The 243,793-nt window shown below is 34.4% G+C and overlaps 18 protein-coding genes, 2 long non-coding RNA genes and 3 pseudogenes across 29 annotated transcripts in view; 14 read left to right on the forward strand and 9 right to left on the reverse strand.

Moving 5' to 3' along the window:
- LOC123704612 overlaps positions 1-385 on the forward strand; it is a 3,930-nt gene extending 3,545 nt beyond the window's left edge. For all 3 annotated transcript variants that reach the window (XR_006753149.1, XR_006753148.1, XR_006753150.1), the window contains exon 4: positions 1-385. This exon is cut by the window's left edge. This is a non-coding gene — a long non-coding RNA (uncharacterized LOC123704612).
- A 12,037-nt stretch (positions 386-12,422) lies between these two features.
- On the reverse strand, positions 12,423-13,238 carry LOC123704608 (annotated as a pseudogene).
- Positions 13,239-16,115: 2,877 nt separating this feature from the next.
- Positions 16,116-26,408, reverse strand: LOC123704546. The gene is made up of 11 exons (XM_045652925.1): positions 26,197-26,408; positions 26,022-26,122; positions 25,875-25,940; positions 25,724-25,789; positions 25,577-25,642; positions 25,428-25,493; positions 25,314-25,346; positions 24,985-25,062; positions 23,187-24,904; positions 22,212-22,333; positions 16,116-16,389 (listed from the first exon to the last, which is right to left on the reverse strand). The coding sequence occupies exons 1-11, from the start codon at positions 26,385-26,387 to the stop codon at positions 16,116-16,118; spliced, it is 2,781 nt and encodes a 926-aa protein (XP_045508881.1). The 5' UTR covers positions 26,388-26,408.
- Positions 26,409-29,523: 3,115 nt separating this feature from the next.
- LOC123704547 lies at positions 29,524-31,728 on the reverse strand. The gene is made up of 2 exons (XM_045652926.1): positions 31,693-31,728; positions 29,524-31,470 (listed from the first exon to the last, which is right to left on the reverse strand). The coding sequence occupies exons 1-2, from the start codon at positions 31,726-31,728 to the stop codon at positions 29,524-29,526; spliced, it is 1,983 nt and encodes a 660-aa protein (XP_045508882.1).
- A 6,675-nt stretch (positions 31,729-38,403) lies between these two features.
- LOC123704549 lies at positions 38,404-39,897 on the reverse strand. Its single transcript, XM_045652927.1, has one exon. The coding sequence runs from the start codon at positions 39,895-39,897 to the stop codon at positions 39,295-39,297; it is 603 nt and encodes a 200-aa protein (XP_045508883.1). The 3' UTR covers positions 38,404-39,294.
- A 3,923-nt stretch (positions 39,898-43,820) lies between these two features.
- LOC123704613 lies at positions 43,821-46,562 on the reverse strand. Its single transcript, XR_006753151.1, has 3 exons — positions 45,066-46,562; positions 44,681-44,838; positions 43,821-43,990 (listed from the first exon to the last, which is right to left on the reverse strand). It is a non-coding gene; the product is annotated as an uncharacterized LOC123704613 (long non-coding RNA).
- Positions 46,563-46,769: 207 nt separating this feature from the next.
- Positions 46,770-51,889, forward strand: LOC123704607 (annotated as a pseudogene).
- A 474-nt stretch (positions 51,890-52,363) lies between these two features.
- Positions 52,364-53,353, forward strand: LOC123704610. The gene has a single exon (XM_045653007.1). The coding sequence runs from the start codon at positions 52,592-52,594 to the stop codon at positions 52,919-52,921; it is 330 nt and encodes a 109-aa protein (XP_045508963.1). The 5' UTR covers positions 52,364-52,591; the 3' UTR covers positions 52,922-53,353.
- Positions 53,354-57,474: 4,121 nt separating this feature from the next.
- Positions 57,475-62,581, forward strand: LOC123704611 (annotated as a pseudogene).
- A 10,424-nt stretch (positions 62,582-73,005) lies between these two features.
- On the forward strand, positions 73,006-76,775 carry LOC123704550 (piggyBac transposable element-derived protein 4-like). The gene is made up of 3 exons (XM_045652929.1): positions 73,006-73,387; positions 73,678-75,060; positions 75,778-76,775. The coding sequence occupies exons 1-3, from the start codon at positions 73,085-73,087 to the stop codon at positions 76,150-76,152; spliced, it is 2,061 nt and encodes a 686-aa protein (XP_045508885.1). The 5' UTR covers positions 73,006-73,084; the 3' UTR covers positions 76,153-76,775.
- Positions 73,392-75,532, forward strand: LOC123704645 (piggyBac transposable element-derived protein 4-like). Its single transcript, XM_045653050.1, has one exon. The coding sequence runs from the start codon at positions 73,693-73,695 to the stop codon at positions 75,439-75,441; it is 1,749 nt and encodes a 582-aa protein (XP_045509006.1). The 5' UTR covers positions 73,392-73,692; the 3' UTR covers positions 75,442-75,532.
- Positions 76,776-76,861: 86 nt separating the features above from the next.
- LOC123704551 lies at positions 76,862-77,506 on the forward strand. Its single transcript, XM_045652930.1, has one exon. The coding sequence runs from the start codon at positions 76,862-76,864 to the stop codon at positions 77,504-77,506; it is 645 nt and encodes a 214-aa protein (XP_045508886.1).
- Positions 77,507-101,900: 24,394 nt separating this feature from the next.
- On the forward strand, positions 101,901-107,152 carry LOC123704620 (arylalkylamine N-acetyltransferase 1-like). Its single transcript, XM_045653017.1, has 5 exons — positions 101,901-102,002; positions 104,862-104,970; positions 105,588-105,768; positions 106,396-106,598; positions 106,929-107,152. The coding sequence occupies exons 2-5, from the start codon at positions 104,909-104,911 to the stop codon at positions 107,125-107,127; spliced, it is 645 nt and encodes a 214-aa protein (XP_045508973.1). The 5' UTR covers positions 101,901-102,002; positions 104,862-104,908; the 3' UTR covers positions 107,128-107,152.
- Positions 107,153-111,102: 3,950 nt separating this feature from the next.
- Positions 111,103-115,753, forward strand: LOC123704664 (arylalkylamine N-acetyltransferase 1-like). 2 transcript variants are annotated; one of them, XM_045653076.1, is made up of 5 exons: positions 111,103-111,310; positions 112,708-112,829; positions 113,886-114,066; positions 114,877-115,079; positions 115,541-115,753. In XM_045653076.1, the coding sequence occupies exons 2-5, from the start codon at positions 112,768-112,770 to the stop codon at positions 115,737-115,739; spliced, it is 645 nt and encodes a 214-aa protein (XP_045509032.1). In that variant the 5' UTR covers positions 111,103-111,310; positions 112,708-112,767; the 3' UTR covers positions 115,740-115,753. The 2 variants fall into 2 exon arrangements, with proteins under 2 accessions (XP_045509032.1, XP_045509033.1); XM_045653077.1 differs by lacking the exon at positions 111,103-111,310 and having other exon boundaries at positions 112,620-112,829.
- Positions 115,754-120,033: 4,280 nt separating this feature from the next.
- Positions 120,034-133,203, reverse strand: LOC123704716 (zinc finger protein 91-like). 2 transcript variants are annotated; one of them, XM_045653156.1, is made up of 12 exons: positions 132,989-133,203; positions 132,118-132,240; positions 130,837-131,298; positions 129,904-130,070; positions 128,428-128,499; positions 127,414-127,545; positions 126,663-126,740; positions 125,713-125,877; positions 124,092-124,202; positions 123,424-123,535; positions 121,915-122,013; positions 120,034-120,493 (listed from the first exon to the last, which is right to left on the reverse strand). In XM_045653156.1, exons 1-12 carry the CDS (start codon positions 133,100-133,102, stop codon positions 120,353-120,355), a joined length of 1,776 nt encoding a protein of 591 aa, XP_045509112.1. In that variant the 5' UTR covers positions 133,103-133,203; the 3' UTR covers positions 120,034-120,352. The 2 variants fall into 2 exon arrangements, with proteins under 2 accessions (XP_045509112.1, XP_045509113.1); XM_045653157.1 differs by lacking the exon at positions 130,837-131,298.
- Positions 133,204-135,703: 2,500 nt separating this feature from the next.
- On the forward strand, positions 135,704-153,288 carry LOC123704675 (zinc finger protein 62-like). Its single transcript, XM_045653090.1, has 9 exons — positions 135,704-135,947; positions 136,535-137,077; positions 137,399-137,487; positions 138,027-138,149; positions 140,830-140,940; positions 147,072-147,278; positions 148,079-148,190; positions 148,962-149,066; positions 153,124-153,288. The coding sequence occupies exons 1-9, from the start codon at positions 135,834-135,836 to the stop codon at positions 153,265-153,267; spliced, it is 1,548 nt and encodes a 515-aa protein (XP_045509046.1). The 5' UTR covers positions 135,704-135,833; the 3' UTR covers positions 153,268-153,288.
- A 583-nt stretch (positions 153,289-153,871) lies between these two features.
- Positions 153,872-155,092, reverse strand: LOC123704676. Its single transcript, XM_045653091.1, has 2 exons — positions 154,986-155,092; positions 153,872-154,765 (listed from the first exon to the last, which is right to left on the reverse strand). The coding sequence occupies exons 1-2, from the start codon at positions 155,044-155,046 to the stop codon at positions 153,927-153,929; spliced, it is 900 nt and encodes a 299-aa protein (XP_045509047.1). The 5' UTR covers positions 155,047-155,092; the 3' UTR covers positions 153,872-153,926.
- Positions 155,093-158,818: 3,726 nt separating this feature from the next.
- On the forward strand, positions 158,819-161,874 carry LOC123704677. The gene has a single exon (XM_045653093.1). It carries the CDS (start codon positions 158,958-158,960, stop codon positions 159,690-159,692), a length of 735 nt encoding a protein of 244 aa, XP_045509049.1. The 5' UTR covers positions 158,819-158,957; the 3' UTR covers positions 159,693-161,874.
- A 1,443-nt stretch (positions 161,875-163,317) lies between these two features.
- Positions 163,318-177,936, reverse strand: LOC123704674 (zinc finger protein 91-like). Its single transcript, XM_045653089.1, has 9 exons — positions 177,440-177,936; positions 176,729-176,854; positions 175,648-176,100; positions 174,721-174,923; positions 167,142-167,249; positions 166,546-166,767; positions 165,585-165,696; positions 164,425-164,529; positions 163,318-163,478 (listed from the first exon to the last, which is right to left on the reverse strand). The coding sequence occupies exons 1-9, from the start codon at positions 177,566-177,568 to the stop codon at positions 163,320-163,322; spliced, it is 1,617 nt and encodes a 538-aa protein (XP_045509045.1). The 5' UTR covers positions 177,569-177,936; the 3' UTR covers positions 163,318-163,319.
- A 1,714-nt stretch (positions 177,937-179,650) lies between these two features.
- Positions 179,651-192,174, forward strand: LOC123704672 (zinc finger protein 615-like). Of its 2 annotated transcripts, XM_045653087.1 has the most exons (9): positions 179,651-179,916; positions 180,404-180,526; positions 180,835-181,428; positions 181,987-182,186; positions 182,913-183,020; positions 184,605-184,802; positions 186,264-186,375; positions 188,162-188,266; positions 192,025-192,174. In XM_045653087.1, the coding sequence occupies exons 1-9, from the start codon at positions 179,794-179,796 to the stop codon at positions 192,157-192,159; spliced, it is 1,698 nt and encodes a 565-aa protein (XP_045509043.1). In that variant the 5' UTR covers positions 179,651-179,793; the 3' UTR covers positions 192,160-192,174. The 2 variants fall into 2 exon arrangements, with proteins under 2 accessions (XP_045509043.1, XP_045509044.1); XM_045653088.1 differs by lacking the exon at positions 182,913-183,020.
- Positions 192,175-192,923: 749 nt separating this feature from the next.
- On the forward strand, positions 192,924-202,113 carry LOC123704671 (oocyte zinc finger protein XlCOF6-like). 3 transcript variants are annotated; one of them, XM_045653084.1, is made up of 9 exons: positions 192,924-193,177; positions 193,678-193,800; positions 194,173-194,781; positions 195,873-196,072; positions 197,128-197,235; positions 198,709-198,906; positions 199,326-199,437; positions 200,471-200,575; positions 201,964-202,113. In XM_045653084.1, exons 1-9 carry the CDS (start codon positions 193,052-193,054, stop codon positions 202,096-202,098), a joined length of 1,716 nt encoding a protein of 571 aa, XP_045509040.1. In that variant the 5' UTR covers positions 192,924-193,051; the 3' UTR covers positions 202,099-202,113. The 3 variants fall into 3 exon arrangements, with proteins under 3 accessions (XP_045509040.1, XP_045509041.1, XP_045509042.1); XM_045653085.1 differs by having other exon boundaries at positions 200,484-200,575; XM_045653086.1 differs by lacking the exon at positions 198,709-198,906.
- A 685-nt stretch (positions 202,114-202,798) lies between these two features.
- LOC123704594 lies at positions 202,799-231,081 on the forward strand. 2 transcript variants are annotated; one of them, XM_045652985.1, is made up of 7 exons: positions 202,799-202,817; positions 220,516-220,731; positions 221,348-221,533; positions 224,947-225,448; positions 227,632-227,777; positions 229,184-229,327; positions 230,970-231,081. In XM_045652985.1, exons 2-7 carry the CDS (start codon positions 220,536-220,538, stop codon positions 231,062-231,064), a joined length of 1,269 nt encoding a protein of 422 aa, XP_045508941.1. In that variant the 5' UTR covers positions 202,799-202,817; positions 220,516-220,535; the 3' UTR covers positions 231,065-231,081. The 2 variants fall into 2 exon arrangements, with proteins under 2 accessions (XP_045508941.1, XP_045508940.1); XM_045652984.1 differs by lacking the exon at positions 202,799-202,817 and having other exon boundaries at positions 220,402-220,731.
- Positions 231,082-238,689: 7,608 nt separating this feature from the next.
- Positions 238,690-243,545, reverse strand: LOC123704595 (PBAN-type neuropeptides-like). Of its 2 annotated transcripts, XM_045652986.1 has the most exons (7): positions 243,331-243,545; positions 242,259-242,353; positions 240,672-240,754; positions 240,315-240,435; positions 240,120-240,122; positions 239,611-239,717; positions 238,690-238,845 (listed from the first exon to the last, which is right to left on the reverse strand). In XM_045652986.1, exons 1-7 carry the CDS (start codon positions 243,412-243,414, stop codon positions 238,790-238,792), a joined length of 549 nt encoding a protein of 182 aa, XP_045508942.1. In that variant the 5' UTR covers positions 243,415-243,545; the 3' UTR covers positions 238,690-238,789. The 2 variants fall into 2 exon arrangements, with proteins under 2 accessions (XP_045508942.1, XP_045508943.1); XM_045652987.1 differs by lacking the exon at positions 240,120-240,122.
- Positions 243,546-243,793: the final 248 nt, after the last annotated feature.

Raw genomic sequence — 243,793 nt, forward strand, 5'->3', positions numbered from 1 at the left:
GTGGTACCAGCGTATCATAACCGACAGTTACCAGGACCTATTGTTGTTCATGGAAGCAAAGGCATCGGAAGGACTTCTATATTTTGAGCAATAGATACTCGTCTATATCAACTAGTAGCTAGTAGCTACGACGACCATATCAGTACGATCAGTAGTGCTGAGAATTAGACACCAGAGGTGTTCTAGCCATGCAAATCTCAACCAGTACACTTTTATATACACGGTCTTGCACTACTTTCTGAATGCCATTCGATCAAACTATGCATTATTTGTGAAATTTCGTTCTCATTTTACAACCAAAGATATGCTTTTGTTAAATCATCCAACGGTAATTAATCTATTTAAGCAAATTTAGTCAATAAAAAAAAATTCTAGTCATTACCAATATGTTGTTTATTTTTAACCTACCTCCCATAAATTAGGTATGTTTTTATCATGTGATGAACTCTGAACCTCTGATATTGGAAAGCAAAGGTCTTCGATAACACCGTTTACGTGTCAGTACTTGCGTACATACTATTGATCACGTAATCTAAACAACTTTATTAATAACAATTATCTGGGGGCACGGTAGTGCCGTTCGTTACTACAAGAACTATTGTATAACACAAAGTAATGAACAGTAAATTAATTTTTCACCTTACGCCGATGTGAATGTAGCGAAATGGCCAAGGCACATATTTTGACTAAGGTGTAGAGTTTGTGAAGTTAGGCCTTGTAGAGTTAGGGCGTGTAGTGTTAGAAGCTTGGCTCTACATGAGATCTGATAACTTTTTGACAGTGCTTGTCATATGGGCTCGTCTTGGCAACATTTTACATGAAAATGTTTTTGGTGGGATTATAATAATCATGAATGACCACAAAACTAATATGCGCTGGACCGCTAAAGTTGCTGCAATTGAGTTAATGACGCAAAATAATCCTGTTATATCCTGAATAATAAGTAAGTAATAGTTCTTTTGAAAATTATTAAAAAAAAAGTTAAACATTGAATAGATCGCTTTATTAAACATAAGATATCGTGCGTGGTTTTGACAAAATTTTGACATATTCCGTGAATGTAACTAATTGTTCTGAGATCGAGTATAAACCTACAGTAAAAACTTCTACGCGAAGCTGTCAACAACTTAGGTGCTCTAAAGTGACCTTAAACAAATGATTTAGAAAAGAAAAAAATGTATGCTTACAAATAAAATGAAACATAGATGTTCAAAGCTAAGTAACAATAACAATAGTAATTTACGTTTTTTAGACAATAATACCTATCTCTCCTAAGTTTTAAAACATTAGAATACAAATCAACTTTGTCTGTTTTTTCAAGTTGTGAGATTGATATATCAATGGCGCAAAATACCATTGATAGCGGTATAATTATATAATCCGAATGAAGTCAGCTTTCAGCGGTAAGCTATTCGCCATAGGTCTTCTTGCCAGTTATTGTATGAAAAGTGGTTTACATACAACGAACCTCCATCGTTATGGGTGACGATTAGCTTCGTAAGTTCAAAATTTGGATGATCCAGATGGATTATCGACGTCGTAATCTTCAATTTTCCGCATTGAATCGGCGATCCTTCTTCTGGGTGCCAGTAAGGAAACGTATAAGTCTTCTCGTTAGTCTTCGGCAAATCGAGCATAACGATGATTTCGGATTGATGCTCCCATACCATCCTCCAGAAGTTAGAAATTGCCTTCCATGAGAAAGGTGTCTTCGTGGTGATATATGCATCTTAACAATCGAAACCATCTATGTAACTTGCGTTGATGTACGTTTGTGAGCCTTCTTCTTTTTGGAGAATGACGCGACTGTGGTCGTAAAACAATCCTTCATTTTCATATTGACAGGCACCAAAGTATCCAGCAGCTGTTGAAGCGCCAAACGTTCCTTCTTCTTTCTCTTTCATCAAGTTTTCGTGTTCTTGGATAATTTATCTAGACGCATTTCTATTTTCAATGAACTTAATTAACCCCTTACCAGTTAAGGCTTTTGATTTGCCACTACCCATTTTGATATAAAACCAACTGTAGAGCTATGAACGGTTTGGATAGATTTGGGGACGTTTTTTTTTCTATTTTTATTTTTATTTTTACATACATAGATTCCTAACAGCTTGTTCCTTACAGTTTTGCAGTTGACTAAAGGATCGCTTTACAGGATTCGGTACTTATAGGATAGATCTTTTTCCTGTTATTAAACATCGCTGACCGCAATTTACGTTAGTTGGATATTTGTTCCAATTCTAAATATATTTTTGATAATTTACCCGTAGATAGTTCCCATGTGATTATTTCAGCATAACTTCACTGGAAAACTACATGTTGTTAAGATTCAACTAAATTACTTACCGTCATATACTTTATCGAAAAGAATTTGATAAACAACTTCGTTCCCACCTTACAAGCAGATATATGCTTTTTTTTTAAAGTTCTTTACTTATTACCCTTAACGATATTATGCTACATGACAGAAATAATACACCAGGGGTCGACCTAAGAGATACTTTGTTGCTAGGGTCAAGATAATGAAAATACGTTTTTTTATATTAACTTGTTTTTATTAATTTAAAATTACAAAGTTTGCTCGAATTTGCCGCCTCCACACCTAATGCATGCACGACACCTTTTTCTTATTTCCGAGGTTAAAAGTTAAAAGCCGAATGCCGTGTTTATTCGTTCCACTAAAATTTCTTTTCTGCACCTCTGTTGCATACACTAACTGTTAGCACGTCCCCTTACGTAGAAATCCAGGGGTGTCAAATCTGGGGACCGTGCTGGCCATGGAATGGGGCCAGCTCTACCAATCCACGAGTTTGGAAATGCATTATCTTAATGCTCTCGTACCGTTCGTTGGTAATGTGCCGGACAGCCATCATTTTGAAAAACAATTGGCACATCTTCTAAAACTGGTAGTACCAGTTCAGGTAAATCATTTTAAAGAAATTCTAAATAATTGTATCCATTGAGACGATCTGGCAAAAAAGATACGCCGACAAGATTTCGCCCAATAACACCAGCCCAAACATTTATGCTGAATTTTCGCTGAAAGGAAGTCTGCCTTTTTTTGTGCGGATTTTGGCCCCTTTTCTCCCAGTGATGCAAATTGTGCAGATTTGCTAAGCCTTCATGGCTAAAATTTTACTCGTCAGTCCACAAAATTCTTTTCAAAAAATCGCCATCTTCAACATTTGTGTGCAATAAAATTCGGCAGAACTCTAACCGTCTTGCATTGTCACCCTCTTCGAGACCTGGAACAATGAATGAAATCCTTGAGTTTGTGGTAATAACTTCATAAACGCGATATTTCTTTCTTTTAATTGAGCTCACGCAAAGAACTTCTTCAGTTGTCCGAGAAACATAGCAAGAAAGGAATTCAACGAAACAATAACAACAATAAAAAATAATAAGAGAGTAAAAGTCAACACATTAGGATTTTAAATCAAGTAAAATTTTTTAATGTCACATTTTAAATAAATAAAAACTCAGTCAGAAGTGGACCTGTGTAAGGATAAACTTTCAAATGTAAAAACACTAGGTATCACATATAATACACAGTTAGATACATTTAATATCACTAGTCCCCAATATGAACTGTTCAACTCCTACACAAAGCGACAGGTTTTGAGCTTCATAAGTCAGTCAGTTCATTGTATGATCCATTAGGGCTTGTAGTGCCTGTAGTTGTTCTTGCAATCATTCTCATCCTTTGGCATGTTGTGTGGGCCAGAATCTATATTATAATACTGTCTCTTATATTCAACAATTGTTTTTCTTGTTCTTGGTTTCTCATTTGATACACTACGAACATATATTGGAATGTGGTTCATTACACCAGTTATTATATCATTTAAGTCAAGTCTTGGATTGTTTGTGTTAAATTTAACAACTTTTCTCATTTCTTTGTACGTTATCTGACTCTCCCATAGTGTTGAATATGCATGATAAACTTTAGCAGTCTCTTAAATTTGGCTCTACTTCCCAACGATACCACACACATGATACTCCACATGTACACAAACCATTACAAGATACAGTAGACATCTTACAACCATAACCATGTGGCAATGTACTATTCTTAGCTAGTTTGTCCAACTTATAACCTGCTCCACACTCTTCTCCATACCAGCATGATCCAGCCCCATAGCAATTCCAAGTCATTGAATTTCGTCATGGTAGGACCGCTGTTGGGTGTAGTATCCGTGCTCCATGTTAACACCCATTTTCCACAATTGAGTCACAGACTTTCTTAACTAGAGCACCTATGCGCACGTTGAGCACGCCCAAGATTACGTCAACCACGCTAATGATGATGACAGCCACCAGCAAAAATACGATTAGAAAATGACGAGTGTTACTACAATTTTCACAGCCCTGAAGGGGCCTCCAAAGAGGAGTTGTTCATGGGTAAGTTAAACTCAAGTGTTGTAAGTCAAAATTGGTAAGATCGAAATAAAACAAATAAAATGTGTCTATAATAACGCGCCAAAGAAAGGGTATGAGTCCGTACACATGTGAAATTAGTAATGTTGTACGTTGAGGTATCATATAAATGTGAATATCGCTCATCATGGTGTATCCTATCTACTTTTATAGTTAGCTTGTTATTTTCATGATCATGGAAACATGCACTTTGCCCATCAGATAATAGAAGAGAGTAAGTTGATAAATCATAACATCTATTGTTATAACAAACTCTACCATTGCTTTTAAGGTATAGCATCTGCTCACATGCATATGTAGGGTTAGGTGACATTGCTGCTAAAATAGCTGTGCCAACCACAATATTCTTTGCTGGACTGTATTTTTATTTATGTTCCCTCATTTCATAAGTTTGTTGTGTACTCTTTTTTGACACTTCAAGAAGCCTATCTATTTCTCTTGCTTCAGTTGAATATACAATCTCTGAGTAAATAGCTTCTTCTTGTTCAGAATGTCCTGTTAATAACAATCTTCTATGCATTACCTCAGTCATTATAACCTTGTTTTTAACTTCAATCATGTTACCAGTTATTTTATCGTATCTCTTAATTTCCATTTCTCTCTTTCTTTCGGACCACATTATAAACCACATAAGTATTTCCATAAACATCTTCCTCAAATATTAACGAAATACTGTCAGGGCTAATATTGAAAACACCATCATCAGAATTATAGCAATTATAACCCCAATAACTATTGGAACTGTATTATTTTTACATTTTGTTATTACTGATTGTACACACAGAATGTGCTACATTGTCTACCAATCCACATCGCCATTGTATCAATCCAAAGTATGGTGTAATTGTTGAAATGCTGGTACTAGGGTTGCCAACTTTTATTAGAAGAAATAGAGTATATCTGATTTCAAAGGAGGTAAATAAAGAGTACGGACTTACAAAAAAGAGTATCATTTATTTAATATTTTTAAAAATGTATTTTTTTGTACTTTTTGCAGTACCTAACAATTTTTTATTATTTTTAAATGAATTATATGAATCCAAACATTCCAAATCTAAATTTATATATATCAAGAGCTCATTTTGAATTAATTTTAATGAAGCTCGGTTTCTCTCTTCCTCCCACTTCACATTCATGACCGAAAAGACTCTTTCAGTAAATGCTGAAGTGGCGGGAACAGAGAGTATATAGCTAATCATTTTTTTTAAACAAACGTCGTCGTTTCGTCAGGACATTTTTTTTTAATAAATTGCCATTTACCAGCCTGGTACTGTCGCTTATTGTTGGACTTTCAGTGTTATTCCCATCAACGTTAAAAGTGCAATTATTATCCCCAACAACCTAAACAATCCCGTTGTTAACTGAAACTGATAATCTTTCAGCACTAACCAAGACCGCCATCACGGCAGTAACTAGGTAGAAAAGCATTTTGACTGTCACTTGTGTGTTATGTCCCTGCTTGCTGCTTCAATTAAAAATAGAGTTTAAAAGGTTTTCTGAAAATTTAATAAAAATGAGCAATATACAGGTGAATAGAAATACTTTAATTATATTCTGGATTTTTTTAGATCATTACTAGTCTTATATGCTACTAGCTTTCCACCCGCGGCATCGCCCGCGCATTCAAAGAAAAACCCGCATAGTTCCCGTTCCCGTGGGATTTCCGGGATAAATCCTATCCTATGTCCTTTCTCGGGTATCAAAATATCTCTATACCAGATTTCATGCAAATTGGTTCAGTAGTTAAGGCGTGATTGAGTACCAGACAGACAGACAGACAGAGTTACTTTCGCATTTATAATATTAGTATGGATACCTAACCTAGCTAATTTGATTAATGCAACACTTGCAACTGAACACAGTGCCATTTTATTAAGGGATCCTATAAACGTTCCCCAGAATGCTTTATCTGATAGTGTCGATTCAAGAGCTTCCATATAGTCCGAGATCCGTATATACATCGACCTTCATCTATCGGGCAACCACATGAGTATATTTTTTCATCAATGATTATTTGTATTAAAAGGTATTGCAAGTGGGTTGCCTAAAGAAATTCGGTCAAGGATATTTTTAATTAAAAATTTAATAATTAACTATTTTTTATAATTTACATTTACTTGTTAACTCATAAAATATGATGCCAATGGAAAGTACGTAGATTGAGGAACATGTAAACGTGAGGTTGCTTATCATTATAATATGGTCATAAGGGTTAGGTTGCCAGGTATGAACAGGTAACTCAACTTAGTAATTTACAACTATCTGGCAACCAATAAAAAATCTATATAATAATAAAGTTAATTTTATTGCGAACACAATGGTATAAGGTTGCCTACAAAAAACCAGTCATGAAACACGGTTGCCGGGCTTTAAAGTTGCGTAAAATCGTATCTACCGAGGCGTGTGACAAAGACGTTCAGTGTGTACTGTTCTGTGTGGTAGAGTGAAACAGAACTAAAAACGAAATAGAAACGAAAAAAATAGATAGTTAAAAGTATATTCATATAAAATATTAATATTCTACATCAGATTCATCTAAAGAAATATTTTCTGATTCTGATAATTCATCGTCATCTTCTACTTCATTTTCTTCTTCATCATTCATTTCTATTATATCTTCTACACTTAATGGTGTTTGATCTCCAATAAATCCAATAGGCTTTAAATTATCTTCGAGAATCCAACCACAATTTTTAGGATTAAGTTTTATGCAATCAGATTCTGTTGCATTGAGCCACATTGAATTTATATAAATTGTTCGTAATATCTGTTGCTTTAATGAGATCCAGCAAGGTGGAATTGTGTTTGAATCAAACGATTTAATTATTTTCAAAAAATTTTCACTATCTTCTTTTGCTGCATATGTTTTCATAAAAATATGAAACCTGGCTTCATTAACACTAGTGCAGTGCTTGATTCCATACATAGCAGAAGTAAACTCTTGTACTATGTCCATTTTTTCATTTATTAAAATGTCGGCTTCATCTTTTAAGGACATAAAAGTGCTTTGGTAGCTTTCATTTTGCGAAAACAATTTATATGGCTTTACCTTTCCTTTATTATAAAAAGCTGATGTGTAATCACACCCAGTATATGCATGAAAAGCTGGCAGACTTTTGCATAATTTGGGACCCAGCTTCAATGCCAAATCTTTCGTTTTTTTGTTGCTGACTTTTCTAGAAAAATTACTGAATGTGACATTTTGTGTATATTGCCAAGTACAATAATTAAAACGTCTGTATCAGAGGCTTTTATTAAGATTCTGGATCCTGATGCTACTTTGTGGGCGTGAAAAATTATTCGTGTGTCAGCCTCTTCATGTTTACACAGATAATCAATTTCTACCGTTTTAACAATTTTATCCTGGTGTACTTCGTAAGAATAGCATAGATCTTGTACGGTAATGAATATTTTTTTATTCCTGATTATTTCCACTAAGTGATTGTTTTCCCAATAATTTGCCAAAAAATGTACCAAAGCATCCTTAAATCTGTAATTTTTTAGGCTTTGCAAAAAATCATTTGGTCTTTTTTGTTGCGGACCTGAAATATTATAAGGTATGTCGAATTCTTGTCGACCTTTACGTTCAGCATCTTTTATTGATGGTGATAAATAACGATCAAATATGAGATGTATTTCTTTTGCATTCGTTGAGCACAATTTGATTAGAATAGATTCGGCAATTTTTGCAAAAGTCTGTGGAATGGATGATCCTATTTGGTGTAAAAAATAAAAACCATCTATTATCTCTACGTCGATGTTAGTTGGCTCTACCATTTAAGTTTGCGATTGCGATAATAGTGTTCTTAGAATAATAAGTTTTCAATAATGATAATGATCCCGTGAAAAATATGTAGTTAAAATCTACTATTATTGTATGATTTGTAGATTTTATACATATTAGGCACTAGCTGCTCCACGCGGTTTCACCCCCGTGGCCCCACCCCTGTTGGTCGTAGCGTGATGATATATAGCTTATAACTTTCCTCGATAAATGGGCTATCCAACACCGAAAAAAATTTTTCAAATCGGAACAGTAGTTCCCGAGATTAGCGTGTTCAAACAAACAAACTCTTCAGCTTTATAATATTAGTATAGATTTATCAGATTCAGTTTCTAATGTCATAATAAACGGCTCTGGACTGCAACTAAGGAACTGTTTTGTCCAAGAACAGTTGGTTTCAAACTCCAGAAGTCCTTCAGCTTTGATATCATAAGCTAATATAGCCTGTGGTTTGTCATCACAACTAGTACATGCTATAGCTACAAGGAAAGTTTGCAATAACGTGGTGGTACTTGCAATGAATCAATCTCTACAGAACCAATAACAAGATTTGCTGATGCTGATATAGGTATATCCTCTTAATGATATAATTTCCATTTTTATAGACTTGTCCATTAGGGATCTGGTTATATACGTTTGTTGTTAATCTATCTGTATCAATTTACTGTATGTTGGTCCAGTAGCGAGGACTAATCTTTTAGCCAAATCCCCTCTTTTTTGTGCATTCCGTACAGTTAATGAAGTACACAATAAAATAGATGTGTTCTCTTGTACTTTGAGTGATTTTTCGAAGGTGCTCTTATATATTTTATGTTATCGGGAATGTTAATTGTATTAAGATTATAATTGTTAAGTAGTACTTATTTTTAATTTTAATGATGTTGATGTTTGATAGATGAGATTTGTTTTTGTTAATTTATAAAAAAACACTGTCGAATTAGGTTAGAATCGTAATGATAGTAAGTTCTATGTGATGTAAATAAATAAATAAAATCTGTAGCAGGTTCATCATAAGAACAGTTCCCTTTGCAAGAAATTATATCACACTGGAGTATGCTTGTGTAGGCTGTGAATGTTTTCTTGTCTAGTGACATTTGGTATTCTTCTATTGTATTTTTGATAGGAAAATTAGTCATACTAGAATAAACTTCATATGCTTTACCTTCAGCTATAAAAATAGAATTTCTCAAATGCATGGTTTCCATTATAAATGACTAGATTTCCGCCCGTGGCTTCGCCCGCGTTTGCAAAGGAAAACCCGCATAGTTCCCGTTCCCGTGGGATTTCCGGGATAAAAACTATCCTATGTGTTAATCCAAGTTACCCTCAATATGTGTGCTAAATTTCATTGTAATCGGTTCAGTAGTTTTTACGTGAAAGAGTAACAAACATCCATACATCCATACAAAATTTCGCCTTTATAATATATATAAATGATGTAAGCACTATTGGCATATCTTTCAGACCTTCAATGTCATAGCCATTTAAGTTATAACTTGGATTGTTTATATTTAATAAATATACTAGTTTGCCATATTTCACTTGTCTTGTGATATAATTTGTAGCATTTATTGTATATTGGTTCCATAACCCATTTATACCATGTACATGACGTTTGATGCCAGCAGAATGAATCACACCCAACTGTGTCAGATTTACATCCATATCCATGTGGTAATATTTATTATATTAATTACTAGCTTTCCACCCACGGCTTCGCCCGCGCAGTCAAAGAAAAACCCGCATAGTTCCCGTTCCCGTGGGATTTCCGGGATAAAACTTATCGTATGTCCTTTCTCGGGTATCAAAATATCTCTATACCAAATTTCATGCAAATTGGTTCAGTAAGGCGTGATTGAGTAACAGACAGACAGACAGAGTTACTTTCGCATTTATAATATTAGTATGGATTATATTCTCATGTGTAAAAGATGTATATTTATATCCACCAACCTTCTTGCACTCCCATGCTGTCTCAGTATTTACTTTAAAGCTACTAGTTCAGGATACATCGCCCATTTTTGCAAGTGACTACTATCAAGCTAATTTTCCGTTTGTAGCTTTATTTTGATGAGACGCCCAATAATTTCGTGTACGAAAGTCTCGATTGTGGTAGCTAATAGAGATAACAAGGATAAAAAATTTTGATTTTATGGTTCTCAAATATTTATTACTAACTGAATGAATTTTTTTTTGTTCAATCTCAAGATAATTACCTAAATTATTCGAAAAAATATTTGTCCTACAAAATCTATGGTTTGTTCAAAGAGTCCCCCTTTCCAAAGTGTATCGATAACGAGGTCATCATAAATGATTACTAACAAGCTGATTTTTTTGTTTTCACTTAGTTAATGTTTATATAATTCAACAGACATATTGTCCTACAAATTGCGTAATAAATATTTGAGAACCATCAAATCAAAAATTTTTATTCTTGTTATCTCTGTTAGCTACCACAATCGAGAGTTTCGTACACGAAATTATTCGGTGTCTCATCAAAATAAAACTACAAACGGAAAATCAGCTTGATAGTAGTCACTTGCAAAAATGGGCGATGTATCCTGAACTATACAGGCATAATATGCTGACTGATACCTGCTGACAGCTTTAGAATTAAAAAAAAAAGCCTTTTATTTCTTGCAAAAAGTTACATACAGAAATTTTAAATGTTAACCTTATTTTAACAAAATATATAAAAAAACTTTAAATCTATTACAATTTTACATTGTTAAGTCTAAGTACTAAGTCTTGCAAGAACCCCTCGTTTGTGAGGGTGAAGGCCTCCTTTAGAATTACTGATCCTTAATTCAATCTTATTACCTTCAACTGTATTAAACTCAGCCCCCGGAATCACAGACACAATAGAAAATCTATTGTGTCGTGGACCGATCGGGCCGCTCGGGGCTCAATGGGTAAAAGCAGATTACAGATCCAGTAGTTATTGGTATTGAATACATGTTGACATGTGTAGTGTGTACAATGTACATTGAGTATTGTCGCATATCTTTCCATTAGAAGATAAGAATAATGTCTTATCACAGCCATAAGTTGGGGCTGATGCCTGCAATGCTAACCCAATAACCATGGCTTTTGTGGCCTTCTCACCAAGCTTGAAGTGAGGGTAAGTACCTTCATTTCCATGTCTCTACTAAATTTGCTTGCTTCATAACCTTTGTGACATATTTCTTCATATATTGGGTCATCTCCTGTTTTCTCCTTTCTAAGTTTTAAAATTTTAAAATTTGAAGTCCTTTTTTAGATGGCACAGGTCTTCTGCGTGTAGGCGGAAGGTTGCAAAATGCAAACATACCATATCGGCAAAGGCATCCCATTATATTGCCAAAAAGGTCATCAATCACACAATTGATTATATTCATCATTTAATGCATGCCAGTCAAAAGTTAATGCTTGCTAGTTTGAATCAAAGATACTACATTGTCAATGCTATTAGAGAGATCAAACGTGTGATTTACAAATGTATAACATGTTTTAAGCTTAAGGCAAAGGCTTCAAGGTGATGGGCTCGCTACCAGCTGATAGGTTTTAGACCTTTTGAAAAGTTAAATATAACAAATACAGTTCATTAAAAGTTTTTGTGTGGGCTTTTATTTCACCAAAACCAGCGCCTGCTAACAATAACTTAACACAATTTATTATTAAGTGTATAGTGTGTGTAAATTGTGTGTATATGTGTAAAGTGTGTAATAATAAATGAAATTTTTATCAATTTATGTTTGTTTTAATCTAATATTCTAATATATATTATAAAGGCGAAAGTTTGTATGGATGTTTGTTACTCTTTCACGTAAAAACTACTGAACCGATTACAATGAAATTTAGCACACATATAGAGGGTAACTTGGATTAACACATAGGATAGTTTTTATCCCGGAAATCCCACGGGAACGGGAACTATGCGGGTTTTCCTATGCAAACGCGGGCGAAGCCGCGGGCGGAAATCTAGTAAATAATAAATATATAAAATAAAAAGCCTTTTATTTCCTTAATAAAATATGTTTTACATTTCAAGTGTTGTAAAATATTCTAAGTAAAACAGCTAATAATAATTGTTTTATTAAATATCAGAACAGTAAAGAAATAATTTAAGTTGGGTTGTTGAGTCAACGGGAGAAATAATTTCGATTCTGATAGCGCAATTTAAATATTTATAATTTTTTTGGAAAAAAAAAACTTTGGTTTTTAATATCACAAGTGTTTATTATGATAAAATTAGACAAAGTTGCTTAATATTAACCTACTAAAATAATTATTAATTAAATCTTGTCGCACCTGAATGTCATTTATAGGATGAGAGTAAGGGATGTTTTGCACCTCAAATGATATATTTTGGTTAGGTATATCTACCTCAGGCTCAACATCCTGTAAATTTCTTTATCTGCAGATGTTATGCAGTACAGCGGTGGCAATTTTAACTGATTGGGTAGTTTCTAGGGAAAGTCGTATTTTCAAAGAGAGGACAGGTTTCTTTTCCATACCCCAAAACACCTTTCTATAGTATTCCTAGATCTAATATGAGCAGAATTGTACCGTTCCTCACTTTCTGTTTGTGGGTTCTGTAAGGCTGTTAGGAGATATGTCTTACAAGGATATGCTGAGTTCCCAATCAGCCACCGATTTCCATAAGTGCCATTTTCACATTAGGCTCGTAGCTCAGAATTGTTAAAAATTGTGGCATCATGTGCAGATCCTGGCCAACGGGCCACAACATTCATAAGCCTCAATTGTGAATCACACACCCTGAACATTGAGTGAAAACACTGACTTCTTGTTCCTGAATTCTTCACCTATATTTGAATTAGGTGATTGGATCAAGATATGTCCATCTATCCTACCATCAATAGCACCCAATATACGTGGAAATCCTGCAATGTTATAGAAATCTTGTTGAGTGTTATCGTGAATGAACATATAGTTCTCCTTCCTTTTTCTATTATGTTTTCACATCTTTAGTTGGTTGCCTGGAAGAAATCACTTATAAGTGATAAGGCCGCCATCTGTGCTGTCTTCTTTTAGTATAAGATTTCTTTTTGTAATTTTTGTTGGCAGTACAATAAAGTATTTAAATAAATAAATAGTTTAGGTACAGCCTTGCAATTGCTGCTGAAACATCCTTCACAATTCCTTCTGCCGTGGATTTTGAAACATATTGTCATATTTGTTAAAAACAGATCATCTTTTTTCATAGCATAAAATTCACTACCCTTAAAAGTAGAGGTAAGTACGCTATTGTCAAATGTGAACTGAGCCATTTTTTGATTGGTGCTTCGAACACAACAGTCCTCTTCGAACACCTCCAGATACAGGAACCATCTTTATTTTCTCGGTCTTTATTATATTTGTGTCCTGCACGAAGTAGTATCGAACTTCCTCGCTGAGATGTAATGATGTCGTGTCCAGTTACATTTCTGGACGAACCTGCCTGTGGTCCACTTCCTAAAAATATTGTTTTTAATGACAAACATTTTCTAAAAAGCTAAATCACAAAAAAATATAAATTATCTATATAAAAAATGGAAAATCAACGTATATTTTTTACTATGGAATACTGTGTAAAATTGCCACGTGGTATTTATTTTAAAGTGCAATCGCACTATAAGAAAGTAAACGACAATCAAGTTAAAGTGAACAAAACAATTAAGTAAAGCCATATGTTAATTCAAAAAAGTAAAATAGTAAGAACAACGAGTTAATCTAAGGTTTAACTAATCAAGATGCCTGATAAAAGTAACAGAACACTTTGAGAGTATTACCCGAAAAGTTTAATTGTTATAAACTTACCCCCACAGTACATCAAAATCACTAAAAACTAACACATTTTCACACCAAATGGCATTCTTATAGACTTAATAAAAACATTTATACTCTGTAAGTATGTTTACTCCGTAAGTGCACTGTAAACGTCAGCTTAGCTTACGTAACACTAACGTCACTAAAATAATAACTAGGGTGCTTACTCCTGATGAACTTCGAACGGCTAAACGATGTACCCGTCCCTGTCACACACACACATCACTTCCGCCATGTTAGACGTGACAGGTACATCGTTTGTAACTAAGTGCATAAGGAGTAGGCACTCAGTTTGCAAAATGAATTAGAAAGAGATAGCGCTATGACAGCTATACTGTTGTGCGCATGCGCGTTAGACGAGATAGTATGTGTCATTGGATGCGTTCCTCAGGCCTTCTCATTTCGGCCCTCTAAATCGTAATCTAAGTCAGTACTTCACAGAATCAGCTAACGCGGTCAATAAATAATTATTAATAGTTTTTGTTTTCAATCTCTTTTTATTTGACTGTACACATAGACGCGCGAGTTGACGACAAAAAAAGTAGGTAAAATCGAAAAGTGCCAACTCGCGCGCGCTCGCGAGATTCGCGCTCGCCAGTTGACGATTAAGTCGATTTTTTTGGCTTTCGAGGAGTTCTAGGACTTATAATAGCCTGGGTTAAGTCCGTTTCACTGTCTTGATAGTTCGGATTTAAACGTTTGGCAATCCGCTTGGACCTTCGTGGCTCTATTTTTACAGTTTTTTATAACAGGTTTATATTAGAAATAAATGATTACACAGTTCACTACTACTAAAAAACGCGTCCGAGTTATCCACATTAGGGATAATCGCAGAAGCGTTTTTCATTTTTCCAGTCTGATACTGTGATGGAGTTGATGACCAAATTCCAGACATATTCAATGGGGTTGAGGCCACAATAGGGTGGTAAACGTACAATTTCATGGCCATGTCGTATCATTAAATCATCGACAATGTATTGCTTGGGCGGCTTTGCCTTTTTTATAATATGGTAGAGTTCTCTTTTTCTCATCTTTTTCATCAAATGAAAAAAAGTTGTAGTCACGCAGCCACGAGTCTTACTTAAAAAATAATAAAATATAATTACATAGCTAAAAATACAAAATGTCCTAAATTAAAATTAGATTAAGAGTAGAATATAAAATAAATTAATTTGGTCTCGAATCACGAGTTTCCAGAAGTGATATCAATAGTGATATTCTTAAATTCAGTTGTTGCGTAGAGTCACGTAGGTCCGCCTCTACGCGGCTGCGGACTTCTTCGACCCGAACGCGCTCTACTTCAACTTGCACTCACTCTCTATAGAGTTGGACACGCTGTGCTTCAATTTTTAGCCGTTCACTATCCAGCTCATATAGCCGCGCATCCCTATCCCTTTCGAAACGCAATCTCTTCTCCTCTATTGCCACAAACTCACTGGTGGCTCGGTCAAAAGATGTTTGGCGTATTCGCTGTCTGAGACTGCGAAGATGAGGTGTAGAAGGGCCGGCAGATACCGGCGATCTTTCTGTGAACGAAATGATTTCTCGTAGTTATGTAGATTTAACAACAAAATAGTGTGAAGTTTTACAATAGACTGCGCCGTATATAAACTAACGAGTTCTACAATTTGCTGACGACATCGCAACAATTTAAAGTTTTTTTTTTTTTTTTCATTTTAATAAAATGTTATAATTCAATTTTCAAATAAAAAATTAAACAAATACACACTTACCAGACATATTCATTTCAGCGCCCACTTTTTGCAAAGCGTTATTTTTCATATGTGTATTGCTGTAATGCCTTGATATGATATTGTACAGGCAGAATGCTTGATGCTTTAGTGCCCTTACGCACTAGCGGTTAACCGCGGGGGCGGCTAACCGCGCGGTTAGCCGTTTTCCCATTTTAATATGCAACCGCTTTTATGATTAGTGCGTACAATCATAAGCGGTTGCATATTAAAATGGGAAAGCGGCTAACCGCGCGGTTAGCCGCCCCCGCGGTTAACCGCTAGTGCGTAAGGGCACTTAGTATTTTTGAGAACTTATTTCCAAGAAAAAATGCGTTAAAAAAATAATCTTATTTCTACTCATTGTTTATAATTGTTGATTTTGAAACACCTCTTTCACCTCTGTTGTCGTATATAGCTTTTTCAGTCATTACAAATCCTAAAATATCAAATTCGTCGTTCGGAGGCATTGCCTTTTTCTTCTCTTTGCAATTTTCCATCTCCTTTTCCAATTCTTGTTGCAGGGTTAGCTCACTTGTTGTAGCGAGACTTGATAGGGGACGATCATCTCCATCGACAGATAAAACAGCCGTACGACACTCACTCTCAGTTTGCGGGACAGCGATAGTGCTGGTTTGGTTATTTTTATATTTGAGACGTTTTAACAAGTCCACAATTTAAGAATTTAACACTGAATAAAAAAAGTGATGTATTATGTGATTGTGATGGTTGATATGGTGATGGCTGGTGATGCTGTGGTCGTGCTGTGGATTGAGGTCTAGATAAAATTAGAGAATAGGCTTATGCTGTGGTCGTGTCTAACGAGCACAATATCGCTGCTGTAAGTGGTTCTGGTTTAAATATTACAGAACCAGGGCTGAATTCAAAAGTTTTTAAATACATAGATAATTAGATAGTTAACAAAACAAATATTGTACTACTCAAGAAAGAAATTGCAATTTATGGGTTTGTTGATGTAGCTGAAACGAGGAAGATGTTTTGTGACCACGCTCTGGTCTAAGTTCTTTATGATTAGAAGTGAGTGGTCATCATGGAGTCAAACTGTGGCATTCTACTTTTGCGAAGGGACTTTCATAAGCTGCACTGCAAAATATATTGAAAGAACTTGTGAAAGTCACACAGACTGGATTAATACTATTGGGCAAACTAGTCCCAAGTATGAAATTCCCCAATATGTAGTTTTAATTATCTTGTGGTCAATTTAACATTTTGTTTTTATTTTCAAGAATGTTAGGGATGGGACATAGTCGATTAATTATTTCGTTGAATTTATTTTTTATTTCAATATTTTTGGGACTGATACTCTTTGTCTTTCTCACGCTGTTCTCTTTATTTCAGAAATTACGATTTCTCTCAACATGGCACCTAAAAAAAGTATTGTTTGGCAATATTACGAAAAAAATGACGAGAAAACAGCCAGATGCAAGCTAGGTCAAAAAAATGTTAAAACGGCTGGCAATACCTCCAATGCAACTGGAAGTTTTCCAAAATAAAAAATACTGCTACTGCTGTTACAAAAGATTCAGATTTGTCACACCCTATCCCTAGTTCCTCCCTATCCCTAGTTAGTAGTATTTAATTGCATACTGTTTAAATTTACTAACACATTTAATATTTCAAACTCAAACTCAAACTCAAACATTCATTTATTCAATTAGACTACTATTTAGTAGCACTTTCGAATCGTCATTACATAATTATTATAACATTTACCACCGATTCGGAAAGCAGTGATCTATGGAGAAGAACCGGCAAGAAACTCCATAGTTGCTCTTTTAAAATCATGTCGATATTACATAATATGTAACTTATATCTAAATACATAATATATCATAATATACCAAAGAACTGTCCTGTGGTTTTTACGCGACAACCTTCCATGGGTTTTTATTTAAAAATAGAATTGTAATAGAAATAAGAATAATGTAAATACTAACCATACTAACAAAAATAAATTATGTAATTAGATATAAGGAAAGGAATAAATAAAGGTTTTTATTATTATTATTATATTACTAGCTTCCGCCCGCGACTCCGTCCGCGCGGAAAATTTAAGATTTATTTTTTTCTACGTATTTTTCCGGGATAAAAAGTATCCTATTTTATGCCCAGGATAATAAGGTATAATTATACCAAGTTTCATCGAAATCGAACCGTTACTTTTCGTGATGCCTGAACATACAGACAGACAAAAATTTTTTTAATCACATATTTGAGTTTGGTATCGATCCAGTAACACCCCTGCTATTTATTTTTTCAATATTTTCAATGTACAGAATTGACCCTTCTACAGATTTATTATATGTATAGATTATCCCTAGTTCTTCAAAACAAGATAATATCACGATGTTGAAATCTACCGTTAACGAAAATCAACTGTTGCTTTCAACTTCAACGGCGTCGCCAATGGATACTAGGCAGATAAGTACTAAAAATTCTCAAACTGATCAAAAGATTGATTTTAATAAGGAATTGCCTTTTAAACGCCAGAGTTCAATCGAAAGTAGTTTTGGAGAAATATAAGCATATACTTATACTGGTGACAAAACTAAAAGAATTAATAATGCAATAATGTTCATGATCTGTGAAGACAATCAGCCTTTTTCATTAGTTGAAAATGAAGGTTTCAAGAATCTTTTAAAAGTTACGGCACCTCACTACAAGATTTCTAGAAGATCCACTGTGACACGCTGGTTAGATGAAAAGTATGATACAGATCAACAGTTGCATGCCACAGAAGCATTACCTAAATTAATGGCACAACATGTCGACTCCGAAAAAAATAAGAAATAAGTGAGTGTAGCTGCGTAAGTGTTAAGTACTAGAACTGCTGCCATGTTAAAAAATACCAACGTACCCTTTAGTACAATGAAATTATTTACGAACAAAGACGAAAATGTTGATGTTGGTATACAAATTCACTGGATTGAGATTTGAAGGGGAAGTACGTTGAACACAATTAAAATGTTCTTACACTTGATATTAAGCAGAAATCAATACAAAATAAAAATTTATCAGATTTATTATTTCCATTAAGGGCCGATTTTTCAATGCCCAGATAAACAGTCTAATAACTACCCCTCGAATAGATTTATTCAATTGCTTATCTAACTCATAACGGCTCGCCTATTTTTCAATCGTGATTTATTTGATGAATACTATCTGACCAAATATTTCCATATTGGCAGCTCTGCTCTTGGAGTGGCGAAACAAACATATTAAATTAGTCAGGTTAGAGCGGGATAGAGTCAACTTGCAATATGTCAACAACCGTCATTATGACTCACGTCAGGAGTGCATTTTAAGTTTATCTTGTGTTCTATGATTGTTGATTATTGTTTTGATTCGAGTAAAGAGTTTTGATTAAATTTGTGTTAAAATTTATATATTTTACGATGGAAACGACATAAAGGCAGCGTCCGGCAAATTTTCAATGGCATGATCGTTATTTATTATTTATTATCGAGGTAGGTACTATCAAAAACATCAATTTCAATATGATTTTAATTGATAATTATTTTATAGAAAGAGGCTTTATTGTAAAAATTCTACGCTCTATGTTATTACATACGAAAATATCCCAAATTTGACGCGTCAGTTGTCAACTCAAACGTCTAATCGTCGAATAGCACGCTATCTGGCCGTTGGAGCAGCAGATAGATTTATTCCTCAAATAACGTAGTTATTCGATAGATAAGTCCTATTCGTCTATTGAAAAATTGAATATTTTGTTAACTGAAGAATAAAGTCTATCTAGCTGTTTATCTGGGCATTGAAAAATCGGCCCTAAATTTTATAACAAATATAAGTATATTACAGTATAATACAGTAAATATCACGTGAAGCTTAAACTCATGAATGAGGTAAGCAAGGCAGCCTTAAACTTTTAAACATTAATATCAATTATTTTGAATTATAAATACTTTCAATTTCAATTTAATTTAACACCAATCGGTGCACAATGTCTTAAGCTAACACAAATAGATTCGACGGTTTCCCAACACGTGAACACGCAACATATAGTTGCCCATGAGAAAAACATGGATTTTCCAAATCTAAACCACAAATGGACATTGTTTGACCTTGAGATTTATTTATAGACATGGCGAAAGCTACACGAATTGGAAACTGTAGCCTTTTGAAGGGTATGGTATAGACATGTTAAGAGACAAAAAGTTAAGTTTTATGAGTGATGCGAGTGATGTTTGTAACTGATGCGTAATGTGTGATGTTGCATTACGTGTAAAAGTTTTACCTACCCATGTCTAAGTATGGTAGAATCTGATGGTATCATCGGAATACGTGGCAGTGGCACTTTTCCTTTAAACTTCCCAGCCAAAATGGTTGCTTCAAGAATGTTTCCGGTGATCTTTTTGATGACTAAACGCGTACCGTTACATAATTGAGGTGGATCCAAATTACGGAGGAGAATAATAGGGAAACCAATCATGGACACAAACTGTAATTTTTGAAATATATAATACTAGCTTTCCGCCTGCGGCCTCGCCCGCGTTTTCAAAGAAAAACCCGCATAGTTCCCGTTCCCGTGGGATTTCCTGGATAAAACCTAGCCTATGTTACTCGTGGATAATCATTACAATCAAAAAAACAAACAAACAAAGTTTTCCTCTTTATAATATTAGTATAGATAGTATAGATAGACGAGCTTATCCGAATTCAGTTCAAAAACACATCAAGAAATAAGTGCTTAGACATCACAACTATCATCTAATACCGATGTTCCCGGTTGAAACAGGTCAAACAATGTGGTTGTGACGGAAAATCCGTGGCCATTTTTTAGTTTTATTTTTAACAATGTTCCTACTCATGTTTTGAACATTTATTTTATAGCATCCTTGACACCATCTTCGTATTGTACGAACTTTGCCTTCTTTAGTCATTAGTTCGTGTTAAACTACTGGACCGATCTGATTGAAATTTGGTACACAGGTAGAATGGACCCCGAGGATACATTTTATCATGCCGCGGGGCGCAGCTATATAATTTCTTGTTACAGTTTCCAAGCACAAGCAACACAAGCTACTGTAGCACACCAAAGGAATCTAGAACATTAGCGGAAATAATTTCTAGTGTCAAATTAGATCACCGCTACGAGAACACCCCAAAATCTTCCAAAAATAAATTGGAAAGGGTCAAAAGAGCCTTGAAAATGTCACAAGCTCTAATTAAAGTATTGTCTCAAAATGTGAAACGTATGAAAATTACCGTGTGTTTTTTAAGATCTGTAATTGCTGATTTAAAAAAAAGGAAACTGGTATATAATGATTGTGTATATATATGTTAAATCAGTACGATGATTTTAAACCGCAACCTTTTAAAAGAATGACCAAAAATGTAAAACGTGCTAAGTATGCTCCAGATTTAAGATCATTTGCCATTACTTCACATTTTTATCCGCCAGGCATAATCATATGTGACTTATAAATTTAATTTGGCTTTGCCACATGATCGTGTGAAACGCTCATGGTTACATTGATGCCAATCCAGGTTTCTCTATCGAAAGTTTCAATGCTTTTCGACTTAAAAGTGAACTGGCAAAACAAAAAGGGGAACAACTTATATGTGCATTAATAATTGACGAAATGAGCTTAAAAAATTTACACTCGCAGCCTTGACCTAGTGACTCGTGTCAACGTCGATTTGGGCATAGATTCTGTGAGTAACGATTTACCCGAATGTAAAGATGCGTTGGTATTTATGGTCGTGCCTTTCGGTTACTTGACGTATCTGTGAATCTTCACATAGAAATATATATCATATCTTAAATAATTATTTCTGCAATCCCATAAATAAATAACAGAAAGTTCATGTTATTTTTGACCCATGTCATATTATGTTAAAAAATATGTCATATGTCTTTTCTTTTCCAAACGTTTTCAAAATTTTATGTTCCCATTCTTATATAACAAATTTAGTAAACTTATTAACTTCCGGCAGTACACGTTACCCAATATTAAATATAAACTGTTAAGCATTCTAGTGTCCAAAGACTATAAGCAAACAGAACAGATTCTAAGAATACTATAACTGTACAATTGTTTAAATAAGCTAAGTATCATGTCCGAAGTTGCATTGTATTAAACGTGTTGGACCCTTTGTGAAACTCCATTTTCATCGTACAATCGTTGTATGGCCCCGCGAGACAGGCTGTGCCTAGTGCGGGGTCCGCTGTCGAAATCTGTACTTATTTTAATAACCTTCCTTTTGGCAAATAAATATTATTATTATTATTTTTTTTTAAATATAAGAAATTGTTTGAGTGATTTAAAAGATTTAAAAGATGACTGATTATTTGATTAAATGAGTATATGTGGAGAATTTAGCAAAATGGCAAGAAAATGAAGGCCTAAGATTAGGAAACAAATGCACATTTGTACATTGATTATAAAAAAATGACAATGAAAGTTTACCTTGCGTCTCTAACTTTTAGTAGTAGTGTAGCAGACGCGATTGAGTTTTGCGATAGTATTTTCAATCTCCCAGAGTTTAGTTCCGCAGCTACAGTCCGATTCTGTTGTGTATGTGTGCGTGGCTGCGTCCGCGCATGTGTTGAATCAATAAAATTAAGCAGTGCGAATCGCGTCTTCGAGTGTTTCTCTTGTTCCCTTCTACGTATCTAACAGATTCATAAGAGCCGAAATGTACGGAATCCTTGGAGTCGAGGTTTTAAAAGTCATTGAAAATGAAAACAGGTGGAGGACAAAAGTTCTTGAAGAAATCAGGTCAAATCAAACTAATGGATAATACTTTGGCAATAAAATTCCGCCGGAAGACTGTTTTTTTAGGTTTTTAAAATGCAGTAACTTCCGCTACAAATATATTTGATACTAGCTTTCCACCTGTATCTTCGCCCGCGCAGTCAAAGACAAACTCGCTTAGTTCCCGTTCCCGCTGAATTTCCGGGATAAAACCTATCCGATTTCCCGGGGTAAAAAATAGCCTATGTCCTTTCTCGGGTATCAAAATATCTCTGTTACACATAAAATTACAATTAAATTAAATTAAGATTCATATATTAGTGTCACGATCATTTAAATATTCTTTATTAACACTTTAATAATTTTTAGCTTGTAGCAGTCTATACAGTCTATAGAAAAATTCAATGTCAATTCTTTAAATTTTTTTGTGGCAAGTGTTTATAAATAGTAATGGCCATGCAATACGCATTATTTCTGTATAGTGCAAGGCGGATCAGTGAGCGCAATCTTTCTTTATGTCGTGTACTATATACTGTATAAATGTAACTGCATTTATAATCTACCATAGATTTAATAGGCCAACGACGATATACTACATATTTGTTTTGTCATATTTTTCAAAGAAGATCATATACTTGTTTTAACAAATAAACATATTTCCAAAATATATAGACTACGCACACTCACATCGGCGTGAACGGGAAAGTGGTCACTTTCCACAGTCGGCCGATGTCGGAGGTTTGCCACCACGTTTTGTTGTGTTTCAGTCGTAGTCGAGCCTGTGGTCCTTGTCCTTGTTATATGTCGTGTCTCTGTCGTCAGGTCAATCTGTCTGTATGTCTTCAGTAAAGACTCCGCCAGCACTGTACGGAACTGACGATGAGAGATTTTATGTTTGCTGCTGTATATAACAAAACAGTTAAATACAGCAGCATTCAAAAATCGTCGAAACAACTTTTTGTACCATACGCGGTTCCTGACTCTTTCAAGGGGCTGAGCAGATAAATACTGATCTTTACGATCAATACCACCCATGTTCTTGTTGTAATCAAGAACCACGCTTGGTTTAAAAGCAGTTCGATTGTACTTCGTCCGAGTTCCGATTTCCAGCTTATGGTACGTCGAGATCATCGAAACTAAATTCGAATCTCGCCATACCATAAGCGACAAATCGTTGCAGTAACTGGCGACGACTTCACCTTGCCTCAAGTCAGTCTTTGTCATGGTCCGTAAAGAACTGGGAATAAATTCCCGGTTCAGTCGTTGAGTCCCGTAACAGTCAGTTCGTCGCAGCTTTAGGCATCGCGCTAACAATGGACAATTGTAGAAATTGTCCATTATTAGCGTGTGACCTCGATGAAGCAGAGGCTCCATCAGGTCAAAAACTATTTTGGCCGTCGCATTGGTCGGTGTAAAGTCAGTCATGTTACTTGTCTCTTCTGTCTGTTCGTTCTGGCTTGATTGTTCTGTCTGGTCAGTGTCATCGTCGTCATTATTGTCAGTCATCGTCGTTGTCATCGTCGTTGTCGGTTTGTTCTTTCCAGCGTATACTATAAACCGCCAAAGATAACCAGTTGATGACTCGCATAGCTCATAGGTTTTGATGCCTACTTGCGCCGCCTTGGTGTTGATTTTCTGAGCAAAGCTCAGTCTACCATGCCACTTCAGCAACGACTCATCAATGGCTATCTCTTGCCGTGGATAGTACAAGCTGGAAAACTTGTCGTTAAAATAGTCAGTCACTGGTTGGATTTTACATAATTTAGATCTTGACGGTGCGTCTGTCAGTTTGTCGTTGTCTACGAAATGTAGATTAACCTTTAAGAGGTTATACCTGTTGTAACTCATAATTCTGGAAAAATAAGGCATCGTACCGAAACCATTAAAAGAGAAATATGATTCTTCTCTGGGAAGGGGGAATAGCCCCTGAAGAATCATTAGAGCCAAGAATGAAATAATTTCTGGTCGGTTTGTGGGAGACCACCGATTTTGACGACTACTTGCAGAATGTGTGCCTCTACTTATCCTCTGACAAGCATACCTATTTGTTTCTTCGCAAAGAAGGTCGATGAAGTCGACGTCGAACATCCTCCCAAATACGTCAATTGGAGTCATGTCTGTCACGTCAAAAGTCGGGCCAGGACTCCCAGAAAATTCCTCGCGCCGACCTTTAAACGTAGTCACGTCCTTGTTCCAGTTAAACTGGAAACAGTCGTCAGGTAAATAGTTTTGGCAAGCTCTGTCGTTCGCTGAATCCTCAGCAAGTAAAAATGCCTCTTGCTGAGGCGTCAGGTCTGCCAGGTTACCAGTCTCAATTAGTCTGTCAGTCGTCGGAATTCGAAGTATGTCTTCGTCAGAGTCAGAGTCGTCAAAGTCACTATCGTTAACAAAAGACGTGATGGCATCTTGAAAAAAGAAATATGCAACTTAATGTCCAATAATTAAGGTTAATAAGACTTCGGTATAGTTTGTGCTTTATTCTTACCATCCGTTAAACTGTGTCGCGTGCGTGTACGCGTGGGCGTAGTATTCGCGACAACAGTTTCATATCCAACACTAGGTACTGAAAATATAATATATAAATATAATAATAATAATCTAAATATATACTATACATAAAATATACATGAAATAATAATTAAAAAAAGGGAGTATTTCAGCGAGAAGCATCAGAGTCTGTCACTTCGTCGTTGAAATACTCCCTTTTTTTTTGCGGAGTACGGCATACAATCGCCCAATTCGCTTCGGTTGACAGATGGAAACCCGAATCGTACGAATTGGGCGACAGCCGTACCGTATCCGCGTCTGCCGTACCGTCGGACTGTACGCTATCCACTGGACTGCCAACTGTAAAAAAAAAAGTTTAATGTTAATAAGATAAATTAAATATATTAAATATAATAAATTAATAATTAATAAGATATTTACCATACATGTCTTCAGCCGGCACCAGTAGTGTTGGTGGCGTGGGCTGCCGTGATGTTGACGGCATAGCTGTAAAACAATAGTTTTATGTTACAATCACACACACACACACACATATATACATATATATTAATAATTAATAAGATATTTACCATATATGTCTTCAGCCGGCACCAGTAGTGGCGGTGGCGTGGGCTGCCGTGATGTAGACGGCATAGCTGTAAAACAATAGTTTTATGTTACAATCACACACACACACACATATATACATATATATTAATAATGAATAAGATATTTACCATACTCGTGCTCACCTGGCACCAGTAGTGCCGGCGGCGCGGGCTGCCGTGATGTTGACGGCATAGCTGTAAAACAATAGTTTTATGTTACAATCACACACACACACACACACATATATACATATATATTAATAATTAATAAGATAATTACCATATATGTCTTCAGCCGGCACCAGTAGTGGCGGTGGCGTGGGCTGCCGTGATGTAGACGGCATAGCTGTAAAACAATAGTTTTATGTTACAATCACACACACACACACATATATACATATATATTAATAATTAATAAGATATTTACCATACTCGTGCTCACCTGGCACCAGTAGTGCCGGCGGCGCGGGCTGGCTCGCCGCCGCTGATGCCGCCATTTGTGGTGGCTCCCGTTCAGGAGAAGGATTTCTATAAAGCAAAATTCAGTAATTACATGTTTTGACACATTCAAATAAAGGTAAAATACAAAAAAAGGTATTTACAAAGTGCGGCGCTTGCGCGGAGGCGCATCCGGAAGGAGCACCCGCTGCAGCTCCTTCACCCGCTTCCGCGCAAGTAGTTCCTTCTTGTCAGCCGCCGACAAGTTCGCAATGTGTCTCGCAGACACTTGTCGGGCGGCCCTGACAGAAAGTAGTTCTTCTCTGCAAAAAAAGGACATCTCATCTTCATACATAACAGAAAATTTCAATTTTTTCAATAATTTTATCTTTTAAGCCTGCTAAATGTGGATTATCTTTTAACTCTAAGTGTATAATTATGTAAACTTCTTCTAAAAATTTACACAACGCCTCCGACGGATACGTACAAGATCTACCAGTAAAATCTCTAACTAAAATGTAATCATTATTTGTCGGAGGCGTTATGCTTACAATTTGTCGCCTACATGTAATACATGAGGTTTTCATTTTAGCAATGCATTTTTTTACAAGGTACCCCCCAACATATCGTTTGGCTTCTATGTTAAGTATGTTGGGGGTTCCTGGAGTAACATCATTGCTAAATATATTCAACAAAGAATCCACATTCAACAGCTCTTGTGGGTCTCTGTTTATTGGTTTTTGCTCTTTTCTGTGAATATTTATAATATATTTAAGAGATTTCATTATTTTGTTGTCATCTTTCTCACAGTTGGCGCCTACGGAATGTGGTGACGTTAAATTGTTCACTAACAGCGTTTTGTAGGCTCCTATAAAATTCAAACAAGTTGGAGATGTATTACGGACTCCATTGCTTCTAATATTGCAAAAAAAGTTTTCCAAGGGATCCTGATTTAAATTTCTTGTCAACAGACTGCTTATTTTATATGTATCTTTTAAAAAGTTGAATAATTCAATCATTACATAAATATTATTAATAAATTTTTTTATCGACGGCACCTGCACATATCTTTCTATGCCGTCTCGGATATTAATAAATTCCATAGATTTTAATATTGGTAATGATTCATTCCATAGTTTCATATGTGGCGAGTTTGTCTTCAGGGCAGATCGTAGTGGTTTTTTTGTATCTTAATAATTAGAACTGTTAAATGAATCGAACAATTTGTCAACCAGAAGAAGCAGGTCTGCTGTACCATGGCATTCTTCGGGAAGTATTTTAGTATTTAACCTTCAATATAGGTACCAGTATGTAAAATATTGCTGAACCAAAAACGAAACATGTGCGTGCAAATAGGTTCTACAATGTTAACATACCTTCAGTCTTACATCCGAAAAAGCATTTAATTGCGGTTTTTCTCGGCATTGTATCAAGAAAACGTATATCCAATTTTCAAAGTCCAAATTATCGCCAAGTCTTTTCCTTCGTAGAGGTATCTAAGTCCAAAGTTATCGCCAGGGTCAATCGTCGAAAACATCAATCACAAATCCAGGTCCAAGTCCAAAAGCAGGAATCAAAATTTACGTAGTACACACAAGGAAGGCAAACGAAATTTGAAATAAACCGAAAATCACCACACTTGACACTTCGTCAAATGACAATGACAGATGTAAGATTATTATTATTAAATGAACTTAAGTGAAAAAAATAATATTTATTCTTTATTTTGGCGATAAATTAGAATATTTTCTTCGATTTCTTTGTTAGACATACATTTTCTTGACAAAATAAAAAATTATTAGATTCATGTTATAATACAGCGTCATCTATTAGGATCAAATTGCAACAAGCTTTGAGAACGGTGTTCCGGTATCACAAGATGTCGACACTTTCCATACATTTTTTTTTCTTACACTTTGATTAGAAAGTTTCATGGCCCTGGTTAAAAGGACATAAGGTAAGTTTGGTAATTTTTTTTTGTTTGGGTTGGCATCTTGTCATTCAATGACCGTGTTTATTTTTATTTATTTATTAGAAATACCAACGTTTGTTTACATTGTTTCATTAATTATTAATTACAGAGTTATTGTATTCTTCTAAAATCTAAATGTAACAAACAATTATAGGTATTCACGACATGCAAAATATAAATTACACAAACTGACAATTTAATTGTAAACTCTACAGCGAGAAGAGATAAAACAACATTAAATTATAAAGAGAACAAAGGCAAATGTATATAATAAAAACAATAAATAGTTGTGTCTCATTACTAACACATAACTATAATAAATTGCTATTTTAGTGTTAGAACATTAAAAAAAAAATTAGAAAAATTATATTAAGCTTACATACAAACAATTTACGAACAGTTCAGAGAGATGTATTAAATATCGATGATATCACCATATTTATTTAACATCTTGCACAGTCTGTTCTTCCATTGATGTTAAATCGTTCTGAATACACTTACGTCGCCAGGCTGCATTATGTGCGTCGTGTTAGGTGGAAGTGCGAAAAGAATTATGCCATTATCATCGCAAATCAAATCTTTAGTTAAATGTGACTTATGCACATCTACTAAAAGAAGAACAGGCTTTTCGACATTTTTCTCGTTCAACGTCACTCGTGAACTCCGTTTGCGATGTATTCAAAAAAACGTCGCTTTTCATCCACCCACACTCAGTAATTCCAATAAACCAATTTGATGGTGCACTTTCTATAATTTCTTTCGGTGGTTTTCGAGAATATGGAAATTTGGTTATGTTCATCATAAAGTAACTTATACATACCCGAAATAGAGTTGTCACTCAGCTTTCTACAATAGCGACATCTATCAAGGAGAGTAGGAACCTGTTACCATCTACAGTGAAACCTGGTTAAGTGAGACATCAAGGGACCTGCAATGTCGTTTCACTTATAGAGGTATTCCACTTACCCAGTGTCTCAGATATATTACAGGTATAAATAAATATCTGTCTCATTTACAGAGGGTTCCATTAATAGAGCTGAGAATACGGATATTAACTTCAGTTTCTCACGTAATGATAACGATTGTAGCTTTCGTTTTGACATTTTTCAAATAAACATCTGTATGATAGTAAAGTGAAACTAAAACTGAAGGTAATTGAAGCTCAAAATTTGTACCTACGTACTTATAATTACGTGTGAAAGGAGAATGGGCATTTTACTATGGAAGTTGGGCCTGAACACTTGAGTTGGACCAATACACATGAGATATTGTTTTTATAATAGATCATAACACATACATAACGGGAAAAATATATATAAAAAAATAATCAACCGGGTTTTTGCACAGTCACCTCAACTTTTATTTCTTTGTGTATAATATTTTTTGCAATTAATAACTGTTATAAGACGAGTGAAGGAATATTAAATAAGTTGTTTATATTCATATCTGTATTACAATAAAGGAGATTAATATTAATGAAACACAGATTTACTTTTAAGCATGTGTATATATTTTTAGTTTAATCTATATCTACAATAATGGAATCTAAATATTGGGCTGGGGGGTTGAATCCTTCGTGTCTTGCAAAGCTCATGTACCAAACTACGGACAAAATGTGCGCACAGCTTCCCAGCGTACGACTTCCGGTTAAACAGGTACAATAATACTGTATGATAGAGTTGATGCCGGTTTGATCTCTGTCAATTAGTATGTAGCCACGATACTCGCGCGCCCTCACATGTCGCGATTGAACATTAATTCTAATCAAAAATACGTTTGTTTCAGAGATATTAAATTCTGCCAAGTCATTTAATTGCTCGTCTCGATAAACTTCAATTATGTAAATGCCATTCCGTAAATGTTCACTACAGTAGGACCTCGCTAGTTTCAACTGGTATGTGCCCAGTGCGAACAGGATTATTTCTTCCTCAGTCAAATGTGGAAAGTCCTCTATTTGATTATCTTCTATTCGTACAAAAGAAATCCTTTGTCGGTTAAGACGCTTTTGCTCCACATACTCCTTCAAAATGTTCGGTGAATGTACCCTTCCCTGCATGCGGTTTATTATCGCAGGAGCGCGTTCACTGTCACAGATGACAGGATGAAAATGGTTAATTAACGCTCCGCACACTCTGAAATCATCAAACATGTGCAATAGCGCTCTGTTAAAATAATCCTGTCGAAGAAGTTTATAATCGCGCTTAAAACGCCCGTTGACAACTTCAATCACCCAACGACAAATTGTTATTTGTCGAGATTTGTTGGCTTGGGTGGTTGTTAATTCTGTGGCACGTCTATCTTTTGTAGGAGGTATATGGCCTTCATAGTTATACATTCCCAGATTATGTATGGCGTCTCGAAATCCTCTGTCTAAAATAAACACATCGTGCTGGTTAAGGAAAACATGCAGCGGGTTTTCTTCGTTTTCCAAAATAGAATTTAATATGGTCGCATCACTGGTTGTTGCCGCATATGGACCCAAAATATCAATTATGTAACCGTCACTAGTGGTTATTATGAACGGCTTCAATAAGTTGGAAAACTTATGCAAGCTGTAACTCAATCTTTGAAATAAGAAGTTGGAACTTTTTTGAATGAAAATATATGTTCCATCGCAAATCACAATTAACTTCGTGTTTTCATTATTTCCGAAGAGGTATTTAGGTATTGAGAGATTTCTTCGTAGTGCGTCTTCTCTAGTGATATGATCAATACCTAAATGCTGAGGAACATACTCTTCATTCAAACATTGTCTTGCAATCTTCAGCTTCCTCTCTAGCGTACGTCGAGACATTTTAAAAAGGTTTGCAAGCCTTTCATTACTCTCACCAGTCCGTAGCTTCGCGAGGTAAAGACCGAGTATGGTCCTAGCGTCGCTGTATGCACGAAGCGACGGTGTTTGCAGTAATATGGATTCTAACTCACTTCCATTGAGTCCTACCCAAAAATGAAGACTGTCGTCATTAAGACCGACCATAGTCTCGAAATCATATTGCGTGTTAGATGTGATTCCTGTAGTCAAAATGTTACACACGTCTGTGAAATGTTCTGCTGTAAAATAATGAGAAATTGTGCAGTGGTTCTCCAATTCATCCCACATATTACTCTGTAAATGTTCCCTGCATACTCGTGCATGTTGAGGAATGTACAACTGATATGTAGTTAACATATACAGCTTGATTGTTTTTGGTATACGCCGGCGATCATCATTCCCACAAGCACCAAATATGCAGTGACTTGATGTGTTTGGTGCTCTTTTATACGCAGCTACATACAGTTCGCGATTATTGGAACCCTGTGCATCATTTTGTGGAAGTGGAACCGCTATTGCAGCTGGTAGTGGATCTGGATCTGGTAGTGGATCTGGATTTGGTACAGGTGGTAGAACTTCTAATTCATGTTGCACATAGTGGTCAACTCTTTGCCAACAACGATGACAGAGAGATTGTGTGCTGTTGAATGATACCTGTAAATAAATAAGACAATGTAAATTCAAATATTGTATTACCTGTTATCACACTTTCTAAGTTACTGAACTCATATGGGTATACTAAGCGCTTAACCCATGCCACACAGCACATCGCTTAAAATGTTAACGTTTTTAGGTAACGCCCTTAATGAATCACACAGTTAAAGACACATGATTTAAATAATTGGTATTAATAAAAGTCAACAGTATGGAACTCACCTTTTTTTTTTTTTTTAGTGGAGAATGCTCCTGCATACCTACGGCCTTCGGGGAAAAGGCCGTAGGTTATGTCGGACTCCCACTGCCTACCGGCGGAACCATAGGCAGTGGACTTACCGACTAAACTCCACTGTGTTCCGTCTCGCCGCGCATTAGCCGGGGCCGCGGGTACTCTTAGAAATCGTCCACGAGTATGGAACTCACCTGTCTTATTGCATTTTCCTGTATATAGGTGTGAAGTATAAACATAGATAATAAATAGTTTTCATTTCATATATTATCTGTTGTCACTTTGATTCTTTGACACTTGTACGATTGCATTATTATTCATTGTTCGTTGTTCAATAAAACCGCTCATCATATTTTCTCGGACCTTTTATTTAACAATCACTACGTTGCATGGTGTCAGAAGCGGTTGTAAAGTATGTAATAAGAAAATATATGAGAAAGCTGTGAAATGACGACATCCGACGCAGTGGCTGGAATAAAGCCGCCAGCTAACCTACAATTAATTGACGCCGACAAGTCAACGTGTTGGACAAGGTGGGTGCAACAATTTGACTGGTATGCCACAGCAATACAATTAGACAAAAAACCAGCCGCAATCCAGGCAGCAACTTTTATGGCGGTCATAGGCCCAGACGCCATCGAAATATTTAACAGTTTTAACCTTGTCGACGCGGAAAAAAATGATATTGAAATCATTAAAAATAAATTCAAAGAATATTTCGCGCCGAAAAAGAACATATCTTTTGAACGATATGTATTCTTTAAGATCGAACAAAACGAGGACGAAGTATTTAATGAATTTTTAATCAAAATAAAAACTCAAGCAAGTAAATGCGAATTTAACAACTTACTGGATGAAATGATAAAGGATAAAATCGTTTTTGGAATTAGATCAAATCAGGTTAGAGAAAAATTACTAACGGAAGAAAATTTAGACTTGACAAAAGCAATAACGATCTGCAAAACTAGTGAACAAGCATCTAAACAATTAGATGAATTTGATAGTAAAAATAAAGTTTTTGCTGTGAAAAATAAAAGATCTAACGAAAACAAGACTTTTGACTGCCGAAGATGTGGTACTAACCATAAAAGTAGAGAGTGCCCAGCTTTTAACAAATCTTGTACCAAATGTTCCAAACAGGGTCATTTTGCTAATATGTGTCGCACAAAAATGAAACATAATAATTACAAACAGAAAAATAGAGTAAACGCAGTAGAAGAAAGCTCTCAATCCGAAGATGAAGTGTATATATCCGCTATAAGGTCTGGAGAAAAGAAAAACTGGACAGAAAAATTACAAGTTGGCAATTTAAGGATTACAGTCAAACTAGACACAGGAGCAGAGTGCAATGTGTTACCAAGACACTTGATGAACAAAACAAAGGCAATTTTGAAACCAAGCCGAACAAAAAATTTAATAAGCTACACAGAAGACAAGATGGCATTTCTAGGTGAAACAGAGCTACTATGTAAATTAAAGAATGAAGAAACAAAAATAATATTCAAAGTAGTTGAAGAAAAAGTTTCTCCAATCCTAGGACTTGAGACCTGTGAAAAATTAGGACTTGTCGCAAGAGTCAAAACATTGAAGGTGAGCCAATATACTGATAATATATTTGAAGGATTAGGCTGTTATAAAGATTATGTGTATGATATTGACCTAATTGAGAACCCAAAGCTTGAGATTAAACCGTCAAGAAGAGTACCCCATGCTATAAGAGCCGAAGTTAAGCAAGAACTTGACAGGATGGTAAAGTTAGATGTCATAAAACCAGAAACGGAGCCAACTCCTGCTGTGAGTCCTATGGTAGTTGTCAGACAAAAGGACAAAATAAGAATCTGTATAGATCCATCAGATGTCAATAAAAATATCCTCAGACGTCATTTTCCACTCACGACTATAGAAGAAATTTCAGCTGATATTCAAGGTTCTAAATTCTTTGCATTATTAGACTGCACAAAGGGGTTCTGGCAAATTAGACTATCAGAAAGAACACAAAAAATATTAACATTCGCTACCCCATGGGGAAGATATTCTTTCAAGAGACTTCCGTTTGGAGTTTCATCAGCACCAGAAATATTCCAAGAAATATTAACAAATCTACTCAGTAATATAAAAAATGTGAGAGTATCGATCGATGATATTTTTATACATGCAAAAACTAAAGAAGAACTACGCAAAACTGTTGACAAAGTCATTGAAATATTAAAGAAATCTGGCTTCAAACTTAACAAAGACAAGTGCATCTTTGAAGCAACCAAGATAAAATTTCTGGGACACATTATTTCAGCTAAAGGTTTAGAAGCAGACCCAGGCAAAGTAGAAGCTATTCAGGCAATGAAAAAACCTACAAATAAAACCGAGTTACAGAGACTGTTAGGAATGATTACATATCTCAATAAATTTATCCCTAACATGTCGGATTTGACAAATCCACTTAGAGACCTGTTACACAAGAATACAAGCTTTACATGGGAAATTCATCATGAAAAAGCTCTTGATAAAATAAAACAAGTGCTTCAAAATCCCCCAGTATTGAGACTATATGATGTCAACAAACCTGTAACATTGTCTGTAGATGCAAGCTCAAAAAATCTCGGAGCTGCACTTCTCCAAGAAGGACAACCAGTAGCCTATGGAGCAAGAGCATTGACCAAATCTGAACAGAATTATCCACAGATAGAAAAAGAAGCGCTCGCCATACTGTTTGGATGTAAGAAATTTCATGAATATGTTTATGGTAAACAACTGACAGTAGAATCCGACCATAAACCACTAGAGACAATATTTAAGAAAAACATACAATCAGCCCCCGCAAGACTTCAACGAATAATGTTTAACTTAGCACCATACTCACCCAAGGTATTATTCAAAAAGGGAACTGAAATTCCATTAGCAGACTTCCTTAGTCGAGACTGTGATGCGTCTAACTTGAGATATGATCCAGAAGAAAACTTAAAAATCGCAGTTATACTACCTATGTCTCTAGATGCTAAAGAAGAATTAATTAAGGCTACTAAAGAAGATCAACATTTACAGTTACTAATGAAGACTATAAAGCAAGGATTTCCTGAAACCATGAAAGAACTACCTACAGAACTACAACACTATTTTAACTTTAAAGAAGAATTGAGCTATCTGAAAGGAATTATATTCAAAGGTGATAAGATTGTTGTTCCGGCATCACAAATCCCTAAAATGTTAAAAAATATTCATCAAGGACATCTTGGTATACACAGCTGTTTGAGAAGAGCTCGACAATTTCTTTATTGGAAAGGACAATATAATGATATCATAAAGCTAGTTAAAGGGTGCACCGTCTGCGAACAAACACAAAGAGATAACATTAAAGACACAGTCTTAGTTAAAAAGCTTCCTACACTTCCATGGCAAATAATTGCTTCAGATTTATTTGAATTAAAAGGAAAAACTTACCTTGTTATATGTGACAGCTACTCTGGATATATTGATTTTCAAGAGCTAAAAAGCCAGTCGTCATATGAAGTGATTGAACAACTTAAAAGATGGTTTTCTACCCATGGTATACCAGAAGAGTTACAAACTGACAATGGAACACAATATATGTCTAGAGAATTTAAGACCTTTCAAAAAGAATGGAGATTTAACCATGTCACATCTAGTCCACATCACCATCAAGGTAATGGACTTGCTGAAAGAGCAGTTCAAACAGCAAAAAACATACTAAAAAAATGCAGCATTGACAAGTCAGACGTGCAGCTTGCGTTACTGAACTGGAGAAATACACCTAGAAATGACCTATTAGGCTCACCTAACCAACGACTTTTCAGCAGAATTACAAGATCACCAATACCTGTAAGTGACAAATATTTAAAACCAAAAATCATACAAGGAGTCACAACTGAACTACAGACATTAAGAGAGAAACAGGCCAATTACAGTAATAAACATACTACAAGACCAGTAAATTTGGAAATTAATGATAAAATCAGACACAAGGTAGCTCACCAACACTGGGAAGGGGCGAGAGTAATAGAGAAGCCCAAAAATCTACCAAGATCTGTTATTATACAAACAGATAAAGGACAAATTTTACGAAGAAACTTAAGTCATTTGCACAAGACACAAGCTGATATTCCCAGCAACAGAATAGCTGTACCTGAAACTAAATACACAGAAGAACCAGTAGTACAACAGATGCCAGCTCAAACTCAATCACCGGGTGTTCCTGCAACAACCCCAACAACTACACATCCATCAGAGATGCGAGAGATGCTTAGCTCTAATAATACACAGAGTTCTAATATGGTGACACAACCAGCGACTGCACCACAAGTCTCAAGATATGGTAGACCTATAAAACCTATTAATAAACTCAATCTCTAATATTGTTAAAAAACAATAAGTACTGTAGTACTATTTCATGTATCTTAATCATTAACATTAAGTATCAGTTAATTATAACTTGTTTACTATAATTTTATAAGAACTTGTTCAGTAATCATTTACATTAACATTGTTAATTAGAACTGAATGCTTTGCCATGTATCTTGTTATATAATCATATGATAGATATAATTTTTTAATTACTGGATAAGTAAAAATAAAGAAATTTAATACTTTAAATAAAAATGTTCATTCATAGTGTATACATATATTAAAAAAAAAAAAAAAAAAAAAAAAAGTTTGGTTTGTTATGGTTGTTTAGTTTGTTTACAAAGAAAGGGAGATGTGAAGTATAAACATAGATAATAAATAGTTTTCATTTCATATATTATCTGTTGTCACTTTGATTCTTTGACACTTGTACGATTGCATTATTATTCATTGTTCGTTGTTCAATAAAACCGCTCATCATATTTTCTCGGACCTTTTATTTAACAATCACTACGTTGCAATAGGAAACATGCGCGGGATGCGTTTGTAACAGACTGGTTGACAAAATATGATTTTGTCTACGTCTATAAACAGAACGTGGGCAAAAACAGCACAAACGTTCTCGTTCCATTTTCGAGAGCAGAATCAAAGTCCGTAAAGATAGCCGAAGTCAGTTCATGTAGGAATATCACCTTCTAATAACCGAAATACACTAATATTATGTTTTGTAACCGGTACCTATACGGTGTTTATTATAATTCTTAATATAATTCTTTTAATATCAGTCACTCCAGTGACATTTAGATTTATATTTACTTCACTCGAATTAAAAACTCCGTTATTGTGCGCAAAATAATAGACAAATAAATAAAACTTTTTGCCTTGACTGTACAAGAACCCGGTTGATTTATTTTTTTATTTTATTTTTTTCGTAAGGTATGTGTAATGATCTATCACAAAAACAATATTTCGTGTGTATTGGTCTTAGCCCAAGTTTCAGGCCCAATTTGACGCGTCCTCCTTTGTGGGTAGAATAAGAACGAGTAAACAAACAATGTTATCTCAGTTACAGAGGTTTATGCATATAAGATTTAGTCGCTGTCTCAGTTATAGAGGTAACTATGATGATAAATCGAAAAAACAAATCCCAGATATAGAGGTTTACCTCGTCCCACTAACAGAGGTAATTCAGTGCCAAAGTGTTGGGATCTCAGCATGAGTTCCAGTTATGGAGGTTTCTCACTTATCCAGGTCCCACTTAACCAAGTTTCACTGTATATAGATAGCATGTTATAGCTATGCATAGCTATAACATGCTACCTACAGCATAGCCGGGTTTGACGCACTTGGTGCACTTCTCAAATGCTTCGCGACTGGTACACGTCTCAAATGGTGCACTTTTTAAGATTAGCTATGCATAGCTATAACATGCTACCTACAGCATAGCCGGGTTTGAAGCACTTGGTGCACTTCTCAAATGCTTCGCGACTGGTACACGTCTCAAATGGTGCACTTTTTAAGATTAGCTATGCATAGCTATAACATGCTACCTACAGCATAGCCGGGTTTGACGCACTTGGTGCACTTCTCAAATGCTTCGCGACTGGTACACGTCTCAAATGGTGCACTTTTTAAGATTAGTTGAGATTTGGAAAAATTGTGTAAAAATGAAAGAGTTTTTAGTTTTGGATATTTAATTTTTATAATTATGTCAACCCAATAATTATTAATTAAACTATAGGAATGTATTTTATATACAAAAATACTAGTAAACTAACTGTAAAATAAAGAATCTTGTAATTTCAGGTTGTGTATAAAATAATTAATATCTTTCTTTTATTAACATATTCGAACGCTAAACTCTGAACAATATCCTCGACCTCATATTTATTGTTTGAAGAAAGAATTTTATTCGTGTCTCAACACCTACAAATAAAAAACATATAAGTTGTAAGAATCTTTTCGATTAAATCTTTTTTGTGTTTTTTACATGTTATATACCTAATTAAAACTTGCATCCCGTGCAAAATCAACTGGATATAATTTCATATATTATTACAAGCTGAATTTGTTTTTAAAATTGTAGTAACAACATCTTGTATTTCAGAAAAATATTGAATTAAATTTGTAGCAGGATACGTCAGGTAGCTGCCTCATTTTTATTATACTCTCTTATGTAACTATTTTCCTTTTCATTTTGTTTATATAAATCATTTTTACAAACAGTTTTAAAAACTATTTTAGTACATTTTCTTGAGAAGCCAGAATTCGCGGGTCCTTTTTTTTAATTTCAAAATTAATTACAAAATTTTCGTCATACAAATGATCAAAATCAACTTCTGTAGAGTTACTTCTCAATTAGTAATTAATGGCACTATACTGACGTTTCCGTCTTTAGTGCCAAATTTCATCGATTTTAAAACACATTTTGACTTATTCCAAGTATCTTGGTGCTTGGATGTCGGGGTCACTGCTTGTAGAAGAACCTTTCCACTTTTCTTTGCTGAATTTTTGAAATTTCCATTTAGGAAGTCAAAAAGATTATCAAAGAACAGGAGAAGGTCTGCTGTGTCTTTGTAATCTTCAGGCAACAATCCTTGTTCTGAAAACAAATACATTAATATAATCTTCAAGGTGCACTTCATTATAAACAGCCTACCATATCTTTTCGTTTTCAGTAGCGTATATAATGTAAAATATCGCCTTTAGGACCAAAAAGTTGAATTTGCAAAATATTGTCTTTTCTTTTGTCCAATGTCTGATCATCCTCAATGCAGTCCCAGTTCTTCGTGTCGAAGATATGTTTGGACCGCAAAACGCTATGTGACGTAATTATAACGGCCTGTTAATTTCTGAATTAATGCCGTGTTTGACGACATACTGATTCTAGAAAATTGCATTAAGTTCAAATAAAAAATTAGAGTTGTCATCATCGTTTCAACCAAAGATTCTGCTTAGTGATGTGAACCGATTACAAATTTCAACACCGGTATATACCGATTAATTATTTAAAAAAACCGGTTTTTTTAAGGTTTTTTCAGATTTTCATTTAAAAAATGCCAAAAGCCATGGAGAGCTTTAAAGAAACTGAAAAATAACCAAGAAGTGCTGACTGCTGAAGTACCCTCGCTTTGGAAGTGGCAAGTTGATTTTCAATTTTTCGAGCATAAATGAAAAAGCGTGTTAGTTTTTTAAACATATTTTAATTTTCACCTTTTAGTTTTACAAAGTGCAAATCACAAAGTGTCACACAAATCGTGGTTCTGATTTAAAAAACAAATTTGGTCCACAGCATCTGCTTGTAGCCTGCTCCTTCGAGAAGACAATACATATCCTGATTTGGAGAACATCCTCTCCGAAGGTACCGATGTCGCTGGTATGGCCAAATACTTTAGCGCTATTGTATTTAACGGCGCTAAGTGTTTGTTGCTGGACCAAAAAGCTCCCGCACTTTTAGCTGCTTTTGTGATCTCGGCTTCTTCGCTTTGAGGATCTGTCTCCATATACATACGTAATATATTAACAGCAGAAGCAGTTGAATTTATAAAGGGTCTTCTTTGTTTTATAAAGTCCAGCAGTCCAGGTTTTTTCTGTGGTGTTACATCTTCACTCGAAGTTGTACTTGCTTGCTCCAAAGTTGATGGCACACAGCTGTCGGAATCTTTTATGTTTTGAGACAATTCTCTTCTGACTAACTCTTTCGCCGACAGCATGTTTTCCGGTTGACGAAAACCAGTTCTTAACGCTGGATGTAAATATGTAGATATTTGAGATACACTTCTTGTCTCATATGCCAGGAGTCTGCTACTTATGTTTCGCCTCACTGATGAGTGAAACATCTTGCCTACACTCGGCGTCACAAAAATCGCACCTCTATAAGAATTTCCTTCGAAGTCATTTTAACCCTATTAATCAATGGTAGACATATGACTATAAGGTATCATTGGAAAGGCAATTTATTTAAATTTAAGAATAAATCAATAGATTTGGTTTTTAGTTTATCAGGGAATAAAAAAAACCAAGCTAATACAAATGATTAAAAAGTTAAAATTTATTTTATCAGCAAAAATTACAACAAAGTCCTTATAAACAACTTAAAACCTAGTGTTACCCCCCCTAGCCCTGATGACTGCCTTCATGCGTTCTGTCATGGACCTAATTAATGTGAAAACAGTCTCTTGAGGAATGTTCTCCCATTCTGCAACGACGGCATCTTGGAGGTCTTGGAGAGTGGTAGGGGCAGGATCACGTGCCCGTAGGTACTCGCCGTTTCAATTCATCCCAAAGGTGCTCAATAGGGTTCAGGTCTGGACTTCGCGCCGGCCAGCGCATAACAGGGATCCCAACTTCTTGCAGGTAGTCTCTTACAATTAAAGCGGTGTGACAGCGGGCGTTATCGTGCATTAACGTGAACCCACTGCCAACAAAACCCGCATAAGGGACAACCTGCTCCTCTAAGATCTCTGTTATGTACCGAGGAGCAGTCAGCGACCCTTGCCCGCGAGCACTTGCAGTCCGAGAAACACACACAAGGTTCGTTTTGCCGTCGATTGACATGCCGCCCCAGAACATGCACGAACCACCCCTGTATTCCACTGTCTCTTGAATACAGGCTTGTGCGAATCGTTCCCCTTGCCTCCTGTACACTCTTCGACGTCTGTCGTTGCAGAAAAGACAAACTCTCGTATCATCCGAGAAGAGCACAGCCCTCCATTGGTCTATTGTCCAATCCACATGGTCACGGGCAAATTGCAACCGGTCTCTCCTATGCTGTGCAGTCAATTTTGGCCCTGTAGCAGCCCTGTGAGCTGCAATTTTCTTCTCCCGCATTCTTCTTCTAATCGTGGAGACGCTTACAGACGTTCTGCGAGCTGATCGCAGTTGTTGTTGCAGCTCAACAGCATTGGAGAACCGATTACGTAAAGACGTCGAAACAATGAAGCGATCGTCTCTTTCGGATGTGCACCGTTGTCTTCCAGATCCACGTCTTCGGATATAGCCACCAGTCTCTTGGAAGCGTTAGAACACTCGTCGAACGGAAAAACGACTCAAGTTCAGTTGTCGAGCAACATCACATTGGCGCATCCCTGATTGCAGTAGTGCAATGACTTGAGCGGCTTCATCTGCAGTGGTATCCATCTTCTGGGGTATTTTTCTTACTGTAGCTGTTCACGTGTGTTCACTTCAAAGGTTGAATAGCAAATGACACACATTTAACCCGGGTAGCCCGTTTTATACCCTTGTAAAGAGGTGCAATTAGTGACCGTTGTAATGCGTATTTTGACAACATTTTTTTTAACGTTACGTGCTAATGAGATCTGCTGTGTTTAGGAATTCTATCTGTTGTTAATTTAAAGGTCGTTAAACATACTTTCAATAGATACCAATATTGATTGGGTTTAATGTATTCGTTGCTGGCGGGACATGCTTGAAACTTATTTTCGAAGAGGTGCGATTTTTGTGACGCCGAGTTTATATCTGTTTTCAGGGAAATTTCAATAGTGTTCAATTTTTCAAATAGTCCACATATTATCGGAATGACTAGTGAACTAGTCGGATACTGATCAACACTAACGAGTTTTGTAGCTTCCTCAAATATTTCCAAAATATTGATAACTTCTCTAGCTGCTTCTTCTTCGGAAGCAGTTAAGAATTCTGGTGCCTGATCCAATTTCCTACACACTAGTGCGAGAACGTCACTTAACTGTAGTATTCTCTTCAGCATGTAGAATGTGCTGTTCCACCGTGTAGATACTTCTTGTATCAACTTCAAAGGAGTTGAATCGGGGTTTCTTTCCTTCTGGGCTAATTTAAGCGCTCGCCACCCTACTGATGATTTCTTGAAAAATTTTACGACGGCCTTACATTTTTTAGCTATGTCATTCACCTGAGAAAGCTCCATAGAATCATCCAAAGTTAAATTAAGCGTATGGGCAAAACACGGCATGTGCCGTATTTCCAGCAAATTGCACATCTTTACCATGTTAGTACCATTATCAGTAACAATAGCAGAAATTTTTCCTAAAATCTTCCATTCTGTTAGTAAATTAGTCATAATTTCAGCTAGATTTTCACCTGTGTGTGAAGTTGGAACATCACATGTAGTTAATACATAGCTTTTTAAAATGCTTTGGTCAAAAAAATGTATTGTTACAGTCAGGAAACTATCCATGTTTTGATTAGACCACATGTCAGCTGTTAATGCAACATATTTGACATTTTCAAGAATGTTAGTTAGGTATAACTTTGCATTTTGGTAAAGTTCAGGCATTAGGTCATACCTGATCTTCTGTCTACTTGGTAGTTTATAGCCCGGATTCAATGCTTCAACCAGCTTCCTAAAACCCTTGTCTTCAACAATAGAATACGGCTGAAAGTCCGTGGCGATCATCATAGTTAAATATTTACCTATCAATTTTCTTTTTGTTACTTGCTGCGGTCATTTTCAGAGTAGTCTGAAATATGGGGCGCGGAGTCTCCGTCACCTGACTGATCACCCACTTCACCTCGATCCACCTCCACTGTAGCCTGAGGAGGACTTCTCTTAATATGTGCCAACATATTCGAGGTTCCTCCTTCAATCTTCTCAAAATGATTTCTGGTAATAGATTTACCTTTTACTTTAGGCATAATTATTTTCGCAAATAAACTTGTTATGTCAACTCCAAAGAATTCGCAAGAAAAAGTTTCTACAGACGGAAAAACTGTGTAGTGAAGTTAGACACGTATTAAAACGGGATATCGGGTGATTCCCCTACCATAGACAACATTTTTGACGGAACAGATCCAAATTTGGATACATATTGACGACTCGGAATACTCGGATACATGTTTTGAAATTGTAATCGGTTTTTGAATGAGAACCGGTGATTATCGGTTTTCACAAAAACCGGTTCTTTTTAGGTTTTTATGAAACCGGTTCACATCACTAATCTGCTTCTTAACTAGACTCCCAAGGTTCTAAATTTCCACTGGTAGTATAAAATATAAATTATATTTAAATAAACTTTTTAGCAGAGTAGTAAATAAAACAATTAAAGTCAAAATAATCAATATTTATTGTTTAAAATAATTACCACTGAACAATCAGTGCTGTTTTAAAATAGCTGGCTTATGGCTAGCAGAATAGTAGATAAAACACTTAATTAAAGTTAAAATAATCAATATTTATTCTTAAAAATAATAACCACTGAATAATCTGACTACCCATCGTTGAGGCCGGATTGGTCAATTTTTAAAGCGCGCCAATTTGTCTCTGCCCCTTTGATCATTTTTTCATTAAAATTATAAATTGATGTATTAAATTGGTAACGAATACTATTAATTTAATATCTGAACGAAATAAAATGTTACTACTATTGGTAACAAAATATCAAATAAAAAGGAGTCGCAGTCAGGGATCGATAATCGATTTATTTGGTGACAGATCTACCATTCTGAGCACAGAGCTATTATTTAAGTAACAAAACTGTTATTATAAGAACGACGTTTATATTCATGTAATGCAATATAATTTTATTGGTCATCGATCTCTTATTTTACACATATATTAACATTAATTTGATAATTCATACCTGGGAACAATTTTTGTTTATCTGAGAACGAAAATATTTCGTTTATCTATTTATTAGGTGATACAACGTGATGACAAATATAAATTTTGGTGATAGAAAATATAGTTCCCGTTTTATATTAATGTTATCAAGAGAAGTAAAGGAGCAATTGATTTGTCAATGAATAAATAACAAGGACTAAATAAAGATTTTGGATTTATAAATGTTTTTTATTGCACTTAAATGAAAGTATGATATGGTTTCCTATTGAAAAAAATATATTCATGTTGCGCTGGCGCTTCATGGCTTCTTGAATACTATCAATGCATCCATGTGGTTGCTCTGGGTAATCTTATCCCTAGTGAAATGATTGTAGAATCTGGAAATAAATAATGGTTTAATTTCTCAAAATGAAATGAGATCCTTAACAACTGATATAGTATAATATGGGTAGTGCATTTCAGTGTGGATTTACATTTATTATAATATAATAACATGATAAAATATATTGAATCAAGAAGAAATAAACAATGTTTTACAGATTTACATTAAGTATTAGATAAAATAGATGTTTAGAGTTGCATTTTATGAAGAATGTGTACTAAAGTCATATACAGACGTAATTTCAAATGTACTCTTTTATGCAGTCGTGCCTTCGGAATAATGTTGCAACAAGCTTGCGTTAAGGGTGTCGCGGTATGAAAAGACATAGTAATATAAACTTGTTATAGAGGTGCCGTTTACCCCCCAGGGCCTGGTATATTTTAACCGACTTCAAAAAAAGGAGGTTATCAATTCGGCCGGTATGTTTTTTTTTTATGTATGTACACCGATTACTCCGAGGTTTCTGAACCGATTTACGTGATTCTTTTTTTGTTCGATGCGGGATGGTGTCGAATTGGTCCCATAAAAATTTTATTCGGATAGGCCCAGTAGTTTTTATTTTATGAGCATTTTTGTCTGTAGGTATTTGTAAATGTTGCAAGTGCAAGTTTGAAGTCGGTTGTTTTTAACGCAGTTATCACTTGTCAACTAAGAATGATTAATAATTTAAATATTAAAAGCTTACCTCATCATTATTTGACTGGGAAGAATTCGTCTCCATATTATCAAATAACCTCTGTCGTCGGCGTGGTTTTTTCGTCCAAGAATGAGGTGTTCGTAGTACCATAGTGATGGCGTATGCACCTCATCGTTTCCAGCGCCACTAGTCTTGTTAGCTGCCACCTAGAATTTGTAAAATATCCAAATTTATTGTTTATTGAAACCCATAGTTGTTTTATTTCTTCAGTAAAGTACTGTGAGTAGAAGCCGGTCTAGGGAATGGGCGAAATCCATTAGCAATCATGTCATTATTCATAATGAAACGCAAAAAAAATCACATTTAATACATATGAAACACATTATTTATTTATATATATATATAACAAGTTATTTGACTTGAATTTGCTTACCTTTTTACGCTCCTTCTTATAGGATGTACGCTTATAGACCAATTTTATGCATCTGAGTAACCAAATCGCTGACTGGAAACTGGTTTTGACTACCGGAACTATGGACTTCGGCAATCTGTTCTCCCTTCATGTTCTCCAATATTTTATCTGTCATGTTCGCGAGATTGTCCAGCGTCTGATCTTGACTCACGGTTAAAACAGCTCATACTGCAGATGGTAACCTTGAGATAGGAACATGGCTTAAATATCTAAATATATTATCGTATTCTTATTGTAGTGTTTGTTTCAAGCCTTGAAGAGTTTTTTTAAGTAAACATTTTTTCTCCTTTATAGCTCAACAGTTTCGTCCGTTGGCTTGTCACCGGATGGAGAGTGGACTGAGGAAACTCGGAGTAATCGGTGTACATACATAAAAAAAACATACCGGCCGAATTGATAACCTCCTCCTTTTTTGAAGTCGGTTAAAAAAAAAGCAGAGTATTATCGCAAAATACACTTTATTTAAAGCTAGCTACTTAGAACAATATTTTTAATACTACATATCACATTTGAAATTATATGAATTACAATTAAATAAAATAAGATCTAGACTAAGACTTATCAGCAACTAACTTAGCATTCACTAAAACCGTCAGATAGCAGATAGACATAGTTTTCAGGCGAAGACAAACAGTTATGCCTTTGCTTACGCAGATTACGTACTACTGAAGAAAGGCTAATCGTTGCTCTCTCGTCGTATTGAGACAAACAGATATCAATAACGCAAAAAGCCCCAGTACGATTTAAACCGGCGCTGCCGTGAACCACCATAGGAGGAACGTTTCCAATCTTGCTATCAAAATCGGCCATTAATTGAGCCTCTTTGACCGAAAGAACGAAGTCCAGAAACTTTGAAGGATCTCGAGGATGGCTGTTGCTAGGCCAGTCGGTGTAGGCGAAGTGCTTAACGTCTAGCGCCGTCCGTTACTCGTAGACTGGTCACCACGTGGTAAAGGAAGTATTTGAATTTCAGAGTTTTGATGATGAACTTGCCATGGACAGCTTTTCCTCGCTTTTTGGGATTCCAGTACGGGTAACAAACCTCGCGCCCGTTTTCTACTATTCTAGTCAGCATGACGATCACCCGGACTTGATGAGTGAACACCATCTTCCAGAAATCTTGAGCTGTCTCTTGGAGTGGTGCCTGGGTGCACAGGAACCTTCCCTTAACGTTATAACCGTCGACATGGCTGGCGTTTACGAAGTCGCTTTCGCCGTCTTCTGTAGTGAGGATTACCCTATTGTGGTCGAAGTTCAGTGTGTCCTGGTCTCTGCATCTTAACCAGTTGTCAAAATAGGATGCTTCGTTGCAAGAGTAGGAAACATTGTCTTCCAGTATTTGACGGTGTTCTTGTTTCAGTATACGAGCGAGGTTAGATTCTTCAATAAGTTGTTCGCAGTTTTTGGCAAAGGAATTTTTTTTTGTGAATTTTGCGCCCATTTTTAAAAGTTAGGTTTTCTGTATAGTCCCAACTGTGGTTAGGCACTAAATGTAAATTTTCTGATTTATCGGGAGATATTTATAGGTTTGTAATGAAAAATTAATGATCCTTTTTTCCTACATATAAATCGTCGATAACTGAATCGGTATGACGCAGGACATTTGAGAGAAGGACGTAATTGATAAAGCTTCAGTAGTAATTTTTAGCATTGGCAACCCAATGACGTAAATTAATTAACTCTATATTTATATTATTCCACTACTAATGAGGCAACGGTTATCATGAAGTTTATTTTTTGCATCCTGTTGTTGACAATGTCGAGCTTGAAGTTATGGTGAACGACCTGTCTTCCATCTTCCAAGTTCCAGCCGCAGTTAAGACAATGTAAGTACCACCTTCCATATTTCTTAGCTCCTTTAAGATTAGTTTATAAATTACGATATTTACTCTTCAGTAAGCGCCATACTTTGCCTGAATACTAATAGGTCTCCACGAGTACTAGGCGTAGGTGTATAGAGCTATATAAGACGGATTGTTGTCTGAAAGAAATTTATTGAGCTTAGGCGAACAGCTTAGGACTGAACAAAGGTGTAAAAGCCTACTGAGACAGCCTTGAGACATTGGATGGGAAAATATTGCCGTAAATGTACATTAATAAGTTAGAATCGGATATTGATTGTATCGCAATCGAAGGTTAGTCTTGGTGTTTGAATAATAACAAAGCTTCAGTCTTTATAGATTATTTTGTCCGTAAGGGTGTGCTATATTGGCAGTGAAGAGTGGTTTTAATGGATTTTTCTAGAAAACTCACCTGGACACGACAAGCTTCATCGTGTTTGTGAGTACCCCGAATTCTTTCACTCAATAAGCACGAGGTGTTTTAGATAACTAAAGATGAACTAAAAGTGAAGATACTATAATATTTTATGTTAAGATACTCTAATATAAAACGTTATAGTATCTTAAGGTATCCGGTATCAGCGTTCTGACCACCATTTTTCTTTTTGTCATTGCGTACTAAGACCCCTGTAGAACCGCCATCCTGTTACAAATGACCCGAAATTTTGTGGGTCAAATTGAGGCCGAAATTTGGAGGAGTGAGTCAATAAGACAATTTCAGTTTAAAATTTAAATTATAATTTTTTGTACTTTCAACTAAAATCTCTCTAATCCCAATGAAGAAGTATGAACATAAAACTATCATCAATTACCTTAAATTATTGCCTCCCAATAGGGGGGTGTCCTATCAATAGTTTTAATCTAAAAAGTCAAATCTATAAAATATAAAATAATAATAATTAATAATAAAATTGAATATAAAATAGTAATAATTATAAAATTGTTTCAACTAGTAAAATATAGTAAAAAAGGGTGCTCAGTTGTGAGTGCAATATTAATAAATTGTTGAGTAGGTATGGCGTAAGTGGTAAAATCATATTTTTATGAAAAGCACATCATACAAATAACCTATTTTAGTTAATTAGTGCAATTTTATATAGTTTCAAGCATTTGCGTCATTCATTCTCATAAATAACCATAATCATTCATTTTCTTGTTAAACAGTCCAATTTGGGACTTTATCGCTCGTTATGATCATACTTTATAGGTGTTAAACACTAACTAATTAATAGAGACCATTCCTATTGGCATTGATTACGTGACTAAAGCACTAATCTCGCCTCGTGGACCTATCTGCATATTTGGGCCTCAATTAATTCTGCGATAAACACACTGATAAAGCCGACCATTTTATACTGGGTCAATGTTTTACTATGTTTTACTCATTTGATATAACATTGTGAGATATCGTTTTGCGGTGGAACGACAGTTGACCACACTGTTGATAAGCGACTATTAATAATTATGTTTTAGCGGTATCACATACATGAATTATTTGACCGTAGTTTCCTGTTGATAACAAATTAACTAATGTAGTCCCATTTTCCGTAACAACGACAACTGCTGATAACATTCGAATGGGTAACTGGTAAAACCTCATTAAGATTCCAATGTGCTTCATTATAATGTTGGAAGATGTTAATCATCTATTGTTGCTTACCGAATCAGATTATTTGAATCGAGAAAATATATAATTTATTAAGGTTAATTCAATACTGAAAAATATTATTTGCTAGTTAGCAAAAATGAACCTTATTGTAAAGTCTATGTGGTTTCAAATTGCCTGCTAACTCGGTATGACTAGAAATTTATGCATACCTTTTTGCTACATCAGGATGCATTCCTCGGAAGACCGTTTAGAGTTAGCGGCTAAAGTCCTGAAGCTCCAAGAGAGAGTCCACAATCTTAGGTGCATGAAATTAAAAACGGACGATGTAAGATAGCCAAACAAAAATATGAAGATAAGAAGTATTATCTGCTTATTATATGCTCGAGGGATTGCTTAGTGTATAGTTTGGTGAAAATAGCTCTCTTATAGTGGAGTCAATCTAGACAGCAAGTATCAATATTGTCCTGTGTTGATCTATCACGTCTACATGTTTATAGCATTGGCCTATGCTGGTAAGCGACAGTGTATGGTACTTTCAGAATAAAGGGTGTACAGTAGACTATGGTAAAACTTGTTTAAAAAAAAGTTAAAAATTATCTCAATTACCGACAAATGATTAAGCCGTGCCATTCGTTCCACGATTACCATGAATTTAACGGTAATTAAAAAAAATTCTTTCAGTGTACAATACAACAGAAAGTTACGTCTCAATATCTGTTATAAGGAAATAGAACAGAAAAATAACATTGTTTTACTTTCGATAACCTGTAGTTCACTATATCCGCTCAAAAGTTATCACTCAAATTCGTTTATAATAACTAATCATTGTTTCTACATGAAACGAGTCATTATTATTGAGTTCCCGGGAATAAAAACAAAACTGAAGATAATTAGTAGTATTTCATTAGTTACTCTTGACATATTAATGTGAACGGACGACTTATTTATGTCGAAAAAAATGCTTCTTAACATAATACCTACTCCAAAGTTTGTTCCAATAAGTATCAAGGAATTTGAAAGACGCGCACAAGAATCTGAATTCTTGGAAGCCATCCAAATAGAGCATTATCAGATCTTATCAAGGCCGCATTTTGGGTCCTTTGAACATTTTTCCAAGCAAGAAAATTTCAGCAAAAACCGCTACGATGACATCATCTGCTGGGACAAAACCCGTGTGAAAATAACTCCCAAAAAAGAAGATACCGACTACATCCACGCCAACTATGTGGATTCTTTTGAGATTCCGAAGAAGTACGTGGCGACACAAGGGCCGCTTGAAAAAACTGTTAACCCGTTTTGGCAACTAATTTGGGAGCAGAATTCTCGCATTATTGTGATGCTGACAAAACTTAAAAATGCTGGGAAAGAAAGTTGTGCTCGGTATTGGTACCCTTACGACGATAAACATCAAATTTTTCAAGCTGGTGAGCTTTCGATCAGGACTGTGAGTGAAACAAATGATTCGGGATACGTCCAACTTTTGATGTTTCTAATTGCATTACCAAAGAAAGTAGACTGATCAAGCATTACATGTACGTGGACTGGCCAGACAATGGAGTACCTTCCACCTGCGAATCATTTATGAACCCGTACTGTGATATAGACGAGGAACGAGAGAGGCTTATAGCGAAAATGGAGGATGAACCGGCGTTTGGACCTATAGTTGTTCATTGCAGTGCTGGAGTTGAGAGGACTGGGGTTTTCTGCGCTGTAGACTCGTGTCTCAAGCAATTACTGAAAACTAAGACAATATCAGTTCCAGAAACTGTACTGAAAATACGCCAACAAAGATATTCAAGTGTTTCGGTCGCGGAACAATATATTTTCTATACAGAATACTACACGAATTAACAAAGATATTTGAGATATGTTCTACTGCAAGAAATTCAATGCGCGAGGGTTAATTGACAGTTTATGTGTTAGTTAAGGAATTAATTAGTTATAAGTTGTATTGTATAATATTTAAGAATTTTATGTTAATAAACAGTTTAAAGCTTTGTAAAACCAACAACTTTGTTTACTTTCCAAACAAATTTTTCTTCATTTAACTTCTTCAGTTTTGCTAAATAATTAGTTTAACTAAGTAGTTAAGGTAATGACTAGATTGGGGAAGAATTGATACTGAACATGGAAAGCCGAGTATTGGCTATTCACATCGAACAGTTATAGCCATAAATTGAAGCTTAATAATATAGGAGATTTGTTAGTATTGCCTAATTATGTGCGTAATACTTTTTAATGGTATGAAAGAGAGTTAGTTAAAAAATAAACGTTAGTTTGAAAACAACCACTCTTATGAATAGATACTTCACTTAGCTTCTAGTTGTAAGCGCTTTTTACAAGTTAATGTGAAAGTCTTCTTCTCAACAGAAAACAATCTTCGAAAATGGCGCCCTGCTTCCTAAGCAATAATATCAACGACTTCCTGCGGTTCATGGACGAACCGAATTCACAAGCTCGCATCATAGAGGAATATAACACAATAGTCTCGATGCAGGAAGAAGAAAGACGCCATAGACTAAACAAGAAGTTGGAGATCAACGGCTGCTTCTCAAACCTGAAGTTTCCTCGTCAATGTCCTCGGTCCAAAAATCTGGTGATTCCTGGGGCAAGTTTCGTCGACGGATATGAAACTAAGCGGAAGTTTATTTGTGCCAAAAATCCAGAAAAGAAAGACTGTGAAATGTTCTGGCAAACGGTGTGGGATAACAAAGTGATAATTATTGTAATGACGTGCAAGCTAACTGATAAGAGCTATCAATATTGGTCTCCCAAAAAAGGCTGTGTTTTAGTAGGTGAAAAGTTTCAGATATTAAACTAGGTCGATTATGATCAATTCACACTATACTTTGACTTTGTTATCTCTGACCGCATCTGAACAAAAACCAAATCAGAAGCGCATGATTTTTCACTATCAATACACCGCTTGGCCAAGAGACAAGTTTCCTCATCAGCCAGATGCATTCATAGAATTTTATCACTTTGTCAACGACATGTATGTTAAGTTAAGAAGCAGAGTGACTAAAAAGAAAATTCCCCCTATCCTGGTCCATTGTCTTGACGGTGTAGGGAGCTCTCCAGTATTTTGTGCGTTTGATATCTGTATAACGCAATTCAATAGAACAGAAATGCTGTCACTGCCAAATGTAATTAATAAGATGCAAGAACAAAAGCATGGGTCAATTAACCGCTCAGATCTATGCACTGTGTTATCAATTAGTTAAGGTCTATCTATCAATTAATCAAGACAATAAAAGTAAACCGTATTCGTGAAATATAATATACTAGCTTTCCGCCCGCGGCTTCGCCCGCGTTTTCAAAGAAAAACCCGCATAGTTCCCGTTCCCGAGGGATTTCCGGGATAAAACCTATCCTATCTCTCAAGTTGGATCGAACTGCACATGGTGTGCGAATTTTATTATAATCGGTTAAGTGGTTTAGGAGTCCATTGAGGACAAACATTGTGACACGAGATTTATATATATTACGAGATAAGTTCTTTTCTTTCAAAAATGCCATTTGATATTGAACTTAGAAATAAGATAGAGTGTAGTTAGATTTTTTGTATTTTTTAACGACTTGAAATGATAATTGTAAGTAGAATGTAAGTAGGATTGTAACTAAATTTTAAATACTTACAAATAATTGAAATGAAAGTGTAAGCGAATCAACAGCGTTTTTTTTTACTTTACTTGAACATATCGATTATTTTTTCTAGAAAAATTTTAGTAGTAAAGCTAGTCAGAAGTATATTTTACATAATATATATAATATATATAATATAATATAATATAATAATAAACAAAAAGTTTAATTCATTACCCACAACCATTAATATGCAGGAGTTTAAGGTTTAGATTCAACGAATAAAAGATTTAACTCCATCGCAACGTTATTTACATATCTAACGATAGCCAGACGGAAATGACGTAGATGTCAGACTCGTGTTAATCATTCAAGGGCTCTTTAAAAGCTGATTTAGCCATAGAAAAAAGTTTAGTTCGAAACCCATTGCCATCGATAACAGACGCTTCGCAATGAAGTCCTTAGCAACAGAATCCTGTATCCCAAGGATGAAAGCCGACGAGTTCCTACGTTTCATGGATGACTCAAAATCAAAAGCGCGCATCGAAGAAGAGTATCAATCAAAACTCATGACGGAAGGAGAAGAAATGAAATCTACTTTGAAGCAGAGCGAAGAGGTGCAGATAACAGGCTGTCTGTCTTACCTGCAGTTTCTCTACTATGGTACGCAGCCCAAGAAAAATCAAGCGATCCCGAGAGCGAGCATCGTTGATGGGTATGATACGAAACATAAGTTTCTTTGTACGAAAAATCCAGCGGAAGAAGACTTCGAAACGTTCTGACAAACTGTGTGGAGTAACTACGTAGAGATAATCGTGATGATAGGCAAGCTTACTGAGAGCTACCAATGTTGGTCCCCTACTGAGCGTCGATCTGTAGTGAGCGGGAAGTTCAACATTACGACTCGAAAAGTTACAGTCTATTTCATTTATTACTGCAACTGTGCTAAGTCTGACTTCGCTGACACTCAAGCCAAAACAGAAGCGCTTGGTTTTTCACTATCAGTATACCGATTGGCCGAAAGGTAGCTTACCTCAGCCAGGATACTTTTTGGATTTTTATTTTATCGTTGACGTCATGTATCTTAAGCTAAAGAACACAATGCCTCTTAAGAAATCTGCCCCTATACTCGTTCATTGCTTTGATGGTTTAGGAGGCTCGCAAGTATTTTGCGCAATCGATATCTGCACTACGAAGTAAGATTTATCAAAATAGTCTGTGTCACATGTCGTTGAAAGAGTGAGAGATCAAAGGCCCGGGTCTATTAACTCCCCAGACCTTTATGCTTTATATTATGAAATAATGAAGGGTTCTGTTTGAAGGGTTTAATCGAATTATGTGTTGTCTTATAAATAAGGTTTATTATTATTTTAAGTGTGCATTTCTTTTAAGAAGTATCTTTGTAAATTTCTCGAAATAAAATGATGCGCTAAACATTTTCTTTTCTAATTAATTAGACTTATTAGAGAGTAATTAGGAGATGTTTACTAACACTTTTGAGACTGAATGTATCAATTGCTGCATGTTATGTAACATAACACAGAGTACTTTTTTATATATGAGAAATAGACGTCCAACTCGACGACCAAATTGAGTAAGTCAAGTAGCGCCCTCTGGACGCAGGTTCTACACATAGCGATGGTCACTGGGTCTAGGTTGCTTTTTGTTTCTTTATTTTATTTAATTATTATAGAATGTTTTTTCAATAAATAAAACACTGATAACCTTTAGTAAAATTTATTTTTTTCTTTTGAAGCATTTCATATATAATTTTTTCGCTTTCAACTTATATGAATCTGTATCATCATCACACTCTCTCCTATTTATCAATATTTTATTTATTTCTTTACAGTAATGAATGAAATGAAAAATACTTTATTGCACAATTAATACAGAATTATAAACTAAGAGCCATACAAGTAATAACATGTACAGAGGGCGGTCTTATCGCTGTAAGCGATTTCTGCCAGACAACCCGAAAATTTAGAAGGATTACATTTAAGGTGGTGGTGCATTACAAACTTAAAATTCAGATTTTAACTAAAATAAATAAATATAAAATATAATTATGACCTAATTATAATAAATATACATAAATAATAAATATATAAATACATTATAATATATACCTAATTATATATTATATATAAATATATACATAAATACATACATACATGTGAAACTATATTAATTATGGGCAAGGAATAAATTGAATTAAATAAAATAGATAGTTACAGTAATTATAAATGAAGAATCTGCAGGATATGTTAATTAAAAAATCTATTAATTTTTCTTTGTGTAATTTGATGAAGTCAAATTGGATGTGCATAAATATGACTGTTTTAATTAGCTCTTTCAAATATTTTTTTTCTAAACAAATTTTAATAATTGCGTAATTTATATCCTGCAGATTCGAGACACAATTTAGGAGAGAGTCACTGGGACTGCAAAGCCATTTTTTATTTGCATATTCTCTATATTTTAGATACTCATGTTCCTGATTGGACATCAAGTTTTTTTACATTCACTACAACCCTTGATGACTCTCTTCTTAGCGGTTTTAATAAAATATCCGCTAACATATTGTAGCCCCCCGACTATTCGGGGGTCACTTTTGTCTTCAAGGGGTGTAAATTCTATATCAGGAATTTCACTGAGCTCGCAATTTAATTGTTCTTTGCAGCCCCCGTTTGTGATGAGTACTTCATGCAAAGCGTGGCAATTATCAACCTCACAATTTGCCCCAGGGGCATGGACACTAGATAAGCTGTTTATTAATAAGCTGCTAAATGCTGCTTCAAACCCATCTGGAGTAGGGTTTACGTTGCGGCATCCTTGGCTCCTTATTGATCCGAATAAGTTATCTATTGGATCCTGATTCAGATGCCGCAACCAAACCGATGTTACTCCGTACTTCGCAGCAATTTTTTTTTAGAAGCAGTTCAATACCTTCTAGTGTCCATACCCAGTTATTTAATGTGGGAACATACTCGACACTTGAGGATTTCGCGTTTACGAATTTCATATTTTTTTTAAATATTTTGGCCTCTGTCCAGGTTTTGTGATGTACAGAGTTAGGCGTCGCAGGTCCCAGAAGAGGTTTGCTATGCTTCTTCCTTTTTCCATAGCTTCCGTTCAGCGAGTCGAAAAGTTTATCAAAAAACAAGATGACGTCCGCGGTACTTTGCGCATCTTCGGAGATTATTCCTTTTTCTGCAAAAAAGGAATAAATTATTAATATTATTCCTCACACATTCTCTCAACGTAATCTAGTCCCAAAGTAAGTATTGCCTGCTTGTAATTTGGGTACTAGATAACTATACTCCATGGTTAGGTAGTTAATTAACCTTTTGACCGCCAGAGCAAAAACGCATCGCCGTGCCCTCCACGCCAAGCCACAAATTCAATGAGATAACCTTGAAAATAGTAGGGAGTCCAAAATGTTATCGATAAACATAATAATTCACGTCTGAATATTTGAATAAACAGCTTATAACACAAAAATAATATTTATTTAACCTCATCTCCTACTGTAAAAACTTAAGACCACATTTATAGCAACTATCAACAAAAAAAATCAACCTTTTGAGATACAAAAATACATATAAAATTGCAGCAAGTTACAGCACTATTCTCTATCAGTTACGCCCCATTGGCATGTATACATGCCAATGGCGCGGGCAACCATCCTTTTTTTTATAATCTCTCGCTTCTGATTAGGGATGTGTAGCTGTATATTATTATAACTTATCGAGTTTATTTATTAAGTTTATATGAACTATAGGTATTACTGTGGAGTGTTTATTTGTAAATATCAAAACAACTATTACCTTTAAATAAAGGGAATTGCATTAAAACTACATATTTATTTTCCAATCATTTAGTTTAATACTTGAGTTATTACAAATACTAATTATATGTAGGTACTATAGTTTGGGTTCGTTAGTTAATGGGTTTATTGGAATTATACACTATTACTGATAAAAGAACATTTATTAATATTAAAAAAACACAAAATACTACAAGGATCAGATCAAAACCGTTACAATCTCGCCAGCGTCCAGCCATGTCTCTGCGCTTTTAAAATTATTCATTGTAACGGTTTTGATCTGATCCTTGTAGTATTTTGTGTTTTTTTAATATTAATAAATGTTCTTTTATCAGTAATAGTGTATAATTCCAATAAACCCATTAACTAACGAACCCAAACTATAGTACCTATTTAGGTCGATTACCATATTTTGATATGACATAGCGACAATTTGTATCATAAGAATATTCTAATAAAGGCACTGATTAGACTTATTAGGTAATAAATTTTGAAAACTGCTAAATAGGTAAGTACCTACAGATTTTTAGAGATATTTATACATTTTGGACCTAAGCGAATTTTTATCATTACATGGACAATAAATATTATGCTAGAACGCATACATTGTGTTTGTGACGATAAAATAAAAAATAAATGAAGTTACTTGAATATTACACTACATCACTAGTAGGCACGTATACATGTCATTGGCGCGAGAGAACGTGCTTTTTTAGCCATTAATTAAGTTATTTTTTGTCATCAAATATTTGAATAACTACTTGGCAATTTTGTTTACTGTGTACAATTATGTAATAACTGGGGATTCAGTTCATAAACTGTATAAATAAAACACGTAAAAGTAAAGGTTTAATATGTTTATTTTGTATTTATCTATGATCTGTTTCTTGGCATGTATAGGTGTCGTTGGCGCTCAGGGCACGATTGCGCATGACATCTATAGATGTCATTGGCGTTCAAAAGGTTAAAGGTAAACAATCTTGGTAGGACTTTTTACACAAATACGTATTAAACAAATAAACTACTGATTAAAATAATGGTTCAATTGAATAAGTAACTGTTATTATTTTTATTTACATAGATTTTAGCTGTTAAATAAAAAGTCATATCAAGATTGTTTATCTTTAGTTAGCTACTCAACCAAATGGAGTATAATAAACATATTTATATACCTTGAAAACATAATGTATTAAAGACCATTTACCTGCTAGGTAGCCCATATTTGATGCTACAGTTTGGCTGAACAGCTGCGTAGCAAGACCACCTCATAACACCAAATAGACCGATAAATCGCAAATGCGCAGCTTAACCGTCAGCGTTCTTTTTACTTGACGCGACTTATATCTGGCTAGCGATAATATCTAGTAACTGGCTAGTATAATATCCAGTAACTGTCTAGTAACTGGCCAGTTTCTCTAGACATCAAATAAAACATGACGACACTTGTACATTTTGAGGCTATTTAACATTAAAATATATGGATAAGTTTGTTACAATTAAAAATAATAATAATATAATGAAACAGCGTAAATAATTAAGAAAATTGTGTATTTCAATATAAAAATAATGGATGAAATTAAACAAGTCGACATAATAGCCAAATTGTGGTTGTGAGCAATTAAAACAAATATTCCAGACTCTCATTTATATAGATGAATTATTAAAAATTTTACGAGAAGTTCTTCCAGATTCGCGAATTCGTGCAAAAACACTTTAAATTAACCGTTATTTTTATTATTTTATATTATTAATGTTTTTAGTTTTATATTTAAAAATATCATAAAATAAATTAATAACTTATTTCATAGTTCTTAATACTTTTATAAGGGAAACTTTTATATAAGTGGAATGTTTAATTAATAAATAAAATTTATAATTATTCCGTCTATTAATTATTACTTATTTTATTATTAACATTATTTTGAACTGTAACAAACTTATCCATATTTAATGTTAAATAGCCTCAAAATGTACAAGTGTCGCCATGTTTTATTTGATGTCTAGTAAAACTGGCGAGTAACTAGACAGTTACTTGATATTATACTAGCCAGTTCCTAACTTAAGTCTAATTAAGCTAGCCAGTTACTGGCCAGATACTTGATTGCATTTCTACTAGGGTGGTTGAAACATTATAAGTGTCAATATTAGAAAAACATTTTTTTAATAGTATCCTTATTTATTAGTTGTCAAGAGGGGAATATAATATTAATAATATTATAATATTAAACATGTTTTTTGAGGAAAACCGATCAGCAAATAATCGCCCACAGGCAACAAGTCCCAGTCAAATGATAAGCTGTTATCAATTGTGGTTTCATTTAAAAACAAACTTCACATACGTAAGAATGACATCAGTACATGTTGATGATAATAAATCGTATAAAAATCGACCCATTGTAGCGCAAAGCGTATTCCAGTTTCAGGAGCCCCACGAAGATGTTCGGGAAAATAGTAGTTATTGCTGTGCAGTGTGCTCGTTACGCCCGTCAAAACCAAAAGTAAGTACTTATTGTCTTTAAAAAAAAATTCGAAACTTTTATTTTAATTTTTTTCTATTATTACATTTGCCAACGGAAATATATTCTTCTTTCTTCATTTTTTTCTTTAAAAGTTAATAATATAACTCATTATGAAATAATATATCTATATTTCAATATTTTCAATAATATACAGGGTGTCCCACTGTTGGTATACTAAGTACGAAGGGACTTGTAGTTTTGCATAACCTGATCACGTAAAAAATACTTAAACAAAAAAATTACGTAAAAAATTTTTTGCTAAATTTTTCCTGAAAATCCATGTTTTCTTCTCTATCTTCGCGCAGCCGGCATATACCGCTTCTCTAATGTGAGCATTTTGTGTATGAAAACATAATCTTAAACGATAGCTCACGTGCTGGTGGCAAAGTTGGGCGGGATGATTGTTATGGGTGTACACAGAGTTTTAAGAATTCATCTATTTGAAAAAAAACTGCGTCTGGAATTTTATAAGTATTTTTTACGCACTCAGCGTATGCAAAACTATAACCTCCTTTGAGCTTAGTATACCAACAGTGGGACACCCTGTAGAATAAGTTTGTACGGCAAAATAAATGCCGTGCAAATTTTTTTATTTTTCTTGCATTAGTAATCGAAAATATATTTTTCTTCCTTTATTGTTTCTCTGAAAGTCAGCAATATAGCTCATTTTAATATCATGCTATTTGTTTTAGCGCTTGAAGCTGTAGGGGATGAACCGACACCGCTGAGTGATGGTAAATTGTTTTTTTTTATTAGTGATCTAAAAAAGTTTAGAAAATCCAAAATTGTACGCCTCATAATCTCATTTTCCATAATAAAATTTATCAGAATGAAATATTTTTTGTAAGGCGAGAGTAGAGCACCTTATGCACTTCGCTTATGAGGCGTGCAATATATTTCTTTTTTCATTTTTTTTTTCTTAAACTAAACAAACGACACATTCTGAATTTGAAATATTTTTTCAGAGGAATTTGCTGAGATAAAAGCTTGGCTAGATCGGGCTTTTGGTAAATTGCATTTTATTTCTTTTCGTTGTATTAGCAATCAAAAATAAGTTTTTTTTTTCTTCGTTTTATTCAGAAATATAACTAAAATTTGAAATTTTTGCCTTTTTTTAGGGGATGCGATGAATGCTAACTACAGAAGCTCAACTGAACGTCCAATTGATCAACGTACAATTAATCAGTATCTCAACTGCCCTGACCTGCAAAAATATTCACTGAGTTCAGATGTCATTCAACTAAATGATACCATCGTTGTGAACTCTGACAACCCGTGTATCATTAACGCGCCGACAATTATTCTAAAAAACAATAAATTTCTGGGTGACAAACATGCTTTTAACATAACTGGAAAGAAAATAGTAATGGATAGTAACGTATTCAAGGGACCAGAACAAAATCATTACATAGTTGGAGATAACGTACTTTTATCTAATAATACGTATCAAGGCCATTTCCAAATCCATGAAGCAGCGGGATATGAAGTCACTGCATTCAACAATGTATATGATGGTAGATACAGAGTCAATCAATATACAGGAACTAGTATACTGGTTTTTGCTAACGAATCTAAAGGAAGTCTGTTTGATGTCGTACTTGCGGACAATCCCCCGAAATTTATGCATCGTTTGTATCCTAAAAAATAATATTTTGATGTCTGTGAAACATTAAATTAGCGAAAAACGCTCATCAATTAATCCTTCGAATTTTTTAATGACATTAGCATTTGGAGGACGATTAATTTTTGATCCAAACTTCACATCTTGTATAAATCCGGTAAGGTTTATAGGCCAAGAGACCAATGTTTGTGGACTCATTTTATAAAAACAGTATTTTGTTTGTTTTTTGATATGATTAAAGGCTCCAGTTTCAGAATTTGACAGATCGTTAAGCCCGGCATTCACTACACGCACCGCGAGCCGAGCCCCGAGCCGTACCAATCCGTGGACAAATCCGTCATCGCCCACACACTACACGAGCGCCGAGTTGCAGTCCAGTCGACTGTGAACTTTGGTAAGCCTTGCACGTATCTATCCTACCACGAAAAAAAAGCTCTCTGGCTCTAGTAGTCGGTGCAATACTCTTACGCGGAAAAAAAAGTGCGTGTGGACAAAGGAATGGCTGAAACAACGAAGAAAAAAAGAACGAACGAACTAGAACTGCACATTTGTTTAAATTTTTTCAATTTAAATACATAATATATTTTTATATATGACCGATACGAGTAATTTTATATTTGATTTTACTAATAAACCATTCTTAACGTAATAAACATTTTCTGATTTAAAGAACTGAACCTTTTTCCTTTTTAAATACTTACTAGAGACGTTACTCTAAAAATCGAAATCTGTTATCTAGATTCCACCATAAATAAATAAATGCGTTGTAATTTATTAATTATTTTAATCCATACTAATATAATAAATGCGAAAGTAACTCTGTCTGTCTGTTTGTTACTCAATCACGCCTTAGCTACTGAAGCAATTTGGATGAAATTTGGTGTAGAGATATTTTATTCCCAGAAAGAACATAGGCTACTTTTTAGCCCGGGAAATAGGATAGGTTTTATCCCGACAAATTCGCGCGCGCACACACACGTACGGATTTGTCCGGCGCGGCTCGGCGCGGCGCTCGCCGTCTGGAGACGCGAGAGCCGCGCACAACTACACATACACACGCAGATTTGTCCGCGGTCTTGTCGCCAGCTACAAATCCAGCGGATGGGTGCGCCTGTGAATGGTACCCATTAGGGTACAAACGATGCATAAAGTTCGGGTCATTTTGCTCAAGTACGACATCAAACGGACTTCCTTTAGATTCGTTATCAAAAACCAGTATACTAGTTCCTGCATATTGATTGACTCTGTATCTACCATCATATACATTGTTGAATGCAGTGACTTCATATCCCGCTGCTTCATGGATTTGGAAATGGCCTTGATACGTATTATTAGATAAAAGTACGCTATCTCCAACTATGTAATGATTTTGTTCTGGTCCCTTGAATACATTACTATACATTACTATTTTCTTTCCAGTTATGTTAAAAGCATGTTTGTCACCCAGAAATTTATTGTTTTTTAGAATAATTGTCGGCGCGTTAATGATACACGGGTTGTCCGAGTTCACAACGATGGTATCATTTAGTTGGATGACATCTGAACTCAATGAATATTTTTGCAGGTCAGGGCAGTTGAGATACTGATTAATTGTACGTTGATCAATTGGACGTTCAGTTGAGCTTCTGTAGTTAGCATTCATCGCATCCCCTAAAAAAAGGCAAAAATTTCAAATATTGGTTATATTTCTGAATAAAACGAAAAAAAAAACTTATTTTTGATTGCTAATACAACGAAAAGAATCTGTATCTACACAGAGTCAATCAATATGCAGGAACTAGTATACTGTTTATTGATAACGAATCTAAAGGAAGTCTGTTTGATGTCGTACTTGAGGAAAATGACCCGAACTGTATGCATCGTTTGTATCCTAACGATCAGTCAAATTCTGAAACTGGAGCCTTTAATCATATCAAAAAACAAACAAAATACTCTTTAGGCAAAATGAGTCCACAAACATTGGTCTCTTGGCCTATAAACCTTACCGGATTTATACAAGATGTGAAGTTTGGATCAAAAATTAATCGTCCTCCAAATGCTAATATCATTTAAAAATTTGAAGGATTAATTGATGAGCGTTTTTCGCTAATTTAATGTTTCACAGACAACAAAATATTATTTGTTAAGTCAATCAGTATCAATTTCATTTATCGATAAATACAACGTCTACCTCTATAGCTATCCGTACAATGGCTCACCCAAGGTTGGATTTGACCCCTGGCAGTTTTTTCAAAAATGGCCAGAGCTCGATTCCGAGCCGCCTGCATCTTGATCAGGTTTTCTGTGGTTTTCCTGTTCACTGTGCTCCGGAGCGGGGCACAGGCGAATGCCGATACAGTAAAAATATTGAATGGCCGCAGACTCTATTCATTTCTTTAGATTAGTTCGTAGATTTAGGATTAATGTGAAGATAATGTATGTATAATATAATGTTAATGTAATGTAATAAATAAATATTTTTACGTAAAATAAAGATTTTTTATTAAACAACATTTCCCTGATTAAAAAAATGAATCAGAGATCATTGGTAATAACATAATTTGAATTCTTTTCAATACTTCTGACTATTTTAAACTAATTACACAAACAATAAGAAGGGCACAGGGAAAAAAGGAGCTCATCGACAATTGTACGTTTTTTGAATGAACTATACCATTTACTTCGTTATTCTATGGCCAATCAGAGCACGTTATCGAAACCCGATAAAAGGCGCTGATTTTGCTTAAAAATCATTAAAATAAAAATCTACTTTAGGATAAAACGCGCTCATTGCATGCCATACCGAGTAAAAAGATGCCCATTGTCTATGAAACCACGCTAGAACGGGCTGATCGCAGCGATTGACAGAGAACGCGCTCATAGTCGGCCATCTTTATTATTTTGTCATACAAGTGACAGCTGTCAGATAAGCTTCCTTGGAAAAATTTTACGACTACGTTGTCAGTTGTGTTTTTAAAAGTTTTTGCATATTTTTCTTAAAATGGACAAAAATAGTAGTGATTGTGATGAAAATTATGTTTATAAGACTACAAAAAAGAGAAAGTCACACGGTCGGATGTCTGAAGTGTTGAAAAAGTTAAAATTATCGAGTCATGAAGCCGGTCCAGCCTGTGGTTGCAGATTGGGATGTTTCGACAGGATTCCTATGGAAGCAAGAACCCAAATTCTCCAGAATTTTAATTTACTATCATCACATGATGCCCAAAATAGCTATTAAAGTGGATTGATCTCTGTTCTGCCGGTTACTAGACGTTCCAAGAAAGAAGGAATATTACATTATGATGCTGTATACAAGTACAGGGTACTTGCTATGATTGATTCGGAAATAAAATAAATAATTATATGCAAGAAGGCTTTTATGTCAATACATGGAATATCAAGAAAAAAAATTGAATATTTAGTAGCAAGTTTAAAGAAAACTGGATGTGCTCCGGTTGATAAGAGAGGAAAACATAATAGTCATGTAAAACTTAATGATAATGTCAAAAGTTTAATTAGAGGGCATATTAATTCGTTTAAAGGTAGCATATCGATTTATAGTACCTAATTCCTATGTTATATATGTATATTATATTGTATATAAAATACGCTTTATAATAGGTACCTTTTGAAGGAAACCATTAACCAAAGCTTTAAAATAAATAAAAAACTTACCGACTTTTTGCTAAATCATAATTTCTTATGTTTTTATTACTAATTACTACTTAAATTAGTTAATTATTATGTTTTTAAAACTTTTATTTATTTGATTATTGATTTAATTGTTATTTAAAAACTAGTTTAAATTTAGGTTTTACAATATTATGTAGGTATATAAAACTGCAAAAAAATGTTAACTATTGCTTTTGTTTACAGTTTATATAGATACGACGTTATCGACATGTCCGTCGAGATAGAGATATTGGAAGGAAATGGGAGTCTGGATCAGCAAAAAGAAAAAGAAAAACTGAACGAACTGCAGCCAACCAGGTTTTAAGTTTAAATATGATGAAGTTCCTCAACCAAACTGCATCTGGTAGTACAGAATCTTCTAAATCGATAGCTTCGACTTCTACGCAACAAACGTCCGAGATATCGTTGGAAAATGCTTCAGATGCACCGAATACCGAGAGCGAACGTCAGTTAGACGTTGAGATCATTTTTTAGACAATCAAAATTTGACGCTGAAACTCTTGTGACGTCATAAAGCAATCAAAAAGAACAGATTGACATAGATTCTTCAATTCGCAGCGACGACGCCAGCGCCATACTTCAGGAAGTACTTGATAATTCGGATCCCGGATTGTGGACATTTCCCGTAACGGATTCACAGCGTCGTGACATAGTTCGAAGCGGTCCCACACAGCAATAAAATAGCGGTGATGAATATTATCCCAAAGGTGATGATCACACTTTTCTAGTTTCTAATTCTCGAGAAAATAATGGTGAAACTCAACGTCGCTGGTTAGTTTATTCCAATTCCAAAAATAAAGTGTACTGATTTCCATGCAGACTATTTAGCAATTCACAAACTCAGGTGGTAAAAGGAGGGTGTTGGGACTGGAAATATTTTACTAGCGATCCGTCCAAACAAATTGGAACGTTTGGAAGCTTTGTTCCGACCAAAGCGCCGAGACAAATGTCAAAACGCCAAGGAATAGAATACGCTATCGATAGAAATTGACATAAGCGTACGATGTTTTGCCTAAGGATTCGGTCACCCTACCAACGACAATGACGACCACGAACAAAATTTTCAACCAGTCGCAATTAAATAAAATTGTGCAAAACATAATTAAAATGACATTTAAGAATTTCCTGTCGTATTGGTGTTTGGAAACATTTTTTTTGAGATCAATGAATAAACAAACAGGTTTTTCATAGAAACGGAGGCTCCTAGAAAAAAATGTATTTAACATTTTTTATAGATAATTAGATGATCTACAATTTTGGTTCAGGTGATTGTATGATAAACTTATCGTCTCAGCGAAAATCGCAAAAAAAACCCTATTTTTTTATTAATTGACCTCGAAATTTTTTATTTTTATGACGAGAGATTTAAATATTGATTTTGAACAAATTTCGGCAAGATTGGAATTTTGGTCGTGGTCGTCTTCGTCGTTGGTAGTGTGACCGAACCATTACCAAAATGTCATGAGCTTATGTCAATAATTAGCGTTAGCAGTTTCTATTCCATGGCGTTATGTACGTTTGTCTAAAGGCCCAAATCGGCTCATTCGCATTCGCAACGCCGCCGCTGTAGGACGTCAACACGAACGCCGAGGGAGTTACGGTCACGGAACGTGACATATGATAATGAAGTTACGTGAACTTTATAAAGACTTTACCTGTTTGTGGGACTTAAGTGACAAAGATTATGCCAATAGAAATGCCAGAAATCAAGCGTATTTGATTATGCTAGAAGTTTAAAAAAAAGACATTGCTTTAAAAACGTTTGTGCCGACACGTACTTACTATAAATGTGTGAGAATGATGACATCGCAAGATGTGAGCGTGCGTTGTATTATAATTTATATTTCATTTAATAAAACCAGTTGATAACGTCCGAGTGTTTCACTTGTCTCCTTGTTCCTTTAATCACATTCACAGTAAACATACATACACGCCACATAACGTCAATCGTTAACGAAATTTAAATCGTTAATCCTCAAAGTCTGTAATGAGTGATTAAAATATGTTCTTATTATCTTCTTATTAAATGTATTTTATGTATACAATTTGAATGTATTGTATTTATTTATTTTAATATAATCTTTATTGCATACAAAGAAATACAAATTTCACACACACAGACAGGACATTTGATGCAAAGGGCGGCTTTATTGCTTCAAGCAATTTCTTCCAAGCTTTCCTTTAATTGAAATGAATTTAAATGGACTAAAATATTTAAGCACTTTGACATTAAAAATATTGTTATATTAAAATTATTATTATATAAAAAATTAGTTTAAAATTTTATATTATTGACGCAGCAGAAAAATAAGTTGGTCTATATGCGTACATCCTATAAGAAGGAGCGAAAAAAGGCAAGCACATTCAAATCAAATAACCTGTTATATAAATAAGTAATGTGTTTCATATTATTATGTATTTAACTTGATTTTTTTTTGCGTTTCATTATGAATGACATGATTGCTAATGGATTTCGCCCATTCCCTAGACCGGCTTCTATACACAGTACTTTAGTGAAGAAATAAAACAACTATGGGTTTCAGTAAACAATAAATTTGGATATTTTACAAATTCTAGGTGGAAGCTAACAAGACTAGTGGCGCTGGAAACGATGAGGTGCATACGCCATCACTATGGTACTACGAACGTCGAACACTTCTCGTTCTTGGACAAAAAACCACGCCGACTGTGTTATATGATGTGATGAGTAAAAACTCTAATAAGTTTTTTACTTTTGCGGAATACGCGCGTAAATCTTTGCTACGTCTTAATATTGTTAAAGGTTTATCCGATGAGCTGAAAACCGCCATTGTTATTCGAGGCATTAGTGATCTATAAATAAAAGCCGCGGCCACGAATGCTAAATTACCCTCAAAAGATTTGATTGAATTTTTATCTGTATATGTAAAACCTAGATACGATTCCCGTCAATTCAACGTTTCTAGGCTTGATAATAACAAAAATATTTGCCGCACCTGTGGAAAATCAGGGCATAAAAAATGGCATTGTCCTAAAAAGCTTAGAGCTGACCCTACAACTTCTACTCAGGTTGACAGTTTCGCGAAGCCATCTCCAATTACAATTGCGTCAAGCAATAACCAGGTCGGTTAAATATTGCACATTTTGTAGGCGTAACGTACACTTGTTAGATTCATGTTTTCAAAAACAGCGTTCTGACGTTAATGGTAAAAAAATCAATGAAGTAAATTTTTGCTTAGACTCGATCCCAAACAAAGTAACGTAATATCAGCGGTTGTTCAAAAAGTACCAGTTGACGTTTTGATCGATAGCGGGTCAGATATTTAATTTCAGAATCAGTACTGAGATGTTTTAATTTTAATAGAACGCCGACTTATCGTTTAATACGTGGAATTGGAAGCCAAAAAATTGAGTCGGCTTCCCTAGTCACGACAGTTATAGAATTTCCTGAAGTCTCATTGGAAATAGATTTATTTGTGCTTCCTTCTGAGTGCATAAATGCACCCATTTTGATTGGCACCGATGTGTTGAATCAAAAGGGATCATACATTAGAACTAATGGAGAACAGCGGCTTGTGAGGTCCGGTAGTGTGTCGACTGTGCAGCATGTGCTCACGGTGGACGATGGGATTGTCAGGACCCCATTAATTGGTTTAGATAGGGATAAATTACTTGCGATAATGAACCCTTTAAAGTCACTTCTTATATAAACTCAGTATATATAAAACAAACTCAGTATAGTAAAGTGATTCGATAATAAACAAGTAACTTTAGTTATCTCTTACGTAGATGCGCACACATTAGTAAAAAATTAAAAGGTTCAGTAAAGAGTCTAAAACTCGAGTAGATGTCACCTGTAAACAAGTAGTAAAGCACTACAGCCGCGGAGTCGACTTAGCGGATATGTTGATAGCACTCTATCGCACTGGCATCAAATCCCACCGTTGGTATATGAACATCTTTTCCCAACTTTTCAATATACGCATAAATAACGGGTTGTTATTACGTCGTACACACAACAAAATGGGGAATGTCGTGAGGAAGACCATTTGAAAGAATTTAGGTATGAAGTTTTTATGGGACTGTTAAAGAGAAATAGAGAAGTTGCTGTAAGAAATGTAGAATCGGTATCGGAGAAAAATATAATAAAGAAACCGGTAGCCGAGAGGCCTAGTGACCAAATACGATATGACAAATTTGATCACTGGCCACAGCTGACCGGTTATCAGCGGTGTAAATACTGTAAAACTGTTCAAGCCTTTACTATGTGCACAAAATGCAAAGTACATTTGTGCTATGTTAAAAATAGAAACTGTTTTTTGGCTTTTCATACGAAACAAAAAAGCACAATGTCTAGTATAGTATACAATATTGTCAAAAATAGTCAGTTTGAACTAGGAGTAGCATTGTATAGTATTCTATACATATGATTTTTCCAAAAATACAATATTATAATTTTTTTTATTGTCATAGCTATGTCTTTTTTATAAGTAAATAAACAAATTAAACTCATATTTTTTGTTTTTATTCACATCCTATACCTTGCGACTTTAAGGGTTTATTTACTTATTTTGTTTTTATTTACGACTTTTTTTTACCAGGGGGGAAACCAAGGAGAGTTCGAGTTGTGACAAGGACGATTTCTTCCAACCTATTAAGCGGGGGATACACATGCCCGTAGCTTGCACACAAGCATACCAGCTCCTTGCAAGTGCCAGCTACAGTCATGTGTATTCACTAACTGGCATGCCTGTAACTGGAAGCTAGTTAGTTGCAAGTAGCTAGAACAAAATTTGATTTTCTGCATGCCCGTTGAGGGAGGGGACGCGGGGGGCTGCTAACCTGGCACGTGTGAACAGACGCGACAGCTACGGGCATGCCAGTAGCCGACTCGTTGTGGCCGTAGGCGCACGTTTTTTGTTTTGATTTCAATGGTCAAGTTTTTCTTCTGTTGGTTTTTGTATTCAACATGGCACGATGGGGAGATGAGAGAATACAGTTCATTCATCTGTACAGATAATACGAATGTCTTTGGAAGCCGACTAGCTTTACAAAAACAAAATAGCACGTACCAATGCCTACAGGAAAATACAAGAAGAATTAAATCTCACTGAAAAAGAAATAAAGTATAAAATTCAAAACGATCCGGAGCTGGATCCATGGACATTTACAAACCCAGTTTGATTTGGTTTAAGGAAATGAATTTTATAAATGAAACTTTCGAATATAGAAACTCAATCCAAACAGCTGATGTAGGTACCCACCCTTTCTTTTCATTGTGTATGAAGTCCCATGTCCCCGTAGTGGGGTAAGGGGCAGATGCATTATGCATACATCTGTTTCACTGATCGATTTTTCTTTAGGGACAAGTAGGTGGACAGCCTTCTGTGACCTACCAGACCGAGACATTTTTTTTTCTTCGTCTCCACCGGGAATCGAACCCAGGACCCCTCGGTTATACGCTCACGCGTCAACCACTGTACCAAGGAGGCGGTCTGTTCTGTCTTTTCATTACTATTAGATAACTATTAGAAATCACCTTTACTGGGTAGTTTGTGTACTATTTAAGTCATGGGGCATTGATGGTAATCTTTGTCATTTATGTTATTGAAATTAACACTCAAATTTAATCAAACTATAGACATACATACATGAGAGCATTTTGAGGTAGGGGTGCACGATATATATCGATATTTCGTAAAATATCGATATATGTACGCGATATATCGATGCAACCCGATATTATCGAATCATCTAGTATCGGTACGTACAATCGATATATTTCATTCGATATATTAATTATCGGGAGAAATTAAAAGCACATTCTATTTCTGTTTTTTTTTTTATAAAATGGTTAAATACCTATCTGTAATCAAGTTGTTCGCAATATTAGAACGCAAAGACACGAAATTCTTCTACTCTCTGTGAGGGCAGCACTTGTAGTATATTTATTAAATTACTACCTACTTAGTTTATGATCTGTGGCTTCGTATTATATCTATATTTAATTAATCTGTGCTTTGCGATTACTCGCTTCGTTCTCAGTACAAATTATCCTATAAGTAAAAGTTGTCTGTTTTGTTTAATACAGTTTACAAAATTGAAATATTTAACAATGGTGGCTAGCTTTGTTCCATCTGAGTGACTTTTCAAAAACCGCACAGGTTTAAACTCAGCAGAGAAGCAGACTGCAAGCCAAAAGAGTAAATAAAATTTTATTTTTGCAAGATCTAGAGAAAAAGTATTAGGATTTATAAATAAATAAAGTTGATTTGTTTCTGCACTCTGTTTTACTCATATTAACCTGAACCCTCAATATTATAGACTAGTTAAATACAAATCGCTTACGATATATCGAAAATATCGATATATTATGTTAGGTAGGGTTATGTACTTGCACATGCGGAAGATTGCGATAGTGTCCCCGCATCCCGTCTAAAGCAGCGCGTTGGTACACGGTGGGGTTTTAGTCGATAGGAATCCGACATAACCCACGGCTCCTTCCCCGGGAGCCGTGGGTAATGGGTATCTTAAGTAAGATTTCCCCACTTTAAAAAAAAAGGGTTATGTACTTATGTTGTTAATTTGGTATACGACAGGTGAAGACCGACATCAAAAAAGGAGGTATGTATGTAAAATTTTTAGAATTACAAAATATTCACATTTGTTAGGTAGTCTATTGGTGCTTCTAAAAAATGTTTAAAGTTTATTAAAGTGTATGAATGTAGCTCTGGTAGAAGCACGAAGTAAATGGAAATTATTCCACCGACAAGTGCCATGCACTTAAATTTGAGGATCATAGATAACAGTTTTATTCACCAAATTAGCATACAAAGTATTACTTATATACTTATACTTATATGAGGATATAGATATATGTCGTTTTTTATGTACGTTTAGCCACAAATATCTTAGAAACTACATTTTATGGGTATTTTATGGTACATGTATGAGTGTAAAAAAAAAGTACACACAAGTTTTATTAAACAAAAGTACTTTTACAATTACATTTATTCATTTAAAATATTAATTAAACGGTCTTTTCAAAACTATTAGCTAAAATATGGCACAAAATTTATCCCGAAATTATACATTAATAAACGTTTTAAGAGGGCAGGAATTATTTCTTTCAATCGCAATACGATTCCTGTTGTAAAGTATGATCCCAGATCTTATAGCAGATGGCTTAAAAGCAAATCTGAAAACGAAAGTATTGCTTCTCATCATGTAATTATGACGACTTAAACTATCCAGAGCCTTAATAACTTATGTGTTGATGCTATCAATTTGTATATATATCAAACTGATATACCACACATGTCTATACCAAATGACACGCAATCTGATAATACAACAAATAACTGCTCACTTATACATAGTGATTATATACCGGAAAGCTATCCTACTCCTTGGTACAGTGGTTAACGCGTGAGCGTAGAACTAGTCCCTAAAGAATATCGATCAGTGAAACAGATGTATAATACATCTGCCCCTTACCCCACTAGGGGACATGGAACTTCACATCAAGAAGAAGAAACTGTTAAATTAACAGTTTCTTCTTCTTATCTTAAAGTAGTAAATGTTTTTCATTAAAGTAAATTTTTTTTCATATCGAGTTGCGAAGTGCAATTATTCGTTTGTTTTGTTTTGATTTTTGTAAGTGAATCAATAAATAGTTTTAATTATGAAACTTGTGAAGTATGTTTGGAGAAATTGAAAGCTGGTGTGTTTTCGAAATTATCGTTCAACGAAAAACGAAATTTGATTGAAAAAGGCAGTCCTACACCGGAATTAAATTTGGTGCATTTACAAAGTAATAGAACATCTCTACAATAATAAGTTCCAGAAATACTACGATTAGCTAAATTAATAGTTACAGTTCCTGCAAGCAGTGCCTCGACCGAAAGGTCTTTCTCATCATTAAAACGTATACATACACTTATTTAAGAAATACCCAAGGTCAGGATCGCCTCACTAATTTATCGATGATTTCTATAGAAAAAGACCTTCTCACTGAAATGAAATGCCTTCCCAATTTCTATGATTCCATATTACAAACATTTTTACAGAAAGATAGACGAGTAGATTTAATATATAAATACTTCTGTCGAATTTAGAACCTTCGTCATTCTAATCTCTAATGTCGGCTAAATAAATAAATTTTCATGTAAAATAATTGTTCATGGTTTTTCTTTGTAAAAATTAAATAAGTTCTGCTGTTAATGCAATATTTTCTTTATCGGCCGAGTAAGCTATTCTAGACGTCGACAGCCTCTGAAGCGCAGTGGCTGAAAGCTGTTTGCGTTGCGGGTTCAATTCCCATGTTTTCTTTGCAATCTCTGTGGGATTAATTGTCTTTTCTTTATTTGATTTTTCCTGCATTATTTAATAGTATTTAGTGTTAAGCAACTAAAATCATGATTTGAGAAAATCTAAGTTAGGTTATAAAAAAAAAACTGCGATAGAGGTGAATTCATTTCCTATTTTTTTAAAACTGTCGGGTCTTTGGTCTAGTGTGTGTTTGTCTCTCTGTGAATGAACGGTGAACCGATATTGGTTACACAGCAGGTTTTATTATTGTGAATTGAACCATTACAAAATTTTTGCCTACCCTGTTGAAAAACTCTGTGCACGCCCCTGCTGTTAATAAAGAGCCCGAAGTGTTACAATTTACAAAAATATAAAAAAAATATGTCCAACAAAACATATTTATTAAACCTGGTACTTCAAATGTCCATTCTTTGACCAGACTTTCCAAAAACGATAATGAAAGCACTTTTGTTGCTTTAAATAGTTGATCCACCTTAAATTTTTTCGTTCATTTTCATTTCCAAATTACTGTAATACAAGATTTCCGCCCGCGGCTTCGCCCACGTTTGCAAAGGAAAACCCGCATAGTTCCCGTTCCCGTGGGATTTCCGGGATAAAAACTATCCTATGTGTTAATCCAAGTTACCCTCTATATGTGTGCTAAATTTCATTGTAATCGGTTCAGTAGTTTTTACGTGAAAGAGTAACAAACATCCATACAAACTTTCGCCTTTATAATATATATTAGATCTATGCTGAATATCAATAATTACATTTTACATTTATTGTAGGTTATTTTGTCTTGGCGTAGTGATTGTATTTTTATAAAAACAGTCTCTGGTTACGGTTGTGACATATGTAAAATCTGTTGTTTTTGTTCGAGATGCCCAGAAATCGCGTCAGAAAAACTCTTAGAATTGCTAACCGACTATGACAAAATCGCTTTTTTGAAGCTGGTATTAGAGGGGGTGTATCTCAGTGTAGCAATCGTTTTGCTAGAGCAAATAATAAATTCATGGAGGATTATGATAGTGAAAAATCTAATACATTTCTAACATATTTTGATGCGAATAATTTATATGGTTGGGCAATGTCTCAATCTTTTCCTGTTGGTGGTTTCGAATGGATAGATTATAATACAGATTATAATGTGTCAGATAACTCTGATTTCGGTTATGTTTTAGAAGTTGAATTGGAATATCGTGATGAACTTCATAATTTGCATTCTGACTTTCCGTTATATCCTGAAAACATATGTGTGGGTAATACTAAAGAAACTAAAATGGTTCCTAATTTAACCTTCGGCATACAAGGTGGGGTATTTTAACCCCAACACTTTTAAATTGCGTTGATTTTTTATTAAAATGCAACCAAATAACTTAATTTTCTCAGTAGCTGAAGTTTAAATATTGCCGCGTCGAATCACAGCGTTGAATCAGTACTGCGCTCGCCAGCGTCGTGTGAGTACGTGTGCAAAGTGGTTCCCGGGCGTTTTTTACCCCACGTTGTATGGGACGTTGTCAAAAAAGTTTGTACCTACTTCTGTGTTTTTTTGTTAATTACTGCTACAATTAGTGTTTTATTTATACTTTTTTATTTTTATTGTAGGTACAGATAGTCAATATGAATAATTATCTGCAGGATGATCGTATTGCGGCGGCCTTATTGGAAGAAAATGAAACTTCGTCAGACGACGAAAACTTTGTGCCATATAGTGACGACGAATCAGATCACATCAGCGTGGCTTCTGAAGTTCCAAGTGATACGGACGTGGAAGAAGCCGAAATCAACATTGAACCATATTCAGATGACACGGCATCAACACCTCAACCATTTTATCTTGGAAAAGATGGAAGAACAAAGTGGTATAAATTGCCCCCGCGAACCAATGTTCGGACAAGGGCCGAAAATCTAATTACGCATTTGCCAGGGTGTAAAGATGCAGCACGACATAAAAAAACCCACTTAGAATGCTTCGAGACCTTTTTCACTGATGAAATTGTTGACATGGTTTTGAAATATACAAACCAGAAGATTTCTTTGAGAATGGAAAACTCTACATCGAATCCATCATACGGGGAAACTAACAAAGCTGAGTTGAAAGCCGTGTTTGGGTTGTTGTTTTTGGCAGGTTTGTTTAGATCTGGCCGGCAAAGTCTTATAGACCTATGGAGTAATGACGGCACAGGAATTGAAGTATTTAGAAATACTATGACGAGACAAAGATTTTCATTTTTGATAAATAACTTGAGATTTGATGATTTATCAACTCGTACAGCAAGAGTTACTTTCGATCGTTTGGCGCCAATTCGAGATGTTTTTGATATATTTGTCAAAAACTGTCAGACTGCGTATACACCGTATGAATACTTGACCATAGATGAAGAACTTGTGGCATTTAGAGGAAGATGTGCCTTTCGTCAGTACATTCCATCGAAACCAGCCAAGTATGGGTTGAAAATTTACGCTCTAGTGGATGCTAAAACATTTTACACAATGAATTTAGAAATATACTGTGGAAAACAGCCTGACAACAGTCCGTATACAATGAGTAATAAACCTTTTGATGTTGTTGATCGTTTGGTAAGATGCGTGTCCGGATCTGGAAGGAACATCACTATGGATAACTTTTTTATGAGTTATGAAACTGCTGAAAATTTGCTCAAAAACCACAAATTGACTGCCGTTGGAACACTAAGGTCAAACAAGACATGCCTTCCACTGCAGTTCAAGGCTCGACGTGAAGAAAAATCATCTGTGTTTGGTTTTCAAAAAGACATAACTATTGTATCTTACATACCAAAGCCGCGAAAATGTGTACACATGATGTCCTCATTACATCATGATGATGAGGTGGATCCAGAAAGTGGAGACCAAAGAAAGCCATCTATTATAACGTTTTACAACTCGACAAAGAGCGGAGTTGATGTTGTCGATAAACTTGCGAGAACCTACGATGTATCCCGCAACTGTAAACGCTGGCCTCTTACCGTATTTTTTTCAATGTTGAACCATGCTGGCATAAATGGTTTTATTGTGCATATGTTAAATAACAGCGTTGAAAGGAACAAAACTAATCTAAGGAAGAACTTCATCAAACAATTGGGACTTTCTTTGCTCGAAGACCACATTAGGAAAAGAAAAGACAATCCACATATACCACGAGATATAAGAAGACGCGTGCATGAAATGTTGAATGAAGAAGTTCCAGGACCACCACAAAAGCAACCAAGAAGGTCTCAGCGATGTTCTTTCTGTCCAAGACACAAAGATAGGAAGACTCTGAACGGATGTTTCAAATGTAACGCCGCCATATGTAAGGAACATGCGAATTTGATGTGTCAAAATTGTACTAATTTAGATAACGAATGATCTCGCTCAAATAGTCATAAAGAGCCAATTGTGATTTTTTTTATAAAGCCAAATATGTCTAATTTTATAAAAGAAATAAAATAATTAAGTTAAAAAAGAAGAAATATTTTTGTTGATTTTTTATTTAGACTTAATAACATTTTGTTGAATTCACGGAAACTTACGTGATTTTTAAGTTTTTTTTTATAATAAATGTTTAATTTGATACTTTTTGTATTTTATTCATTAGCTTATTAATGTACGTAACAGAAAAACCCATTCAAACTTATTGCACATGATGCACACACAAAGTAGAGACAATCTCTAGTGGGGTTAGTTTAACCCCACGTTGTATAGGTGAGGAGTTTTTTTCACCTTGTATGCCGAAGGTTAAATAATAAAATTAAATACATCGTTCACTACAGGAATTTAAAACAATGCATTGAAATGGGAATTAAATTAATTAAAGTACATAGAATTTTAAAAACAGAGTTCTTGGTTAAAGAAATAGACTTAAATACTAGTTTGAGAACGTTAGCTACATCAAACTTTGAAAAAGACTTTTTTAAATTAATGAACAATTCTGTCTTCGGTAAGACTATGGAAAATATTGAAAAAAGAGTAAACGTTAAACTACTAACTCACTGGGATAATCGTGATAAAGTTTTAGGTGCTCAGGATTGGATTGCAAAACCAGAATTCCATAGTTTATCAATATTTTCAGAACATTAAGTCGCCATACAATTACGGAAAACAAAATTTATGATAATTTTGTATTTTAGATATATCTAAGAGTCTTAGACTAAGACCCTTATGTATGAATTTCATTATAACTACATGATTAAAAAGTTTCATAATAAAATTAAGTATATTGTACACCGATACCAATAGTTTGATATATTAAATTTTTACAGACAATTTTTATGAGGATATAAAACCAGATCTACTTCACTATTTCGATACATCAGATTACCCGGAAAATAATAATTACGGATATCCAAAAATAAATAAAATACAAGTTAGGTTTTTATAAATATGAGAATAATGGTAAAGTACTGAAGGAATTTGTAGGGTTGCGATCAAAAATGTATGCCTTAGAAATAGAAGATTAATTTTAGCAAAGGCAAAAGGGGTTAACAAAAGTGTTACCAAAAAAAATGAATACGGAAAATTACAAATCGTGTTTGTTTAATAAAAATGTATTATATTGTAGTATGCTTTGATTTAAGTCAATCAAACACACTATTTTTACACAAAAAATAAATAAAACATCTTTATCATATAATGATACCAAACGATGTATTATGAACAACAACATTGATGCATTGGCTTGGGGACATTATGAATTACGCTAAGTGTAATATTTTTTACTTTTATTTCTTTGTGTATAATATACAAAATATGTTCTGATTGTAAAATCTATTACGACTATCATCATGAGATGGATACAGATAACTTTGTAAAATGGCTGAAAGAAAAGTTAATACCTAACTTACCGCCGAACGGTATAGTTGTCATTGACAATGCGCCTTACCACTCAAGGCAATCAATAAAGGCACCCACAAGCGCGTCTCTAAAAGCTGATATGCAAAACTGGTTGCGTGATAATAACATTCCTTTCGACGAAAAGATGACGAAAAAGGAATTGTATCCTATTATCTTAAGGACAAAGCCGCCAAAAAAATATGTTGTCGATGAACTGATGCAAGAGCATGGTCAAGAAATAGTACGTCTGCCACCCTATCACTGTGATTTAAATCCTATAGAATACATTTGGAATCTAGTGAAACAAAGGGTGGCAGACAAAAATGTTAATCAATCAGAGAAAGAAATAGAAAAACTGACAAGAGATGCACTTAGTTCTATTACACCTTCCGACTGGAAAAAGGAAGTAAAACACATTGAACGACTTCAGCGAGAGTATTGGGAAAAAGACCATCTCGAAGAAAATAATGTACGAGAAATTATTATATCCCTAGGGGAAGAAAGTTCGGACAGTGACATAAGTGATGGGGATAGCGACAATGAAGAAGAAGATTCAATGACTGGCATAGAACCAATCGTATATTCTGACGATGATTTATAATATTTCTGTCAGATAAATAAATACTTTTTGTACTTAAACAACATTCTTTCATTTATTGTCATCATTCTATAATCATCATCACAACACAACACAACACAAGTTATAAAAAAAAATGTAATTTATAATTATTAAAATAATATTGTGATGCTTATTTTGCACACTGTACCAGAACGCCGTTGCAACGTGACGTCATCGACGCCAGGTCCAGAGATAATGTAACCGAGTAGTATATGCAGTAACGCACACGACGCGCTAAAAGTCCGGCGCACAAAAAATCCGTGTAATTCGGGCAGACCGCGACGCGCCGCGCCTGCGCCTGCGCCGTTCCGCACAAAGTGTGCGAAAAAAATTGAACGTTTGCTTCAACGCGCGCTAACGCAGACGGCGCACACTTTAATCGGCAATGTGCATTTGCTAAGGGTGGACGTAACGCACGCGATCTATTATCGTGGCGCCAGAGGTCGATGTAACTATGTTAATTCAAGAAATAGTAAACAGACCAGCAATTTATGATACTTCTAAGGCAGAATATCATGATAGACGTTTAAATAGAAAAATGTGGGAAGAAGTGTGCTGTAATGTTTATTGTTTATTCCGCTCCTGTTTGGACATGTATGATGTCTGAAGAAAAAAACAAAATACGGTAAGGTTAAGTTTTTATTAGACTTTTTAGTAGTAATTGGAGATAAAACTTGCAAAACTATATAAAAACGATTAGATGAAAAACATAGAGGTTATTTGTTTATTTTGCATGCGTGGCTGCGTCCGCGCCTGTGTTGAATCAATAAAAATAAAGTCATTTCTAGTTTAATTTGAGGGGTGGGCGCAGGTATCTGTAGCACAGTTTATACTACCACAGATACCGGAGTTCCTCCTATTTTTATTGTATATTTTTTCAAATTAGTTTATGATCTATATTATGTGTAAATTGTTTATGAAATGTGAATGTAAATGTGAATAATGAACGAATCAATATATCAAAATCGCTTTGATTATTATGTATAACATGTATACCTTGTTATTTTGAACAAAATAATTAATTGATACATAATTAATAATTAATTTATTTACTCATGTGACTTTATACTGCCAGGGTACACTTCCCAGAGAAGTGGTTAAGTAATTAGTAAAATACTTTCTCGTTTCTATTCCATTATCTGTCCCTCTCACACCAATATTAGATGTACACACATATGCAATTCGCTGATCAAAGCTTTTTGTAGCTGCTTGCTTTTTATAGCTCTCCTCGCGGGAGGAGTTGCAAACGTGCAAATAGACTCCAGAAGTATAGACGATCACGTCAACACAATGGTCATCGTAATGATAGTATTGGCTGTGATTGTTACGTCCATAGTTTTATTGGGCCAGCGTGGTTTTTGCCATCGACGGATCAGGAGTTGGCTACGTCGCGAGGTGAATAAGGCCAACCAAGGACGAGCGTCCGCGACGCTTGGGAAAGCGACCCAGCCTGCGCCGCCCACTGCGGGATACGCGAAAAATAAATAAATATAGTTGTAAGGATAAGTTTGTGTAGTGACTAGTGAGTAAGTGACCCTATTGTAATCTACCTACGTATTGTAGGTATTCCGATCAATTTAAGACTAAGCTGTTTAGATGTAAGATCTTAAGTCATTCCTTAGTACAGTAATCCAAAATTAATAATGCGCATGCAGATCTTCGCTAATTATCGTATTTCCAGAAACACCCGAATCACCCCGAATCATTGAATCGTAAGTGCCCTAAACAATGCACTTGCATCTTGCACCTTGTTCGAAAGAAATAGGATTCAATTCAGAGTCATACACAATCGAAAACAATTCGAGCGGTAGTTGACGGTAGCCTGTCAGTTAAAAAATTCAAAAATCCGTCAGTCGTCTTTATTTATTGGTGGTGACCAAGAAGCTTATATCTAATACACTGGAGATTGCACTATGACCATTAACTTGTAACAAGAAAATATGACCTAGAATGACGTCAGTCATGTTTTTTGTCTCTTTCTGTTGAGTGACCACGCTGGTTTGTAAATTCAGGATTTTTCAAAATAGAAAAAACTAAAAATCATGGTCTATAAATAATAACGACATTGGTATATTTTTAACAGTATTTATATTATAATATTATGGTCATACTTTACAGGTACATACAATTTTAATTGGTATAGAATGATAGTTTTAAATAACTTTTGGCTACAAAGCTTGGATATGAACCGATATATAGCATTAACATCCTTTGTAAACAGAGGAAAGTTGTGTTTTGCATCAGATGCTGTTTACCAAATTGTTAGCTACTCAGATCTTCTTTTTAAACGCGTTGCTTCGACGGGTCAATTTCAAGCCAAAATCATCAAAGAAAAACTGTTTATAGCGGCCTTGCACAAATTTCAGCTAACTTTACAAAGTTTATTTTTCAAAAGGTATTTTTTTCTGGGTCGTAATCCTCAGTAATCTTGATGGGCACATATATTTCTTTTTATTTTACTTTTTGGAAAGCTGAAATACGTAAAACAAAACATATAAGGTAAGTTAAAAAAGTATAAATTTCAATGAAAAACGAACAATCTTATAACTACATGTGAGTGCAATACCGATGTCGTGTGTTGTTTCATTACTAGTAACAATCTTTAAAATGGTGTTCTAAATTTTCATCATAATATTGTTATTACAATATATTCTCCTCGCTATCCATAAAAACTCGTCATCATGGTTACCTTACTTGTTAAATTTGTTTATTGAAAACTTGTTGAAAAATGATAAAGTATTGGGGAAATAACAAATTTAACATGACTGCTTACTAAAATGATGCTAAATTAGACAATTTTTTGCCATTGAAATGATTCTAAACAGGTAAATGCAGGAGTATTGAGGAATATTGTAAATAACGTAAAAATACACTTGCCTGTGAAATTCTATGCCAGAATTTGGTGTCCAAACACTTCTGCAATTTTGCACAATACAATGCATTCTTTATATTCGGAAAATATTCATTAAATAAGCAACAATATTAACTTAAATATTCGAAGCGACGCAATTTTTTTGACACACATGCCATATTGACAAAGTGAGAGTTGCTACAATTTTATTATGGTGACTACCCATAATCAGGGAGTATCGCTTTTTAATAATTGGTTCAGATACTTATTTTATTTAGCATAAATAATAATTGTCTCATCCAACAATGCTTCTGAATGACGTTTTTGGCAATTTATCAACAAACTCATGTACAAAAACTAACCTTTTGCACAGAATATTACAGCATACAGAAATTCACTTCCCTCGCGGCTCTCGTCAGGCACGTACGTCTTTTTAGTTGGTGCAAGCTATAACATAATTTATAATCTTAACTTCGTGATCAAAATATATCTGTGAATTGAAATAGTTATTGTGCTAAATATTATTAAATAATAAGAATAATTCAAATCGTAAGAACCAAGACAATAGTGTTAAAATAAGTGAACAAAAGTGAAATAAAGAAATCTGCAAGTCATTTCAACTGTCGCTAAGTCGTAAGTTCAATGACCTTGAAGTTAATCACATAATTAATAAGTGTAGATTACGGTCTTAAATTTCGCAAAGAATCGCAGCGAACGCTTGGCAGTGCATTGAACTATACTGACCGCCACTTAACAACCTGAGTGTCTGAGGTTCAAATCCAACTGGTCACCTGACTATTTTTTTATTTTTTTTGTTCTTTCCCGACCACAATTTAAGATGCAACGTACTCCACCGCAATATAATGCCTCTTGCCTCTCTGAAACAGAAGTTTTAAAGGCACAAGTCCCAGATAAAAGGAAGAACCTTACAAAGAGACAAAAGAGAAGAAGAGGATCACAAGAAGAAGACTTCTGTAAGGAAACTGATGTTCATTTTAGAGATGAGATACTCGCAAAGATTGAAACTTGGAAAGTAGACCAGGAAGCAATATTAAACAAATTAAGCGATGATATAAACGAAGTCAAATTACAAAATGCATCTATCCAAAAAGCAAATGCTGAAATAAAAAATTCTTATGGCGAAATAGAAAAATCACTAAATTTTATTTCCCAAAGATATGAAGAATTGAATAATGTTGTATCTGCTCTGCAAAAGGAAAAAAGAGAGACAATGGACTATGTTGGATCCCTAGAAGAACAAATTGAAGATTTGCACAAAAATCAACGCTCAACCATGTTGGAATTTCGTAACATACCCTCAAATCTAATCAAATCGCAATCAGACTGTATTGATATTGTTAATAAATCCTGCGACGCCATACAAGTACCTATAAAACCATCTGATATCAAAAATATAATACGAATTTCTGGAAAACTAAATAAAGATTCAAGTACCATTTTAGTAGACTTTCCATCAACCATTGTCAAGAACAAAATCCTAGAAAAATTGAAGAACTTTAACAAAAATAAAACTTCTCACAACAAATTTAATTCGAGTCATATTGGTCTGGCCTGTTCAACTACTCCCATTTATATAGCAGAAAGTCTAACACCAAAAACTAGGAAGCTTTTCTTTCTTACGCGAACTTTTGCAAATGAATATAACTATAAATATTGTTGGACATCCAACGGAAGAGTATTTCTAAGGAAAGAAGACAACGCTAAACAATCTCTTATTAAAAATGAGCATCAACTGCTTTCACTTAAAAATTCATTGTGACTAGATTTTAATTTTAGTTTTCGAATTAGTTTTACTAACCTCTACACATCAATTTATACACTTTTACCACTACATCTAAGAAATATAAACTACAGTACACGCACAGATCTTTCCACTGTTATTAATGAAAAATATATTCTAAAAATAAAACAATGTCGTTCTTGTCTACACCATAACGTATGGGTCATGTTTCTAAATGATTTGTTTTTCTCTAATATTATTAACATTCGATAAGCTCAACTCTAGTTTAATTGAAGATCTTGATTCTTCATGCGCTATAAGTTGTGAATCTTGCAATTTATTGGAATTTGTGAGTCATAAAAGAACACAAATAAGGGATAATCATTTCTTAATCCTCACTGTCAATATAAGAAGCGTACATAAAAACTTCGATTCGTTAGTAGTTTTTATCGAGAGCTTGGGAATTGATATAGATATAGTCATTCTCACAGAATGCTGGATTAACAAGGATAGCTTAATACCTCCCATAGACAATTACCGTTCAACTCATACACTTAATAGTTATAATCAAAATGATGGTGTTATTGCTTATATTAAAAAAAATATAGAATTTACAAGCGAAGAACCATTACTGGATGACGGCAACTGCCTTATCTTAAAAGTATCCGATAACACCTCAATTGTGTGCTCATATAGACCACCATCTTTTTCGAACCCTAGCAATTACACTAAGTCGGTTTGTAATCTTTTATCCTCAATTAAATCTGATAATGTTATATTCACTGGTGACATTAACATAGACATTTTACCATCGAACTTATCTAACCATGCATATGAATACCTGAACGTAATGTGTTATCAAGGATTCCGACAAGCTGTCGACAAACCCACTAGATTGCTTACATGTATTGACCATTTTATGGTCAAAACAAACAAATCTTGCCAAACGTATGTATTTGAAGCATTAACGGACCACTCCCCTATATTACTAGTATTAAACAAAAACCAGTTAAATAAACATAAACCAGACGCTTACAAAACAATATACAACAAACAAATTATATCAAATATTATCAGTGAAATAGATTGGCAACATTTTTATAAAATTACAGATCCGAATATTGCAGCTAATTATCTAACACTTACACTAAGTAGAGCTATCGAAAGAAGTCAATGTATAAAAAGAATACCCAATCGTAAACGCCCGTTGAAGCCATGGATTACACGAGGATTAATTAAAAGTATAAGAATAAGAAACAGACTACACGCTAAAACTAAAAAATCACCATGCGATGAAGAAATCTTAAAAAAATATAGAAATTACAGAAACCTATGTAACAAACTAATTAAGACAGCAAAGAATACCTATTATAAACACAAACTTGAACAGCAGACTGGTAATATGAAAGAAACTTGGAACATTATTAAAGAAGCATGCCATATTTCCAAAATTAACAACAATTGTACAAACTTACTAAGTATAAACCCTTGCCCTACAAAATCTCTTAATGATGTTAATCAATACTTTGTTTCAGTTGGATCAGCTCTAGCCAATGAAACTCTAAAGAAACTCAATCACTCAGAAGTCGAACTAGCTACCCTAGCTAGAGACAAGGATAGTCCAACTAATTCATTTGCCTTTACACCCACTGATAAATATGAGGTAAACACTATCATCACTGGTCTCAAAAATACCAATGCTTCGGGACATGACAATATTCCTACACCTATAATTCAGACCTTCAAAGATATTCTTTCAGAACCTATAGCCCACTTGTGTAATTTAAGCCTCTCAAGCGGCAAATTTCCTAACGTATTCAAGAAAGCCATAGTTTGCCCAATATATAAAACCGGGGACAAAACTCTTCCTTCAAACTATAGACCAATATCATTGCTTTGTACCCTATCCAAGATACTAGAAAAATGCGTCAATAAAAGACTCATGAGATACCTGGAGTCATTTAAATTACTTCACTCAAATCAATTTGGCTTCAGAAGCGCCAAGTCTACTGAAGACGCAACATTACGGGTAACATCAATGATCACCTCGTATCTTGACTCGAATAAGAAATGTATTGGGGTCTTTCTTGATTTACAGAAAGCCTTTGACACTGTCTCCATACCTATTCTGCTAAGTAGGCTAGAAAATGTAGGTGTAAGAGGCATTGCCAAAGAGTGGTTCCAAAGCTATCTTAGCGATAGAACCCAAAGTGTAAGAGTTGACAACAATTTTAGTGCAGAGTATCAATGTACGTATGGAGTACCCCAGGGCAGTACGTTAGGACCTACTCTGTTCTTGATTTATGTCAACGACTTATGTAAACTCAATATTGGATGTGGACAAGTTACTATGTTTGCAGATGATACTGTGATACTCTTTAATGCAAACACCTGGTCTAAAGCCATTGATAAAACTGAAAATGGACTTCGATGTATAAGCAAATGGTTAGAAAACAGCCTATTGACTTTAAATACGGGCAAAACTAAATACATTTGCTTTAGCAAAACCTCTTCTACGGAGCCAAAAGGGAACATCAATGTCAAATTACATATCTTTCCATGTAACCGGTACAACAAAACTAGCGTATGCTCTTGCCCAATACTGAATAGGACCGACAAGATGAAATACCTGGGTATCTGGGTCGATGAGAGACTAAACTGGAAAGAACAAATTATTAGCACATCGAGCAGGCTCAGACAACTTATAGTTATTTTTAAAACCCTAAGAGACATTGCAAACCAAGAGTTAATTATTCGAACATACAAAGCACTGGCTGAATGTGTGATCTCATACTGTATTGTTAACTGGGGTGGAGCTGCTAAAACTTACATGATACATGTAGAACGCGCGCTTAGAGCTCTACTCAAAGTCTCGCTCAAATTACCGTTCCAATTTCCAACCTCGATGCTATTCAAGAGGGCTAATCTCTTAAGTGTTCGTAAGATTTTTGTACTTCAATTAATTAAACGGTTTCACCGCCTAGAGGTACCGAAAAATAATAATCCCTTGAATACTAAAAGAAACTATCGTGTACCTGTACCTTACACTAAGACTCGCTTTGCACAAAGGCAGTCTTATTACCTAGCACCCATCCTCTATAATCGTTTCAGTTTATATATTAAAAATGCTTTTGCTCTCACTAATTATAAAATGATACAAAAGCTAAAAGAATGGCTTTTACCACTCGATTATTCTGAAATGGAGCACCTGTTAATGCCCACATATACAAAACAAACACCAAATATATCAAGAAAAAAAAATAATTTTCTTAAATTTTATTGACTTTTAATAATTAATTTAATATGTGATTTTTTTTTTACTGTCTCTATAAACTTTATTTTATTTGTTAAAAACGACATTGGAATGTATTGAAAATATAATAAGCCTCATAATGAACTCTCACATTATTCACACATACATAGTTACGCACATACAAACACACACACACACACACACACACACACACACACCCACACCCTACCTACACTACGTCTTTAAAATACATTTTTTTCTTTAATCTTTAATTCTATAAAATACTAACTAGTCAAATAATTATTTTGATTGTATTAATTGTTTTAATTGTATTAATTATTTTAATTGTCTTAATTATTCTATTTTTGCTAAATATTATGGAACTAAATTGTTTTTTAATATTATTATAATTTATTATTATTTTTTCATCTGTCAACATTAAGTAAAAATTTTCTTTTGTAACTAATTAATATTGAACTATTCTGATGTAATGTATCGGGAAGGCACAGACTCCTGAAACACAGCGAAAGCTATATTGGGAGTCTGGGGTCTATATTCTGATGTAAGGAAGCTTGTTCAATAAATGATTTTTATTTATTATTTATTTATACATAGTAGCCTTGGGAAAACTTCGTTTTAACAGTGGCAATACCAAGTTAGGTGTGAAAGTGATAAAAAACATGAACTGGGCAATATTTTCTTGTTTCACGTCAATGTTCATACCGAAATCTCCAGTGTATTAGATATAAGCTTCTTGGTGGTGACCGCACGTATTATCTCTGTATGGAATTATATAGAGTTGCTGTTACACACCCTTCTTAGTTTTGTTTCAAAGTTGAATTTTCCGATAAAATGATTATTTACACAGGAAGCAGATAGCAGTGGGGAAAGTGAAAATTAATAAGAGCATAATGAAAGTTCTGATCATTCTACGCTATCAGAAAAAGAGATGATCCCTGATTTTGTAAATCCTTTGGACTGAAATTTTAATGATTAGATTTCTACAATTTAAATGTAAACCCGTGTTAGAAAATATTTTTTTTAAATATAAACTTTGTCTTATTTTAACCTTCCATACATCCATCAGTATGCCGGCTTCAGTTAAAGACACTTTAATAATTCTAAGTATAGAATTTTCCAAGTAAATCAATACAACAAAATATATGTATTCGCAATCGTGTAGCTTAACCTCGCTATTAACTTACATTAAATTATCGAAATAAATTTCGTTACTTTTCTCTTTTACCATAAAATCGCAATAAAACTCATAATTCTAATAAACTATGCATGAAGAAAATAGGTTTAACCACTCTATATAACATATCGTCTTCGGAGGCTGGGGGAATATGACAGTTGCCGAACAGTGACGAATTTTTCTATGCGCATTATTAGTTTGGGAGTACTGTAAAGACAGTTAACGGTTCATTACCGTCCCTTAATAACAATTAATGTTAAGTACAGCAAAACCTTTACTTAACCTTTTAATGGTTGATTTTGACATTTGCGTTTGAGGTTATATTTTTATTTTAATAGGTAAAAAATACACATAATTAAAAGTTTTTTCAATGGTAAAGATGTCTGATCTCATAGACTTTATTGACTTTGGGGGAAGTGGGGCCGAGGTGGTATTTACGTGATAATTCTGATCCCTTTACAAAATACTCTGTTCAGGAATTCCATGCACGTTATAGATTCACACCAGATTCTGTAAAAAGTGTTATATTGCCTTTGCTGGCACCCGACCTAAGGAAACCAACGAAAAGAGGACTATCATTTGCTCCGGAATTAATGTTGCTGCTGACATTACGCTACTTTGCTACAGGTTTGTATTTTGTAGGTAGTTATACACCCAAAATCCGATGAATCGATATTTTAACAGTTTACGTAAATACTAATACGTGCAACAATGTGTTTACTTTGTTGCGATTGTTATGAATTGTAAGGGAATGATTACGGAGAATCGCCCACTTAACCGTCGCGACGACATCCTTAATCATTTCCAAGATTCAAGAAGACGAGATCTTCATACCATGGTATTATTTTAGTTGAAGATTCGACAGTTATACTCTAACCATCTCATTGTACATACGCTAATTAAATATTTATAAATTAAAATAAATCTTTTTTTAAAAGGACATCACGCGGTCGCTAGAACTTGACTGGCGCAGCCGGTATGATTTTCGCGTGGAAATTCTTATTGAGTAATCCTTATATTACTGTTTTCGCTTAAAATTCAAAAATCAGTTTTATTTAGTAAACTAGGTCAAGCCATCGAAATTGATACGAGATCAACCCCAGAAGTTGTAAGAGCACTGATAAAATACTTTTCATTATACGGTATACCATCAAAAATAAGCGCAGATCCTGGCGCCGAATTTAACAACACTTTATTAAAAGAATTATTAGCATTCTATTTAAAGATTAAAATACATATAGGGACACCGCATAACCCTAATTCGATGGGAATAGTAGAACGTTTTCATTCAACTATCATAGAAATATATAGAATCGCGAAATATGAGCGAAAGATTACCGACGCCGCATCAGTAATGACGTATGCGATAATGTCATACAACCATACTACACATAGCGCAACGGGATTAACGCCATTCGAGGTAGTTTTTGGTCATACAGAGTCGAATGACGCGTTTCACGTAGATTTTAATAAACAGTATACTCAACAGTTAGTTAAAGATCATGTTAGAAAAACAAGATACCTTTATAAGTATTTAACAAATAAAATAATTAATCAAAAGTAGCAAACCATCGATAAACGAGGTGGTGAAAAAGAAATCGACGTTGATTTAGGCGACACGATATTTTAAAAATACACGTCGTAGTAAAGATAAACCCCGCTGTCAAAAAGCTCAGGTAGCAGGACCAGTTCATAGGAACGTGGTACCTACCTATCGTTACTCAAAAATGAAAGACTACAGTATTTTCTAGGGTTTGATTTTACGCTTTTCATTTCAGCTTCGAATATGTTCGCTCAAGCGCAAACTGACAGCTTTCCCGCGCTCCTAAGAAAAAAGACTGCATCCTTGCTAAAAAGACTTCGTGGCAGCAGCAACAGCATTCTGAAAGTGTTGTGCGACAAGTTAGATTCGCCAATATTGGAACATTTCCGTAAAATTCTAATTTATCATTAATAGTATTGTGTTTTTTTAATTTTTTATTTTCGTGATTAATGTGAATGTATAAAATATTTTATCTAATGAAAATTAATATAATTCATAATTAAGTTGACATATTGACTAGAATAAAAATTTATGTATTGTTACTAACATAGTTATAAGAATATTGTTACTAACAAGTGGACCAATTATGTTACAATAAATAAATGAATTATTATTATTATTTACGCGAATAAATTTAGAATTTACAGTCTCCCCGTGACCACGCTCGCTGTAAAGTGTTCGAAACGTCGGGAAAATAATATAATGAATAAATCGCGTTTAAAATCCGTTAAAAAGTCTTTAATTTCTGAAAGAAAAAAAGGTTTTTTCTTTTTAAAAAAAGACATCACGCGGTCGCTAGAACTTGACTAGGTTCCTACATGTTTACTGAATTAAACTGCAAAATGAATCTTAAATTTTTTTGTGCAGATAATAATGAGTTTTTTAGATACCTACGTGTATGTATGTGGTTGCCCTTTTTTACAGAAATTAGATGGGGATGTCATGAATATTTGCCAACAGTCAGTTTCAAGGATTATTGCACAAGTCTCTATATTAATAGAAAACAAAATGAAAGATTTTGTTAAATTTCTTAGATTAACTGGCACCCACATATCAACTCTGTTTGTGATAGACTCCGAGCTATTCTAGCTAATATACAAATTATTAAAAATAAAATGCCTTTCAAAATTTTGCTAATGCTATATAACGCCCTAGTTAATAATGTTATAAGCTACGGTATAAGTAGCTACGCCCGAACCTAAAGCTATTTGAAAAACATTGAATCACTACAACTAAGAATATTAAAACAAATAGTATCGCATAAGATAAAAAAAATTATGTAAAAATAGTAATGAAAATCTCTTTCACCATTGTAAACTTTTGCGGGTAGAATCCTTGTTCCATTACACTATATTAAAAGAACAATTCTTTGACTTTGACCTGCAGAAAAAACTTGATAACGTAATCATTACCCTCGAATGTACACTGTGTTTAAGTTATGGAGAACCAAACTAATAATTTATCCATGGAGGGTCCAGGTACCTCCGCTCAACGAAAGAAAAGTGGGAGAGGCGCAAAGCAAATGCAGCAATTACAGTTTAGAAAAACCATGAATGCGCGTCAAGCGAAAGAAGGCCGTTGAGATGTACCTAGTTAATAAATTTAGCTATAAGTACTAACTATAATAATATCAAGTATAATACACGTGTAACCTAGTTTTGTATCTATTAAATAAGGCATGTTTTATTTCAAATATACAGTATTCATTCAGCAGTCCTAGAGTTTCAATCCTCTCCCGAGGCACCACCTTACATGGCGACCCTGCCTAAAGTTGGTGCACGCGCGCGTGTATTTTGACACCGGCCGCCGCGTCGCCGATTTACATATATGGTAAACTATGTGTTCTCGGCCCGAGTAAGTTAAATTATTAAAAATGAGTTTCGTAAAATCTTTTGGAGGCAACGCAAGTGATGAGATGCAGAATCTCCGCACCGTCGATCGGAACGTTGGTGAAGATCTACAGGATTATAAAAAAAAAGAAAAAAAAACCGCACCAATTGCATCCTTATCGTTATCAGCCAGAACAAGGATTAATTCCGCAGGACTTATCTTCAAGATATCAATTTGCAAACGTTTTAATGGAGCGTGCATTAAACAATCCTCTCTTTCTAAAGAGGATACTTTGGACAGACGAATCGATGTTTACGAGAGATGGTGTGTTCAATTATCACAATTCCCACGTGTGGTCTGAGCAGAACCCGAAAGCGATCAGAGTTGAGTCATCTCAACATAGGTTTCACTTAAATGTGTGGGCAGGGGTAATAGGAAACTGTTGAGTTGGCCCTCACTTCCTTGAAGGCATGCTTCACGGCGAAAGATATTTGAACTTTTTACAAAATCATTTACTGGGCTACCTGAATGAAGTGCCATTGTTGTACTTACAAGGCATGTTTTTTTATGCACGACGGAGCTCCGCCACATGCCACTCTTTCCGTGCGCGAGTATTTAAATACTCACTTCCCGAGGCGATGGATTGGGAGATATGGACATATCCAGTGGCCCTCAAGATGACATGACAATAATGGACTTTTTTGTGTGGGGAACAATGAAAAACTACGTTTACAGTGTCGAAATTCAAAATGTGGAACAATTACGCGAGAGAATACTTGAAGCGGCTAGTGAAGTTAGGGCTATGTTGGCGGGTACAACCGATTTAGAAAGGGAAGTAAGGAGACGCTTATTTTACTGTATAAGGGAAAACGGTGACCACTTTGAGCAATTTTTAAAATAAATTAACTTGCTTTTAAATTAACTGTCAGTTTTATTTCCATATTACTTTGTTGTACTGAAAAATAAAGATGTATTCCCCACATGATTCTTGCTTTTAGAAACAAGATTCAAAGTGTTGTTGAATAGAATAAGAATAAGAATAAAATACATTTATTAGAATCACCACCACCACCACATAAAAAAACAATAACAAAAGCACTCTTAAAGACTATAGAAAATAACAGGGATAAAAAAGAGAAAAAAAAAAAAATTAAGAGCTAAAAAACCTGTTGTAAATATTTGTGTGGCGACTGGTGACCTAAAGGGTGAGGCCACTCAGCATATGCTACGCCGCACCACGGTCGGCATAGCGCTGGTTTTCAGGGCCCAACCAGACAACAGACGCGTAAGTCTAAAGTGTCCCGAATAATAAAATATAGTTAAATAACATAAAATAAAATGAAATAAAATAAAACAAACTAGAAAAATTTGAATTAATAAGTAAGTGTTTGTATTTATATAATATTGAAATTTACAAATTAATGAAATAAACAGCAATACCTATATTACATAAATAAATAATGATAAATTATATTACATATATATTGAATGCATATTATATACAACGCAACTAAGGCTTCCCGACGAATTCGCTAATGAGGTGTGTTTTATACTTATATTTAAAAGAGTGTTTGGAAATCGACTCACGTAGCGGCGGCGGAAGGTTATTCCAACACTTAGTTGCGTTGTATACAAAACTGCCTCTAAAAGCGGTTGTGTGGTATCTTGGCATAACCAACATGTATGTGGATGCTCTTGTGAAGTGCGAGCGATTTCTCTCACCAACCCATCTAAGCTTACTGTGCAGGTATTTTGGTATTTGAGACGTCACCACCTCAAAAAGCATCACAGCAAAGTGAAGGCGCCTGCGTCGTTCCATGTTGAGCATTTTTGCTTCGATTAGATACGGCGTAACATGATCTCTTGCAGGTATGTCCCAACAGAACCGAGCACACGCGTTCTGAACCCGCTGTATTGCATTCCTGGTCCTTGCAAGCAACATTGCACCGTACATGGTATCTCCGAAATTAAATTTCGAGAGAATTAGTGCCTCACAGAGCCTTATACGTAAGGGTGTGGTGATGTAGTGTCTGATGCGATAAAGTAGCTTTAACCTGTAGAAGCAATTCGATATAGTAGCTTGGAAGTGTTTTTCAAACCTGAGATGCTCATCGAAAACGATCCCGAGATTTCGAGCTTCGACGACCCGCTCTACAGCTTGACCTTCAATGTTTAATATCGGATTGAATTCAATGACTTTTCCGACCGACCTCGGTGTTCCCAAAACCATGAATTTGGTCTTTGCTGGATTAAGAACAAGTGAATTTTTCTCCGACCATTCCGACCAGGTCTGAGTTCAGTTCAGCAATAGCATCAGGAGTTCGGGACGGATGGAATGAGATATACAACTGTATATCATCCGCGTAAAGATGGTATCGGCTATATATTATCTCCTTGGTGATATCGGCAGTATATAATATAAAGAGAAGTGGACCCAAGAGCCCTGTGGGACTCCTCTGGTAACGTGTCCTTGATTAGAATATACGACCGATCCATCCTCTTTGCGAACTGCTACCGTCTGAGTGCGATTGCTGAGATAGCTATTGAACCAGCTAACCGTTTCCTTGCCAAACCCATAAAACGACATCTTAGAAAGAAGTAATGGAATGTTAATCGTGTCAAACACGAGAAATTTCAGAAAAGACTCCGTTGCAGATAAAGCACTTTGATTATAACACAGCTGAAGAACCTAAGCCTGATGTAAGTAATACTACAATACTTTTAACACAATACTTCTAGTGTTACAAGTGTTTAAGGGCGGTGGTGACCAGTGACCACTAACATCAGATGGCCAACTTGCCCCTTTGCTTGCTCTAACATAAAAAAAGTAGAAAATAATATCTAATTGTATGTCCAGCATGCAGCATGACTATGTTAAGTTTTGTTTATTTTATTGAAATATGAACTTCCAAATAATAATTATTATTATTCTGTTTCTGAGTACATACAAGAACTTCAGAAGGAAGCTGTATTAATTAATAAAACACCTCTGTGGTCATCATAAATATTTGTATGCCAGTTGGTTGGCGAATTGTGCGGACGTAATTATCATCTATTGTAAGACCTTCGTAACCACAATTCTGGCAAATAAATTTTTCATTTCTTTTCACGAAGGCGGCCACAGATATAAAGTACTAAGGAGCGTACTGAAGTCATAGCAGTAGTTTTACAAAGTATTCAAGGAAAAAGATAAGAGAAAGGAAACTGTTGATGAGCTCAAGGAACAGTTATTGAGGGAGGAGTTAGAATTCAAAAGGAAATTGTATAATTTACAATTACAAGCAGCTGCGAAAGAAGTAGAAATTAAAACTGCAGTTTTAGATCAAATAAAAGTAATTCTAATAATGTTATGTGTCTTAAGCTTTTTTTTCCTAGGAAAGCGGTGCCATCATGTAGCGGCCGTAATACAGCTAAGGAAACTGTTCAAGCCCTCGCAGTTATTGAAGGAGTTAGAATTTAAAAGGAAATTGTATAATTTACAATTACAAGCAGCTGCGAAAGAAGTAGAAATTGAAACTGCAGTTTTAGATCAAATGAAAGGTAAATAAATGAAAGTAACAAAATATCGAGATGACAGTGGATATATGAATTTGACCATATATCATGAAGCTTTTGGAAGATCCAAGAACACCAGAGGAGATACTGTACAATGAATCTCAAATTAGAAGCAGAAATCTCATAGGACGCCTGTTTGGAGTATGGAAACGTCACTTCCCTGTACTTGCTATGGGCATGCAGATTCAATTAAAAATTGTTTACCAGTTATTGTTGCCACAGGAGTCTTGCACAATATATTAATAAATGCAAAGGAAGGTTTACCGTTAGATGACCGATTTAGTTCTTTGCCACCTAAACCAATAACAAAATGCAGTGTAACCCGCCGATAATAAAATTATCACTAATATAAATCTAATTAAAAGTTGATAAAAACTTCTGAGTCCGAAGGAAAGTGGAGAAATCTCATATTAGAAGAGCAAATAAAACAGGAAAAAATAAAGACAAAGATATTATTTTTCTTCCCATTTCTTAATGTTGTTCTGATGCTAGTTGGAAAGCATTTTTGAAATAAATAAATAAATAAATAAAATAAATAATCGTTTCCGACTTTCTGTCGCCCAATAGTTTGGTCGGTTTCTTTATCAGTATGGAGAAGTATTCACGTGCACACATTATAACGTGCACACAGTATCGGCATAAACAATTTCAGTTGTGGTATGGACTATGAGCACACTGAAAACTGTCTTAGATCATTACACAGGGAATCCTAGTGTGGACATTAGTAGTTATTAGGACATTGACAACTGAGGTTTCCCAAAGAAAGACACGTACGTACGGACGTATACCCTCACCTCACCTAAGTGCACCTTAAATTAAGTTGTGCTCAAAGACCACTTAGTTTAAAAGTCGTATACAGGAACGCTTCTCAACGCTATTTGTCAAACTGATTTGAGACAAATCAGTTACAAATCAAGACAAATTTATTAAAACTTGGATTCCTCGTGTATAAAAGTGTTAAAATGTCTGTATCGTCATTGTCTTCGCTTTCGGATCACGAAAGACCAACCGTAAGCCGTCGAAATGAAGAAAAGTTGAACGCTTTTGAAAAGTACCACGACATGGAGTTCGTTTCACGGTTTGGCCTCTCGAAAGAAACAGTATTATATTTGGACTCTGTTTTCGGTAGTACCATTAAGCCGTTGACAAAAAGAAACCGTGCCATACAGCCAGTGGATCAAATTCTTATAGCTTTCCGTTATTATGCAACAGGCAGCTATCAACGCGTAATAGGTGATATTTTTGAGGTTGAAAAACCAAAGGTGCATAGAATAGTGCATAGAGACCAAAACCGCCAGCTTGAAGTCAAGGTTTATAAATATGCCAACACAGGAATAATTTCCAGTTGTGGCCAATGAGTTCTTCGCAATAGCAGAATTTCCAAGAGTTGTGGGAGCTGTTGACTGCACTCATATCATTACCATTAACAGTACTATACGTAGTAAAGTTGTCTTTATTGTCACATAATACAACTATAATTTATTTTCAGGAGGAGCCCAATCTTAAATTTATCACAACAGAAAAGGCTATTTTTCTTAAAACGTGCAAATGGTGTGCGATGCAAGACTGCGCATTAGGAATGTTATTGCTTGATGGTCAGGTTCTGTACATGACAGTACTATATTTAATGATTCACCACTGTGTGCCCAATTAGAGCGTGGGGACTTTGGGACAGGTATTATTCTTGGGGACAGTGGTTATCCATGTCGTCCTTATTTACTTACCCCATTATTAAATACAAGGACAGCTGCTGAAGAAGCTTACAATCGGTCCCAAATTTGCCTGTTATTTGAATCGCTATTCGACGTTTTAATTGTAAGCTACAATATAAAAATTCAAATTGAACAAGCAATCAAATAAAAATCACAATAACGATATTTTAAAAATAAAAAACCAAATGTTGAAATGCGGTTAGGAAATTTAAAAATTTAATTACAAAATGTGTAAATTCCATACAAATAGACATTGACTTAAAATCAATCACTGATATGTTTTATGCAAGGGCACAAAAAGAACACCATTCAACCAGTCCTTTGTAAGTGAATATTAAAGAATAGAAAAAATCCCGCCTCGTGAACTATTCTTTCTATTCTTTCAAAACGTCATGAAATATAACCTGCTGGCAAAATGTCTATAAATGTACTAAATTCCCACAGGAGTACCCGATCCCAGAAGACCTACCGCCTACGGCGCAACCGCTGCCGTCAATCAGCCCAGCCCCCCTAGCCAAGTGGCTTTCTGTTAGCGTAGCGTTCAATAGAATAGACTACGAATGTATGAGATTGACGTAACCACTTGGCTAGGGGGGCAGGGGCATGCACAGAGTTTTTAGACAGGGTAGACAGAAATATTGTAATGATATTAAGTCATAATAACGAATACCTAATGCGATGTTTATATTTTCACACTGCTGTACTCATATATGAGATTACAATATGTAGTAGGTACCTATTCACCAAAATATTGGAAAATATATTACGATTTAGACACATATCTATTAAATAATTTTATATTCTGTGGAGAGGGTCTTCGCTGTTCTGAAAAGAAGATTTCCTTGCCTTCAAAAAGGCATGGGCCTAAAAATACAAAATATCCCACCGGTCATTGTAGCATGTACAGTGCTTCATAATATTGCCTTATCACGATCGGTTGAACTTTTGAAAAATGTAGCACAATAACAAAATAAAAATAAAAGTCGTCATAGTAGCATGTGCGGGTGCAGTGCTTCATAATATTGCCTTATCACGATCGGTGGAACTTTTGAAAAATGTAGCACAATAACAAAATAAATAATAAATAAATAAATAATTAAATGTCTCATTAATTGACCTCAAACAAAAAATATATTCTGCTGCCCAATTACAAATTAATGGGCATATACAAGAGGCAGATTACTTAATGAAGTTGAGCAATGAAAATATGGATCGCTTGACAAAGTTTTTAAAGAAATACAACCGTCTTTAGAAGAATAGCATGATAACAAAACGCATATCTTACAAAGTTGTGTTCTCCAAACTTTAACACTTACTTCAATCTGCACATTGACACTTCCCATCCCATAATTACTTCAATCACTCTAGCAACCATTAGAGTGCCCAACAAACTCAATATTTCGTAAACCAGAGACAATCTGCCTTCCCCTCCCCTTCCTCCTACTCCTGTGCCCATGGATCAGCTATCTAATGACCTGAAGCGTGTCTTTCACCGCCTAAACCAAATGTGCTCCGAAATACGCGAACTGTGCGAAACAACAAGCGCACAGGCTCCACCACAACGTGGGAAAGTTAGTTAAAAAGCCACAAATCATCTGATTAAAAGGTAGGTCAATAATAGTAAGGGACTCTTGGCAAAGGAGCCGAAGCCCACAAGTCCCTTGTTTTGCGTTAGGGGAGTACAGTCCTGTCCTGTAACAACGAGAAAATAATTGACCTCATAAAAAGACAAAATAAACACCTACTAGTTTTATATTCCAAATACATAATATTTGAATCACAATGAAAATAAATACAATACAAATTTTGCACTTTCCAATGTTTTGCAGTACAATCTGTTAAAAAGCTATGCTGATAGTTCAGAAAACAAAACACAAGCATTAAAGAATTGTTCAAAATGTTAAAATAAAACAAGACAACCGTAAAAAAAGACACATCGTTTCGACTGTCAGTACATGCCTCTGCCCAAAATACCTGATCAAAGTACCTACTATTCCCGTCAACTGTAGTTTTATAATTTCACTATAGTATGTGTTGGAAAATAAAGAATAGTCGAAGGTAACTCTAAATCAGCATTAACAAAGCTAACCAACTTTATGTTACCTCATCCCTCATCCTGGAGACCTCTTTTGTATTACCACAATTCTAACAAATAAATGATATGAATTTGAGAACTTAACTGCTAACTGCTAAGCAGTAATGCCTATAATAATATATAACATAGGAGTTCTTTAGGATACCATCCATATTCACATTCAAGCGCTCCATCATGGAGACATGTGCCAACTTGTTGGTTATTGTTACTTCCTATCATAAACAGAATTCTATTGTATGGCCCGCTTTATTTATTCATCTTTGACTTACAGTACAAAACATACCAAAACAAACAAAGATAACAAATATGTATTACAAAGTTTGACTTAAAAATAAGGTACAATTATAGACAAACAATACAATACTAACATTAAATAGGTCCACTTCAGATTTAGTACGTGAGAATTTATTTAACAAATTGAGTATTTTAATGCAAGGTGAAGAAAATTATTCTAGGTTAAGTTTGTATTTTCAACCCTCACACGTGACCCTTGAGACTCTGCAGCCAATAATAGGGGCAAATGTGCGCCCTGGAACACACATAATGTCAGATTATAACCGGAGTTATTTGGGTGTGGAGCGAAGGTTGGGCATGGGTGGCCACTACAGAGTAAACCACAGTGTCGAATTTGTCAACGGCACTGTGGATATACCAGTAAATCCAGTGCTTGGTCAGCAAGTACCTGATATTCTTGACGACCCGACCATGGTGCGGGTAAAGGTGCATACAAATACAATAGAGGGCCCGTGGCTTGAAATAAAACGTCCACACTCAAGGGACAGGGGAAAGCAAGAGGCAGCAGGACGAAGACATTCCAGCATCGGCATATGCATGCATAACACAAAATATGTATTATAAAAATAATAATAATTGATAATTTAATTGATGGATTATTTGTTAAAATGTCTTTCTTCTTTGCTCTTGACTTTATAATCCTGTAAACAAGTTAAATGAATACAACCAAACACAAAAACGAACATTCCTTAACAAAAATCCTAACCATAAAAATATTGTATTGTATTCCTCTTTATTTCTTTTCAATAAAGTGTCTTGTGTATCAAGATATTTCCTGCTATCTATCTTTCATTGAACAAAATACTACACAAACCTTAATTGAATAGAAAATAACACAACAAACAACACACATGGAAAACATCGTCGGAAACAACAAAACAATTCAAAAGAATGAAATTTATGCTGATACATACATAACTGAAAAGTATGTCTGTCAGCTTTTCCCAAATGCAAGCGATATACGAAAAGAATTGTTCACCTTCATATATTACATAAACCGTGTTTAGATACTCAAAGAAATACTTCATGCAGAAATATTTCTTCCTTCAGCACGATCTAAACTGACTGTTGAATTCGACAAAAATTTAACTCATGGCGGATTGTAAGACGTAGACATATTTTTTAAAGAATTCCCAACCGACATAACTAGTACGTATTTATAACACATTTCCATAAATGTAACAAATATGCCTGATGAACAAAATACTACAAAAAAACGAAATTACCACGAAATTACTGATTGATTTCAATTATTCAATACCCAAAGAGTAGTAATTTAGGTCAATACCCATACAGACAGAAGAACCATAGGGCATAGACTATAGAGTAATATACATAGAGACTAGAGTGTATTTATTTTATTCTGTTATTTTATTCCTAAGAGCAATTAACCTATAGAGTACTTGTATCGAGCGTATACAATTTACATATATTTGTTTCTCTCTATCTAAAGAAAACGTCGTATGAAAGAATGAGACAGCTATAGACAACAAGCTACGTTTCAACATAGTCATGGCACCATTTTTACTATAGGTACGTATTTAGATAGATAGAAGGTGATAGTGATGGGATGTGCTTCAATCGATAGAATCGTGAATGTATTTTGCATTTACGGTTTCGTGAAATAATAAATAATAAAAAAACAAAACTTATAATTAATTTCAGTTGAATACATTATTTGTTTAATCCTACGTATATAATAAATGCGAAATTATGTGAGAAGGGATGTTACTCTTTCACTGCGGAACCGATTACAATGAAATTTTGTACATACACACATAGGTTAGGTTTTATCCCGGAAATCCCACGTGAACGGGAACTGTGCAGGATTTTCTTTAAAAACGCGGGCGGAAAGTTAGTACATTATAAAAGAAATTTTAAAACTTGAAATGTAATTTAAAATAAAGAAGGAAATGATGATAAAGTTAAAGGAGTGAGGAGAAAGGCACAGTCAGCATGAAGGAATCATGCAGCATTTTAACAAGTTAATAAAAGGACAGTCTTAATGAAAACATTTTCCTAACATCCTACTAATAAATCGAAAGTTTGTGAGGATGGATGTTTGTTACTCTTTCACGCGAATACTACTAAACCGATTAAAATGAAATTTGGAAAAATTACTTTTGATCCCGTAAATCCAACAGGAATGGGAACTATGCGGGTTTTTCTTTGAAAACGCATGTATATTAAGTATGTATTTCAATAGTAGTTTCTCATCTATGAGAACTGTCATTTAATCAACCGTTTAATTTTCACATAGTTACACATTTAAAGTAGGTAACTTATGTGTAAAAAATTTCAAAATAAAAATTCACTCTCTTTAATCAAATGTATTTATTATCTACAGGAACAAAAAAAAACGTAAGCGTAAGATTGCACAATTCTTCTAGAGTATCCATCTTGATAACAAGTAGGCTCGAAATGCAGTGAACACAATATTGCAAATTGTGGCGGCGTCCAATCAACTCATGTCTCACGTTTTATACCCATTTTTTATTTAGCTCTGGAAATCTAAAACAAAATGAATTTATTAATAATCTGAAAGAGAAATTAATAAACAACAAACGAAAACTAAAACACATAGTGCAAATAAAACAACCACGTGGTATGTTTTATTTTCCTGCGGTAAAAAAATTACATCTATTATTTGCAACAACAACTACATATAAATCTGATTTATGAAACAAAATAAATAAATCAACGTTAATATGAAATAGATTTTTTGTCATAAATCGATAATATACGCTAGATGTGTTACAACACTACGGTGGTAAACAAAATGCCAAACGTGATATTATTGTGACGTTTTTTAAAAATTATTTCATTATTTTATATTCCACAACCCCATAAAGTGGGTAAATGTTACAGTTACAACATAAAATTACAAAAAAGCGCTTGATAAAACCTTCAAATAGGTTTAAAACATAAATATTTATCAATTTGCTGAAAATCACTTACCGATGGAAAGATATTTTTACATTGTTTTTATCCAAAACTCCCATTCGACTAGTGATAGCCGGTTGCTAAACATACAATAGTTATTTTAGCACACTGACAAATAAAAAGAAACACTGTACACTTTATATTTTCTAAATATTTCGTTAAAAACACTTGACGCACTGAGCCCACCAGCTGGTTGGAAAACAAACTGACTGCCGGCGCGCTACGTTTGAAGACAGTGCAGATACTCTATCGCTATCTCAATCTGACTTATGCTGTTATTGACTAAGAGTAAGTAGATTAGAAAATATGTATTTTGTTCTGTCTTAATATAAGAACTCTATAGGTTAATTGCTCTTAGTTTTATTCATGCGAGAAGAACTCTGAAGTCTGAGGACAAGTGACATGGAGTAACCACAGAGCAAGTAATGAGTAACTTAAAGTTGAAACCCGACAACAAACTTTGCAAAAATCAAATCATGATTCATGGTTCCTCAAATCCATCAAATCACGAATGAATCATGAATTTATGAGAGTTGAATGTTCACAGATTATAAAACTATATTTTATACAGATTATATAATATATCAGAGTACAAAACAGTGATTGAAAATTTCTACAAATACACATATCCACAGCACATATCAAATCTATTTACATTCTACACCTGTGTTGCGTTTGACAAAATCTAGATTGATGACGAGTTTCACCAAGTTTCACACTTCACAGACGGTTTTAACTAATATGTTGCATTTTTCATCTCTGTTAAATAATCCGAGGAAGATGTAAAGAAAAAATACATTCTACTTACCTACGAGTTTCTACTGTGAAAATGACTAGAATATAAAGGTACAAGTCCGAGACGGGCCGCAGACCGCAAACTGCAACAGCAAACTGCAAGCGACAGCACTTGTTTCTATGAACATCTATGAAATTGATTCCAAGCGCGGCAACACTGCTGCCTGCAGACGCAACGCGCAGCGTGCGGCCGCGGCGCGCAGCGACCGCTGACTGCAGTATGCAAATGCCAATTATTGCCATGGCAACTATTTGTTTATTTATATTTTAATTGGTGAATTCTTATGACTTTTGCGTTCTGTGCATTGTGCAGCCACGGCATGCAGCCGCAGTTGGAATAGCGACCGCAGGCAGCATTGCGGTAACCGCAGCCGGTAGCCACAGTGTCGCCTGCGGTTGCGGTCTGCGGCCCGTCTCGGACTTGTACCTTTATTTAGTTTGATGTAAACGTGAAATTTTACAAATAAATTTGCACCAGCAACAGGTGCTTAATCTATCAATTTTTATTTGACATTATATCAAATGTTAGTTGTCACTTGTCCCTTGACATGACATTGACAGTTATGAGTTGATTAACCCATAAATAGTAATGTATGGAGGTCTAGTCTAGACTTATTTTATTTATTTATTACCAATTTCTTTTACTTTCTATCCCGTGTGTTGTATCTTTGGTAAGATCTACCACGTCGCAGTAATTTAGCTTCATGAAATACGTTCATTGTTATTCACACTTGTGCACACAACCAATGACCTATTATACTAGTAGACGCGGCATACGCCAACATCATTGCACTAAAAAACAGCGTAATTAATACATACCTACTTACTAACGCATTATCACCAATACAGTTGTTCTCTCTTTCACTCTCACGCACGAGACATAATACATGTCTCACTCATGTACTTCGTAATAACAACCGATTAAAATACAAAAAGAACGTCCAGCCACGACGCTGAATGGTGCGTGACTAAGTGAAACTCGGGCACTTACCTGAGTTTTTTCTTGCCAAAATAGAGAGCGGGTAACGTATCTAGCTTTTTTATATATCATAGCACACAACGCTTTTTTTTGTGCATCTTAATTTATCTCAAGGCTTTGCATGAGCTTTTCTTTGTATTTGAGCGTTTTATAAAGATAATTTTTACTAAAATATTATATATATATTATTTATTAAACGAGTGAAAGAAGCTGGAGAGTATCTTTAAACGTGCCAATCTTAAAAACTATTCGACCGATTTCTTAAATTCTTTCACAGTTGGATATATCATAATATGTAGGTACTTGATACCTGAGGGCTAATAGGCTATATAATATATACCACGTGCGTAGCCAGGGCATATCACTAGTAATAAATAACTTTATAACTTACATAGGTGACTGTTTTTGACAAATAGCGATGGGTGCTACTTGTTTTCATAACACTTAAAACACTTTCTCTTTTTTTCATCTTAAATTTTATTTATTGTATTATCTTAAATTTTACTGATTTCAATAAGGATGCTAACCGACGCCCTTAGTCAATAACCTTAATAACCGTCAATAAGGATATTGACTGGTTCAGGGTTTTGACTGTAACATATATACAGAAAACTGTTTCTTATTTAAGTTTTATAGGTAGTAAACTAAGAATGAAACAAGTGCCACCAACAGAAGTGATTACAATATACAACTGAATTTCTTAAAAATGGATAAGCTGCAGTCTGCTTAAGGTAATAATAATTGAAAAAAGTTTTTGTAATAGCTGCCCTTTATTGTATTCTTATAATAAATTCATTATAAATTTATCAAATATGAATGTTACTTCATCAATATCAAAAGAGCACAAGTACAAGCACAATCATTTTTAAAATCTTAATAAAAATCAATAATGTAACGTAATTTACATGTATATCCGCCGCAAGAAACGCTGCGTACAACCATAAAATTTCTTGTATGGACGCTGCGTACGAACACCCCTAATTGAGAACCTCGAAAACGCTGCGTTTAATCGCCGCGCCGCGCGAAAACGCTGCGCCTAATCGCCGCGTCACCACATGCTGAGTTTACCAACCGTTTAGTATTGTAAAAAAGTCTTATAATAAATTTCTTTGAATTAAAAAATGCATATTTTTTTTATTTGTTATAACTACCTTCCTATTTTCAAAAGCTTACTTCAATTCACATGCCGTTGGTTGAATTCAATTTTATTTGTTTTTACATTATTTTACTTAAATTACAATGTGATGAATAAAGCTTACTGCCAACAGTGCGATGAATTATGTCTGCCAAATAATCTATACTAATATTATAAAGCTGAAGAGTTTATTTGTATGTTTGAACGCGCTAATCTCAGGAACTACTGTTGCGATTTCCAAAAATCTTTAGGTGTTAGTTAGCCTATTTATAGAAGGTCCAGCTACTTGTATATGTATCATCACGCTAAGATCAAAGGAGCAGAGCAATGCTGGTAAAACTGCGGGAAAAACATAATGTTAGTTTTTTTTTATATTACTGCAAAGAGGCAATCTGTTAGAAAACAATTAGTATATTGTTTGGAACTCCGTCCGGGAAGAATCATATTGTTAGTAATGCAATAACTTCATTGGACATATCTATTATGAAACATGTGGTTCTTTTTAATCATGACTAGGCAAGCATTTGACCATCGGTTCGCTTGATGGATGGCGACAAGAGTGGTCTAGGATGGAGCGTGCTGACCTAATAAATGTCTATTCACTTTACGTTTGAACAAGTCTATATTATAGTTTTCGGGAAAAATGCTGGAAGCCTACATATTTAGTACTAGCTGTTCCCCGCGGTTTCACCCGCATTGCTCCGCTCTTGTTGATCTAAGCGTGATGATATATAGCATAAATAATACTGTATATATGTAAGAAATATATAGCCTATAGCCTTCCTCGATAAATTGGCTATCTAACACCGAAAGAATTTTTTAAATCAGACCAGTAGTTCCCGTGATTAGCGCCTTCAAACAAACAAATAAACACTTCAGCTTTTTAATATTAGTATAGATTTATCTTTAGTAAAGATGCACTAACATTGCACGAATTATGAAGCTACTAACTAATATTGTTTTTCACGTAATCGCTCTAAGAGCTTCAATTTATAACAGAACAGTTTCGAATGTTAAAGTATACTGTTAGTTTATAATATATAACCATAATATCTATACATACTTATTATAACAATTTTTATCTATATACTAATATAATAAAGCTGAAGAGTTTGTTTGTTTGAACGCGCTAATCTCAGGAACTACTGGTCGATTAGAAAAATTCTTTCAGTGTTAAATAGCCCATTTATCGAGGAAGGCTTATATATGTAGGTATATCATTACGCTAAGACCAACAGGAGCGGAGCTACGCGCCGTATGCGGGTGAAACCGCGAAGCGCAGCTAGTTATTACCTTACCTACATAAGTACCTGGAGAATTGTTTTCCGTAGTGACGCTACTTAAATAAGTTTTAATCTAAAAATAAATATGTAAGTAGTTAAAAGAAAAAATTATTGATGTTATTTTTTGTTCCAGAGTTTTAGTTGAAAATTAAAATATTTATTTCAACTAGATAATTAATTATGTATTCTGTTAGTCGGATACAGGAAAGAGATGTTGAAGATGTCATGGAATTCATGAAAAGGTATTTATTTTATTGAGTTTAATAATTGTTTTTAACACGCTTAAGCTTCACCTGTATGTTTGTATGTAAAAGACATCTTAAGACTCGATTTTGACTTTAAACGGACAGATTTAATTCAAACTTTGTAGGTACACTTATCAAGGATTCGCTGACAATGCAAAAATTTCATGAGTCTAAGTATGTTTTTAAAAGTAAAACTTCTGTGCGTTGAGAGTAAAATTTCAAGGTCACATCATGGCAATACCGGCACGCACCCGGCACGTAATGGAGTAATGGCGTCGATTTTGAAATCTTTGAATCTTGCCATTCAAGTTTCACTTCTGACACTGTGTGCTCGGCACGCATGCTCTTTTTGCCTAATATTTATGTACTTTTTAGGTTACTTATTAGATATAAGTTTTTGTTTGGCAATAAAGCTTGTTTTCTTTCTTTCTTATTTTAAACTATGTATATATCTATTAATAATATATCGCTTGGTTGCCTCGCAGAGATCACTGCTTAGTGATAAGGCCGCCAATTGAACTACAACTATCTAGTACCACATATTTTCTTTTTATTGTTTCTTGTTATTTAGTTTTATTACAATAAAGTGTAAAAAATAAATAATATCTTCACAGAACATTCTTCATAGATGAGCCGCTATACAAAGGGGTTGGCTACTGCAACTCTGAACATGACGACACTCCGGATCTTGATGCCTTCTGTAGAGAAGCCTTACCAGGGATATCTTTCATGGCCAAAGATAATGATGACAATATTGTAGCTACTCTCATATGTGGTATAAGTCCTATTGTTAATGTTAGTACCATAGAAATCTAAATAACAAGACACAGTTAGTACCTACTTTCTTGTAGATTTTACTCGAGTATTTTCAATGTAGAAATTCAAGAATAAATCGCTTTAAAAACCGTGAAAAATGTATTACTAACACAACAGTATTTTTCTACTATAATATTATAAAGCTGAAGAGTTTGTTTGTTTGTTTGATTGTTTGTTTGTTTGTTTGTTTGAACGCGCTAATCTCGGGAACTACTGGTCCGATTTGAAAAATTCTTTCGGTGTTAGATAGCTCATTTATCGAGGAAGGCTATAGGCTATAGCCTATATACCATCACGCTACGACCAACAGGAGAGGAGCCACGGGGGTGAAACCGTGCGGAGCGGCTAGTCTAATATAATATAATATTATAAAGCTGAAGAGTTTGTTTGTTTGTTTGAACGCGCTAATCTCGGGAACTACTGGTCTGATTTGAAAAATTCTTTCGGTGTTAGATAGCCCATTTATCGAGGAACGCTATAGGCTATTAATTATCATTTCGTTAAGACCAACAGGAGCGGAGTCATGCGGGTGAAACCGCGAAGCGCGTATTTTCACAGACATCAAAATATTAAGTATAATGTTTTTTATATGTGTGCATTTTTCAGCCAACAGACTTCCTGAGTGCCTTAAAAAATTGTAAATGTCCCAATTATAAAAAAGTAATACAAATGATGATTTTACGCGAAGTTATTATGGAAATATGGAATATATATCCAGATGAAAAACAAGTTTTTGAAATCAAGATGGCGTCCACTGATTCGAAATGGCGGAACAAAGGGATCATGAATAAACTCATGAAAGAAGCAGAGTAAGATAATATTATGATATTTAATAGTCTTGAATAGCTCTTTACTTTTTTATCCGGGTACAATGCGAGCGAAGCTGCGGGATTAAAATAGTCAATATAGAAAAAACATGAAATACATCTATCTACCTGTATGATATCAGATAGTCTGCAGGAAATAAGTTAGGTATATAATTTTAATTTATAGTACCTACTGAACCTTTCACTTATAACTAAGTAGGCGGTCACAGCCTTAAATTGGGATTCGCTTGAAAGAAAAATTATTAATTATTTAAAATGATAATCAAGAAATTAATTATTATTTTGAAACGATCGTAAAAATGTATTTTACAGGAACGCAGCAAAAGAACTAAACATTAGAGTGTTGAGGATTGAAACTTCGAGCGCGTATTCAGCCAAATCAGCTGAGAGACACGGCTTCAAATGTGTGTTCAGTCGCGTATATACAGACTTCATGTTGGATGGAAAACCGCTTATTGTGGCAGAACCACCGCATTTGGAAGATAGAGTATATGTTAAAGAATTGTACTGATGTGTTAATATATGTTTATTGTAATGTTGTTGTTTTTTTTAAGCACAGATAATAAATAGTTACTACGTGAGCAATATGCTGGTTGGTTACATATCTATACTAATATTATAAAACTGAAGAGTTTGTTTGTTTGAAAGCGCTAATCTCAGGAAATTAAGAAAGAATTTTTCAAATCGGATGATTTGAAAATTCTTTCGGTGTTAGATAGCCCATTTATCGAGTAAGGCTTATAGGCTATACAGGGTGTAATCGTTAAGTGTGCACAAGCGATTATTCCGTAACTATTGCAGATATCTAAAACTTTAAACTGAAATCGAAAGTACCTAACCTAATGAGTAAAATGGCCATAATAAATTTTAAAAAATAAAACGAGGCATTTCCCAGGCATTTTCCGGGCATTTTCCAGGCATTTCCCGGGAATTTTCCAGACATTTTCCGGGGATATTCCAGACATTTTCCGGGCATTTTCCGGGCATTTCCCAGACATTTTCCTGAATTTCCCAGGCATTTAACTGGCATTTTCCGGACTCAAACTTAAACATTTATTATTTATCATATTCAATTAGACTTCTTATAAAAGCACTTTTCAATCGTCATAACAATCAAATTAGATTAAATAAATCCATACTAATATTATAAATGCGAAAGTAACTCTGTCTGTCTGTCTGTCTGTTACTCAATCACGCCTAAACTACTGAACCAATTTGCATGAAATTTGGTATGGAGATATTTTGATACCCGAGAAAGGACATAGGCTACCTTTTATTGCGAAATAAGTACCACGGGCGAAGCCGGGGCGGACCACTAGTGAAAAATAAAAAATTTTATTTGATTTTAATTGAACATTGTGGTGCACTTGTTGTTGAGTAAATGTTCTCTCATCTCTGTTGCTCCCTGTCTCTGTTCTCAGTTGCAGCAATGTTTTCGCTAGAGCTGTATAACGCCCATATTACGCCTTTTGAGGCAAATAGCAATGCACTGTTTATTTTTTAACTAACACACGGGAACATAATTTAACTTAGTTAAAAAATAAACAGTACTTAAAAAATAAAAAATAAACAGCTATTTGCCTTAAAAGGCGATATACAGCTCTAGCGAAAACATTGCTTGTTTTTGCTATAAAAGCTGTATATCGGACGTAATCAAAAAATAATCAAAAGGAACAAATGGCGAACACGAGCTTACTTTAGATTGTATAAATATTTTTTTAATAAGTTAGGTAGGCATTTGACCACAGTCCCACCCGGCGGTAACGCGGTCTATGGTGGTAAATCATGTGTAGGTACCTAGCAAGGTACCTAGACAATGCATGTTTGCCCTGTTTAATATCTAACTACATCCATACTAATATTATAAATGCGAAAGTAACTCTGTCTGTCTGTCTGTCTGTTACTCAATCACGCCTTAACTACTGAACCAATTTGCATAAAATTTGGTATAGAGATATTTTGATACCCGAGAAAGGACATAGGATAGGTTTTATCCCGGAAATCCCACGGGAACGGGAAGTATGCGGGTTTTTCTTTGACTGCGCGGGCGATGCCGCGGGTGGAAAGCTAGTTAATAATAATTATGAAGTCAAACTTATACAGGGTTGTTACTTATAATGTTAGCTATCTTGTCCTTCGAGGTTGCTGGTGTTTTACAAGTAACCCTGTATAAACGTTGAGAGTAAAATTTCAAGGTCGCATCATAGCAATACCGTCACGTCATGGAGTAGGGCGACGATTTTGGTATCTTTAAATCTTGTCAAAGTTTCAATTCTGAGTTCTGACACGTGTGCTCAGTACACACCATGTACACACGCTCTTTTCCCGTCCGATTAGGGCCCTTCTGGCCTCCTCCACTCAAGCGACAGCTCAAGCCGAGGTTCGTGGTCCCCGTGGCGGGGGGACGCCCTTGTGCATGTCGCTACCAGGGTGAACCTTCAGTTCACCCCCGCGTCCGCGTTAAAATGTAGTAGCCCTTCTGGCTAACATTGAGAAACACCATACAAAAAAAAAAAAAAAAACACGCTCTTTTTTTATAATAATACTAGCTTTTTACCCGCGGTTTCGCCCGCTTTGTCTAAAACCTAATTACTCTATCTATTAACACGTTCACTGCGGCACCTAAAATGCCAAACTTACCGTTGTTGCGGCATGTCTTCTATACTTCACATCGGCAAGTTCACCACTGTGCGTCATGAGCCATTTTTATCACATCGCACCTTCTGACTTTGAAGATTAATAATTTCATGAAATTTCAAGATATTTCAAAAAAAATTTTTTCAGATAATAGTATAGTAGTATAGTCTTGTATATACCGCATAAATAGCTTTTAGTTTGACCCAATAGTTTAAAAGATATGAGGGAAAATGTAAACCCCTGATTTTGTGAAAAATTATTTGCCATCCCGCACTGCGTTGATACGGCATGTTTACAGTAATAGCGATGGGAAACACTGTAAAATAAAACATCGATATCGATATAAATCAATTTTGGATATTTCAGTTTGTTTGTTAACAGATAACAAGATCGTCGATACAAAAAAAAAACACATATAAACAAGGTACTATCAGGAAATTGTTCAGTAACTTTTGTTTTAATTTGTTCAGTAACTTTTGTTTTAATGTTTTATATTATTTTCACAACTATCATCACATTTTTGTATTTACGAAATAAAAGAAAGTAAAAAAACTAAAGCCTCTGAGGTATCATTGTCATTTAAAAATTTGATAACGACGCGTGCGGTCCTGGTACATCACTATGCGAGACTGACACGCGGCGCGCTCGCAGTACAGTGCGGCATGAGGTGCTTGTCCATGGCAAAATATTTGACATGGCGCACACAAAGGAAACGGTTTCTTTTCTATGCGAGGGTCCAATATTTTGCCATACGATTTTTAAACGAAATTGAGTCCTACTTCAAACTGTGATCACAAAAATATATTTGTCTCTTTTCTAGTCATTGATTAACATATAAAAAACCTCGCCGCACCACGGTGAAAACTGCGATTTTGGGCGCCGCACTGTGGTGTAGTCGCTGATGGCCCGATACTGGTGTTAAAAAACCGCATTTCAATACATAATATGAACATAGGGACAGAGAAAGCGACTTTGTTTCATACTATGTAGTGACGATAGCCAGTTGATAATAATATGATACCGATAGTTGAACGGGCGTGTTTAAAGTCGAATTTGATAACGAAAACATAATAAATCGTATATTTATATAATAAGGTACATAATTATTAATTTGTTATCATAAATCGTGAATAGGCAGCAACTCAAACATTTATTTATTCAACTAAATAATTCGTATCTTTACCAGTTCGAAAACCAGTTTTTATGCAGATTAATCGGCATAAAAGTGTAGGTATTGCTGTCTTAAAATCATATACCTAGTTACATAATACATACCTACATAAACATTTTTTTTTTCATTTAAAAATAATTATTAATATTCTGTGTACTTACTTATTTATATTCCGTATATTGATGAACTAGCTTACCGCCCGCGGCTTCGCCCGCTTTGTCTAAAACCTAAGAAATTATATACCTACTAAAAACTTCCTCTTGAATCACTCTATCTATTAAAGAAAGCGCATCAAAATCCGTTGCGTAGTTTTAAAAATTTAAGCATACAATGATACAAAGGGACATAGGGACAGAGAAAGCGACTTTGTTTTATACTTTTCGCTCTCTAAACTACTATATTTTTAACATTTAAATGTTGTGTTACTAAACTCTTTAACACTTAATGACGAAGATAGTATCCTCTTACCTATTTGATTAGTAACACGAATATTATTCATTTTAAAATAAAGTCTAATTAGGTACCAACGTTTCGAACACTTCACAGCGAGCGCCGCGTGGTCACGGATGGCAAAGATATTATTTTTATAATTATTTATTTCACTAGAAATTACTATATAAGACGCTAACTACTGGACTGATGTAAAAAAAATTCACTGTTAGATATTTTGGTGATCACTGAATGCTATGTTACCAAAATAATTGAGCTAAAAAATAAAAATAATTTAATAAACTAAAAATGCGCTTTGATAAGATAAAAGTCGTGAATTATATTGTATTGTCACCGATCCTTGATAAGTGTACAAAGTTTGAATTAAATCCGTCTGTTTAAAGTGGGTAAAAATTGTATCTAAAGAAGTTGGATACATACAAACATATACGTACAGGTAAGTCTTATAAAAAACGAAGTAAAAACCATTGAGATATACATATGGAGACGACACCGCCTACATCACTTATGTTCCGCTCGACATACGCCATACCTAACTGCACGCTCATTTTTTGTTTTAAAGTGACGCATTAAATATGCCTTCATGTGTGTTACGATATTGCACAAATAATACAAATAATACGGAAAAGTGCAAAGGAATAACTTTCATCGGTAAGTAGTTACCTAACTAACTAGATAGAGCAAAAAAATGGCGCACAGATTTTGTTCGTGGTGTCACCTCCATACGTAGTAACATTATCTCAATGGTAAAAACGCGTTAAAATAGTTAACATCGCGTTGTGGTCAGAATAAGAACGTGAAATTCGTGTTGTGGCTCTAATAAAAACGGTTTATGTTCTTTTCTTATAATTATATTTCCTACTGGCTACTAGTTGTTCGCCCCAGCTTCCTACGAATCGTATGTTTTTTGTTTAGCATAGCTTCTATCGCGGGCCTTGAGCGCGGGGACCGAATCGAGAAATTCCGTAACGAAAAATCCTCACGCTCCCCACTCCGACGGGCGGAGGTGTGGCTTGAAGGCATAGCATGCAATAGCTTTACCGCGGCAGTCCCCGAGTGCCACACGTCGTTTTTTTCTTATTTATTTCCTACTGGCTACCATAGAGGAAGGATGTATAACTGCTGGCTACTAGTTGTTCGCCCCGGCTTCCTACGAGTCGTATTTTGTTTATCCATATTTAATCATCTATTTAAAATTTCTTGGATGTTAAACAACATACAAAAATATTAATTAACCGAATTTTTCGATCCAACTTCCACTTACCAACATTCATTTATTTAACAGACTAATATTATAAATACGAAATTTTGTTAGTGTTCGTTACTCTTTTACGCAAATTTGGTATGGTACCTAGGTAGCTGAAGACCCAGAATAACACATAGGCGGTAGGCCACTTTTTAACCGACTTCAAAAAAAAGGAGGAGGTTATCAATTCGGCCGGTATATTTTTTTTTTTTTTTATGTATGTACACCGATTACTCCGAGGTTTCTGAACCGATTTACGTGATTCTTTTTTTGTTCGATGCGGGATGGTGTCGAATTGGTCCCATAAAAATTTTATTCAGATAAGCCCAGTAGTTTTTATTTTATGAGCATTTTTGTTTGTAGGTATTTGTAAATTTTGCAAGTGCAAGTTTGAAGTCGGTTGTTTTTAACGCAGTTATCACTTGTTATCAGGAAATCACACAGGGACGGGAACTATGCGGGTTTTTCTTTGAAAACGCGGGCGAAGCTGCGGACGTAAAGCTATACAAGCTAGTATTTATATAGATGTAACTATAGCCTATAAATATGAATTCTATTTATTAATAGTTACTTTCCTTATATTACAGGATTACATGCCGGAATCAGGTGCTTTTATAAGTCTCTAAAAACATAATACAATAATAATAATGTATTCTGTGAGTCGTATTACTGAAAGCGACGTTGAAGATGTCATGAAGTTTATGAAGAGGTATTTTTTCGTAAGTTGTAGAAAATAAATAAACAACAAGTGATAACTGCGTTAAAAACAACCGACTTCAAACTTGCACTTGCAACATTTACAAATACAGACAAAAATGCTCATAAAATAAAAACTACTTACTGGGCCTATCCGAATAAAATTTTTATGGGACCAATGCGACACCATCCCGCATCGAACAAGAAAAGAATCACGTAAATCGGTTCAGAAACCTCGGAGTAATCGATGTACGTAGGTACATAAAAAAAAACATACCGGTCGAATTGATAACCTCCTCCTTTTTTTTGAAGTCGGTTAAAAAATTATAACTTACTGCATGATAATTATAGTTAAAACAAGCTACAAGCCGCGGATTCTCCCACGCGCGTAAATAAGTTTTTTCTTTTATAATAATCTTATTCCTGTGGGAATATCGGTATAACAAATGAAACACCCGTCAAAATCGGTCCAGTCGTTAATGGGAATAGCCGGAAGAAACAGACAGATAGACAAAAATTGTAAAAATTACTAGGTATTTTGGTATATTTACAGTTTATATCCAGTGCACATCACACAGTAAAAATCGGTTATTTTAATATTAAACAATAAAGGGTGTCCCACTATTGCTATACTAAGCGCGAAGGGAATTGTAATTTTTCCTATACTGATCACGTAAAAAATACTTAGGTAAACAACAAAATTACCTACATCAAAAAATTTTTCCTGAAAATCCATGTTTTCTTCTCTAGCTTCGCGCAGCCGGCATGTACCGCTTTGCTAATGTGATTTTGTCTATGAAAACATAATCTTAAACGATAGGTCACGTGCTGGTAGCAAAGTTGGGCGGGTTGCTTGTTATGGGTGTACAGTGTACACATAGAGTTTTAAGAATTCACCTATTTGAAAAAAAACTGCGTCTGGAATTTTATAACTATTTTTACGTACTCAGCGTATGCAATACTATAACCTCCTTTGAGCTTAGCATGCCAACAGTGGGACACCCTGTATAATTATCTGAATTCAGTTTGAAACAGCTTTAGCTATAAATTACGTTCAATTTCCTTCCAGAACGTTCTTCAACACGGAACCCTTATGTACCACAGTTGGATACTGTCAGTCCGAAAATGAAGAAACCCCAGACATGGACGACTTTATGCAATATAGTTTACCGGGGGATTCGTTTCAGGCGAAAGATGAAGACGGTCGTATAGTAGCAGCGCTTATATGTGGACCAGTGCCTCTTGTAAATGTGAGTTTGTTTAGATGATAATAGAAATGATAAATTATTATTTATTTAGTAACAGTGAATCTTAGCAGTGAATAAGGCCCGGCGCTATGTGACGAAGCGCAGCGCAGCGCACTTTTCATTGTCAAACTATTAACGACATTGTCTTCATTAAAATAACGTTTAAAAAAGCGAAGCTCGATGCTCCCCGAAATAAATTATTGTTATTTGATTTGCAATTTTATTTGAATGAAAAGAATATCGAAAATAGTTTGACAATGAAAATTGAGCTGCGCTGCGTTTCGCCATATCTGCGCCGGGCGTAATAGAATAATTTTATCAGATAAAATATACAAGAACGTGAGCGTAAGTAGCCAACATTTTCATGGTCATGTTCATTTTCATTTTTGAAGGTAACTTACCTTCTTCGATCGAACTACTACCTTCGCTCGATCACTGACGAATCATTAAAATCTAAATTTAAGTTTTCCTTCTGTATAATTTTAATCTTATTGTACCTAATATTAATGTATCAACTTATGTGTCCTTCATTATGTATAATACTTTTCTATGTTTACTCTTTCTTCTTTCCTTGTCTCTTTAATTCTTGCTCACTATATCTATATATACATAGAGTTGCTTGGAAGAAATCGCTCACGAGCGATAAAGCCGCTCTTTGTACATCTATATTATAAGCTATCTTAACTATGTAACAAAATTTACTACTGTGTATGACGTATGTACAATAAAGAGTATTTCATTCATTCATTCATTCTTATAAACTCCCCACTTAACAACTACCTACTAACTAATTTTCAAACTAAATATTCTTAGCCGGGAGTCAATCTACACGAGCTGAAGAACTGCAGAAGTCCAAAATATAAGAAATTCATCCAAATGATGTTTTTACGAGAGATGTTATTGGAGATTTGGAATATTTACCCAAATGACGACAGAGTTTTTGAAATCAAGTTAGCATGCACCGATCCAAAATGGTGTAAAAAAGGAATAATGAATGAACTTATGAAAGAAGCAGAGTAAGATACTTTTATCTTACTAATATTATCTATAAATGAGAAAGTTTGTGAGTACGTACCTATGTATGTTTGTTACCCTTTCACGCAAAAACTGCTGAACCGATTTCATGAAATTTGGCACACATAGCGGGTAACTTGTATTAACACAGGATAGTTTTTATCCCGTTAATTCCACAGGAACGCGAACTATCCGGCTTTGCTTTGAAAACGTGGTCGAAGCCGGGGGCGGAAAGCTAGTATTAAATCATTTCATGAGTTGAAGCATGTTTTTTTACTTTCTTTATTTATTTTTAAGCTATTGCATAGCTTCTATCGCGGGCCTTGAGCGCGGGGACCGAATCAAGAAATTCCGTAACGAAAAAACCTTACGCTCCCCACGGGGACGGGCGGAGGTGTGGCTTGAAGGCATAGCATGCAATAGCTTTACCGCCCCAGTGACACACGTCTTTTTTTTATTTCAGGAACGCAGCCAAGGAGTTAAATATAAGATTATTACGTATAGATACGACAAGCGCTTACTCAGCAAAATCAGCTGAAAGTATGGGTTTCAAATGTGTTTTTAGTAGGTTATACAAAGATATATTATTAGATGGAAAACCGTTGATAGTACCTGAACCACCGCATTTGGAAGATAAAGTGTTTGTGAAGGAATTGTATTGAATTTTGATTAATATAGTTGGATAAATATTAATAAATTGTGTTTTATTTTTGGTGTCTAAGATTACAGCTTTTTAGTAATACAAGTGATAACTGCGTTAAAAACAACCGACAGCCGACTTCAAACTTGCACTTGTAACATTTACAAATACAGATAAAAATGCTCGTAATATAAAAACTACTGGGCCTATCCGAATAAAATTTTTATGGGACCAATTCGACACCATCCCGCATCGAACAAAAAATGAATCACGTAAATCGGTTCAGAAACCTCGGAGTAATCGGTGTACATGTTACAGTCAAAACCCTGAACCAGTCAATAACGTTATTGACCGGTAAAATCAGTTAATAAGGATATTGACTAAGGGCGTCGGTTAATATCCTTATTAACTGATTTTATCTGATTAAACCAGTTAATAACGTTATTGACTAAGGGCATCGGTCAATATCCTTATTAACTGATTTTAAGTCGAGAAATCTAGTCAATATAGGTTTTAACCGACGTGCCCATTCAAAACTCATAAAAAGTTAAGGACGTTAGTGAAATAATACTAGAAAATCATTTAAAAAGGTTCATAAAACTTTTTAAAGTGCAATATTTAAGAGTTTTATGTTTTATTAATTAATTCGGGGAATTGTTTGTAAACTGCAACCGCGCGAGAATACGTGCCCCAAAATATTTTTGAAGATGGCAATTGTGTTTTAATGAAAACTAGGTTTCCGCCCGCAGCTTCGCCCGCGCAGTCAAAGTAAAACCGCATAGTTCCCGTTCCCGTGGGATTTCCGGGATTGCGTTAGTTTCTGATTTGATGGAGTGACCTGCAGGTGTACTTCGAAGACTGCTACTGGAACTAATAGACGAGTAGAGCTAGGTGTGCCGAGTTTGGGCTCGTTTTGTTAGTTATGTCGAGACCTTACCTCCTTACTTGATGGAGTGACTTGCAGCTGTACTTCGAAGACTGCTACTGGAACTATTATACGAGTAGAGCTAGGTGTGCCGAGTTTGGGCTCGTTTTGTTAGTTATGTTGAGACCTTACCTCCGAACTTGATGGAGTGACCTGCAGGTGTACTTCGAAGACTGCTACTGGAACTAATAGACGAGTAGAGCTAGGTGTGCCGAGTTTGGGCTCGTTTTGTTAGTTGCGTTGAGACCTTACCTCCGGACTTGATGGAGTGACCTGCAGGTGTACTTCGAAGACTGCTACTAGAACTAACAGACAAGCAGAGCTAGATTTACCGAGTTCGGGCACGTTTTGTTAGTTATGTTGAAACCTTACCTCCGGACTTGATGGAGTGACCAGCAGGTACTAACAAAACGAGCCTAAACTCGGCACACCTAGCTCTACTCGTATAATAGTTCCAGTAGCAGTCTTCGAAATACACCTGCAGGTCACTCCATCAAGTCCGGAGGTAAGGTCTCAACATAACTAACAAAACGAGCCTAAACTCGGCACACCTAGCTCTACTCGTATAAAAGTTCAAGTAGCAGTCTTCGAAGTACACCTGCAGGTCATTCCATCAATTCCGGAGGTAAGGTCTCAACGTAACTAACAAAACGAGCCCAAACTCGGCACACATAGCTCTACTCGTCTATTGGTTCCAGTAGCAGTCTTCGAAGTACACCTGCAGGTCACTCCATCAAGTCCGGAGGTAAGGTCTCAACGTAACTAACAAAACGAGCCCAAACTCGGCACACCTAGCTCTACTCGTCTATTAGATCCAGTAGCAGTCTTCGAAGTACACCTGCGGTAACTCCATCAAATCAGAAACTAACGCAATCGCGGAAATCCCGCGGGAACGGGAACTATGCGGTTTTTCTTTGACTGCGTGGGCGAAGCTGCGGGCGGAAATCTAGTTGTTATTAAAACACAATTGCCATCTTCAAAAATATTTTGGGGCACGTATTCTCGCGCGGTTGCAGTTTACAAACAATTCCCCGAATTAATTAATAAAACATAAAACTCTTAAATATTGCACTTTAAAAAGTTTTATGAACCTTTTTAAACGATTTTCTAGTATAATTTCACTAACGTCCTTAACTTTTTATGAGTTTTGACTGGGCACGTGCGTCGGTTAAAACCTATATTGACTAGATGTCTCGACTTAACCCTAGAGTAGTCGCGCCTTCTCGTGAAACGCGAGTGATCGCGTAGGGAGCATTTTGCCGCCCGTACTTAATACGTTTTTTTTTTTGTTAATATGAATCATATGCATTTGTAATTATGTTTTAAAGATAAAATAAAACACCAACTATAAGAACAAGAATCATTTATTAAACTTTTTTAATTAGAAATTAGAAAACAATGCTTTGGAAAATCTTAGATAATTATTTTAGTATTTTTGGAACTTCCTCATTATTATTTAAATAAAAAATATAAAAATAGAACTTAAGATCTAAATCATTCGTTTTCCTTATTAACAGCATGTATTTCATCAAAACAATGTTGGCACATATATATAATATATATATGCAATGCTCATTGCACAGTAATTTTGCACATCTATTGCACCCTTTTTTTGTCTTTCTATTTTTCTTCGATGGACAAACTGCGCATATTCCTTCTTGAACTGAGGGTATATTTTGATGTTCCGGTGGCACAAATCGAGCGATTTGGTTCCTCAGATCCTTCTGTAAAGTAATCACGCCGGATCGTCTAACGATATGTGGTCTAATCATAGCCATGGCAATTTCTATCGCAAAAATCAAATCAAATCGCACAAAAACACAAGGCCCAATAATTAATTAAAACAAATTAAAATTAATATCATACCATATTACCATTAAAATAATACTATACGCAATGAAAACAAATAATATTTCAACATTAGTAAAAACTAAGATCCACAAACTTTACTTACGTGAGTAGTCGCGCGATGAGCAATTTGCCGCCAAACGCGACACAACCCCAATAACCTTTGTCTCCTGCGGTCATCCTCGCACTGATTTAATTCTTATTTCTAAAACAAGAAGGCGAGGGACGGGGGGGCAGCTACACGGACACTTGACCTTGACAATTGCATAGTGTACAAAATAAGACGAAAATTGTGCCGCGGGCGGCAAAATGCTCATAGCGCGAGCACTCTAGGGTTAAAATCAGTTAATAAGGATATTGACCGATGCCCTTAGTCAATAACGTTATTAACTGGTTTAATCAGATAAAATCAGTTAATAAGGATATTAACCGACGCCCTTAGTCAATATCCTTATTAACTGATTTTACCGGTCAATAACGTTATTGACTGGTTCAGGGTTTTGACTGTAACATACATACATAAAAAAAACATATTGGCCGAATTGATAACCTCCTCCTTTTTTTTAAGTCGGTTAATAAAGTATATAATTTCCAAGTAAATCGTATTTTCAAATTTTACACGATTGAATTTCCTTTTATTAATCAGTTTAAACCTCTGTCACCCAGGAATAATGTAGAATTCTATCGGAGAAGAAAGGTTTAAAATCGATTATTTATTGAGTTTCTTCATAAGAAATGTATATTTGTTAGTACCTACATTAACTTATATTTCACTAGCTTTTTGCCCGCGACTCCACCCGCTTTGTCTAAAACCGAATAAATTATATACATACTAAATATCTAAATACTAATACCTTCCTCTTTAATCACTCTCTTTTAAACAAAATGCATAAAAATCCGTTGCGTAGTTTTAAAGATTTAAGCATACATAGGAAAAAAAACTTATGTAGTAATAATATGAAATTTATTTCATATATATCTTAATATATATAAATCTCGTGTCACAATGTTTGTCCTCAATGGACTCCTAAACCACTTAACCGATTATAATAAAATTCGCACACCATGTGCAGTTCGATCCAACTTGAGAGATAGGATAGTTTAAATCTCAAATCGTTTTAGAGAAAGCGGGCGAAGCTGCGGGCGGTAAGCTAGTATGTTATAAAAAGATAGATATTTTTATAATGAAGTCCCCAGATTCGTTTTAAAATATTTATAAGATGTTTAAACAAACATTCTAAAGATGGCGTGGGCTATCTATAGGTACTTCAAACCGAAAGAGAAGAGTTACTATTGCTGACAAGACTAATATTATAAAGCTGAAGAGTTTGTTTGTTTGTTTGCACGCGCTAATCTCGGTGTCTACTGGTCCGATATGAAAAATTCTTTCGGTGCTAGATAACCCATTATCGAGGAAGGCTATTTAAAATCCTCACGCTAAGACCAACAGGAGCGGAGCACTGCGGATAAAACCGCGGAACGCAGCTAGTGTATTAATAAAGCTCTTTAAGATATAAAATAAAAAGTAAATAAAAGTCGTAAAAAGTTATTATTATATATATTTATTTACAAGGATCATCAAACCATTTTTGCATTCCATTTATTACTTTAAAAAAGCCTTTAGTATATATTTGTATAGAAATCAATTTTACACACTTCACAAAACACAATTTACTTTAAATATAACAAATAAATATTTTGAGTTTTTTTTCCCTTTCTCTCACAATTTCCTTAAAATTAACTCTTTTTATAATCGACGCATATATCTACCGTTTTTCATTAAGTTTGTTTCCCTTTCTGTTACAATTTCTTTTTTATTAGTTTCTGTATCTCTTCATAACTCTTTTTCCTCTTATCTCTTCTCACAAACTCTTCTTATGCAACCGTCTCACATGTCTCGAGAGACAGGAATGCCAGGCGAACCGGGCGCCGCAACTAGTGCATTTATAAGCTGCTATCGAAGAATGAGCCGCTCTTATGTGTACACGCAGTTTTGAATGATTCTGCAAATAAAAAATATAATAAAAGGTTAATCCATACTAATATTATAAATGCGAAAGTAACTCTGTCTGTCTGTCTGTTACTCAATCACGCCTTAACTACTGAACCAATTTGCATGAAATTTGGTATAGGTATTTTGATGCCCGAGAAAGGACATAGCATAGGTTTTATCCCGGAAATCCCACGGGAACGGGAATAATGCGGGTTTTTCTTTGACTGCGCGGGCGAAGCCGCGGGTGGAAAGCTAGTAAGTATATAAATGAAAGAAGTGAATTGTTTCTTTTTTTATTTTTTACAAAAAAGCGTGTGCGCTGAGCACACGTGTCAGAAGTGAAACATCTTTGGCAAGATTCAAATATACCAAAATTGTCGCCTTCCTCCATGACGTGACGGTATTGCTATGGCGCAACCTTGAAATTTTACTCTCAACGCGCTTAAAGAAGTTTCACATATTTATTATCTATACATACTAATATTATACACTGAAGAGTTTATTTGTTTGAACGCGCTAATCTCAGGAACTACTGGTCCGATTTGAAAAATTCTTTCAGTGCTAGAAAGTCCATTTATCGAGGAAGGCTATATAGGCTATGTATCATCACGCTAAGACCAACAGGAGCAGAGCAATGCGGTTAAAACCGCGGGGCACAGCTAGTCTATCTACACTTATATGTATTATAAAGAGGAAAACTTTCTTTCTTCTTTCTTTCTTTCAAAAACTTTGTTTGTTTGATTGTAATGAATAGGCTCATAAACTACTGAACCGATTTTGATGAAATTTGGTACAGACAATCTTTAGACCCTGAGAAAGAACATAGGCTACTTTAATGCGAAATATAACCACGGGCGAAGCCGGGGCGGACCGCTAGTTTACGGCAGACTGAAAATCAGCGCTGTTCGGGTGTTAGCCCACAGCATGGCTGAGTCTGTTCCGATTGCCTAATATGTGTTTCTTTTTAAGTTAAGATAGTCAAGTTTTTTTTTTCAAATTCAATTTTTTTTCAAATTCAAATTAATTTTAAATTTTAATAATTTTGTTGGCAATAAAGTTTTTTTTCTTTCTTTCTTTCTTTCTTACTATCTATACATATAATAAATCTGTAGAAGGGTCAATTCTGTACATTGAAAATATTGAAAAAATAAATAGCAGGGGGTGTTACTGGATCGATACCAAGCCCAAATATGTGATTAAAAAAATTTTTGTCTGTCTGTCTGTCTGTCTGTCTGTATGTTCAGGCATCACGTGAAAACTAACGGTTCGATTTCGATGAAACTTGGTATAATTATACCTTATTATCCTGGGCATAAAATAGGATACTTTTTATCCCGGAAAAATACGTAGAAAAAAAAATAAATCGTAATTTTTCTTAATTTTTCCGCGCGGACGGAGTCGCGGGCGGAAGCTAGTATATTATATACTTACAGGAAAGTGTTTGCCGCAGTGATCGCACAAATGTTCACTTTTATCCTTCTGGTGTACGACTTGCTTGTGTAAATAGAGAGAAGTGCGAGTCTTGAACGCCTGTAATATATTCATAATTAAACTATATTATTGAAGTGAAACTTCTTTATCGGGGTTGGAAAAAAATTTAGTGTAACATTTTTTCGTTACGCGCCATCTTTTTCTTATCCCTACCACGCGTGATTCGACGTATTTCTGTAAAGTTTCATATAGTAAATTATTGTTAGACAAATAAGGTCATAAAGAAGTTTCACTTCTTACGTGTGTACACTAGTACACGCACACATTTTTTTTTTATTATTTGATGTCGATATTCATTGGAAAGAAGGAAACAATATAAATCAAATAAACAAATATTTCAGGACAATTTTCACACACGGCACGATCTGATCCCATACTAAGCATTCGCTTGTGTTATGGAAACCAGATGGCTGATAAACATACATATATAATTTTAAATAAATACTTATATAGATAATTAACACCCAGACACAGAGCAAACATATATGATCATCACACAAATATTTGCCCCGGATGGGGATCGAACCCACGACCCGTGGCTTGGAAGGCAGGACCACTACTAACTAAGCCAACCGGACAGTTAGAGCCATTATTCCTTAATTTTTACTTATTAGCTTTCTGCCCGCGGCGTCGCCCGAGTTTTCAAAGAAAAACCCGCATAGTTCCCGTTCGCGTGGGATTTAAGGGATAAAACCTATCCTATGTGTTAATCCAAGTTACCCTCTATATTTCATTGTAATCTGTTCAGTAGTATTTGCGTGAAAGAGTAACAAACACACACATTTACACCCTCACAAACTTTCGCATTTATAATATTAGTAGGAAGTAAATACGTATATATTAATTCGATAATGCTTAATTGTAAGTCGTGGTGTGATATGATTTGTGCATTTCTCGTTTAAACATTGGCAAACTATAGAAAATATCTAGAAACTTTCATCTGCTACCTTTTGACACTCGTTACAAGTATGCACATAGTTCTAACATAATAGTAATTTATGTCAATAAGTATCATACTATGTCATCTCACGCCATCTTACATCATCTCACACAATCTCATACCATTACACGCCATCGTACATCATCTCACACTATCTCACACATCTCACCCCATCTTACATCATCTCACACTATCTCACACCATCTCACGCCATCTTACATCATCTCGCACTATCTCATACCATCTCACGCCATCTCACGCCATCTTACATCATCTCACACTATCTCACGCCATCTTACATCATCTCACACAATCTCATATCATTACACGCCATCGTACATCATCTCACACTATCTCACGCCATCTTACATCATCTCACACTATCTCACACCATCTCACGCCATCTTACATCATCTCACACTATCTCACACCATCTCACGCCATCTTACATCATCTCACACTATCTCATACCATTACACGCCATCTCACACCATCTCATCTTATCTCACCTTTTTACATTCGTTACAAGTATGCACGTAGTTCTTCAAATGTTCCCAATCGACGTGATCTTTTAAACGCGTTTTATCCGCGAACCGTTTGCCGCAGTCGCTGCACATGTATCTGTAAATATATTATTATTATTAGTAAGAAAATGATTAGATTTTCATATAGATAAGAACAAATCACTACATAGTATAAAACAAAAAGTCGCTTTCTCTGTCCCTATGTCCCTTTGTATGCTTAAATCTTTAAAACTACGCTACGGATTTGGATGCGATTTTTTTTTAAATAGATAGAGGAAAGTTTAAGTATATAATTTATTAGGTTAAAGACAAAGCGGGCGACGCCGAGGGCGGAAAGCTAATAAGTAAAAATTAAGGAATGATGGCTCTGACTGACCGATTGGCTTGGTTGGTAGTGGCCCTGCCTTCCAAGCCAGAGGTCGTGGGTTTGATTCCCACCCGGGGCAAATATTTGTGTGATGAACATAGATGTTTGCTCTGTGTCTGGGTGTTAATTATCTATATAAGTATTTATTTAAAATTATATATATGTATGTTTATCAGCCATCTGGTTTCCATAACACAAGCGAAAGCTTGGACCAGATCGTGCCGTGTGTGAAAATTGTCCCGAAATATTTATTTATTTATTTATTTATTTAATTTAAGTTACTCACTTGAAGTCATCTTCTGTTACGTGTTTCTTACTTATTTTCATATGTTGCTGATAAGTTGCGATAGATGAGAAATTTCTATTACACGGTACACATTTTAATTCTCCCGATGCTCTGTAAGAAAATAAGTGCTATTAGAATCTAGCTGTTTCCCGCAGCTTCGCTTGCATAGAAAAGATAAATTTTCATGGTGTAAGTTTTCATCCCCTATTTTACCCCTTTAGTGGATGAATTCTCTAAAATCCTTTCTTAGGGGACGCCTACGTTATGACATCTACCTGCATGCCAAATTTCAGCCCGATACGTCCAGTGGTTTGGGCTGTGCGTTGATAGATCACTATATCAGTCACCTTTGAGTTTTATATATATAGAAGATATAGATATATAGACTAGCTTGACCCGCGGCTTCGTCCGCGTTTTTTAAAGAAAAGCATATTTTCTATTCTTTATAAATTTATATTTATAAAGCATTTGGATGCCATAAAACAAAAAATATCAATTTCAGCATAGTTCCCGTTCTTTTGTTATTTCCGGGTTAAAACCTATCCTATGTCACACCCCGGACACTCCATACAAAATTATAGTTTTGACAGTCACACTGTAGAGACTGCAAATGTGTGTGTAAACTCTTTATGGTTGGCACATTTGTGACTAGCGTAAAAAAAAATTCGCGTTTTTCTGATGAAATACATCCGTAAACAGCACAATATCTAACCATTTTCTACGAAAAACGATAATCACAAATCCAAAATAATAAAATTGCTTTAAGTCAATTTGATTAATGTTGTCAATCTTCGTTGCGTTTCGTCTAAAGACGTCGTTGGTATCGTCCTTGCGGGGAAATGGGTACCATAACATGTCTGATCGTGCGGGGTGAGGTAAGTGTTTAATTTTGGCGGGAGGCGGAGAGTGTCCGTTCTGTAGCGTTTAGCTACTATTATGTATTCTGTGCCTATGTGTTAATCCAAGTTACTTTCTATATGTGTGCTAAATTTCATTATAATCGGTTCAGTAGTATTTGCATGAAAGAGTAACAAACATACATACTAACAAGCTTTCATATGAAGTATGATAATTGATATTATAAGTAAAAATATGCTAGCTAGGTTAAATTCACAACATTCGAAATTTATCAAAATCGATTCAACAATTCAATTTTGAAAGAAAATGTACATTTTATGAAGACCAAAAGCAAAATTTTGGCAAAATAATTAAAGCTTTATTCCACAAATCTATCGCTTAACAAAAATCGCATCCAATTAAATCCATCCGCTTCTCACCACGTTTTATTTGTTATAACTTGCCAATGTAAACTCCTAACAATAAAATCCCTTTTCCGAATTTTGCCACAAATCTAGTACTTGACAAAAATCGTATCAAAATCCACCCAGCCCTTCCACATCTAGCTGTATCTCTAATAACGTAAATATATCTATCGCTAGACAAAAATCTATCACTGGTCAAAATTCCCATCAAAACCGGTCCATCCGTTCCTCACCTCGCCTCCATAATTTTCATGCAATCGATTACTTCACTAATTTTTCCAAATTTTTTCACAAATTACTTCACTAATTATTATTTACTTGACAAGAATTGCATCAAAATGCATCCAACCGTTCCTCACCTCGCCTTGTGACTGTTGACATGCCGCAACAGATTCCCGCGCCACTGAAACCGCCGTTCGCACTGCGCACACGCATACATTTGACGCGATGTGTTCACAACACTCTCTATTTGTTTTATGTAGCCATCTTTTTCTTCCACGGGCATTGTAGAATTATTAATTTTGCTGAAAAACGAGAAAAAAATTCTTTTTTTACTATTCCTAAATTTTTTCCTAACATAACTTATTCCTAATCTACTAATCTAACAATCTACATCCTGTCCTACAACACATCCTAACCTTGCTATGTATTATCCTATTCCTAAACCATCCTATGATATCCTAACCTTTCCTACTACTATTAACAATGAAAAGAGCATCATAACTAATCCTAAACTACATCTATGCCAACCGTATCCTACAGCACATCAACTATTCGACGTATTATCCTATTCCATTCTATCAAATATCTTCCTTTCCTACTACTATTAACAATGAAAGGCGCATCATAACTGAAAATGGGGAAAAAATCCTAAAAATCTTCTTATCATAAATTATTGATTAATCATTTCCTAATTTATGTCATCTTTAATTTTAAAAACGCATCCTAACCTTGCTAAGAATTATCCTAATACTAAACCATCCTCTACTAATTCAATATAATTCGGTCAATTGATGACCGGTTGGCTCGGTTGGTAGTGGCCCTGCCTTCCAAGCCAGAGGTCGTGGGTTCGATTCCTACCCGGGGCAAACATTTGTGTGATGAACATAGATGTTTGCTCGGTGTCTGGGTGTTAATTATCTATTTATGTATTTATTTAAAATTATATATGTATGTTTATCAGCCATCTGGTTTCCATAACACAAGCGAAAGCTTAGTATGGGACCAGACCGTGCCGTGTGTGAAAATTGTCCCGATATATTTATTTATTTATTTTATTAAATAATATATTTTCTACACAAAACATTACCGTAGTTTAAGTTGTATTTGATGTTTAGAGCTAGCGCGCACGTGTTTCTTCAAATTTGACGTTGTCGCAAAGTAGATTCTGAAAGAAAAAAATATTCTATAACTTAATTATTTAATATATATAAATCTCGTGTCACAATGTTTGTCCTCAATGGACTCCTAAACCACTTAACCGATTATAATAAAATTCGCACACCATGTGCAGTTCGATCCAACTTGAGAGATAGGATAGTTTAAATCTCAAATCGTTTTAGAGAAAGCGGGCGAAGCCGCAGGCGGTAAGCTAGTAAATTTATATTTATAAAGCATTTCAATGCCATAAAACCAAAAATATCAAATTCAATAATAAAATTAATTAGTCAAAGAAAAACCTTGAAAAACACATTTAAACACAAACTTTCGCAATTATAACATTAGTACTTAATCGTAATTTATTTCCCATACATTTTGTATTCGAATCAAATATTCGAAATGACATCCTCGTTTTGGAATACCGCGCAAGTTGTGCGCACTGATACATTATTTAATATTATTTCACATATCTACCTAATTATAATTAACTAGCGGTCCGCCCCGGCTTCGCCCGTGGTACATATTTCGCAATAAATGGTAACCTATGCCCTTTCTCGGGTATCAAAATATCTCCATACCAAATTTCATGCAAATTGGTTCAGTAGTTAAGGCGTGATTGAGTAACAGACAGACAGACAGAGTTACTTTCGCATTTAAAATATTAGTATGGATATATTTACTTGCAAGGCTCGCAATATGGTTTCCTCTTCTGTCCACTCTCTATACGATGTCTTTCTAAATGTTTCCGAAGAGACGCTCTCCATCTGAATTCCTTGGAACACACATCGCATGTGAATATTTCTGATTTTGTACTGAAAATTTTAAAAACAACTATTAAATGTTAAAAAATTAACAATTTATTGTATACTAGCTGTGCTCCGCGGTTTTACCCGCATCGTTCCGCTCCTGTTGGTCTTAGTGTGATCATATATAGCTTATAGCCTTCCTCGATGAATGGATAATTTTTCAAATCGGACTAGTAGTTCCTGAGATTAGCGCGTTCAAACAAACTCTTCAGCTTTATAATATTATAACTTAATAACTATAGATAACAATTTGTTGTATATTCGTATAATATTAGGACAGTTCTTTGGCATATTACGATAATATACAGTTACATATTTTGTAAAATTAAATTGTAATACTGAAATGATTTAAAAGAGCAACTATGGAGTTTCTTGCCAATTCTTCTCCGTAGATACTGCTTTCCGAATCGGTGGTAAATGTTAAAAATATGTAATGACGTTTCAAAAGTGCTTCTCGAAGAAATCTAGTTGAATAAATAAATGTTTGACTTTGAGTTTAGGAGAAAAATGTAAAAATATGGGTGTACTGTACAGAGAAATAGAAAAAGAACAAAAAATAAATCTAACCTAAAGATTATAATTATTTACTACTTAAATGAACTTTTTTGAAAGAAAGACAGGAATAAAAATATTTCATTCCACAATATGGTACACATATTTTAAACTATAAGAAAACGAGCGTGTGCGCCGAGCACACGTGTCAGAAGTGAAACATCTTTGACAAGATTCAAAGATACCAAAATCGTCACCATACACAATTACTCCATTTACTCTCAACGCGCCTAAAGTTTCAGATTTTGGTATATTTGTAATCTTGCTTAAGAAGTTTCACTTCTGACACGTGTGCTCGGCACTTACGCTGTTTTTATGCTATGTAGTGATATTTACCTGACTTCAGAAACACTCTCTGTTTGTACAATCAAGTTATTTTCATCATTATCATGTGAATACTGTTCAATTCTGAAAAAAATATAAAAATTTATATTATTTACAAAAAGTTATATACAACTAGCTTTCTATCCGCAGCTTCGCCCGCGCAGTCAAAGAAAAACCCGCATAGTTCCCGTTCTAGCCCGCGGCTTCGCCCGCTTTCTCTAAAACGATTTGAGATTTAAACTATCCTATCCCTCAAGTTGGATCGAACTGCACATGGTGAGCGAATTTTATTATAATCGGAGAGACACGAGATTTATATATACAGTGTAAACTCTATATAACGACACTCGATTTAACGACAAACTCTCTAAAGCGTCAAAATCAATTGCCTTTGGTTGGTTTAGCTTATCTACCATACAATGATACACTCTACATAGCATCACACTCACTCTCAATAACGACAACAATTAAGTAATAAACTCGACGTCATTTATACCGAACTTTCTAAGAAATTCGTTTTTTTGTTTACAAATTGGGATTGCTTGCACGTGTAGACTGTTTTTGACCGATACGTTATCATATTCTTAGTTGCTCACAAACTTTCAAACTGTAAACATGGCTAGTAAAAGAAAATCATTGTCTATTGACGACTACTGACAACAGACTATACACAATAGCGTTCAAGTAACATTCTTTTTTATGTACATAACTACTAACACTAGTCTGATTAATTACACTGTATTAAGATACTAGCTTTCCACCCGCAGCTTCGCCCGCGCAGTCAAAGAAAAACCCGCATAGTTCCCGTTCTCGTGTGATTTCCGGGATAAAACCTATCCTATTTCCCAGGGCAAAAAGTAGCCTATGTCCTTTCTATATGGACCGATCGGGCCGGCATTGCCATGTCGCGACGCATGTTGAAATTTTACTCTCAACGCGCCTAAAGAAGTTTCACTTCAACAAACATATTATTACATAATTTTCAATACTATTTCATTATAAATAAGAATGAACGTACGAATGAATGAATAAAGAATCTTGACTGACCGGTTGGCTTGGTTTGTAGTGACCCTGCCTTCCAACTTCCAAGCCAGGGGTTGTGGGTTCGATTCCCACCCGGGGCAAATGTTTGTGTGATATTTGCTCTGTGTCTGGGTGTTAATTATCTATATAAGTATTTATTTAAAATTATATATGTATGTTTATCAGCCATCTGGTTTCCATAACATAAGCGAAAGCTTAGTATGGGATCAGATCGTGCCGTGTGTGAAAATTGTCCCGAAATACTTATTTATTACTAGCGGTCCGCCCCGGCTTCGCCCGTGGTACATATTAACGTTTTCTCTACATAAGAACCATCCTCGTACTTCAAGGAATATAATAAAAAAAGAATTATCGAAATCGGTTCAGCCGTTCTCGAGTTATGGAATTACAACGAAAAGTGGCATTGATTTTTATACTTATTTATTATTTATCTTCAAAACTCACCCCACACAATGCATCATATTATAATGTTTGACCACATCTCTCTTGTACACAAAACGTTTGTCACAAGCGCTACATTGGAACCTCAGTCTGTGCCTCTTGTTGTGATATTTGAACGATATCGTCGAATTGAATGCACATTTACATATTGTGCATTGGTATTTTGATTTCTGTAAAAGAAAATGCACATAGTATTATTTATAATAATCTTCTATCTATACTTACTTATATTATAAAGCTGAAGAGTTTGTTTGTTTGAACGCGCTACTCTCGGAAATCTTTCCGTGTTAGATAGTCGATTTATCGAGGAAGGTTATAGGCTATATATCATCACGCTACGACCAACCTGAGTGGAGCCACGGGGGTGAAAACGCGCGGAGCAGCTATTATTATAATAAAAATGTGTTTCTAAGCGCAAAACTCGAAAACAGCTGAACCGATTTCATTAATTATTTTTTTATAATACTCCTTGAAGTAGTTACGAGGATGGAGAGAAAATGTAAACATGAACCACGAGCGAAGCCGGGTGGGATCGTTAGTGATTACTAAAGTTAGAAAAACAAAAAAATGCTTTCCGCTCGCGACTTCGCCCCCGTTCTTAAAGAAAAGCCCGCATAGTTCCCGTTTCTGTGTGAAATCCCTATCCTATGTGTTAATCCAAGTTACCCTCTAAGAGTGCAAAATTTCATTGTAATCGATTCAGTACTATTTGCGTGAAAGAGTAACAAACATACATACATACATCCATCCTCACACTGGGATTTTTATCCCATAAATCCCTATCCTATGTGTTAATCCAAGTTACCCTCTAAGAGTGCAAAATTTCATTGTAATCGATTCTGTACTATTTGCGTGAAAGAGTAACAAACATACATACATACATCCATCCTCACAAACTTTCGCATTTTAATATTAGCAGGATAAAAGATCTCTTACCGTTTCATGTTTACCACTAGTATGTTCGTCTAAATCGTCTCTATTTGTGAATGTTATTACACATAGATCACATTTAAACATTGCATTTACATATTCCTCACTCGCTCTAATATATTGCCGCTCTTCTGCCATCTCTTTCTTACTCAACCTTACCTCCTTATAGATGTCACTTTCTTTAGAATCGTTACAATCTATAGGAGTTTCTGTTTCAGCTTCATTTGTGGAATCATTGTCGTTATATTCTGTGTCATTAATGTTAATGTCTCTAATGTTAATGTCTTTAATGTTAATGTCTCTAATGTTAATGTCTTCAATGTTATTAATGTCAGTAATGTCTGTAACATCATCATTAATTTCATCTTTTATTGTATCTATTATTTCATAGTGTGTATCTGTTTTAGGTTCATTGGAGATTGATATAGAAAATACTGCTTTTGATTGTAATGTTGTTTGTGATAGACTCTGGAAAATATTAAAAAAAACTTATTTAAATATACAGTATGACATGGCAAATGTTCTCTTAAGATCTATGTCACTTGAAGATAAGAAGATACGCAAGTTTTAAATTTTTTTATCGGAGTATTCTAAATACGACACAAATTGTATTTTACGCCCATATTTTCGCAAATTGATGTGCGTTAAAACAATGTGCCTTTTGTCGTATTTTAAACAAGCGTAAAATTAAAACTTTTCTGTGATTGGTTCATTGTTTATATAACAAATGGATATCTGTTACTTTTTTAAATGTCCGCTAGATGTGGCAAATTGATAAATAAACGAAAATAATTACATAATATAAAACAAAGTCACTTTCTGTCCCTATGTCATACAAAGGTATGCTTAAATCTTTAAAACTACGCAACGGATTTTGATGCGGTTTTTTTAATAGATAGAGTGAACTCTCGTTTAGAAACCTACAAAAGTTAATAAATTTCTAGGGAAAATTATCAACTAGCACATTTAGGGTGCTTTTCTAACAATAATGTGTGAGGATGTGTAGTGAGGACTGTGTTTTGCTGTGTTGTGCAACCAACTAGCTTTGCACTAGCTAGTTATATCTATGCTAATACATATTATAAAGCTAAGAGTTTGTTTGTCTGTTTGAACACGCTATACTCAGGTACTGCTGGTCCGATTTGAAAAAATCTTTTGGTCTTAGATAGCCCATTTATTGAGGAAGGCTATAGACTATACAATTATACATCATCACGCTAAGAACAACAGGAGCGGAGTTACGCGGGTAACACCGTGGAGCGAAGCTAGTAAGAAATAAAAGTTTACCTTCTTGACACATTCATTCAAAATCTTCTGTGCGCTAAATACAACTTTCTGTTTGAACTTTTTAATTTTAACCAATATCGCTACACATTCGAAGCAAAGCTGTATCAACTTCATTTTTGTATCCTGAAATTTAAAATTATAATATTTCAATAAGTTAATTAACTGTACATAAAACGACGTGTGGCACTCGGGGACTGCCGCGGTAAAGCTATTGCATGCTATGCCTTCAAGCCACTCCTCCGCCCGTCGGAACGGGGAGCGAGAGGTTTTTTCGTTACGGAATTTCTCGATTCGGTCCCCGCGCTCAAGGCCCGCGATAGAAGCTATGCAATAGCTTAATAAATCAATTAGCAATGGTGGCTCAGTGTTGAGACCTAAGACTTCAAATTGATAATTGCGGGGTTTGAGACTAAGAGGGCGTACAGGAAATAAATTCTTTTTTCAATTTATCTGCGGATGTTATAACATCACCCCTGCTCAAACGGTGAAGGAAAATATAGTGAGGAAAACAACATGTCTAAGAATCAAAAGTTCGACGACATGCGACATCCGCCAGACCACACTTGGCCAGCATGGTGGATTATTGTCTGACCCCTTAAGGGAGGTCCGTGTCACAGCAGTGGGAACGTATATGGGCTGGTGATGATGATGATGATGATGAATAAATAATACAGAAAAACCAATAAAGCTGTTTTATATTAAAAATTAACAGAATTGTCTGTCTGGTTGTTTGTACATACACAGTAAAAATTATGTAAATTTTTTTTTAAGCAATTTTAGTCCATTTTTAAAATACACATACTATTACATATTTTTTAAGTTATATGTACACGATTTATTTGTTATATTCTAAAATTAATAGCCCAATTACCTGATTCTTCAAAATATCTAAAAAACATTCCTTCAAAGTAGCGTCGTTAATAATCGATATTTTTCGTTCCGAATTCAAGCATCCATAGCATATATCATTGTACAAGGGATCCATATTGGAGTTAAATATTAAATACACAAGATCAAATATCTAATTATTATTTGAATTAAACAATTTGTTTTTGCAGTTTTGCACTGCGAATGCTGCGATTATAAATAAACAAAATCAATGACGTTTATACACAATTGACAGTCGACAGATTATAAAAGCTCCAACGCCACAGAGATAAAAATTATACCACTAGAGCGCATTGCGGCATAATGCTTCGTTGAGTGTTCCAACTACAGCAACGCTTCGCACAATCGAGCACTTAAAAGTAATGCGCGTGAATTGATGCGTGCAATCGATTTATCTTTAATTGTTGGAAAAAAATTTAAAGCTTTCGTTTCCTTGTAGTTTTTTCGAAATAATCAAAGTTAATTCAAGTTGTGTTAAAAAAAATTGGTTGCCTGTAAAGTCGGTATAAGGGCGAAAGTTTTACGTGACAACGACTTTGAGTGGTAAAAAAACCATGCCCGAGTGGAAGGGACGCGTGCCTCTCACTCGCTCTCATTGTGATCGCATAACGTGAGTGGAGCGCAAGGCGGAGCGTAACGCAGTTTCTTGAAGTTCTTGGCGCAACCTGGTGCGTTTCACGTTCCAATTAAGCATCAGCATAATTCGGCATTGTGCGCCACTGAGTCGCATTATGCTCTGTAATTGGTAAACAGCCTATGATGCTTGTTTGTAACTTAAAATTTATATTTTATTCTGTGATTTCAATAAACAAAATGATGACAGAACCAAGAAGCATAAATCTAATATACACTGGAGATTGCACTATGATCATTAACTTGTTACAAGAAAATATGACCTTGAATGACGCCTGTATGTTTTTTATCCCTTTCACACCTTACTTGGCAAGTTGGCAAGTTACTAATTGAAATTTCCAGTGTATTAGATATAAGCTTCTTGGACAGAACAATACCTATGTTACTCTTTGCCTGCTCATTACATATTTAACTGTGCTAGTAAAATATAAAATATTTTACACTACATCTTAAAAAGCCGGGTTATGACAATGATATTTTATGTATAGATACGTTATATACTCACAATATATCCAAAAAAAATGCTTCATATGCAGTGTCAGGCACACACAAATACAAGTTTCATTTTACTTAATTTATTACATTGACAGACTGTATAAGAGAGATGGCTATAATAAAATGATATAAACAAAAAAGACAAAGATAGTTTGTCACTTCCGCGCAGGTGTAAGCAAAAGTCATAAGAATTCACCAATTAAATATAAATAAACAAATAGTTGCCATGGCAATTGGCATAGACTAACGACACAGAAGGTTCAATGTTATAGATGTTTCGTTTCCTGCGCACGTAAACAAATGTGACAATTTCATTTAAGTACTATTTAATTATTATTATGAAGTTGTATTAAAATGAAAAAAACTTTTTTGGAGATATAACTGTATTAAGCATTTATTACTAGCTGTGGTGTTCGTTTTCGGTCATCATCATTTCACCCGATAAACACCCACTGCTGAGCATAGTCCTCCTTATAGAACTCCATACGGACTGATCTTACGATATTCGTTTCAAGGCAGTTCCCGGAACCCGTACAAGGTCATCACTCCAACTTGTAGGATATAATAATAGTGGTGCCTAGATGAAAAAAAGTATGAAATAAAAGAAAGGATGAAGTATAAGCCTTTTTTATCTAAAACACAAATAAAATTTATGTTCAATAGCTATTTACAGAAAAGCAAATAGCATTTTTCGTCAGTAGCGATAATCTTTTCTTTAATGTATACGTATATTCAACATCATTTTTGCAAACAAACATTTTTGCCATCACGATTTCATTGTATATAATAAATAGATATATTTGTTAATTACATGCACTGTGTGGATTTAAATATAAAAATAATCAAGTATTTACCCAAATCGAAATTAATAAAATAACCGTTCTATTTTCAATAATCGTATCTACATGATAATCTTTGAACACAGTGTGCGCTAGCTTTGTCACACTAGTGATTGAAGCAATGTTTTATCCCTTTCATTATTTCAATACAAGTGTCAAGCAAGTGTCATTCATTAATAATTGCAAATTGTTATTTTTGCTCTAAAATTATAATATTTTAATACATTTACCTGTGATATGATATTCCTCTATCTTTCTTTATTTTACTTCGTAATTTGTGCACTTTCTGAACACACAAGAAGGCATTATTGATAATTTTAACGTTTATATCAGCATGTACGTTCGCTATCACAAGTCACAATCTGACTGATTCCACTGGTCCCAATTAGGACCAATTCACGGTTTACGTTTTGGTGCGTTGGTAACGTATCTACCTCTTGTTTCTATATATAATATCATTGGGTTATGAGAATAGCCGGCTATCACAAAGAGAAAGAACTGTATTGCATAATGTTTTTTTTAATATACAAATTTATGAGAATTGGTTTAAAAAAATATAATCATATTATTAATATTCTAATACATAAATAAAATTATAGCATGAGATTTTTTTTTAAATTCTTTATATTTTAATCTGACAGTTGATATTTTTTTATTTAAAAACGGCAACACCACACTCCACAGTTTTGGTTTTGACTTTTGTTTTTTTACTTGTTAGTTGTCAACAAATGACTTGATGTTGATACTTGATAGTTGTGAAACAAATTATTGTACAGTTTTGATTTACTGTTTCATAAAATTATCATTATAGAAGTATTGTTTTAATGAAACTAATTCTGTCATTGAATCGAGCAAGTTAAAATGGAATCACCTTTACAAAAAGTTTGTATTTGTTGCCACGAAGAAAGAGAAAATCTTAAAAGCCTTTTGAACTGCAATTTTACGTATATTTTGAACTGTCTTGTTAATAATGGGGTAAGTATCATCATTATTTATATATTTTTTTATTCAATATCTTCAGGAATAATCAAAATTGCTTAGTTTCTAGTAATTTATAAAGAATTTTATGTTATAGTGTGTTCTATAGGAATTGGCATCTTGTTATAAGATGGCCGATTACATTTCCTTTTTTTCTTGTTATATGCCAGTATCAAATACGAAATTAAATAAACATCTTCTAAATTAAGTTGCAATTTGTCTTTTAATAATTATTCAATTGTTTTGTCACCTTGAAAAGACTGAATAAATAATTAAATTTATTTTATGATTTATGAACACAATACAACAAAAATAATCATAATCATTTTAAATAAAAATAAATACAGTAAAAAAATGAACATCTTTAAAGAAAGACAGTATTAGCATAAAATAAAGAAAGTTATATTATGCAATGGATATTGCAATTTAATAATTATACGGTCTTATCACTCGATAGTCATCGCTTCCTGTCAATTCTCGTTATTTTTATAATTTAGTTAATTGAACATGTTGCCGATTAAATGATTGTAATACATAAATTTTTGTTTTTTTAATATGTACTTATTTATTTTTCTTTATTTCAGTTGGCATTTGAAAATTATAATATTTGCGATGTGTGTCACATAACGCTGAAAAAAATAAACAAATTCAAAAACTATGTTGAGGAAAACAACAAATTACTGAACGAAAAACTTGCAAATAATCATATAAAATTCACAAATCTACATAAATGTCAAACATCAAATATCGAATTAATATGGACGACCATAGACGGAAAACTAGAGCACGAAATAAAAGAAGCATTTGATGATTTAAATATCGAAGTTAAAGTCGAGAATGACAATGACAGCGATTTGAAAATGGAACCGTTTGAAGTACCGACCATAGACAACGAGAATTTGAAAGCGTTGCCAGTTATTAAAAAGAAACCTCTCACGCAGTTTCAAGCGAATTATGAGGGGAAAATTAATATTCTTACGATATCTATGGAAGACTTAATAAATGAAAGAATGGAGGAAGCAAAGAATAAGAAATATTTACAATTGCCATATAAATGTACTGATTGTATAGTGGCGTTTGAATTTGAAGATACTTTCAAGGAACATAGGGATAAGAAACATAATGTGGTAAGGCAGTTTATCATCTTTATATCTACTAGCTGTGCCGCGTAGTTTAGCCGCATTGCTCTGCTCCTGTTGGTCTTACCATGATTATATATTATAGCCTAATATTATAGAGCTGAAGAGTTTGTTTGTTTGTTTCAACGCGCTAATCTCAGGAACTACTGGTCCGATTTGAAAAATTCTTTCCGTGTTAGATAGCCCATTTATCAAGGAAGCTATAGGCTATATATCATCACGCTAAGACCAACAGGAGCAGAGCAACGCGGTTGAAACCGCGGGGCACAGCTAGTATCTTATAAAGAAAATGTTTGCCGTTTCTTTCAGACTGAACGCAGTATCGTATGTACGATCTGCAAGTCAGCATTTAGCAGCCAAATGTCTTATAATGATCACTGGAAACGGCATATGACAAGGTGAATATTAACATTTTTTTTGGTACAGCTGTGTCTATGGTTTCTTTATACTCTTTGAGTAGTCTTGTAAGTACATCGTATTAAAATACTAGCTGCGCTTCACTGTTTCTCCCGCTTCTCTTTGTATTATCGTTATGATATTATAGCCTATAGCCTTCCTCGATAAATGGGCTTTCTAAAACCGAAAGAATTTTTCAAATCGGACCAGTAGTTCCTGAGATTAGTGCATTCAAACAAACAAATAATTTATCATTTATTTTCACAAATAATTTTACAAATTAAATTGACCCCAGGCTCCTTATATAAAATATATATAAAAATGAAACCCGTTTTACTTGGTCACGGAATCACGCGTGATCGTGTGGACCGATTTCGATAATTATTTTTTTTATAATATTCCTTGAAGTACGAGGATGGTTCTTATGGAAAGAAAACATAAACATGTAGTACCACGGGCGAAGCCGTGGCGGAATGCTAGTAAAATATAATAATAAAATTGTTTGTTTGTGTTACTAATTATTATATTTCTTATATTGTAGATACGAATGCGCTGTGTGTGGCAAACGCAATAAGAATATTCCCCCAATTCTGGGGCATTATAACGAGGTACATGTCAACATTCCCATTGAGTATTCGTGTAAATTATGCGACTATAGAACTAAGTGAGTGTTGCCCTATGTATTACTTTTTAACACGCTCTTTTTATCTTCACCTGTATGTGTGTATGTAACCGACTACTTTTTCTCGATTTTGCCCTTAAACGGACAGATTTAGTGCAAACTTTGAAGATAATGCCTTTTTATATTTAAAAATAATTCGATCTTCTGTTGTTTATGATTTTGTTATATACGACATCTGGTTTTCCACTAGTATTGCCATGTGTCAAAGAAAATTTTCAAGCATCCGTGTATTGCCAGTGTTAATAATAAAGTTTCTTCAGCCGGTTCTTCTATGTAAAAACTGCTTTCCGAATCAGTGGTAAATGGTAAAACTCTTAGAGTATATTATATTACAATAGTATAGAGCGAGTGTATTGCACAAATTGCTTAGTGCGCATCATAGGCAGATGAGCTATAGATACTATATAGATGTGTGTGTGACAAATAGGGATGGGTAGGTATCAATTACGTGTTGAACTATCGATAAGTTATGTAAATAAATATGTACCATAAGTAAATTTTATGTTCAATAAGTTATTAAAGGAAAAATATATGAATAAAGTATAAATATGTAATTTTAAAAATGTTTACCAACTGAATAAAGTTTGTTTATTCCATTTGAATATTAAATAAGAAATTTTCTTGTATTAATTATAAGTACTGTAAAAAAATATGTTTAATTGGAATATCAGTAAAACGTGAGTACTTTTTAAATAATAAAGTTAATAAAATAAAAGATTGGGTTTAGTGCTATTTCTTTAATAATAAATCAAACAATAATAATAATGTTTTAAAAATGGTAAAAAATATTAAGGAATAATTAATAATTTAAAATGATAATATCATCAATAATATTAATAATTTTTTCATTTAATTTTATCCATTCTACTATCAAAATCTTCAAAATCAATTTAGCGGTTCAGAAAATTTATCGTAACATTACATACTTTACATTTACACTATAATATATTCGCATTCATAATATTAGAAAGTGTATCATACAAAACACACCACAAATTCATTTATAATACATTTTTAAAAGAGTTTTAATTTTAAAGTTAAATAAATAATTTGTTAAAATAATATAGTTCTTCTAGTAAACTTTACCTCTATATCGAGTACAGCGTTGGTCAGGTCACATCACTATGATCACGTGGCGGCAGTGAGGCACGCGAGCGACCCTGCGCGTGTCTGCCTCCCACCTCCCCTTCACCCCCGCGATGCTAGATTTATTTTCATAAAAATAAGTATAAAAATCAACTTATTGATGAAATGTGATAGTGGATTTCAATTTTGTGTATTTTCTAGTATCGTTTTTGCAAGATAGAACTGCACATTTCACCATGTTTATTCGTAAATATGAAAAAAAATCCAGAGCAACGCACTTCGTGAGCACTCAACCACGACTGCGCGCGCTCGCGGCGGGAACGTCGTGTTGTTCCCACCTGTGCCTACTGTTCCCACTTGGTTGTTCGCACTCTATAGATAGTATATACAGTGGTGGACGTTTAATTAGAAACACAATGAAGTAGTCATCAAGTTTATTTAACATTTGTGTATTAACGTATTAGAGATAAAGCACTATTTCGTATGTAATAGAACACCCGTTTATCTAGTTTTATAATAAATTGCATAATTTTAATCAAACGTTAGCTTAAATTAATAAAATTAAACAACTTTAAGTGCAGTCTGATTTCCGAGTATTTTCAGTCTGGACAACAAATTAGAAACAGCATGGTTCGAGTGTTCTAAAGTCAAAACCTATTAAAATGTCGTTAATATTTTTATTAACACTCTAAATGATTTGCAATTTTCCTGTAACTCCAGCTTTTGTTAAAATGTAAACTTAAGAGTATTTTTCTTGTTGATGGGTCACAAATCTAACATTTACCCATTTTTATTGTAAAGTTAATTAATTTTCAGAAACTTTTAAATAGAATGTTTAAAAAACGGTGCAAATATTTGTGTAAGAAAAAAATATTGGCGGCATTGCAACAGGTTTTGTCTTTGGAACACTCGAACCATGCTGTTTCTAATTTGTTGTCCAGACTGAAAATACTCGGAAATTAGACTTCACTTAAAGTTGTTTAATTTTTTTAATTTAAGCTAACGTTTGATTAAAATTAAGCAATTTCTTATAAAGCTAGATAAACGGGTGTTCTATTACATATGAAATAATGCTTAATCTCTGATACGTTATTATACACAAATGTCAAATGAATTTGATGACATCATTGTGTTACGTGTTTCTAATTATACGTCCACCACTGTATACTCTAAGGTAAAACTATGTTATGACGATACAAAAGTGCTACTAGAGGAAGTCAAACTAACGAATTAATAAATGTTTGAGTTTGAAAATACATATTATATCCTATCCTATCCTACTATCCTACTTCCTACTAATTTTATAAATGCGAAAGTTTGTGAGGATTGATGTGTATGTGTATGTTTGTTACTCTTTCACGCAAATACTACTGAATTGATTACAATGAAATTTAGCACACATATAGAGGGTAACTTGGATTAACACATAGGATAAATTTTATCCCGAACATCCCACGGGAAAGGGAACTATGCGGGTATTTCTGTGAAAACGCGGGCAGAAAGCTAGTATACTATTAATTAATATTAAAAAGAAAAGATTATATACTTTTTTCATATTTAAAATTATTGTTTGCAGTTCGATTCGTAGTTACCGATACCACTTGGACAAGCATAGAACTGGAAATGTGCAATGCAAAGAGTGTGGCAACATTTTTGTTCACGCTTCAGGATTGAAGACTCATATTCGGTGAGTTTTTATTATATGGGCTATATATCATCACGCTAAGACCAACAGGACCGGAGCAATGCGGGTAAAACCGCGCGGCACAGCTAGTTACCAATATTATAATATACAGTGGTGGTCATATAATTAAGAACGCTGATATAAAGGGAAGATTTTTTCAGACTAAGATGCATAAATAATTTAATGTAATAATTTATATTTTTCTCGATATAGAAATACTTTTCCAACAAATCACTGTATTCATTAATACACGTGATTAGCCTAAAAATTAATGGACAAACTTTTTACACTACTTCTAAACATAGTATTCCTATTTACTGGCTGGTCACGTAATTAAGAACACTAAATAGTTTATACTTTTATTCAAAGAATAGAGAACACTCGACTCGATTTAGAATAGAATAGAATAAGTATTTATTCGCAGTAAAAATCAAACACATAAACAAAAAAATACACAAGAAAAAATAACAGTTTACTACGAAAAGGCTATGAACTCAACATATGGTGGAAACAATGACTAAAAGGCCAGTGCTTTCACCACTGTTTTTCAGCCATAGCCTGTTGTAGCCACAAATGTCACACGAGCTGATACAACAAAAATTGTGTAATTATAATTAAAGTATACAAACTAACAGCTTTTCTTATAAAACAAACATGCAATACATTATAAGAAAACAGGTAAAACAATAAAAAATAAACAACCTTAAAAGGAAAATGGTGGGATACATCGATACATCTTATATTAATAATAATCAGCCACACAATTATATCTATAGCCAGTTCTTTCATACACCGGGTGAAATAATTACTATTTAAGTATTTAAATATGTAAAAACACAATATAAAAAAATATAGTATATTGTATATATATAAAAAAAATTAACCATTAATCAACTAATTCACTGGACACTGCTCCTTTTGTTTTATTAATAAATAGTTCTTTAGTTTTGCTTTGAAAGTACCAAGACACCTTGATTCGCGTATAGGAGGAGGCAGGTCGTTCCAGCATTTACTAGCCCGATATTTAAAACTACCTCTAAATGCAGCTGTTTTATACTTAGGTATTCGAAAAACACAAGAGAAAGGCCTTGATTTGTTGAGCTTTTGGCTTCGTGACCAAGTTAATTTCTCATAGAGGTAAGGCGGTGAATGGTTATTGACTACACCATGCAAAAGAATACAAAGATGGAGCTGTCTACATGCTGACATCTTTAGTATTCCTGCTTTATTTAAGAAAGGCGTAACATGCGTGCGAGGTGGGATCTGGAAACAGTAGCGCGCACAAGCATTCTGGATCCTTTGAATGAGACGCTTACTTCTTGCCAAACAACAGCCATCATAAACAACATCGCAGTAATTAAGCTTTGATAGCACGAGTGAGTTACAAAGCTGAATACGCAACGGCTCGTTTATGTAATTTCTGATCTTATATATAATTTTTAGACGGTAGAAACAGTTACGTGCTACTTCAGCTATGTGGTCTTCAAAATTTAGTGACGAGTCCATTAGTAAGCCGAGGTTTCTTGCTATCTGAACTTGCTCTAATTGTTCGCCATTAATTTCTACCTTAAGACTCATTTCATTTATTCTATCTACCTGCTTTGGAGAACCAAGAACTAAGAATTTAGACTTAGATGGATTGAGAACAAGTTTATTTCTTTTCGACCAATCGCTTATATTAATAAGATCGTTGTTTAATTTTTCTACAACAGATAAAGAGGAAGATGGCGGAAAGCTTACATATAATTGTAAGTCATCTGCGTATATGTGATACGAACAAGATTTAATAGCGGCAGTAATGTCGGTACAATAAATGATGAATAAAATCGGTCCCAATATAGAGCCTTGTGGCACGCCTTTTTCCACAGGTTTCAATGAAGAAAAAATATTACCGTGAGCAGCATTTACACGAACCATTTGATATCTATCCATTAAGTAACTTTTAAAAAAAAATATTGAATCTTTTTGAAACCCGTAGAAATGGAGCTTCGAGAGAAGAAGCGAAATATCGATGCAGTCAAAGTATTTGTGGTTGTAGGTAACTGTTTGTATAATTTTAGCGCCATTAAGTGTTGCAAAAGATTAAAAGTGATTACTTCTTATTAAAAAAATGGGAAAAAATAAAAGTTGTGATAAATCTACTAGGGAAGTTATAATAAAACTTCGCGGGAAGAATTGGTCTTATAAAAAGATAGCCGACCATCTGCAATGTTCAAAAAACTATGGTTTTCCACGCCATAAGGCATTTTGATACGTATCAAACAACTTCGGATGTCCCACGTATGCCAAGACAGAGAAAAACCACTCCTCGAGATGACCGAAACATCGTCCGTATGCAATGGCGAAACAAAATCCTTTTAAAGGGTCCAATGAGCTGAGAAAAGAATATTTCGGGGAAAATAACCCTTCAGCAATCTCAGCACGCACTATTCGAAGACGTTGGGTAGAAGAAAAAGAAGAAGAATCAGAAGTACATGCCTGAAGAAGAATGTCCTTTCTCGGGTATCAAAATATCTCCATACCAAATTTCATGCAAATTGGTTCAGTAGTTTAGGCGTGATTGAGTAACAGACAGACAGACAGACAGAGTTACTTTCGCATTTATAATATTAGTATGGATTTTGCAACATGAAAATATATTAATTACCAAGCAATAATCATACAGATAATAAATACTGAACAAAAGTCAATGTTTATTTCGTACTAACGACATGTAATTGATGAATAAATGATAACTATCAAAAACTTACCTTTTCTATGATACAATATACACGGCATATTTTTTAAATAATCTTGCTCAAATCTGTTCAAGATTATGATTTATGAGGGTTTTGTTGGAACTTGCAATAATTGTCAAAACTGAGTATTACCTGTGCAGCTGTGGTATTACATTAAAACTTTTATGCAAAAAATGCACATTACAATTAATAAGATTACAAAAAACTAACAACAAACAATTTAATTTTATCGAGTTGATTACCTTTTGCCCCGGTTGCCTAGAAGAAATTATTGCTTAGTAATTAGGTGGCCTAATAAATATACTGTATTTTTGTATAAAATCGTAATATAATTTCTTTTTTGTATAGTTTGATTAAAATTTAAGAGGTCAATAAAAAAATAAAAAAATATTTAAATTATCATTTTTCAATATGTGTTAATGTGTATATTTATTTGATTTTAATGAAATCTCATAGATGGCGCTGTTACAAAATTAACATTATAATACAATTTCCTTTTTTAAACTATGTTTCTCTTCCCAAGTTACTTAAATGGCATAATTTTTGTAGTGTCAATCTAGATATCGGTCAATTAAGGAAAGCTGGCATGTTCACAGTACTCACACTTATGCAATTTCACTTACAGTATGTTCAAAAATAAATGCGACTCTAGTTTCATTTTAGACTTGAATTGTAAAATGGGTGCGTTGTAGATAAATATATTATGCAAATATAATCATTATGAAAGCTCTCATAATTTACCTGTAAAATTATACTTTATAAGTAAATCAATTGATGAAGTTAATTATTTATTCTAATAATAATCAATTGGATAAAAGTATTAATAATCATTCAATTATCAAATAATAATTAAATTTCAGGTCATAAAAACAATACAAATAACACTTGCGCTCACTCCCAACACACGGATGGTTGTTTTGATAATGATTTAAATAACGGACGTCTTCTGCAGTTGCGGAGCAGTCTTGTCAAAGAGTAAAGTAATATAAGGGGAAAGTCTTGTCCTGACTTTAGTCGAGTAAAGATATCTAAGAAATATTATATTTGTAGTAAGTACGTAATACCTACCAATACGCGCTAACAAATATGTGTTACATGTTTATTGTATAATTTTCACACTATTGGTTTTAAACTCAAACTCAAACATTTATACAATTAGACTTCTTCTAGAAGCACTTTTGAATCGTCTTAGCAGTTTAACAGTTTTAACATTTACCACCAATTCAGAGAGCAGTATCTATAGAGAAGAAGAAGAATCTATTTAATCATACCTAATCGTAATCTTCTACTTCACTGAAACTTTCATCGCTCGAAGAACTCGCCGTCGGAATTTCTTAATGTTATTTATTATAAATGAGTCAGTGTAATTATCTACTTTTGGTTCTAATTGAATATATTTTTCTCATGTTCTCGCGTCTTTCTCCAAACGTCACTATATCCAGACTAATATGGCATTTGCTTCCTTTCTAAATAATTCTTCCACAGTTTTCAAGTTAAAGTTCACATTTTGTGATGCTACTTTCCCTTTAATTATGCCCCATAGTAACTCTATTGGGTTGAGTTCAGGATGGTATGGTGGAAGGCGCAATACACTATGTCCATGATCTTTGAGGATTGCATCAAGTAAAAATTGTGTATAGTTTGGCTTATTTTTTTTAATAATGTGATAACTCTGATTATTAATTAGTAATTTGATTTTTGAAAAAAAAAATGCCGATTTTAGTCAAAATTTATATTTTTCTAACAAGATCCTTATCATCCAAATTTCCACCTTGATGAGAAAAATTGACATTTCCAATGAAAATGAACAAAAAATTAAATGATTTTATTAAATACTGTAAAATAGTCTATAATTCTTCCATTTACTGTATCACAAAATTCTTCATAGATTTTTAGATATTCGTACTACACCAATCACATCACCCTGTATTTATAAACAATTGCAAAATATGACACATACATAGGCCGGGAGATACTGACACAAAATTTCGGGTCATTTGTAACAGAATGGCGGTTCTACAGAGGTCTTATTACGCAATGACTAAAAGAAAAATGATGGTCAGAACGCTGGTACCGGCGGACTAGTCGCGTGGGCGTTAGTCGAACTCGTCGTATAAATAGCGAAAGTCAAACGATTTGTAACACAAAAATTTTAGAATTTACCGATAGCCCATAAAAAAGATGTGGTCCGCCGGTACCAGCGTTCTGACCATCATTTTTCTTTTTGTCATTGCGTACTAAGACCCTTCTAGACCGCCATCCTGTTACAAATGACCCGAAATTTTGTGTCAGTATCTCCCGGCCTAACATGTGCAATGTGTAAATGTGTTGACGTTCCAGCTCTTCTTAATATATTCAATACAACATTTATATTATATGCGTCATTTGATTATTAATTTCCAATAGTTAACGTGTAAATTGATTTGATTTTTATAACATTTCATAGATTGCGCTGTTTCTAATTTGTCTTTATACTACTAAATTAATTAAACTGTTTCTCTGCCCAAATTACGTAAATGACATAGTTTTTATTTTGTAAAGCTAGATAATAGCATGGCTTACTCGAAACCAACATTTAAACATGAGTCTTTAGATTGTACGCTGTCGTAGTACACAGAATAAGTAAGAAAAATAAAGGTTCACAGCTCCTCCCCCGAAGGTGATATCATGATAATATGTATAAACTATCCTCACCCGACCTCTAAGGAATATTCATGCAAAATTTGAAGTAAATCTATGCAGTACTTTCTGAGATTAGCTCGGAAATATATACAGACAAACAGACAAAAATTCTAAAAACTATGTTTTTGGCTTCTATATCGATTATAGATCATGGATCAAGTATTCTTTTAAAAAAATATTCAATGTACAGTTTTGACTTTCCTACGATTTTAATATATGTATAGATTCTTAAACTTAGTTGCTTTATTAATGTGGCTATTTTATGACATAACTAGTTGCTTCTCAGAAGGTGCACATCTCTATGTATGACATTATTTAAATAAAAAATTATAGTACTTCAAATTGTTCTTAATTATATGACCACAACTGTATATATATTCTATACTAGTATTATAAAGACCTTGTTTGAACGCGCTAATCTCGGGAATTACTGGTCCGATTTGAAGAATTCTTTTTAAAGAAAGAAAGAAAGAAAGAAATGTATTGTATGTAATTATGTAGTTACTAGCTGTTCCCCGCGGTTTCACCCGCGTTGCTCCGCTCCTGTTGGTCTAAGCGTGATGATATATAGCCAATAGCCTTCCTCGATAAATGGGCTATCTAACACCGAAAGAATTTTTCAAATCGGACCAGTAGTTCCCGAGATAAGCGCGTTTAAATAAACACTTCAGCTTTATAATATTAGTATAGATAAAGGCAAATTTTACCTTCTAGAACAGTCCACAAAGCCATCGCCCACCTACACAAATGTGATGTGTGCGGAAAGTCCTACAAACGTCGGAGCGCACTCTATACACACAAACAGACACACACACAAACCGGCGCGTACTGTGTCTCGTGTGATCTAACATTTAAAACTCAATCTACATTGATACAACACTTGAAAATGAGTTCTAAACATGTTAGCGATGATTTAAAGAGGTAAGTGTATTTATTTACTACTTGCATCCCGCGTCTTCACCCGCTTAAGTGAGTTTTCTTATGAAATATCAGAATAAAAAGAAGCCTAAGTTATTTGGTGTACCTTAATTGTCTTTCATATTTCCTAATTACGGTATTTTTTTTATAATTTTTAAGCTATTTGCGCTTTCTCTATACAGGGTGTCCCACTGTTGGTATACTAAGCTCAAAGGAGATAATAATTTTGCATACGCTGAGTATGTAAAAAATACAAAAATTCCAGACGCATTTGTTTTCAAATAGATGAATTCTTAAAACTCTTATGTGTACACCCATAACAAGCAACCCGCCCAACTTTGCCACCCGCAAGTGAGCTGTCCTTTAAGATTATGTTTTCATAGACAATATGCTCACGTTAGAGAAGCGGTATATGCCGGCTGCGCGAAGCTAGAGAAGAAAACATGGATTTTCAGGAAAAATTTAGCAAAAAATTGTTGATGTAATTTTGTTGTTTTGACCCAACTACCCTCACTTTGCTAATAGTCGTTGACTTCCTGCGATTTGTCATCAACTACCTACATCAATTGGGCAGTTGTGTAGAATCGCAGTACATTCTTATTACATTTCAAACTAATATTTAACCCGGCCTCGCGTGTTATATCTTATAATGTTTTATTTTTAATTTAATATCATTAATATGCCTTTGCCACGGTACGACAAACAATGCGGGTTCGATTCCCGCCTGATAAACGAGTTTTTTTAACTCTTATAACAATTTTCTAATTAATACACCAAAAATAAAAATATTTCCTATTATTTAGATTCACATGCGACGAATGCGGTAAGAAATTCCTCACGAAATCATCTCTAGTGAACCACATCGAATTTGATCACTTGAAGAGCCGCAAGTATTCTTGTGATAAGTGCTCTAAGGTATGAACATTACTTTTATTTTTTAATAACTAGCTTTCCACCCGCGGCATCGCCCGCGCAGGCAAAGAAAAACCCGCATGGTTCCCGTTCCCGAAGGGATTTCCGGGATAAAACCTATCCTATGTCCTTTCTCGGGTATCAAAATATCTCTATACCAATTTCGGGTATCAAAAATTTCATGCAAATTGGTTTAGTAGATAAGGCGTGATTGAGTAACTTTCGCATTTATAATATGTATTAGTATGCATTATATTGAGTCTTCATACTTCTAATGGTTATTTTACTCCTAGGAGCCAAAAAATATTATTGAAATGTTTGTGTGTCTGTTGGTCCGTCCTGTCTGGCTTTTATTCAAAAATTACTAGGCGAATTTTGAAGAAACATTTTTTCAATATACTTAGGTTTTTTTCTCAACATAAAGACTATAATTTTGCATAAAGACTTCAATATGTTTTTAAATCTACACACGCGCCAACGAAGTCGAAGGCATAGCAAGTACTTTATAAAGATAAATCATAGATATACTTATTACTTTTAGGTATTAATAACTAGCTGTGCCCTGCGGTTTTACCCGCATTACTACACTCCTGTTGATTTTAGCGTGACGATATAATAATATAGCCTATAGCCTTCCTCGAGAAATGAACTATCTAACACCGAAAGAATTTTTCAAATCGGACCAGTAGTTCCTGAGATTGGCGCGTTTAAACAAACAAACTTTTCAGCTTTATAATGTTAGTGTAGATATAAAAATTAACATATTTTGTACAGGTGTTCAAATATAAGAATGGTTTGAAACGTCACATGCTGTCCGTGCACGAAAACGTTCGTCCGCCGAGAAACAAAATTTGCGATCAGTGTGGTCGGGGATTTACTGTGAGTTCTCTATTTTATTTATTGACTAGCTTACCGCCCGCGGCTTCGCCCGCTTTCTCTAAAACGATTTGAGATTTAAACTATCCTATGTCTCAAGTTGGATTGAACTGCACATGGTGTGCAAATTTTATTATAATCGGTTAAGTGGTTTAGGATTCCATTGAGGACAAACATTGTGACACGAGATTAATATATCATTATCATCATCATCATTCCAGCCTTTCAAGACGTCCAAGATGATATTGATTTACTGTATATTTTTATATGGCAATAAGTTTAAACTGTCAGTGTCAAGTTTTATAGGTAGGGAATTTGTACTATTAACGACATTTCATTTATTTTAATTCTAGTAATACAGGGTGTCTCAAAAGAAAGTTTATATTTTGTGGATGAATAAAAAAACGTAAGCGGTGTATTGAAAAAATGTTTATTAATTATTAAAGTGCATAATATAGGAATTTATTTCTAAAAAATAATATCGTCCATATGCAGTCCATTGCGTTCACAGCACTCATTTAATCGAACAGTAAAATTACAGTGTTTATGACAGCTCGGCAGGTAGACACAGTGATGGCTGCCATTTCGTGCTTGATATTTTCTTTTAAATGCTCTAGAGAAGTTGGTTTGTTGGCATACACTTTAGATTTAAGATACCCCCACAAGAAATTATCAAGAATAGAAATTAGCGAGGAATTATTGGCCCTTACTTTTTCGAAGACGAAAGGGGGCGTGCAGTTACAGTAAATTCAGAGCGATGGTAGACGAGTTTTTAGTGCCTGCACTGCAAAACTTTCCTGGCTATAACCAGAGAACATGGTTGCAGCAAGACGTTGATATAAATTGGCCTCCACGCAGCTCTGATTTAACTCCCATAGACTTTTTCTTGTGGGGGTATCTTAAATCTAAAGTGTATGCCAAAAAACCAACTTCTCTAGTGCATTTAAAAGAAAATATCCGACACGAAATGGCAGCCATCACTGTGTCTACCTGCCGAGCTGTCATAAATAATTTTAGTGTTCGATTAAATGAGTGCTGTGAACGCAATGGACTGCATTTGGACGATATTATTTTTAAGAAATAAATTCCCATATTATGCACTTTAATAATTAATAAACATTTTTTCAATACACCGCTTACTTTTTTTTTATTCATCCACAAAATATAAACTTTCTTTTGAGACACCCTGTATTATATTATTATCATGTGATGCCCGTAATAAAAATTAAAAGCATAGAGAATGTTATTTTCTACCTTTGTAAGATTCAAAATTGGTTTTGTAATTATTATTGAGTAAAGTGTAAAGTGACGCACAATTCATAAAAATAATAATATAATGGCTGTTTCGCTTGGTTCCACTAGTAGACGAACCCGCGGGCAACAACAATAATTTATATAATTTATTTATTATTCCGGGACATCACAGCCAAGAAGTATAATCATGACATGACATGAAATGATAATAAAATAATAAATATGTAAATAAATATTTCGGGACAATTTTCACACACGGCACGATCTGATCCCATACTAAGCTTTCGCTTGTGTTATGGAAACCAGATGCCTGATAAACATACATATATAACTTTAAATCAATACTTATATAGATAATTATTAACACCCAGACACAGAGCAAACATTTGCCCCACATACAAATATTTGCCCCGGGTGGGAATCGAACCCACGACCAGGGGCTTGGAAGGCAGGGTCACTACCAACCAAGTCAATTTTATTATTAGTCAATATTTGAAGTGAAACTTCTTTATCGGGGTTGGAAAAAAATTTAGTGTAATGCCTCCTCCACACTACTCGCGAAGTTCCTCGGCGAAGTACTCGGCCGAAGTTGACTGAAGTCCGCGGTGCTACACTACACACTCTTTCAACTTCGCGAGGAACGCATACGTTCATATTCAGAACGAACTTCAGGTAACTTCGTGCCCTTTGACTCGGGCGCAAAAACCGACAACAAACGGAAGTCGGCCGAGGCGAGGTAAAGTTGGACGAAGTAAGCCGAAGTGCCTCTCTACATTATTCTATTCGTCTAACCTCGTTCAACTTCGCGAGTAGTGTGGAGGAGGCATAACATTCTTTCGTTATCGGTCAATTAAGGAAAGCTGGCATGTTCACAGTACTCACACTTATGCAATTTCACTTACAGTATGTTCAAAAATAAATGCGACTCTAGTTTCATTTTAGTCTTGAATTGTAAAATGGGTGCGTTGTAGATAAATATATTATGCAAATATAATTATGAAAGCTCTCATAATTTACCTGTAAAATTATACTTTAAAAGTAAATCAATTGATGAAGTTAATTATTTATTCTAATAATAATCAATTGGATAAAAGTATTAATAATCATTCAATTATCAAATAATAATTAAATTTCAGGTCATAAAAACAATACAAATAACACGTGCGCTCACTCCCAACACACGGATGGTTGTTTTGATAATGATTTATAACGGACGTCTTCTGCAGTTGCGGAGCAGTCTTGTCCTGACTTTAGTCGAGTAAAGATATCTAAGAAATATTATATTTGTAGTAAGTACGTAATACCTACCAATACGCGCTAACAAATATGTGTTACATGTTTATTGTATAATTTTCACACTATTGGTTTTAAACTCAAACTCAAACATTTATACAATTAGACTTCTTCTAGAAGCACTTTTGAATCGTCTTAGCAATTTAACAGGTTTAACATTTACCACCAATTCAGAGAGCAGTATCTATAGAGAAGAAGAAGAATCTATTTAATCATACCTAATCTTTCTCCAAACGTCACTAAACATATCCAGACTAATATGGCATTTGCTTCCTTTCTAAATAATTCTTCCACAGTTTTCAAGTTAAAGTTCACATTTTGTGATGCTACTTTCCCTTTAATTATGCCCCATAGTAACTCTATTGGGTTGAGTTCTAGATGGTATGGTGGAAGGCGCAAACTCAAACTCAAACTCAAACATTCATTTATTCAATTAGACTACTATTTAGTAGCACTTTCGAATCGTCATTACATAATTATTTTAACATTTACCACCGATTCGGAAAGCAGAGATCTATGGAGAAGGAGCGGCAAGAAACTCCATAGTTGCTCTTTTAATAACGCAATACACTATGTCCATGATCTTTGAGGATTGCATCAAGTAAAAATTGTGTATAGTTTGGCTTATTTTTTTTAATAATGTGATAACTCTGATTATTAATTAGTAATTTGATTTTTGAAAAAAAAAAATGCCGATTTTAGTCAAAATTTATATTTTTCTAACAAGATCCTTATCATCCAAATTTCCACCTTGGTGAGAAAAATTGACATTTCTAATGAAAATGAACAAAAAATTAAATGGTTTTATTAAATACTGTAAAATAGTCTATAATTCTTCCATTTACTGTATCACAAAATTCTTCATAGATTTTTAGATATTCGTACTACACCAATTACATCACCCTGTATTCATAAACAATTGCAAAATATGACACATACATAGGCCGGGAGATACTGACACAAAATTTCGGGTCATTTGTAACAGAATGGCGGTTCTACAGAGGTCTTATTACGCAATGACTAAAAGAAAAATGATGGTCAGAACGCTGGTACCGGCGGACTAGTCGCGTGGGCGTTAGTCGAACTCGTCGTATAAATAGCGAAAGTCAAACGATTTGTAACACAAAAATTTTACAATTTACCGATAGCCCATAAAAAAGATGCAGTCCGCCGGTACCAGCGTTCTGACCATCATTTTTCTTTTTGTCATTGCGTACTAAGACCCTTCTAGACCGCCATCCTGTTACAAATGACCCGAATTTTTGTGTCAGTATCTCCCGGCCTAACATGTGCAATGTGTAAATGTGTTGACGTTCCAGCTCTTCTTAATATATCAATATGCGTGACATTTTTCCGTTACGCGCCATCCTTTTCTTATCCCTACCACGCGTGATTCGACGTATTTCTGTAAAGTTGCATATAGTTCATTATTTTTTGGAAAATAAGGTCATAAAGAAGTTTCACTTCTTACGTGTGTACACTAGTACACGCACACTTTTTTTTTTCGTTACAGTCAACATCGATACTAAAAACTCATATTCGCACGCACACGGGCGAGAGGCCGCTCCACTGCCCGCTCTGTCCCGCGACGTTCGCGCATTCGGGCGCGCTCTATACGCACAATAAGCTGCTGCATCAGCCGAAACGGAAGACTTGATGAATAAAATGATTGAATTTACGTGTGTTTTTATTTATTTAACCCAGTTAATTGCATTAAAATCTATACATATAATAAATCTGTAGAAGGGCCAATTCTGTACATTGAAAATATTGAAAAAATAAATAGCAGGGGGTGTTACTGGATCGATACCAAGCCCAAATATGTGATTAAAAAAATTTTTGTCTGTCTGTCTGTCTGTATGTTCAGGCATCACGTGAAAACGAACGGTTCGATTTCGATGAAACTTGGTATAATTATACCTTATTATCCTGGGCATAAAATAGGATACTTTTTATCCCGGAAAAATACGTAGAAAAAAAATAAATCTTAATTTTTCCGCGCAGACGGAGTCGCGGGCGGAAGCTAGTTTACTAATAAACCTTTAAACCCTCAAAAAGTTGTTGAAAGTATACTTAATTTGTAATAGTAGAAAGGTGAAGATCACGAAGATAGAAAAAAAAACCTTACGTTCGATTCAGTATTTCGGTAAAACATGGGGTAAAAACTAAAAAATAAAAATAATGAACGTGTGCCGCTGGGCATAGACAATCAATTACGTTTTTCATATAAAATAATTTTAATAATATTTATTAAAAAACAATTATCAGTTACAATAAAGCAAACATTTATTTATTAAAATGTTTACTGTTTATTCATTATTCCGATTTAAAATCATCGTTTTCGAATAATATTTCAATATTTTTATCCAATATTATTTCATCATCGTTCGTTTTTCTCACATTATTTTTATCTTCAATAGTATTATCTTCGTTCTGAATCTTATCATGATTATCATTATCATAATATTTTGAAATATCGCCAATATCAGCTTCATTTACACGGTCTTTATTCATTTTAGATTTAAGATAGCGTTGTATCGATAGAAGTTCTTCAAAAAGCTTACTTTTAAGTGTGTTATTTAAATTCTTATATTTATCAAATACAACAATATTTAATGCGTTTTTCACTAACTTCCTTATTTCTTCATTAGTTTTTGGAACGTTTTCAAGTTTACGAACTATTTTATTCAATTTCTCTACATCATTTTTATCATAATATTTGTCCAATTTTGATAGTAACACTTTAATTGCCTTGTAGTTTTTGTTATCAGCCGATTTTCTTGTATGTATTCTCAAAATTTTTGGATTCTCATGTATATATTTAATAACTGAGCTATACTTATCACCTAATAAACTTGAAAGTGGTATATTATTATTAATATGTTCATCCACTTCTTTAAGAAACACTCTGGTTATTTTATCAAAATCTTTATCGTCAAAATGATTTACTCTCCTTGCCAAGTTTTCGATAACAACACTCATTTTATTATTATTTGGTTCGAGCATAGCCTTGATAGGGTTCAAAAGATTTTGTAGTCGATTAAGAAAGTTTTTAATATCCGTAATACTATGATTTGATTCATGTTTTGGATCGAACTGTAAAGATGTTTCAAGTTCCAGATTTACGCTTTTTGGATCTACCTTTGCCGTGGTAGCTGTAAAAATAATAGTTATACTTGATTTTGTTAATTTCTAGGATGTTATAGGTTCCTAGTACGGTATCTATTTATTCCAGTATGGTATAGAAGAGAAAACCAGGCAAACTTTTAGCATATAGATTAAATAACTTAAAACTAAGTACAAGGCCGTCTTATCGCTTTTGAGTTATATCTTCCAGGCAATCTTGTTACAATAGAGGATTTAAATTAAACCTACCTTGAATAAAAATTATACACACATATAATAAAAAATATTGCACCATTTCAATGCCAAACATTTGATTATGTATTTGTTACGATTGCGGGATTTTATTGGTATCCATAAAACTATAGGTAGTAGAATACAAATACATATTACATTTGACGAAAAAAATATTTACGCTTATTGCTATCAAGTATAAAAGTACATAATAATTTACACGCCAGTTCTCTTCGCTTGAATTCGGCTTGACACGCTGCCGCGTGTCTAGATGAGTATGAAGCATTTTTTAAATTTATAATTATTTTACACTAGCGGTCTGCCCCGGCTTCGCCCGTGGTACATATTTACGTTTTCCCTACATAAGAACCATCCTTGTACTTCAAGGAATATAATAAAAAAAGAATTATGAAAAAAAGGTCCATCCGTTCTCGAGTTATGCGCATAGCAACACATTTTGCGATTCATTTTTATATAAGATTACAGGTCGCGTCAAGTAAAAAGAACGCTGACGGATGGCTGCGCATTGGCGATTTATTGGTCTATTTGGTGTTATGAGGTGGTTATAAGAATAACAAATAGGTAATTGCGAAGCCACGATTCGCGAGCCTAGTTCAAAAATAAAATAATCGGCACATAGCTTTCGTGCAAAACTCGATCCATGCGCAAACACAACCCATCACTTTCATCCAGCGTTCTTTTTACGTTACGCGTACTGTAACTGTGATTAACATAGGTATATTAATTCTCGTTAAATTTTAACTTTTCATAGACTACGTAATACTGTATACGTAGTATATTATTATTAGTCTGTGGTAATACATACTGGAATCAGATTATTACTAAGAGCAATTAACCTATAGAGTACTTGTATCGAGCGTATACAATTTACATATATTTGTTTCTCTCTATCTAAAGAAAACGTCGTATGAAAGAATGAGACAGCTATAGACAACAAGCTACGTTTCAACATAGTCATGGCACCATTTTTACTATAGGTACGTATTTAGATAGATAGAAGGTGATAGTGATGGGATGTGCTTCAATCGATAAAATCGTGAATGTATTTTGCATTTACGGTTTCGTGAAATAATAAATAATAAAAAAACAAAACTTATAATTAATTTCAGTTGAATACATTATTTGTTTAATCCTACGTATATAATAAATGCGAAATTATGTGAGAAGGGATGTTACTCTTTCACTGCGGAACCGATTACAATGAAATTTTGTACATACACACATAGGTTAGGTTTTATCCCGGAAATCCCACGTGAACGGGAACTGTGCAGGATTTTCTTTAAAAACGCGGGCGGAAAGTTAGTACATTATAAAAGAAATTTTAAAACTTGAAATGTAATTTAAAATAAAGAAGGAAATGATGATAAAGTTAAAGGAGTGAGGAGAAAGGCACAGTCAGCATGAAGGAATCATGCAGCATTTTAACAAGTTAATAAAAGGACAGTCTTAATGAAAACATTTTCCTAACATCCTACTAATAAATCGAAAGTTTGTGAGGATGGATGTTTGTTACTCTTTCACGCGAATACTACTAAACCGATTACAATGAAATTTGGAAAAATTACTTTTGATCCCGTAAATCCAACAGGAATGGGAACTATGCGGGTTTTTCTTTGAAAACGCATGTATATTAAGTATGTATTTCAATAGTAGTTTCTCATCTATGAGAACTGTCATTTAATCAACCGTTTAATTGAATCGATACATATCAAACTCCGGTAAGTCCACTCCCCGCCAAAATTGAGATAACAATGGCGCCAATTTTGAATTGTAAAACTAAACCAGTCTGTACTTTTCAAAGTTAGGTAAGTCAATCGTATCTCTATTAAAATAAGGTTTAAAGTAAATGTTTTTTTTCAAACTCCGGTATGTCCGTCGACAGTGGTTTATCAAACTCAGGTAAGTCCATTTCGACCAATCACAGCTCAGTATGGCACTAAAATGGCTGCCATTTCTCTCAATTTTGTTGAAGCTAACACGTGTGACCAATGCTTATAAATCGTTTTAATTGATAAATGATGGAAGAAAACAGTTTTACTATAGAGGTGGTGGTTCTAGACAAAGCAAGGAAAAAAACAATACCAAAAGCTAAAACAGACAAGGCTCAGAAAACAGCTAAAAGATAAATGAAACTAGACGCACAGCACACGCACAGTAGTTATTCCCAGCCATGAAGCCCAGGGCCGTACTTAGATTTCTTCAACCGTTATGATTTTTTGACCCCTCTCTTTGCCCAGCAGTGGGATGATAAAGGTTAATAATAATAATAATTTGTATCTTTTAATTTATATATTTTATTTTAATGTCCATTACTTACAACGCGACGAACTATCTACCCATTTCCACCACCTCAGTACGTCCCAAAACTGAGTTCTATCAAATCCCTGTAAGTCCATTAGAGATTTTTCAAATTCCTGTAAGTCCAAGACGATGTTTTTCAAAAGCCGGTAAGTTTTGCTGGTACATATCAAACGCCTGTATGTCCATATTTAAATCTAATTTTGTGGCATAATCATCAAGTAATACATTTCTTTTTCTTCGTAAAAATAATTCTAATGCATTATATTATATCCGTCATAAATTATAAGGGTCCAAACATATTGTTTTTTTAAGTTATTAAAAATACCTCGATTCCCACATTTCTGTTAGAATGGACTTACCGGAGTTTGATATGTATGGACTCAATTTTCACATAGTTACACATTTAAAGTAGGTAACTTATGTGTAAAAAATTTCAAAATAAAAATTCACTCTCTTTAATCAAATGTATTTATTATCTACAGGAACAAAAAAAAAACGTAAGCGTAAGATTGCACAATTCTTCTAGAGTATCCATCTTGATAACACGTAGGCTCGAAATGCAATGAACACAATATTGCAAATTGTGGCGGCGTCCAATCAACTCATGTCTCACGTTTTATACCCATTTTTTATTTAGCTCTGGAAATCTAAAACAAAATGAATTTATTAATAATCTGAAAGAGAAATTAATAAACAACAAACGAAAACTAAAACACATAGGGCAAATAAAACAACCACGTGGTATGTTTTATTTTCCTGCGGTAAAAAATTTACATCTATTATTTGCAACAACAACTACATATAAATCTGATTTATGAAACAAAATAAATAAATCAACGTTAATATGAAATAGATTGTTTGTCATAAATCGATAATATACGCTAGATGTGTTACAACACTACGGTGGTAAACAAAATGCCAAACGTGATATTATTGTGACGTTTTTTAAAAATTATTTCATTATTTTATATTCCACAACCCCATAAAGTGGGTAAATGTTACAGTTACAACATAAAATTACAAAAAAGCGCTTGATAAAACCTTCAAATAGGTTTAAAACATAAATATTTATCAATTTGCTGAAAATCACTTACCGATGGAAAGATATTTTTACATTGTTTTTATCCAAAACTCCCATTCGACTAGTGATAGCCGGTTGCTAAACATACAATAGTTATTTTAGCACACTGACAAATAAAAAGAAACACTGTACACTTTATATTTTCTAAATATTTCGTTAAAAACACTTGACGCACTGAGCCCACCAGCTGGTTGGAAAACAAACTGACTGCCGGCGCGCTACGTTTGAAGACAGTGCAGATACTCTATCGCTATCTCAATCTGGCTTATGCTGTTATTGACTAAGAGTAAGTAGATTAGAAAATATGTATTTTGTTCTGTCTTAATATAAGAACTCTATAGGTTAATTGCTCTTAGGATTATTAATTATCGTCTGTCAAAATAAAAATTTAATCTGTGTTCAACTACTAATATATAGTTATCTGTGGTTCAACTCTACTCTATATTGTTTATGTTTGATATGGCGTCCTATTTGACCAAAATAATAAACCTATTTATTATGAAATCGTAAAAACATTTAATGGAAAAGGTTTTTATAAATGCCGATCGGAACGTGAAGTTTTGTTAGGCGCATGTTATCTATGCAAAATGGAGAACCATTTACACGAAGTTCCTGTTATTAGTTCATTACAACCTTTACACATTCATCACCAGCAAATAAACCAAGTAATTAACCAACATGTTCCCGTAGATATCCCTCAGCCAGTTGACACTGTAGAGTTAAAACCGAAACCAGCAATAGTAGATAAGAAAAAGAAAGAAGCTATAGACGGGCAGGCCCGTGAAATAATATTCAAAGTGATCAAGTTCTTCGAGAGTGAAAAACAGAACAGGGGCTACGCGTTTCCTGTTGAAAATGTTGTTAAACGCGCGTGTGCAGCCACTGGTCTATCAGAGAGTACAATAAAGCGTATTAAACGGGAGGGTTTGCGGGCGGAAGCGACACAAACGAAAATGACTGGACCAAAGAAGAAACGGATAAGGAAAACAAAAGTACAACTAGATTATTACAAACTGTGCGCACTACGCGGTATTGTTAATAGCTACACGTCGCGTAAAGAAGTGCCTACGTTGGGCAAAATATTAGCTGCAGCGAAACACGAGTTGGATTACAGGGGCGGTAAGGAGTCCTTACGACTAATACTATTGAATAAATTAGGTATTAAGTTTAAGAAGTGTGAGAAGAAGAAAAAGCCGGAAGAACCGCCGCCGCAGTACCAACCGCCGCAGCATGTTATGCCACACTTACCTATGGATCAAATGAAGGCAGAAAACCACTGTATATACACGAATATGATGCCACAAGTACCAGTGTCTTATTAGCACATACTTGACTCTAGAATTAACAGAGTAACAAAGGTTAGGTGATGTAGGAAACTAGCCTAGCCTAAATGCACTTATTTTGATGCTGAAAGCAACAGTATTATAAGTAAAAATGTGTAGATACACCAACCAACACATTCAATCTTCCATTGATCTTCAAACGGCACACTAATGCACACATAGATAATGTAAGATAACATTCTCAAAAAGAGACATACTGAAGTATAGCTAGCCACTTTTCAATGTGCCATTCCTTGAGCGAATGACCTATCTACACATTTTTACTTATAACATTATTGGCTAAAGAATAGTTGTCATAATTGGCATACTTGACATAAGTCTTCAGCCCTTGAATATTATTAGCAATATAAAACTTCACCTGTTATTATATGAAACTAGCAGTGCGCCCGGGGGAGGCCGTATATTGATGTATGTGATAATAAATAATACATATACTTCTTTAGCTGGTCTAAAAGGGAATCTTGTACAATCTAAAAATTTGGCTTTCTGGTAAAAGTGTATTTTACAACATAATCTATATAAAAATGGAACCCGTTTCGCGTTATCATGACATCACATGTATATTCCTTGAAGTACGAGGATAGTTCTTATGGAAAGAAAACATAAACATGTACCACGGGCGAAGCCGGGGCGTACCGCTAGTGTGTGTATAAAAAAGATTAAAATGATTTAAGACCCTTTTATATATCCGCAAAATTGGCCTTTTAGTATTTTTAAAGATATTCGGGGAATTATGTTATAAGTAAAATGGGGTAGATAGGTTACCAACACAACATTTTATCTTCGAAAACGGCACAATAACGCACACACGATTATACGTCAAAGTGAGATGGCATGATTCAACTGTTGTTAAAAAGAGACAACTGTATTATGGCCAATTAGCCACATTTCAATGACCTATCAAAACCTTTTTAATTATAACTGGTTAGAGGCAGTCAAATACAGCTGCTTTCTGATTGGCTGAAATTTTGTGGGTACTATGATGTTCAAGGGAAAAACTATTTTATCACAATAGCAATAAGATTGATAATGTAAATAAGATTAAGTATATTATGATGCACCTGTTTTGTACTTTTCTAGCAGAATCGCAATAATTGTAATATAAGTAGTTTTGGAGGTATACTATGTGCATATTACTTATAATTGAAATCTAATAACCTAATTAATACATATTATATTATTGTATAAAATTTTATTATTTACATGTACCATATTTAGCTAGTAATATCTTATTTCAGGCTATTAAGAATTATTTTATTTTATTTTAATTATTTTAAGCTTGAAAACAAAAATGTATGAAAAACTTTGCTATTTTAAAGAGATCTGATTTGATGTAATTACTTTAGAGCCTGAGAATAGTTTAAAATTTTCATCTTTATAAAATGTGATTTTTAAACGCGTCAAAGAAAGACAACACAACATTCGATCTTCAAAAACGGCAAGAGCTAGCGCGCATGAGCAACTTTTGTCTCCGCAACTATTTTGTCTCTACCATCAACTCTGCTTGCTCATGCGCGCTAGCTCTAACGCACACACGATTAGGCGGAAAAGTGAGGTGGCATGATTCAATAAATGGTTGCTAATTAGCCACATTTAAACGAGCCGTTAATAACCTATCTACCTTGAAACATGTCATTGGGTAAATCGAAAAAACATCAGGATATATTATATTATGGGCTTTTTGTTACTATTCTAGGCCGACTAAAGTAATAATAATCTAAATGCAATATATCGAATTCAATAATTTTAATCCTAAAATATTCGAATTACATTTTAATGTTTTTTTTAATGCAAGTATGTACCTAATTTTGTAATTTTTAATGAGTTTCGTACAAGAACTCTATTTCTGTCTTGCTCACTCGTATTCTATGTAAAGCCGAAAACCTATGCGAGTGACAGAGACAGATATTGGTCAATCAATCGTATCAAAATAAGGTTCTTGTATGAAATTCATTCTGTAACAAAAATACTTTCTCACTCACACTTATTTACATTTTATACTGTAAGAGACGAATATTGGTTTATTGATATTTATAATTAATATGTTTAGACAGTGATATTTTAAATATTGACTTAATGTGTATAATAAGGCTGAATCCATTAATAGATTATTATGTGATGTATTATATTTATTTTTAATGAAATATAGAAATTGAGTTCATTCTTTGCTTTTATTTCTTCCTTCTTCGGGTAAACCCGCGGGGCACAGCTAGTTAAATATGTAGTTACTATCCTATACTAAGTTTCATAGTTGATTTCGTTGAATGAGTAACTAGCTGTAGCCCGTGACTTCATTCGCGCGGTCAAAAGCGCACTTGTACATTTTTAGCATAGCGCCATCTATCGGAATTAAAACATTTTGGAGTGATTCAAATGCGCATCTTAACACCGAAAGAATTTTTCAAATCGGACCAGTAGTTCCTGAGATTAGCGCGTTCAAACAAAAAAACTCTTCAGCTTTATAATATTAGTATAGACACAGTACCTATAGATGGGAAGATCCCATAAGATTGTTGTTCTATCGCAGTAAAAACTAGCATTTAATAACTCTCTAGACTTCAATCTATCTCTAGACACTAAAATCATAACATAAATTAGCTACCTTGCTGCATTGAGAACGAAAAACATACACAGTTTCGCAGTTTTACTATAAATTATTATTAGTAAGTATACTAGATTTCCATCCACGCAAATTTTATCGAAATCGGTTCAGAGGGCAAGAAGAAGTTGGAAACAAGAGGCAGGCAGAGTTAAAATATTCGCATTTGTAATCTAAGTATGTAGGATTTTTTTACCCAAATCGTAAAAAGGGGGAATAAAACACAATTACCAATCTTGTATTAGATGATACGTGTATTCAAAACCAAATCTAAAAAATAAAATATATATAATCAATCAATCTCATCCTCAAAAATATAATCAAGTTTGATATATAGATATTTTATTTTTTAGATTCGGTCTTGAATATTACAGATCATGTATCATCTAATGGAAGATTGGTAATTTTGCTTTGCACTCTACAGTAAGGATACTCAATATTAGACTATGATTCATGTAGTAACTATTCAGTAATCTGTTCTGTGATGTGATAAATAGTAGATTAAAAGTATAGTAATTGTTATAACAGCTGTATTATGTACTTACTAGTAGTTTCATTTTTAGGTGTTTAAAATGCGTCAAAATCTCAAAATTTATTTGAAATAGGGTAAATAAAACTCGGTACTTTATAATAAACATTGGGTAACCATTGAGATATACATATTATGGAGACGACACCGCCTACATCACTTATGTTCCGCTCAACATACGCCATATGGCGTAACTGCACGCATATTTTTTATTTGTTTTAAAGTGAAACGCATCAAATATGCCTTCGTGTGTGTTACGATATTGCACAAATAATACGGAAAAGTGCAAAGGAATTACTTTCATCGGTAAGTACCTAACTAGATAATAATTTTTAAAACTTAGAGCAAAAAAATGGCGCACAGATTTTGTTCGTGGTGTCTCCTCCATACGAAGTAATATTATCTCAATGTGGGTAACTCAAAATTTATTTGAAATAGGGTATGTAAATAAAACACAATAAAAATTTGCATAATATATTCAAGTGGGCAATATAAACACGTCAGCTACGCTCTTATGCTGCGACCGTTCGTGTGTAGTGCGGGCGTACGACTGAGCGAACGCGGCCGGACAGTACGTACACTTGTATGGACGTTCGCCTGTGTGCGTACGCTTGTGGTTTAGGAGCGTACGGTTCGTCTGAAAAAAAAAACTATCTATATATATAAAACTCAACGAGCTAGCGCGCACGAGCAACTTTGTCTCCGCAACTATTTTGTCTCTCCCATCAACTGTATGGGGAGTTGCGTCGCTACGTGCGCGCACTTTCTTACTAGCTCATAGAGTTGATTGGAGAGACTAAATAGTGAAGGAGACAAAGTTGCTCGTGCGCGCTAGCACAAAGGTGACTGATATAGTGATCTATCAACGCAGAGCCCAAACCACTGGACGTATCAGGCTGAAATTTGGTCATAACGTAGGCATCCGCTAAGAAAGGATTTCCCGAAATTCTTGCGGGAACGGGGAAAAACATGGATGCATTACAAAGTCGTGGGCGGAAGCTAGTTCTACAATATCTATTAATGCAAACTCCAACATTTATTTAACCAATTAGAATTCTAAAGCACTTTTGAATCGTCACAACGTTTTTTTTAACATTTACCACCGATTCGGAAAGCAGTATCTATGGAGAAGAACCGGCAAGAAACTCGATAGTTGTTCTTTTAAAACTTATCAAGGAAAATATAGCAATTTGACAGGTTTGTTAGAGAAACAAATAGTTCCAAACAGGTAGTTAAAGAAAGATCGTGTGTGCCGAGTACACGTGTCGGAAGTGAAACTTCTTTGGCCTTTCAACGATAGAAAATTCTGTAAATGTGAAACTTCTTTAGGCCAATTGAGAGTAAAATTTCAAGGTCGCGTCGTGGCAATACCGTCACGTCATGGAGTAAGGCCGTAACCGTAAGTACCGATTTTGGTATCTTTCAATCTTGCTAATGAAGTTTCACTTTTGACACTTGTGCTCGGTACACACGCTTTTTTTAATTTTTTCTTATTTATATAAAAGTTGAAAGAATTTGTTTTATTCTAATTTTTTTGTCTAATTTACATAAAAGTTGTAAGAACTTAATATTTTCTTACTCACATGAAAACCTCGTCCACACACGTCGCATATTTTGTCCTTGGGCTTCACAGTTTTTTCGTGTACAAACTTCCTGTGTGTTCTCAACGAGAAACCGCTGACGAAATGCTGTAAAAATAAGTTAATTTCAATAAAAAATAAATATCACTACATAGTATACAAGTAATAACTGCGATAAAAACAACCGACTTCAAACTTGCACTTGCAAAATTCACAAATACCTACAGACAAAAATGCACATAAAATAAAAACTACTGGGCCTATCCGAATACAATTTTTATGGGACCAATTCGACACCATCCCGCATCGAACAAAAAAAGAATCACGTAAATCGGTTCAGAAACCTCGGAGTAATCAGTGTACATACATAAAAAAAAAAAACATACCGGCCGAATTGATAACCTCCTCCTTTTTTTTGAAGTTGGTTAAAAACAAAGTCACTTTCTCTGTCCCTATGTCCCTTTGTTTGCTTAAATCTTTAAAACTACGCAACGGATTTTGATGCAGTTTTTTTTAATAGATAGAGTGATTCAAGAGGAAGGTTTTAGTATATAATTTATTAGGTTTTAGACAAAGCGGGCGAAGCTGCGGGCGGTAAGCTAGTAATCAATATGATTTTTACTTATTTAAGGAGATGATTACGATATTAGTATATATTATTTGTATCACACACAAATAATATATACTAATATTATAAAGCTGAAGAGTTTGTTTGTTTGAACACGCTAATCTCAGGAACTACTGTAATCGTTAAGTGTGCGCAGGCGATTATTCCGTTACTATTACAGATATCAAAAAACCTTAAACTGATATTGAAAGTACTTAACCTAATGAGTAAAATGGCCATAATACATTTTTAAAAATTACACCCTGTATAGCCTTTAGTATCCATACCAATATTATAAATGCGAAAGTAACTCTGTCTGTCTGTCTGTTACTCGATCATGCCTAAACTACTGAACCAAATTGCATGAAATTCGGTATGGAAATATTTTGATACCCGAGAAAGGACATAGGCTACCTTTTATTGCGAAATATGTACCACGGGCGAAGCCGGGGCGGACCTCTAGTAGGCTATATCACGCTAAGACCAACAGGAGCAAAGCACTGCGAGTAAAACCGCGGGGCACAGATAGTTATACAAAAAAAAAAAACAATATTACCTTATTACAAATTTCACAATAGTGTTTTGTGGAACGAACATGCACCAATTTATAATGATTCTTCATATATGTATTCCGAGAAAATATCTTCCCACACTCCGGGCAAGGTACCCTGTAATATATTATTAAAGTTAAAATCTATACTAATATTATAAAGCTGAAGAGTTTGTTTGTTTGTACGCGCTAATCTTAGGAACTACTGGTGTGATTTGAAAAATTCTTTCCGTGTTAGATAGGCCATTTATCGAGGAAGGCTATAGGCTATATATCATCACGCTACGACCAACAGGAGTGGAGCCACGGGGGTGAAACCGCGCGGAGCAGCTAGTGTATTTGCTCGTACATATTATGATCATTTATGGGTGTTATACAATATTTTTCTCGCATAGGTATACTGCCATTTTATCACTGCGAGTAAAACTGCGGAGCACAGGTAGTAAGATATATTTTAAAATGCACAAAAGAAAAAAAATTACACAACACCGAACACCTTCAAACAATATTTTTCAAACACCATACAGAACATTCAATGGGCATTTTTCATACATTTTACATCCAAATATTATTCACTTCATCCAAACATTACACGGTACATTCAAAACGTCTTTTACACGTTCTATCACTACATAGTATAAAACAAAGTCGCTTTCTCTGTCCCTAGTCCCTTTGTATGCTGAAATCTTTAAAACTACGCAACGGATTTTGATGCGGTTTTTTTTAATAGATAGAGTGATTCAAGAGGAATGTTTTAGTATATAATTTATCAGGTTTTAGACAAAGCGGGCGAAGCCGCGGGCGTTAAGCTAGTACATCATAAAATATACACTTTAACGTAATACATAGGTTTTTTTTTAATGTGAAGAGCAGGCAAAGGCATACAACACATTCGACATTCAACACCTTGACGTATAACATAGTATATTTACAACACATTACACAGTATACAACACACAACACTTACTTTATAGGCGGACGTTGAACATGTGCCACGGCTGTACTAAGATGCCTCTTATACAAGTATTGGCTTGGAAACTGTCTGTCACACTCCACGCAATACGACAGCTCACGCTTGACCGTTTTATAAATTAATTCCGGGTGGAAATTCCGATAGTGCACTTCAAGCGAGTGGTATTTCGGAAAGTGACGTGCGCACACTTGACAGTAGGGGGGGAAGTGCTCTTTTCTGTGGGGGGGAGAAATATATTATTTTTGTATGAAAATAATATAAAAAAAAGAAATTGTATGAAATAAATAGTATAGTGAAATATTTTGTGTTTTATTTTTTTGAAAGGGATTACTTAGAATTTATACAATAAAGCATTTACACTAATATTATAAAGCTGAGAGTTTGTTTGTTTGAACGCGCTAATCTCAGGAACTACTGGACCGATTTGAAAAATTATTTCACTGTAAGATAGTTTTCATTTCTGTTAGACAGTTAGATAGCTTTCATTTCTCAAAGAAGGCTATAGGCTATATATCATCACGCTAAGACCAATAGGAGCGGAAATATGCGGGTAAAACCGCGGGGCACGGCTAGTAATATATCATACTTACATCATATGTCTTTCGAGACTGCTTTTCATTCCAAAAACTCGGCCGCAGTCATCGCAAATGTATTTTGTGTGATAATTCTTATAGTGATGTGTGAATTGTTGTGATGAACTGAAAAAATAATTATAAAAACATAATATAGTGAAGTCCCATGTCCCCTAGTGGGGTAACGGGCAGATGCAGCCTACTAACATTATAAACTAGTATTCCGCCCGATACTTGACTTCCGGTGACTGTCAAAGTAATACGTACAATTGTTGTGCTCCGCTATTTAAACCTCAATCATCTGTATAAGTTATCCATATTCAGTGAAAAGTGTAATTATTCATAAATAAACATCGAAACTGCACAAAAATCATCGGGAACTAAGAAAAGATAAGTTTTCAACAATTGAATTTACTAATTAATAATTCCTTATTTCAAAGCATTTCGATAACCAACAGCTGTTATTGACAGATGTCACATATTTGACAAGTGTCAAATACATACTGCCAACATAAGGAAAATATCGGGAGTTGCCATTCGAAAAAGATAAGGGAAAATATAAAAGTCGGGTGACACGATATTGACCATAGACTAAAACTAAATTTTTTAAAATGAATAATGAAGCACTTTTTGACAAACTTAAAACCGAAATGCAAAACCAAACTAAAGAAGTCTTAAATAAAATGGATGAAAAACTAGCACCTTTCACACGAGAAATTGAAGAATTACGATTAGAAAATAAAATTTTAAAAGAAAAAATAGCGAATTTGGAGAAAAACAGCAGATCAAACAACATTATTATTTATGGTCTTAAGGAAACAGAATCATCCCAAACAGATCTTTTGGAAAAAGTAACCCAGAAACTTACTACCCATCTGAACATTACGGTTGAACCTAAAGATGTAAATAAGATTTATAGAATCGGAAAAAAAAGATACTGTTGGAGGGAAAACTAGACCAATACTCATGGCATGTGTTAATGGTTGGTTGAAAAATACAATTATGAAGAATAAGAAGAAACTTGGTGATGTTTACGTATCGGAAGATTTTCCTAAAGAGGTCTTGCAAAAAAGAAGAGAACTACACGAAAGGGTCAAAGAAGAACGAGATAAAGGGAATTATGCGACTATTAACTACGATAAACTTATTATTAAAGATTATTCTACACAGACAAACAACCGGAAAAGGGATCTATCCATATCACCAACTACCCCAATCCAGCCAGAGAAAAACGTACCGACAAAAAATAAGAAAAACGCATTCACACTAATGAGAGGCCGATCCAACTCTACAACATCTCTAACTGGAAAAGTAGAACACAAAGCATAGCAAATACCTATCAGCCACCGGAACAATATAACACAAACCACAATAGAAGAACTTAAAAATACTTTCCCCAAGCCGGTTGGTCACCGTGGGGACAACGACCAACACCCTCACCCCTCAAAAATGAAGCGCAACCATCTGTTAAAAATCTGCACCTACAACGTAAGATCCTTAGCATCACAAGAACGATTAATTGAACTGCTGCATGCACTGAAAAGCGTAGACTTCGATATTATAGGACTGAGTGAAGTAAGGAGAATGGGCTGCAAAATCGAAGAATTACAGGAATACATACTCTGCTATACAGGAGAAACAAAGGGACTATATGGCGTAGGATTTTTAATCAAAAAGCATTATAAAAATTGCATAGTAAATTATAGTGGAATATCTGAAAGAGTAGCGGTATTACAACTTAATCTAAACAAACAACTTCTTACACTTGTTCAAGCATACGCACCTACCGAAAAAGCGAGCGAGGAAGAACTTGATAGATTCTACAACGATCTTAGGACGGCCCAGGAAATTGAAGGCAAAACCGTATTCGTTATGGGAGATTTCAACGCCCAAATAGGACAACCATCTAGTCATGAAAATTTTGTAATGGGTAAATTTGGATATGGGAGACGGAATGCTAGAGGTGAAAGATTAATTCAATATGCTTGCGAACAAAAACTGTTTATAATGAACACATATTTTAAAAAGAGGCACAATAGGAGATGGACTTGGGTGTCGCCAGACCATAGAACGAGAAACGAAATTGATTTTATAATGTGTAATGAACCTAAAATTATAAATAATGTAGAAGTTCTGAATAAACTGTCCTATCCGTCAGACCATAGATTAGTACGAGCATCTCTTTCATTAAAAATACCGAAATTGAGCAGGAAAACTTTCAGATCGAAACATAAGTTACCTTCAACTGACCAAGAAAAAATGTTCTACATAAAGCTACTGAAACAAAATTTAGAAAATAATATAAATCTCAATCATGATACAAAAAACATACAATATTTCTACGACAAATTAGAAAACATAATCTCAACAAGCGTTATTAAAAAACCTACAACTAATAACAGAGACAATAAAACTCACATACTAAGCGAATCAACAATAAAACTACTAAACAGGCGAACAGAATTATTAAAAACTAAAAATAAAACAAAAGAAATTAAAGAGGAACTTAAAAAATTGTTTAAATTATCAAATAAAGAAATAGCAAGAGATTACAAAAACCATAGAAGCAAAATTATAGAGAAAAACTTAGACAAATACAGAAGCATCAAACGAGCTAACAAAGAACTTACTACACATAAAGACTGGATACTTAAACTAAACAAAAAGCAAGACACAACTAAAACACGTCAGGATATTATTAACTACGCAACTTCATTTTATAAAGAATTATATAAGAAACCAGAAATAATGATACAAAATACACAGAAAAAGTCCTTGAGTACGCAACATAAGGTAGATATTGTAAACGAATTTGTTAGTGAGGACGAAGTATTAAAACATATCAAAAAACTAAAATCTGACAAAAGTCCAGGCCCAGATAATATTACCAATGAAGCTTTAAAGATAGGTGCACCAGTACTCACTCCATATCTCGCACAACTTTATAACTTAGTACTTCAAACCGAAAATGTACCTAAACAATGGTACTGCTCAGAGATAGTTTTGCTCTACAAAAAAGGTGATCCATTAGATATTGCTAATTATAGACCTATTAGCCTTCTATCTAGTATTTATAAACTTTTCACATCCATACTTTTGAGTCGGTTAACACCACTAATAGATTCCCAACAACCAATTGAACAAGCAGGCTTTCGTTCAGCCTTTTCAACTATAGATCATATCCACACGTTAGACCAAGTACTAGAGAAATATAAAGAGTTCAATCACCCGCTTTATGTAGCTTTTGTTGACTACTCAAAAGCATTCGACTCCATTACTCACTGTTCAATTTGGAAAGCGCTCGAATCATGCAAAATAAGTACCACATATATAAACATTCTAAAGAACATCTACTCTCATAGTGTAAGCAGAATACGGTTAGAAAACAAAGGAGAAGAGATACAAATCGGACGAGGAGTTAGACAAGGCGACCCCTTATCGCCAAAGCTGTTCATCGCAGTATTGGAGGACGTCTTCCAGAGTATTGACTGGAAAAACAAAGGGCTGTGGATTTCAGGCCGATATCTTAGTCATCTAAGATTCGCAGATGACATAGTTCTATTTGCCAACTCAGCCAACGAACTAGAACAAATGTTACAACTGTTATCGAACTCCAGCCAGGAAGTAGGCCTACATATGAACCTTCAAAAAACTAAAATAATGACCAATTCTCGAACTAAATTAATACAAATATCCGGTAATAAAATCGAATATGTTAACAGCTACATATATCTAGGAAAGCTAGTATCATTTAACGAAAACTGTAATGAAGAAGAAGTTGATAGAAGAATTAATGGGACATGGAAAAAATTTTGGGCTCAAAAAGAAATTTTAAAAGGAGACTACCACATAGGATTGAAGAGAATAGTGATGGATACTTGTATTTTACCTAGTTTGACATACGGGAGCCAGACATGGACATATACAAAGAAAATTAAAAACAAAATTACCACATGCCAACGTTCAATGGAACGAAGTATATTAAAAATAAAAAAAATACAGAAGATTAGAAGCAAAGACATAAGAAATAAAACTAAACTAACAGATGCTCTCCGCCAAGCTCTACATCTCAAATGGCAATGGGCGGGTCACATATCGAGATATACAGATAACAGATGGACATTACTGACAACTAAATGGGCAGGACCAACAGGAAAAAGGAAAAAAGGTAAACCAAGAAAGCGATGGGCTGATGATTTAATAGAAACGGTGGGCAAAAACTGGATGAAAATTTCACAGGATAGGATTACATGGAAGAGGAGAGAGGAGGCTTTTACCCAATAAGGGGTCCGTGGAAATAAGAAAAAATTAAACTAACATTAGATACTAAAATAAATTAAGTTAAACTAACAACTAACAAAACATTTGAAATGTAAATTTTGATTTATTACACGGAATAAATGAGCTTTATTATTATTATTATTATTCCGCCCGCGGCTTCGCCCGCGTTTGCAAAGGAAAACCCGCATAGTTCCCGTTCCCGTGGGATTTCCGGGATAAAAACTATCCTATGTGTTAATACAAGTTGTAATCGGTTCAGTAGTTTTTACGTGAAAGAGTAACAAACATCCATACAAACTTTCGCATTTATAATATTAGTAGGATATATTAATATATCTATATATTATATATTATTATAAATGCGAAAGTTTGTGAGGATATATGTGTGTGTGTGTGTGTGTGTTTGTTACTCTTTCTCGCAAATACTACTGAACCGATTTATTCAAACCAATGAAATTTAGCACACATATAGAGGGTAACTTGGATTAACACATAGGATAGGTAATATCCCGGAAATCCCACGGGAACGGGAACTATTTTCACCCGCGGCTTCTCCCACGTTATCAAATAAAAATAATCTCTAAATAAAGTTCTATTTGTTAATCCAAGTTACCCTCTATATTTTTGCTAAATTTCATTGTAATCGGTTCAGTAGTATTTGCGTGAAATAGTAACAAACATACATACACATACATCCATCCTCACATACTTTTGAATCTATAGTAATATTATGAAGCTGAAGAGTTGGTTTGTTTGAACGCGCTAATCCCAGGAACTACTGGTCCGATTTGAAAAATTCTTTCGGTGTTAGATAGCCCATTTATCGAGCAAGGCTATAGGCTATATATCATCACGGTAAGACCAATAGGAACAGAGCAATGCGGGCGAAACCGCGGGGCACAGCTAGTTTATACTACTAGCTTACCGCCCGCGGCTTTGCCCGCTTTCTCTAAAACGATTTGAGATTTAAACTATCCTATCTCTCAAGTTGGATCGAACTGCACATGGTGTGCGAATTTTATTTTAATCGGTTAAGTGGTTTAGGAGTCCATTGAGGACAAACATTGTGACACGAGATATATATATACACCACTATTTTTTAATCAGTACATAAAATTTTACAGGGTGTTAAGTACCTTTAACCAATCATATTTGTGTAAGAAATAATTAAAAACACTAACAAACAGAAATGTCCCAAAATTGTCCACATAAATATGTAAAAATTGTTAAACCTATTCTTAGTCAATGACCCACACTAGGTATAGTGTTGTAATTTTCTAGCGTACGATTTCGAATAGGTCCGCTGGACAGCTCCATTGATAAATTCCGGCAAACTCGCGTCGAAGCTCGCCATCCTTCACCCCGCCACCCCCTTCCCTCTGTGGCCTGCGCCCGCGTCGCAGTTCGCAATTTATCGCAGTTCGCAGTTCGCACCCCAACGCCGAACGCGTTGCGACAACGGACAAACAGTGCCTAATTGTTAGCGGAAGTGAAAACTTGCTTTTTTTCGTCGCGTTTGTTTACGTTTTTCCTGGTACAATATCATATCACGGGATTATGTACTTATGCTTCGTGCGTTCTTTTTGAGTGGAGAAAATGCGAGTGCAGCAGTACGTATGTACAGATAATAGTACCCGAGTCCCGAACGCTCGATCGCCAAATGTACGAACCGTCGTGGTAAATGCTTACCAGCAGGCGTTGTCACAAAATGCTAACGTGTAATGTACTAGCGTATTTTTAAGAGGATCCTCGACGTAGTACGAATGTCGAATAACGCTGCGGTTCATGAATTTCTCACAGCGGAGTTTGGAAGTCAGTGGATCGGTCGAGGCGGGCCTGCTGCTTGGCCTCCTCGCTCACCTGATCTCACACCCTTGGACCTCTTTTTGTGGAGTGAAATTAAGTGAACAAAAGTGAGCCGGTTAGTGTCGAACAATAATTAAAACAGCGCATATTGGATGAAGTGAAAAGACAAAAAAACATACCTACTTACTTCTCTCGTTAAAAAACAATTTAATAAAACGTGCACGTCTGTGTATTGATAACGGTGGTGGACATTTTGAAGGACAATTTTATTATTGAAATACTTGTAAGGTTAGTTAAGATAATTGTAAATACCAGCTGATTCTAACTTCACACGCCAAAATCGTTTTTTCTTTCAATACAGATTAGGTATTGTAAAAACAGCTGATTCTAATTTCTTAAACACGCCAAAATCGTTTTTTCTTTCAATACAGAGTAGGTATTGTAAAAAACAGCTGATTCTAACTTCTTAATTTATACGTCAAAATTCGATTTTGATATTGTTTGTTTTGTAATTGCATACCTATGTACCTATTTAATTTATTGTAAAAAAGTAATTATTCCGGTCCTAAGCCCGGATGAAGTATGAAGGGGAGATTTGAATTTAGGAAATTAAAATAAATAAAGTTAGTAACTACATCTCTTGTTTCATTTTATTGCCCAAGGTTAGGTAATACTATCAATGAATAGGTGAATGAACTCTGCAATGTGTCTATGATTTTAGTGAGACTTTCTTAAATAAACAAATGATTATATCTTTGCTATCTATCGATATTATGTAATTCTAACATCATGATCACGATAATAAAGTATTCGCTAACATGTCTTTAAAGTTTTTGTACTGATTTAAAAATAGTGGTGTATATATATATATATATATATACAGGGTTACTTGTAAAACACCAGCAACCTCGCAGGACAAGATAGCTAACATCTTAAGTAACAACATTTGTTCTACGACTTTTGATAATTTGTTAGATTTTATTTTCATACAAAAATAAATATTCATTTAATTTTCCGTTTGAATATTATAAACTCTACGCGCATTCCGAAACTTACGTAAACAAGAAGCGAACGGGAGGGGAAAGGGGGCGTCGCGTCGTCCTTTCGATAATGAATAGAACATAGACTTACAAATGTTAGGAGAGTACAATAAAAGTTTAAAAAATAATTTAAAAATAATTTATTGCGTTATGCCAAAAGTCGTAGATCAAATGTTGTTACTTATGATGTTAGCTATCTTGTCCTGCGAGGTTGCCGGTGTTTTACAAATAACCCTGTATATTAGACTAGCTGCCCCGCGCGGTTTCGCCCCCGTAGCTCCACTCCTGTTGCCCGTAGCGTGATGAAATATAGCCTATAACCTTCCTCGATAAACGGGCTATCTAACACCGAAAGAATTTTTCAAATCGGACCAGTAGTTCCCGAGATTAGTGCGTTCAAACAAACAAACAAACAAACTCTTCAGCTTTATAATATTAGTATAGATTAGTATAAGGATAGGGTTACTTACAATATTTGCATCCCGCAGTTCTTACAACTATACATTCGGCTATGCGTATTAACCAAATGTAGATTCATCTCAAACTTCGATCTACAGAACGTTGTACAAAATGTACATTTGTATAGAATATTATGCGATCTCCAATGCTCGTTTAGTTGGGAGTGAGTGTCGAAGGTGTCCTTACATTCGCTGCAACGTAACGGTGATGTGTCCTGGAATAAATAAACACAAAAAAATTAAAAATTAAAGGCAAAACAGATGCTGAGCGTTTATTTAATAGGAGGATTTCTCCTCTTCAAGAGGAGAGTGAACAGGTATGTATTTTCTTTAATAGGCTTATAATATGTAAATATATATATACATATCTATGAACGTACTGCCGCTCCAATCGCTCCAGAGAGGGGCCACTGAAAATCAGCGTTGCAACTATGTTGCAACATAAGCTGAGTGGCTACCTGACTTGGCTCCACTTAATTTTATTTTACAGTTACGTTTATTGTTCTTGTATTGTTTTTGTTTTATGTTGTGTTGTTTTAATTATAATTTTATTTATTGTAATTTGTATTCTGTGTTAATTGTGTTTGTGGAGTCAAATAAACGATCTTCCATTTCATTTTCATTCATTTCAGGTATATTCTAGGGAAGCGCGCACCATCTAAGGCCACATCTCAGCTTACCATCAGGCGAGATCGTGACCGTGTGTCACTCGGGGACTGTGGCGGTTGCGCTATTGCATGCTATGCCTTCAAGCCACACCTCCGCCCCTCGGAGTGGGGAGCGTGAGGTTTTTTCGTTACGGAATTTCTCGATTCGGTCCCCGGAAATACCTATGCGGGAATGGTAACTATGCGGGTTTTCCTTTGACTACGCGGGCGAAATCGTGTGCGAAAAGCTAGTTTATAATATAAGAATACATCCTAATAACTTAATACATACCGTTGGATGAGCGAAATCACCATGCCTATGTACATCGCTAACCCGTTTGTATTTCATCTTGCATTTCTTACACGCATATCTATACTGACTCTTCCCTCTCTTACAATCCCTTTCCCTTTGCAGAACCTCCTCTATCTCCGCATTATCGAGCACCATTTTCTTAAAATACTTCTCTATTCTCTTCAAATCCAATTCGTTCTTAGTTATTATGGCTTTCCGTTCAAATTTGCCAACAAAATTCTTCTTTTTCGGCTTATCGCTGTCGCTTTGACTGTATTCGTCTTTCACGTCGTAATCAAAGTCGTCCGTTTCCTGCTTCACTTCTATTGTTAGTTCTTGTAACGTTTCGAGTGGTTTAAGTTTTTCCACCTCTTCATCGTGATCTAGTGTGACGTCATAGTCTTGGTTGTGATGTATTTGTAGTGATGATAGTGGTGTGATGTGTATGTTTAACTGAAAAAAAAAAGAATTATTTATATTAGTTAAGTTGTTTTAGTTTAACAGCAAATAATATATATTTAAAGCACACACACAATTTTTTTTTCAACTTTTTTTTCATGTTGAAATTGATATTTTTGGTTTTATGGCATTCAAATGCTTTATAAATTTAAATTGTAAAGAATAGAAAAAATTCGACATTCCGGGGCGGATCACGGATGCCTGACCAACTTGGCCACTCGTGACGTCGTGATCGAATTTTTTCTATTCTTTATAATTTTTTTTTTCATACTTCGTTCAGCATAATAAGATAACATCATGAAATAAATGTGTTGTAAGCAATCTTTGGTAAGAGGAGGTTTGTCAATAAAACCGGAGTCACAATATAAAGATTCTACTGTATTAGTAAAAACTATTTCAAGACCTGACATTACTCTCTCTCGCTAAGAACCATCCTTGTACTTCAGGGAATGTAAAAAAAGATTTAACTAAATCAGTTCAGCCGTTCTCTAGTTATGCGCTTACCAACATTTTGCGACTCATTTTTATATTATAGATATACCTAGTTATGAATTTGAATATTAAATATTTCTCATAATGATTATAGTTACAATAAATAAGTTATAAGGTTTTTTTATCTCACCTGATCTAATTGAACTGACGTTTCTAAAACATACTGCGCCTTATTAATTTTCCTTTGAAATATCGCAATTTTCCTCACCATCGCCTTGCATTCCCAGCATAATTGTATTTGTAAGTACTTGGGTTCCTGAAATTTTAATTTTAGGATCTAAATAAATCAAGCACAAAGCTTTTTAATACATATTTTGGGGAAAAAATTGGGAGAAAAAATCACCAAATCAAGCAACAAGTGGCCATTGGCCAACTATCCTTTTCTCAAAGCAATTAGGCCCTGGCCCCGTTCGACCCCTAGCTATTATCTATACTAATATTATAAAGCTGAAGAGTTTGTTTGTTTGAACACGCTAATCTCAGGAACTACTGGACCAATTTGAAAAATTATTTTGTTGCTAACAACAAATCAACAAAAGGTGAGGAAGGTTATAGGCTATATATCATCACGCTTAGACTAACAGGAGCGGAGCAATGCGGGTAAACCGCGGGGCAGCTTGTTTGTAATAATTTGTAACAAAAATAACATAGGTACTGTTATTTCCATTTATATAAAACTATATCATCTATAAATGACAATGGCATGTTTACACATGTTATTTTTTTTACATACTAAACATATAACATACATACATGGATTTAAAGATAAATAGTACATATTTACAAGTTGTAGGGATCACTGTCAATATTTACATAGGCAAATAAAGCATTTAAAACATACCAGATAAACAGCCGGTTTAGACAGCAGCATGATAAATAAGTCTTGTCTCTCCACAGTGCTCGTATGTCTGTCCACGCTTAAGCAACCACTACAGACTCCATCCCGAGTTTCGGACTTAATAGATTCCATGTTATCACTGTTTCTGACTATTTTACCCCTTAATTATACTCCTTAATAATTTGAGAGACATATTTTATACTGCGTAGCATCTATCACATATTTGTTAAGAGTTTTCCATTATTATTTACAAGTAATTGTGATTATAAACACGATTATAAATTAAGTATATTTTGTGATCTACTTTTGTATTCAAGAAAATTTACTAAGTACATTATTTATTAAGTGATGGTTAGTATTAATATTAATAAGAAAGAAAGGTTTTTATGTTTTTTACAAATACAAACGACTTTTTTATTTTCTTCTTTGCTAATAATCACTTCTGAGTTCTACCTCCGAGCTTCATTTTTTTGGATTTGACGTTTCACGAATTCACATTTCACGACAATATTCACGAGACACGATCACGTTTGACATTTGAATTGTTATTATGAACCACAGATTATGTATTAGTCACTACACAGATTGTAATAATTTGTAACAAAAATAACTTTGGCACTGTTATTTCTATTTATATAAACTATATCATCTGTAAATTACAATGGTATGTTTAAATGTGTTATTTTTTTACATATTAAACACATAACATACATACACATGGATTTAAAGATAAATAGTATTTACAAGTTGTAGGGTAAGTCAATATTTACATAGGCAAATAAGGCATTTAAACTGTGCATTTATACATACCAGGGGCCTTAGTAACAATTACAAAACGATATTAACGAAGTTAGAAATCGCAAAAATGTATGGGATAGTTGGGATAGACATTAGATAGACCACGTGATCTAACGCGGCCTTAGATCATTAAGTAATGGATGGAGTACGCTGGCAAATGTTCTAACTAAACTTTCTGCTGATTTTGGTGCGGGGAGGGTAACTCACACTATTAAAACACCATCACACATTCACAAAAATAATTTGTGTCACGAAAGTCGTAAAAATTTACGACCTTTTAAGTGACGAGTTTTTAAAATCAACTCTATCCCTAAGTTCATAAAGATTAAATTTGTATTTCATTCCAAGTTGTCTTGTGGGGAGTGCGGTTCAATATCGCGTTCTAAATTCAACTTTATAACTAAAGTCATAAAGATTAAATTTGTATTTCTTTAAAAGATAGTCTCGTTAGGAATGCGGTTCATTATCGCGTTTTAAATTCAACTTTATCTCTTAGTTCATAAAGATTAAATTTGTATATTTTCTGGCTCTGCCTTCCAAGCCAGAGTTCGTGGGTTTGATTCCCACCCGGGGCAAATATTTGTGTGATGAACATAGATGTTTTCTCTGTGTCTGGGTGTTAATTATCTATATAAGTATTTTTAAAATTATATATATGTATGTTTATCAGCCATCTGCTGCTCTTATTTTATTTTATATAGCTCTTATTTTATACTAGTTTTACAGGTTTTACTATTTAAAGGCCCTACTCACGGTTCAACACAACCAACAATCTGCTGAAACAATTTGTTGCAGTCGCGATTGAGCGTTCTCTACTCACGATTCATCCAACCCTCAATCTGATGACACAATTTCATTCCGCGATTGCTTGCCACAACGTGTGCACGTCACGTTGATGCCTGGCCTGATGCTAAACCTCAACGCAATAATACGCATTATTAATGGTTAAACTAATTTATGAAATATAAGATAAAAATCTTTGTAAAGCTTGTATTTTTTCCAATTTTATTGATAGATTTCAAGGGCTATAAAGTATAAACGGCTATAAAATATAAACATCTTCCTCAAATATGTAAAAATGACTTTCCCGCGTTTATCTCAAAACCGCCATTTTGCGATTAACGCGGCAGCGCGATTGAGCCGAGATTGGAGCAATCACAATACTCACGTTTCAACACGCACACAATCTGCTGAGACAATTTGTCGGGTTGCTTCCGCGCCGATCCAATACGCAACATGTTGGGTTACCTACGCCCCCAACGTGCCCTCAACTATACTATTCACGACACAATCTGTCAGCTCACTGCAGATTGTGTCAACAGATTGTTACTGAAATTGAATCGTGAGTAGGCTACTTTAGAGTTTTGAGGAGTTTTGACGTTTAACAAAATATGTCAAACACAGATGTCATTTGTCAAACTCAAACGTGAAACGAGTCGACATCGACATCAAAATTATTATAAAAATAAAAAATCTAAAACGTTGTCCGGGAGCTGATTGTGATTTTATGATTGAATTCTTATCTGTTTTAAAGTTAGTTCAAACTCAATAAACAAGTTATGACAAATTATATAAAACCTATCGTTTTCTGCGAGGGTTGTTTGTCCACGGATAGAAAACTAACAGATGTCGGAGAATTTTATGATATTTACGTTAATCTTTTTATTGAAGCTTCCAGCAAGGTAAGAATTGATATTAACATATATAATATGTCAAAATTTATTGGAACGAAGTTCCTTATCGCGCGCTGCGAAAGGGGGCAAGACGGAAAAAATTAAGATGAAAAGTTGTACATAACGACACTTTTTGCTACATATATAAAGTTGTAAGCCGTGCGCGTGTTTCTCTATCTGTCTCTCTCTAACTTAAAACTTTGTTCCATCCGAGTTGTTTTTTTTACATATTTAAAAAAATATTCTAAATTTTGTATGTATGGATGTTTGTTACTCTTTCACACAAAAACTAATGAACCAATTACAATAAAATTTGGCATAGAGGGTAACTTGGATTAACACAGGATAGGTTTTATTCCTGAAGTCCTACAGAAATGGGAGCTATGCAGATTTTTCTTTGAAAACATGGCTGATGCCACAGCCAGAAAGCTAGTATTGTGTATACGAAAGAATTCTACCTTATTTTTTTTCTACAAAGTTTTTCATTTGTCCACAGCTATCAAAAAACCCTCTATTCTGCTGGGAATGTAATGCTGTATTACGAACAATACACAAGTTTCGAGAGAGAGTTCAACAGGCCAATAGTTACTTAAATGAAGGCTTGAATAAGTTTAAAAGAGTAAGTAAACCTAATATATATAACTAGCTTATTGCCCGCGGCTTCACCCGCTTTGTCTAAAATCTAATAAATTATATACTAAAACCTTCCTCTTCAATCACCCTATTTATTAAGAAACCGCATCCAAAATCCCATGCATAGTTTCGAATATGTAAGCATACGTAGGGACATAGAATGCAACTTTGTTTTATACTCTGTAGTTATAATTTCCTGTAGTACAAGTTGCTAAAGAATGATCACAGCATGAAGCAAACTAACTTATAAAATCTCTTAATAGATATTTTTAAAACTTTGATTGACTATTTCAGGTAAAAATCTGCTTATCAACATTATCTACCTCAAACATATCAAATAATATCATATATGCTGTACATAGTGAAGAAAATGACAATAATTTTAAAGAAGAAGACATAGCAGCTGATGATAATTTTGATAATGTATCAACAGTAGACGAACCGTTAATCGTACCAATTGAATTTAAAACTGAGAAAAGTGACAATTCCGACTTCGAAAATGACTTTTCTATCGAAACAGACTATATAAATATAGAAAACATAGACAAAGACAAAAAATTGCATTTGGAAAAGCAGGACACAGACAATATAGATGATGACAAAAAATTGCTTTTGGAAGAACAAGACATAGACAAAAAGAAAAGAAAACGTCCAAAATCATATATTAATGTGAGATACACTGTGAAGGAATATAGTAAAGAGGAAATGATAGAAATGCGTAAAAAATGCGAGAGAGTTTTTATGGACGATTCTGAGATGGCGTTATGGCGGGAAAAAGCGAAATTGGCGCATAATTACAGAACAATGGCATATAAATGTGAAACTTGTATATCTGGGTTTGCTAAGAAGCAATATTATGATAAGCATGTTAGGAGATTCCATTCTAAGGTAAGTTAATTATTATTTTAATTTTTTAATGATCACCATGAGTCCCAGCAGTGGGAATATACTCGGGCTTGAGGGTATATTGAGTTTATAAGTTACTCAAAGTTGTACTCAAACATTTATAGTTTTATCTTTAAAAATATTAGCAATCAACACTTCTATAGCCCCTATTTCACTTCCATTACAATATTTCCTACAGTACGGCGACGAATGTACTTGCGTGGAACTGGCGGGGGGGTCGGGCGACGCGGGCCGCGTACCGCAAACACGCTTAGTTTGCAGTACTAAACGCGAAAGGACGACGCAGTCGTATTTTTTGTGTAATAGTTCAATTCAATTCAAATTCAAATATATTTATTTGCTCGTCATTTACAAGCAAATAAATATAGTGTCTTATACGAGTCATATACAAGCAAATAAATATAGTGTTTTTAGGGGTGTTTATTTTATTATACTTACATAATATTCTAATAATTTAGGCATACATAGGGACAGAGAAAGCGACTTTGTTTTATATGTACTATGTAGTGATTAGTATTAGTATAGATTTGTGAATTTCAGGGTAGTGGCGATTATGAGTGTTCGATTTGCAAGCAGCGAATCTTGAGTGTTAGAAAACTCTCACACATGGACATGCATACAACTAAATATATATGCTGTGTGTGTGGTGTGGAATGTCATCCGTCATATAATTTGGATTGTCACTTGAATTCAACTCACAAACGTGTGGTGCAATGTAAGAAGTGCAATTTGCAGTTTAAGTAAGTATTTTGTGAATGATTTAGTTCAGGTATTAAAACCCTAATATTATATTTTTTGGTTTTATGGCATTCAAATGCTTTATAAATAGAAATTTATAAAGAATAGAAAAAAAGCATTTGAATGCCATAAAACCAAAAAATATAAATTCAACAAAAAAGGTCGTGTTCCATCGTTACAATATTGTATTCACTGAAAAGTGCTTCATATTGGTTGAGATGGTTGTTAAATCGTCTCAATAGATGGCGCGCGGTGTGTCCCTTAAGACACATAAAACTGAAAGAATAGAATAAATTCGATTACTCAGGCGGGTCACGAGTGGCTGAGTTGGTTAGGCATCCGCCCCGGAATGGCGCGAAGGATGCGGGTTCGAGTCCCGCCTCGTGATCGAATTTTTTCTATTCTTTATAAATTTATACCCTGATATTAGTTAAGGGGACTAGAAGAGTTGAACGCGAGTTTTATAATGCTTTAAACTTTAAAGTATATGATTAACTTAAAAAATCTCAGATAAATATACGATATTCTTCCGCTTTGTCTAAAACCTAATAAATTTTATACTAAAACCTTCCTCGAGAATCACTCTTATCTCTTAAAAAAAAACCGCATCAAAATCCATTGCGTAGTTTTAAAGATTTAAGCATACATAGGGACATAGGGACAGAGACACCGACTTTGTTTTATACTGTAGTGATATTTGTAGTGATTAAAAAAATTGAAATTTACAGCAATCGCACAGAATGCAGTAGGCATTATATTAAGACGCATTTGCGATTTATATGTGATTATTGCAATCACGGTTTCACGATGAAGAAAAGACTCATTCATCATATTGGGTACGTACCAAAGAAATCTATTCATGAATATTATAAAGCTGAAGTACACGTATTGTAGGTATCTAATAGTTATGCCACATTCACACATTCGAATAGCGAAGTATAATAAAATAAATATAACTAACACAATTGAGTAACACGTAAAATGTAAAGTATGCATGTTAGTAAGCTCGCTATTCGAATGTGTAGATGCGGCATTATATAGCGGCATGAAAACTAGATTATATTATACTTATACTTTTTTTACTCAGGAATAAATCTATAGGTACTTCTATACTAATATTATAAAGCTGAAGAGTTTGTATGTTTGAACACGCTAATCTCAGGAACTACTGGTACGATTTGTAAAATTCTTTCGGTGTTAGATAGCCCATTTATCGAGGAAGGCTATAGGCTATATATCATCTCGCTGAGACAGGAGTGAAGCAACGCGGGTAAAACCGCGGGGCACAGATAGTAGTTTATAACACAATAGAACTATAGATATTATCGTATTCAGTACCATAGATAATCAAAGAGTTTGTAGTCTGGCCAGCCAAAGCTGAACCCAGTAAAAGGCGGCAAATTTAAAAAATATGGACCTGGTAACATCGGCTTTAGAAGGAAAAAAACATTTTGATACTTTTGATATTCTTAGAGGTGATCATAGTATATAGGTACATTAGGTACACAACACAGCAGGATTTAAACGTTATTAAAGCAAATGATTTGAACCATTTTCAACAAAACTGACAACTAACTACGCCGAAACGCCATGATGACATTCCATAGTGTGGCTGCTACAAAAAACACTGGGTTCAGCTTTGGCTGGCCTAACTCTAATTACAAAGAGTAATCATAAAGTTAGTGGTACAAGTGTTTAACAGTTTTTATCTCAACAAATCAGTTGTTTCATTAATAGCATATTTAAAGGTACATGAAAGCAGAAGGCAATTATTAAAAAAAAAGAAAACTAAATTTCCTTCATCTGGACAAAAATTAAATGGGAACAATAGATGGCACTACCTATCAAATAAAAAAGAACGGGCGTGCCGAGCAGACGTGTCAGAAGTGAAACTTCTTTGGCAAGATCGCGTTACTCCATAACGTTTTTGGTCCTCCATGGTTTTTGTTATGACGTGACATTGAATTTTTACTCTCAACGCGCCTAAAGAAGTTTCACTTCAAAAATAAGAAATATCATCAAAATCGGTTCACCAGTGGCAGTGACCCGCTCTTCCTTAACCCATTGAGCCCCGAGCGGCCCGATCGCATCACGACACAATAGATTTTCTATTGTGTCTGTGATTCCGGGGGCTGAGTTATTAACTAAAGTTTATACGTGTGCGTAACGGAAAAATGTTACATTAAATTTTTTTTTTCCAACCCCGATAAAGTTTCACTTCAAAAAAAAAAAATTTATTTGTTTAAATTTTGGTACTGCTCCACGATTTTATATAATTACAAGAGCATTATAAAAAAGCCCTTCTTTTTCATATTTTACATCTATATCTCACAGCGAAATATAGTAGATAATTGTATGTATGTGTGTGTACCTATGTGTGTAATCTAATCTATGCTATATGATTTTGAAAATTTCCACAGATTACGTCACACAGAGCACAGATGCAAGATATGTGACAAATTATACTATTCACAACACACACTGAAAAGGCACAACTTTGCGGTTCATGTTAAATCAATCTCGGAAGAAACTTATTGCGTTGAATGCAATCTTCATTTTAATAATGAAATTTTGTTGAAACATCACTTGACGACGAGCACGAAGCATGTGCAGAAGAGGTGTGTTATTTTTTTTTTTAGTGGCATAGATAAAAAAATGTGTGCGTGTACTAGTGTACACACGTAAGAAGTGAAACTTCTTTATGACCTTATTTTTCATAAAATAATTTACTATATGCATCTTTACAGAAATACGTCAAATCACGCGTTGTAGGGATAAGAAAAAGATGGCGCGTAACGGAAAAATGTTACATTAAATTTTTTTTTTCCAACCCCGATAAAGTTTCACTTCAAAAAAAAAAAATTATTTGTTTAAATTTTGGTACTGCTCCACGATTTTATATAATTACAAGAGCATTATAAAAAAGCCCTTCTTTTTCATATTTTACATCTATATCTCACAGCGAAATATAGTAGATAATTGTAAAAATATACAGGGTGTCTCACTATTGGTATTATGGTATACTAAGCGCGAAGGGACTTGTAGTTTTACATACACTGATCACGTGAAAAATACTTAAACAACAAAATAACATAAAAAAAATATTGCTAATTTTTTCCTGATAATCCATTTTTTCTTCCCTAGCTTCGCGCAGCCGGCATATACCGCTTCGCTAATGTGAGCATTTTGTCTATGAAAACATAATCTTAAACGATAGGTCACGTGCTGGTATCAAAGATGGGCGGGTTGCTTGTTATGGGTGTACACATGGAGTTTTAAGAATTCATCTATTTGAAATAAACTGCGTCTGGAATTTTATAAGTATTTCTTACGTACTCAGCGTATGCAAAACTATAACCTCCTTTGAGTTTAGTATACCAACAGTGGGACACCCTGTATATGTTGTATCTATGAAAAAGTATGTACATTACTAGCTGTTCCAGGTAAGGTTGTTCTGCTTTACTCTTATCAATTAAGGGTATGAAAAGAGATGTCGTTCGATTCTCAGATGTACCCATTACGCAAACAAATTCAAATTCAAATCATTTACTGCATACCAATACATTTTTACATACATATTAGCAACCTTATGCAGGCATTGCAATACAATTTCATTACAATCGATCAAGCCATTGAGGAGTATTTAAATAAATCAATAAATATTTCAGGACAATTTTAACACACGGCACGATCTGATCCCATACTAAGCTTTCGCTTGTGTTATGGAAACCAGATGACTGATAAACATACATATATAATTTTAAATAAATACTTATATATAGATAATTAACAACCAGACACAGATCAAACATCTATGTTCATCAAAAAACAAATATTTGTCCCGGGTGGGAATCGAGCCCACGCCCCACTGCCTCTGGCTTGGAAGGCAGGGCCACTTGGTAGTGGTTGGCTTGGTTGGTACCAAGCCAACCGGTCAGTTAGAACTTAGAGCATGGTAACTAACATTGTGACACGATCATTTTATACATAAAATGATATGTACATAACCCATTATACATATAAAACTGTAAACTAGATTTTCAAACTATAATTTTTATTTATTTTTATTTTTTTTTCAGATTTCCATGTACAGAGTGTGATAAAGTGTATCATAAGAGGACAACATTGAATAATCATTATAATTTAGTACATCTGCAGAAGACTAAAAACTACTGTGAACTATGTGACCGAGTGAGTTTTTATCTTACTTCCTACTAATATTATAAATGCGAAAGTTTGTGAGGATGGATGTATGTGTATGTATGTATGTTTGTTACTCTTTCACGCAAATACTACTGAACCGATTATAATGAAATTTAGCACACATATAGAGCAACTTGGCTTAACACATGGGATAAGTGTCCAAGTTTGAGTTAAATCTTTCTGTTCGTAGTTTAAATCGAGTATCAAGAAGTTTGTTACATACAAATATACAGGTGAAGTTCATAAAAGTGTGTTAAAAAAATAAAGCATAGAGAAGCAGAATTTTTATAAGTATAGTAGAGCCATTTTAATAGGCAACATTTGACAGTTCAAAAAAATTCAACAACGTAACCTAGTAACGGTGACATAGAATAACATGATATATTTCGTTTTGTTAGAACTTCACATTTGCTTAACATTTTTCAATTACGATTACATATTTAATTATAATAATTTAATAATAATGACCGATACAAGTAATTTTAAGATTTGATTTGACTTATAAACCATTCTTAACATAATAATCAATTTCTGATTTAAAGAACTGACGTCGCTACAATTTTGTGTCAATAAACCTTTTTTATTTTTAAATACAAGAGAAGTATCGAAAAATATACTTGTCTTATTTTGCTCCTTAAATTTACGAAAGAAAGTGTATTACTGGGACAGGGATTCGCCTGATGCATTTTAAAATTGACATGTGTTTCAAGTTCGATTGTCAAATGTTTCAATTCCGTATCGATTAATTCATTAACCGACTTCAAAAAAAAGGAGGAGGTTATCAATTCGGCCGATATATATTTTTTTATTTTTTTTTTTTATGTATGTACACCGATTACTCCGAGGTTTCTGAACCGATTTACGTGATTATTTTTTTGTTCGATGCGGGATGGTGTTGAATTGGTCCCATAAAAATTTTATTCGGATAGGCCCAGTAGTTTTTATTTTATGAGCATTTTTGTCTGTAGGTATTTGTAAATTTTGCAAGTGCAAGTTTGAAGTCGGTTGTTTTTAACGCAGTTATCACTTGTTTTAATCGATGTTTTTAAGCAGGTTACCTCTCTTCGAAGCTAAAATTGATAGACATCAAATGTTGCCTATTAAATTGGCTCGACTATAACTATTAATTATCTGAGATTTTTCTGTCATCTGTACTTCAAGTTTTAAATATGTAAAGTCCATTTCAAGAAAGAAGTCCCGCGGACAATTATGGAACTAATTTAACAGATGGGGAGATCGGCCAATTCGTCATTACACATAGGTTTATCATTTTTTTATCGAAAAAAAATGATACATACCTATGTGTAATGACGACATTCGAGTAGTTTATTAAATTAAATTAAATGCACAATACATAATTTCCCCCACAGATTTCCCCACATTTAACCAAGCCAAGTGCCAACGTTATTACGCGCGCATACAGCGCTGCGTCTGCGGGACTTCTTTCTTGAAATTGATTTTACATCTATTTATATACGCAGATAGTGTAAACGAACCTTTCCTTTAAAACTGTTTTATCAATTCATAATATAACGTCATTTCACAATTTTTACGTTTGTATTTTGTCATGAAAAATGAGCGCAAATTAAAATTTTTCACACATTTCTTTACCTGCACGAGTATCTTATTAAAATTATTAGTGTTAGATAGCCCATTTATCGAGGAAGACTATAGGCTATATATCATCACGCTAAGACCAACATGTGCAAAGCGGGTAAAACCGCGGGGCACAGCTAGTTCAATAAAGTCTTACGAAATAACTATTTTTCCACAGTATTTCCTAACAGGATATCGCCTCAGAGATCACAAGGCAACCACGCACGATCGTTTGCCAAAGCCAAAGACGAAAATGTGTTCTATATGTGGAAGAGCTTTTCAAGTGAGTAATTTTACCTTTTTCTTGCAAATTAATAATGTCTATTGACAATATTTCAAAGTTTTTAGCTACATTTTTTAAGTTTAAAACTAGACCTTATAGAAAAACGTCCAAATTTTCATGATTTTAATATTTTCCTATTTTGATGGTTAAAATGTCAATTTTGTGCGCCATTCTTCAGGAAATAAAAAAAAAATGTTGATTAAATTGTAATATTACTCTTTAATAAAAAAAAAATATAATAGTGGTATGTTATATGTAATATTGACTGACCGGTTGGCTTGGCTGGTAGTGACCGTGCCCTCCAAGCCAGAGGTCGTGGGTTCGATTCCCACCCAGGGCAAAAATTTGTATGATGAACATAGATGTTTGCTCTGTGTCTGCGTGTTAATTCACTTAATTATAGACTACAAGCCCGCATAGGAAAAAAATATGGGTCAAATGAACCACCAGGGGACATATCTAGAACGATAGAAGAGCATAAAATAATAAGATTCATCACTATGCCGTCACTTGTAAGCTGTCCAACTGAGTGCAGATGAGAATTGAAAAGTACAGGTAGACTCGGTAAATTTTGGTCATATATTTTTGTACGGCATTCTTAACCATCGATAGATCCATTAAAAATAATAAGAAACCGCTCAGTGCCGTACAAAAATGGTGGTCCACAAAGTCGGAATTTTTATTTAAATTCCGAGAGTTACCGAGGGTAAATTTGGTCATTTGACCATGTACGGCATCTGTGTCATACTATGCCTATACTGCTTTTAATCCATTATTCCGCAACGCCGTACAAAAATCATGGGGACAAGGGGAAAAAATCGAGAGTTGCAATCCCCTCTCTTTCCCCACTCCAGGGGGTCATTTGACTAAGTACGGCTTCGGTTCCAAAACATTATCTAGCACTCAAAAGTACTATTAAAAGCAATGCCGTCAAAAAATAATTGTTCTTTTAAATGTATACCGATAATCATCTTAATTTCATCGAATTCTTGATATAAAGAGCTGTAAGGTCATTTGACCCTGTACGGGAACTTTTTTTTTAACATGATATTGTAAAATTCAATTGTTGTTTAGTATTGCCGTTCAAAAGAAACCGTTCTAAAAAAAAGAGAGAAATGCAAAAACAGAAATTTTGTAAAAGTTTAAACATCGTAGATTAATGAAATATAATAGTTTTCTACACTTTATTCGTTGTTTTAAATAGTATTAACATAGATAAATTAGGAAAAAACGATGCCGTACATTTTTGTGCAGACCACATCTTTTAGGCTGATGAAAGCGACGAAAGCTACAATTTTAAGGGTGCTTTATGGCCATTTGATACAGTACGGCATTAAAATATTTTTACCCAACTACGGCAAAGCAAAAGGAGGGTTATGATTTTGACAGGTCATGTTACATACATCATCTATTCCCTCGTAACTTCTAAACTACTTATCAGAATTCGACAAATGACATATCATTAGAAGCGTCCGAATTGTTCACTGGATAACCAGCGACCAGCTAGCTAAAGGCTATATGGGGTTTCACAAAATCTAATGTGGCGCCCTCTAGCGGACAAAACATACAGAGTAAAAAATAAAGTTAAGATAAATATACCGTGTTTGGTATCATTTGAAAGCGCTTTACTTGTACATTTTGAATATGTATATATTACTAGCATTTGTTTGTGACTGTACCTGTATTCATGGGCTGATTGCATATAATTCACATCTTTTCGTTCATAGCTTCTTTATTAGTTCATCAATTTAACGGAGTCCATTCCACCTGACTGGTGATAATTAACCACCTCGAGCTTCTTAATATTAATGTATATTTATATTTTATTATCAAAATATAAAGCAAACATTTCGTTATATGGATTTTTTTCTTTTTCAGATTTTTCCCCTTTCAACCAACGAAAATGTACGGCACATGAAAAAATATTATCTATGCGTAAAATACTTTAAAAATAAATTTATTTCGTGTTGTGTCAAATGACCCCCTGGAGTGGGGAAAGAGAGGGGATTACAACTCTCGATTTTTTCCCCTTGTCCCCATGATTTTTGTACGGCGTTGCGGAATAATGGATTAAAAGCAGTATAGGCATAGTATGTCACAGATGCCGTACATGGTCAAATGACCAAATTTACCCCCGGTAACTCTCGGAAATTAAATAAAAATTCCGACTTTGTGGACCACCATTTTTGTACGGCACTGAGCGGTTTCTTATTATTTTTAATCACAGAACAGTAAAAACTAAATAGAAGTGCGATGTGGGCGTGGCCCACGTGTCACTAGTAAGATAAGATCACCTTACTTGGTCTCAGTTGTGCGCAGAAAAATATTCGACTCGGTTGTCAGCTGTCAAACCTTTTTTCCATATTTATTCATTAATTAGGGCGTGTTGTTCGGTATTAGAGTGGAAAAATGATAGCAGACGAAATAATATCAGCAATGGAGGCATTTCATACCATCGGTAAGTCTTATTTTAATTTATTTTAAATATATTTTATGTTATAACTTCGCTTGTCGTAATTTGTCAAAGATTTATAAAAATATTAAGTCAAAATGAACCTTAATCCATAAGAAATTAGTACTAATATAGATTGAACAGCAAACAAGACTTTCTGGAATATTATTGCAATAAACAAACGAATGTCGGTTTAGTGATGGTTGTAGCTTATATCGACAGTATCGATACTTTAGAAAAGACAAACATTATAAATATGTATTAAATTTTATTTTATTTTCCTTAGCTTTCATTTATCCAATTTATTTATAGATTTCCCAAAGAGGCTAATTTAAAAGAGAAATGGATAAATGCAACGTGACGAGTTAACTGGATGCCGAACAGCACTAAGAAGTCTAACAAAGGCCGCCGATACATCAAATCTACGGCAGTTCCAAGATTTAAGCTATGCATAAGTTCTGTTTGTATTTTGTAAATATAGATTTATACTATTCTATTCCGTTTTTTATTTAATAATAATAATATGAAAAGACATACTTAGTAGTAATAAACATACTCCAAAATGTGGCACATTGTACTATACTCATATAATAGAAAGAAAAAAAAATGCACCAAAAAATATTTATTTGTGAATTATCGATAACAAGGCTGACATCCCTTAGAGCATAGCATCAGATTAATATCAAGTCAATGTCATTAATGTAGAGTGACACAAATTTCAACCTTATTACTATGTGTTGAGGTTCAAAGTTATATCTATCGAAAACTAACGCCCTCTGTTGTGGAGTAGCTGAATGTTTTTAGAATTTGGAATTTCGGAGCAAAGAGAAACAAAACAGCTAATATGCATAGGGATGTTATATTAAAATAAACCGTAACAGGGTGCGTTAGGGTACATATTGAAATGCTGAATTTATAACCTAAGTCAGTTTTTACTCAAATTAAGCTGTCCAATCAAAGGCATAGTTTACTTGTAGTGTACTGTATAACTATCGGTTTAAGTGACGGCATAGTGATGAATCTTATTATTTTATGCTCTTCTATCGTTCTAGATATGTCCCCTGGTGGTTCATTTGACCCATATTTTTTTCCTATGCGGGCTTGTAGTCTATTATCTATATAAGTATTTATTTAAAAATAATATTATATGTATGTTTATCAGCCATCTGGTTTCCATAACAAGCGAAAGCTTAGTATGGGTTGTATACGTAGTATATTATTATTAGTCTGTGGTATGGGATCAGATCGCGCCGTGTGTGAAAATTGTCCTGAAAGTTTTATTTTATTTATGTACATTTATTTTCAGACAAATCGCCTTCTACAGAATCACATGAGGACACATACCGGTGAACGGCCTTTCCACTGCGAATTCTGTACGGCGAGCTTCACACAGAAGTACGCGCTGGTCTCTCATACTAGGGCGATTCATAAAGTGCATTAAATTAATAAATAGTTACCGTCTTTTTATTTTACACGACCTTTTTGCGGATGTAAAATGGCGGGAAGTTATAATTTTTTTTTATCTTTATTAAAAAAAGAGGTTTTGTTCACAATTAAATTTAGAACACCATTTTCGGTATTGCACTCACATGTAGTTAAAAGATTGTTCGTTTTTACATTGAAATTTATACTTTTTTAATTTACCTCATATTTTTTTGTTTTACGTATTTCAGCTTTCCCAAAAGTAAGATGAAAAGAAATATATGTGCCCATCAAGGGTAAAATTACTGAGGATTACGACCCAGAAAAAAATACCTTTTGAAAAATAAACTTTGTAAAGTTAGCTGAAACTATCATTCTATACCAATTAAAATTGTATGCACCTATAAAGTATGACCAGTAATATTATAATATAAATACTGTTAAAAATATATTATGTCGTTATTATTTATAGACCATGATTTTTAGTTTTTTCTATTTCGAAAAATCCTGAATTTACAAACCAGCTGCAGCGTGGTCACTCCACAGAAAGAGTCAAAAAAAAATAACTGACGTCATTCAAGGTTATATTTTCTTGTTACAAGTTAATGGTCATAGTGCAAGTGCAATCTCCAGTGTATTATATATGCAATTACATATATGTATTATGCGCTGTGATTATGCTTCTTTGTGCTTCTTGGTTGTGGCCATTCTATAATCTGTGATTCTATATTTGACAGATGTCAAACTCAAACGTGTTGTGTCTGAGTGTTGTGGAATGTGGTGTTGAACGAGTCGACATCGACATCAAAATTAAAAAAAATCTAAAACGTTGTCCGGGAGCTGATTGTGATTTTATGATTTAATTCATATCAGCTTTAAAGTTAGTTTAAACTCAATAAACAAGTTAAATTATGACAAATTATATAAAACCTATCGTTTTCTGCGAGGGTTGTTTGTCGACGGATAGAAAACTAACAGATGTCGGAGAATTTTATGATATTTACGTTAATCTTTTTATTTATGAAGCTTCCGGCAAGGTAAGAATTGATAAAAATATACATCAAAATTTATTGGAACGAAGTTCTTAATCGCGCGCTGCGAAAGGGGGCTAGACGGGAAAAAAGACGAAAAGTTGTAACACTTTTTGCTACATTTGGCCGTGTGGCGTGCGCTTATTTCTCTGCCTGTTTCTCTCTTACTTAAAACTTCGTTCCATCCATGAAACCCCTCAAGTTTTTCTTTCTAATCATACCTAACTATTACAAAATTATTCTAAATTTTGTATGTACCTATGGATGTTTGTTACTCTTTCACACAAAAACTAATGAACCAATTACAATAAAATTTGGCATAGAAGGTAACTTGGATTAACACAAGCACAAGATAGGTTTTATTCCTGAAATCCTACAGAAACGGGAGCTATGCAGATTTTTCTTTGAAAACATGGCCACAGCCAGAATGCCAGCCAGAAATTATTGTATATATGAAATAATTCTAGCTTATTTTTTTTCTACAAAGTTATTTTATTTGTTGGCAGATATCAAAAAACCCTCTATTCTGCTGGGAATGTAATGCTGTATTACGAACAATACACAAATTTCGAGAGAGATTTCAACAGGCAAATAGTTACTTAAATGAAGGCTTGAATAAGTTTAAAAGAGTAAGAAAAACCTAATATAATATATAACTAGCTTATCGCCCGCGGCTTCATCCGCTTTGTCTAAAACATAATAAATTATAGACCAAAACCTACCTCTTTATGATTCAAGAGGTAGGTTTTGGTCTATAATTGATGCAGTTTTTTTTATAGATAGTGATCTATCTATTAAAAAAAACTGCATCAAAATCCATAGTTTTGAAGATGTAAGCATACATAGGGACAGAGAAAGCGACTTTGTTTTATACTATGTAGTCATAATTTCCTGTAGTACAGGTTGCTAAAGAATTTTCCTGTAGTGCATGATCACAGCATGATGCAAACTTACTTGTAAAATCTCTTAAAAATATTTTAAAAACTGATTAACAATTTCAGGTAAAAATCTGCTTATCAACATTAACTACCTCAAACATATCAAATAATATCATATATGCTGCACATAATGAAGAAAATGACAATAATTTTAAAGAAGAAGATATTGTAGCTGATGATAATTTTGATAATGTATCAACAGTAGACGAACCGTTAATCGTACCAATTGAATACAAAACAGAGAAAAGTGACAATTCCGACTTTGAAAATGAATTTTCTATCGAACAAAATTATATGAATATAGAGAACATAGACAAAGACAATATAGACAATGACAAAAAATTGCGTTTGGAAGAGCAGGACATAGATAATATAGATGATGACAAAAAATTGCTTTTAGAAAAACAGGACATAGAAAAAACGAAACGAAAACGTCAAAAATCATATAATAATGTGCGATACACTGTGAAGGAATATAGTAAAGAGGAAATAAGAGAAATGCGTAAAAAATGCGAGAGAGTTATAATGGATGACGCTGAGATGGCGTTATGGCGGGAAAAAGCGAAATTGGCGCGTAATTACAGAATAATGGCGTATAAATGTGAAACTTGTATATCTGGGTTTGCTAAGAAACAATATTATGATAAGCATGTTAGGAGATTCCATTCTAAGGTGAGCTTATAATGTAAATTTGGTATTTTTATTTATTCATTTATTATATTTAATTGTACAAACATAAATTACATTACAATTATATGAAACAATGTTTTTCGAATTACTAAAATGAATCGCCAAATGTGTTGCTAAGCGTAAAACTCGACAACGGCTGAACTGATTTTGTCAGTTCTTTCCTTATAATATTCCTTGAAGTAGGACGATGGCTCTCATGGAGAGAAAACGGAAACATGTACCAAGGCGTACCATTAGTTACTTAGAAAATAATAGACATAATGTACAGATACAACCAGTAGGGAAATGTAGCACACAAGTAGTTACGAGAATCGTAAGGGTATTAACACATTTGATAGATATATAAGAATAATACACGCTTGCTTGTGTGCGTGAGCCATTTCGAAAATTTGTCTGAAGTTTCCCTACTTGTTGTACTGGTCCGATTTGAAAAATTCTTTCGGTGTTAGATAGCCCATTTATCGAAGAAGGCTATAGGCTTTATATCATCACGCTAAGACCAACAGGAGCGGAGCAATGCGGGTGAAACCGAGGGGAACAGCTAGTTATCTATACATATAATAAATCTGTACAAGGGTCAATTCTGTACATTGAAAATATTGAAAAAATAAATACCAGGGGTTGTTACTGGATCGATACCAAACCCAAATATGTGATTAAAAAAATTTTTGTCTGTCCGTCTGTCTGTATGTGAAGGCATCACGTGAAAACTAACGGTTCGATTTCGATGAAACTTGGTATAATTATACCTTATTATCCTGGGCGTAAAATAGGATACTTTTATCCTGGAAAAATACGTAGAAAAAAATTAATTTTAATTTTTCAGTTTTATCCATAGACGTTGTTCTGTAGAACCGTGAACACACGTTGCGTATTATTATAGGCCTAGCCGTATTTGGGTCCAATAGATATTTATAAGATGTCATGGTCAGAGTTACTCAAAATGGAGAAATAAACCATCCACGCGAAGACCGACACCCGCGCGGACGGAGTCGCGGGCGGAAGCTAGTAGATAATATTAGTATAGGTTGTGATAGAAATGAAGCGTTTATCTTATAGTATTTGACTTTCAGGGTAGTGGCGATTTCGAGTGTTCGATTTGCAAGCAGAGAATATCGAGTGTAAGAAAAGTGTCGCACATGAACATGCATACAACCAAATACAAATGCTGTGTGTGTGGCGTGGAATGTCATCCGTCATATAATTTGGATTGTCACTTGAATTCAATGCACAGAACTGTGGTGCAATGTAAGAAGTGTCATTTGCAGTTTAAGTAAGTATTTTTTATTTATTTTTTTCACACACAACATGATCTGATCCCATACTGAGCTTTCGCTTGTGTTATGGAAACGAGATGGCTGATAAACATACATATATAATGTTAAATAAATACTTATATAGATAAATAGCTTTCCACCCGCGGCTTCGCCCGCGCAGTTAAAGAAAAACCCGCATAGTTCCCGTTCCCGTGGGATTTCCGGGATAAAACTGTAACTTTGTCCCGGGGTAAAAAGCCTAAGGTAGCCTATGTCCTTTCTCGGTATCAAAATATCTCTATACCAAATTTCATGCAAATTGGTTCAGTAGTTAAGGCGTGATTGAGTAACAGACAGAGAGACAGAGTTACTTTCGCATTTATAATATTAGTATGGATTAACACCCAGACAAAGCAAACAATTATCTTCATTACACAAATATTTTCCCCGGGTGGGAATCGAACCCACAAACTCTGGCTTGGAAGGCACTACCAAACCAGCCAACCGGTCAGTCATGATTAAGTTTTCTGTTCTGTCATTAAAATCGTTGATCGTTGATCGATTGAGTGAGTATTATAAATTTGATTAAATAAATAAATAAATAAATTCCTTTATTTGCATAATGTGTGTACAAAGATATTACTTATACTTAGGTAGAATCAACACATTAGCCATAAATGGCGTGCAAATTCCGCAACATTATTTTATATAAAAAGTACATTATTTCATTGTCACATGATAAAATTTACACATTTTATATTATATTCATAAATAAAATTAAACCTAATATGTTACAAATTTAAATATTCAGATACATTATAGAAATTTTTGTTATTTATTGGGGATTGTTTAAGTATTACGTAACGCAATTTTTGAAGGTTTTTCCCCGCTTTGTCTAAAACCTAATAAATTATATACTACAACCTTCCTGGAGAATCACTCTATCTTTAAAAAAAAACCGCATCAAAATCCGTTGCGTAGTTTTAAAGATTTAAGCATAAAAGGGACATAGGGACAGAGAAAGCGACTTTGTTTTATACTATGTAGTGATTCAAAAAATTGAAATTTCCAGCCATCGCAAAGAATGCAATAGGCATTATATTAACACGCATTTGCGTGTCATATGTGATTATTGCGGCAACGGTTTCACGACGAAGAGAAGACTCATTAATCATATTGGGTAAGTACCTCATCATCATCATCATCATCAGCCCATATACGTTCCCACTGCTGGGACACGGGCCTCCTATGAGGGTACAGGCCATAATCCACCACGCTGGCCAAGTGCGTGTTGGCGGATGACACATGTCGTCGAACTTTTTAATTCTTCGACATGTCGGTTTCCTCACGATGTTTTCCTTCACCGTTCGAGCAGTGGTGATGTTACAACATGCGCAGATAAATTGAAAAATCAATTTATTTCCTGCGCGCTCGCCTGGTCTCGAACCACGGACTTATCGATTCGAAGTCCGAGGTCTCACCACTGAGCCACCACTGCTCCAAGTACTGTAAGTACCTATTATTATAAAAAAAAGTGTGTGTGTACTAGCGTACACACGTAAGAAGTGAAACTTCTTTATGACCTTATTTTTCAAAAAATAATTTACTATGTGCAACTTTACAGAAATATGTCGAATCACGCGTGGTAGGCATAAGAACTAGATGGCGTGTAACGGAAAAATGTCACGCGTAACGAAAAAATGTTACACTAAATTTTTTTCCAACCCCGTTAAAGAAGTTTCACTTCAATTATTATAAACTATTTATAAATTTTATTCAATTTTTAAAGCAAAATGTACCTAAATGTAATGCAACATCACCATAAAATATTATGTAATCCTTATGGTTTTGCGGGTTGTCTGGCAGAAATCGCTTACAGCGATAAGACCGCCCGCTGTATATATTTTAACTTGTACCGCTCTTATTTTGTAATCCTGTATTTTTGTGTGCAATAATTTTTCGTCTTCTACTTATCAAAGATCTATTCATGAATATTATAAAACTGTAGAGTTTGTTTGTTTGAACGCGGTAATCTCAGGAACTACTGGTCCGATTTGAAAAATTATGTCGGTGTTAGATAGCCCATTTATCGAGGAAGGCTATGTATCAATTATACATGAAATCAAAAGGCAATTATTAAAAAAAAATTCCTATCAAATAATAAAAAGAACGGGCGTGCCGAGCACACGTGTCAGAAGCGAAACTTCATTGGCAAGATTCTAAGATACTAAAATCGTCGCCTTACTGCATGTCCTGACGGTATTGCCATGAAGTGATATCGAAATTTTACTGTGAACGCTCCTAGAGAGATTTCACTTCAAAAATAAGAAATATCATCAAAATCGGTTCGCCAGTGACCCGCTCTTCCTTAACTAAAGTTTACAAATATAATACGTGTGCATTTATGTGTGTGTGTGTGTATGTGTGTAACCTAATCTATATGCTCTACTAGCTTACCGCCCGCGGCTTCGCCCGCTTTCTCTGAAACGATTTGAGATTTAAACTATCCTATCTCTCAAGTTGGATCGAACTGCACATGGTGTGCGAATTTTATTATAATCGATTAAGTGGTTTAGGAGTCCATTGAGAACAAACATTGTGACACGAGATTTATATTATATATTTAGATTAGATGATTTCAAAATTTCCTCAGATTACGTCACCAAGAGCACAGATGCAAGATATGCGACAAATTGTACCGTTCACGGGACGCACTGAAAAGGCACAATTTGGCGGTTCATGTCAAATCGATCTCGGAGGAAACTTATTGCGTGGAATGCAATCTCTATTTTAATAATGAATTTTTGTTGAAAAATCACTTGGCGAAGAGCACGAAGCATGTGCAAAAGAGGTGCGTTTTAGTGGCATAATTAAAAAAAAAGGTTTTTTTTTGAAGTGAAACTTCTTTACGCGCCATCTTTTTCTTGTCCCTACCACGCGTGATTCGACGTATATCTGTAAAGTTGCATATAGTAAATTATTTTTTGAAAAATAAGGTCATAAAGAAGTTTCACTAGTACACGCACACATTTTTTTTTTCATTTAAAATAGTTACATATTAATCATTAGACTTCTTCTAGAAGCACTTATATACACTTATACATTCCTCTTGAATCACTATCTTATAAAAAAAAACCGCATCAAAATCGGTTGCGTAGTTTTAAAGATTTAAGCATACAAAGGGACAGAGTAAGCGAATTTGTTTTATACATACTATGTAGTGACTAGATTTAAAACTGTAATTTTTATTTATTTTTATTTTTTTTCCAGATTCCCATGTACAGAGTGTGATAAAGTGTATCATAAGAGGACAACATTGAATAATCATTATAATTTAGTACATCTGCAGAAGACTAAAAACTACTGTGAACTATGTGACCGAGTGAGTTTTCATCCTACTTCTACTACTTATATTATAAATGCGAAAGTTTGTGAGGATGGATGTATGTGTGTATGTTTACACTTTCACGCAAATACTACTTAACCGATTACAATGAAATTTAGCACACATATAGAGGGTAACTTGGATAAACACCATTTCTATCCTGGAATTCCCACGCGTACAGAAACTATGCGGGTATCGTTTGCGAACGCGGGCGAAGGCGCGGGCGGAAAGCTAGTTTATATATAAACTAAATTTCCGCCCGCTGTGCCCGCTTTTTTAAAGAAAAACCCGCATAGTTCTGATTCCTGCGGGATTTCCGGGATAAACAGTACAGACTACAGAGTTTCAGAGTCGGTTACAAACATACAGGTGAAGATAATAAATGCAGGTTAAAAAAATAGCAAAAGCATAGAGTAACGAATTTTTATAATTATTAATTATCTGTGCTTTTTCTATTATCTATAGTTCAAGCTTTAAACGAAAAAATCTATTTCAATGCGCAGTTCGTATAGAAGAACCTTTCCTTTAAAATTGTTTTATCAATTCATAACATAACGTCATTTCACAATTTGTATGTTTGTATTTTGTTGTGGAAAGCGAGCACAAATTAATTTTTTTCACACAATTCTTTATTTACACGAGTAAGTATCTTATTAAATTTATTAGTGTTAGATATCCCATTTATCGAGGAAGGCTATAATATATATTATTATATCATCACGCCAAGACCAACAGGAGCAATGCGGGTAAAACCGCGGTGTAAGTGAAGTCCCATGTCCCCAAGTGGGGTAAGGGGCAGATGCATTATGCATCTGTTTCACTGATCGATTTTATTTAGGGACAAGTAGGTGATCTGCCTTCTGTGTCCTGCCAGACCGAGACATTTTTTTTTCTTCGTCTCCACCGGGAATCGAACCCAGGACCCCTCGGTGCTACGCTCACGCGTCAACCACTGTACCAAGGAGGCGGTCCGCCCCCGCGGGGTACGGCTAGTTATTGAAGAGTCTTACGAAATAACAATTTTTTACAGTATTTCCTAACAGGATATCGCCTCAGACAACACAAGGCGAACACGCACGATCGTTTGCCAAAGCCAAAGACGAAAATGTGTTCCATATGTGGAAGAGCTTTTAATGTGAGTGATTTTATCAATTTTCTTGTTGTTAAGCTATTGCATAGCTTCTATCGCGGGCCTCGAGCGCGGGGACCGAATCGAGAAATTCCGTAACGAAAAAACCTCACGCTCCCCACGGGGACGGGCGGAGGTGTGGCTTGAAGGCATAGCATGCAATAGCGCAACCGCCCCAGTCCCCGAGTGACACACGTTTTTTACATTGTATTATTACTTTTTAACCGACTTCAAAAAAAAGGAGGAGGTTATCAATTCGGCCGGTATATATATTTTTTTTTTTATGTATGTACACCGATTACTCCGAGGTTTCTGAACCGATTTACGTGATTCTTTTTTTGTTCGATGCGGGATGGTGTCGAATTGGTCCCATAAAAATTTTATTCGGATAGGCCCAGTAGTTTTTATTTTATGAGCATTTTTGTCTGTAGGTATTTGTAAATTTTGCAAGTGCAAGTTTGAAGTCGGTTGTTTTTAACGCAGTTATCACTTGTTATTAAAACATATTTTATAATAGTGGTAACTAGTTGTAATATTGACTGACCGTTTGGCTCGGTTGTTAGTGACCCTGCCTTCCAAGCTAGATCGTAGATTCGATTCCCACCCGGGGAAAAAATTTATGTGATGTTTGCTCTGAGTCTGGGTGTTAATTATCTATACAGGGTTATTTGTAAAACACCGGCAACCTCGCAGGACAAGATAGCTAACATCATAATTCATAAGTAACAACATTTGTTCTACGACTTTTGGCATAACGCAATAAATTATTTTTAAATGATTTTTTTAAACTTTTATTGTACTCTCTTAACATTTGTAAGTCTATGTTCTATTCATTATCGAAAGGACGACGCGACGCCCCCTTTCCCCTCCCGTTCGCTTCTTGTTTACGTAATGTTTGGAATGCGCGTAGAGTTTATAATATTCAAACGGAAAATTAAGTGAATATTTATTTTTGTATGAAAATAAAATCTAACAAATTATCAAAAGTCGTTACAATTTTACGTTTATCAAAACAAATGTTGTTACTTATGATGTTGGCTATCTTGTCCTGCGAAGTTGCCGGTGTTTTACAAGTAACCCTGTATAAGTATTTATTTAAAATTATCTATGTATGTTTATCAGCCATCTGGTTATTTTGGGATCAGATCGTGTCGTGTGTGTAAATTGTACAGAAATATTTAGTTATATATTTAACTAGTGGTCCGCCCCGGCTTCGCCCGTGGTACAAATTTCGTAATAAAAGGTAGCCTATGTCCTTTTTCGGGTATCAAAATATCTCCATACCAAATTTCATGCAAATTGGTTCAATAGTTTAGGCGTGATTGAATAACAGACAGACAGAGTTACTTTCGAATTTATAATATTAGTATTGATTTATGTATATTTGTTTTCAGACAAATCGCATTCTACTGAATCACATCAGGACACATACGGGTGAACGGCCTTTCCACTGCGAATTCTGTACGGCGTCCTTTATACAGAAGCACGCGCTGGTCTCTCATACTAGGGCGATTCATAAAGTGCATTAAATTAATGAATAATTACTGTCTTTTTATTTTACAAGACCGTTTTGTGGATGTAAAATGGCGGGAAGTTATAATTATTTTTAATTTTATTAAAAAAAGAGGTTTTGTTCACAATTTTAAAACAGTTGTATCTTTTGTAATTTTTTTAATGTGATAAAAAAGAAATTCACGATAATGTGCAGTCACTGTGCAGTGCTGCCTAGAATTCGTCCGCAAACATTTTCCTTTTTTCGTCTATTATTTTGAATATTGTATGTATTTATCTATGGTTGTGATTGTCTAGTCTGTGGTACTGACGTTTTTGTTTTGACAGTTGTGAGTTGACAGTTGACAGTTGACACAAATTTTAAAAGCGCTAATGTGCATAGTGCATACTGCAATTTGCAAACTGTTGAACAAGGTACTAGAAAAGATTTATATCATCAATTATAATTTATTTTATAACCAAAATTACTGTGAAATCTTGCATAGAGTGAAAAAGCTTTGTTAAATCGTTTTTGTTCATTCAAATCAAGTGAAACCTAGCAAATGAGGTGGTAAAATTGACCCGAAACATGTTTAATTTTGAATATTTCACTTTTACTTCATTGTAAGTTGTATTTTTGCCTATAAATCTGCTTCAATGATTTCATCCATTAATAAAACTGTTCTTGAATCGTTAGTGATATATTAAAGGTTTTTTTTTTCAGATCGAAATGAATAGTGTTTTTAAAACTGGTTGTGTGAGTATCACTCGTAAGTCGTAATATATTGCCTCAGCCACTCTGGCTCGCTCGACTCTGCCTGCTCCTTAGCACACGCCTCCGACTTTTTTAATACACTCTAGTGTATGACAGACAAGTACCATGTGAAATTGGGGTGGACAGATTTGGTTGTGTCTAACAATTTGTGTGCAATATACATAAAATAATAAAAACGTTTTTTTTTAATAATTATTTATTCTAATCTTGTATACATGTTTTTTACAATTGACTAGGGCAATGAAGGGATCCATTTTATTTTTTTCCACACAGCGTCTCCATATATTCTATAATAATATCTCCAAGGTTCGCTGGGTGGTTATAGTTGTCTTTTTTAAAAAATCTTTTTACTACACGCTACTGGGACTCAATTCTTTGAGTATGAGTCCCATCAGGGGCAACAAATGGGTTGTCTGGGTCTGAGTGGTTAACTTTCTTAACCCTAGAGTGGGCGCGTCTTTTTGCGTAACGTCAGTAGGCGCGTGGGGAGCATTTTGCCGCCTCATTTTCTTTGACTATTTTGACTAGTAATACAGCAATTTAATATTTTTTCTTTTAGGATTTAAATAAATAAACCGTAAGTAATAATAAGTCAACATATTTATTCAACTTTGTTCTATAAACTTTGATTTACAAAAGACTTTAGAAAACTTAATATTTTAATTGACTTTTTTTCTCTTATGCTACATAATACTTTTTAATACTTAAAAAAAATGGAAAAAATAACAAAATTATATATTTTCTAAATCTACAGGATACGCTTTATCAAAACAGTCTTCACAAACATATGTACAATGTCCATTGCACAGTAACTTTTCGCATCTGGAACACCCTTTTTTCGTGCCCCTGTTTTTCTTTGAGGGACATATGCTGCATTTGCCCTCCTTTTTTGAAGAAGATCCTTGTTCTACTGGGACAAAGCGAGCAATTTGGGTCCTCAAAGGAATATTTAAAGTGCCTATAGAAGCCCTTGTGGTCATATATTGCTTCACAAGTACCATGGCAATTTGTTTCAAATATTTTCGACGTAGCATCAAATGTAGAGTATTGGCTTTGTAAATAATTTGACTGTTTATACCGGCAATATTCAACATTGAAAAAAACAATCTCATTGGTCATCTGCGAGTCATCCTCCCAACAGAATATTCTTCCTTCATTTGGTCAACCACGTCAACACCACCTTTAGTACTATTATAAAATGTTATCATTTCAGGTTTTGCAGCAGGCCCGGTGCTTTCATCGATTTTATCATATTCATGCAAAGTTGATAATAGTAATATGTACTACTTTCTTTTGCTTTTTATTTGGAACATAAGATAGTAAAACTTTCCTGTCACCAAATCCAAACATTGAAGATGGTTTCGCCCGACCGCCCTGTTCAAAAAGTTTGGTGGAATTTATTTTTTATTTTTACGTAACGTTCCAACAATAGTCGTTCTATGATCATTTAGCAACTGATCAGCAAGAGGTATTGAAGTAAAAAAGTTGTCCATAGTGATGTTGCGGCCAGTGTTGAGGATATTTTGGGATAATCTTTTTACCAAAGCATTTGCTGAATTATCCAAATTGAACTGCCCTGGAGGTTGTTTCCCAGCATATATCTCTAAATTGCTAGTGTAAAATGATTTCGCATCAACAAGTGCATAAATTTTTATGCCATATTTGGCAGGTTTATTAGCCATATATACCCGGAACTTACATCTACCTCTGAAGGATTCCAGCATCTCGTCTATAGTACCATATTCTCCGATTTGATAATGTTCTTGACAGTATGAAACAAATTTTTCAAAAATATTTCGCATGGCTGCCATGTTGTCATGAGTAGCACGCTCTGTTCTGGTGTTCATATCATCAAATCGCAGATGCCTAAGCAAAAAATAAAACCTCTTTATAGACATAGTTGCCCTGAAAACGTCAGGGGCGGTCCCATCATTTACCCATTTCTTGAATATTTACGTGATTCATCTTTTTTAGACCAGCCATCAGCAGTAATCCGATAAGAGCTTTCACTTCGATTCTGTTCGTCTCTTTTGTATCTCTCTCACGGGAAAATTTTTCTTGGTAAGCTCTTATGTATGTATCCATATTGACCATATTGACCATAGTGAATGTATCCATATTGACCAGTACCAGCGTAAAAAGAACTCGGATTAAATATTGTTCGTAATAATATTTAAATTATACTCAAACAAACAACTAAAATACGAAAAGTAATCACGTCCTTCTGCAAACTTGAGGTTTTACTCATTTTACCACACCATTAAATACTACAAGAAGCCATTGTTTCTTTTTTTAAAGGTTTTTCGGACATGTTAACAGATCACTGACCTGGCCGTAACTGATAGTTGCGTTTCGTATGGCAGAAGTCCTATTATAGACACAATATGCGTTGACAGAAACAGTTCGTCTGTTATTAGGCGTCTAGAGGTTGTGTTGTCGATGACAGCACTGTATCTCTTTCTCGTCTTGCAGTTTCACGCTGCACAGCGTTATAGTCCGCTCCAACACGAAATAAGTACATAATCTGGAATACTATATTTATGGGGAGATGTACATTCTCAAACCACGTTCCCTTGGAACGATTCACTGACTTATGTCTACAAGTGCTCTTCTGGCAATGGAAGGAACAAAATTGTCCCCCAAATGTATTAAGAGTCCATAGGCTGTCGATGGCGTCTACAGAGTTTCTCCCGTAGAATCATACCCCGCTACTCAGCAAAGTGCAGACACTGCTCAAGAGTGTTCAATTCTACAAAGAGCCTGCGATGGTTCCACTGAGATCTAAAACAAAATAAAGAAACATTATCCATCATAATGTCGAGTCCATACATTTTGTCTTCTTATTTTTTATAATTTGAGACACGTAGCTATTCGCATTTTTCAGCCGTGATACTTTGAATTTTTTTCACCTCTATCAATTTAAAGGTTTTATATACCATACTGCGCTGCCATCTCATCTACAATATAGTTTTCGCAGTTCTTTGTGCTGCCGGCTGTCTATAAGACTAGCTTCAACCATTGTAGCTTCATATGGTATATTTTTACTGGTTAGCCACTCTTGTATATTGGGTTTAGTCCAAGACATTGTAGGCAGCGTTTCTAGTTATCCATCACAACTGCTGAATCTGGTTTTAATTTTGGTAATGCCCCCTTAAAGCAATCTTCAAAATAATCGGCATTGATTTGTTGGTGATAGTCTTCTTTTGTTTGCTTCAAATATCAGTAGAATGTCGTCTACATTCTACAAAACCATCTTCCCCGCCTATATGGCCAATGATTAACCTTCTGCCCTTACCTGATGGCTGTTTCGATACTCTTTAATGTTACGAAGGAAGGTATCGCTGGCACCATAAAACAATATCCTCTCTATCAATTAAAATACTTCGTCTTGATTTTGTGATATGCATATTTGATAACATGTCTAAGTGTACTCCAAGAAAAATCGTGTAAGTCTGTATCTTCATTGACGACCTTAAGAATCTGTAAAGTAAAAAAAAAAGGGTTTTAAGTATGGAAGTCTTTTTTATTCTTTAAACGGAAGTCTACGCAATCTTATTTTTACAATGAACATTATCGCGGATACAGAATATAGTGCAGTAGAAGGAATAAAGTTTAAGGTGTAATGGTGGGTGGCTCATTTGCATAAAAAAATTATGCACTTTTAGCCTTAAAGCGGCAAAAGTAAAATCCAATTTATGTTTAAAATTGTATTTCGGTCCACGTTTCTCGGGAGACTTGAATGGATCATTTTCTTTGTGTTCTTTTAGTACACTGTACACTGAAGTCATACCAATTCCCAAAATGTCAGCTGTTTTCGAAACACATTCATTTTTTCCAGAAGTTTCAATTGGTAATAGTGAAGCAGCTTTCTCTTTAAATACGTGTTTGTAGACGTTCTGCACCATAACTTCTCGGTAACGGTTAAAGCAACACGTGGTCTTTTCTTTCTTGCAGATAAGCTTTGGCTTGACGTGCTTTGTTGAGGATCCATATCGTTTATATGAAACAATATAACAACAATTAAAAGCAACAATAATAACAAACACAACTTAACAAAACAATTAACAAAAACAATAACTAAACATCGTGAGCGCAGTGAAAACATTCGTGCTATCAGACCGATCTTATATAGCTTAATTTCCGATTCTTGGAAATCTGTATCCTTATATGAATACATATTTGTAAAAAACTTTTTTGAATTTGCCTTGAACTACTTTTATAACCTTTGTATCGGATGTTTTAAAATGTTTGGAGGTGAAACCAATAGTATCTGACAGGTTCTTTATTGAATAAAATTCTTTGTTTTGTCAACTCTATAAGGGTTGCCCTTCTTTTTCGCATTTCTTATGATTAGCGCGTATTGACTTGGAACATAGATGGGTCCAGATCTGTGGTTGTTTTTAATAGATTTTTCTATAGATGAATGGGCGGCATCGCCTTCGTTTTGCGTGTGCCCAGTAATGTAGTGTATATATAAATATTTGTGGTTCACGGATTTTATTTTTGGATGTCTCATCAATGCATTCAGAAGAGAAGTACATGGAGAAGAGAAATATATTTTGGCCGCAACAGTTATCCGAATAAAATACAAATTCAACGCCTGACCCATGATAAGTTTCCATTACTTTATTTGTAAAGGCCAAGACACAAGAACAAATTTCATCTGCCCCTCTATTGGCCTCTCCTTCGTGCTACAGATAACATTCTGTGTAATCAGAACCTATTTCACTCACAGTGAAATTAAAGTTGTTCAATTTTGATTTGTTATCTCGATTGGCGTTACGGTTCCATCAACTGACCAACATTCCACTACTGTAGAAGTTCCGACTTGGACGTCCCCAACGTAAAGGTACTGGTCTTCAATGTGCTTAACTTCACGTGCAATACCGTCTGCTTGTCTTGTCTTCTTTCTAGTTGTGCTATAAGCGTGGACGTCGTCTTGCAAATTCCCGATGGTGTAGTTATCAGGCCAGATTGCGTCTGCATTTTGAAGCAGTGGGCCGACACCTTCTTCCACAATCCAACGTGCCGCAGGAATGGGATTCAGAGTGTAGAATACCTCTCGATGTTGTTGTTGAGTGGCTGGGTCGGACAAGTGGACGAGTGCTTCTCGTATGTTGAACGGTGTTAAATACAGCGCTACATCTTGGCCATTGTCTAGGCCATCTTGCGGAAAGTTTGAACTAAAAGCGCATTCTCCCTCGATCGTTCCTATGCTACAGAGTATGATATAAGTGCTGATTGGAACTTGTGATACTGTTTGCAATATCTGGCGTTGCTCTTCGTTCATTATAAAACCCGGAGACATTGGTAAGCAAGCTGGCGAACAAATCTTTTTTGAATACCTTCAATTATTTTATTTTCCCTGTATTGGAGGTTCTGTCTACACATATTACAAGATTTCACAATATTTTTTTTAAAATTTAGTTAAGGCCCAGCCACGTACATAAAATTACTTTGACCTGCATCAGCTTCCTTATTTATATCGCAGCTGAACAGGTCATTATTAAAGGTAATAATGAAGGTAATATTAAAGGAATAAATATAAGGATATATCTTCAATATTAGCAACATCATAGCTTTCATTAAAAAAAAAAGTCTGCAGACATTTATTGCTGTATTCGCAATTTACTTTATTTGAGTGGGGTGAGTTGAAATTATTGATTAGTAATGCCTTAAATGCCCATTCAAATGCAAAATTATTTGGAGTATTGTTTCTCACCCCAAAGCTTCTGGATATCAAAGAAGTTTTCAACTGGGTCTGGCTTGAAATTTCTTGTTGGGAGGCAATCGACCCTATCCCTGAGCAATAAACTGAGAGTTTACTGCTCGGTGATTAAACCGATTTGGACTTACGGTATTCAGTTGTGGTCATCGGCCAGCAAATCCAATATAAACTGCCTTCAAAGAACACAGAACAATATTCTAAGAACGATATCAGCTGCTCCATGGTACGCCCGCAATTCAGAAATCCACGAATATCTGGAAATGCCCACAGTCACTGATGAAGCAAAACGCTATACAGCTAAATACAGAGATCGTTTGACATCACACCCAAACCCATTATCACACATACTTTTACAGCCTAAAAGTATACACAGATTGAAGAGAGCTGATGTGCTTCCTAATTAAGACGAACTAAGGCACTGGCCTTACAATCGTCCAAATAAACTCAACCGATCTGCTTATAGTTGTTTGACTGATTGCAGATTTGTGACATCAAAAAAAAAAAAAAAAAAAAAAAAAGGAGGAATATGTTGAGTTGGTCCTCTCCTTTTCTTTGCTTGTATTTCCATTTCAACACTGTTGCTGGTACTTGGCCATCCTCTTTTGTTCTTGAGTTCGAATGAGTTATTTCCTTTGGCCAATACCTCAGCTAGTTCCAGTCTATAGTGACATAAGTTTAGAACTGATGAATTGGCTTCAGTTGTTTTTAAATCTTTATACACAAGCCAATATAACTCCTCTTGGTTATAAAAAATAATGAAAATTGGTTTTTAAATGAAAAGAAACAAATTTTTGTTTTAAATTTTATTTACTTTAAAGGTCTGTGTTTATTTCTGAAACATTGAGCTGCTGTTTTTGTCTCATCATCACCATGGTATGTGGTTTTTCCAGATAAAATCGGGTTAATTGAACGGCACCAACTATATATTATACTATATATCGGTTTAAAGAACTTTATTAATCTCATAAACAAGAACAATACAATATGATCTTTTGGTATTATACATACAAAGAACATTAGCAACTGTATTTTCAAAATAGCTTTTTAATGATTTCTTATGTTTTTCACATGTGAAAGAATAATCAACAAATATGTCTGTGAACATTTTATATTTTACGCTTTAAATTTTTCTTCGGTATATCTTTTTTTATTATTTCTAAGACTAAATTTTGTATTTGCACAAAACATTTTTCAATGCCTTTCGAAGAGTACACTAATGAAGCATCACGTTCTTTCTCTCTAAGGTGGGCTCGCTCTAGCTCACATATTTCAGTGGAAAGAGTCCTGTATATATACTTGATGTCACTTTCAATTGCTCGAGAAACATGAACAATTTTTGCACTTACAAATCTAGATATTGCACAGGAATCTCCTTCCTGACGAAGTAGCCTCTACCATTTTTGATTTCGCTTATTAGATAATTGGAGTGTTCCGTTTGGAGCATTTGTAAGTTGCATACTGATTTCTGACGGGTAGTAATAAAAGCTCCGATAATAAATTTAAAAATGTCCTTACTTAAAATATAATATTTACTGCCCGAAATACTAAATCTCCGACTACTTCTGTCCGACTAAAAATGACGAAACGACCGAATGATATAATTAAATCTTAGAAAAAATCTTATGACTGTTAATTGCTGTAATACTTTTTTACCATATAAAATTATGTTCTACTGATAACAATGCTTTGTAATTATTACCTTTACTTGCCAACTAGAAATTCATCAATTACATTTAATTTTTCATAAACTCTGTGCTATTTTTACTACAATGTTATACTTAAATTTCTATTGTTGGCGCTTGTCCAGAAAGTTATTAAAAATACAAAAATGTACTTACTATAATCATGAATTCTAGTTACTACAGGTACAGGGAGCAAAGAATAAAATAAAATTCAGTTTATTATATCTAAAATATTCTTTAATCAGTAGTAGAAAATGTCATCATTTCTTCTTATGACCTAAAATAAAGAGGTAGGTAAGTAGTACCTAATCTTAATAATATTTCGCGTTATAAGAATTCATTGAATTATAAGAGCAGGTCTGGATTTAGTAGGACGACCCCGTTTTCTTTTTTGTCCTATAGGTAATGCTTTCGCTTCCAAAGGCGGAGTCGCGAGTTTCAATCTGATAGCGAGCCCAAGAAGGTGTTTACAAATGTATTTTTTATAAAACTGCGGGCAAGTGCAGGATCCTTTTTTCCAATTTACATTTTCAGTTCCATTTTTTGGGACCTTGACTTTCTAGAAAGCAAAATGAAGAAAGCAAAATGAACATCTTGTGCTACAACGTTTTTGTAGTTGCCGTACTGATTGTGAAACTCACCTCCTGTACATGCTCCGTCATGATCGATTCCGCCAGCAAGTGTTATCCATGTTGAACGTGTTTTAATTATTTCTGTAATTTGATATTTCGTGCCCGTAGACACGTACTCTCCTCATTTCGTGCATTAACTTGCATTCTTCCGCCCCAACATGGTAATTCTCCACAACTAAACCCATCATATGTGTGCGTGTTAACGTTACGTTTTCGATGTCAATATTTTGTTCTTGATCTTTGAATTTGTTGTGGCCAGCCAACCAGGCTTTTTAAAAATACTATTAACTAGTTGCAATATTGATAATATAATATTAATAATAGGAAGTTTTACAATTGTTTTCCAAAAGAGGAGTGCCCACTCAATAAGACAATTACAGTTTTAAATTTAAATTATAAATTTTCTTGGCGTACAAACATTTTGTATTTCTTTGGCGTTATAAATCGATAATACAAGAAAATTTACTATGCTGTTTTTGGTACACCAATACACGCACGGACTACTTTAGTAGCTTGCTAGCTTGCTAGCGTGCAAAATAATAAAGTTACAACAAAAGGAGTACCCCTGGTCTACTAAAGTAGGCCACGCGTATACTCTAGTGTTAATAGTGTATCGAAGCCGCAACGATATCGTTGCGAATAAGCTTTTCAAATTGCTTCCAAGCCCACTATAGTTTTTATTAAATTTGTCACAAATGAAATGGTCGATTCGATCTGGCGATTTATTCGCAACAATTTTACTTTGGCGGTATTTAATTCTTTTTAAAATTTCCTAAGATTTTTGCAATAGAGCGTGGTGACGCCCTTTCGATAAGCCGTTTATAAATTTTACCATTAGGTATGTGGTACGTACTTATATTAATTCAGGGTTTATGTATTCTTCGGTAATCTTGTGAAGTCTCAATTAACCATACGACTTATCTGCAGCATACACTTTCTGGAAATATTTCCATTTGACAATTTTTTATTCCCCATTAAATCTGTATTGGTCTTTATTTAAAAGGTTATTCCTTATTCCTTTTATTAAATGGGGTGTATCAAAAAGAGGGATCAAATTTTGCCCATTCACACAAATCATGTCATGTCGCCATTCTTTATTAAGCCGCAAATATTTTATTATAGTCTCATTTACTACTAAATATAAATAAATAAATGACTGATTCCGTGATGGCACTGGTCAACATTTTGTGCTCTGGTCACATACGGTGTTGATAATTATTGCACCGGTATCCTGTGCATGCTTCACAACGGTTTTAATTAACCGCTTCAACTTGTGCTTATTTAAACAATAAGTATAATAATATGCAATAGGTTGTTTGAATTGCTCTTTTAAACCTTTGATCACGAAGACCAGAGCATGATCAGCTAACTTTTCGATGCAAAGCTTTCAAACATGTCTTTCTGAGCATTGTAACTCAGATGTGGTGTCAACGATAGCCCATCAAATCACAACACTTCCGCTTCTCGAAACGGATTCCTTAATCTTCCCAAATATTATCTCGATTTTGACGAGGGCAGAATAAAAAATTAAGATTTAGGTTTTTTGAAAAGGGTCAATCTACTCTACTCGTAAGTGTAAATAGTGCATCGAAACCGTATCTTTGCGAATAAGCTTTCCAAATTGCTTCCAATCCCACTATAGTTTTTATTAAATTTGTCACAGATGAAATGGTCGATACGATCAGACGATTTATTCGCAACAATTTTAACTTTGGCGGTATTTAATTCTTTTTAAAATTTCCTAAGGTTTTTGCCATAGAGCGTGGTGACGCCCTTTCGATAAGCCGTTTATAAATTTTACCATTAGGTATGTGGTACGTACTTATATTGAAACTATCAAAAACATTGTCCAATAAAAGAGAATTATATTTAACGCGTCCGAGAGTCCCAAAAAAAACAATTTTCAAAATTACTTTATTTAAAAAAAAATACAAATTAAAATCAAACATTAAAATTACGTTAAGAACAAATGGACTTGCTCGAGGTTAGAGTCCAAGTAAGGTGGAATCCACAGATCCAATTTCGAAGTCAATGCGAAGTCAGCAAAATGTTTCCCTGAATGTTACCGATGAGTATGTTATACGCAGAAGCGACCATAAAATATAACAAAGATTATGTAACGGTATAGAGGCGATATTAACTTGTAGATTTTACTATCTTGAATCTTCTAAGTGTAAGTATCTTCGGATGATAGGCTTGGTGGTATATAACAAGAGTAATCTCTATTAAATGTTTACCTTCAGCAGGCAGACCGCAGATCACCCCTACTGAATGTTCCGTTGCATTTGTATGACTATGCTGTCTGCTATGACTAAATATTTGTGTTGCTGCGAGGGTTAAACCCTCGTTTTGTTTATTTTCTCAAGGTTTATGTATTCTTCGGTAATCTTGTGCAAGTCCATCTTGTGAAGTCTCAATTAACCATTCAACTTATCTGCAGCATACACTTTTTGGAAATATTCCTATTTGACAATTTTTTGTTCCCCCTTTACTTAAGTATAACAAGTCTTTATTCAAAAGGTTATTCCTGATTCCTTTTATTAAATGGGGTGTATCAAAAAGAGGGATCAAATTTTGCCCATTCACACAAATCATGTCATGTCGCCATTCTTTATTAAGCCGCAAATATTTTATTATAGTCTCATTTACTACTAAATATAAATAAATAAATGACTAATTCCGTGATAGCGCCGACATTTTGTGCTCTGGTCACATATGGTGTTGACAATTATTGCACCGGTATCCTGTGCATGCTTCACAACGGTTTTAATTAACCGCTTCAACTCGTGCTTATTTAAACAATAAGTATAATAATATGCAATAGGTTGTTTGAATTGCTCTTTTAAACCTTTGATCACGAAGACCAGAGCATGATCAGCTAACTTTTCGATGCAAAGCTTTCAAACATGTCTTTCTGAGCATTGTAACTCAGATGTGGTGTCAACGATAGCCCATCAAATCACAACACTTCCGCTTCTCGAAACGGATTCCTTAATCTTCCCAAATATTATCTCGATTTTGACGAGGGCAGAATAAAAAATTAAGATTTAGGTTTTTTGAAAAGGGTCAATCTACTCTACTCGTAAGTGTAAATAGTGCATCGAAACCGTATCTTTGCGAATAAGCTTTCCAAATTGCTTCCAAGCCCACTATAGTTTTTATTAAATTTGTCACAGATGAAATGGTCGATTCGAGCAGGCGATCTATTTGCAACAATTTTACTTTGGCGGTATTTAATTCTTTTTCAAATTTCCTTAGGTTTTTGCCGTAGAGCGTGGTGACCGCCCTTTCGATAAGCCCTTTATAAATTTTACCATTAGGTATGTGGTACGTACTTATATTAAAACTATCAAAAACATTGTCCAATAAAAGAGAATTATATTTAACGCGTCCGAGAGTCCCAAAAAAAACAATTTTCAAAATTACTTTATTTAAAAAAAATTACAAATTAAAATCAAACATTAAAATTACGTTAAGTACAAATGGACTTGCTCGAGGTTAGAGTCTAAGTAAGGTGGAATCCACAGATCCAATTTCGAAGTCAATGCGAAGTCAGCAAAATGTTGCCCTGAATGTTACCGATGAGTATGTTATACGCAGAAGCGACCATAAAATACATATAACAAAGATTATGTAATGGTATAGAGGCGATATTAACTTGTAGATTTTACTATCTTGAATCTTCTAAGTGTAAGTATCTTCGGATGATAGGCTTGGTGGTATATAACAAGAGAAATCTCTATTAAATGTTTACCTTCAGCAGGCAGACCGCAGATCACCCCTACTGAATGTTCCGTTGCATCTGTATGACTATGCTGTCTGCTATGACTAAATATTTGTGTTGCTGCGAGGGTTAAACCCTCGTTTTGTTTATTTTATCAAGGTTTATGTATTCTTCAAGAATAATCTTGTGCAAGTACATCTTGTGAAGTCTCAATTAACCATACGACATATCTGCAGCATACACTTTTTGGAAATATTCCTATTTGACAATTTTTTGTTCCCCCTTTACTTAAGTATAACAAGTCTTTATTCAAAAGGTTATTCCTGATTCCTTTTATTAAATGGGGTGTATCAAAAAGAGGGATCAAATTTTGCCCATTCACACAAATCATGTCATGTCGCCATTCTTTATTAAGCCGCAAATATTTTATTATAGTCTCATTTACTACTAAATATAAATAAATAAATGACTAATTCCGTGATGTAACCAACATTAACTGTGCTCTCTCTGGTCACATACGGTGTTGATAATTATTGCACTGGTATCCTGTGCATGCTTCACAACGGTTTTAATTAACCGCTTCAACTCGTGTTTATTTAAACAATAAGTATAATAATATGCAATAGGTTGTTTGAATTGGAACAATGACGATTCTTTTCCCTGTCGTAAATGAATTAATGACACAAAATAATGAAATAAATTTATTTGTCCATTTATGTTTTGTCGATACTTCTCCATAGATACTGCTTTCCGAATCGGTGATAAATATTAAAATATGACGATCCAAAAGTGCTTTTAGAAAAAGTCTAATTGAATAAAGGTTTAAGTTTGAATATACGTATTACCTAAGAGATAGTGCGCACGAGCAACTTTTGTCTCCGCAACTATTTAATCTCTCCCATCAACTGTATGGGCTAGTAAGAAAGTGCGCGCACGTAGCGACGCAACTCCCCATAGAGTTGATGGGAGAGACTCAATAGTTGCGGAGACAAAAGTTGCTCTTGCGCGCTAGCTATAAACATTTGATTCGGCGTTGTCACGCTTCAAACTTAACAATTAAGGTTATTACTGTTTTAATTATATACAGCATTATGATTGTAATTATGGTTTTTATTGTCCATTTTTATTGTTAGCCTGTTAATTTGAAGTCAGAATGCAATTGCAAGTGTTCGTGTTGCTTTTGAGTTTATTAACTCTAGGCAAGTATTATTACCTAAAAATTAATAAGAATTATTCAATAATTTTATTTTCCAAAATATTATGATACATAGAAATTACTACACGCTAGAATTCCCTGTGTCGTGGGAACAAGTTTATTCCAACATTTTATTAGGCATGTTCTTAAGCTATGGAGCAAGATACACAATAAACACAAGCAAAACCGTTACCGATTAAAAAAAAAAATATTTTTAGTGAAACGTGTAGTTAAATGGAATATTAAAAAAATATTTACTTTTCTTGCAGCATTCACAAAAGCGCCGAAAAAGTACAATGATACAGAGTAAGAAATAAATTTAAACAAATAATACCTGTCCTTGAATTTAAAAGGAATAATAAATGTATAGGCACAATATACAGATACAACCAGTAGGGAAACTTCATACAAACGTTCGGAATGACTCACGCACACAAGCAAGCGTGTTTACAGGAATCGTGAGGGTATTCTTATATCTGTCATTTGTCATAATACCCTCTCCATTTCGAACGTTTGTATGAAGTTTATCTACTGGTTGTATCTGTATATTGTGGTATCGGTCTGGCAGGATACAGAAGGCTGATCACCTACTTGCCCCTTTTTTATAGTGGGGAAATCTTCCAAAGATACCCACGGCCCCCGGGGAAGGAGCCGTGAGTTATGTCGGATTCTTACCGACTAAAACCCCACTGTGTTCCGTCGAGCCGCTTTAATGATGGGGCCGCGGGTATTGATTAGAATTCTTCCGCGACCACCTACTTGTCCCTAAAGAAAATCGATCAAAGAAACATGTATGTAAAATGCATCTGCCTCTTACCCCACTAGGAGACGTGAGACTTTTTTTTTTATTAATAGGATATTTCATATCTCTTGTCAGTTTCTAAATTTTATTGCATAGGTTCTTTAGGTGGTTTCTACATTCAAATTTTTCTACAGAAAATTCAGGATATGATCTAGCTTCTAATATTTTAGAATAAGTACTGGTGTCTTCGTCAGAAATGCGACGACTGTAAATAAGACCATGCATTTCTATAGATGCTTTAAAGCCTTCTACTATTATGGTAGACTCCATGGCAGATGATTTTCCTGAATAATTTTTGTAATATTGATGAGGTTTGAGGTTTTGATTTAATATGTCCTGCGTATGAATGCTGCAATGTAAAAAAGGCGTTACTCGTTGGAATTGATAAAACAAAACCAGCAATCTCTTTAGATTTACAAAATCATTAGAAACATGTGTTCTAAAGAAGTAGGCCCAGATTTTTTCGTTTGGCAAAGCTTTTGAAAGAATTTCAAAAACGGCTTTTAAATAAGCGAACTACTGGACACGGGACAACAAAATTCCGTGACAATTTCGGAAATCCCGGCCATCTGGCAACCCTATCTTCACTAAGAAAGAGAGAAATAATTTATTGTCTTTAACTCCACCACACCACACATTAAAAATAAAATATAAATAATAACTATACATTATGTGAATTGCGGCTCATTAGTTGACCTCAAAAGGAGTTGTCTCAGTTAATGGTTGTGCAAGAGCCAGAGCCCTTACACAACACTGGTTTTCAGCGACCCCTTGTAACGTGGAGTACACACTACACTTACACTACACGTAATCAATTTATTTCAGATCTGCAGCGACCATTAGCAATCCAAATTTTATTAGGGACAGGCTTCGAGGTATGTGAAATTTTGTTCTTTATATTTTTATTATAGTTATTTACGGCAGGGTTGTCCAAACAATACACCTTCGCGGGCTAATTAAATTTCATACAAAAGCTTGAGGGCCAGAAAAATATTTTCAGTTGTCAAGTAAATAAAATACAGGGTAATTGTCTTTCTATGTTTATTGATTTTTCGTTATTAATTTATCTTTAATAATAGTATCGATATTGTCAATATTCGTTGTTGTCAGGCGCATTGTATCAAAAAGCGATTTATCTGACAGTGAAGATTTATAGGTTTATACTTGGATTTTATAAAATTCAGTGTTGAATATGCACTTTCACATAAATAAGTGCTGCCTGCAAACATTGTTCGTTGTCTGTATTTACTTTTGAAAAAAAAAATGTCTGTTGCATTCGCTTTTTCTAATGCTCAGCCATAACAATTTTCCATGCTTCATCGACATGTACTTTATATTTTTCTTCGTGTAAAGTGGTATAATGACGTTTTAACATTGTATTCTTTATAGATAAAACTTGCATACAAATGATACACTGAATTTTATTATTGTTGTTGCATATAAAATAGTCAAGTTCCCACCTCTCATTAAATACTCGATGTTCATCACTTAATTTTCGCTTCTTCGTAGACATAATGCAGTTAGTTTTTTTTTTAAACTGTTGCTAATTATTATAATGTGTAAATTTCAAAGCGGTGTAAGTAAGAAGTTCCGATACGAACTAAGTGGAAGCACAAACTTAACAAATACAGCCAACAGCAAATGTGAGGATTTGCTGACAAAAACAAAATACTTTCCGGGAATTCCCCCAATAATAGTAAAAGTACCTTCACTTTTAAGTGATCATGCGAATGGAATGTTCCAAGACTGAAGATAAATAATTATACCAAGTATTGAGTAGCTGTCGAAGGAATCGGGAGGGCTTTCTGTTTCCAAGCTCCTCGTGCATCAGGAGTTGCTTCAACTTCTTCTCATTGGACTCAGTCAGGCGTTTAATGAGCGTTGCTTTTAGGGTCTCGTATTTGTTCTCCTCAGGAGGATGTATAATAATGTCCTTTACTTCTTTCGAATATTTATTATCGAGTTGGTTGATGACATGATTGAATTTTGTTTGGTCACTCGTTATTCTATTGATTGCAAACTGTCTCTCCACCTGGGCAAACTAAATCTCCGGCTCCTCTGGCCAAAAAGGTGGGATACGGACGCTCATCTTGCACACCTCTTTGTCGGAATCCATCGACACTTTCCCCTCACTAGACGACTCCATGCCACGTGCTTTTTCCGTCATGATTGTGTTCTTCACGGGGTCACCACTGCGGTGTCGGTAGGTAGTAAGGAAAATGCATAAGGCAGATAATTAAAAGGGTAGCAATAAAACGAGTGACTGTATATTACAGTTCTAAGTGTCAAAATTAATTAATTTGGGTTATAGAATTACTAAGTGAGCGACTGACTGCGAGTGACGAGAAATCAACAGAACAGCAACTTACAAACATTAATTTGAGTTACTAAAAATACAAAATGAACAGCTTCATAATATTTGAGCGACCTAATATTTGTTTGAGTGTCAACTTTTAAAAATACACTAATGAGCAGAGTATAATGAGCTCACATTATAAAAAAATTAAAATTATATGAAATAACTATTTGAAGAAACACTTTTCTATTAGTTGAGAAATTTTATTATTGAAATATAAGGGTAATTAAATAAAACAATGTACTCCGTAAAAATAAAGTAATATGCGTGCATTTATTTCAATCAATATTTTTTCTGATAAATGGACTGTAATGAAGAACAAGATTTTATTACTTTTTTTGTCCTAATTAAATTCTTAAAACAGTGTAGGAGTTGATAGTATTTAGAAAAACAATTCAATTTGTGTTAGATGATATAGGGTCGCGTTAATCTGAATGTCTTTTGTCAAAGTACAGTATTGTATTAATTTCATAAATTTATGTTAACGCTTGTGTGTGAGCTGTGGTCACATATAACCGGTTGTGCATACGCCAACTTATATATAAAAAACTGTATTTAGCCTAAGTACACATGTACCATGTAACGAACTTTTGTGATCCTTAAATAAAGAAAAATAAAATAAAAATGAAAATAAATCAAATGAGCAAAAAATAAAATAAGACGCTTCAGTCAACTAAAAAAAAACTTCTTATTACCTAATACTAAGAAACATTGATAGGTATGAGGAGCCCTACTACTCATCGTCACTGGTAAATAAGTGCTGGCTTGGACTTAGTGGGCCGGCCTCGTTTTCTTTTTTGTCCAATGGGTATCATTTTTGCTTCCAGTGGTGGTGTTGTTAGTTTGAGTCGAATTGCCAGCCCAAAACGTGTTTGCATACATATCTATTGAAAACTTCAGGACAGTCGCACGATCCTTTTTGCTAGTCCAAATTTTGCAATGTGGTTTTCTGGAAAGCAACTGACTGCTTTTTATACTCGTCAAAAGTCTGCCAACGATCATTGTAGTTTAAATCTGTAGCATTTTCGTTGCAAATCAAATATACTTTTTTGGTAGGATCCGATGCTACTATCTTTATACCTCTATTTATGCCTTTCTTCGCCCAGACGTAGGTAAGCTTCCGTCCATTGTCGAAGCTCAATAGTAGGTGCCTCAGGTAACGAAGAGTTTACTAATGACCACTGGGCTACCATATCGGTAGCAACAGAAATCGCGACAGAGGAAATCGTTCTCGCAATGTATTATGGTCTTTTATGTTTCTATTAAATGACTCGAGGGCATTATTTTTGTCGAAGGCGACATAGGTAATTCAATTAAGTATTTCTTCTTTTTTTACTAATTGCATGATTAGCAAGATATAAAGTTTCCTCACTTTAGCATTTACTAGCTGTGCCCCGCGGTTTTACCCGCGTGGCTCCGCTCATATTGGTCTTAGCGAGATGATAAATATAGCTTATAGCCTTCCTCGATAAATCGGAATAGTAGTTCGAGATTAGCGCGTTAACAAACTTCAGCTTTATAATATTAGTATACATAATATTAGTAGCATAAATGTTCCCAGACGAAATATGGAAGCCACGAATGAATCAATCATGGATAGATCGCTTCAAGCGTCCCTTTCACCCGGCTTGGCTCGACTGGTGCGACCCCTACCATTGTAACGACTATCACAGAATCGTGTGTGGCTTGAACAGAAAGAGCAATAGATTCAAGTGGTTCCAGAGCGGCTGTCATTTGGTTTTGAGTAACTTGTGCGCGCATTATAGAGGCAGTTTGAGTAAGGATTGTTTTGTGTATTTGCGAACGCAGTTACAAACACAGGTGTATGCACCTACACTCGTATAGACAAATACACATACAAAATTTTGTAACTATTTCAGACACACACACGCTCGCGCACGCACACATGCAGAAACAGTTAAGTTATTTTAGAAACATACGCGTACACAAATACACAAAATTCAATGTTAAGTATTTACTTTAAATTTGTTTATGCATTTTTAATTTGTGTCTTTAGTGATGTTGCCTGTATAAAACAAACAGAAAAGTTTTTTTATATATACTAGCTTTCCGCGGCTTCGCCCGCTTTATCTAAAACCTTATAAATTATATACTAAAAACTTCCTCTTGAATCACTCTATCTATTAAAAAAACCGCATCAAAATCCGTTGCTTAGTTTTAAGATTTAAGCATACAAAGTGACATAGGGACTGCATATGGACAGAGAAAGCGACTTTGTTCTATACTATGTAGAGATGTAGTTAAAATTATTAAATTGTCTATAGTGTGAATTTTAAATATCTGGTTATTAGTAAAAGTTAATGTTTTTTTTGTTCGTGTTTAGTGATGTAAATAACACGACTTAAATTTATTAATATTTATACTGCTTTTAGAATATGACATAGTAGAGAATAAATACTGTTCCCTATACGTTATGTTTCTACGTATGGGCTGTCCGTCTGAATGCACCCTTAAATTGGAGCCCGTGTGTGGCGTGAGCCTTATTGATAACCACGTGGTGTTGTTTCGAAATCGATGCGATTTTAAGAAGAGGAACTGTGAAGGAAGCATTTTGGAAGGTATTTTTTTACATTTTACAGGCTCCGCTTCATTCACAACTTTATTTTTAGGGTTAAAGACATTTATTTCTTATAATATAAATTTTAATCCCTTACAGAGAAATATTATTTTTGTCGGGGCTTGTTATATGCGGGTGTAATGAAAGATGTTATAACTATGCAAAGGTTATATTACAATCCATACTAATATTATAAATGCGAAAGTAACTCTGTCTGTCTGTCTGTCTGTTACTCAATCACGCCTTAACTACTGAACCAATTTGCATGAAAGGAGAATGGCAAACTCCCATAGGACTCTGGGCCTGATCGTTACACTGATGATTTATGGGTGATTAAATAGATAAAAATATACAGACTCTATGAATATAATAATTATAGATCTTTTCCATGGGATAGCAGAGATATTGGGATATTGATTAAGATCAATTTTGAATATAACGTTACTAAGGCCCTTCTGCCATTAGGTACGATACTTCTAGAATACGATACTCGCGTAGAATACTACTTAGATATTTGCTGGCTACCCGATGCTCGCATATTATGCGACTGAAAAATGACTAAATTCATCATTATTGTGCCTCGTTTTTGTGGACCGACGTTATAATAATAATAATTCATTTATTTATTGCAACAACAGTTACGTCGTTATGTCGAGCAATCAGCAAATCCAGTGACGAAGAAGCTCTTGCAGTTTTTCTTTTTTATAGAAGTAGAAGTACTGGATTCATCCATATATTGAAAGAAACATAAATTGTAGAGTTTTTGTAGCCGAACGAGAACTACAACATGATGATTAGATTTTTTTATCTTTTTATCGAAAAGATACGCACGAGAGTCGAGACGCGATGCAAAAGCGACCGACACGGTGAGTAGTGCTATAATAGTCGCGGACGTGTAGGATACCAGTAGCGTAGTGTGCGAGCCTACATAAAAATGTATGTGAGATACTCCGCGGCGACTAGTCTCCGAGACTTGCAGGATACTTGAATCGCCTATGCGTATCGTAATGGGAGAAGGGCCTAAAACTTCACTCAAATGTCAAACAACAAACATAAACAAATCACTCATCACTGACACAATTATGATTAATAATTTGACATTTTATTAATGGCCAGCTACCTAAATAAAAATGTTATAATTATTATTGATTAAGTAAAACATGTTTATATTTCATAGAATGATCTAAATAAATTAAGATATGTGTTAAAAATAAGTTAAGTTTTGCTTCTGATTTATAAAGCATTTGAATTCAATAAAATATAGACATTCATTCGTATTAATCGATATATTCGACTTTTTTACTCCTGACAACACTGACAATCTCTGCTTGATAAGACCGGTAGTCATAGAAATCTAAATAACAATGCCGGTAGTGAATACATTATCTTTTTTTTTCAAAGATTTGTTTTCCCATAGAATTACGAGTAAATATTTTACCAAGAATTACTAAAAATAATATAATGAATTTTAAATATATTATGATTTCTGTAACAGTTAGGCCCAGTTTCGCCATTCTCCTTTGGTATAGAGATATTTTGATACCCGAGAAAGGACATAGGATAGGTTTTATCCCGGAAATCCCTCGGGAACGGGAACTATGCGGATTTTTCTTTGACTGCGCGGGCGATGCCGCGGGTGGAAAGCTAGTAACTACATATATTTATTCGTATGTAATTAATATTTAACCTGTGCGACCCACCCGCGTCCCGACAAGCCCGTGACTGTTCATGCATAGCGCACGAACTGTTTATATACGAGTTACTGTGTATGCTTTTTTACACTTGAAATTCGATAACTCGTAAATTGGCTTGTCGACGCTACATTTTATTACAATCATGTAACTCGCTAAGCGTTAAAAGTACGGCTAACAAAAGAATCATACAAAAATAATAAACAAATTGAGGGTACTTTTTGTTAATGTAATGTATAAATAAATAAATAATGTATGTATTTGTCTTTCTAGAATACGAAGAAGTTGACATGGAAATGTGTATGAATCTGATTTAAATAAAATGAAAATAAAACTATTATTGTGTTTTATTTTCCTCTCACTGCTTACTTAGGTACAATTTTGGCTGAATTTCTAGACATAAAGCAAACATCTTCTTTAATATAATATAAATCTCGTGTCACAATGTTTGTCCTCAATGGACTCTTAAACCACTTAACCGATTATAATAAAATTCGCACACCATGTGCAGTTCGATCCAACTTGAGAGATAGGATAGTTTAAATCGCAAATCGTTTTAGAGAAAGCGGGCGAAGCCGCGGGCGGTAAGCTAGTAAGGTAATAAACAGTTATAACAACAATTTACTGTTTTGCTGGAACCCCTCTGCAGGTGAAGGTCTCGTCTGAAAAAAAAATACTTACTTACTAGAGTGGCGCAGGGACCCAAAGTGAGTCTTGGCCTCCGACAGTAAGAGCCTCCATTTGACTCTATCCTGCATGAAAAAAATAATTATTATAAATCAATTATAAATTAGAAAGTTTGTATGTCTATCTGTTATGAAAAAAAAATGATGATGTCGGAGAACACTAAAAGTATAGAAATTATAATATTGAAAAAAAAAAAAACCCTTTTTTTAATTGAATTCGGTTTAAAAATATGCAATCGCTCAAAAAGTAGTGTAATGTCATTATCTTTTGTTTTTAAATGCGCTGTTGGTTTTAATTTAACACTCGCTGAAAGTCACTAATATCAATAGCGACCATGAGTAGTAGAAATAACGAACATGAAGTATGAAATAATTTGTATATTATTTGTGGGTATGTATAAATTATTTTATTAATAAACTAGCTTACCGCCCGCGGCTTCGCCCGCTTTGTCTCAAACCTAATAAATTTTACACTAAAACCTTCCTATTGAATCACTCTATGTATTAAAAAAAACCGTTCCGTAGTTTTAAAGATTTAAGCATACAAAGGGACATAGGGACAGAAAAAGCGACTTAGTTTTTAAATACTATGTAGTGAAAAATACAACGACTGACCGACACGTATTACTAAATTAAAACAGTATTGCAATACATTTAGAAAATATATTTTAATATTGTGTACTACAATATATTTCCTAACTACTAATCGTATAAACTATTAAAATTGCTCCATGTTTCTTAATAGTGTAAGGTTACATATGTATTTATTTAAATGTACTTAAATTTTCGTATTCACATGTATTTTATTTAGTACTAGCTGTGCTCCGCGGTTTTACCCGCAGTGCTCCGCTCCTGTTGTTCTTAGCGTGATGATATATAGCCTTATAGCCTTCCTCGATTAAAGGGCTATCTAACACCGAAAGAATGTTTCAAATCGGACCAGTAGTTCCCGAGATTAGCGCGTTCAATTAAACAAACAAACAAACTCTTCAGCTTAATAATAATAGTATAGATTTTAATGATTAAATATTACACAGGCTGTTTCATACAAAGATGTTCAAATAAAGCATCACAAACAACGCCGCTACACGAACGCATCGAAAAACTGAAAAAACAACTAAAAGACGAGATAAAACATAAAATATTCGAAAACGTATCACCCGAAGATAAGCATGCGTTTTCCGACGAAAACTACGATTTGATTCAAGACGAAAACGTCAAAATCACACCCATCGTACGTGCGAAACAGAAACGTCAAAAAACTTTGACAGCTGTCAATGTCAATGTCAACGTGACAAGCGCGGGAACGCCGATGTTCAGAAATCAAAGTCAACTGCGTTCGAGAATAAAAAAGAAAAAGAAGCCAAAGGCTAAAAAGCCGTTGGATATATTTTATAGGCGATACAATGAAGAGATTTTGAACGCTGAAATACAGTGGACTCATTGCCAGTATATGATTACACCATTTCTGACAGGAGTTCAAACTGACGTGGCGAAGATGAAGAAGCTGTTGAATCCGAAAGACCCGACTGTTGTGCGGTAAGTATAAATGCAAGTATAAATGATATAAATTGAAAAAGATTGTTTTACTATATACAATGTGTCCCGACACCAGTGTCGGAGCATTTATTTTATTTTCCTCTTTTGCATAGTGTTGTGTTCCTGCCGTGAACCATTAGAATCGTGTACCATCTGACTAAATCTATTTTTAATATTGTCTTACATACTAAAATATTTGTTTCATTATTTTTCCTTTATCTCCCTATATATTTAACATTATTTATAATAGTTGTTTATTTATTTAAGTTTATTTATTTTTTCTGCCCTCTAAAGGCATTGGCAGAATATCAGCGTCGGGGTTTTTCAACCCTGACATTTAAATGCTGAGCCAAGGCCTGCCCCCCTAGCCAAGTGGATTTCTGTTAGCGTAGCGTTCAATAGAATAGAATACGAATGTATGAGATTGACGTAAGCTGTAGATAAACGTAACAGAAAGCCACTTGGCTAGGGGCTTGGCTGTTCGTAGAACACTGTGAACATTAAATGTATCCGTTTCTTTTTATATACTGTGTGTTTTGTGTCTGTTAATTGATTTTATGTTTTGTGATTGTATTGTGTATATTTTATTGTGTTCTATGAATAAACGTGTTATCTATCTATCTATCTTTAAAGGTATAAAAAAGGGCATTTTTTATCGACAAATTGACTCTCAATTTTTTTTTCTCTCACAGTTGTAAAATGGCAGCCATTTTGTTTTTTTTACTAACCAAGACCCGGGTTCTCGTACTGCCGATTTATTGATCGATTGATCGATTCAATCGATCAATCGATCGATCAATCGATCAATCAATCGATTGAATCGATCAATCGATCAATCGATTAATTGATTGATCGATTGATCGATCGATCTGTCGATTGATCGATTAATTTGATTGATTGATTGATTGATCAATCGATTGATTGCTTGATCAATCGATTGATTGATTAATTGATCGATTTTTCGATTCAATCTATTATTGATCGATTGATCGATTCAATCGATTGATTGATGGATGGATTCAATTGATTCAATCGATTGATTGATCGATCGATCCAATCGATTGATTGATCGATTGACCGATTCAATCGATTTATTGATCGATTCAATCGATTGATTGATTGACTGATTTGATTGATTGTAACGGTTACCGAGATTTTTACATTAAAAAAATATATATATTTCATAAAATGTTGTTTTTTTGAAATATTTCAGTTGGTACTAGTTTTACATTAATGAATCTTAGGATTCAAATACTGTTTATTTAATTATCTTTCAATTGACACCCTTTTTAATTAAATCAATCCAGTAGTTATCTAGATATACCGCACAATATAATGGCCCGACGGCCACCTTTGCTACGTCATAGCTACCCCCTCCATACCCCTAGGAAGTGACTAGGTACCGCACTTTTTGTGTTCAGAAAAACATACCGATTAAGTGGATATCAGTAGTCCGTATGGCGGAGGTGAGTCCCACGGAAATGAATTTTATTTCAATTGGGGACTCTAATAGATATAGATTCGAGACTCGAGTTACTTTACAAGATTACTACTACTTTATAAGTAACTTAAATTTATATGATTCTGAACCATGCCAAAATAAAAAAATCAAAATCAAAAGCTAGGCTGATCTAAAGAACTATATTTTAAAATAAAAACGGTCTCGTAAATTTTATAGCAGTATCTTACAAATATATATAAAATCAATTCTTTCCTATCTACAAATATAATAATAACGTAGATTATACAAATAATTAATGTCACTTTTGACATATAGATTTTTAACCCTTTTTATTTTACCCAAGAAGATTTTACCTAACGTGATGTTACCAGTTTTTATTATGACACTTTTGATTTGATTATTTTATTATCTGTATAGTATGTGATTATGATTACAATGAACCGATTATATATTTCTTAATTTGCGTGACCCCATATAAATTATGTTATTTGTTACAAAAATATATGCGTATACACGTAAGAAGTGAAACTTTTTTATGACTTTATTTTTCAAAAATTTTACTATATGCAACTTTACAGAAATACGTCGAATCACGCGTGGTAGGGATGAGAAAAAGATGGTGCGTAACGGAAAAATGTCACGCGTAACGAAGAAATGTTACACTAAATTTTTTTCCAACCCCGATAAAGAAGTTTCACTTCAATAACAATTCTTGTTTCAGATTACTACAGCTGCTCAGTATAGATGCAACGGCGCTAAACAAAGAGGATATATATTCAATTCTGTACCAAATAAGCAATTTGAACATACGATTGTTTCAGTGGGATGTGCCGTCTATAAAACATTTGCTAAATGTCGTAATAAGAGGTGAGTTTTATTTTTCTAGTAAAATAATTTGTTATGAGTAAGAAGTTAGTTATCTATACTTATATTATAAAGTTGATGTTTGTTTGTTGGCTTGAACGCGCTAATATCGGGAACTACTGGTCCGATTTGAAAAATTCTTTCGGTGTTAGATAGCCCATTTATCGAAGAAGGCTATAGGCTATATCATCGCGCTAAGAACAACAGGAGCGGAGCAATGCGGGTGAAACCGCGGGGAACAGCTAGTACGTAATATGTACATATTATGTTGTTTAATTTTATGCGAGTACCTATGCGTTTTAAGTGATTAGATATATCATTATATACAGGGTAACTTGTAAAACACCGGCAACCTCGCAGGACAAGATAGTTAACATCATAAGCAACAACATTTGTTCTACGACTTTTGAAAATTTGTTAGATTTTATTTTCATACAAAAATAAATATTCATTTAATTTTCCGTTTGAATATTATAAACTCTACGCCTCCCAAAAATTACGTAAACAAGAAGCGAACGAGGGGGGGAAGGGGGTGTCGCGTCGACCATCCGATAATGAATAGAACATAGACTTACAAATGTTAGGAAAGTACAATAAAAGTTTAAAAAATCATTTAAAAATAATTTATTGCGTTATGCCAAAAGTCGTAGAACAAATGTGTTGTTACTTATGATGTTAGCTATCTTGCCCTACGAGGTTGCTGGTGTTTTTCAAGTAACCCTGTATAAAAAGTACGTGTCACGTTGTTTGCCCGCGATGGACTCGTAAACTACTGAACCGATTTGATTTTCACCCCGTGTGGTGTTTGATCTAACTTGAAAGATAGGATAGGTAACATCTCAGTTTAAAGTTGTAAAATTCTAATGTAAATATTTATCTGTTAGCTCTTAACCATCCTCCCTACTATCCTACTTCACTACAAAGTATAAAACAAAGTCACTTTCTCTGTCCCTAAGTCCCTTTGTATGCTTAAATCTTTCAAACTACGCAACGGGTTTTGATGCGGTTTTTTTAATAGATAGAGTGATTCAAGAGGAAGGTTTTAGTATATAATTTATTTGGTTTAAAACAAAGCGGGCCAAGCCGCGGGCGGTAAGCTAGTAATATTATAAATGCGAAAGCTTGTGAGGATTGATGCTTGTATATGTATGTTTGTTACTCTTTCTCGAAGAAACATCTCAACGGTTTTTTGGATGAATGAATGAAACTTAATAGTAATATAATATGTAGGTAACAGGTAAATATGTAGGTAACAGGTAAATATGTAGGTAAAAAATAACACGCTTATAACCGTCACATGTATGATTGTTTATTAAACGGACGGATTAAGGATCGGTGGCAATACAATAATTTTAAAGCGTGTTTATTTAGTTGTTTTTAGCTATATTATGATTCTAAATTTTTTCCAGATAAAGTGCACAACTTTCGCACATTGAAGCACAGTTTATCAGCTCTTTTTTCTGACTGGAAACTAGACGTCAGCAACGCCACAAGCTTGCTCAAACAGACTCGAATATTCCGCCCGCCATGCGTCAGAGTCTCTGATTCGGATGGTAAGTTTATATAGTATATACTAGCTTACCGCCCGCGGCTTCGCCCGCTTTCTCTAAAACGATTTGAGATTTAAACTATCATATCTCTCAAGTTGGATCGAACTGCACATGGTGTGCGAATTTTATTATAATCGGTTAAGTGGTTTAGGAGTCCATTGAGGACAAACATTGTGACATGAGATTTATATATTATTATATATATTTTTGTGTTTAATTTGAGTGTTAAGAAATTAACTGTCTTACCACAAAAAACTTTAGACAGGATTTAACTTTAAGCGCGGGTTCTCTTTAATCTGGTTTTGTCGTATTTCACATAGACAACAGTTAAAGTGACAGATCCCTGGTTTAAAGTTAGACTGTGTTTAAATTGTTTTGTGGTAATACCAATAATGGTCTTACTACACTTTATTAGTTGTCTATGTGAAATACGACAAAACCAGATTAAAGAGAACCCGCGCTTAAAGTTAAACCCTGTCTAAAGTTTTTTGTGGTAAGGCAGTACGCCCGTGGTACATATTTACGTTTTTTCTACATAAGAACCATCCTCGTAATTCAAGGAATATAATAAAAAAAGAATTATCGAAAACGGTTCACGCGTGACGCCGTGACCAAGGAAAACAAGTTTCATTTTTATTTATCATATACATATAACTAGATAATTATGTGATGAGTGACCCTGCTCGCTGCAAAGCGAAACGTCGGGCTAATAATATAATGAATAAATCGCGTTCAAAATGTTAAATATTTAATTAATAAATGTATAAAACTCGCGTAAAATCAACACAAGAAAATACTATTATTATACAGGGTTACTTGTAAAACACCAGCAACCTCGCAGGACAAGATAGCTAACATCATAAGTAACAACATTTGTTCTACGACTTTTGGCATAACGCAATTAATTATTTTTAAATGATTTTTTAAACTTTTATTGTACTCTCCTAACATTTGTCTATGTTCATTTGTCTATGTTCTATTCATTATCGGATGGACGACGCGACGTTCCCTTCCCCCTCTCGTTCGCTTCTTGTGTACGTAATTTTTGGGAGGCGTAGAGTTTATAATATTTAAACGGAAAATTAAATGAAAATTTATTTTTGTATGAAAATAAAATCTAACAAATTATCAAAAGTCGTAGAACAAATTTTGTTGCTTATGATGCTTAGCTATCTTGTGCTGCGAGGTTGCCGGTGTTTTACAACTAACCCTGTATATCTCAAAGTTTTACCTGCAGTAAATAATAACTACGCTCAAAAAATTTAATTTATTTATAAATACTAGCTTTCCACCCGCGGCTTCGCCCGCGCAGTCAAAAAAAAACCCGCATAGTTCCCGCTCCCGTGGGAATTCCGGGATAAAACCTATCCTATGTCCTTTCTCGGGTATCAAAATATCTCTATACCAAATTTCATGCAAATTGGTTCAGTAGTTAAGGCGTGATTGAGTAACAGACAGACAGACAGAGTTACTTTCGAATGTATAATATTAAGTATATTATTATATTAATAATATTATTCAATATCTCAAAGCTTTATCTGTAAATAATACGCTCATATAAATAAATTTAATTTATTTTTAACGACATTTATAAATCGTATTAAATCCATAATTTTTTTTATAAAATTGACATAATTTTTTACAGGTTCTACAAAGTGGAAAAAAATATCAATATATCCTAAAAAAACTCAAGCGACCACCAAATGTGAAGATGACGATGATTCCCGGCACAGAAATTAAAAAAAATATAAATAAATAAACTATGATAATCTATATATATAAAAGAAAGTCTGTATGTTCCAACACTTATAACTCGAGATCTGCTGAACCAATTTTCATGGTTTTGGATTTGTTGGATTTGTCATCGCCCAGAATAGAAGAATAACTCATAAAAACAACAAAAACTAGACGAATAAATATTTTCCGAAAATTTTGATTTTCGTACATGTCAATCATTAGTTGTCAATCCTGTCAAATACGGAAAATAATGTTTGACATTCATGCGTTCAAAAATGTATTATGTGTAAAATAATTAAAAAGTAAAAAGGGTGAATAAATATTGTTTGTATTTTTTTTAATCAATTATCAAAAAGTGCAATAAAAGCAGATATATAAAAATTCCTCAAATAATTGTGTTTACGCGTGTTTTCAGAAATTAGTATGGTATTTTTGGTGAGGAATCTAACCAAGAAGGTTAGTTCGCTTAATTATTTAAAAGAAATTCTATAAAAATGTAAAAATTCTGACAATTATAATTTGTTGGAATTTCGTCGACTGCTTCAACAATATTGCGTTGACCTATTAATATTAATATGTATATAACGTTAAAATTGAAACGAAGCCCCTGATTCATTGGTTCGAACCAAGCTGAATTGCGTTTTGAAGATTACATCCATTTACGCGATGCAATTAGCACAGAGAAGAAGATGCAGAAAATGTTGGTCTGTTTACTGCGACATACACAGGTCATGAATATGCGCAAGATGCAATGACATACATAATATTTTCGTCTTTATGGCCAGATCTATTCATTACAATATTTACATGTAATCCGAAATGGATGGAAATTATTCAACTGCTGCTTCCCGGACATATCAAGTGATCGGCTCAACATTACCACACATGTTTTCAAGCAAAAAATCCGATTATGAGTTACAAAAGCAACACATCTTTGGGATAATTCAATGATGGATGTATGCAATCGAATGACAAAAATAAGGCTTGCAGCATGCACACATTTTAATTTGGTTAGTCGAAAGAATTCGGGCGGATAAAAATTGTATGTGCGGGGATTGCTAATCCTGTAACCGATCCAGAACGATATGACATGATGTTCTAATCACGAACATAATATGATTCATGGACCGTGTGGCACCATCAACCGCCAATCACCATGCATGGTTGACAGCGAGTGTTCCAAAAGGTATCCACGAAAATTGACGGCAAAGACCATCACAGGCAACGATGGTTACCCACTGTATCATCGTCGGTCGCCCGATGATAGTGGTAGAAGTAGAACTATCATAATTAAAGTGAAAGGAAACGATTTGTGGTCGACACCAGTTAAAGAACGAAAAGAGTTAATTCGAGTGCATCCCAGGCTGCAAAACGTAGTTTAATTCAATAGGTAATTTTTCTCTGACACGTGTAGGTATGAAGTATTTAAGTAATTATTTTTTTATTCTATTTCTATATGTGTTATTCATCGAAATAAAAAGCCATTATACCTATATCTATATTTATTTTGTATCATTGTATTCCGTTCATCATAGCCTAAATTAGTTCCAAGCCCAAAGGTAACACGACATTCATTGACTGGGCGGTACAAAGTTCGCCGGGCCAGCTAGTATGTACATAAATCTTTTATTTTCCATCAGCAAAAAGTTTCCCTTCAATTTTCACAATCGAATGTTTTTCAATATACATTAATATGTATAAAAATCTATACTGTACATATACAAATTAAAATGAGAAAAGTCAATCTAAATCTACAAACTACACATATCTAAGCTTTAAACACAGTTTTTTTGAATTTTTGTTTGTCTGTATGTATGTCCGGGCTAAACTCAAAAATTACTGCATGGATTTACTTCAAATTCATGTATTACTAACAGGTTGGGTCAACATAATGATTATAGGCTATACAGGGTGTAATCGTTAAGTGTGCACAGGCGATTATTCCGCAACTATTGCAGATATCAAAAAACTTTCAACTGATATCGAAAGGACTATACCTAATGAATAAAATGACAATGTTTACTTTAAAAAAAAAAGAGAAATATCCTAAAATGTTACATGAAACAATTACATCCGGTATATTATCACTCTAAGACCATTAGGAGCAGAGCAATGCGGGTAAAACTGCAGGACACAGCTAGTAAGTAAATAAGATAAGTTTTATATTATATTTAAGCTCAATTTATTCAGAAATATAAACAACCTATTTTAAGAAACATGTTGTTATTATGTTATTTAAACTAACAAATTAGATAAATAATTAATTTTATTTCAAATTCAAACATTTATTTATTCAATTAGACTTGTTCTAGAAGCACTTTTGAATCGTCATAACATACTTTTAACATTTACCAACGATTCGGAAAGCAGTATCTATGGAGAGGTACCGGCAAGAAACTCCAATTAGGCTAAATGTACATATTATGTAATCATACGTTCTCAATTTAATTTCACATTTTTATAATATAGGCAGATGTACTTACCTTATTGTACATATATACCAAGCATAGACAAACGAAATACAATTCATATTTAAAAAAAAATACTACTTTTACTTTTGGTACTTGACTACCACGATTAAATTTGTTATTCTTCGCGACGTAATTAAATTATATCTATACTAATATTATAAAGCTGAAGAGTTTGTTTGTTTGTTTGAACGCGCTAATCTCGGGAACTACTGGTCCGATTTGAAAAATTCTTTCGGTGTTAGATAGCCCATTTATCGAGGAAGGTATCTATAAGGGTAATATAAGGTAAATATCATCACGCTACGACCAACAGGAGTGGAGCCACGGGGCTGAAACCGCGCGGAGCAACTAGTTATGTACTTAAATATATTATACGTTTAGAAATTACATTCTTTTTAATCATCAACTCGTTATCAATTATTTTATTTTAAACACCTTAAATCGAACAAAAAGTATAGAGCTACAGGTTAACTTCAATAATACAAATAAAAAACATATTTCATAATAAATTTATATTTTCTTTACACACGTCGTTTAGCAGAAAACGCATCAAAAGTTCCATGTATGCTGCCATCTTGTCTTGCAAAATCAATATATTTTTTTTCTTGGAACGCAAATTTGCGCGGGAATTCCTTGTAGTTCATTATATTATCCAAAGATAATGGTTTTAATCCTCTATTTGTGTAAATATATTGGTTTATTGGATTCAAATTATCTATTTTAATGGTATTTTGGTGATTAAGTCTGTTGATTCTATTATGGTAAAAAATAAAATATTATACAGTACAGAAATCAGAATTCTAGTGAGCATAAGCGACATTTTGTTTCTGTAAGCGTATTTTATTGCTACAAAAGTTATTGCATTGTTACATTTATTTTTACTACTACAATATCATGAATTCGTTTACACATAATACCTACTGATTTAGAAAAAAGACACCTTGTAAAATCTATGTAAGTAAGTATAAACCGACAGATTTTTATATTAATATAAAAATCTGTCTGTTTATATGCTACGCATTCACAACTAAAAGCATAGATTTGTGTGACATTTTTAATGAAAATAATTTGAGACCCAGTGGCAAATGCTCCTATAAATTACTAAGAGATTAGAGATCCCCAGAATGCTTTTCCATCAATAACTAGCTTAGCGCCCGCGGCTTCGCCCGCTTTGTCTAAAACCTAATAAATTATATGCTAAAATCTTCCTCTTGAATCACTCTATCTATTGAAAAAAACATCATCAAAATCCGTTGCGTAGTTTTAAAGATTTAAGCATACAAAGGGACATAGGGACAGTAAAAGCGACTTTGTTTAATACTATGTTGTGATGTGCGAGCTTAATGTGTAGCGAGGAATGTGTTTGTAAAGAACCAATCACATCGCTTCATTTAGTTTGAAGTTTGAAGCGTTTAGCGTTTGAAGCGATACTATTGGTTCTTTACAAACATTCCTCGATACACATCCTCGCACATTATTGGTGGAATAGCAGCCTATAGCTAGTCATAATAATAATTAATAATTTAAATTGTATTGTGTTCATTGTATCTTGACGAGTCAAATAAATGTTTCTTTCTTTCTTTTTCTAATAAAAACGCTTCGTATGTGTTTGATTTTAGGCGCACTAACAACATTTTAATAATAAGTAGGTACTTTTATAGATACTATGTATGTTTTTAGAAGTATAATAAACGTAAGTAGTGCACTATAATAGTATTTAATTTTTATAAACCTTTATCAATAATCACTCTATGAAAAAACTGCTTCAAAATCCGTGCGTAGTTTTAAAGATGTAAGCATACATAGGGATATAGGGACAGAGAAAGCGACTTTGTTTTATACTATGTAGTGATAATACACACCGTTTAGGTAAACTTTAAGGGTTCATACGCACTATGCGGGTAGCCGCATTGCGGGTAGCCGTCCGGCTGACCGCAGGATGCGGTTGCGAATGCGGCCAGCCGGACGGCTACCCGCAATGCGGCTACCCGCATAGTGCGGTTGAAGAACCGTTGCGATTTGCGGTCATGTCGATCCATTTCAAAGATGGAAATGGAAGAAGTTGCAGCTATTTACTACATTTACACACGTTACGTATAGAAGAAAAGCAAAGAAAGAAGTACTGGGTGCATCCTTATTTGCAAACACGAGATGAGAGCAAGCATTTTGCAACCACGTGCACACACTCACTCAATGGCGGGCAGCCGCAGACTGAACCGCACAGTGCGTATAGCAACCGTCCGGCTGGCCGTCACTCGGGCCGCAGCTCTCCGAGCAACCGGAGCGGTCTGCGGGTAGCCGCATCGCAGTGCGCATAGAAATGAATATTACGTACATAATTGTGCTTGCGGTCAGCCGGACGGCTACCCGCAACGCGGCTACCCGCATAGTGCGTATGAACCCTTAGAAATCGTTCACTATTGTTTTTTTATAGTGTCTGTTTCATACAATAAGAAGTAGATACATACATTTTATAGAACAATTAGCAGCTTTCCGCGGTTTCACCCGCGTGACTCCGCTTTGTTCTTAGCGTGATGGTATAATATAGCATATAGCCTTCCTCGATAAATGGGCTATCCAACACCGAAAGAATTTTTCATATCGGAACAGTAGTTCTTTAGATTAGCGCGTTCAAACAAACTCATCAGCTTTATAATATTAGTATAGATTACTATCATATTATGTTAATCTTCTATTATTTTAAGACTTCGTTTATAAACAGGACAAGAATAAAACAAAGTATTATAACCTAATCTTTTTATTTATCCTAGCGGGTGGATTGCCAATATATTTAACATTTTCTCTCTCTCTATCCCTTTCTGGCAAGGGCTCATTGAAATCATACCTTTCGGCTATAGTAGGTAAGCTAGCGTAATAATTAGGAGTTACAATTTTATATGTTTGTCTTGTTGGTATACCTGTTCCTTTAAATGTTTCATCGGATACTATTCTTGTGTCTTCATTATCATCATACCATAGTTTTTCTGTCCTCGCTTTGATTTCTTGTGAACTAACAGTGACATCATCTACATAGTCGTTCGATTCCGTTTGTGTTTTATAATCCGGGGTTATTTTTAATCTATTTCGTATTTTGTATCTATTATGAGCTGTAGTTTCTTTGCTAGCGTATATGTTCCTTTCTTTAGGAGGTACCACGTAGTCGTAACTGTCCTCTTTCATTGTAATCTTTTTAAACGGTAAATCGTCTTGTTGATTATTAGTATGTTCTGTTTCATAATCGTATATATTATCATAGTAAACTTTGCTTTTGTTGTGTAATTCATATTTGATGTTTATTTTTGGGGTTTTATCATCAGTTTCATATAACATTGCGTCTGCGTACATTGGTTCCCTTTTCTTATTAGCTTCAATATTGACTTCAATTCTTTCATGGCTTTTACCGTTTTGTTGCATTGCATCGTCATAATCATAATTATTGTCATCTATTACTGGTGAAGTTGTCGTAGTCCTTATAGTACTTTTAATATTAGCATTATTTTTATACATTTTCTTTTTAGGTCGCATTTGGATATGCCCTTCTTTATATTCCTTTATTTTCTTTGCATTTACTATTTCTGTATTTTGCGCATTTTCTCGAACGACCTGACCCTTATATTTATTTTTAAATTCACTTTCCAATCTCTGTTTGACTCTTTCAACTAATTCTTCAAAATCAATTTTAGTGCCGTCTTCTTTTAAATTTAGACTGGATTTAGGTTCTCTCTGTCTTGCAATAGGTTTCTTTATATATTTATCTCTTTCTTCAATATTATATTTACTATTACCTATCCTTTCTTTTCTTGCATTAACTTGTTTAAAGTTTTTGAAAGTTGAGTCATGTATCTGGAGTAATTGGTTCATTAGTTTTTCTGAGCCAAGTTTTTCAGCTATTCTTTTAAAATCTGCTACATTGGCGGCGAATAGAACGTAGCAATTTATGTAAGTGACACTATAACATAATACACCTGAAATGAATGAGTTCAAAAAGTTAATAAATTATGTAACTATTTAAAAATTAAAACAGGAAATTTGTACCCTACTAATATTATAAATGCGAAAGTTTGTGAGGATGGATGTATGTGTATGTATGTATGTTTGTTACTTTCACGCAAATACTACTGAACCGATAACAATGAAATTTAGCACCCATATAGAGGGTACCTTGGATTAACACATAGGATAGGTTTTATCAAAGCCAAAAATGCAGCATGCAAAAAGCCGCGGGCGGAAATTACTCACTTAGGTAAATATAATACGAGTATACAAGCGTAAGAGTTATTTTTAGAGATTTTGAGTTATTTTTTTAAATGACATATTATCAGAAAGGAGTGTATTCCATGTTTTGGTGAATTATATAATATCGTAAGAAAGGTTAATAAATAATTAAACAGTTAAATCTGAAATCTCCCTTTGTGTGAGTGTGTGATTGTTAGTGTGATGTGAATGTGTGGTTGTCTGGACTTGCGTGTTAGTACTAAAGGCGAATATTATTAATATAATAATAATATATTAATATTTATTAGGATAATATTTTAGTAAACGCTTTATATAAAATACGAGTAACACTCACAGATTTGTAATATGTACGATAAAAAATCCATTTTTGTAACGACTATAAAATCATTGTTTTGAAATCATAAAGATGTATTGATATTGCAGTATTAAAGTGTTTATGCATGATGTTGTTTTGTATGGCTTTAATTAATTTTCTACGTGCCTTTTTTTGAAATAAGGTTTTTTCATAACTGATTTAGGGCTGATTTTTCAATGCTTGGTTAAAACTTATTCGTCGAATAATGTATAAAACTACCATTTTAAAAACGTATTCTAATTGCCCGTATTTGACAGTTTACGTGACATTTTAATATTATCGTGTAATACTTTATTGGACGGATAAGTTTTAACCAAGCATTGAAAAATCGGCCATTACTTGATGTTAAAAGTTTTTTTTTCATAATAAATGTAGAAATTAAGACAAAACAGGTATCTGAATGGAGCCTAATATAATTTTTAAGTCTATCAATATGTTGAGACTTGAGAACTGCATTAAATTCGATGCAGCAGTTTTCGTGAGATTCCTCTAAAAAGACTGATAAACAAACAGAAACAAAGGAAAAATAAGTAGGTAAGTTATTCACAAAAGAAATAAAACACAAATTTAATACTTCAATATAATTTTATTAATACTTAAACATATTTGTCCAAAACCTTACAAAAGAGGGTAGTTGTTAACAATTATTTATTTATTTAATTTAATTTAATTTGACTTTGTGTCGTTCGTGCTCCTTGCCACCCTGACGCTTGGATATAGATCTGAAAATAAATAATTATAATATTATAGGAAAACATCAAAAATCTTAGCCATTTCGGAGGTATGTTATGACAAATAGAGAGGTAAATATTCAAGATTTTAACGGATTTTAAACGCGATTTTTCATAATATTATTTTCCCGACGTTTCCAAAGAATAAATCGCGTTAAAGATCCGTTAAAATCTTTATTTTCTAAATCAAGATTGTAATAATACTCGCGTAAAATTAAACATTAGAAATTACTAAATAAACAGATATTTTAGTACGAATTTAAAGCCTATCAACTTTATTATAACTACATGAAAACTATAGTTAAAAAGTCCCTTTTATTATAAAATATACACTCAACACAAAATTAACAAAACATACAAGATTATATATTAATATACATACAGTTTCGTTTTAATAATTAATAAATGTTTTATTAATTGATTTTCGTTTTTTATTTAATTAACAAAAAAATATAAGTAGGAATGTGACAGTCTTAAAATTAAGAAGGAATTTTTGAAATCAGTCCTGGGGCCGTATTATGACCTCTTATTCCCAGTCAGTTTACGCCGTGAATTGAACTGACTGGCAAATTAACCATGGCTGGTTGTTCCGAACATAATATGAATTTGCCAGTCAGTTCAATTCACGGCGTAATCTGTCTGGAAATAAGAGGTCATACTACGGCTCCTGTAGTTCCGGAGATTAGCACGACCAAACAAACAAACTTTTCAACTTTATAGTATTAGTTATGATATCAATAAATCTTATTATCTTACCATATGATAATTCCCGACCTAAACGTGGGGAAAAATTGTAATTTCTCCCGAGTCGTGGGGAGAAATGATTGCTTCGTGGATCCGTCATCATAGGCTCCTGTCTGTACCTGCAACAATTATTTAATAAACGCTTTTTAATTTAAACATTATTTAATAAATAGTAATACTTCAATCTGAAGAAAAAAAAATGTTTCGGTCTGGCAGGACACAGAAGGCTGATCACCTACTTGTCCCTAAAGAAAATCGATCAGTGTATAATGTATCTGCCCCTTACACCACTAGGGGACATGGGACTTCACTTTCAAAAATCTAAGATAATAAAGAAAATTAGGACATTTGAATAGGTATTTAAAAAAAAAAAAACTTTTATAAATAAACTAAGATGTCTGTTATCATCCATATTCCATCCAAAAGTAATAATTCTTGCTTTGTGTTACTGATAAATGAACTACATAATTGCGAAGTATGATTAAAATCCGTTCAGTTATTTTCGCTTGAGAGTGACAAACATACTAACAAAAATCAATCGCCAAATGTGTTGCTAAGTGAAAAGACTCGAGATCGACTCGATTAATTCGGTTAAATTTTTTTGACGTTTTTGTTAAGGCACAAGGAAAGTTCTTATGGAGAGAAAACACGAAAAAGGGGCAATAGGGCAGAACAGCGTCTGCCAGGTCAGTTAGTATTAAGATAAAAATACTTACATATCATAATCGCTGTTTGTTGATGGCATCTCTTGTTCATTCTGCCGTCTACCGAGACGAGGGGTAAATTCGACGTTGTCCTTTGTAGAACGGCCTAATTTTGGTGTGAATATTGTGTTATCTGTAAAATAATCAGTTTATTAAACTACTACTAGATCGAAGAAGATCGAATTTTATTTCACTTAATATCTACAACTATGGAGTTTCTTGTCGGTTCTCCTCTATAGATACTGCTTTCCGAATCGGTGGTAAATGTTAAAAATGACGATTCAAAAGTAAAATAAGAAGTCTAATTGAATAAATAAATGTTTGAGTTCGAGTTTGAAAAAAATATGCTAATGCTACACTATTACATACCGTCATTTTGTAATTCATAAGGCAGTTGATCATAGTAGTACCTCAAAAGGTCAGCTGCCTCAATCAAACGCAGGAGAGAAACTCTGAAAATTAAAGATTTTATAAAGTAATCTAATAGTTATGCCACATTCACACATTCGAATGGCGAACCGAATAACGAACACGTTTGAAAAACGTAAAATGTGTAGTATTCACATTTGTTATTAAGCTCGTCTTATTTCCTATTTAATGGATAAATATACAGGGTGTCCCACTATCGGTATACTAAGCGCGAAGGGACTTGTAGTCTTGCATAAACTGATCACGTAAAAAATGCTTAAACAACAAAATTGCGCCAAAATTTTTTTGCTAAAATTTTCTCAAACTCATGTTTTCTTCTCTAGCTTCGCGCAGCTGGTTCGCTAATGTGAGCATTTTGCCTATGAAAACATAATTTTAAATGATAGCTCACGTGCTGGTGGCAAAGCTGGGCGGGTTGCTTGTTAGGGGTGTACACAAAAAGTTTAAGAATTCATCTATTTGAAAAAAAAATGCATCTGGAATTTTACAAGTATTTTTTACGTACTTAGCGTATGCAAAACTATAACCTCCATTGAGCTTAGAATACCGACGGTGGGACACCCTGTATAATGGCATGAAAACTAGCTTATATAGCTTTTTTTACTCAGGAATAAATTAATTATGTAGCTTTGTACTGATGAAAGTATTTTAAATATTGGTAATTGGTTTTTGGCTGTACTGTGTTTACAAACTAACAAACAGTAATTTACTATTTATATTTTTTATTAAAATAATCGACACAATTTTTTTCATTTCACTATACAATACCTATTTGCACTGAAGAAAAATTTTCTGAAGATATTTGTGTACTCGGTCTCGCGAAAACCACTGAACCGATTTTGATGATACTTGGCACTGATATAGCTTATGGTTATGTAACAGAATAGCACATCACTACATAGTATAAAACAAAGTCGCTTTCTCTGTCCCTATGTATGCTTAAATCTTTAAAACGCAATGGATTTTGATGCGGCTTTTTTTATAGGTAGAGTGATTCAATAGGAAGCTTTTAGTAATCAATTATAGACTAAAACCTTCCTCTTGAATCACTTTATCTATTAAAAAAGCCGCATCAAAATCCGTTGCGTAGTTTTAAAGATTTAAGCACACAAAGGGACATAGGGACAGAGAAAGCGACTTTGTTTTATACTATGTAATGATTAGGTTAAGCTCTACCTCTTCATAAACTAAAAACCCGCGGGCAAAAGCTAGTTAACCTAATAAACTAGCTATTGCTCGCGGGTTCGTCTGCAGGTGAATCACAGCCGGTATGTAAATAATTACTAAAAAAAACTGTACATGTTGTGGAAAGAAATAACTTATTATTTACTAGCAGCACTTCGCGAATTCACCCGCTTGGCTCCGTTCTTGATGGTCTTAGTGTAATGATATATAGCCTTCCTAGATAAATGGTCTATCTAACACCTAAAGAATTTTTCAAATCGGACCAGTAGTTCCTGAGATTAGCGCGTTCAAACAAACAAACTCTTCAGATAAGATTAAGAGATTTATTCATTTTATAATTACCTTGAGTCACCATTCCTTTGCGATCTCTTACCAAGACGAGGCCCGAACCAAACACCGGCGCGCGCGCCATGTGCTCCTCTGTCTTGCCCTTCATCCTGTTAAGAATTATCATCACTTTTAAAATCCATACCTATAAAAAACCGGCCAAGTGCGTTCAATTATAAGGCTAACGCCGGTAGCAGAGCTTCACCGACCATCAGTGCGTACGTCAGTCGCGCTTGTCATATGTATGGAAATTCATAAAACCGTTCATAGCTAGACCGACCATACGCACGCGTATTTCCATACATATGACAAGCGCGACTGACGTACGCACTGATGGTCGGTGAAGCTCTGCAACCGGCCTAAGACTTTCTTTTCAAAAATAGAGTGCATACACAGGTATGAGTATAATTTTTGTATCGAAAATTTTTAAGAGTAGGTATTTTTAAGGTGCTTCAGTTGGCATTACATAATTCCACCTTATATGTGTACCGCGAGCTAAGCCGGGGCGAACCGTTAGGTACAGATAGACTATGCCAATTCCATAGGACCAAGGGCTACTAATTTAATAAAACTAGCTTGCCCACGATACAGGCTTGCCTAGTGTGGGTACTATAGGGAATCCTATTTAATAAACATAGATTGCCAATATGTGTAAAGCGAGCAACGTCAATGTAAGTGTATCTGTGTAAAAACATTTTGGTTTATAAATAAATATATTTTTCATTTTTCAGCTGTTTTACCCGCATTGGTCTTAACGTGATGAAATATAGCCTTCATCGATAAATGGGCTATCTAACACCGAAAGAATTTTTCAAATCGGATCAGTAGTTCCTGAGATTAGCGCATTTAAACAAACAAACTCTTCAGCTTTATAATCTAATATATAAAAATCAATGCCACTTTTCGTTGTAATTCCATAACTCGAGAACGGCTGAACCGATTTCGATAATTCTTTTTTTATTATATTCCTTGAAGTACGAGGATGGTTCTTATGTAGAGAAAACGTTAATATGTACCACGGGCGAAGCCGGGGCGGACCGCTAGTATTATTATAGATATGTAATAATTATAATTGAATTATATTTACCTTATTATCATCAGCATGCACCATAAAGCTGTATGCTATTACAAGTAATAAAGAAAATAATATTCTTCGAAGAACAGCGGCCATCTTGGATGTATGGATGGATGGTTACTGATGTTTTCTTCCACTGGAGATGTCTTATATACCAGCAGTGATTGAAAATCTATGGTAATAGATAGGGGAGGTGGGGCAAAGTAGTAGGTAAGCTTAGTACAGAAAAGAACATTTTTGTTGAATTATAATTTGGCCAATGTTGAATTATAAATTTCACTAAATGGTAAAGGATGAAGCATGGTTCACATAAAGAGGATTTTTTGTTTATTTGTACTCGTTACAAACAAATGCTCTAACGTATCAAAATGAAAAACAACTTAGCTGATTTTGAAAATATTCTATCAGTAGGTATAGTAAGGAAATTCAAAAGTTGCTAGTTTTGGAAAAATATTTTATGTAAAGCTGTTATATG

Source organism: Colias croceus, chromosome 30 (genome assembly GCF_905220415.1).
Source record: "Colias croceus chromosome 30, ilColCroc2.1".
NCBI classification, from domain to species: Eukaryota; Metazoa; Arthropoda; class Insecta; order Lepidoptera; family Pieridae; genus Colias; species Colias croceus.

Excerpts from the sequence above, each read along its gene's own strand:
- LOC123704546 (XM_045652925.1), bottom strand. The coding sequence starts at position 26,387 with ATGTATGAAGATGAGATGTCCTTTTTTTGCAGAGAAGAACTACTTTCT. Across the intron at positions 25,941-26,021 it reads GCCAGGTGAGCACGAGTATG|CTATGCCGTCTACATCACGG; the intron begins GTAAATATCTTA and ends ATTGTTTTACAG. Across the intron at positions 24,905-24,984 it reads GCGACACAGTTTAACGGATG|ATGCCATCACGTCTTTTGTT; the intron begins GTAAGAATAAAG and ends TCTTTTTTCAAG.
- LOC123704547 (XM_045652926.1), bottom strand. The coding sequence starts at position 31,728 with ATGCAGGAGCATTCTCCACTAAAAAAAAAAAAAAAG. Across the intron at positions 31,471-31,692 it reads CACTAAAAAAAAAAAAAAAG|GTATCATTCAACAGCACACA; the intron begins GTGAGTTCCATA and ends ATTTATTTACAG.
- LOC123704549 (XM_045652927.1), bottom strand. The coding sequence starts at position 39,897 with ATGTTTCACTCATCAGTGAGGCGAAACATAAGTAGCAGACTCCTGGCA.
- LOC123704610 (XM_045653007.1), top strand. The coding sequence starts at position 52,592 with ATGAAGTCCTTAGCAACAGAATCCTGTATCCCAAGGATGAAAGCCGAC.
- LOC123704550 (XM_045652929.1), top strand. The coding sequence starts at position 73,085 with ATGGAGGATTATGATAGTGAAAAATCTAATACATTTCTAACATATTTT. Across the intron at positions 73,388-73,677 it reads CCTTCGGCATACAAGGTGGG|GTACAGATAGTCAATATGAA; the intron begins GTATTTTAACCC and ends TTTTTATTGTAG. Across the intron at positions 75,061-75,777 it reads GTAAACGCTGGCCTCTTACC|GTGAGGAGTTTTTTTCACCT; the intron begins GTATTTTTTTCA and ends CACGTTGTATAG.
- LOC123704645 (XM_045653050.1), top strand. The coding sequence starts at position 73,693 with ATGAATAATTATCTGCAGGATGATCGTATTGCGGCGGCCTTATTGGAA.
- LOC123704551 (XM_045652930.1), top strand. The coding sequence starts at position 76,862 with ATGGATACAGATAACTTTGTAAAATGGCTGAAAGAAAAGTTAATACCT.
- LOC123704620 (XM_045653017.1), top strand. The coding sequence starts at position 104,909 with ATGTATTCTGTTAGTCGGATACAGGAAAGAGATGTTGAAGATGTCATG. Across the intron at positions 104,971-105,587 it reads GTCATGGAATTCATGAAAAG|AACATTCTTCATAGATGAGC; the intron begins GTATTTATTTTA and ends ATATCTTCACAG. Across the intron at positions 106,599-106,928 it reads AAACTCATGAAAGAAGCAGA|GAACGCAGCAAAAGAACTAA; the intron begins GTAAGATAATAT and ends TGTATTTTACAG.
- LOC123704664 (XM_045653076.1), top strand. The coding sequence starts at position 112,768 with ATGTATTCTGTGAGTCGTATTACTGAAAGCGACGTTGAAGATGTCATG. Across the intron at positions 114,067-114,876 it reads GACCAGTGCCTCTTGTAAAT|CCGGGAGTCAATCTACACGA; the intron begins GTGAGTTTGTTT and ends AAATATTCTTAG. Across the intron at positions 115,080-115,540 it reads GAACTTATGAAAGAAGCAGA|GAACGCAGCCAAGGAGTTAA; the intron begins GTAAGATACTTT and ends TTTTTATTTCAG.
- LOC123704716 (XM_045653156.1), bottom strand. The coding sequence starts at position 133,102 with ATGGATCCCTTGTACAATGATATATGCTATGGATGCTTGAATTCGGAA. Across the intron at positions 128,500-129,903 it reads AATATGATGCATTGTGTGGG|AATTGAACAGTATTCACATG; the intron begins GTGAGTTTTGAA and ends TATTTTTTTCAG. Across the intron at positions 123,536-124,091 it reads GTAACAGAAGATGACTTCAA|ATACATGTGCAGCGACTGCG; the intron begins GTGAGTAACTTA and ends ATATATTTACAG.
- LOC123704675 (XM_045653090.1), top strand. The coding sequence starts at position 135,834 with ATGGAATCACCTTTACAAAAAGTTTGTATTTGTTGCCACGAAGAAAGA. Across the intron at positions 140,941-147,071 it reads GGATTGAAGACTCATATTCG|AACAGTCCACAAAGCCATCG; the intron begins GTGAGTTTTTAT and ends TTTACCTTCTAG. Across the intron at positions 148,191-148,961 it reads CTTGTGATAAGTGCTCTAAG|GTGTTCAAATATAAGAATGG; the intron begins GTATGAACATTA and ends TATTTTGTACAG.
- LOC123704676 (XM_045653091.1), bottom strand. The coding sequence starts at position 155,046 with ATGTTTGGCATTGAAATGGTGCAATATTTTTTATTATATGTGTGTATA. Across the intron at positions 154,766-154,985 it reads GTGTATAATTTTTATTCAAG|CTACCACGGCAAAGGTAGAT; the intron begins GTAGGTTTAATT and ends TTATTTTTACAG.
- LOC123704677 (XM_045653093.1), top strand. The coding sequence starts at position 158,958 with ATGGAGAACCATTTACACGAAGTTCCTGTTATTAGTTCATTACAACCT.
- LOC123704674 (XM_045653089.1), bottom strand. The coding sequence starts at position 177,568 with ATGGAATCTATTAAGTCCGAAACTCGGGATGGAGTCTGTAGTGGTTGC. Across the intron at positions 176,101-176,728 it reads CGTCAGTTCAATTAGATCAG|TTAAACATACACATCACACC; the intron begins GTGAGATAAAAA and ends TTTTTTTTTCAG. Across the intron at positions 166,768-167,141 it reads AGTCTCGAAAGACATATGAT|AAAAGAGCACTTCCCCCCCT; the intron begins GTAAGTATGATA and ends TCCCCCCCACAG.
- LOC123704672 (XM_045653087.1), top strand. The coding sequence starts at position 179,794 with ATGACAAATTATATAAAACCTATCGTTTTCTGCGAGGGTTGTTTGTCC. Across the intron at positions 179,917-180,403 it reads TTATTGAAGCTTCCAGCAAG|CTATCAAAAAACCCTCTATT; the intron begins GTAAGAATTGAT and ends ATTTGTCCACAG. Across the intron at positions 184,803-186,263 it reads ACGAAGCATGTGCAGAAGAG|ATTTCCATGTACAGAGTGTG; the intron begins GTGTGTTATTTT and ends TTTTTTTTTCAG.
- LOC123704671 (XM_045653084.1), top strand. The coding sequence starts at position 193,052 with ATGACAAATTATATAAAACCTATCGTTTTCTGCGAGGGTTGTTTGTCG. Across the intron at positions 196,073-197,127 it reads AAGTGTCATTTGCAGTTTAA|CCATCGCAAAGAATGCAATA; the intron begins GTAAGTATTTTT and ends TGAAATTTCCAG. Across the intron at positions 198,907-199,325 it reads ACGAAGCATGTGCAAAAGAG|ATTCCCATGTACAGAGTGTG; the intron begins GTGCGTTTTAGT and ends TTTTTTTTCCAG.
- LOC123704594 (XM_045652984.1), top strand. The coding sequence starts at position 220,506 with ATGTTCCCAGACGAAATATGGAAGCCACGAATGAATCAATCATGGATA. Across the intron at positions 220,732-221,347 it reads GCATTATAGAGGCAGTTTGA|AATATGACATAGTAGAGAAT; the intron begins GTAAGGATTGTT and ends TACTGCTTTTAG. Across the intron at positions 225,449-227,631 it reads AAAGACCCGACTGTTGTGCG|ATTACTACAGCTGCTCAGTA; the intron begins GTAAGTATAAAT and ends TTCTTGTTTCAG.
- LOC123704595 (XM_045652986.1), bottom strand. The coding sequence starts at position 243,414 with ATGGCCGCTGTTCTTCGAAGAATATTATTTTCTTTATTACTTGTAATA. Across the intron at positions 242,354-243,330 it reads TGCATGCTGATGATAATAAG|GATGAAGGGCAAGACAGAGG; the intron begins GTAAATATAATT and ends AATTCTTAACAG. Across the intron at positions 240,436-240,671 it reads TTATGAATTACAAAATGACG|ATAACACAATATTCACACCA; the intron begins GTATGTAATAGT and ends ATTATTTTACAG.